This window comes from Monodelphis domestica, chromosome 1 (genome assembly GCF_027887165.1).
Source record: "Monodelphis domestica isolate mMonDom1 chromosome 1, mMonDom1.pri, whole genome shotgun sequence".
NCBI classification, from domain to species: domain Eukaryota; kingdom Metazoa; phylum Chordata; class Mammalia; order Didelphimorphia; family Didelphidae; genus Monodelphis; species Monodelphis domestica.
In genome coordinates this window covers 46,023,436-46,240,408 of record NC_077227.1, presented here as the reverse complement: position 1 = coordinate 46,240,408, position 216,973 = coordinate 46,023,436, and the positions used below count along the sequence as shown (strand labels likewise).

Sequence of the window (216,973 nt, the reverse complement as noted above, 5' to 3'; positions counted from 1 at the left end):
ATGAATGGAAAACTTACCCTAGAACTAGGAAGACATGGATTCAAATCCCACATCTGATGCCATTTTGGCTATGTGACCTTCGGCCAATCACTTACCCTCTCAATGCAATAAATCAGTCACCTGCTTTAGTAAGGGGAGTTTCCTCATTCTAGAGTCATTGAAATCACAGGCCTTATCCCTAATCCTATCAACATTTTTTTATAGTAACAAATAACTGGAAACAAAGTAGATGCCAGTCATTTAGAGTACGGCCAGATGAATCATGGTATATAAAGGTAGTATGTCACTATACAATAATACATGATGAATATGGAGAATTCAGAGAAGCATAGATTTATTATTAACTGATGCAAAGTGAAACGAACAGAACCACAAGAATACTCTGCAGTGACTTCCACCATGTAAATGGATAGAAAAACAACAAAAAAAAACCAAGGGAAATTGGATTCTGTATAATTATAGTGACCAAGTTTAGCTTTAGAGAAGATTTGTAAAAAACAGCACCTCCCTCCATTACTTGCAGAATTGGGGGCCTAGTGTTTTGGGGTGTTACATAAACAATCAAAAGTGGTCAATATATTTGGTCATTTTGCTGATCCTTTTTTTCCCTTTCTATTTTTATTCTTCATTACAAGGGAAGGCTCACTGTGAAGGGGAATTTACAATGCTATCCCATATGGAGGGTTATATTTGGAAAGGATGATTCAATAGACAAACAGATAGGAGAGAGAGAGAGAGAGAGAGAGAGAGAGAAGAGAGAGAGAGAGAGAGAGAGAGAGAGAGAGAGAGATGGATGGATGGATGGATGGATGGATGGACGGATGGATGCATGGATGGATGCATGGATGGATGCATGGATGGACGGATGGACGGACAGATGGATAAACAGACAGACAGACAGACAGATACATAGATAGATAGATAGATAGATAGATGGATGGATAGATAGATAGATAGATAGATAGATAGATAGATAGATAGATAGATAGATAGATAGATAGGAGGTATCAATAATTTTTTTAAGGCTAGACAGGCTTGGACAAATTTCTCTCTGCATCCTTGGAGAGAGTACCCACATGGATGAGATCACTGATTCAATGAAGTAGTGAATATACCCACTCTCTCCACCTCTCCTTTCCCGTCCATAGAAAATGGAGACAATTAGGTTTTGGAGAAAGACATGACTAACTGCCCAGCATGGAATGAACATTCAGAAACAAACCCCTACAGAAGCTATTGTGTCTCTTTTCTCCCTCCTCCTCCCCCACAACCCACCCCATCTTCTTCCTGGGTTCTGTGCTGTCCAGCCCTGGTCCTCTGAGCCAAGTCAGCGAGCACTGACAAATTATCTGGCAGTTTTTATAATACAGACAAACATTCACCGGGGACTCTGATGAAACCACCAGCCTCATTTTCACTTGTGACTTTAGCCAGATTTGATTATGTACTGAAAGACTTTAATTTAGCCTGACTGTGATTATATTTGGCTTAAATATTGACAGTGAAAGAAGGGTATAGAGGCAACCCTCTCTGGCTGGCCAAAACCCAAATACCCTCCTCCCCAAAGACCAGTTTTAAGGTCCGTGGGTTACAAAAACAAGATTGCCCTGGGACACCCACCAGAGACAACACCCTACTCTGTGTCCTGTTCCATCTCAAGCAACATGAAAAGGCATTTGGGTAGAAGCCCAAGCTAAGGGCGGAAAGAGCATGTGAAATGGTTTTGAATGGGAAGATTGTGCTCAATCTCCCCTTGAGCCCTGACTGGAGCCTTGTCCTACAAGGAAAGGAGCAATTATGCTGATTTCTCTGCCGAGAATAAAATGGCCAGAAAGATGAATATTATTTTTAGTCTTGGGTCCAGAACACAGTCCTCAATGTGATCGTTTCTCTAAATGATAAAGGCTCATGTCATCAGGGCTCACAGGCTGTTCTGCAAACATGTCCTAGGGCCTTATTAGCTCAGCTGCGCCCATGGCATTGGCTAGAAACCAAGCCACAGAGGGGAGTGAAATCTCATCCATGACCTTCCACTCTTTAGGACAGGGATGAAAGTCCCATTATTGCTCATTTGGCTTCTAGTCATTCTGCCTTTCCCAAAGCCTCTTCATCCTAATGCTTTCCCTCTGATGATTATTTCCTACTTATCCTTTAACAGTTTGCTTTGTAAATATTTGTTTGCCGTTGTCTCCCTCATTAGACTTGAAGCTCCTTGAGGGCAGGGACTGTCATTTCCTCTTTTTTGTATCCCCAGTGCTTGGTGTAGTGCCTGGAACTTAAAAATATTCATTAATTGATTGATTTTATCATTATTAATAACAATCAAAGGTGGGTCTAGATATATGTGTACAAATATGTTTCTTCCCATCTTGGGAGGGAAGGATGCCCCAGAGACATTGATTTTTTCTTAATGGAAAATTCCCAAGATAGAAACTGCTTTCTCCCAGTGCAGAGGGGTACCTGGGGTATAACTTGGAGTCTTAGAGAGATGCCAAAGGCATTGGGAGCTTGAATGGTGTGCCATGGCCACCCAGCTAAGTGTTGGTCAGAGGTCACTTGAACTGAGGCCTTATGAACTCCAAGGTCAACCATCTATTCACTATGCAAGATTGCCTTGTATGGCACCACCATCATCACCACCACCATCATCACCACCACCATCATCACCATCACCACCACCACCACCACCACCACCATCATCACCATCATCACCACCACCATCATCACCACCACCATCATCACTATCACCACCACCACCACCACCATCATCACCATCACCACCACCACCACCACCACCACCATCATCACCATCACCACCACCACCACCATCATCACCATCATCACCACCACCATCATCACCACCACCATCATCACCATCACCACCACCACCACCACCATCATCACCATCATCACCATCACCACCACCATCATCACCATCATCACCACCACCACCACCACCACCACCATCATCACCATCACCACCACCATCATCACCACCACCATCATCACCATCACCACCACCACCACCACCACCACCATCACGACTGCTACTACTACTACTACTACTACTACCAATAATAATAATAATAACGATGATGATGATGATAATAATAAACTGGCATTTATATAGCACTTTAAAGAGTTCAAAATACAACAGGGTCCTTATATCTATTAGGGATACATTCTAAGACCTACTAAGGATGGCCAAAACCCTATATAGACAGTTCTTGTTTTAACTAGTAACATTAATGCTAGCTTTACCATATAATACTATACTCTGTCTCCCTGCTCCTGCCTGTAGGTTGGGTGCTCCTTGGCCTCCTATCTCCCCACAAAGAAACAAAAAACTAACTAAAATAAAGAATTTTCCAAGTGAAAGCAGAAGAACTGATGGGAAAGGGGGAGGAGAGCAGACCACTGCTGGGCAGACAAACCTCCAGTACAGAGAGATCTTTGCCCACTCCACCCACCTTGCCCCATGCCCAGGTCTGTCTTCCATCTGTATGTGCCAGGGTTCCTGTGCATCCACATGTCTTTGAACTGTGTGTCCATCTGCTCCCTCATCTGGCAGCAACACCTTTCTTACCTCGCTCCTCCTGGAATTGAAGGTTATTCTTTGGTAACTAAAATTTAGGTAAGCAAAACCATATATAAGGAGGACTATGGTACTTTATATTCATTGAATAAATGATTGCCTGAAAAAGCATTCACTCAGCATTTGCTGAGCCCTAGGCATCCTTGCTAAGTGTTATACAAATATAAAAATCAAAAGGATCCCTGACCTCAAAGAGCTTACATTCTAATGAGGGAAAATAACATAAATTAAGGGTATAGTAGCCAGGGAGGGGGTGTTTTGGTCTGGGAAGTCTGGGAAGATGAGTGGGGTCAAATGGCAATTGATTGATGTGTCCTTCTCAAGAATAATAGAGTTGCCTTGATTATTCTTTAGAGCTTCAGGTGGGAATGAGGTCAGGGGAAGAGTATGCCACAGTGGCTGGGCATGAAATGATAGGGCTGGGGAGTAGAATAATAGATATAGACAGGGTGGGTCTAGAGAAGGTGACCTCTCCCCCATAGGGGCCCTAGTTAAAAGGTAGAAAGTAGAGGACAACAACATGGCGGCCATTAGAGAGTCCATGGAGTGCTTCATCTTATTTTATCCTCTCAAAAGCCCTATGAGTTCATCAGAGCAGATTATTATTATCCATATTTTACAGGAGAGGAAACAGACTTAAAACTCTCAGGATAGCAACCTGGGTCACTCAGTAAATTATTGGAAAGCTGAGACTAGATAGAACCCAGATTCCCCTTCCTGGGCTTTATCCTGCTTCAACACAACTGAGAACAACTGAATTTGGGGAAACTCATTTCCATATTTCTTTATTTAATTCAAGAAACATTGGTAAAGCACTACTATGTGCATGCTGGGTAAACCTTAACAGTAACAAGACAGTCCCTGCCCTCAAGGAGATTACATTCTTTTTTTTTAATGTGTATTTTATATATATATATATATATATATATATATATATATGTGTGTGTGTGTGTGTGTGTGTGTGTATAAAACAATATTTTATTTGATCATTTCCAAACATTATTCATTAAAGACAAAGATAATTTTCTTTTCCTCCCCACCCCACCTCTCCCATAGCCGACGCTCGATTCCACTGGGTATCACATGTGTTCTTGATTCGAACCCATTTCCATGTTGTTGGTATTTGCATTAGAGTGTTCATTTAGAGTCTAAGGAGATTACATTCTACAATACAAATGGATGACAAATACACAGACAAGTTAAGTAGAAAACAAATAGTTCCTTCAAACTTTCTGCTTCTCAATTATGAGGGAGGAAAATGCATGCTTTTCTCAGTTAGGGATTTCCCTATGGTAGGCTCCCATAGCCAACAATGGCAAACTTCAGGGAATTTTTAAAGCATTTTATTATAGCAAACTGACAATGTTTAGTCATTTGAATTACCTAGAGGATTTCTGTTTACTATTTCTGCTTTGGGGGGTGGGGGAAGATCTCTTCCTTGCAGGGCTTTGGCAACCTGTGATAAAGTATTTTTTGCAACAGTGGGCATAGAAAGACACTTTCTATTACCTTTGGATCTATTTTTAATTTACAGCAAGGGTGCATTTGAAGTGGTATTTTGCAGATCAGGTTGACATAAGAAAATCATTTGAATTAAGACAGAAAAGAACCTTAAAGTCTGCTGAATCTGACTTAATCATTTTATAGGGGAAGGAATTGAGCCTAAAAAATAAATTGATTTGCCAAAGGTCACAACAAGAAGTAACAGTGCCAATATTCAAAGCAGGGGTATGTTTGGTGAGTGTTTAACAATCAGCTCTCAGAAAAGTAGAATAATCTTTTCAATTTAATTTGTTTTATTAACATGTTCTCCATCACTCTCTTAATTCTAGACAATCAACAAAACAATAAACGCAGCACTGATTTGTATTTCTGAAGGGTAAATGTTCCCACTGGAAATTTAAGAAGCTGCTAACCTGAGTGGGTTTGAGCTGGCTCCAGCTGGCTCCAGCATGGATGGAGATTCAAATCCAGTTCTTTTCATTCCAAATCTAGTATTCCAGCCACTAGCCCACCTCAGATGATCTTTTGCCTGATTTCTCCCTCCTAAAGAGATTACAAATCTACCTCCTAAGAGCTGGAAGAGACTTTAGAGATCATCTTCTCCAATTCCTTCCTTAAACAGATGAGGCAATAGCACCCACAGGTTAAAGAAAGGAATGAGCCCAAATATATTCAGTGAATCAGTGGTAAAACCAAGACTAAAGCCCAGGTCTTCTAACTCGCCAATTGATGGTCTTTCCACTATCCTACTAGTGACTTCCCTCTGAGATTACCTTCCATCTGCTCTGTATATATTTATAGTATATAATTTTATGTAAATTATGTATAATTTATGTATAATAATAAATATATATAATATAAATATATAAAATACATAAATTTATATATAAAATCTCTAGAGATGGAATGTATATAATGATAAAATATAATTATATATAAATATAAAATATATAAAATAATATATTCATATAGAATAATATAATTGCAAAGTTTAGTAGGGTCCCAATATTTGTGGAGGATACATTCCAAGACTTACCCTGGATGGCTGAACTCTCAGCCAGTATCAAAGCTTATACAGAGAGTTCTTGCTTTAACGTTCGACATCTATGTTAACTTTACGATATAATACTGTGCTCTCTCCCAGTTTCTGCTCCTCACTCCCCTACCTCCCCACCCACCCCCCAAAAATTCCTAAAATAAAGAACCCTCCAAGTGAAAGGAGAAGAACTAATGGAAGTGACCCATCATGGATACATATGGGAGAGACTCATGTACCTATAGATATATCAACACATCACATAAAACCCACACATCGATATTTATTGAGTTTCCCCCATAGACTATGAGATCCTCGAGGGCAGTGACTGTTTTTGCCTTTGTATCTCTGGAGCCTAGCACAGTGTTTGACTCATGGCTAGACTGATAGTGCCCTGCTTTAAAGTGTAAAAAGCAGTTTTCTTACAATGATCTCATAAAGTAGGTAGTGGAAGCTTTGTTGTTCCCATTTTACAGATGAGGAAACTGAAACTTAGAATGTTTAAATAACTTGTCCAAGTCATATAGTTATTGTATTAAAGCTGGAATAAAGACCTAGGAATAAAGAGAAAGAAAGAAAGAAAGAAAGAAAGAAAGAAAGAAAGAAAGAAAGAAAGAAAGAAAGAAAGAAAGAAAGAAAGAAAGAAAGAAAGAAAGAAAGAAAGAAAGAAAGAAAGAAAGAAAGAAAGAAAGAAAGAAAGAAAGAAAGAAAGAAGGAAAGAAGGAAAGAAGGAAAGAAAGAAGGAAAGAAGGAAAGAAGGAAAGAAGGAAAGAAAGAAGGAAAGAAGGAAAGAAAGAAGGAAAGAAGGAAAGAAAGAAAGAAAGAAAGAAAGAAAGAAAGAAAGAAAGAAAGAAAGAAAGAAAGAAAGAAAGAAAGAAAGAAAGAAAGAAAGAAAGAAAGAAAGAAAGAAAGAAAGAAAGAAAGCCCAAATACCTTCCTGGCATCAGTTTAAAGAGAGCAGAAAATAAATCCTATTACATTTGCATGGTTACCATTGCCCTTTGAAATTCTGATTAGTCCTGCTAATTTCAAAAAAGCTAAGTCTAATTAGCTTCCCTGTGGAGGCCCTGCTGGAGTAGAATCCCAACCATAACCAAGAATCCTGGCACCTGAGCCAAATTCAATCAAGGGAGAGTAGAGAAGACGAATGGTAGATGGCTATTCTTGGACATGGCTGAGGTAGATTGGAGGCAAAGGTCCTGGGAATTAAGAAGGTTGAAGAGGGGGCAGCTGGGTGGCTCAGTGGATTGAGAGCCAGGCCCAGAGATGGGAGGTCCTGGGTTCAAATTTGGCCTCAGACACTTCCTAGCTATGTGACCCTGGTCAAGTCACTTAACTTCTATTGCCTAACCCTTACTGCTCTTCTGCCTTGGAGCCAATACACAATATTGATTCTAAGATGGAAGGTATGGATTTTTTTAAAAAAAGAAGAACTTGGATACTTGAGTACTCAAATGAGTCAGAGGCTGGGATTGAGAAGAAAAACCAATATCAAAACATCTATGAGTCAAGGACTGAATTTATTGGGGGCAGAGAAAGAGTGATCTGGAGAGCCATACATGACAGCAACAAGGATTTGAACAAGATAGAATGAACCTGAAAGGAGGAGAGGTCATTGCTGAGTGATGGTGACCAGGAAAAGGTCTGGAAGTGGCTTTAGGAACAAGGAGTAATTTGTCAGTGAACAAACTTTTTTTCAGAACCCTTATTAAGTATGGTTCCAAGACAGAAGAGCAGTAAGGGCTTGACAATGGGGGTTAAGTGACTTGTCCAGAGTCACACAGCTAGGAAGTGTCTGAGGCCAGATTTGAACCCAGGATTTCTTGTCTCCAGGCCTGGTTCTCTATCCACTGAACCACCCAGCTGCCCCTCAACAAATATTTATTAAGTCTTACTATGTGGCAGGCACTGTGCTAAGTGCTGGGCATAGAAAGGTAAAACTGAAGCATTCCTTATCATCAAGAAGTTTATCTTCTTACATGTTTCACTGGGGATATGATTAGGGATGGCGACTTTAAATGATCACTCTATTGCAAACATTAATAATATGGAAATAGGTCTTGATCAATCACACATGTAAAACCCAGTGGAATTGCTCGTTGGCTATTGGAGGGTGATGGGAGGAGGGGTGGGAAAGAGCATGAATCATGTATCCATGGAAAAATATCCCAAATCAATTAAATTTAAATTTTTTTAAAAAGAAGTTTATCTTCTAATGGAGGCAAAGTATAAACATAGAAAGATATCAAAGAGAAGCAGGATAGAATAATGGGTAGAGACTCAACCTCAAAGCCAGAAAGATTGGGCTCAAAGTCCACCTCTGGGACATATTGCTGTGTAACCTTGGGCAAGTCACTTTACCAATTAGTACTCTAGGCAACTCTGTAAGGTTTTGTTTCAGAAAAGGTGTTGATCTACATTGTTAAAGGGAATTTCCTCACCAGCAAATTCTCTATACATTGGAGTCTCAGGTTCATCCCTTATCCCTATCCTATCAGAGGGAGGGCACTCCCATCTTGGGGGCTCAGAAAAGGCTTCCTGGAGAAAGAGGCATTTGAGCAGAATCCTAATGACCGACTCCTCCTGGCGTATCTAGGAGCAGCCAGCACTGAAGAGCATCCCAAGAGATGTTCATGACTTAGGGAAGAAGTGAGGCTTCCAAGAACACCCAAAGATTGAGGGTCATCAGCCAATCAGTAAATAAATAGTTAGGAAGTCCATCTAATGTACCAGGCACTGTACCAAGCCCTGGAGATACAAAAAAGAGGTCCAAAGTCCAAGGAGCACACATTCAAATGAGGGAAACAATATGCAGGCAATGATCTGCACATAATCAATAAATACTTATTAAGCACCTACTATGTGCCAAGCCAAATTCTACATAAAACCTAAAAGAGAGAAAACAGGAGGTAATCTCAGAGGGAAGCCACTGAGGAGGAGGGCAGAAGGAAACTAGGAAAGGTCTCTTGAAGAAGGTAGGATTTGAGCTGAGTTTTGAAGGAAGAGCCAAAAGACCTCAGAGGTGAAAAAGGAGAGAATTCTGGCATGGGAGGAACAGCCAGAGTAAGGAGTGAGGCTGTCAGATTAGGAGAGTAACAAGGAAGGAAAGGAAAGAATGTGAGAAGAGATCTAGGGTGAAGAAGAGTCAGAGACCTTTTGGGGACTAAGGCTATGCTGAAGAGAGAAGAGTGTGGGGACAAATTAAAGGGAAAAGGGACTTTTGAAGGCAGTGGGTAACCCAGATTGAATTGCTTGTCGGCTCCAGGAGGGAAAAGGGAAGAAGGAAGGGAGGATATATGGATCGTGTGACTTTGGAAATTTGTTATTAAGATAAAAATATTTAATAATGAAGGAGAGGAAATTAAGAGCAGAGGAGAGATCTTACCAGAGGTGCTCTGGTAAGGAAGAGCAGGGGGAGGGTTCCAGGCTATTCATTCCCTGACCTCCACTGATCAGAGATGTGCTATTGAGTGAGGCTCTGCAAAATCAGTCAATCAGTGATCAATAAACACTTACTGAGTACAGAGTCTATGCAAAGCAATAACCTAATTGCTGTGTCAGACACAAAGTGATTTAAGACTTTCCTTAGTGATCATCAATCAGCAAGCATTTATGAAGCACTTATATGCCAGACTAAGCACTAAATTACTATGCTAAGCCCTGGGGCTAATAAGAAAAAGCAAAACCAGTCTCTGCCCTCAGGGAGCTTATTTTTTTTTTAACCCTTACCTTCCATCCCAGAATCAATACTGTGTATTGGTTCTAAGGCAGAAAAGTGGTAAGGGCTAGGTAGGTAATGGGGGTTGAGTGACTTGCCCAGGGTCACACAGCTAGGAAGTGTCTGAGGTCAGATTTGAACCCAGGACCTCCTGCCTCTAGTGTTGGGCTGTCAATCCACTGAGCCACTGGCTTAGATGAAGACTGACAAATGAGATTGAGAAAGCAGTCTGGTTGGAGAAAGCACCAACAGAGAACAGAGATCTCAAAACACAAAGAAGACTGAGAATCCTGGAGAAGGCAGTCAATAGTGTTAACTGTTTCAGAGAGTTGAAGAAGGAAAACAATCATGAAGCCATCAAACTAGGTGATTAGAAATTACTGATAACTTTGGAAAGAGCAGTTTCAGTAGAATGAAGAAACCAGATTACAAAGAAGTAGAAGCACAGTCTAAAGATAACTTTCTCTAGAAGATTAGTTAAAAGGGGGAGCAGAGATATAGGTTGATAACCTGAGGAGATAGTTGGGTTCAAATGAGAGTTTTTAAAGTATGGAGTAGACATAGATTTGTAAGTAACAGGAAAGAAGTCAGGTGATAGAGACTATGAGAATGAGGATGGTATCCTCAGCAAAAAGAAGAGCCACCTTTTAATGCAAGAGTAGAGTAAAAGAGATGGTGGGGAGATGTCTGAATGAGATGGCATGAGAAAAGAAGGAGGAACTCTCAATTAGGGAGGTGATCTATGAGGTGAAGGTGGTAGTGGGGTGGGGCAGAATACAGTGAAAGGTTTGAAGGGAAAACAAAGGTTTGGAGCAGCTGCTGTAGTGAGTGGGATAGGGGAGGAAGAGTAGAATTAGAATTGCCTTTCTGTAGTGGGAGCCCAGATAAATCTAAACTCCAGCCATCATGATTTGCTCCAATTCCTTTTGATAGCACGTGAATAGAAGGGACCAAGTGGTAGAAGTAATCCAGGATTAAAGGTTGCCAAGAACAAAAGGACAAGGGATCCAAGTGTAGAAGACAGTGTAGAGATGATTTGGTTCAACCAAGACTTGAGAATGGAAAGAAAGGAGAATAAGGTCAGTGCTGGGCTGGGTGGTCTTGGAAAGAACTGAAGGGTAGAGGAATTGGTGGTCTTAAAGACAAAGAACAGGGTTGGGGTTGAAAGGCAGAGGGAAAGATAGGATGATAAAAGATTATTATGAAATAAAGGAATATTGATTTGTGAATAAGGAAATGGAAAATGTGTGAAAGAGGGCAAGATCAATGTTACGACCAGTTTTGCATGCTGTTTGCTTGTTTCAGACTCTTTATGACCCCATTTGGAATTTTCTTGGCAAAGATACTAGAGTGGTTTGCCATTTCCTTCTCCACATCACTTTATAGATGCACTGCCGCTGCACTACCTAGCTGCCCCAGCTTTTCTATAGGGGAGGTCAAATGAAATAGCAGATGATGGGAAGTAAGGAAACTGAAGAACTGGGAAGGTAAGAGTTTTTAAGAGGTCTATGTGCATGTTGAATTCCATTAATATGAAAGTAGGAGTTGAGATGGAAAGCTAGTGGGTCATGCATTGAACTCATTAAGTAGGGGAAAAAATTACCTGATAGTCAATAGATACCTAACACTAGGATCTGGATCAAGTGATACATCTGGATGGCATGAACCTGAAAGGAGAGGAAATTGCTCACTGATGATGGGAGAAGAAAGATCTAGAAATGACAGTGAGGAGCAAAGACTGTTTTGTGCCCCTACCATGCCCAATGAGGGGGTAGGAGAGATGTGAGAGAAAATAGCCAGCCCTGGAAAGGGTGGCCAGAGAAGCAGTGTCATCAGAAGAGAACCAGATCTTAGTGTCAGAAGACAGAAAGTATGAGAAAGGAAGAGGCTCAAGATGAAAAAAAGCTAACATTCTGGAGGGCACGGTAGAAGTGAGCAGATCTAGAGCAGAACAATGGAGTACGATTGCATGGATTGAGGATAATGAAGCAGGTAACTGGGATAGAGAAAGGGGGTTTGCTTGCTTGCTATCTAAGATTTCAATACCAGCAGGATAGGGGGAGTCTGTGCTAACCATTTAGGACTGAGTCCTGGCAAAGAAAGCATGAGTGTGTCAGGACAGGTCTGTAGAAGGAGATAGATGGTTGGAGGATTCAAAAGTTGTCTCTCAAGACCTGATTTATGGAAGGTGGCAACCTATGAAGAGGAGAAATGTCCCAGTGAGGAGATGGAGGTATGTGATGGAATGGAGAGCTGGATCTGGAGTTGATCTAGGGCCAGAAGACATTCATCCATGAAGTGGAAAGAAAGCTAAGCTTGGAGACAGGAAGACCTAGGTTTGAACCCCACCTCTGATGCTTATTAGCCAAATGACCATATGTAATGCACCTAACCTTTCTGAACATCAGTTTCTTCATCTAGAATTGAGGATAACATCTATTAAGAAGAATTAGAAGATTTTAAGGTCCTGGAAGGTATGGATACTGTCTGAAATAAGTCTTCCAGCCCCTGCTCAGGGCACAGTGGCTGGCATAGGGTTGGGGATTTTGGTGGGGAAGGGGGACCGGACCTGAGATTTCATGAATGTTAGCAGAGTCCTGGCATGGAGATTTCCTCCACTGATACAAATCAGCACTTCCAAAGTTTATAGTCTTAAAGCATTGCTCAGTGAGTTAACTCACCTTTATGTGTCAGAGGCAAGTTTGAACCTTTCTTCCTGAGTCTAAGGTCAGCTCTCTATTCAATACCCAATATTTCTTCCTATATACAGTGGGCACTTTTAAGAAATGGGGTTTTTTTTAGTTATTAAAAGGAAAAAGGATGGTAGATGTTTTGTGTTTGATGATCAAATCTACAGCAGCCAGGTGTATGCAAATAGCATGCTAACTATGCATATGACATGCAAATATTCACTATAATTTTTTTAGACATAAATAGAGTGTGTTTATAATAGACCTGCAATCCTAGTAGAATGACATCAAGGAGTTGGGGGTGCAGGGTAGAGATGGTGATTGGGGGATGGGAAGGAGGAGGCCAGAGAAACAGGTATGTGACTGGGCATTAGCCTCCAGGGATTGCCAACTTGAACTGAAAACATCTGTGTGTGGAGGGGAAAGGGCTGCCCAGCCAGCCCCTTGTAATTAAAAGTCCCTCCTAGCTCCTTCCCCCACCCCAGCTCTACAGGACCCTCAGGACAGTATCTTCAGCTGGTTATCAGTGGAGCAGTTGATGATAAGCAGACCCAGGAGTATGGAACACAAGCAGAGATGGAGCATGGCAGGGAGTTAGTCTTTGTTTTGAGAGCACGAAGCAGAAAGATCCTGAGTAAACGTGTAAATGCCAGTGGAGTGTGAGCCTCCTCTTGCTCTGATGGAGTATCTGAGAAGGCATTTCAGGCTTTCAAAGGTAGATTCCCAGAAGGTTTGGGTTGTCACCCCTTCGGATGATTTAGGGATTGTGGAGGAGGTAGTGGATTGAGAAGTAAGGCAGTGCATGGAGCTCTGTGACCCCCATCTATGTCCATCTGGTTGGTGACCAAACCCTGATCCCCCAAAAGTCTCTGCTTTGGAAAAAAGAATGTTGAAGGGTAAGAGCTTACAGATCTGTCTGTGTAAGAGGGTCTGTGTCAGCAGGATCCACAGCAGGCAGTACTCCCTTTGGGAACACCTTTGGGCTACCTAGTGACCAGCATCTTACTCCCTCCTTTCTGAGTCACTGTAGGAAAGTTTCACTTTTCAGTTTGGTTTCAGATCCAGTGGAGAATATCTTTTGCATTGTCTGAAAAATTAATTTGGACAGAGCAGTACACTCATTGTTGTTTATTGAGGGAGGGGCAAAAAAACCCCCAGCAAAACTTGGAATCTTTAGCCTCAACCCAGAGTCCTTTCTGGTTTTCTTTGTTGCTTTCCAGACATCCCAGAAAGCATACCTGATAAAAGGTTAGAGCCTTAAATGGTAGGGAAATCATTATTAGATACTGTGTGAATTTAATATAAAGTATACTCCTTGTACTTTTTTGAAAGCGCATTTGGTTGGTATCAGTCCCACCCTTTGCCTGGGCATGTATTATGGGAGGACACCAGAGCCTTGTGGCTCCCTGGCATCCCAGAAGAGGCTGGTCCCTACTCCTGTGTGACTCCTGGTATCTGGAAGACTGGGCTCTGACCAACCAGAGAGACTTGGGAGGAGTGACATCACCAGGGCTTTCAAGAGAGAGGTGGGAGCAAGCCTAGTTCTCTCTTGGGCTGGAGATTCTTGCTGGCACAGATACTTCTGGCTAGCTAGCCAATGGAGCCAAGAGCAGCAAAACTAAGATTAGTTATCCTTGACCAGGTGATTATGTGACTCTCTCTCTCCAACTTTTGCTAATAACTAATTATCACAGTCTCCAGAGAATTTTAATCATAACAATATCACAATTGTAAGAGGTGGAAAGGACTTGAAGCATCATACGAATGTCCAAATTGGGGTATGAGAAACTTGTCAAGGAGTTCCAGGGCATATTTCAAAAATATCATTTATAGAGAAGGAAGAAGGAAGGAAGGAAGGAAGGAAAGGAGAGAGGGAAGGAGGGAAAGGAAGAAAGAAAGATGGATAGATGGGTGGTTGGACAGAAAGATAATTTATTTGGTTCTTAATTATATGTCAGGCATTATGCTGGATCCTAGGAATAAAAAAAAAAAAACCAGGATGGTCACTACCTTAAAGGGGCTTATATTCCAGTAGAGGAAGGCAGCATAAAATGGAATAGAGAAGGGATAAAATTCATGGGGGAGGGCAGAGAGATATAGTAGGTGAGGAGGTGAAACAGTCTGGAGAATGAGAGCTAGAAAAGAAGTAAACATGGCTAGTGCTCTTCCTGACAGTAGTCCAGGTTAGGGCCTCCCCCCATCAAAAAGGAGAGCAGAACAGAGCCATCCACCAGGAGGAGAGGCAGCTGAAGAGGTGAAATAGTCCAGAGAGTTAGTGAACTGAGATTGGATAGCATGGTAAATATTTAAGAACTTAAAAGGATATTCATGTTTTGTACCATTTCTTAATGAAAAAGTAATTAATCTCTTTTGCTTGTACTTCTTATGTGGATATGCAAAGTAAACTTAAAATTTTATTTCCTTTCACACTGAATAGGTGGTCCAGAAAGATTCTATAGGAAGGAAGAAGGGAGGAAGGAAGGAAGGAAGGAAAGAAAGAGAAAGAAAGAAAGAAAGAAAGAAAGAAAGAGAGAAAGAGAGAAAGAGAGAAAGAGAGAAAGAGAGAAAAAGGAGGAAAGAAAGAAAGAAAGAAAGAAAGAAAAAGGAGAAAAGAAAGAAAGAAAGAGAAAAAGGAGGAAAGAAAGAAAGAGAAAAAGGAGGAAAGAAAGAAAGAAAGAGAAAAAGGAGGAAAGAAAGAAAGAAAGAGAAAAAGGAGGAAAGAAAAAAAGAAAGAAAAAGGAGGAAAGAGAAAGAAAGAGAAAAAGGAGGAAAGAGAAAGAAAGAGAAAAAGGAGGAAAGAGAAAGAAAGAGAAAAAGGAGGAAAGAGAAAGAAAGAGAAAAAGGAGGAAAGAGAAAGAAAGAGAAAAAGGAGGAAAGAAAGAAAGAAAGAGAAAAAGGAGGAAAGAAAGAAAGAAAGAGAAAAAGGAGAGAAGGAAGGAAGGAAGGAAGGAAGGAAGGAAGGAAGGAAGGAAGGAAGGAAGAGAGGGTGGGCCCAGGGACCAAAAAGGATTAAGTATTTCTCATCAAGGTCAACTTTTTCATACTACAGATAAGGACAAGGATGACATTAATTAATAGCAGAGGGAGGACTAGAACCCACACCTCCTAAAGCCCAAGCCAATGGGCCTTTCTGGTGATGTGAGCACAAGCTATAGAAAATACCCGTTATTAAGGCTTTAAAATGAGAAACCAAAGTTTTGAGTTATGTTAACTGCTCCCAGGGTCTGGTGAAAGAGGCTGCCCCGGGTCCTCACAGCTAAGTGTTGCCTTTACTGACAGAGCCCTGCTGTGTGTGGGTCTGGCCACAGAGGGAGGCTCTATATCAGTAGCTGAGCCCTGGGGGTGAAACCTTTTTAGAAATCTGTGCAATGAGTTATTCTGAATCTCCATTTGCTTCATTAAAAGCCTTTTTAAAGACCTCCTGCCCTGAATGCTGGATCTTTGTGCCAAGACCTGGAGGCCATGGGTTAAAGAAAGGAAAGAAAGACTCTAAGCTCTGTGTCTGAAGTTGGTTCAGATATACCAATGGGGACATCAGGAATGGGATGGCTCTCTTCCCCAACCAGGGTAATACATTCAAATCAGCAATCCATCACTAAAGCACAAATCTAGCTCTGTCCCTCTCCTGCTCAAGAAGTTTTTGTGATTCTCTATTTCCAAAACCCTCTAAGGCATCAAAAGCCCTTCAGGGTACCCAACCTATTTTTCCAAACTCTTTGTCCTTGACCCCTCTGCACTCCAGCCAAATAGATGTCTTGCCTGTTCTCACTCTCATGTGCCTGTTTTTTATCTTCACCTGCTCTCTGAGCTCCTTGAAATCAGTGTCTTGTACCAGCAAAGACATTAAGAGACCAACAGAGGCTCTGCTAGCAAGGATAGCTCCTAACCTAAGAACAGCCCACAGGAAGTCCTGCCACCCAATCTCATACTACACGTTAGAACCTCGGTAGACTCCAGAAGACTCCAGAGTCAGTGATCTATGTACTGTTAATCTGTCTCCTCCATACCTGATCTAGAAACTCTGCTAGCCTCCTTGTCAGGGGACTTGAATGAAACCACTACAGCCTTTCTCTTCCCCGACACACAATAGTTCTTCCCAGTATGGTCCCATTCTTGCCATCTGGGACACCCTTAGCCCCAGCCTCCATCAACCTGACAATCTCAGGGAGGAGCATTTCCTACTTTCGTCTCTCCTTATAGTGCCTGGCAGAGAGCTGGATGATACATGTAATAAAAACTTGGAGGGAATAGATTTAGAGCTGAAAAAAAAAATGTAATCCAACACCCTTGTTCTACTAATAAATATTTAAGTTCCTACTATGCGCCAGGCACTGAGATACAAAACGAAGCAAAACGGTCCCTGACCTCAAGAAGCTTCCAATCGAATGCCCAAAGCCACATAAGTGAGGTCTGTCTTGACTGACTGCTAGCTGGCCATTCTATGTCTCTGATGGCACGTTTCCTAAGAGACATTACAGTGGACAAAACCTTGGATTGGAAGTCAGCTGTATGTTTGAGTCCTGGTTTCCTTCAGTGAGATACTCTATGGAAAATGCTTTGCCACCATCAAGTACTATGGAAACATAAGCCATTGATGCTTTTACTATTTTTATTTTCTGCTGAAGTTGAAAAATAATACAGGAGAGAACATAAACACTTAACACCAGGGAAATGCTAATGGGAAACTCCTAGCGGCATCTCAGGCAGGTCTAGCACAGAGAAGTCTGCATCCCTACAAGTCTTCTCTTTGCTCTCCCTCCATTTGTATTCACTGAAGCACCTAGACCCTGGCCCCCCACCCCCATTCAGGACCTCCTTGACCAGGCAAAAGCTCTTTAGCTGTTAGACTCTGCTCGTGTCTAGGAGGCAACTCCAGAAAGCAACGCACCCACCTCCTCAAATTCAGCTCCAAATCCCAGCTAGGCATGGGAGTAAGAATGAGTGGGGGCCCCAGATGCCATCAAATCTGACCCATTCCTGATGGGGAAACTGAGACCCAGACAGTCAAAGGGGCTTGCCTAGAATAACATAGCAAATGAGCGTCAGAGCAGGATACCAAGGAGGTGAGGCCAGTCATCTCCCCTAAAAGGCACTGAAGATTGTGAGGAATGGCCCCTGGGTCACCAGCCTCACCCTTTCTGGTGCGGCGGTTTTCTCAGGAGATTGCACATTTCATATAAATGAGACTCTCACACATGGTTTATAAACCCAGCAGCCCTGCGCCTGGGTAAGAACTACAAGACCAGAAAGCTTAATGACTTTGTTGCTGTAGCAACATTAGTGAATACTGAGCTGTGTGTGTGTCTGCATAGGGGGAGGGATGGAGCAATGGGGTGGTACAGCATGAATGTCCCAGTAGGAAGCAGGCCAGATAACCTGAATTTTATTTGTCAGCTGCATATAGCAGAGGGGGAAGGAAGAGATGGGGGAGGTGGAAATCAATATAGGTGCAGGGGGACATTCCATGCGATGGAGAAAAGCCTTGCTAAGTCAAAGCTTACTATGCATTCTCAAGGCTCTGAATTTTGGCATTAAGGTGAATTTGGGGATGTAGGATGCTTAAACCCTCTGGAGGAACCAAATGGGTCTCAGAAGGCTTTTCTGTCTCCCTCCCCACAACACACACACACACACACACACACACACACACACACACACACACACACACAGAGCAGTCATTAGTGCCCTCTCCCTCCTCAGATTGCCTGGTGTTTACTTATCTGTGTGTTTTGTACCTACCCTAGGAGAATGTGAGCTCCTCCAGGAAAGGGGTTATTTCTGGAAAAGGCTTAGATTTGGAGTCAGCAAATGCTTGGTTCCAATCCTGTCTCTAATGCTTCCTAGGTATGTGGCTCTGGGTAAGTCTCAACTTCCCTGGGCTTCAGTTTTGTCATCTGTACAATGAATGGATTTGATGCCCTCAAGAATCTCTTCCAGATCTAAATCTATGATCCTTTTTGTCTCTTAATCCCCAACTGGCACATGCTAGACGCTGTTAAAAATGTTCCCTCTCACAAAGAAGGAAAGGAAATCCTCGAGAGATGAAGTAGTGAGTAATAAGGTCACACAAGGTAGTCAATAGGAAGGTGAGGTTTTAACCAGATTTTCCACCTCTCAGTGTTAGGCTCTTTCCATTGCCTCACTTGCCTGACTCTAGGTGGAGCCTCTCTGCCAAAGAACATGAAAGAATTTTCTACCAGCTCACATTCTACCAAAGATTAATTCTTTTCCATAGTGCCATGTGTCTGTATCTCTAGGTGCTCTCATGCATGAGTTGCTGTTCATTTCAGGTGTGTGTGGAGGTTGTGTGTGTGTGTGCTCATGTTCTTCTTATAAAGGGTGGGGGGTAGCTAGATGACTGAGTGGATGAAGAGCCAGGTCCAGAGATAGGAGGTTCTGGGTTCAAATGTGATCTCAGACACGCCCTAGCTGTATGACCCTGGGCAAGTCACTTAACCCTCATCGTCTAGCCCTTACTACTGTTCTGCCTTGGAACCAATACATAATATTGATTCTAAGACAGAAGGTAAGAGTTTTTTAAAAAGCTAAGATCCAGGGACACAGGACTTTGATCAACTGATCTATAAGCATTTATTAAGGACCTACTCTGTCCCAAGCACTGTGATAGACCTTGAGGATACAAATACAAAGAATGAAATAATTCCTGTCTAATTGGAGAGATAGAAATATATATATATATATATGTATATGTATAAATGTCTACGTATATACAGAATAAATAAAAAGAGAATAAATCCATATAAATGCAAAGGAATTAATTAGGGAAATGGGAGAGGGAGGGAAGGTGCCAGGTGTTAAAGAGCCCAGGAAAGGTTTCATGTAGAATAATGAGTGAGCACCATCAGGAGGGTATATACTGAACTTGTGGTACTCACTGTCTTGGACCCCCTTTGCTACAGAGACCTCATTTGCAGAGGCAAAGGGGTATAGAGGGGGGAAATGAGGAATTAAAGGAATCACAGTGCAAATTTCATCTCTGTCCATAAAGGTGACCCATGTTGTGCCCATGTTGTCCTCTAACTCTTCTTACTATTTTAAGAGTTTGCACTGCTTTCTTGGTAATTATCATAGTTCTGCTGATATTTGTGAATCTTACCTTCTCACTCTGAGGGCAGCCATCCTACTTCAACTTCTCTTCTGTTCCTTACAATATCTGATTCAAGGCTGGGAATATGATAGATGCTCAATAAATCATAAGTGTATGAAAAAATGGGGGAAATGGAAGGAGGGAGGAAAGCAAGGAGGAAAAGAAGGAAGGAAGGAGGGAAGAAAGGAAGGAAGGAAGAAAGGAGGGAATGTGATGAAGGGCAATAATACTAGCATCCTCAGGGGTAGTGTGACATATAGATGAAAAAAAAAGAATAAGAGATAAGATATCTAGGTTCTGGGAAGACTTATATGAACTGATAAAAAGTGAAGTGATCAGAACCAGGAGAACAATGTACATAGTAGCAGCATTATTGTAACAATGGTCAACTGGGAAAGACTTACCTTCTCTAATCAAAGTAATGATCCAAGATAATTCTAAAGGACCCATGATGAAAAATGCTACCTACCTCCAGACAGAGAACTGATGTACTCAGTGCAGATTGAAGCATTTTTTTTTACTTTCCTCATGTTTCTTGCTTTTTCTTTTTCTTTTTTGCAACACAGCTAATATGGAAATGTGTTTTGCATGAGTTCACCTGTCTAACAATATAATGCTTGCTTTTTCTATGAGTAAGGGAGGCATGAGAGGGTAGGAGAGAATTTTGAACTCAATTTTTAAAATGAGATATGGGTTCTAATTGACTTCCATAGGCAAACCATATGATCTTGGACCAGTTGTCGTCTAATTTCTTTTATATTATTATAATCCAAATACCTAACATGAAAGTATTATTGAGATTTTGAGTTTTGCTTTCATTTTATTAAAAGGAAAGAAAGGAAGGAAGGAAGGAAGGAAGAAAGAAAGAAAGAAAGAAAGAAAGAAAGAAAGAAAGAAAGAAAGAAAGAAAGAAAGAAAGAAAGAAAGAAAGAAAGAAAGAAAGAAAGAGAGAGAGAGAGAGAGAAAGAAAGAAAGAAAGAGAGAGAGAGAGAGAGAGAAAGAAAGAAAGAAAGAAAGAAAGAAAGAAAGAAAGAAAGAAAGAAAGAAAGAAAGAAAGAAAGAAAGAAAGAAAGAGAAAGAAAGAGAGAGAGAGAGAAAGAAAGAAAGAGAGAAAGAAAGAGAGAGAGAAAGAAAGAAAGAAAGAAAGAAAGAAAGAAAGAAAGAAAGAAAGAAAGAAAGAAAGAAAGAAAGAAAGAAAGAAAGAAAGAAAGAAAGAAAGAAAGAAAGAAAGAAAGAAAGAAAAAGAAAGAAAGACACTGTAACATGGATATCTTGTTCAGTGCAGTTCTTCCTAGGAAAATACCCTCACTCATTCCTTTTTGTATCTCTCTCATGAACTCAGTACGATTGTTACACTTTAATATTTCCAAGCTAGATTCGTCTAGTGTCTAAGACTTCGGAAGCCGCAGATATTCTTTTAGACCAGGATCTTAGTGACCAAGATGCTCCAGGTATTTAGTATGCTGGAGACTGAGCTCTAACATCTGATTCTATGGTCCTGCCCCTCTAAGAGATACCTTCCATCACAGTGGCTGAGAAATATTTGTAAGTGGGACTCTGTCAGTCAACATATAATAATCACTTCCAGTAGCTTCCAAAAATATATATAATCTAAAAGTATGTATTAAGCATTTACTTTATGCAGGGCACTAGGGATAAAATCAAATGAAAAAACAGTCCCTGCCCTCAAGAAGTTTACATGCTAGCTGGGAGGAAGGTAGGATATAACATGTTTACAGATAAATATATTTATGATTATGTAGAGAAGGAGAACATGAACACCTGAGAGGATCAGGAAAAACTTCCTAAGATGGTACATGTACCGAGCCCTGAAGGGAACAAGGGATCCTAAGAGCCAGAGGTGAAAAAGGAGTGCATTCCAGGCATGCAAAGGCACAGAGATGGGAAATGGCTTGAGAAGTTCAGGGAACAAAAAGGCTAGCTTGGCTGGAGCATAGAGCACATGGTCTTGATTTGTTGGTTGTCTTTATATTACTGCTGTTCTGGTAAATTGTTCTGCTCATTTTTCTAATGCACTAGAGATGCAAAATGAGATGTATTCTCAGATATACCCAGAGTGTTGCCTTGCTTTACCGAACATTACGTATTTGTTAGAAAGGAAGGAACTATAAAGGTCATAACTTATGGTAGGGAGAGGGGATATGCAATAAATAAAAAAACAAAACAACACATTTGGATGCACAGGAGAGAAACCAAAAAGTTCAGAAAGAGATGTAGAACATTTCTCTTGCTACCTTGTTAAAGTATATGAATTATACATTTCTTTAAAAACAAATAGTGTAAAAGAATTGACGGGTTTTTTATGTAAGTATCTTGTTCTTTTTTACACATATACTGAAATCTTGGCATCTATTGATAGCTGTGATGTTCACAATAAAAAAGAATCTTTTTAAAAATTTAAATGCAGAGGTAAGAAATTAATGAATGATCCTAGAAACAGGTTGGAGCCTGAGAGTAAAGGGCTTTAAATGCCAAGCTACAGGGCAGATTGGTGGCTCAGTGAATAGAGAGCCAGCCCTGAGTTCAAAACTGACCCCAGACACTTCCTGGACAAGTCACTTAAACTATTGTCTAGCCCTTGCTATTCTTCTGCCTTAGAACCAATTCTTAGTATTGATCTGAAGATGGAAGTTAAGGATTTAAAAAAAAATCCAAGGCATGGAGTTTTCATTTTATCCTAGAGGAAATAAGGAGTTATTGAAGTTCTTCTAACAGGGGAGTGATATGGTCTAATTTGTGCCTGAGAGAGACTATCTTGGCATTTTTGTGGATGCTGACTCATAGAAGACAGACCAGAATTACTGGAGGGGGGGGGGCGGATTTAACCAGCCATGCAATCCCAAAAGTCCTTGCCTGCCTTCTGTTTGTGATTATCATTTCCTGTCTCTTTCCCTTACACTTGAACAAGATTTGAACGGTTCTGAAATGGGCAGGCTATCTATATTTTAACTGTAAATGTGGAATAAAGGTGCTTTAGATTATAACAAATCTATTCAGTTGGCAAGAACAGTGATGGCATTGTAATCTCACAAGGTAGTTGATGTTAAGGAGACCTTGACCTCTAGGCTCTGGCTACACTGGGATTCCCAAGAGGAGAAATAAGGGAGCAGCAGGTACCAGGGAAGGGGTCGGCTGTGGAAATCAGATGCTGGCAATTTGAGAACAGAGAGATCTCCTGGGACCAGCCAGGAAATTAAGACAAAGACTAATTTAAGAACCAAGAAAGGCTGGAACTGAACAAACAGCTGATTTTCTTAATGCATCAATTCCCCCTTTCTCTGAATGCTCTTTCACCCTTTTTGTAGTAAAAATAAGTTTGTTCTTCACTTCTCTACTTCTTGGGCTGGGCTTCTGGGAGGGGGGGGGGGAAGAGGGAGGAGGTTTCTTGGTGGCTCTCTGGGAGGTGGAAGAAAAGAAAAATTAACAAGATGGGGAGCTCTTGGAGTGAGCAGTGCCTCAAGATCCCCATTATGACACACAGTACCTTCTCATCAAGCCAGCTTTACCCAATATTCCTGTGATTTCACCTTTCCCTGGCTACTGTTTCTACATTTTTATACTCTATTAGAATTTAAGCTCTTAGAGCTTTTTTTTTTCTTTTTGGATTTGTATCCCTAATAACTGAACATATCACCTGATCTGTAGGAAGCACTTAATAAGTAATTTTGCATTCATTCCCAATTCTAAAAAGCCAAGGTAGAAGAAGACCAGGTTTGAACTCTTTAGTTCCTCTAATCTTTCCAGCTCCCCATTTAAAAATATGAATATAGTGATGCTATGATTAACAAATATTTGAAGGGGCAGTTGGGTGGCTCAGTGGATTGAGAGCCAGGTCTAGAGATGGGAGGTCCTTAGGTTCAAATCTGTCCTCAGACACTTCTTAGTCATGTGACCCTGGTCAGGTCACTTAACCCCCACTGTCTAGCCCTTTCTGCTCTTCTGCCTTAGAACCAATACTCAGTATTGATTCTAAGACGGGAGGTAAGGGTTTAAAAAAATACTTGAAAATAAACCTCCCCTAAGTAAAGTTGGCCTGGGCATAGAAGGTACAAGGGAAAAGTTCTTCTCTCTTCACCAAAGGGCCAGGTTGCAGTGACTGAGAAGGGGGAAAAGCAGCAGACCTTTCACAGGTACAAGTTTCTTACAGGCATGCCAAGATCCATGAAGTCTAGATGAAGAGGCAGGGAGTGAAAATTCCCTTATCTTTGAATTCCCAAGTTTGAGTCAATAGGGAATGGGGGAAAGTACTGCATTGGCACCATCTTGAAAGAGATCAAGAGGGCATTCCAGCCCACCTATCTTGGAGCTGAGGGAAAAAAAGCAGGACCCAAATAAAAGCTTTCCAGGCAAGGAATATATCTTTATGCCCTTGAGTGAGTACTCTAGTCCTTTGTCCAAATAAGTCAAAGATACTCTTGAGGTTTATAGAAGATAATTGGAGAAGATTGATCAGATTCTCTTCTATAGTCATGTTATTTCCTACATTTAATAGCAACTGCGCTCTAAATGAATAACTTTGTGATAAATTTACTCTCTGTTCTTAGAGAAGATGGAAGCAGGTCAAACATGTAAAGTTCATTAATGTTATAATGAAGTCTACTGTAGAGTATTTTGTGTAGCCAGGAGAGATCTCAGGACAGAGATGTTTAATAGATCTTTCTCTTGAGTTGGGTCTCCATCAGATATTAGAGGCTACAGAGGCTTGTGTTTTTATACAAGTCAGTAGAGTAAAGGGGTAAAGGAAGAGAAAGCCTTAAATCCTAGAGTCACTAACAGGAAGGGGATATGTTGTTAACCTCCAGGACCTCAGGATTTGCAGCAAGAAGGATAGCTGGAGGTGAAGTATCAAAGGTAGCAGGTGCCTCCACTTTGGACTCCCCTAGCATGGCTCATGAGATTTCTCTTTTTTATCCAAAAAAGGTCTCACCTCTAATATACACTATAATTGTTCCCATTTTTCTAGCTTCCAGGGATTCTTGGACAGTAAATTAGCTGAATGGGCTGGTAAGAGTGGGATCAGAGGGTTGATTCTTTTTATGGCATGGGATATAGAAATTAGTTATCATTATAAGAACAAGAGCATTACAAAATAATTACCTAACTTACACTGAGCTGAACATTATCACAGTTTTGGAAATGAGGAGATCTTCCCAACAGTTAAGGGATACAAGACAAAATAAAGAAATTGCATAGGTGAGCAAAAAGAAATTAAAATGGCCTAAATGTTGTTGTTGTTATCATTAAGTAGATTGATTAATGCCAAAGGGAATGGCTGGAGACACCCTTCAAGGCAGAACAAGAGCATCTTTGCTTGAAGGAGTTAAAGTTTTTTTCTTTGATTCTATGTATGAATGCCCAGCTACATGGAGGAACATGGAAGGTTGCAGGGGAAAGACAACTCAGTTTACTCATATAGTTACATGTGCATTACATACATTCTCTAGCAATTATATAGTTAGCAAGCAATAGCAATTAATTTACTTTCATGGAGGAAAGTTAGCATTTTCAGTTATGAAAATTCCATATAAAATACATATATATAAACATGTTACATGAAAATATACATACATTAAAATAGGGGAATAGAATTATGAATGCTAGATATAATAATCATAGTAGTTATGGGATTTGTTGGCCCTATCACAGCCTCCTGAGTTGTTTTTATAGAGATTCAGATATAACATAGGTCTCCTGAAATCTCTGAGAACTCTGGCTCTAAAGTTCCTGACCATCCTCCCCAGGATCATTTGGGTGTTTAAAGGAATCAATCATGCAAATCATGGCCTGAGCTCAGCCCAATACAACATTACACTGAAAAATTTATCAATAACCATATTATTATTATTATTATTATAGCTAGCATGTATATAGAACTTAAAGATTTGCCATGAGTATTTTTAAAATATTTCAAATTACTAATAATTGAGGAAATATTAATAAAGTCACTGTGAAGTTGTGCCTTATATCCATTAAATTGGCAAAGCCAACCAAAAAAAAAGGAAAGTGACAAATGCTGGTGGGGCTGCAGGAAAACAGGCACAGCAACACAGTATTGGTGGAGCTGTGAATTGGACCCGCCATCCTGGAAAATCATTTGGAACTATGTCTATGTCTACTAAATTGTTGGTACCCTTTGATTCAGTGATACCACTACTAGGTCTCTTCCTCAAAGGGATCAAAGAAAGAGAGAAAAGATTCATATATACAAAAATAAAGTGCTTTTTTTTAAAAGGTAAAGAATTAAAAACTAAGGGGAGTACCCATCAACTGGCTAAAATGATTGTGGCTATGAGGCAGTTAAACAATGCATTAGCTAGAGAGCTGTCTTTGGAATCAAGAGGACTTGAATTTAAATCCAACCTCAGACACTAGCTGTGTGACCCTGGACAAGTCACTTAACCCTGTTTGCCTCAGTTTTCTCATCTATAAAACAATTAGGAGAAGGAAATAACAAACCACTCCAATACCTTTGCCAATAAATCCCCAAATGGGATCATAAAAAGTTATACACAACTGAAAAATGACTGAACAACAACAAAACAATGTTAAGACGTATAAATGTAACTAGAAAGTGATTTTCCCCAACATCTTACAGCTAGTATAAGGTCAAGGTACAGCATAGATGTCTTGATTCCTCACTCAGTGTTCCTTCTGGTAGACTTTATGCCCTTTCTAATAGCAAAGTTTCTAATACTGATATCACTGTCTATACATAACCTCTTCATAAATGCTGGTCAACCTATCTTTCCAAGTTTATACACATCACTCCCCTCTACTCTCTTCCATCAACTCTTACTGGATTACTTTCTATTCCTTTCAAACAGAATTCCCTTTCCTTTCTCTCCCCCAAGCCTGGAATGTATGACTTAATATCTCTTAATATACCTAACTTTCTGCAAAGTTCAATTCAAATACCACCTCATAAGTGAGACTTTTCCTGATTCCCTGTACATATCAATAAATACTGATCAAGCACCTACTGTGTGCCAGTTATACATACCTCTTCCTCCCCCCCTAGAAAAATACTTTACATTTTATTTTGCAAATAATCAATAAAAATGTATTAAGCACTTAGTATAGGTCAGGTACTGCGCCAGATGTGGGGGGTACAAAAGGTGAAGTAAAAACATTTCCTGTCCGCAAGAAGCTTCCTTTCTAATGAAAGAAACAACATATATATAAAACAGAATATAAAAGATGGTGTTCATATAGTGTCTCTTGTGTGCAGTCACTATGCTAAGTGCTTTACAATTATTGTCTCACTCAATACAGAAGAGATGAAAGAGGATATGGCAGAAACAGCTGGAAGAAGCAGGAAACATTTTCTGGAAGAGGAATTAAGTCTTTAAAAAGTCCAGAGATTCTAAGAGTCAAAAGTAGGGAAGAAAAACATTCCTTACATGGGAAAAAGCCCATGAAAAGAAGACAAAGATGAAATATGGAACATGAAAGTTAAAAAGTCGAGAGTGGAGTCAGAAAAAGAATGAGGGCTGTCCTGGATGATCCCCAGGAGGAACTCACCAATGAGAGAAAGGGATCAGTCTGATGGAATTCTATTCCAGGGTGAGAATCTTGGAAGGACAGTTGGATGTTCCAGAGTGAGAAGTCTATGGGGACAGTTGGATATTCCAGGATGAGGTAGCTGCAGAAGCTAAACATGGGTTTTGAAGTCCATTAAGTCAAGACCAGAGCCAGAAGGGAAATGTGAGAAGAAGAGAGATAAGAAAAAGCAATCAGAGAAATAGGAAGAAATCCAAGAGAGAATAGAATCCCCCAATCCCAGAGAAGCAAGAGTATCCAGCAGGAGAAAGTGGTCAACAGCATTTAATGGTTCTGAGACATCAAGAAGGATGAAGATGAAGAAGAAAGCCATTAGAGTTGGCCTTTAAAAAATCTCTAGAGAGAGTAGTTTCAGTTGAATGATGAAATTAGAGGCCAGACTGTAGTGGGTTAAGAATTAAATGAGAAGAGAGGAAATAGGCATGATGGAGGGATGGGAAATGAGGTTTATTCTTTGGCATTCAGGAGTTTAGTGTCACAAAGATGAGGAGAATAGGAATGGTTTGATCTATGCTAACCATTGGAGAGTGAGTCCAGCCACAGTTAATAGTGAAATCTGATGATGAAGGTCGGTGATCAGAAAATTCAGATTTGATGATTTGTATTGGTACAACGTTCAGCTGCCCAACCTTCGGTGTTGAGGCAAAGGTGGCAGTACTGTGGCCCTAGTCTCAATGTCAAGGTTGGGAAGCCTAGAGAGGGGAGAGAGGAGGTGGCTGGTCCAATGTACATCACATATGATTATATGTGCAAGCATCCCCAAAAGAACATCCCTTGAGAGCAGAGGCTCTTTCATTTTTGTCTTTGTATCCTCAGAGCTTGGCACAGTGCCTGGCAGGGAGCAAGCATTTAATAAATGTTTGTTGATTGATTGATTGATTACTAATGGAACAAGTTACCCATGTTTCATTTCTGAGCTACCAAGGGGCTATTACAAGAGCTGCTATGGAGATAATAAGTGGAACAGAACGTGTCAGAAATTGAATGGCATTTTTCCAAATTTTTGTCCAATACCCTGGGGGTTTATGGCTATAAGGTTCTACCAAAGAAGGTGCTGACAGGGTAAATGAAACAAAACTGAAGGTTTTCAGAGACAATGAGGAGAAGGATGTCATTACCAGCAGCAGGAAATGTCTAAGTCTAACAAAAAGCCTGAAGTATTTTATTGTGATCCTTCTACAGCAAGGGAGCTCTGCTAGGGAATTAGCAAAGAATCAGTAAATCTATTGCCGGAATAAATTTCCTTTGAAAGAAATCATAAAATGAGAAACCAAATCCTCTTACACTGGTGACAGTTCCTAATGGAATAGATTTATTTTTTGTGGAACTACCCCTAAATTAACAAAACTGCATTTAGGATTATTAAATGAATGTACTAGAGTTCAAAATGGAAAATATTTACTGAGGCAAAACCTCCTCAGTTCGATAGCTGTTTCAATTAATTTCTTCTAAAGTTTGGGGTTTCAGTTGACTAATCTATGAGTATTTACAGGGATTTGTGAGCCGCCAGCCAAGAATACCTGCAACTGTGGATCCTGAGAACACATTCTTTTACATCCTTCTCCTTTATGGGTCCTCAATTTCTCTGAGCATTTATCTGGGAAACTAATTGTGAGAGCCCTTGAAAAGGCCCATTCCTGAGACCAAAGACTTATTTCCATAATTCTGTGGCTCCATGATCCCTATAAAGGCACTCCCTCCATCACAATAGATTGTGATCCTTTCCTCTCCTTGGATCCTGGGTTACTCATCTACTTCCCTCAATATGGGGTCTACCTCAAACATCAGAAGCCCTCCTCTAGACAAAGGGGTTGTAAACCCTTTGTGTCATGGTCCCCCTTGACAGCTTGATGAAGCCTATTGACCTCTTGTCAGAATCATGTTTTTTTAAAGGTATAGAATAAAATATATAGGATTACAAAAGAAACCAATTATTTTTAAATAGAATCTTTTTAAAAAAACAAGTGTCTAGATACCACTATCCCCTCTTCTAGATTAAGAAAGCCTGCTCTTTGCCCTTTTATATCTCACAAATAATCATGTAATATTTAGACTGCATCAATCTCAATCTTAAAATTTGACTAGCTTACCTCCTCCAGTCATCTATGCCTTTAATGCCAATTCCCATATATCTGCCATTGGGATACTATAGGCTATTTAAACCCGCTGAGCTTCTTCCCCTTTCCTTCAGGTGACCCACAATTTTAATTCTTCTGAGATCATGTATTACATGATTTGCAGCCTGGTAGCATCACCCAGAGAATACTGGTGTTGAAAAGTGGGCTTTGGTGTCAGGGAGCAGGAAAATCATCACTAATTAATGTTTATTGATCACATAGTCCCAAAGCCCCTTAGACTCAAAACACTGGAAAGCCATAGTCCTAATTTGCCTCAGAAGTCACATTTTCATAAAGAAGACAAAAGAAGATAACAACTGAGGTTGTTTTCTTCTTAAGATCTGGTCCTGAGTTCTTTGATTAGGCCTCTCCCTCTTAAGGAAAGGAAATGAACAGCTTACAATGGCAAAGCCAAAAGAAAATCCATATTCACATCTGTTCTGTCCCCAGTGGGGAGGGGGGGAGTGAAAAGTCCTCACCCAAGCCAGAAGATGGCAGCCAGCAAGATCTCAATAAAGACTTGAAGATCATGGGAAAGATGGTAAGATTGAGGGGTGAGGAGATCATCAAGAATGAGCTGGTAGAAAAGGAGAAGAAAGTTGTTTTGGAGCAAGAAGCAGCATAGAAGAATATTTAAAATTAGGAAAAGGAGGCAAAAGAAAAGAAGTCTAAGATAAGCCAACCCAAGAGAAGGAAGGTTTTGGAGAAGCAAGAGAGCAACATGAGGGAGGTTATATAGGAAAGAATTAACTGTTGGAAGACCTTGAAACCAAACTTAAATAATATATAGATGGGGGAAAGTAGGTAGTAAAGTGGATAGAGAACTAGTCACTTCCTATCCATATGACTCAGTAAAGTCCATTAACTCAGTTTGCCTTGCCCTTCTGTCTTTGAGTTGTTTCTAGAACAGAAAATAAGAGTATATATACTTCCATCAAGTCATCACAAGGGTTATTCACTATGACCAGGTAGGATTCATACCAGGAATGAAAGGATGGTTCAATATTAGGAAAACCATCCACATAATTGACCATATTAACAAGCAAACTGACAAAAACCACATGATTATCTCAATAGATGCAGAAAAAGCCTTTGATAAAATACAACACCCATTCCTATTGAAAACACTAGAAAGTATAGGAATAGAAGGGTCGTTCCTAAAAATTTAAGGTATTAAAATTGGCAATGAGGAGACCAAGCTATCTCTCTTTGGGGATGATATGATGGTCTACTTAAAGAATCCTAAAGAATCAACTAAAAAGCTAGTCAAAATAATCAACAACTTTAGCAAAGTTGCAGGATACAAAATAAACCTGCATAAGTCATCAGCATTTCTATATATTTCCAACACATCTCAGCAGCAAGAATTAGAAAGAGAAATTCCATTTAAAATCACCCTAGACAATATAAAGTACTTAGGAATCTATCTGCTGAGACAAACACAGGAACTATATGAACACAACTACAAAACACTCTCCACACAATTAAAACTAGATCTAAACAATTGGAAAAACATTGATTGCTCGTGGGTGGGACAAGCTAACTTAATAAAAAGGACAATCCTACCCAAACTTATTTACTTATTTAGTGCCATACCCATTGAACTACCAAAAAACTTTTTTACTGAATTGGAAAAAAAAACATAACAAAGTTCATTTGGAAGAATAAAAGATAAATGATATCTAAGGAAATCATGAAAAAAAAATTCAAAGGAAGGAGGACTAGCAGTCCCAGATCTCAAACTAAAAAAAAGCAGTGGTCATCAAAACAATTTGGTATTGGCTAAGAGACAGAAAGGAGGATCAGTGGAATAGACTTGGGGTAAATGACCTCAGCAAGACAGCCCAAAGATCCCAGTTTTGGGGATCAAAACCCACTATTTGATAAAAAAAAAAACTGCTGGAAAAATTGGAAGACAGTATGGGAGAGATTCGGTTTGGATCAATATCTCACACCCTACACCAAGATAAACTCATAGTGGGTGAATGACCCCAATATAAAGAAGGAAACTATAAGCAAATTAGGTGAACACAGAATAGTATACTTGTCAGATCTATGGGAAAGGAAAGACTTTAAAACCAAGCAAGACTTAGAAAGAGTCACAAAATGTAAAATAAATAATTTTGACTACATCAAATTAAAATGTTTTTGTGCAAACAAAACCAATGTAACCAAAATCAGAAGAGAAATAACAAACTGGGAAACAATCTTCATGAAAAAAACCTCTGACAACGGTCTAATTACTCAAATTTACAAAGAGCTAAATCAATTGTACAAAAAATCAAGTCATTCTCCAATTAATAAATGGGCAAGGGACATGAATAGGCAATTTTCAGTCAAAGAAATCAAAATCATTAATAAGCACATGAAAAAATGTTCTAAATCTCTGATAATCAGAGAGATGCAAATCAAAACAACTCTGAGGTATCACCTCACACCTAGCAGATTGGCTAACATGACAGCTATGGAAAGTAATGAATGCTGGAGCGGATGTGGCAAAGTCAGGACATTAATTCGTTGCTGGTGGAGTTGTGAATTGATCCAACCATTCTGGAGGGCAATTTGGAACTATGCCCAAAAGGCACTAAAAGACTGTTTACCTTTTGACCCAACTAAAGCACTGCTGAGCTTGTACTCCAAAGAGATAATAAGGAAAAAGACTTGTACAAAAATATTCATAGCTGAGCTCTTTGTGGTGGCAAAAAAATTGGAAAATGAGGGGATGCCCTTCAATTGGGGAATGGTTGAACAAATTGTGGTATATGTTGGTGATGGAATATTATTGTGCTAAAAGGAATAATAAAGTGGAGCAATTCCATGGGGACTGGAACAACCTCCAGGAATTGATGCAGAGTGAGAGGAACAGAACCAGAAAAACATTATACACAGAGACTGATACACTGTGGTACAATCAAATGTAATGGACTTCTCCATTAAAGACAATGCAGTGATCCTAAACAATTTGGAGTGGTCTATGAGGAAAAACACTGTCCACATTCAGAGGAAAAACTGTGGGAGTAAAAACACTGAAGAAAAACAACTGTTTGAATACATGGATCGAAGGGATATGGTTGGGGATGTAGAATAAATAAACAACCTAGTGCAAACATCAACAACATGGAAATAGGTTCTGATCAAGGACACAAGTAATACCCAATGAAATTGTGTGTGGAATGTGGGAAGGGTGGATGGAGGGGAGGGAGGGAAATAATGTGATTATTATAACCAAGGAATAATGTTCTAAATTGACTAAGTAAACTAATTCAAATGGAAAGAAATAGTATATATACTTTACTTAACCCAGGGTCCAAGAACCCTCAAGGGGACTATAGAAAGATTTGGGGGGGGGGTTTGTGAACCTAAATAGGAAAAAAAATTATATATTTATTTTTGATAACCCAACTAAAATCTCAGCTTTTCTGATTCCTCTTTATTCTAGTCCCTTCCTTTTATATATTATTTCCAATTTATCCTCTAAAAAACTTGCTATATATAGTTATATTACCCCCTCCCCCTTTAGACTGCGAGTCCTTTGAGAACAGGAACTCTTTTACCTTTCTTTGAACCTCTAACACTTAGCACATTGCCTGGTTCATAGAGGGGGTTAAATATTATAGGAACTGCCTGCTGTTTCTATATCATTTACTCGTGGGTGGTGACCTAAGAAGGAAAATGGATGAAGAGATAATGGTGATAGAGGAAGAGAAGCAGGACTCAGAGACAACAAGTTAAAACACATAGGGGATTGCGAGCTCCGTTAATACCTCTCTAGAAGAAGATAACAAGCAGAGAAATTAGAAGTAAGAGAAACAAGAGAACATGTGGGGAGCTGAGATCTCCGGGATACCTCCCATGGGTCAGAGTGCCGAAAGATTAATGGGAGATATGTGGAGCAACTGAGTTGCGCAAATCAAGCAGACATGAGGAGCAATATAGGCAAGACCAAGAGATGTAAGATCAAGAGGTGGTAGAGGCAAGAGCAAGGAAGGGCAAGAGAGGCAAGGCAAGAGATGTAAGAGAGAGGCTTGCACGTGTTCCCCAACTTTTATTGGAGATTTTAGGAATGTGAAATGGGAGGTGATTAGTGAATACATGACATGACATAGGTTTTAACATTGGTTGATTTGACAATCACAAAATCAAAGAGGAGGAGATTAATCCAATATGCGCTTTATATGACAAGTCAGGAGCTAGGACACTGTGGCTGGCAACACCCCATCCAGGAATTCGCTTGTCCTTTGGACTTTCCATACAATGATCATTAAGTGATCTGACCATGAGTCTGGTAAATGAATACATAGGATACAATATCAATACATCAATCATACTTCCAAGATGCTAATATGTCTGGTATGCTACAAATATTTACTGACTAAGGGCTAATTGAATTTAACCATTCTTTCAAATACGACTTAGGGGGGAAAAATGATTTGAAGGGGTCAATAACCTTATTTCACCAGACTTCCAAAAGTGTCCACATCACACGAGTTTGGACAGCAAGCAGAGGCTAGTAGTGGTATTTGAAATCCATAGAGCACATGGATCGTTCCATTCAATTTTTTAAGAGTCACACACACACACATGACCTCCCTAATCCCCAAGAAATCCTTCTTTAGCTAGGAAGAACAAAGAGTTCTTCTAAAGTTGCTTAGGTATAATGCAATGATGTCCTCTATTTTATATGTGCAGATGAAAGGATGATATCTAAGATACCTTCTTGGCTAACTAATTTCAATTCAAGAAACAGGCATGCCACTGTCAATAAAATGTTATTAGCTAGAAGCTGGGGATGCCAAAACAACAAGGAAATGGTGCCTGCCTTCGAGGAGATTCTGTTCTCCAACCCTCTGTGGTTCTATAGTTGAATGCTTCCTTCTGATCAATAGGACAAGCATTATGATTTCTTTGAATGTAAAGTCCTTGAAGATAATGATTATATCCAATCTTTTCTTTGACTAGCATAGCATCTTGTGCATAGTAATCATTTAATAAATGCTGTTGGATTGCATTGAATTTTCCATCAGTGGAATTACCAGTTGTGATAAGATCTCTTGCTGAGTCTTCCATATGGTTACTGCTCTGGCACATAGTAAAGGCTTCTTGACTTGATGACTTGGGAGAAAGCTGATTGAAGCTAGGATTTAGACTGTAAACTTTAGCCAGTGCAAATTCTCTCCATTTTAGAAAGGACAAATGGATGCTTGTCACTGGGTGTCTGAAAATTTGGAAGCTGCCTGTGATCTCTAGTATAAAGAATGAGATGCAAGGAATAGAATAGTGGATTTGGCTCATCATCCACACCAAAACCACCATTTTTCAACTCTACGAGATGGGAGGGATCTCCTCCAATTTCATACTAGATATAAGAGCTGGAGTCGACAACCTTCAGACCTTCAGAGAGAAAATAACATCCAAGGAACAGAAATTTTAAAAGTGAACACAATCCAGTGGCTACCATACTAGAGCCCCAGTATAAGCCACATAAAGCAAGGCTAGGGCCACCCATGGTGAATAACGGATTACATGGTGAAGTTGTTTAGGGGCTGTCATGAAAAAGAGGAATTAACCTTGTTCTGCCTAGCCCTTAGAAGCAATGGGTGAGAGTTGCAGAGAAGCAGACGAGGCCAATATAAGGGAAAACTTCTTTATAATTCAAACTGTCCAAAAGTAGAATGGGTGGCCTCAAGAGGAATCACTGGAAATCTCCTATCAGGGGCTAGATGAACACATTTAGGATACAGCAGAGGAAATTCTTATTCAGGTATGGGTTGGACTAGATGCTCTTTGTGGTTCCTTTCAATGCCAATATTTTGTCATTCTGTAAAGGCTAATATAATATAAAGAATTGGCTCTGGAATCAGAAGACCCAGGTTCAAATTCTATTTCTACTCCTTACTATCTGTATGACCTTAAACAAGTCACTTAATTGATTTGGTCCTCAGTTTTTTCATCTGTCAAATGAAACTGTTGAACTAGGTTATCTCTAAGTTCTTTCCTAGCTCTGTAATAGAATACTAGCAAGGTGGGCTTACATTTGTATAGGATGGTCCTATAATATTTTGTTGCTGTTCAGTCATGGCTGACTCTATACAAATATGACAAAGATACTGGAGTGGTTTGCCATTTCCTTCTCCAGCATGTCCTAGTTTTATAGTTGAGGAGCTGAGGCAATAGGGGTTAAATGACTTGCCTGAGGTCACATAGCTAGGAAGTGTCTAAGGCTAGATTTGAATTCAGATCTTTTTGTCTCCAGGTCTGGTGCTCTATCCACTATACCATCTAAGATCTTAAAGGTTTTTTAGGGAAGTTGAAAAAAAGAAAGACTTTATTTCCATTAGCAGTGGGAAAAGAGAACCTTGCTCATTCAAACAGTGAATAAACAGATGTTTAAGTACTCATTAAGGTATATGCTAGGAATTTTTTTTCATTGGAGATTAAAGTTTTGCTAGTACATCTCCCAGAAGGCTGTGTATGAACTACCCTTCAGGCAGTCACCCACCACAAGATCCTGATTGGTTAGGTACAACTTATGCTGATGTAATTAAAAGAGAAGACAGAGTCTGACAAGGCTGGTACAAATAACACCTGGGGAACCTGTGCTGGAGAAGAAGGAAGAATGACAGCCATGTCCTGAGCTCCAGCATCCATGGGCAGTCAGAAGAGCTACAACCAGAGACAAGATGAGGCACCAAGACCACAGGTGTGGCATCTGAATCTCAGTTTGGCATGATGCAAGCACAAAGATGGTGGAGAAATCAGGAGAGACCTCCAAATTGATGCATGGAAGCTCCAACCTCTGAGGAGAGGCTGCTCAGTAGCTTTGTAGTCGGGTGGAGAGGAAAGTGATCCAGCAAAATCTTCTTGGGGGAGATATGTTTTCATATCCTCCTATGAATTCAATTGCTTGGACATTTTTGCCATTGTTAGAAAAACAATGGGATTGAAGGAGAAGTGGACTTGTACTTCCCAAGGACATTTGGAAGGAGCAGCCATCTAGATCTGAGTCCCAAATATGCAGGCTACTGATTTCAATAAACTTTGTATTGTGCTTCAGTTAGATGTCTTTTGCATTGAATTCACATGCCATCTAATTTAATCTGTAGAGATTGGAAATGGGGGCTCAGTGATAAGAATTGATTGATGATGGACTATTCCATATCCATGAGTCTGGGAAGAATGTTCAAGGGACCACATCTGGGAGAGAAGGGGGGCTATCCCAACTAAATGCTTTGTGTTGGGGATAGCTTAAGTGGCTCAGTGGATTAAGAGCCAGGCCTAGAGATGGGAGTTCCTGGGATCAAGTCTGGCCTCAGACACTTCCTAGTTGTGTGATCCTGGGCAAGTCACTTAGCCCCTATTGCCCCAGCCCTTACCATTGTTCTACCTTGTAACCAACATACAGTATTGATTCTAAGATAGAAAGTAATGGTTTTTTTTTAATTCATTCTCTCATTTGAGCCTCATGACAATATTTAATCCCCATTTTAGAAGTGAAGGAATTGAGGATCACAGAGATTAAATAATTTGCCCTAAATCATGAGATTTCTAAGTATCAGAACCCTGAATCAAATTCAGGTTTCTTGATGCAGGTCTAATATTCTTTCTGTCACACCACCTGCCTCTAAGCACCCAAGAAGACTACCTCCTTTAAGAGAGAATCACATATCTGAATAATTATACAGTCACAGTATGGTCGATGTGGAAGAGATCTTAGCAATTTCCTAGTCCAGTGATGGCAAACCTTTTAGAGACTGAGTGCTCAAACTGCAACATTCATGCCATGTGTGAGCCAACCCCTTGCCCCAGACAGGGGAGAGAGGAAGCGCTCCCATTGGGCTGATGGGCAATGTGAAAAATGTCCTCCCTTGGACAAGAGGACCTGGTGGAAAGGGGGAGAAAATCAGCCCCCTTTGGCATGCATGCCATAGGTTCACCAACATGGACATAGTCAGACCTGATATCTGATAGCCTCATCTCAAAGGCAAAATCTCATTGGATCCTCACAAGTGTGGAAGGGAGTGGAGGCAGGAATTACCTTTTATTGCACCCCTATCCCCCATTTTACAGAGAAGAGCCTGAAATTTAGAGAAGTTCATAATTCTTAAATCTAGAATTGGAAGGGACCTATGAGGCCATTTAATCCAACCCCTTCATTTTACAGATGTGGAAACTGATTCCCAAGGATATTAAATGACTTGTCCAAAGACACTCTGGTAGGAGCTGAGGTCAGGATTTGAACCCAGGTACTCTGACTGGAACGAGTGTTCTTTTCACTGTACCTCTATGCCTGCCTTGCCTACAATCCCATTTAAGGTTTAAGGAAGTGCACAGACACCAGAGATCCAAGGAAAGAATGCCCATGGGCAGCACCTTTCTGCCTCTTGGACTAGTCACCTTCCTACTGAGTCAGATTCTGCAGCTCCAGCAGCTTGGAGCTCCTGCCTTTCACTCTTGCTGAGATAAACATTTTCACCTCCTCAGGTGTCAGAAAAAATGTAAATGAGATCATCTCAATTGTGTGTCTTTCTGGGCCTAAATCCCCCAGAGGGCAGACAGAGGAGGCAGACATCTTTTTAACTACAGCAGAAGGAATGCTTCCTTATTCTACAGAGCTAGGGCAGGGGATTTATAAGACAGCTCTCGTTAGGGGAGAGCTAGCTATTCAGACAGCTTTTCCTCTGGTGTCCTTAATGTTCCCTGACTGATGGTGGGTCACCAGGAGGACCCTGGAGCGGAAAGAGTTAACCTCTTTTCTTGTAGAGAGTTCCCTGACAGAAGGAAGATGAATGGTTTCCACCAATCAGTCTGCTCCAAGGTTATCTGAAAGCCTTAGCAAGGAGAAAGGAAAGCTTCTAGCCTCAGGGTCCCTGCCCCAGGGGGGTTTCCAGCAGACCAGTTCCATTTTGAAGACAGTGTACTTCATTACTGTGGGGCCTTTGCTTCTGGATTGCCCTTGGCACCTTGTTTTGGGGTATACACCAGCTCCTGGATTGATGTGATGGTCTTTGTAGTCACCCTATTTATTAATAGTTTGCTTTTTCAGACATGACTAAATGACTCATAAAAAGGGTTCTGAGAACTCCTGAAAGCTTGACTTCTATTTCCTGGCATGCCACTTAATTAGAGCAAAGGACCTGACTTCAGGGTAATGTAGCAGAAAAGATTTCACCCAGACGCTGTCCAGATTCCCAAGGAAACAAGAGTGGGAACTGCTGGTTTTCCCACTACTCTCTTGGAGCCTGACCTGTGAGCCTGCTACTGGCTTTCCCTCTGAGCCAGAAATGGCCAAATTCAGAGTAGACACCAGAGCAGAGATGGGATCATTCCTACAGAGGGAGGATTCCTAACCTTGGGTGAGAGGTACATTATGTGCTGAATTTTACTAACCAGCCCTACGTGTTATAATTTGGGCAATTTAAAAAAATACTAATCTGAGGAGTCCATAGATTAGTCAGTCTGCCCAAAGGGTCTATGACTCCAAAAAAGGAACTACCAGACTACCAATACATTGGACTAACTGTCTAACCAGCTTGAATGCTACAAAGGGAAATGGAGCCTCAAGGGTTAGAAATATGTGATCCAATTCCCTCATTTTATAGATGAGGAGAAAATTTGAGTGATTTTTGATTCAGTTTACATAGGTACAAAGTGGTCTGATCAGAATTTGAACCCAGATCCTCTGACTCAAACTATGGTATGCTTTCCACTATTCTCCAGAACCAAGCCCCAGCTTGGCCTTGGAATAACAAGAACACAACAACTAACATTTATATAACATTTTAAGTTTTAAGAATAATTTTATATGTGTTCATTATTTTCATCTTTGTGACAATACTATGAGTTTTGTGATATTATCATCCCCATTTTACAGATAACAAAACTAATGTCCCGATATTCCTCGGCACAGACACCATGGTCCAGCTTGGACAACCTCATCTTTTTCTCCTACTTCTCCTTTGTCTAGCCCTCCTCACTCTGTCCTTTTCATCATTCAATTTCCCCACTTAAAATGACATCATTCTTTCTCTTTCCTCACCTAAAGCCTGACAATTTGCAAGCTCCATTTCTACCATGCATACTCTCCTGACCACTCCAGCCCACAGGGTATAGATAGTCTATACCAACAGTTAGGTGGCACAGGAGTGCTGGCCCTAGAATCAGGAAGATGAGTTCAAATATGGTCTCAGCATTTATTAACTGTGTGATCCTGAGAAAATCCCTTAAACCTGTTTGCCTCAGTTTCCTCATCTGCCAAATGAGCTGAAGAAGGAAATGGCAAACCACTCCAGTATCCTTGCCAAGAAAACCCCAAATGGAGTCATCAAGAGTCAAACTAACAAGACTGAATTCATGTGGGACATAGAGTTTGCCTTGTGATCCTCATCATGTGGCTGTGTTCTTGTTTAATGCTTGTTTTATTCTTTTACTTGGCCCCAGACCAGAAAGCCAGACTCCTTCCCCTATGATCCATAGTTTCCATTTGTCCATCTTATTGTCCTATTTTTATTAGACTCTTGTGTTATCTTCCTGGAAACCCATATTAAAAGCAGACCATACGTTCTTCTAGGATAGCAGCCATATCATTCTTTCAGAGACTATGTGAATGTACACGGGTAGAATACAAGCTCCTTGAAGGCAGGTCCTTGGTGTATTCCCAGCACCGGGTATATAAGTAGACTCTTAAAAACTATTTATCATATTTAATTGAATATATGAATATAAGGCATGAATTAATTTACTAGATCAGATGGATTTGCTCAATGAAAATAAAGTCTATTTTAACCCTTACTTTCTATCTCAGAATTAATAATGTGTATTGATTCCAAGGTAGACTAGGGGTAAGAGATGGGCAATGGGGGTTAAGCTAGGAAATGCCCAAGGCCCCCCATGTCTAGGCTTGGTTCTCAATCTGCTGGACCACCCAGCTGCCCCCTATTAACAAAATCTTCTTCTGTTCTTAAAACACTATGTAGGTTGTTTGTGGTTTTTGTTGTTGTTGTTGTTGTTGTTTTTTAGGGAAGGGCAGCTAGGTCTCTCAGTGGACAGAGAGTCAGACCTGATGTCAGGAGGTCTTGGGTTCAAAAATGGCCCCAGACAGCTCCTAGCTGTGCGATCCTGGGAAATCGTTTGAATTCCATTGCCTAGCCCTTACGGCTCTCCTGCTCTGGAACTGATACTTAGGATCAGTTCTAAAGGGCTTTTTTAAAAAAAGAAGGAAAGAAACACCATGAAGGTGTGGAGCCAAGTACTTCCATAAGTCCCTGTCATGGGATGGGGGAAGATCCTTCAGTCCCTATTCCTGTGTCATAAGAATGGATGGACGGAGCCTTCCAGTAGAGTTAAAGACTCCTTCACGGTTCATGGCTTGTGGCTCTTGAGGCCACAAGCCAGCAAAGGAGGGAGTTTGGCTAAACATAAGAACTAATGAGATAGACCAATAAAGCCCATTACAGGGATGAAAGTCAAGCCCCAGGCTTACCTCCTTGGTCTGAAGCCAAGCTAGAGAAGAAATACCACAGATGCCTTGGGGTGGCGTGTGATTAATCGCCACGTGAACAACCAAATGTTAGACGGGAAAGAGATCTCTAGACATCAATCCAATGTCTTCCTCCTCCACCATTTTACAGAAGAGAGAACGTCAGCCCATCGCTTCCTGAGGTCTCAGAGCTAATCAATGACGAAACTGGATCAGAACCCAGGTCCTCTGATTCCCAGTCCAGCCCTCTTTTCACAATAGCATACTACTGCTCCTTCCTTCCTTCACATCTTCCTGGAAGCTAGGAAAGCCAAAGATGCCATTAGCTTTTGGGTCTGCCATATCATACAGTTAACTCATTGAACTGGCAGTGCAGGTTTGTGTTCATTCATCCAAGGGAGGATTTAACTGGACCTTGAGCAAATGAATTTATTCTTGAGATACTTCCATTCCTTTGCAATAGATCTAAAGGGCTTGGGTGAAGGTATTACATGGAGGGGCAGCTATGTGACTCAGTAGATGGAGAGCCAGGAGGACCTGGATTCAAATCTGGCCTTAGACACTTCCTAGCTGTGTGATCCTGGGTAAGTCACTTCACCCCAATTGCCTAGGCCATACTGCTCTTCTGCCTTGGAACTGATACTCAGTGTCAATTCTAAGACAGAAAGTAAGGATTTTTAAAAAGAAATAAAGAAAATATTACATGGAAAGAATACTGGGTCCAAATCCCAGCTCTGCCACTTTTGAGCTATGTGACCTCAGGCAAGTCTCTTCACCTCTATGGTCTCTCCTTTCTTCAGCTTAAAATGAGGGGGTTGGACTAGATGACCTCTGTGCTTCCTCTGATGACCCCAGAATCATGGCAAGTGAGGTTTAAAAAAATAATCGATCATTATTCATCTTCTAGCTTGTTTTATAATTTAATTAGCAGACATTGCTTTCAGATTTTTGGTTGAGGAAGCCCAGGAACATGCCTTTTAAACAGGCAAGCTGGATAGGAGAGTGGTACTTGGAAACCCCATTGCTTATGCTTGCCTCTGCCTGATTCCCTTAGCATGGATTCCTTTGCAGCTGTTAGGGGCTGCTGGCTTAATTAGGAGATTGTTAAGACATGGGTTATTTATCCTGTGGGGTTGCTGTTTCTTGGAATCAATGTGTCTAAGTAAGTACAAGGGGAAGATGACTCAAGCAACTTCCAGTGGACACATTGACAGGGGGTGCTTTCGGGTCGCCTGAGATGGCTAACAGAACCTGGCAAGGGATGAGTGGGAAGGGCACACATCACTGCAAACCCACTGTGCTAAGTGGCCAGAAAGGTCAGCAGTTTATCTGTAGACATTAGGAGTAAGTCGGCACCTTTGAAGGGTTTTTCTGGCCAGCGTATTAATCTCCATCCCATCTCCTAAACTCCCCTCAAAGATGGCCACGCAGAAAACTTTAGGCAAAACTTAATCCAATCCCACCATGTTCAAGGCATAGGGCTAAGTCTTGGAAGAAATGACAAGGTGAAAAACAAGCCAATAAGGCTGCCCCTCCAGAAGCTTACAGTCAAACACCGTAGTGGGGGAGAAGACTTGTGCACAAAATGGAATATGTTAAGTGCAGAGGATAAGTTCAGGCAGAAGACTGTGAGGAATGCGATGAGACAGAGGAAGATGACTTTCATCTGGAGAGGAGGAATATTAAAGGGGAAAGAGATGGCTTAGTGGATAGAAAGCTAGCCCGGGAGACAGGAGGTCTTGGATTCAAATTTGACATTAGACCTTTTCTAGCTGTGTGACCCTGGGCAAGTCACTTAATCTCAATTATGATTCTTCTGCCATGGAAATGATACTCAGTATCAATTCTAAAACAGAAATTAAGGGTTTAGAAGCATCAGAGAAGACTATGTCTCATCTAAGTTAGGTACTGAAGGAAGAAAAAGATTTAAACAGATGGACCTCTATATGCTACAGTGGAAAGTGTGCTAAATTTGGAGTCAAAGGAGATAGGTTTGAAGCCTGCTCTGCCATTTAGCCCTTGTATGATTTGGGGCAAGTGTGCCTCTCTGAGCCTCCGTTCTTAACCTAGAAAATGGGGAGGGGATGACTAGATGCTTTCAAGTCCTTGTGAGATCTAAATCTATGATTCTATGATGTAGAAGGAGTCTGCTCCAGGATTGGGGAAGAGTCTATTTAAGTAGATGGAGGTAAGAGTATACAAGACATGACTGGAGAAGCCATTGAGTCCAGAATGGCTGGAATAGCTCACGCATGAGAATGAATACAATGGACAGGACTGGAAAGACTGGCAGGAATCAAACTGTGAGAGGCTTTGATCATTGAGCCAAGAAACGCGTACTTCAGTCTACAGGCAATGGTAAACCAAGGAAGGTTTTTGAGCCAAAGACCATCATAGTTCAATTAGGTAGATTATTTTGTCAGCAATGAATGTATCAGTGAAGGAAGGAAGGAATGGATAGATGCATTTATTATATGCCAAGTAATATATAATCTTAAAAATGATTAGAGAAAGGAGAGACTAGAGGTCAAAAGAACCAGGTAGGAGATTTATTAAGAGTTCAGGTGAGCAGTGGTAAGAGCCTCAACTAGGTGGTGTCAGTGGAAATGGACAGGAAAGGACAAATACAGAGGACATTTTAGTCCTTTTTTTTAGAGCTAGAATTCATAAGATTTGTCAACTATTTGGATATGAAATTTGAAGAAAACAACAAAGATGACTCAGAAGTTTTAAGAAGACCTTCTTGAGGCAACTAGGTGACTCGGTGGATAGGGAACCAGACCTCTAAATGGGAGGTCCTGGGTTCAAATATGGCCTCAAAAAACACTGCCTACCTGTGTGACCCTGGACAAGGCACTTTCCTCCCATTGCCTATCAATTATTCCATTGCTGTATCAATTCTAAAAGAAAAGGTATGGGTTTAAAAAAAAAAGAAAATCCTTTTATCAGTCAATCAAAAAATATTTATCAAGTTACTACTAGTTCTAGGCACTGGGCTTAAAGCTGGGAATATAAATATGAAAAAGAAAGACAGTGTTTGCCCTCAATGTTAACAATCTATACTAAGAGGAAGATGACATATAAAAGACAAGTTCAACAGAGGGAGGGGAGTACCTAGCTGGAGCATAACAGAGAATCCAAAGAAGTATAGCAGAAGAAGAAATGAAGGGATGGCTGGTCAAGGCAGCCTCCTCAAATAGAGGCTTTAGGAGGAGTTCTTCATTATGTCCTCCAACCAGAGGGAACTAAAGAGGCAATCTTGCAGAATCATGAGGTTCCTGAGGGTATGATGAAGACATCCAAAGGAATACAGCCAGGTTGGAAATATTTTTGGGTTTTTAACCCACCCTGTCCAGGAAAAATACTCAGACATCTTGTCCTAAATTCACTTCATAAATGAGCTGGGTCTTTCTAGTTTATCTAGGAGGGTTTTTAGGGACTTTAAGGAATGCCTTTCATATAATAAGTTTTTATCAGGGAAAGGAAAAGAAAATAAGTATTCATATAGTGCCTACTATGTGCCTGGCACTGTGCTAAAAAGTACTTTGTTACAAATCTCCTTTGATACTCATAACAACCCTGGGAGGTAGTTTTGCTGTAATTATCTCCATTTAACAGTTGAGGAAACTGAGGCAGATAGAGGTTAAAGCGACTTGCCCAGGGTTGCGCAGCTAATATCTAAGGTCAGATTTTAACTGGGTTCTTCCTATGAACTCTAGGTCTAGCACTCTATCCACCATGCTACCACCAGCTGTCAGACCATCTGCCTGCCTCAGTTGGTTCATTGTGTTAGATAGAGCATGGCGCTTCTGAGGCCAGAAATTTAATTTTATGCAAGTCCAGACTTTGGCACAGAGAGAAAATTGTCTCATGGCCACAATCTGTACTCCTGATCCAAATCAAGCATCTCACAGATTTGTGCCCTTGGTCAGAGAGTATGAGAACATTATGACAATTCATGATTAGATGGTAGTTTGTCTGAAAATGACCAGAGGGTTTTAATGGGCTTCAAGCTCAACATGTCAGCAGGGCAATATGGCAGCTAAAAAGCTAATGCAATTGTAGGGTGCGTTCAGAGAGACATAGCTTCCAGGAATAAGGAGGAGAGAGTCCAGCTGTACTCTGATCTGTTTAGACAGTATTTGGAGTAAGAGGTTCATTTCTGGGCACTATTGTTTAGGAAGGGCATTGAGAAGCTGGAGAGTGTCCAGAGGAGAGAAAGCAGGACAGTGGGAGGCAAGGAGTCACGTGAGGACAGACTGAAGGAACTGGGGATGTACAGAGTGAAGAAGAAAACCAAAGGATTGGGGAAAGAAGGAGTGAGACATGACAGCTGGCTCTGAGTATTTGAAACGTAGAAGGTTTTGACTTGTTTCCTAGAGGGCAGAACCAGGAGTAACGAGTGGACATTGAAAGGGGGCCAATTTAGATTTGAAGTCAAAGAAATCTTCAACAGTTAGAGCTGTCCAAAAGCAGAAAGGGCTGCCTTAGGAGGTAGTAGTAGTAGCCAGAAAACCCATCCTGGGAGACCTTGAAGCAGCAGCTTCAAGCAGACTGCTTTTCAGGTATGTTGCAATAAAGATTCTTTTACAGGAACAGATTAGATCAGGTGGCCCCTGAGGTCCCTGCCAACTCTAAAATTGCATTCTTCTCTGTTCAAATATGAGACATGATATTGTCACTTAGATATTCCTGCTCTGAGGAGAGAGGAGGAACTAACTGACCTTTCCAGGCCCTCCTATCTTTAAGAATTTACAACTCTGGGGGGCAGCTGGGTAGCTCAGTGGATTGAGAGCCAGACCTAGAGACGGGAAGTCCTAGGTTCAAATCTGACCTCAGACACTTCCCAGCTGTGAGACCCTGGGCAAGTCACTTGACCCCCATTGCCTAGCCCTTACCACTCTTCTGCCTTGGAGCCAATACACAGTATTGACTCCAAGACGGAAGGTAAGGGTTTTAAAAAAAAAAAAGAATCTACAACTCTGGGGCAGTTAGGTAACTCAATGGGTACAGCACCAAGCCTGGAATCAGAAGGACCTGGATTCGAACTTGGCCTCAGATACGTCCTAGCAAAGTGGCCCTAGATAAGTCACTTAACCCTGATTGCCTAGCCTTTGCTGCTCTTCTATCTTAGAATTAATAGCCAGACAGAAAGTAAAGGTGATAAAATAAGAATGATTTTTGATCCAGTGACTGAATCCCCTCAGCCCCTTCCCTCCATATAGTAATATGCAATTTCTCATATTTCTCCAATATTTTAGCCCCCCCCCCACATGGCCACCAAAGAGGCGGTCACTTTCTTAAAGCTATTAGTTTATGGGCAATGGTGGCTTGCTCTGCTAAAGGAATATAAGGAATCTGGACCCAGAGGAGCTAAAAAGGGAGTCTCAGCTCCTTAACCAAGTTCCTGACATCCCCATGGAGCCTGCTGTGACCTTCCTTGGGATATAACAAAGCCCTCTCTTAGGATGAGGCTCTCTGACTTGTGCCTGGTTTTTCTGCCCTCCCCCAACTCCTCAGTCCCCAAATTTCCCATAAACCCCAGGGAGATAGTTTATTTCTAGAGATCTCCTGGTCCTATGAATGGCTGAGTGGGTGGCTTTATTGTTGATGTTTTCCTGTATATTGGGAGAGACTTAGGGAACTGAGCTTGGCGCAGGGTTCCTTTAGCTTTGCTAAATTATTCTGATGAATTGGCTTTATTAGAACTCTAGACACAAAGCGAGTTCTGGGATTGGCTGTCAGTGATGTCATCTCCATATTAATAAGCCACAGCTAAATGCAGAGAGCCTGATTTTTCACCTTTTTGTGTGCTTCTCTCTATTATTTCCGTTCAGGAAGAGTGACTTGCTGAGAGTTTCAACGGAAGAGGGGAGGGGGAGGTTGCCCTCCTTGAGAGGTATGTGGAAACACAGATGTCTCTGTCTTTATGCCTTAGAGGAGCCCCCAGGCCATGTTGTAAATCCTGAGATGCTCCCTGCTTGGGTTGAGGAGGTGCTTCACCTCCCCACAAAACTAAGTGGGTTTAGTTTGCTTGTTTGTTTGTTTCTTAAGGAGAAAGAAGAGAGAATAGAAGCAAGGAGAATTTAAAGGCACATTGGTGCTAAAGAATGAATAGCAGGTCCCATGGCCATGTGACCAACAGCGAGTGATTTAGTCCCCTCCCTGCTCCCTGGCACGACAATCTTTTTAGGGGGAAGTGGGTACTTCTGCCCATTAGTCTAGGACCATATCTTCATCCCAAGCAGAAGGCTGCAGTCTGAAAAGCACTGAAATTTGAGTCCAAAAATTTGAATTCAGAACCTGGCTCTGGCTTGACCTTGGAGAAATGACCTCTCCCCTTCAAACCTCAAGTATCGTGGTCTGCAAAAATGGAAGGAGTTGGACTCTATGGTGCCTTCCAGCTCTAAATCCCATGGTCCTAGCAAAGTTTTAGGTCCTGATATTGTACTAGAGCAGAGAAGGGTTCAGAGAGAACACTGCACTGGATGTCCAAGAACCCAGAATTTTACTCTTAAACAGAGAACAGACAGGAAGCTAGGCTGTTGTAGATTGAGGTGCCACCCCTTATGATTTGCAGTGCCCAAGACACGAGTTCTTAACCTTTTGGGGGTCCTGGACCCCTAGACTGTCTGGTGAAACATATGGACCACTTCTCAGAAAGTTTTTAAATACATAAGGTAAAATACATAGGATTACAAAGTAAAGCAATTATATTTAAATAAAGACCTAATTTTTCCTATCCCAGTTCACCTATCCCTCTGGAAATCTATCCACAGATTTTAGGGGAGATTAAGAATATCTGGTCTAATGAAAGTGTAATGAATTGGCCATTGGACCTAGAGGCAGGGACAGCCATGTGGCTGGATACTTTGCTGCCTTTTCCAGTTACACATTTTTCTGTTGATATCATTCTCCTCATTAATTCCTTATTTGTAATATGTAATAACCTATTCATAATCCAAGTTCAGCTTCAGGGAATACGGAAAAGCCCAGATTCTTTAGATTACAAGAATAGTCCAGATCACTTTGGTGAAGGTCTACAACACCTAGAGGCAATTCCAGTGGCAAGGCCTGTTGGTGGTCCTCCATCACATTGGGAAAAAAAAGGTGACTTACTTCCCATCCAAGCTGTTGAAGTAATCAAGTAGCCCAGATGGGTTCTAAGCTGCCCATCTGAGAGAGGATAAAAGGCAAAGAGAGGGGAAAATCCTTACTATTCCCCCACCCAAAGGGTTTTAGTCAGTGGTATACAATTTCATGGAGTATGTGAATTTAGATGGCAGTGAGGAAGTACATCTTTATTTTCACTAATCTTTAATATTTAGCATCTTTCTATTATGATTTTTAAAAATTAAAACCATTATTCTGTGGAGCCCAAATTATCACAAATTACCAAAGTGATTCATGTTTTCTGAGGTCTCTTCTAGCCCTAGATATATGATGCTAAGATAGGGGCTTTGTCAAAAATGAAAGTCCCTTCTTCCATTGTGGGGTTTTCCTTAATGGACTTCCCTCACCAGCAGGGTCCCACAAGGGAAGGGGCTCACCTTTGTGATGGGACCCTTTGAGGAGAGGTAGGAACTGAGAACCAGGGTGGAAATGAAAGACACGGACAAGTCAGTGGTTGGATAGGGCAGGCAGACCTATGATACTCCCTTTGATAGGAGAGTATGAGTACAAAGAACATGAGGTGGAGGAGGAGATTAAGATAGGGAATGCAGGCCGAGATGGTTACAGCCTCAGGGAAGGAGAAGGTCAAGAGGAGAGAGAGACATAGTCATTGAGGAGCCCAGTGGAGCTCCATGGAAGGGGAGAAAGGCCAAGAGGCAAGAGGCAAGAGGAGGTTCATGGGATTGCCTCTGGATTTTATTCCTGTCCTGCTTGGGCGGTACTCCCAAGGACGTAGTAACCACATCACAAAGTATAGACAATTAAGATTGGGTGGCAAGGTAGAGGGAACACCTTTGGGCGTGTAGATTGCAAACCGAGCTTTCCCGGGGAATTGAGTCCGAGCATGTTAATGAGTTTGTCTTAGCCAAGGGCCACATGGCCAGTTCAAAGTTACATTCACAAACCTCATTGGTATAACCTTATGCTTGGAGACACAGTTGCCATACAGTCATTTATACTTCAATATGCTTGGGATGCTACATCCATTTCCTACCACCCCTCAACAACCTCAGTTCATACTTTAAATCTTTTTCATCATTTAGTTCTTCATGTGTCTTAGATCTATTCCTGACATATTTTATAAATATATGGGGATATATTTTGATATGTATGTATGTATGTGTGTATATATATATGTATGTATGTATATATATATGGAAGAGATTTGTAAACAAGAACCTAAAAGGAGAAGATCTGACTACCAGGAAGGAAAATGTGTTAAATAACAAACTTCCCATTTCACAATTTTGCATAGAGAAAACCCTGACTTTAGCCCAGAACAATTCCTCATTAGAAATCATCTATGCTATCCCCATTGGGCTCTCATCCCAGTTCAAGCCAGCCACAGGATACCCCTGGTTCTGGGACAAGCTAGGGGCTTTTGCCAAAAGTAAAAGAACAAACAACCATATATCCTGATCGTTTTTATTCATTCATGCTTCCAAATGGTATTCATTGAGCTCCTACTCTAGTGCCTGACACTGTGTTAGCATCCAAGGGAGATACAGAAGAAATCTAAGCTACATCTTCTAACCCCTGGGAATTCACAATCTGAGGAAACATTATAATCCCTAAAAGTAACAATATGATGTCAAAATAAGTGACAGAATGCTAGAACTGAAAGGAACTTGGAAAACTAGTATCTAAGCACAGGATACAAAATCATAGGACCTAAAGCAAGAAGGGATCCTAGAAGCCATCTGATCCAATCCTTTCATTTTACATATGAGGACACTGAGGCTGAGAGAGATTAATGGTCTCTCACTTTGCAGATTCTCATGAGAAGCTTGTCGGAGATCCTACCTGTGAAAGAACAAACTCAAACTGGTAGTAAATACTTCAGGAAGTTAGAGTTTCAGAAGGCAGATGAGTATGTTGAGAAGCCCTGGCCTGCCCATGAGTCTACTGAAATATCACAGACTAAGAAGGCTGTGGGGAAGGAAAGAAGAAAGTCGCCTTCCCCACTGATCCTGCGGCACTAAGCCATTTGGAGCAATCTCAAGTAGTGGCCAAGGAAGAGCCATCACAAAGGATGGAATGAAGGCGTCTGTGGGATAGGAGAGGACTGAGGGTCACTGGTCCTGCCCAGGGCTCTTAGCAAGCAGGGCAGTTCTCACAGAGCTTACGCAGTTTTACATTGTTTTCATTTTCCTGTGGCAACTCTTAACTCGCTTCAGAGCAAGGCTTTATTGAACTGACTTGGGCAGCACTTGTTCTAAGTGACACGAATCAAAGTCTTGAGTAGTGGAATTCATCTTAATTAACCATAGTTTTTGAAGGAGGCTATTGATCTGGGTTGGTTTGGACAAATGTTTCATTGCATTCAGGGCTTGGGCAAGGTATTGTGCTTTCCCAGAAAACAAATCTTGAAAGGAAAAGAAAGAGAAACTCCGTTGCCAGAATAGATGGATCTCCAAACTGTGTGCTGGGAAGCAGCTTGGAGACTCATGACGCCTTAGAGACCAACAGCTGGGTTCCAAGCAGCGAGCTCCCACACTCCACAGTCCTAGAAGAGTGAGACATACTGTGACCCAAGAAGGAGCACTCTTGACCAGAAGGGCGGATGCGATTTCCTAACCCAACAACCAACAACTTTTCTATGGTGGAATTACTTCTCCACTTTGTCCCATTTCTTCACCTGCGGCTTAAGCTATTCCTACAATAAGAAGGATGTGTGGGAAGAAGAGTTCTTAACATCCATTTGTTCTTAGAAGGCACTCTGAGATCTTTATTGGGACCATAATTATTTCATTTAGTGACACGAAAAGTTTTGCCCAGTTTGCCAAAGGCATTCCGGTCATCTTTCCTTCTCCTGTCCAGTCCTGGGTCCAAGTCATTGACTACTTGTAGTGTCTAAGATACATGTGGCTGTACTTATAGATGCATGTATGTGTTTATCTTTTGGTATGTAAAATGTGTATATATATGTATATGTATATTACACACACACATACACAGAGTCCGAAAAGTCTTAGTGTGGTTTTAAGCATTAATAGCTTTAAACAGCACCTCAGCTTTGGGAACACCAGACATCTATGCATATATAAGTGGGTACACGCACATCTGTGTATACATGCTGATGGGCATACAAAAAGATTGACACATTCTCTGGATTTTCTAACCACCCAATTCAATTGCAAAGGTTGGGTGGCATTTTTTAAATGATCTCAGACTTCTCTTGGAAACAAAGACTCATCTTTTTAATACCAACATTACACCAATATATGGTTTATAGATATGGAATGCTAGTCTCTGAGGAACTGGAAATAAGTATCAACCATTACACAACAAAGAAGGGCATTAATGTGAGTGGGCAACAATGTATTATAATCAAAGAGAACAAAGAAGGCTGAAATATAGGAGGTTACCCCCCCCAAAAAAGATGGGCTGGTCATGTGATGAGAGATGACCAATAGGCATCCTAGGTGCCCTCCTGTTATCCTCTCCATGTCACAAGAGAGGGAAGGCATCCAGCACAATGGATAACATAGGATAACATTGTCCCTCTGGAAAACACAGGAGAATTCACAATAGAATCAAATCAGATAGGTAGGCATAGATAAATTGTGAATTGCCTGTTGGAAGGATCACATCAATTCTACCTCAGATACTACTTAGCTGTGTGACCCTGGGCAAGTCATTTAACCTCTCTCAACCTCAGCTTTTCATCTGTAGGATGGAGATAATAATAATACCTCTCAGGGTTGTTGTGAAGACAGAATGAGATAACATATGTAAAACATTTTGCAAAGCTTAAAATGCTATTATTATTATTAATGAGATCACCGATCCTTTGGAGTGTTCGAGCACTCACTTGAGTGTGTCACTGATGACAGGTAGCCTTCCCTGGATGAGCAGATAATGGAGTACTTAACAGGGTAAACGATGTATGAGCATTAAATAAAAGTCATGATTAGATCATCAGCCTACATTATATGTTACTGGAGGAGCTCTCTTTTTCCTCTCTTTTTCTCCCCCCTCTCCCCCACATTAAACAATAAATTCCCCAAGGAGAGCCATGTTCAACATACTGACAAGTTCCTCTCTGAGGACTCACAGTTCATACTCAGAGAAAATCTGTGAACAGGAGCCCTTCTGTTTGCCAGGTATTGACTGAAACAGACTTGGCTGAAGCAGAGAGAGGGCCAAATATTCATATTCAAGAGGGAGGAGAAGCAAAAGCAGAGACACGCACATATGCATATATATCCACAGACCCATATACACACAGAAAAACACACATAAACACGGACGTGCCCATAAACAGAGCAGCACGCCCACATCCATAAACATACAGGCACGTACTGCACTCAGCTTTACACATATGCATGCTTTCTCTCCCAGCCAGCCCCCGCTCCCTCCATTACCCTCCCCCTGCCCTGATCAGCCCTGCCTTTCCAGCCTTCTCCAGATAGGCAGGGGGGCAGTGAGATCTGCAGCTCAAGGACCCTGCCAGGTCACATGGCAAGCTGCTAAGGAGCCTGATCTGGGGATGGTTCAGGTGCTCCGTGTGCTCAGGATATCCTGGAAAGCCAGGACGGATGGAGGATACAGAGTGGAGAAGGAACAGAGGATGGAAGGGATCTTTGACAGGACGAATTTCTTTTAAACAGCAAGATTGGGTTTGGTATTTTTCTGAGGGGAGGATACTAATGCAGCATCCCTAGAGCCGCGCCGATGCGAAGCTCTCACAGCCATAACTCTCCTAATGCTTCCTGCTCCCCACCTTGTCATCATCCTGCCTGGCCTGTGGCCTTGAGCTGCCCAGGGCCCTGGAGAAAGAAGCCTGCCTACCACCACTCCCCCCTCCTTTCTGGGAGCAGTGGTCTGTTTCCATGGAAACAGGGGGCAGCCACACTTCTCTGCCTCTGGCTGAGCCTGCCCCAGCCTTTCCCACAGGCACACCGAGACCTGAGATGCTGCCCCCCTTCTCCTCCAAGGGAAAGGAAAGAGGAAACAGTCCTGTCCTGCTGTCTCCTTCGCCTGAGGCTGGGGGTTACAGGGAGCGTGGGAGCCCCTCCATCGGCCCCTTCCTCCCAGCAAGGCTGCCGCAGAACCCTCTGCTTAGACTAAATGTGGGCTGCGCTTACTCTTCTCCGCTCCCCCCTCCAGCCCCCTCAGATCTCCTAATGGCTGGACCATCTCAGCCTGACTCAGCCTTCCTTTCTCAGAGGCAAGACGTGACTCCCTTCCTCCCCCGTCCTCATTGTCTTCTTCCCTCCCTAGATTGTCCCTAATCCTCAGCAGGTTGAAGTCTTTCCTGGGGCTGGCAGAATAATGGGGGGTTTTCCCCGCAGTCCCTGCGGAGAGGCGAGAACTACAAGTGCACAGCGCCCCCTCGTGGCCGCAGGCAGCACTGCTGACTGCACCAAGCGGCTAGTGACTGAATCCACAAGGAAAACATCTAGAAAGTCTCCCAGAGAAAATACATTTGCCAAGGAATTACAGAGTGACCAGCTGACCGAGGACTTGGCCAGCAGCCCGTCCACCCAGTCTGGGGGAGCAGATGGGCCCGTGCATCCCCCACAGTGTCCCCGCTCAAGACAATCGTGTTCCTGCATTCAACAACTCACTCGTTAAGCAAATGCTTAACTGAGCACATACTGTGTGTGCAAAGACTTGGGGTTTGCAGAGGATCTGGTCTCCTCTACCATATCTCTGAGCTGGAAACCTGAGGCCCAAGGCATGCACTGGGAATCCATGTGCTAGGGAGCCCTGTGGTAGCAAGTGAGGAAGACCTCTTTAATTAGATTTTCTTTTTTCTTGGCTTGCAGTTTGAAAAAAAAAAAGTAATGGAAGGAACACTGGCTTTGAGTCAGAAGACGCAGTTCAAATCCAGCTTGCTGCTTGTATGACCATCAGCAAGTCACTTTAACTCTCTGGACCTCTGCTTCTGTATCTGGAAAATGAGAGAGTGGGCTTCCATCACAGGCTCTTAACCTGGGGCACATAAACTCCCCCTCCTCAGTTTTTGATAACTATTTCAATAGAATTGGTTTTCTTTATAATCCTATGTATTTTTTATGCACTTAAAAATGTTCATCTGTAAAGGTGTCCATAGACTTTACTAAACAGCCCTGAAGAGATAAATGAGCCCCAAAAGGGGAAAGAACCCCTGGATTAGGTAATCTCCCTAATTAAAAATCTTAGAGCACTCACTAAGATTCTCTCTACTTTCTTCAGCTCCTCTATCCATCGTTTATGAACACTAGTCTAGCATTTGAGATGCCCTTGCTGTAAATTAATTAATAAGTATTTATTAAGTCCTTATAGTGTGCTAGGCACTGGGCAGAAAAAGATAAAAGTGAAAGTTTCTGCCCCCAAAGATCTTACCTTCTGCCCAAGGCAGAAAACATGCATACATACAAAAACACATTGATACAGAATGAGTAGAAGGTTAATTTGGAGAGTGAGGCATTAATAGGTGGGAGTGAAGCAAAGGATCAGAAAGAGAGGCTCATGTAGAAAGTAGTGCTGAAACTGAGTTTTGCATGATGATCATCCTAAAGACAACAGTGAGGAAAGGGTGAATTCTAGGCCTAGGGGGCAGCTTGGACAAAGGCAAAGAGATGGGAAAGGGAATGTTATGTGTAAGGGACAGACCAGAAGGCCAGTTTGACTGGACTGTAGAGTCTGGAAAGAGGCAGGATATCAATTCTTCCATGGCATCAGTCCAGGGCCTTTGTCCCAATGCTTTCACCTTTTCACCTATTCCTGTCATTGGTGCCATCGCCGAGTTTGAATTCTTCCTCTCACACCTTTCTTGGCTTCTGATTCCATCTTTCTGTATTCTAGGTCATGAGAGTGTGTGACCTGTGACACTGACCTCCTTACAGTTCCTTACATTGGACACTCCATATCCCAACTTGGGACATTTTCACTTGCGGTGCCCCCATGCCTAGATCTTCCTTTTCATTTCTCCTTCCTAGTTTTCCTGGTTTCCTTCAGTTCTCAACTAAAGTCTTTCCAGATTTCCTCTAATGCTAGTGCCTTCCCTCCATTGATTACTTCCTATTTATCCTATTTATATCTTGTTTGTACATCATTGTTTGAATGTTATGTCCCCTATTAGATTGTGAGTACCTTGAGAGCAGGGTCATTCCTTTATCATTCTTTGTATCCTCCAATCCCTAGCACAGTATCTGGAACATAACAGGTACTTGAAAAATGTTTATTGACTGACTTTTCTAGGGTGTACTTATGAAGGAAAAAAGAATATCCTCATCAATCAGTCAATCAGCAACATTTACTACATGCCTATTATTAGCCAGGTACTGTGTTAAGCATGGGATAGAACTATGAAGAAAGAAACCATCCCTATTTTCAAGGAGCTTCCTGGGGGAGAGAGCATGCATATATAAATAGATACAGAGTAAATACAAAGCAGGAAAATACAAGGTAGTCAGAGCAGGAGGCACTAAAATGGAGAGATCAGGAAAGATTTCATGTAGAAAATGGTGCTTGAATTGCATCTTGATTTGAAAATAAGGAAGGAGCACATTTTTAGACATGGGGGACAGGCAGTGAGTGACAAGGCATGGGCAAAGGAGAGATTGTCACATGTGAAAAGAAAGGGCCAGTTTGCCTGGATGATAGAGCACAGAAAAGGGACTAATATGTAAAGAGATCAGAAAGATAAGTTATGGAGGTCCTTTGAAGAATCTGAAAGAAATCCAACTAGTCCCAGGTTGAGCAGTAAATTCCCAGAGCCAGTATCTCTGGTAACCGTTTTCAAGGTCTATCTAGAGAGTTTCTCTAGACTAATGTTTCTAGTTGCCTTCTGGTTCCAGTCAAGAAAGGCATCTTCCCCAACAGAACAGCCTTTGGTTGAGATAGGATTGGCCCACTGAAACTTCTGGATCAACCAGCCAATAAATATTTATTAAGTGTTCCAAGCATTGTGCTAAATGCTAGAGATACAAATACAAAAAAGATATACCCTATCCTCAAGGAACTTACAATCTAAAGAGGGAAGGCAACCAAAAAAAGAGGTTAAAATGATGATGATGATGATGTTCCTAATTATAAAATTCATTGGTCCATTCTACAATCCCAAATTGGCTCTTATTCAATCAGGAAGACTCCTTGTCCCATTGGGCAGGGAGTTTTATATCTACCTTGGTGCTTAGTTACTAGTTATTTAACTTTTTTCCTAACCCCATCAACAAAGGAAAAACAAAGAAATGTAAATGGATATAGCATCTTCTATTACCTCAGAAATAGATACAAATCCCTGATAAAAATAGATGGGGTGGGAAGCAGAGAGAAACTAACTTCTACAGGATTGCCTAGTAACAACATTATCCTTTTGAGCAAGCTTACTACAGTGTAGCAGAAGTTGAACAAACTAAAAAATAATAACTATGACATCTAAGTCCAAGGGATCATCTAAAAAGTATCTTTGGCAATCATGATTTCCCAGAAAAAAATAAACTACAGGATCAGATTTAGAGTCAGCAGATTTTTTAGATTACCTAAGTAGAAGCTCTTAGCCCAATACCTGGCATCCAGCAAATAAAGACTGAGTGACATAAAACAAGCCTTGTTTGTATAAGAGTTGCAGAGCTAAAAAAGACCATAGAATTTATTTATTCCAATCTCATTATTTTACACAAGACAGAGGTTGTGACTTGCCCAGTCACTAAGTAGCAGAGCTGGGATTCAAACTCATGTCCTCCATCTCTGACATATGGGAAAACTAAGGTCCAGGGAAAGTGGCAAGCCCATAGTCACCTAGATTGTGGGCAGCAAAGATTGGATTTGAACCCAGGTCCTCTGATTTTAAAGCCAGCAATCTTTCTGCTACAACACCTCTACTACATCATCACCTCTTCTAAGAGCCTTTCTGGGGATATCATTCAAGTTCCCTGAACTTTCTGATGCTTTCCTCATCTAGTTCTCCACCATCTCTATAGGATTCCCTTTGGGGGAATGAGGTAGCTTTGCCTCTTAGTTGAAACTTGTGATTCATTCCTAGGAATGGGAATGGGAATATTCTTAGATGGATCTATGAGTATTACATTGGTGTAGGCAGTCCTTCTCCTTGTACAAATCTCACCCTCTCCATATCTTCTCATTGTGGGTAATTCTTACTCATATCTTTCCATAAATCATTTTTGCCCGAGTCTCTCATACACATGGGCTCCCTAGAAAAAAACTACCCAAGGCCCAGGGAACACTTCAGCTCACCATCCTGAAGCCCCTACAGATATTTCTTTTCCCAACCCAACCAGAGGATATATTATTAGTCAAAACATGATGCATACACTTGAAATAGAACACAAGGTAAATAATAAAATGTTGTGTCAATCAGGAATGTTCCCAATATTCATTTTCATAATGGCTATTTCTTCTACACACTTAGCAGCTACCATAGCCTCATACCAACAGGAACAGCATACAAGTCTTGTAGAAGGCTGTTATGTACAAGGAGGAGAACAAATGGTAGAGTTTCCCAATACAAAACTCATGCAAGGAAACAGTAGGAATCTCTTCCCTTTATTACCCTAACTCTTAACTTCCCCCCCCTCCCCCCGTCCTCTAATTCCAACTCTCTTGAGTTTCTCCCTTTTCTTCCAGGAGGGTTTATCACTCAGGGACAATTGACATCTCTTGCTCTTGAAATCCAAATATAGAATGTACTTTTAACATTTTCATTGAGGACTCACCCAACATTCTGGGGGTCTTTCTCCGATGCTTTTAATATCTCAACCTAACAAATATGTCACTCAAGCTATCTATCTGTTGTCTTTCATTCTCACTAGATAATAAGAGCAACAATGAGATCTAGAAGGGACCTTGGAGATCTTGGAATCCAACCATCTCATTTTACACAGGAAGAAATTGAGGTCCAGAGACATTAAGTGACTTGCTCAGGGTCACACAACTAATAAGGGTTTGAGTCAGGATCGGTACCTAGGTCTTAATGATTTTAAGTCCATTGCTCTATCTACTAACCTATGCTGCCTCTACAAGAATACAGATCTTTCCAGGAATGGTGGGGAATCCCTGAAGACAATGAGATGGTAGACTGAGCTCAGACATTCTGAGTTACAGTAGGGGTAAAGCTAATGTGATCTGCACTGTTTGATACCAATATAGGGGGAGGGGTACTCAGACTGCCAAATTTGAAGTGACTAGATCAGGATTGAAAACACAGCTAGGTAGCTCAGTGGATAGAACACCAAGTCTCCAGTCAAGAAGTTCTGGGTTCAAATATGGATTCAGACACTTCCTAGCTGTGTGACCCTAAGCAAATCAAATCACTTAACCCTTTTTGTCCATTCCTTGTCTTGCATTAGAGTTGTTACTAAGACAAAAAGGAAACAGAGTAGATCAAATAGTGCAGAGGACAGTAGTATCACACCCATGATCACTTCCATCCTGGGAAATACCAAGACTTAAAAACAAAACAAACAAAAAAGATAACAGATCTTGCTCCTTTTCCTATTATATATGGCCTTGATAACACATTTTTTAAAGCATTTATCAAATGCAAGTTATCTTTGGAAAAATCATGTCACATATTCATTCATTCAATAAGCATTCATTAAGCAGCTGCTATGTACAAGCTATTGAAATGGGTGCAGAGGACATAAAGAAACAAATGAAACAGTCCTTGCCCTAAAGGTGCCTCAAGCCACTTCCAATTGGGGGGAAATTAAATGTACACAGAAAATTAAATATAGGCAAGGTACCAGAATATCAACTGAAGGAATCCAGATAGGTTTCTAGAAGGTATCACTTGAGCATAACTCTGAAGACTGCTAGAGTTCACAAAACAAAGGTAAAGAGTGAGGGCATTCCAGTCTTCTAGGACAGTCTGTGCAAAAGCACAGATTGGTGTTTGATGGCCATGTATAGCAAGGCTGATTTGGCTATAATGAAGAATGTATGCATCAGTTACATAACATGCAATAATTATGCAACAAACCTGGAGAGGTGGGCTAGACACAGATTGTGAAGGATTTTAAAAGCCGAGCAAGAGGTTCCCATCTTATCCTAGAGGAAGAGTAGGAGGTAGCCACTGGAGATGACTTGAGCATGAAAGTGACCTATGCTTTAGGAATGTCATCTTGACAGCTGTGAGGACATCTTTCTATTGCCCTCTGTTTCCTGGGACATCCTTGTCTAAAATAAGCATATGGTATATAGAAGCCTCATGCAACTTGTGCAGATTATCTATCAACTAGGATGATCTCTAAAGTCTCTGTTAAGTGTCTTTCTGCAAAAGGACCCCTTCAAGAGCTCTTGGCTATACCTCCCAGAAGACAAAGAAATCCATATGACCCCTACAATGGAGGAATTCTAGCAGGGACTCTCAAACTTTTTGTGTTATAGGCCTCTTTGTCAGTCTGATGAACTCTGGACCATGTCTCGGAATATTTTTTTAATGCATAATAGAAGATAAAGAGGATTACAACAGAAACTGATTGGCTAAAGATGTTATTTTCTCTTTACTGACCCCTCTCCCCGACAGCCCCATGGTTACAAATGCCTAGATTACAGGATCACAAGTTTAGAGGTCAGAGGGTTCTTAGGGGTCATCTGAGAGACAGAATCTCCAAGTTAGAAGGGATTTCAGAGGCTGTGAAGTCCAAACTGAGCCAAAGTCCCTCCTACAATGTCTCCAACTAAAAGATAAAGAACTCCAGTGAGATCTCCCTCCATTACCTTACATTACCTTGCAGGGAGGGGTATTCTGGAGCCATTACAAATGGACACTCCAGCTGATAGTTTCAACATAAGCATTTGCACCTCACAAATATACAAATTGGGGTCTGATTAGAGCAAATGTCAATAATACAGATAAAACTGTAATAGGTATCATGATTAAAGGTATCATGATTTTACCAGCAAGCCCCTGCTACACAGTAGGTTATTAATGCTATAGAATAGTTCTATTTGTTCCCCAGCTTCTCCAGCCAGCCAGACAAAATCTGCTGCTCTGCACCTCCCACTCACTGCTTCTAGTTTAGTCCTTGAGACCATCCTTGACTCGTCTTTCTTCATCTCCTATTGTATCCAGTTAGTCATCAACCTCAGATCCCTGTTGAGAATAAATTGCAAGAGTCCCCTCCGTGTTCTCTCTGCCTCCAGTCTCGACAAGTTCAGATTCAACAAGAGTGATTCTCTAGTTTTGTTGATGGCATCACCACCATCATCCCAGTCCCCCAGGCTCACAGCCTAGGTTTCCTCCTCAACTCTCTCTCACATCTGGAATCATATAGCTTGGAAGAATCTGAGACAGATTTAGAACTCAATCTTCCTCTTCCAGATAATCTACAAGGGCAGGATCTTATACTTCTTTGTAGCCCTAGTGCCTAGAATGCAGAAACCACTCATTTACTTCACAAACATTTATTGAGGGTCTACTATGCACTAGGTGCCTTATTAAACACAATGAGGAAGAGCACCTCCTCTCATTCTGTATTCAGACTCTAAAGCACAGATTTATGAACCACCAAAGGTCACTTCTCTGGGGAGGTCATTCAGAATGAGATTTTCCACCTCCTCCATGGGGAAGGCCCCAGTGTCAGATGCACAGGTTTTGAGATGTTCCATAGTCAGGAGATTTGGTTATTAATATTCTCAGCATCGGGGTGCCTTTAAGGATCTTAGTGGGAGGTTGTTTGCTGATCGACTTCCTCTGTTCAGAGTCTCAGAGTGTGGGAATGAGAATCATTAGGTGTCTTGTCAGTTGACAAGTGAAAATGAGCTTTGTGGTTTCACACTCTACAGAACCAACAAACAAACGAGAATGATGGACGGGTCAGAAGAGCCGGCATCCGCAGGCAGCAGTAACAGAGCCTGTTATGGAACAGAGGAAAGCGAGAGCCCAGAGGGGAACTTGGTCAGGGGTGGTCACCCTTTTCCGTACCAAAGAACACCAACAGTGTTGGGCGATTGCCCAGAAAGTTAGGAACAGTGTGAAAAATCTCAAGACTAAGATTTCAAATACCACATTTTTGGAGTCTAAGAAATCTGTAACAATTAACACAGTTTTCATCACATTGGTCCCCAGCTTAAGAACTTACAGTGGTTCCATATTTACTTTCAGGTCAAATCCAATGCCCTTCCACCTATTATTCAAGGCCTCCCATTAATTACCCTTTGCACTTCCACATATCATAAACACATAACTACAACTCATCTCAAACACAACCTCATCTCATTACTCCGCAGGCTGCCGGTCCCTAAAATGGACCCTGCTTAGGTTCTTCTCATTGTATATCATTCTTGCTCAGGATCCCACACTCCATTCTCCTTGTCCAAATCCTTCACATCCTTTAGAGTCTCAGTCAAACCAAGTGTCCTCCATAAATCCAATTCACCAAATATTGTGATCTGATATTATTAATAAGCCACCAAGAGTTCACTTAGCCCAGGTAATGTGCCCAGCCCCAACTCTACACCAGCTCTTCTCTTAGTTCCCTCAAAAACTGTAAAAACACATTATGTGCTTTATCACAGACTTCCTTTTGGTTTATCTTTCTTAGACACCGTGTCCCCTATTTCTCTAACTCCTGGTTTCTAAGACAGTGCGGGGCATTTATATGATGGAATGTATGACATTTCATTGGTGTGAAAAACACCCCTCAGTCAGAAACCCCTTCCCCAATCCGGATCACAATCAACAATCTAAGACTGCATATGCATATTGAGTAGTAGTTAAGTCTTGGGAAAATCCTGAGGCATAATAGAGTTAAATCAATAGCTATTAACACTTATATGGCTAATTGCCAAGCATTTCATATATGTTCTTTCATTTCACAGCAGTTGTGAGGTAGATACCATAATTATCCCCATTTTACAGATGAGGAAACTGAAGCAGAGAGAAGTTAAGTGACTTGCCCAGGGTCCTACAACTGGTAAGAATCTGCGTCAGGGCATGAACTCAGATCTTCTTGAGTCCAGTACTCTATCCATTAAGTTACCTAGCTACGACCAATTGATATGCCTGGAGTTCCATAGCTAGTTAAGTCTGAGAGATTGAATTTGAACATGACTTCTTGATTTTCAAGCCTGGCCCTTTCTCTGCTGTACTGTGGGGCTGCGTTTCTGTGTCTATATGTGTATACACGTGTGTGTGTGTGTGTGTGTGTGTGTTAACTGAGGCTTTTCTGATTTTAGGTACCACACTCTACTGCATCACCTATCTGTCTATCTACTTCTCTTCTATGTGTCTGTCCATCCATCCATCCATCCATCCATCCATCCATCCATCCATCCATCTATCCCTCTCTCTATCTCTCTATTGATCTGGCATATACTAGGATCTGAATAAATCCTTGTTGAAATCAAATCTCTACTGAGCACCTGCTAGGTATACATAAGCTATTTCCCCAGTACAGAAAGGAAAAAAAGATCCAGCCTGCTGTAGTGGAAAGAGGACCTGGAATCTGTAGAAACTTGTGTCAAATATCAGCTTTAATACTTCCTAGCTAGGTGAACCTGAGCAAGTTGCTCAATCTTTCTAAGCCTCGGTTTGCTCATCTATAAAATGGGGCCAAACACACCTTTGTTACCTCCTTCCTGGGATTTCTGCTCTGCAGAGCACCATATACACACAACTTGCCATTATGTGGTCTCCATCTTCATGGTGTTTATGAGCCAAAAAGACATATCTGAGAGATTCACAGCATCAGAAAAGACCTTTCTAAGGGAGCTGGTTTGCTCCATTTTTAGCAAAGTCACATCTAAATCATTCCAGAGAGTAGAAGATCCGGCATTGGTGGAGCATGTTCCATTTGGAAGAGGATTTATCCTCGCTTTAAAGACAACTCAGAGATAGAAGCAGCGAGGTGGTGCAGCAGAGTGTGATACCTAAAATCAGGAAAACTTCAGTTTAGATTCTGCCTTAGACACTCACTAGCTGTGTATCCCTGGAGAGATCATTCAACCTCTCTGACTTCAATCTCCTTATCTGTAAAATGGGGCTAATAACAGTACCTACCTCTCAGGGTCATTGTGAGGCTTACATGAGACTGCATATGCAAAGGGCACATAAAAACTGTGCACTTTAAAGTGCTATCTAAATCCTGGCTATGACTTAAGAAATACTGCTTTGTTCTCTAGGTTTTTATTCAGACATAAACCTTTGTTTGTACCCTGACATTTTTGTTTTCCTATTAAGTATGTAAAAGAATGCTTTAAATCAAATAAAGTAGTTTGTGCTAAAAACAAAGGGGAAAGGATGTCCTAAAAACAACAATTTGGTACCCTTCCTTAACAACCCATTCCAATTTTCCAAAGCATAGGCTGGGTGGCCTTCTTTAAACCTTAGTCTGAACCGTCTACGCTCTAGCTTAAATGAATATCGCCTCCTCCTAAATGAGGAAGCAGCCTGCATTGCTGCTCTCCTTTGAACAAGGGCCCAGGGATTGATGACCATTGTGAAATGATCTCATAGACCTCTCTCTCCAGGCTCCATAAATCAAGGGCCTTGAACCTTTCTTCGGAGGTCTGGTTGCATCAATAGGGCTTTATGCTTCAGTGCACATGCATAATCCGCCTATCCAAGAAGAGGAAAATGTCTGCTGAAGTAGATCATACTGGAGTTGCAGGACCACAAGCACTGGTGGATGGGCATTCCTCTCTCTGTTCCCCCTCCCTAAGCTCAAGGCCTTTGTCCAAGGTAGGTGCTAAATAAATGTTCATTTGAAATGAAATCGGGGAGTCCCTTTCCACAAGAAAAAAAATTTTAAGAGATGCAAAAGCAGAGCAGCGATGCACCTCCCTGTCACTCCTGGAAATACTCATTAACACCTTCTGCTTGCCCAGAAACCTGTGATCACAAGTCTCATCCTCAACTGATGAAAGAAAAGCGTCAGTCCCTATAATGGAGGATTCACCTCTGAGAATTGCTTTTCTGGGAGAACCAGGCACAAATTAAGCAGCCAAGATCTGCTTTTGGTATCTCTCACTGTGACAAAGAAACTTCTATCAGCCAAATTTAAAGAAATTTCAATAAAGTGCCTTTCGTCGTAGTCTCCTTTTCTGAACCGAATTAGACTAAATCATCCCGAAGTTCTCTTCTAAGTATATCCTCAGATCCTACAATCTAGGAGGCACCTGATTACTATTTGATGATTGATGCATTGCCTGAGAAGTCCCAGGTACCTAAACAGATCACCTTGTCCCTGAAAAATGATTCAATCTGTGAGTATTATTAAGTGTTCAGTGGATATATACTAGGTACTATGCTAGGCGCTGAAAATGCCAAGGTAAAAATTAAATGGTCCCAAGGGCAGCTAGGTAGCACAGTAGATAGAGCATCAGGCTTGGCGTCAGGAGGACCCGGGTTCAAATTTGGCCTCAGACACTTTTGACTCTGTGACCTTGGGCAAGTCACTTAACCCCAATTGCCCAGCCTTTGCTGCTCTTCTATCCTAGAATTCATACTAAGACAGAAGGTACCGGCTTTTTAAAAAAATGAAATGTTGCTATCATCAAGTAGCTTGCATCCTTCCCAGGGGAGACCCCATGTGTTCATACATGGAAAATCTATACAAAGAAGATTCAAGGTAATTTTGGGGGAGAGAGAGGAGGCATGCTGGGGGGAAGAGCATCCAGGAACACCACAGACCCCCAACTCCTGTATTTGAAAATCTGTGCTCTGAAGGTGCACCCCAAAATGCAGGCCTTTAGAGCCTTCATGTCTCCTCCCCTCATTCTGAACAAATTTAATCCCAACAGAAGGGGTCTCCTGTCTGTGCCAGGCACAAAATAAACCAGTGCAAGGCAAATGGACAGTTTGCCGCAGTCATTAGTGGGAGACGGAGCCGTTACCCTAGACAAGGGCCAGCGAGACAAAGCAGAGGCTGGTGCTAGTAATCCTGAGGAGGGCACTCGCCTCTCCCCTGCTCCCAGGCGGGCTGAAGCCACCTCAGCCCCACAGAACTAGCGGAAACCTGATTCTCCCTCTGCAGAGCCGCTGCTTGCTGTTGGCAAGAAGAGGAAGGGAGTCGGCTGAAACATCTGGGGGTGGCAGCATCTCGCCTCTGGGTTTGGCAGTGTCTTGTGTGGCCCTGGGGAGAATCTTAGAGAACGGAGTCCTTCAGACAAAGGGAACAGGGATGGGCCCATCAGCCCATCAGCGATGGCTGCAGCCCAATAAGCCCCTTCAGAGCCCTGCCCTTGCTGGAGCAGCGTTCGGGAGACCAGGGCGGTCCAGGTTTGAAGATGCTCACAATAGCCAGGGAACAGCTCCCTGTGCGGAAGGTCTCCAGGTGGGAGGGAATGAGTGGAGTGCTCCCAGGGACTGCAGAGACCTTTTCAGTCTTCTCATATTTGACCGACTTCCATGATCTGGATGACGCTGGCCTTTTCCTTGAATAAGACGCACAACTTTTGACCCTGTACCTTTTTATTGGTCAGCTCCTGTACCTAGAGGAGAGCTGAAAACAGTGTCTCTTACTTCATCCATAGGAGCCATAGCTCGGTGGTACAGCGGATAACCTGGAGTCAGGAAGAGCTGGGTTCAAATCTGACCTCGGATATTTCAGTTGTGTAACCCTCAGCAAGTCACTTAACCCTATTTGCCTCAGTTTCCTCATCTGTAAATGATGAAATGGCAAATCACTCCAGTTTCTTTGCCGAGAAAATCCCAAATGAAGTCACAAAGTGTTGGACGTGACTGAAAAATGACTGAATAACAACGAGCGATTCCTTGGGCCTCAGAAGCCTCATCCATAAAGTGAGAAGGTTGACTTCGAGGACCCCTGGGGTCCCTTCAAGTTCTAAATCTCGTGATCCCTGGAAAGAAGACGCAACAAAAGGAGGACGAGTTTGATCCGCTCCAGCATGCCCCTTTGCACCCCCCACACAGAACGTGCTGGAGCACGTGGACATCATCAGGAGATCGTGGGAAGTGCTATCACTGGGCAGGGGGCCAGGAGGCAGACGTGAGTGTGGTCTGCTGCATCTGATCCAACAGCTGCGGATCTGGGTAACCCACCCAAGCAGTCAGAGCCAGCAGAGATGCCTCGGGAGCACCGATGTCCATGGCGCGATAACTCCGAGAGGCCCGGGGACGTCCCCAACCCGTCACGTGTGCAGGAATGACCTCAGGCAGGACTGACAGAGCAGGATGTTCACTATTCCTACTCTGCTGGACCTCCAGGGCAAGGTCTGCTTGGCCAAAGATACCCAGCAGGGTTACCAGTTATTGATCAGAAACTGAATGCTGATTGGATCTGTGGCCAGCAGATCATAGCTAGCAGGTGGGGGGCAGAAGGAAGGGGGCAGAGAATAGTTCCATTGTGAGAACAATTCATTTCAGACTGAGGATTGCTCCTACTCAGAGATGCTGGCTCTTAACTCTATGGATGCTGGGACAGCTGAATGGCACAGTAGATAGGCCCAGCCTAGGTTCAAATCTGGCCTCAGATACTTCCTAGTTGTGTGACTTTGGGCAAGTCACTTACCTGTTTGCCTAAACCTTTCCCTGCTGTCTTAGAGGTGTTACTAAGGCAAGCTAGGTGCTTAGTACTCACAACTATTAACCTTCCTCACAACAACCTTGAGAAGTAAATGCAGTTATTATCCCCATTTTACAACTGAAGCAAACAGAGGTAAAGTGACTTGCCCTGGGTCACCCAGCTAGTAAGCCTCTGAAGCTGGGCAGGACCTCAGGTCTACCTGGCTCAGGGTTTCCCCACTCGGTGCTCCAGCCACTGTGCCACCTAGTGGCCGGATGTACGTATTGCTTTGATGCTAATATACTCTATTTCGCCACTTTGATAAACAGGTTTCTTTAAAAATGGTTTTTTTCAGAGTATCACGAATCTCTTCGCTGTCTGTTAGAGCCTATGAATCCCTTCTCGGAATAATATTTTTAAATGCATAAAAGAAAATACAGAGGATTGCAAAGAAAACCAATTTTACTGAAATAAAGCTACAGCAATAATTACTAAACAAGTTCACCAACCCCTGGTTGAAAACGCCTGCATGACCAAAGTAATGACTTTGTTAAAGGCGATTCACGGAGACACAGCTTGAAAAGGCTGAAGAATTTACTAGTTTTTGCTAAATAGGTGGGGCCTGGAGCTGAGAGAGATTTGATTGGTGGACAAGAACACAGCCCAGGAGACCCAGAAAATAAAAGCAATCCATAGGCTGGTCAATCAACAAGCATTTATTAATAACCTAATGAGCCAGGCACTGTACACAGTGGGTTACAAAGAAAGACTGAAACAGTTCTGAACTACATTCTAAACGAGGATAGTTATACAGCTATAGTGTATATATATATACACATATATATGTAATAACCTTGGCAGAATTACATATATACAAAATATAATGTATATCTGATAAATATAATTCTACCAGAATTATACATAATGTATACAATTATATATTATACAGACTATATAAAATATAGTATATAATTACACATATACTTTATGAAAATAAATATATGTGAAGTATATTACATAGTATTTATAAAATTCTGCCAAGGTAATTTTCCTGTACACAAATATTATCTAGCAATAATATAATCGAATATCAATACATTTTTATGCATTACCATCTAAGTTACACAAGAGAAAGCACTAGGACTGGAGTCATAAGACGAATTCAAATTTGATCTCAAACACTAACTCGTTGAATGACCCCGATCGAGTCTTTATTGACCCTGTTTTCCTCGGTTTCTCTATCTGTAAAATGGGAATAATAGCACCTACCTCACTTGTGAGGGTGAAATAGAAATTGTAAAGCACTTAGTCCAGTGCCTGGTACATAGTAGGCACTATATCAAAGTCACTTAATTATTAATATTATCATAATACACGTGTTGTGTATATCAAATCACGTCACATACTAGTCCCCGCCCCGAGCTGCGCAGAGGGCTGAGGGATGGAGCCAAACCGCCAATTTGCCCCGCCCTTCCCCGAGTGAGGCCCGCAGTGTCATTCCCACTGCAAAGGCCCTGGCTCCTTTGACCCGCCCAGCGCCTGGATGGGAGGGGTCACGTAACTCTGGTCCACACTGCACACAGGAGAGAAATCAAGGCGGGGAGGGCGTGGCCAGTAGGGTCAGAGGTCAGGACTCGGGCGTCCCCTCCCCTCCCCCCTTACACTGACTACCTCCCTGAGCCTCAGTTTCCTCATTTGCGACAGGAGAGGCCTGCCCTTGCTGACCAGCTGGGATCCTACGCCTCTTTCAGCTCTCTCAGGTGGGCGCCGCTATGACTCCATTTTAAAGCAGAGAAGACCCAAGTTCTGAGGGGGTTGGCCAGAGCGGCCTAGGGAGAAGGAGTTTCGAAGCCGCCGCGAGGGGGCGCTGCGGGAGGCTGCCCTGGACGCTGACGTGGCGTGCATGGTGACGTAAAGCGCGATGGCGCATAGAGGCGCGCGGGCAGGATGCGGAAGCGCTGCTCTGGGCAGCTCTCAGGATTGTGGAGCTCCACGCTTCGTAGACCTTGAGCTCCTCCTCCCTTGCAGCCGCCTTCATGGCTGTGTGGAATGGGCCAGCATTCGCTGGCTTCCTGGCGGTGGCCGTCGGCTCCTTCTTGCTGCTGCAGCCCGAGCTGCCCGGCTCGGCGCTGCGTGCGCTCTGGGGGTCTCTGCACGGGGGAGCCTCAGCCGAGGGCCGGCTAGCGGCGGCCTGGGAGGCGCTCATCGTGCGCCCCGAGCGATCGTGGAACCGCGTGGCCGTGGGGTGAGTGCGGAAGGGCCTGAGGACACCGGTGGCCGTCCCCTCCTCCCTCTCCCCACGGTTCCTGATTCCAGCGGGGACTATCGCCTGGTTTGGATTGTGTGTGATGGGTGTAGGAAGAGCGAGGGAAGAGGTTGGCGAATGGGGTGTACGGCTCAATAGTGAGGGTGCTCCCTACACAAAGTGAAGGTTTTGGCCTTTTGAGGAACCCCCAGTAGGGAGGCGCTTTACTACCTCAGAGATGTGGGAGTCTGATGACGCCGGGCCCGTCTCCTTACTCCCCAGAACCTTTTCCCGCTCCCTGGGTTTCAGCTGTAGATGGGCGCCGGTCTTGTGGGTTTATTCTGTTTGGTGGAGTACGGGTGATCTTGGGCTTTTGTCAGAAGGATAAACTTCATTGTAGAAAGATGCACAAATGTTCTCTTTCTTCCCACAAAAAGAGAAAAACTAAACTCTTTGAGGTGTAAAAGATCAACTTCTCAGGGGGGAAGCCAGATTAGGCAAGAGTTTGAAGAAAGATCTGAGGGTTCTGACAAAACTACGTGAGTCAGCAGAAGTTTGCAGTAACCAAGCTCTTGGGGCCTTTCAGGAATAAGAAAGTGATAGTTCCTCCTAAGGCTACCCTGGTGAAACCGTGTCTGGAGGATTGGATTCAGCTCTGTGCACCGTTATTAAAGGACATTGATAAACTCGAGAAGTCCAGAGGAGAGGATAGTAAAGAGCCCTCAATCCACGTCGTGGGAATCTGTTGAAAGAACGGGGGTGGGGGGTGGGGGGGTGTATTCTGGGAAACACTGACCAAATCGTTGCCTTAGAGTATAAGGGAACTAGGTAGAAAAGGAATGAGTAGTTTAGCAATGGTTGGAAGTTACAAGGAGGCAATTAGGCTTCATATTGGGGGAGGGGGGATTCCTACCAGTTAGAGGTGCCCAAAAGTGGAATGGCTTCCTTATCATTGGAGGTTTTCAAAAAGATGAAATGAGTTGTTGGATAATGTAGTAAGGAAGTATTGGAGATTACTTTTGGGTGTGGGTTAGAACAGAGGCCCACTAAGGGTCCCTTCCAACTTGAAAATTCTGTAATTTCTGTAAAATCCTGTTGATATCGCTACTTGTCTCCCACACTGATGTGGCAAGGAAAACCTTTGTAATTTGCATTTCATTTGCAGTCATAATTTCCCACTCTTCAATTATACTACTGTCTGTGTTGTACAGTACTTAGCATTTGGGGATCTTTTCTATATTCTTGTGAAAGTTAAACTGTCATTATTAAAATGAGTTAGGTTCACAGCCTTCATATTTACTTTGAATCTGCTTCAGAAGGATGCCTTGCTAAACTGCATCCTGGAAAGAAGTGCTTAGCTGGCTTCAAGTGTTATAAATTACTGTTTCTATTCTATTTATCATTCAAAAGTGTAATTGGAGGTACTTATAAGTTAGCCTCTGTGTCTTGTTTTACTGACTAAAACAAAGCTGTTGAGACCCTCTGTTTCACTCCTGCCATCTCTTTCTTAATGCTTCTTCCCACACTTTTTGAATCAGGAAATCCGGTTTTAAATCATGCCTGACGCTGAAGGTCTCTGCACCTCAGTTTTTTCATCTGTAAAATGGATGTGATAATAGCATCCCCTAACTCCAAATTTGTATTCTTCCTACTGTACAAATTACCTCTTGCCATTTAATGTATTCTCTTTTTAGTTGCCATGAAGGACAGCAGTCTATACTTAATGGTGATTTCCAAGCTGAACCAAGAACCACTGAGAATCAAATATGTCTGTGCTAAGGAAGTTTCCCATGAACTCCTAGAGGAACAGCCTGGGGTAGTGGAGAGAAGTCCAGTCTTAAAAGTTTGGAAGTCCTGGATTCATATTCTACATGGAATCCTAGAGCCTCCCATACAGTTTTGGAATTAAATTAGAGTTAATTGCAGATCATGGAGGGAAGCATGGCAGGTAACACAGATTCAGACACCTCCCCCCACTCCTAACTCCCAAAAGTTCACAAAGCACTTTCCATACAAATCCAAAATTTGACACTGCCTTTGTGATGTTGTGCAAGTTTACTCACCTCATGAATGTTTTCTCATCTGTAAAATACCAGATGACCCCTGAGGTCACTTGTAGTTCTGGGCTCTGGTGAAAGGGAGCTTTTCTGCTCAACTTCTTCTACAGTTTACCCTCTTCTGCTCTACTCTGTGTGGATAAATGTCATATCCAATATTCTTTACCCAATTAAAATGTAAGGTTTGTGAGGGCAGGGACTCTGGTTTTTCTTTTTCCATTCCCAGCATCTACCTTAATTTGTTGAATTCTATATATATGGGAAATGAGAAACAGGTTTCTTGTGGTTGACTTACATTATGAAATTAACCTGTTAGGTCTTGTCAGATTTTGTAGAACTATTGAAAAATGTTTCAAAAGAGCTGCTTTTTTTTTTTGTGAATGGAATGGACTTGTCCTGCTTTGAAGAAGCAGCAATGGTAGAGCTGGTCTTGCAGGCAGAAAGACTTGTGTTCATATCCTTTCTCTGGCACATACTGGTTATTTGTAGCTGAGCTAGAGAGGATTATTTCATCTGTAAAATGTTATGTTGAGTTTGGGATGCCTACTGGACATTCATGTCTGACCAGCAGCTAGTGAGATGGTGATTCTGGAGTTCAGGAGATCAGTGAGACTTAGATAAATCTGAGAATCTTTTACCAAAGGGAAGAGTGAAAGAATAGAGTCTGTATCAGAGTCTATTGGGAGTATGATGATCTATTAAGGGAGACTGAGAAAAAAAAGGGCCACATATGAGTAGTGTGTTCCTGAATCTATCCAGTCACTTAATAAGCATCTGTTTTTGAACCTCTTACTACATCCTACTTACTGTGCTAATCACTGGTGATTAATCCTGCTTTCAAGGAGCATACATTCCCTTTGGGTAACAGCATGTAAATAACTAGGTGTGTATATATATATATATATATATATATATATATATATGAGTCACTGTTTATTCTGACTAGTAGTTAAGGTGATGGAACACCCAGAGATCACAGAAATCTATGGATCAATTTAAGACATTCAGACTCTTTCTGAATTGGAAAGTGAGTATTTATGGGACTGACCATGGGAGGTACCAAGATCATAATATAATGAGTACAGAATGGATTGGAGTCAGAAAATTTGTGTTCATATATCAGCAGTATAGAGGCCATTGACTCTTCTGTCATAGCATTATGGGCAGTGAGTGAGATGTTGGTCAAGTATGGGCACTGCGCCATCTGTGCTTCTCTTTGTCTAACATGTCAGCATATCACCAGGGAGGGTAGTTCGTCAAATGAGACTTTTTTCCAGACCTTTCAGAAATTTTTTATTCCTTGAATTTGTTTCACTACCTTTCTTCATTTCTGCCTCTTAGACTCCCTAGCTTACTGAAGTCCCAGCTCTTGTGATACCTCCTACAGGATGCCTTTTCTGATACCCTGAATTTTTTTTTTTAAAACCCTTACCTTCCATCTTAGAATCAATACTATGTATTGGTTCCAAGGCAGAAGAGTCGTAAGAGCTAGGCGATGTGGTTTAAGTGACTTCCCCAGGCTCACACAGCTTGGAAGTGTCTGAGGTCAAATTTGAACCTAGTACCTCCCATCTCTTGGCCTGGTTCTCAATCCACTGAGCCACCCAGCTTCCCTGTAACAAATTGCATATTTGATGCGAGTGATGAGTCAAGGATAACAGTGAGGTTGTGAGCCTGGGTAACTGAGAGGATTGTGATACCCTTAATGGTAATGGAGATGAAGTTAGGGTGGGAGAAGATGAGTTGTTTGTACATGTTGAATTTGGAAGTGCCTATTGATGCATAACTCTGAATCTTAGAAGGACTCGAGATAGAAACACAGCTCTAGAATTATGTGGATGTAGGAAAGATCACTGGACCCATGGGAAAAGATGATAGCAAATGCTGTTTTATAGAGTGAAAGGAGGGGGACTCAAGATAAGGCCTTGGAGGACATCCACAGGTAATGGGCATACATGGAGACTGAGGAGGGGGTGGTATAGACAGGAGAACTAGGAGAGAGCAATGTCAAAAAAAAAAAACCCAAAAAACAAGCCCGGAGAGGAAAGAGCATCCAGAAGGAAGAGAAGAGTTTGTTTCAAAGACTACAAAAAGGTCAAGAGGGGATCAGGATTGAGAAAAGTCCATTCGGCTTAGCATTTAAGACATTATTAGTCATTTGGGGGAGAGAAATTTCAAGCCATGAGTTATATCTATGAGGGAAGAAGTGAACAAAAGTTCCATAAATCAAATAGATTGAACCAAGAAAAGATCATTGGATTTGGAGGTTAAGGGATATATTGGTAACTTTAGAGAGTGTTATATTTGGAAGATAAATTACAAAGAATAAAATAATGAGTGGAATATGATACATTTGTAAGAAGTGCAAACAAATCTTTTTTTTTTAACCCTTTCTTACCTGTCTTAGAATCAGTAAAGAGTGGTAAGGGCTAGGCATTTGGGGGGTAAGTGCCCAGGGTTACACAACTAGGCAATGTCTGAGGCCAGATTTGAACCTAGGACTTCTCATTGCCAGACCTGGCTATTCACTGAATCACCTAGCCATCTCATGACATATCTTTCTTTTATTTCATCCTTATGCTCAGTGAGATTGAGAGACCACAAATCAGTGAACCCCAAATTTTAATTATTCAACAAACATTTTTTGAGCACTTAGAGTGTATGATGCCCTATCTTGGACACAAATACAAAGATATGTAAGATAGTCTTTGCTCTGGAGTGTGATCTTTTTGAAATTAGTCTTTATTGCACTCAACTCTGTATTCGCTGCTCAGGAGAATTGAGTATCAATATAAGCCGTAGTCTTTGCCTTCAATGAGTTTAGTTAGGAGACTAGGTTAAAGTCAATGAAAATGCTTAAGTGATAACACTTGGGAATACTCAGGGATTCTGAAAAGGAAAGGTGGAAAGGAGGGAGGAAGATTTGGGGAAAAGGAAATTAGGACTAGGTAGTGGTGGTACCTTCTAGAGGAAATATTTCTTAATCCCCTATCGTGGGTTCTTAACTTTTTGTATCATGGATCTGCATGGCAGTCTGAGGAAGCCTGTGGACTTCTCCAGGTCATGTTTTTAAATGCATAATAGAAAACACATACTAAATGTTATTGAAATATTTTTAAAAACAAGTTCATAGGAGGTCCTGGGTTCAAATCTATCCTCAAACCCTCATTGCCTAGCCCTTACCATTCTCCTGCCTTTGAACCAATACACAGTACTGATTCTAATACGGAAGGTAAGGGTTTAAAAACAAACTCAGGTTAATAATACCGGCCCTAGATGTTAGTGTTTTCCACCTAAAATTCTGTCATATTTATTTATCTGGTTGCAGTTGTAGTTGACCCTTGAGGGCACATTTGGTCAGAGACAAGGGACTTGCACTTTGCCAATGAATGGTAAGTTAAGCATTAAAGGGGATAGTTACATTTCAATAGGCAAAGATGATGTTGAACGGCATGAGGAGGTAGAGATGGGAATTATCATGGCATACCTGAGAGACAGTTAAGAGAGCAACTAGTTGGAATGAGTGATTGTGTATTGGAAAGTTTCAGGGTAAGGAAGAACTATGTTTTGTCTCCAAGAAAGCAAAGTAGGGAGGGACATAGATACCAAAATAGCTACAATGTATTTTAAACAAATCCTTCAGCCCTTTTTTATTAATGAGTTTCTATTTTTTTAGTCTCTCAAGATATAAAACTTGATTAAAGCCTGTGAAGTGTGACTATGCATATTATTAGGCTGTTTCAGAGATGGGTTAGCATGCAAGATGCTTCTCAGCCATTCTCCAAGTCTTGTGGCAGAGTCCCACTGTACCTCTGTTAGAGAAGATGGAATACCAACCCTGGGGTGAAGGGAGGTGAGCATGGAGGGCACACTTTGGCAGATGTAATAATTAAGTCGGCCTCCTTGGAAGATTAGCTTGAAATGGAAACAGATAGTCTCTAGAAGCTGAAAGTGGACAAACTTCAGTTGGGAGTTTGTGTATTAGTTATAGTAAGTTTATAAGGATTTTGAATCTTTGGCCTTTGGTATTCAGAAAAATTCTGCAGCTCTGGGTCAGCTGGTGGCCTAGTGGAGGAGAGGGCAGGATCCGAAGGCAGAGAATCTAGGTTTGAAACCTGGACCTGCTCTTTGTGTGACCTTCTGGACTTCATCTTCCACATCTGGAAAATGAAGTGATTATACTAGAGGATTTCTTTGATGGCCTGTCCCAGCTTTAGACCTATGGCTTTGTTATCATATTACCTATAGCAGGCTAGCATATTACCCTGCATATAGTAGGCTTTTGTTAATATGAAATGAATTCCTCAGAAATGTTTGGAGCATTACTTCATTTGTGCTGACTGCCTGCTTTAGTGTTCGGTATGATTATTACAAAGAATAATCCCAAATTGAGGGGATTTAGAGAAATGAAAAAGTGCTTAATGTGTGCCAAGTGCTTGAGATTAAACTACATAAGGGGTCCCTTTCCTTAAGGAGTTTATATTCTAATGTGGGAGACAGGACAGGAAGGGGAGTACCAGAGCACTTTGGAAAAGTTTCTGTGATGGTGCATGGAACCTTTGGGTAGTTGACTGATACATTCCATCCACTGGCTTCAGAACTAGAGGGGGAGAGAGGGTATAGAGGGCAAGAAAGGGTACCCAAAGAAGAGGGGCCATCTCCACCCAGAAAGGAGAAGGCAGGAGAGTTGGGAGTGAAGTGCAGCATAGTCCCCAGGCTTTCCTGAAGTTAGGTGAGGCAGTTGCCTAACATGACTGTACATTTTTCAGGGCAGCAAGGAGATTTATGAGTTTTGGTACATGGAGCAGATGCCAAGATGCCACTTACAAAAAATAGATGGCTGTCTAGTTACTTTAAAGTTTAAGGGTCAGATCCTTTTCATATCTTCTAAACAAAATGGATTTTTTAAATGCTTCCCTTTTGTAATGCTTGCAAATATTAGATGTTACAGTTCTTTTTGCAACATCTTTTTTTTTCCTTCTCCTTTTTCTCAGAGTCAATGCTTGTGTGGATGTAGTCCTCTCGGGAGTGAAGCTCTTGCAGGCACTTGGCCTCAGTCCGGGTGATGGGGAAGATCATAGTGTCTTGCATTCAAGAAAAGATCTGGAAGAAGCCTTCATTCATTTCATGGGCAAGGGAGCAGCTGCTGAGCGTTTCTTTAGTGATGGGGAGTCTTTTCACAACATCTCCCAGATAGCATCAGAGCTCCCAGGAGCCCAGGTTTGTGCCTCATTTGGGTTGTTTGGGTGAATAGTCCCCACCAACATAGTACTAAAAGGTGCCTCCTGTCTCTTTTCCTCATCTAATTTGTAATGTTTGTTATATTTGTACGGTACTAGGTGTGTGCCTGTATCGCCTATAAATTCCAATGCTCTCTTTCCTATTTGAGCTTCTTAATATATTGCTGCCCAAGTAATTTCTATTTTAAAGATAGATATTAATAGAATTCTGGCTCATCTTTTAAACAAACACACAGTACCAAAACTTGGGTTCCAATTCCCTCTGACATTATTTTATTATAATTGACAACAGCTTATGGAAGATTTATTTGTATATAAGAGTAACTCCATGGAGCCTTCTTCAGGAATAAGACATAATTTTTATGATGTATATGCTCTGCAGTGCATGATTGTAGTCATGTTTCCCTCTAGGAAAATGGAAAGAAAAGAGCCATATGTGAGTAAAGACAGGAGCAGCTTTGTTATAGGCATGTGTACTGGGACTTTATGAATAGGAAACTGCAGTGCGGCACTAGGAGGCTTCATTGCCTTTGTTTGTGTTGTTATTTGAGCTGCTTACACATCCTGCTTCTGCTACTAATGATCTTGTGACCACGTGTAACTCACATCACCTACTTTGGCCTCAGTTTCCTTATGAAAAATGAAAGAGTTAGACCTGATAACCTCTCAAGACCTTTCTAGCTCTGGATCCCATGATCTTTTCTAGTTTTTCCAAACCTTTTGGGATCTTTGGACAAAAGCCTCTTGGTATGACTAAGTTTGAACACCCCAGAGAGTAGCCTGTCATTGTTTGGTGGCTTCCCAACTTCTGGGAAAAGAAGAGGACATTAGTGTCCTGACATCTTGGGAATTTGCTTTTTATGAAAGTCATCTAACCATTTGTTAAAGATAAATTGTTTATGTCAGATTTTCTCTGAAGCTAGGGCAAGTGACTTAATCCTGTAACTTGTCAGTTTATAAATAGAATTATAAAGTATTAGAGCTAGAAATTAACTTAGAGATCTTATCATTTGACCTAAGATTTTTTTAGTTAGTTATATGATTCTCCAAGCCCCCCTTCTTTTGTATCCTTCCCTAGGCACCATCTTTCTTCAAGCTAGTCATCTTAATTGGAGGGTTGTACACTTAATTATGGTAGCAATAATAGGAATGGGGGCATTGAGGTAGTTTAGTGGATTGAGAGTCAGGTTTAGGTAGGTCTTAGGTTCAAATCTGGCCTTAAGCACTTCCTAGCTGTGTGACCCTGGGCAAGTCACTTAACCTCCATTGCCTAGCTCTTATTACTCTTCTGCCTTGGAACCAATATATAGTATTGATTCTAAGGTGGAAGGTAAGGATTTAAAAAAAATAGGAAAGACAATAAACTGAGTCAGGGGGTGAGAATGCTATTTCCCCTTCCTCCACTCATTTACCATGTGACCTTAGACATGTCCCTTGATTTCTCTGGACCTTAGTGAAGGAATGGGATTATGTATTTTCTTAATTTTGATTTTCTAAATCAGAATTTTGGTATAGGTGTGTGGGTTGGGAAATCCTCACTCCCATTTTGAATCTTTATAATCCCTGATACATTTTGATTTTTAAGATCCTCTGAAACTTATAATCTATGGACTTTTTATTAAAAATATTTTAACAACCATATTTCAGTATATTTGTTTTCCTTTTAATTCTATGTGTTTTAAAACATTATTCTGGAACTGGGTCCATAAATTTCATGACTTGCCAAAAGGAGCCCAAGACAAAAAAAAGGTGGAGAATTCCTGCTCTAAACAATGGGGATTTCTTCTTGCTAACTACTCTAACTGACTGGACCCTGAGGAATCTGGTCTGAGTCAGAGGATGAGAGAGAAAAGAATAAGTGTTTATGTAAGATTTATTCCTTGCCACCTAAGCATAATTCATTATTAAAAGCAAATGAGATAATCTTTGTGTAGTGCTTTAGCACAGTACCTAGCATGTAGTAGGTGCTCTATACATGCTTGCTATCATCATTAAGTTTAGAATAATTTTTTAAGGTACCAATTCAGTTCAGTTTATTATGTAAGACATTGTTCTAGGTGCTAAGGATAAAGACAAAAACATAACAATCTCTACCTTTGAGGAGCTTAAAATGTTTCATTTCGCTATGAAGAAATAGTTCAGAATATATGGACAGTCAGCTTGTAAGGTAGCAGGCTAAATATAAATAATAGACTTCTGTTGATATTCCTCTACAAATAACTCCCCAAATTGATCTATTCTGTACTCTCCTCAGTTGGAGTCCTATAATTCCAGCTGTCTATACCATCTTGCATATGTCAAACTCATTGTGTCATCCAAAAGTGAAATCACATTTCCCCTCTTCCACTATTAAGCCTGTTTTCCCTCATTTCTATACTTGAAGGCATCTTTGATTATTCATTCATCCTCTGACATTAAATCAGTTATTAAATCATGTCAATTTTGCCTCCATAATATTTTATTTCTTTTCCCTCTCTAGTTTATACTGCCACTACCTTAGGTCAAGCATCATTTGTTGCCTATATTGTCATATCAGCTTCCTAACTGGTTTCAGTATCTTCTCCAATTCATCCTCACTACTGCTGCTCTTTTTATCTTCCTAAAGCATGGTTGTATGCTTAGAGAATATCAAGAATTAGGTTAGACCCTAGCTGTATGACCCTGAGCAAGTCATTTAACCCCAATTGCTTAAACCTTGCCACTTTTCTGTCTTGAATTGACATTAAGACTCAAGGTAAGGGTTTTTTTAAAAATTAGGTGAGAGACAAGTGGTTTTTTATTCTCACCTGTACCCAAATTGGAAAACTACCCTTTATAATAACAAATATTTACGTAGTTTACAATCAAAGAACTCCATTATCTCCTGAGGCAACAGCACCCTACTGTCTACCAAATAAAATATACTTAGTTACCATTAAGACCTCTCCATAATCTCAGTTTCTTTTTATAGTCTCCTCCATAAATGAGCCATATTTGGTTGCATTGAAATAACAGTAGACTCTTTACTTGCCTTCATTCTTCATTCCTCTTTCTTTTCCATGCCTTTGTTCACACTAGTCCCCTATGTTTAGTGTGAACTCAGCCTCCTTCCTTCTGTCTATCAAGCCCCTCCTTTGAAGGCCCAACTCAAATACTAATCCTTTCTTGAAGCCTTCCTGGTTTATCTCTGCTCAGATTTCTTATAGTGCTTCAACTGAACATCCATTTTGTAATTATTCTCTATCTCATGTCATTGTTTTTTGTATACATGTCTTGTCCCATTCTCTTGACCTGTCTTGAGAGCAAGATCTGTGCATTAATTCATCTTGGTATACCTAGGATCTAGCTTAGAGCTTTATACAGATTAGGGTTAATAAAAAGTTTGTTGAATTTAGTAGATAAGGATTAATTAGACTTTTTTTCTCAAGATCAAGATTGAGATTGATTGAGTATAAGATATAAATGATAATTTAGGTCGGTGATAAAGTGAATAGAAACTCTAGCCTGGGATCAAGAAGATCTAAGTTCAAATGTGACCCAGATAGCTACTGGCTGTATAACCCTGAGCAAGTCACTTAAAGTCTATTTAACTCAGTTTCCTCATCTGTAAAATAGGGATAATAATAGCACCTAACTACCAGATTTGTTGTGAGGATCAAATGAGTTAATAGTTAGCATGGTGCCTGGTATAAATATAAATGTTTGCTATTATTGTTGTTGTTACTTTAGAATAATCAGGATTCTCCAGGGAAACCTTTTCTTATTTTGTCAAATCATTTTTCATTTTAGACTGTATACAAAACTGTAGCCTTAGCAGCTTAATGTTCATTTGAAAAGCTTGGCAAGTATTATCTATATTTTTTGCCAACATTCAAATACAAAGAAATCAGAAAGGGAGAAGACCCCTTCTTTTAGAGCAAGGATTTTTTTAAATCTTTTTTGTTTTATGAACTCTTGGCAGTCTGGTGAAACCTATGTATACCTCAGAATCATGTTATGTAAAGTCATAAAATACATAGGATTATAAAGCAGAACAATATCTTGAAATACAGTTAACAAAATATTAAAAACAAGTTCTCTCTATTACTGCCATCATCCCCAAAGTGGGTAAAACAGCCCAGAAAAATGTCTGTGCAGCAGAGGAAGTAGCTACTGAATTAGGCCTAGCTCTCTTACTCTATATATGCCAAGTGCCCAAACTCTCCAGAGAATTTTAATCCTAAGAACCCCTCTCTTTCTTAGGTCATTTTAAAATGAAAAGAATTTGCTAGGGTTAGGTATGATTTTGAAATGCATTTTAAATTCTCCTCTCTGGTCTCACTTTTTTCTATGGAAGATATTTCTCTATAGTTTAGGCATAATCCGACTAGAAACGATTTTTATTAATATTAGATTAAACAAATTCCGCACATCTTCCTGCCTAGAGAAAGAAAAGCCTAAACTACCACAGTTCTGTAAGGATAATTTTAGGGTTGTGACCTAATCTAAATTAATTTTGGTTGCCAGGGAATATCCCAAATAAAATACCCAAGTCAGTTTGGAAATTTATGGTGGTTGAATTAATATTGAGGGAAGGAATTAAGGAGAAAGGAGAGGGAAAAGGTGTAGGATTTTTCCTGCCTGGCCTATGCCAGGGGGAGTTCAAAGTCCTCCGCCACCAGGTCTCTGAAGAAGATTAGTAGCTTTCTAAGAGGATGGTGTTTGGAAGGTAAAGGAGAAAGAATCAGCCTAAACTTGGAGAGAGCTCAGTAAAGATGCCTCACCTGAACTAGGCTCCTCAGCTTTCTCTAGTATGGTATCAAGGAAAACTCACCGCTAAACCTGGACAAAAGCAGCCACCACCCAAGATGTGAAAACGCTCAGCATGCTCCACCAGCCACCTCTCCACTTCCAAAGAAGTCAGAGAGGAAGTGACGTGAAATATATAGACAGTTTTTACATGACTTTCCTGTATCTCACATGTACCAATGGTAGCTTAAGCTTAACTTAACAACAGCCCAGGGGTCTGTCAGTTGTTTCTGATTTGTCATTTGCTAGCACATGTCTGTCATAGGCCATCCTCCTAAATACTTAATCCTTAAGTATGGGTGTAGATATTCCTGTTTTTGTTAGACTAATTAGGGTGGAGTAAATCTAAAGTTCACAGTTCCCTCATGTCTTTGGAAATGACTTATAAGTTTTTTGGAGCTACAACTTGTAGTTTTCTCAGACAATAGACAAAATTCTAACATTAGGATTAATTGTGAATTAAGATATTAGGTAGCAATCTAGGTAACAGTTTGCTTTATCAAATAGAACAATAATCATAGTATTGGAGAACTGTTTTCCTAAAACTATTCTATCCCTTTTCAGCCATTCCAAAGATTCTACTTTTTAGATAGATATAAAAGAATACTGATCTTGAGTAAATCAGTGTAGGGTCTCTTTCACCTTCACATTCCCCCTTCCTCCCCCCTAATTTCCACTCCTCTCAGCCAATTCTATCAAAAGAGAAAACCAAGTTCCTTTTTAACTTCCTGTTCTCAAAAAATTGGTTAGGCTTTTGGTAAAGGGGGGGAGGGGGTTGTAGCAGGATGTTTTTGGGGATTTATAATTAAAGAAAGACTGATAGGGGTTTTCTTTCTATTAGTTCAAGAGCTTCAGATAAGAATGCTGAGAAAAATATTTTTCTTATTATTTATAAAAGAATTATTGGGTGGGGGAGAGGGAAAGTACTTAGTGTACTTTCATACTTCACTTTGCAGTCTTAACCACTATGGGTTTTGGTCTTCCCTGTCATCAAAATAGCTTTCTATATTGAGTTTCTTTTTTCTTGTTTGCTCACTTTCCAGCCTTTTTCTTTTCTTTTAATTTAAAAAACTGCGTGCCATCTTTGGCACCCATGCCATAGTTTGCATTAACCCTATCTCGGCTCCCCCTGCCGTCTAAGAATCACCAAAGGAAGAAAATCTTGTGATTTTTTACATCTACTGTGCTGACATTTCTTGGCAGCAATTCTTCTATTCTTTGACTCTCTGTGGATGCTCCCCAGGCTTCTCTCAGCAGGAGAGGACTTTGCCCTCTACTGAGAAAATGAGCTCCCTCTTCTCTCCTGTTCTATACTTCAAACTTCCTTTTTGTCATCTTCCATTCTCTTTTCCCTTACTCTAGTCTGAAAAAAAGAATGACCTTTAACCAACCTCTTTTCTTGCTCTCATGATCCCATCCCCTTCTGTCTCCTTTAAGAGCATGATCTTATCTCCTTGATCTTCATTCTTTTCTTATATACTGGTTCCTTCCCCCTTGCCTGTAAACATCCTAAGGTTCTTTCAGTTCTTAAACCTTCAAAGTTTGATATTTTTTCTGTTTTTTATATGGAGCACTTACTTTTATTCAGTTCCTAGAATCATAGCTTTAGAGCTAAACAGAACTTTAATGGTAATATAGTCTAGCACCTTTGTTTTACAGATGAGGAAATAGAAGTTTAGAGTCCTCAAGTTCACATAGCTTGTAAGTATCAAGCTTCCTGCAGACCCCAGAGAAGTGAGAAATTAATAAAATGGTAAGGGTATCAGGCTATTCTACTGGAACCTCTTTACTATGGACAAGCTTGAGCAGCCCCTCAAATCACTTGCTATGGGACTGGAACCTATCCTTCCACACTAGGGAAGCTGCCAACCTCCTTTTCATTGTGGTCTGGACTAATACTTCTAAAATGGGACTGGGTGATTAAGGACACAAGTAATAGCCAGTGAAATTGCACTTGGGCTGCGGGAAGGGTGGGTGGAGGGGAGGGAGTGAAATAATGTGATTATTGTAACCAAGGAATAATGTTTTAAATTAACTAAATTAATACAAATGGAAAAAAATAAAATGGGACTGGGAAAGGTCAGCAAAGGGATACTACCAAAGGATGTTGCCAAGGAACCTGGATAACATTGGTCCTCAATCTAAGTCAGTGAAGAGTAGTCTATGATGATATAGGATTCTTCTTAGGTCTATAATTCAGGGCAGCTTGCTTAACTCTGTGATCAGTACACATCATGGATCAGCCTAAGTAGCTGGATAGATTTGGGATTAGAGCTACTCTTCTTGGGAAGGGAAGGGTTTAACTCCAAAGGATCTGGCTGATCTTCTCCCCAACCTGACCTCTCATTAGGTAACAGGCACCTTTTAAAGGGAAACCTGGAATGTTCTTTATTCTGTAAGAGAGGAAGTTGTAAGAGAGAAACCTTTGGCAGAAATCAGCTGCAAAGAGAAAGCATGGGGGAAGGGCAAAGGAAAAACCTCAAGATTCCAGTGAGAGAACAGAAGCTGAGAGAACTCAAAACTACCAGCTCACCTTTCTCCTCCAACTGAGAGCCTGAGAAGAGGACCTCTGAGACTGAGGGGTCCCTCTGGATATCAACTGCTTTCCAGTGAACCCTTGAAATCTCTTACACAGCTAGAGACATCATAGACTGGGACTTTGAAGAAAGCTGTCTACTGAAAAAAATCTTCCCTCCAAAGATTATTCTCCACCTCTCTCTCTCTAACTTGCCCTGAACTCCATTACTCTAACTAAATTAGCTCAGGAGTAGAGAGCAAATTAGCAGCTGACTAGAAAAGGGGTCAAGACCAAAAACCTGGACCCCTGAGATTGGGGGGGGGGGAAGGTCAGTCTGCCAGTCAGTAGGAATTTCTGCTACCCAATTTCCTTACCTAATCCCTTCATCTCTCCCTTCCCTGAGTGATCCCCAATAAAGTGTTACTATTTAGATCAGGTCTGCCTAATTCCTGACTCTAAGAAAGGAGAGCTAAAGATTTGTGGAGAACCATACCTCTCCCCAAAAGGGAGGGTTAACTCAGGATCCAAATAACTAGATTCAAAGGAGTAATTCTCTTCTCTGGGCAGAGGAGTAACTCTAGGTTTGGGGGGGGGGGGCGGAAAGTGGCAGTTGGGGTATTTGAAGGACCCAGAGACAGGAAGATCCATCTGGTCTCTCAACCATAGCTGAGACCAAGAAGGGAAGCTGTGTGCTGTTTCACTAAAGCTGTTGCCTCTAGTTTTAATCTTTACCTCCCAAACCTACTCTCTGAGGAGCCATACTCTGTCCCTCAAGGAGACAAAGCTGGGTTATCTTCCCCAAGGAGAAGAGAAGGGAAGATCAATCTCTTCCATCTCTTCATTTCTCTCAACTCTTTCTTTCCCTCTCTCCAGTTCCCCAGTGTATGTGTGGGTGACCCTCTAACTGGCCATATATTATAATTTCAGCCATGGAGGAGTTTCAGAGAAAGGGAGAATAAGAGTAAACAGGCACCAAGAAGGAAATATGACTAAGAACTGGCTACCTTACCCGGTTGGACAAAGGACAAATAGACTAGAAGGAGTAAAATAGTTCCCCCTTTCCCATCTTCAGAACCATAGCACTACCTAAACCTCCTCTCCTCAAGAATCATCAGTACTAAAGCCTACTTACTATTCCCCCTGCATGATAGGCTATCTTTTTTCTCTTTGCCTTTTCACAAACTACATTTTCCCTTAACTGGAAAACAGACACTCTTCACTTTTTTAATTTAGAATCTCTGATTTCCTCAAGTCCTGCTACCTTCTACATGAACTTTTTCCTGATTCTTCCCAGGTGTCAATGCTTCTTCCCCTCCCACTCCCCCACTCCCAGATTCCTTGGTATTGTTAGGGGTAAAACTTATAGTTGGACTGAATATATTTTTAGTTTGTCTCCAGGGTTTTAAATTCTAAATCCCAATGAAATACTCGTCAGAGTGAAATTTTATAGTGTTTTATTTATAATAGAGTGAAGATATTAAGGAAGGAAGGAAGGAAGGAAGGAAGGAAGGAAGGAAGGAAGGGAGGAAGGGAGGAAGGAAGGAAGGGAGGGAGGGAGGGAGAGAGAGAGAGAGGCAGAGAGAGGCTTAAACTTGGCTTTGGACAGTCCAGGGGGTCAGTCAGTTGTTTCTGATTTGTCATTTACTAGCATCCATGGGTCATAGATCTTCCTCCTCCACACTTAATCCTTGAATAGAGGTGTATATATTCCTGCTTGCTAAAATTCTAAAGACTAAGCAGGATGGAGTAAATCTAAAATTCACAGTATCCATTTTGTTTTTACTTCTCTATGTACCTGTATCCCCAAATAAAATGTGAGCATCTTGAGGGCAACTCAGCACTTAGCATAGGGTCTGGGGCATAGACAATTAGTTTCAATTAGTATTTGACAAAGTAAAACTAACCTAAAAAACATACATTACATAACTGAAAAGGAAGAGTCATTTTCCACACATGAAGCTCAGCTTCTACTGATCATACCTTGCTTCATGGTTTCTCTCTACATTTAGTAGTATTCTGCCCTTTTTAATTTTTATGATACCATAATGGGATGAGTTAGCAAGGAATGGGGAAACTCCCTTTATCCAAAATAAAGTAGAATCTGGTCTGCAACTTACAGCCTTAGGTAGTTGTCTAGGACATGTAGAAGTCAAGTGATTCGCTCAGCTAGTATAAAGAGACAAGAATTGAGCCTACATTCTTCCTAAGTCTAAAGCTAGTTATTAATCTGCTCTACCACCTGCCTTTCAGTACCATAATATTCTTTTTAAAAAATATTTCATTTTCTCAATTACATGTAATAGTTTTCAACATATGTTTTTTGAAATTATAAGATCTAAATTGTCTCTTTTCCTCCTAGATGGTAAGCTGGATTGCACATATATAATCATGCAAAACACATTTCCATATTGGTCTTTGTTATGAGAGAATACTCATAAAACCAAGGCACACACACACACACACACACCCCCCAAATAAAAGAAAATAAAGTGAAAAATAAATATGCTTTGAAATGTATCCTGACTCCCAACAGTTCTTTCTCTGGAGGCGAATAGCATTCTTTGTCATAAGCCCTTCAGAATTGTCCTGGATCATTGTGTTACTAAGAATAGCTCACTCTTTTGCAGCTGATCATCAAATAATATTGCTATTACTACATACAATATTCTCCTGGTTCTGCTTACTTTATTCTGCATTAGTAGATCTTTTCCAGTTTTTTTCTGAAATCATCCTATTCATCATTTCTTATAGTGCAATAATATTCCATCACTGATTCCACAATTTATTCAGCCATTCCCCAATTGATGGACATCCTCTCAATTTCCAATTCTTTGCCACCATAAAAAGAGCTGATACAAATAGATCTTTTCTCTTTAAAAAATCTCTTTGGGAGATTGTATTAGTAGTGGTATTACTACATCAAAGTTCATGTAAAGTTTTATAGCCCTTTAGGCATAGTTCCAAATTGCCCTCCAATATTAGTTCGCAACTCCACCAACAATATATTATTATCCCAATTTTGCCCCAACCCTTCCAACATTTATCACTTTCCTTTATCATATTCTCCAGTCTGATAGGTGTGAGGTGGTACCTCAGAGTAATTTTAATTCAGCACTATAATATCCTGTGACATTAATATAACACAATCTATTCAGCCTTCCTCCAATAAGTTGACTGCAAATCTTGCCATAGAGGATCTGTCAATACCTTTATCCAGATAGGTTCCCCCTTTATTTTGATGATATATTTACAATGGAATCACTGAGTCAAAAGGTAAGATGAATTCCTTGACTCCTATTGCATGTTCTTTGGCACCATTTCTGGGCTAACAAAATTCTATTTAAGAATTAGCAAAGATTTTAAAAATATATCCATATTTTAGACTTCATATCCTAAAGATGGATTATTTAATTATTTGCTTGATCCAAAGCTCCTCAGCTGTTTGAGTAAATGAATGAACCCATTCTTGTAATGATCAGGAAGGAAGTGACCTATAATTGCAGATATAAAAATCAATCTTATATATTTTTGTTCTTTGGTAAAATTATTAACATAAATCAGTTTAACAGATAAAGTTGAACTATTTTACAGCACTATGTTGGAGGAAATGCAGCTTTAATTGGGCAGAAGCTTGCAGCAAATTCAGACTTGAAGGTAAGTCAAATTCCTCTATGAATCTTTTATAAATGTTTCCATACTTTTATGATTAAGTATATTTCATATAGTTTATTTCCATAGCTTTCCTTCTTCTTAAGTTTCTGAATGGGAGGGCTGAACACCTTCAGTGACTTGTAATTGCCAGTCAGTATGAGTGACTGTAAGCAATTATGTTTGGCAGGAAAAGAGAAGTTAGTCAGAAGAGTGTAGGATGATCCGTTTGGTTGAATTTCTTGAAGTCCATGAGCCTGACAGAGGACTTATTCCTAGAATGCAGGTGTAAAATAATTAAGATTTGATTTAAAGCATTAGGAATGGAAATCAGGATCAGATTGACAAAATGTGGATTTGGACCATTGTGGAGAAGAGAGAAATTACAAGAAAATGCAGCAAGACAAGAAGCTGGAGTTGATCATCTGTCAGTCAAATGAAGATTCCATTTGGAATGTGGCTGGGAAATAGTTGGAGGCAAGAGCCAACTGCTTGACTAGATTTGAAGGCTTTGGGCTTTCTGGCTGACTGAAGGAAGAAAGTGGATTTTATTTCTAGGACTTGGGATAATCAAGTTAGAGGTGACTTGGCTGATTTGAAGGAAGAAGAAGGACAATAGTCCATATATCTCTCTCTGACTGGCTCTGTTTCATGCTAGTGAATTGCCATTTTCTCTTAATATCCTCCAACGTAACACTCATTTTAGATAATAGGGAAATCCTACCTCTCTTACCTAATCCTCCATCTTTCCTGTTTTACCCAATAAAGCCTTACTTGAGATAAAGAAAAGAGTATTTCCTCTGAAACATCATAACTCACACTGAGTGACTTAGAAGGAGGCTGAAGAAGGAAGGGGAAACTGAAAGGAAGAAGAGGGGAAGAAGGGAGGTATAAATGGAGGAGGGTAGGAAAAGGAAGATAACTACCTGAACTATTAGTTACCTAGTATCCATCAAATATACCCTCCAAATATCATCTATTACACCATTGAGAAGCAAAGAAAAATTGATAATCAAGGTGACTGTTAGGTGGCATGGAGGAGACATCACAAATTCAGTCTTAGATGTTTTAGTTTTAGGGAGCACAATTAAATGGAAAGATCCTATAAATACCAAGAAATGAATCTAGTGAAAGGTTAGAAAAATGTAGGTTTTGTAGTCAGCCTTACAGGTGGTAATTTTTTCCAAGTTGAGTGGAAATCTCAACTATTTGGGAGATTTTTCTGTCAGTGATTAGTGAAGAGCCAGGAAACTGATGAACTAGATATATTGAGCATTAGGAGTATCTCTGAGACTGCAGAAGCTGGATGATGTGACAGACCAATGTGAAGCCCGGAACAATGGGTAACTTAAGAGTAGCCCCTTGGCATGCACTCTCCTTTAAATTGTTTGACAATTTATCAGATGAAGGATTATGAGGATCATGAGAGACTGTTTGTCCTGGTGGCCTTCTCTGAACTTGAGAAACTGGAAAGGTTGTGGTTCCAATAAGAGTTGAAACACTAAAGAATCACCTTCTTAAGAGCCAACTTTGAATTTGAAAAGAATCCTTTACCCTCTTCTCTTCCTGCCCAGAGCTACTTTTGATAGGAACAGCCTTCAGAGAGGCACAGGACTAGTATCAATTTCATGGGAATTTAAGAGCCAAAAAATCATTGCATTCAACTTGCTGTGATGCCTTTGAAAGTGGTTGGACTATTTAACAAAACAAAATAAACAAAAAGAATTGAAGAGGGCAAAAAAATCTCAAGATGGGGAACATGAACCCATGTCAGAACTTTGGAGGTGTAAAAATTGGAATTTAATCTCAAATAGTAAAAATATTATATTTTATGAAGTTTATTAAATGATCACTAGAAATTAAGGAATAAAGAGGATACAAAATAAAAACCACGTACCCATGGCTGGTTAGCCATTTTCAGCCATCCCTACTCACCACCATCACTGCTGATGCTATATCATGCAAAAAAGAGAGAGTCTGGGAGGCATTACTGCTAGTTAAATACCAATAACATGATCTCGCCAATGTGGAGTCGCAGGAGAGATTATAGGGAATTATGGGAAATACTAAGGACTTCTGGGGATTGAAGTCAAAGGTTCAAAATCTCCATTTATATACTCCCCCCTGAGAACTGCAAAAGACTAGTCTCTCCAGTGGGTCTTGTAAACATACCAACTTTGAAATAATTTGAGGATAAGAGGAAAAGAGAACAAAACCAATGATTGCTAGACGCATTGACAAAAAGCCAGTTAGGGGGCAGTCCCCTTTGGCATAAGAGTATACATACAAAACATGCATTTAAACCCCACACAGTTCAAATCACCACATCCCAAAGTTCACTCTGGATCTTCTGGTGCAGGTTGTTGCCTGTTTAAGCATCTTAATGCCAAGCAATTCACTTTCCGGATTTGGAGAGATAGCATGTTTCTTATTCTAAAATTACTCTCAAAAAGAATTTAAACTTTGCAGTTTAGAATAATTATACAGAGGGTGAAATAATGGGACAGTTAAAGAATCATTGAAAAATCAGTTATATAGGAGGTACTTCTTGTAAGGGGTAAATAATCAACAGTCTTCTTTTGAGGAATAAGCATCCACTGCTCCAGAAAATAATGATATAGATTCAAAGATTCTTTCTATGAAACAGTTATCTAGTACCAGTTAGAGGAAGAAGAAATAAGCAGTAGGGGATTGGTAACCTGCTGTGGATGTAGAGAGAGTCATATTGGCAAAAAGTGGAAGTATTCTGATTTTATGGGTTCTATGTTGGGGGATGGAAATACCCTCCCAATATTAATCAAACCTAATGGCCAAAACCCAACAATGTTGATTTACCTGGGAATATAAGATACTACCAGAATAGATCTAGGAAACTGCTGAAGACTGTGAAGTCCTAAGCAAGAGACTGGATACATCAGAGGCAGGCAGACTATTTTTCATTGCTATCTATTGAAATAGAGGCTATAGAAGAGGAAGACACTTGAGTATAGAACAACTAACTGATTAAGAAGTTGGTGTCTAAGAAGTTAAATCTGGACTTATAGACCACTTCTTGCACTGCAGAAATGATGGGCTTTTGGCCAGGCATGCTTTAAAGATGCCTAATGAGAGCCAGAAAAATATAGATTTGCCTGGATTCTTTCAAAACTCATTATGAGGGCTTTACCCTAAAAATAGAGGGTGAGGGAAAAAATTGTGCATTTGCTAAGCTATATAACTCGGAGAGGAACTAGTACTGCATAGAAAGATCAGCAAAGCAGATGAGCACTTCGCAGGATATAGTATCCAAAAAGAGAAACAGCACGAAAGTCACTAGTCTCAGAGGATGGTTTTTTCAGTTCACAAAATATAGATGATAATTGAACTGTAGGTCTTAATGCAAAGAATTTCAGCTTTATAGATGTCATTGAGCACTATCCCTCTCAGCCTGTATCCCATCCTTGCCCTTTCATCCTGTATAATTCTTTCCTATGGCCATTCCTAAATCCTCTGTAGAATATTTGCCCAAGGGACTGGAAACCCACATATCAGTCTGAGAGTTGGCCTATATCCCCTTGTTCCTGCTATCTGAGTGGCCTACCTCCTTTTCTGGTCATGTATGTGTGCTTTCTATTTCTTGTACATAATATGCCTTCATGTAGAAGTACTTTATTCAAAGGGTACAGATTAGATTAAAGTGTGGTAGACTAACAGTATAGAAGAATAATTCAATAGTAAGACTTGTAAGATTAAAATTAATATCCAATAACTCCAAGTATTATATTTTATAAAATTTGTGAATAATCACTTGAAGTAGAAGAAATAAAAGAACAAAAGTAAAAGCCACATGAGTGAAATTCTTCTGCCTGGCCCTCACCCAACTTTCACAAGCCTTATTTCTGCGAAAAGAGAGTGAGAGCAGAGCTACACTCAAACTTCATAAAATATATAGATTCATGTAACAAATGAAGTATATGTGTGTATATACAAATATATGTTTTGATAAAATAGTATATGAATAGTATATGAATATTACTATTGAGTTATTGATTCCCCCAGAAATCATTATGGGGAGAGAATGACGGAGAGCAATTTGGATGTGAAAATCAATGAAAGAGGAGACAGATGTGATATGGTAATTATAATATACTGTAGGCCAACCACCCATCCAGAAAAAGAAAAAAGATAAGGAAAAGAGTTCAGGAAGCTCAGGAGGGATGTGTGACACTTCAGCTATCTAGATGTCTGGAAGCATGATAGCTGGTAAATTGTTCATTTTCCTTCATGATAATTTCATTCTTCAAGAGGTGGAAGAAGGAATTGCAATTTTAGATCTGATTCTTTGCAATAAGAAGTAACTGCTGAATTTAAAATAATGAGAACTTTAGGAAGAAGTGACTGTGCCTTCTTAAGAGATCATGATATAAAAAGAAGAAATTCAAACATAACTTGCCATCTACCTTAGTTTTGAGAATAAATCTCAGTTCAGAGAAATGATAGGTAGGGTTCTTCTTTGCTAAAATGTTATAGAAGTTGTAAGCTTACAAAAAAAGGAGGACATTGAAATCTGAAATTCTGAATATACAGATACAGAGTTCCAATAAAGAGAAAAAAGAGGAGCTGTCAGAGAATCTTCCCTACCTAGATTTTTTTAAAGGTATATTAGTGATAGAATCAAGGGAAGATAACTGAAGATGAATATTTTAAAAGTAGCACAGTCCTCTAAAAACAGGGGCAAGAGTCCTAAAGCTTGGAATGAACAGAGGCTAACAGTAAATGAATGGTCAGGTCAATGAAATGAGGGAGTTTTTTGCTGCTGTTGGGGCAAGAGGAAAATCAGAACGAATTAGGTTATTGTTTAGAGTAGATAAGAGAATCAACAGTGTTTCTTTTGGTCAAGAAGAATGGTCTTTGGATTGGAAATGACAATTTTTTGCTTCAGCTGGGAATTGAAACTGAACATTAGTCAGAAAATGGTAATTTCCCTCAAAGAACTCAAGTCCTGAAGCCAAGATCGCAGGGTACCAAAAACTGATGAATGTTGCTGCTGAATTGCTCCCATTAAGTCAAAAAGTTGAGCAGAGTGAGAGAGGTGCCCAGTACTGGAGTGTCCCAATTTTCAGAAATGGGACAAAGAAGGCAGTCTTTACAACTTTGGTCTACTGAGCTTCACTTTTAATTCCTGGAAAATTTTAGAATGTATAATTTATTAATGGAATAGTTTTTGAAGGGGTAACAGTGTTCACTGAGACCTAGGCTAGCTTCATCAACAATAGGTTAGCTAAGCTAACCTCAATTTCTTTTTTTGCCAGGATTATTATCCTACTAGATCAGGAAGATGTTCATAACCATTATGTATCTTAATTTCAGTAAAGGATTTGACTATGTTTTATAGTATATTTATCCATATTTAGTATGGAGTAGGCTATAATACAGCATGTTTGATTGTGAACTCATTGAATGATGAGGCTCAGAGAATCATCATTAATGGATCTACATCACCTTGGTTTGAGGTATCTAATGGGATTCTGCTGTGCTTTTCAGTAGACTCATCACTGATCTAGAAAAAGACATTCCTGTCATGTTTATTACATTTATAGGGGAAGAAATATTGGGAACCTACCCTAAAACCATGATCAAGATCCAAAAATTTCTCCATAGGCTTGAATGGTGCAGCTAGGTAGCACAGTAGATAGTGTGCAGGGCCTGGAGTCAGAATGACTCATTTTCCTGAGTTCAAATCTAATCTCAGCCATGAACTTTATGACCCTGGGCAAGTCATTTAACCCTGTTTGCCTCAGTTCCTCTTCTGTAAAATGAAGATGGAGAAGGAAATAGCAAACCACTCCAATATCTTTGCCAAGAAAACTCCAAATGGACTCAGCTGAAATGACTAAACAACAACGAAAGGCTTGACTGTTCAATATGACTAGATTTAATAAGGATAAATGGAAACTCCTACATATGGAGTTAGAAGTCAACTTCCTAAGTGTATGAAAAAAGCTGGACATATTAAAGTTTGAGCACAATGTAATTATTGTCACATGGTATTCAAAAAAGTTAATGGCATCTTAGGTTTCATTACTAGGAATATGGGATCCAGGCTTTGTTGGGTGAGAGTCTCACTGGATTTGCCTTCATGAGATGAAACCTTGACGGTTATGTTCAGTCCATGTGCTACATATTAGGAAGGACAGTGAAGAACTTAAGTATATCAGGAAGACCATGACACAAGCACTGGAGATAATGCCATGTGCAAATCTTTTGAAGGAACTGAAGATGTTTGGCCTAGAGAAGAAAAAATGAGGAAACTATGATCAGTAGTCTAAAGGATTATCATGGAAGAGGGATTGAGGGATTCGATTTATTCTAATTGATCTAAAAAAGCTGAATTTGGAACAATGTTTGCCAGTTACACAGAGGCAGATTTCAATTCCATATAAGTAAAAGCTTCCTAATAAGTCAGAAGTATCCAGAAACAGAATAGGCTGTTTCTGGAGATTGTGGGTTTTCTGTCTTTGGAGGACTTCAGTCAGATGCTCTATGATCATATGTTCCAAAGGCTGTAGAGGTTTGGGTTGGATTCAATTACCTTTAACTTCCCTTCCAACCTTGAAACTGTGGTTCTGCAAATTGGATAAAGCTAAGGACAAATAGCACTTATGATTCTATAAAGAGAAGTTACTTGTAACTTCTTGTGGCTAAAAACAAAACCAGATTGCCAGTGATAGTATAGAAAGTCAAAGCATTGATTATGGATAAGTCAATGAAAAGGGCCAAACTATACAGCGGTGCTAGATGGGGCCATTGATACTTTTCTGTGTTGAAGATACATGGGTATAACAAAGGGAGGGACCTTACTTTTTTCTTAGGATACTGTATTATGGAAAAACTATAATAAAGAATCAGCAAGTGCTTAACTTATTTTGAAGCAATTTGAAAAGGAATTACCATGATACTTACCTGTTTGTCACCTTTTGGACACGATAGTCCTTGTTCATTTATTGCTCGTTCTAATGGACATTTGTCTGTATTGCACAGCCACCAAAGAATTCCACAGTATTTGCTTGAGAGAGGCCCAGGACTGGAGTAGCGGAGGGAGCAGCTTATCAGAACTGAGGTACATTGGCAGAGTTGTGAGGTGGTTGACAATAAGAAGAGTAAGGGGAGGCATAGGGAAGAGCAGACTGTAGACAGATCCATAACAGTTCCTAGTCCTTTTCTGCATTGACATGGAGACAGCTCCCTTACTTTAAAGAGAGGTACACATGTCAGAAATTTTTAAAACCCACTTAAATTGTATAAACTAGTCATAAATTATATTATACTACCAAGGTACCTTTTCTCTCCTTGTCTAAAGTTTACACCAGTCTGTTTTTTCTAATGCCTTTAGGATCATATACCTGGTAGAATTTAGAACCATAGTATGATTTAGCATTCTCTGCACTACCTACCCCTGGCTTTGGTGACCTAGGAAAAGAATAAAAGTGGGGATTTGGGAGTAGAGTGGAGCTCTTGCTTTAATAACAAATCTATTACATATGGAGCCTGTGACTTCCCATCTGTGTTTCCAGTCCCTTGATTTACCATTGCTCTTGGTGTCTATACCTCATTGACACGCCTCTCCTTAGAGCAGTCTAGGAAAGTCGGCTCTCACAGTGATAGCACTTCCTTTCATTCATTTGCCTTCCAAACAAAAGCTTTCCTAATACATATTAAATTTTGTGTTATTTTAATAGGGAAGTTGAACTGTGTGTGATTTAGTAATAAAAGCTTAAGTGTATTGGGGAAAGAGCCTCTTGATAGACTTCATTTTGGTTCTCTCCAGGTTCTTCTTTGTGGTCCAGTTGGCCCTAAGCTGCATCAACTACTTGATGACAATATAGTTGTTCCCCCAGAATCAATGCAAGAAGTAGATGAGTTTCACCTCATTCTGGAATATCAAGCAGGTAATGAAAATATTTAACAAACTTCTCTTCTGATCCATATTGAGTGTGTCACTCACAGCTTTGAAATAAAATAGATTTTGAATTCTTTAGATATTTATAGTTTGTAGTATTTAATTACTGATTATTAACTACTAGGATCTAGTTTCTCCCTTCACCACAAAGTTCTGGCTTTAATACATTTTTGTTTTTATCTCAGAGAGAAATAGGCTAGCTGAACCATCTAGGAAATCACCCTTTTTCAGAGCATTAAAGAAATTAAAAGTTTATGACACCAGCACTGTGTATCATTTCAGATGTTTGATGCTTTCCCCTACTAGGAAGACACTAGGCAGTGAGAGTCAATTCTGCAAGTTGATATTTCCAAAAACAGTATAACTTTTTGCTATATCTTATTCCTGATGCATCTCACCATGTAAAGGTAATTCTGGAACATTCAAAGACTTGTTCATTTTCTAGGATGCCTTTTTGATTTTTGCTATTAATAATTCCTTTTAGTTAGTGGTTAAATGAGTGAATGAGAAGATAAAAAACAAAACAACTTCCAACATCATTTTAGTTATCTTTTCACTTTGTGTATGAAGGGACCAGAGGGAAGCTGCTTCTAAACTCAAATTTGAATTATCTGCAGTGTTGTATGATGAATGATAGTATTTTCTCAGGTACAAAAAGAAGCTCTGGGTTTCTGGCTAAACTGATCAGGAACTCAGAAAGAGCATGTGTTTAGAATTGGGAATTGAATTTAGGGTTGGTGTTTCACATTTAACAATGAATGAGTTTAAGTCTCTCCCTACCTTAATTTCCCCAACTGTGAAATATGTTGTTACTGATTGAATATTTTACAAAGGTGTGGTGAAGATAAGAAGTGTGCCTTAAGTATTTGTGAACTTCTTAGATGGAAGGTATCAGATTGATAGAAAGTATTGGCTGAAATCAGCTCAGTGTTCATGAAAAACATTCCTTTGAGGTACAGAAACCAATTCCAAAGTAGTCTTACTTAGATTTAATAATAGAAATATATTATAGACCCAGAATGGGAATAGATCATCAACTCTTCTATTCATGCATTTTAGAGTTGGGCTACTATCCCAAGCCACGTTTAAATGATCAGTTAGTTGTTTTACCTCCCTCTCCTCCCCTCAGCCCCTCACCCCTCTTTGGGTCAAGGAGACAATAATCTGGCTTTCCTAAAGTGTCTTCCTTGAAAGGAAAGAAAATCAATCTATCTCTCTTGGGTTCTTTAGCCCCACTTGAGTTATTAATTCAATAACTTGGGTTATTCTTGCCTTCATGTTAATTTTGTTTATTCAGGTGTAGCCTAACTATAAATTGCAACTTAGATGAAGTTTGAATAGATATACATTTTACAATTAGCCTCCTTGCAATAAGAAATCTGTCCTATCTTCCCCAAAAATAAGATTTTTGAAATTTCTGGGGAAATGTCTTTCTAACTTTTCTTTTCCTTCTTCCTAAAGAAGTGTGGGGTTTTTTAGACTTTCAGATTCTGTCTTTGAAGCTTTTTCTGAAATGAGTAGTCAGAGCTCTTTCTCATGTTTATCACGTTTTGCTGGATAGGGAACTAGATTTAGATGTCTGGGAGTGTCAGAATGCTCAAAAAAAATTTATGTATAAAAGCAAATAAAATGGTTTGGAGAAGTTCAGTTCCTATTGAGTCATCATGATACACATTTTGACATTTGAGAAGATTAGCTTAATACCTGCATTAGGTAAGTGCTTGGGCACTGTGCTCGAGAAATCTAGTCAGTATAGCTGCATGAGTGCCACTCCTTGGTCCACACTATATGCTGCTGTTTCTTTGTTATAGCTTTCTAAAGTCTATGACTATACGTTGCCTTTTTCTCTTTCTTGATGAGATGTATCTCATAGAATTTTAAAGTTCAAGGGACCTCCAAGGTTACCTAGTCAATTCTTGCCCAAATAGGAATCTCTTTTACAACACTTCCCCCATCCCCCAGAAGCTGTGCTCCATCTGTTTTGAAGATTTACCCAGTTGGGTACACTTGATGTCAAAAGGCCACTTTTAGACAGCTCTAAGGAAATTTTTCTTTACATTTTGCCAAAATCTGCCTCTCAGCAATTCCTAAGGAAAGGAAGGCAATAATAAGCTTTTATGTAGCACCTACTACCTACTAGATGCTACTTTATAGGTATTGTCTCTTTTGATCCTTATAATTACCCTGCAAGGAAGGGGTGCTATTATAACCTAGAAAACTCAGACAGACAAGTTAAATGACTTGTCCAGAATCACATAGGTAGTAATTGTCTGAGGCTGAATTTGAATTCAGGTCTTCCTGACTTTGGGTTCAGTGTGAACCACCTAACTGCCTCTGATTTCTACCTCTTACTCCCAAGTTTTGTCTTATGGAATCAAGTGGAATAAGACTAGTCCTTTCTCCCTATGATAGCCCTTCAGTCATTTAAAGATGTCTTGCATGTCATTTCTTTGCCATCTTCAAGATTCTTTCAGTCAGTCTTCATGTGTCTTGTGGACTTTTTCTGGTTGGAGGTCCTTCACTTGTCAGTGTCCTCCCTTCCTTACAGTGCCCAGAATGTAATACTCTGCTGGGACAAAGTAAATCAGGACTATCAGCTTTGAAGCCCATTGTGTCACATCATTGACTCATTGAGCCCCCCGGCCTTTTATCGCATGAATTCTTATTGGCTTGTCATTGTAGTGCAATTGAGTGTTACAGTTTACTTTCAATTGTCTAATTTGTGAGTCATTACTCTTATTTGCCCTAAACTTACACATCAAGTTTAAGTGAACAAACTAACTCTAAGATGACATTCCCCAGGGCTTTTGTAACTTCCATTTCACCACTGTTCACCACATTATAAGGTCTTAATTATGGCCAGCCTTTACATTTCTGTGAATTCAGATTTTAAAGGGTGATAGGTTATGGGGAAGGAAAGCACAGTATTTAGGGAAGAAGGAGAGATGGGGAAAAGATCCTTGGATGACATTGTTCTATACAGGACAGATTCACAAATGCTGATTTTTTTTTTTTAAAGAAAAAATTATAATAGCATTTGAAAGAGGGATACAAACTTAATCACAACTACAGATGTGAATGTGCAAACTTGTCCATAAAACCAGAAAAGTATGGCGGAGCTAAAACAGCATTGAGGCAAAATTGATCATGTCTTTGCTGAATACAAATGAGCTATAATAGTATTAGTGTTTTCAGGAAGGCAGCAGCCAAAATAGTTGGGAATCTGCTAGCACTGAGATGATGAACCTATGGCACACGTGCCCCCCCCCCCCCCCCCAAAAAAAAAAGGCCAGGCAGAGCCCTCTCTGTAGGCATGCCTGCCATTGCCACCAGCTTTCCTTACTAGAAAGCCAGAGGGACTCAGAGCCCAGCTGTTCCCTCCCCCTCTTCATGTGCCTGAGGACATTCCTCACTCCCCCTTCCCCACCCCCCCACCCAGCAGCCAATGGGAGTGCTTGAGTGCTTCCTACCTCCCTTGTCTGGAGTAAGGGGTAGGGTGGGGTGTGGCGCTCAGTCTGGGTTGTTGGGTGGAGGCAGGGCAATACTCCATCACTGCTCTAAAAAAGGCTGGAGCACCACAGACCATGGAACCCCACCTTCCCCCTCACCCTGGCCCTGCTGCCCTTTTTGGTTTCAGTGAGACCAGCTAGTTCAGAGCATTGGAGAAGCTCCAGGTCAGAGCAGCCTCAGCTCTCCTGGCAATGGGACCTTGGGCAGGTCACTTAACTCTTTTGTTCATTTTTATCATCTATAAAGTGTAGGTTACAATGAGAGCACCCACTTCCCTGGGCTGGTATGCGACTCCAGTGAGATAACCTAGGGTGAGCACTTTGTAGACCTTAAAGCCCGATATGTTGCTATTCAGATGACCATCCTAAGCACCTGTTTACAGCCTCAGCCTTATCTTTCCTCCTTCCACATATCCAGTCAGCTGTAGAATCTTGTCATTTCCATCTCCACGAGAGTTCTTACTACTTACTGCCTTCCACAGCAGCCTGCCTCCCTTCACTGGGATGCCAAGAAGCAGTCAGTCTCCTCCACCTCCAGCAGCCACCTGGTAACTTGGGAAAAGGAATTAGTTCACCTTCTCATCCTTTAAAATGTATATTTTAGTGAAAGTTTATGAATATAATTTATAAGTAAAAAGTTTGCTCAGTATTACCATGCACATTTATAAACAGACAAATAAAACAATAATTTTATTTAATAATTTTTATTTAAACAGACTTCTTCCCAGTATGTCTTTGTTGAGTACCAGGGTATTCTTTCTATAGCCTCTTTAATATATGAGTGTATGGTTTTATCCAGGCATTTTTCTCGCTCTATATTATTAGGAGTAAAATAAGATTTGGGATTTTTATAAGTAAGTGACAGGAATAGATTGCCTGCCTTCAGATGGAACCTTGAGCTGAGTCTGGCTTAGGAATTCTGTGTGAGACCTGGGAGCTGTTGGAGAGTTTGGTTGGCTCCAACTGCCCCCCCCTTTCGCTTCCCCCCTTACTTCCTTCTCTACCTCCCTCCCTCCCTCTCTCTGTCTCTCTCTCTCCCCTCCCTCCCTCTCTCCTAATATTCCCTACCCAGAGAGGTGGCAAAAACATTGGCTCCTGGAAATTCCTTTATCCGGAGTGCCTTGTGAAAAGTGGAAGAATGTTTTGGGAAGAGCTGTGAAAGGAAGATCTATAGTTAATAGAAGAAAATCTTGTTCTTAGCTCCTGTGAATACAGAGTGAGCAGTCTGGGCTCTGCCTTTTCAGGGCATAAAGCACTCGGCCAAAAACCGTGACTGGCCGCAGGTGGAAAATCGAATTGAACAGTACAAGGAGGCAGTACTGAATATTATAAGAATAATAATTAGAAATAGGCTTAACTAGATAGATTTTGGGTAAGAAATAAGGAGATAGCGAAGGTCTGTTTTTGACCAAACAGAAGATGCTTCCATGAGGAATCTTGAGTTTGGGTTGGTTGGAGGTTGAAACCCATTCGTTTTTAGGATTTTCCCTGCTTTACCTTTCGGTTAAAACTATAATCCTCAAAACCTTAGTAAGCAGAGGGTTTGGTTTTGTTTTTTACAACTGCTTCCACTGTATCAGTTTAACTCCCTAGAGGAGGCCCCACTGTTCTTCCCAGACTACATTAACTTTTGTTACAAAGTCAACCAACGGGCCCTTCTTAATACAAATAGATACAATCCCCAAATACCAATAACAGTATCCAGTTTTCAACTTAAAGCCCACTTAAGCAAATACATTCTATCTAGTTTTCTAGTTATACTTTGTCACTAGCCAAGACCCTTGTGTGAAGTACTTTATTTAGAGAGCTTGGATCTTGCGCACTGTGGTGGTAGGACATAGCAATAGTTACAGGGCATGTCAGAAGGCCTGTCGCCTGGGTTCCTTTCAGAGTGGGTGTCTGGAGTGAGTGTGGCCGAGCTAGTGCAAGGGCCCCAGAGGTGGAGCTGATGGGGTTTTGAAAGGGGGAAAAGGGGGTTAATTTTTAAAAGGTTTGGATTTTTTTTTTAAATATATTTTATTTGATCATTTCCAAGCATTATTCATTAAAGACATAGATCATTTTCTTTTCCTCCCCCCACCCCCCATAGCCGACACGTAAGTCCACTGGGCATTACATGTTTTCTTGATTTGAACCCATTGCTTTGTTGATAATATTTGCATTAGAGTGTTCGTTTAGAGTCTCTCCTCTGTCATGTCCCCTCAACCGCTGTAGTCAGGCAGTTGCTTTTCCTCGGTGTTTCCACTCCCACAGTTTATCCTTTGCTTATGAATAGTGTTTTTTTCTCCTAGATCCCTGCAGATTGTTCAGGGACATTACACCACCCCTAATGGAGAAGTCCATCACCTTCTGTTGTACCACAGTGTATCAGTCTCTGTGTATAATGTTTTCCTGGTTCTGCTCCTCTTGCTCTGCATCACTTCCTGGAGGTTGTTCCAGTCTCCATGGAACTCCTCCACTTTAGTATTCCTTTTAGCACAATAGTATTCCATCACCAACATATACCACAATTTGCTCAGCCATTCCCCAATTGATGGGCATCCCCTCGTTTTCCAGTTTTGGGCCACCACAAAGAGCGCAGCTATGAATATTTTTGTACAAGTCTTTGTGTCCATTATCTCTTTGGGGTACAGACCCAGCAGTGCTATGGCTGGGTCAAAGGGTAGATATTCTTTTGTCGCCCTTTGGGCATAGTTCCAAATTGCCCTCCAGAATGGTTGGATCAATTCACAACTCCACTAGCAATGAATTAATGTCCCAACTTTGCCACATCCCCTCCAACATTCATTACTTTACTTTGCTGTTATGTTAGCCAATCTGCTAGGTGTGAGGTGATACCTCAGAGTTGTTTTGATTTGCATCTCTCTGATTATAAGAGATGTAGAACACTTCTTCATGTGCTTATTAATAGTTTTGATTTCTTTATCTGAGAACTGCCTATCCATGTCCCTTGCCCATTTATCAATTGGAGAATGGCTTGATTTTTTGTACAGTTGATTTAGCTCTTTATAAATTTGAGTAATTAAACCTTTGTCAGAGGTTTCTATGAAGATTTTTTCCCAGTTTGTTGTTTCCCTTCTGATTTTAGTTACATTGGTTTTGTTTGTGCAAAAGCTTTTTAATTTGATGTAGTCAAAATTATTTATTTTACATTTTGTGATTCTTTCTATGTCTTGCTTGGTTTTAAAGTGGATTTTATATTTTATGAATGTGGTTGCCAGAAATGTAATTAATTCCAAAGAAATTTTATTTACAACTTATTTACAAAATGTAGAAAGAGTGAAGCAAGAAATCAGAGAGAGGATAAGGTAAGATATCTAGCCTGAGCACCAAGTAATTTATCTCCAACCCCTGGCTCAAAAACCAGGCAGGAGAGTTTTGTCGTCAACTGGATTGGATAGGTCGTAGCCCTTGTAACCCAGCACCTGGGGAAGTCTCTTCAGAAAAATCTCACAGTTTAGAGTCAGCTTTTCACTCACCACATGTCAGTCTAACAGCAGATCCTTCTGCTCCTCTTTGCTAGCCTCAGCTCGAAAGCATGAAGAATTGAATTCTCATGGAAGTAAGAGCTCCTTTTAAAGACATTTTCTCTTGCATCAATTCTTGTGTCTTCCCCTAATTTTTCATCTACCAATCACAGTTGATGCTTTGTTTTAGGACTGCCCAGAAGGCTGTCAGTCGATTCTGATTCATCACCCTCTATCGCACACGTGGGTCACAGACCTCCCACTTCGTGATTAAATGGGATATTTGCACTTTTGGTGATTATAGATCTAAAGTGGGCAGATCTTCATACTTAACTTTTAAGTACTGTGTTTACACTTATGGGGATTAAATCTAAAAATAGACAAGGGTTACAATTTAATCTTCATAGTCAGGGGAGAGTTAAGTATTTTCATTGTTATAATCAGGGGAGAATTAAATTTAATCTTCAGTTTTTTAACAAGTGCTGAAAGCCAAGAAACTATCTCTTGATTTCCTTATCTATTTGAAATGCTCCTTATATCTCATACCATCTCTGGTGAGCCCCAGCTCTTTCTCTACCTCTATCAATATCACTCTCTTTACTAATAAGTACTTACAAATCTGGTAATAAGCCTCCAGATCAATTTTTATTTATAACAGTCCATTTTAGTGTCTTAAATCATGATCCAGAAAACCAGGTCCCTTTCGTTGGAGATCATCCCCTTAGCCATCTTTTCCCTCCCTTTATTCTAAAGTCCTCACCTTTGATTGAGAAAAGTGGGGGGATTTCCTGACCAGAATTTACTTCTTAGACATTTTAGGGGTAGGGAGTTAGTGTCTGTCAGAGTCTGTCCTCCACTACTGAAGTGCATGATGGTTTGACCTCCGTCCCTTGGCTGAACTCAGGGGCCATTTCCACATGAGAACTTTCCTGACCTTCTCCCTTCCACTTTGCTCAGAATTTACTTTGTATCTATTTTATGTTTTCTCATTTCTGTAGATGTTATTTCTCCCTAGTAGAAGGTAGATTTTTTAAGGACAGGAATTGTCCTTGTTTTTATCTTTGTTTCTCCAGGACCTGGCATAGTGCTGGCACAAGCACATGCTTGTTGCTGCAGCCTCTTAGTGGGTCCTATGAGCTGCAACAGCCTCCTTTGTTGTGTCTGTGTCCTAGGAACAGAGTGGATGTCTGTTCCCCTAGAGTGCGAGAGCTTTCCTTGGCACCGCTTACTTGTTGGTTCTTCTCGTTCTCTGAAGCACAGGATATTGCTTCCTTAGGCAAGGGTTTTTCTCTTGAGGGTCATATACTTCTGTTTACTAGGCCTTCTGCCTCTCCAGAATCCTTTGTTTTCCAGTTTCTTTCTTGGGTCCTCTCTTCCATCTTGTGTAGGCACTCTTCATTGACAAGTATTGACAAGTCACCTTTCTCTTTTCCCTGTCCTGGCCTTTGGCTTTTACATAAGAGAATCCAACCTTAGGGCCATGCTGTCAGGATTGAAGATGGGATTAGGGAGTGAAAGCAGGAACCCAGTAAGAATAAAGTTGGAGGAGGATGGACAGGTTAGATTAGAGGCCAACTCCTCCAGTGTATCCTGTATCATGCTTTTCTAATCTGGTTCACCACCCATCCCATTTGGTGTTCAGAAATAACCTTGGCACAAATCTGCTCTGGTTCGGATTCAAGGAGAGCCTCTCATCTCTTTTGGCTCTGGCTGCCCTCCCTTGGATGATAGAGGACAATTCTTTGTGACGTTTCCCAGCCCTATACAACTCATTTTCTTCCACACCAAACAGGGCTTTTCTTAAGCACTTCTGGATTAAAACTGCCCCTGGGCAGCTAGATAGTACAATGGATAGAGTGCCAGGCCTGATGTCTTAAGGACCTGGATTCAAATCTAGGCTCAGACACTTCCCAGCTGTGTGAGCTTAACTTAACCCACATTGCCTAGCCCTTGCTGCTCTTCTGCCTTGGAACTGATACTTAGTTTAAAAGGGGGTGGGAGAATTAAACTGATATTTGGCAGGCCCTATGCCTCAGAGATCATAATTCAATATCCTTTTTGGACTATGAAAACTTGTTTAATCGGTGCTTCTTTTGAGACCTTTTTCTTCCATAGCTATGGTCTTTTGGACATTAGACTAGGCTGGTTAAATCTTTTTCTGGGCTTATGTTAGCCAAGTTTGAAAGAAGTATATTAGAATTTCTAAGAGTTAGCAACCCACTCCAGATTTATTACTAGGGGTAAGTCTGATATAGACAGATAAGAGCAATATTTCTTGGGAAATAGCTGGGTCTTCCTTACCTTCCAGAGAAATGCCTGTCAGAGGATGTAAGGATTGATGGCTCTACTTCCTCTGTAACCTTTAGCATTTCATGGAACCTCTCTGGGTGTCAGAGCTGTCATGCTTCACCCATGATAGTTGGCAGTATTGAGATTATCTTGTTGTGAAGGGGAGGCTGTAGTAAGATACTTTGTTGTATCTTTCAGTTCTCCTCTCAAAAGGAAAGCCAGGAGTGACTTCCCTTCACTGAGCCAGTATCACTTTTACTTAGAGACTATACCTTCATACAAAATCTATTTACTTATAATTAAAAGATATAAATATAAGGATCAATAACAAGGAAAGCCTTAAACTAACAGGGAACTAACTTTTCACCCACCTTCTATGTCCATCTCACAACAGAGCCATTGGTTCTTCCAGCTACACTAAAACTGCCTAGCACTTACTAGAAAAGTCCCAGAACACTATCTAACTATTATCTAACTAAAATTCTTACTCAGTTAACTTAATTTGATAAAGATATATCCAAGTACATATAGATTCAGTCAGCCAAGATGGCAACTGCTAACTGACAATCAAGTCACCCTGGTATGGCCAGAATCCAGGCAAATAGCCCAGCAAAACAGATCTGCCAGCTTCTTCTTAGAGATGATTTCTCTCGGTCAAGAAAGTAGAAAACCTCTTCAGATGGTTTTCAGAGTTCTCTCTCTCTTCCCTCTCATTAGCACAGCGCAAGGTCACCAACTGACAGAAACTTGTTCTGTGTTCCTCCTTCCAAGTTCTGGTCTCTTGCCCCACACTCTGCCTTGCCTACACCCTCCGAAATCTCTTTATCAAATATCTTATTTTAATCAATACTTAATCAATATCCTAATTTCCTTACTACATAGTCCAGAATGAGACTAGATGACTTCTAAGTGCCTTTCCAGTTCCTATTCCTCAGAAGCCTTTCTAAAAGGGTTTTGCTCTTCAGTGCTTTGGCCCTGTATATCTGTATCAAAGGACTTTGGGAAACTCAGTAAAATAAGGTTAACCAGCAGCAATGAGGAAAGAAGGGATCCTAATATAAGCATGCATTTCTGTCTTGGTTTGTTTGTCTTAGTACTGAAACTTTTTTCTGAAGAAATACACAGATTGTCTGAAAGAGTATGGAAAGAAATTTGAATAAATTTTTGACTATCCAAAAATATCTGACCTTTTAATTCTTCAGATGACTCTATTTTTACACATTTTCATGGTGGCTGTAATTAACTCCTTTTGACATCCTTAGTTTTAATTTTGAAATCCAGGATTAAATGTTCTTTCTTGGTCTAAGCAAATTCCAGATAAACCTCACTTGGCTTAGCAGAGAACAAATTGAAGTCACATATATATTAAGCTTAATTCATGAGATAAAGCCAAAAAACAAGACAGTGTCAAAGACCTCAAAATGGGTGTTGGCTTTCCTTCCAGCTCAATGTTTGGAGCTACTCTGGGGAAGGTTTTCTTCCCTTCCATGCACTTTCCTCATCTAAATTTAGCTATGAAAGGACCTTCCTCACCCCCAACCCCCCATTCTCTTCCTGGAAATATCACGTCTAACCTTCTGTCCATAAATTCTTAGCACATATTGTGTTAGCCCCTAGAGTAGGTAGGAAGTTAGTGGATGACATAGTCCTTGACCTAAAGTAATAGTCCAAGATCACAGCAGAAGAGAATGTTATCAAGGATGTATTTGATGATACAACATATTGTTTGAAGGAAAGTGAATTCTTTAGGGAGTGATCAAGAAAGGTAAGAATGAATTAAAATTAAAAAAATAAAAATATGTATTGTTGTCACCTCTCCTGGAACTTGGTCTCTTCATTACCAAAGCAAAGGGAGAAGTAAAGTATAAAAAACCAGCAGAGACCCGAAAGTGGGTGCACATCTCCCAATGTATCCTCTGTTGTGATATGTTATATTCTGTTATTCCTCATAAATTCCTCAAAAATAATAGAAAATTCAAGAGGTATTTTCATAATTTAAATGAACAGAGCTTATTTGGCTTTTGCCAGATTCTTGAATTACCTGAAAATTTAAAGGGAAAGCTGTTTCAAATGAAGCTCTATGCTCATCTTGAGAGTTTTAATTGAAATATAGAAATAGGTCTTGATCAATGGCTCACGTAAAACCCAGTGGAATTTCATGTCAGCTATGGGAACATGAATCATGTAACCATGGAAAAATATTCTAAATTAACTAATTAAGTAACATTTTCTCAAGATAAAAAATAATAAAGCACATTCAAGTAAAAAAAAAAGAATTTTAATTTAATTCCCCTTAATAGGACACCAGCTCTGAAAAAGAGGGGTTTTTTAATTCTTAGAACTGAGATTTTAACACAAAAGCTACAGTTTACATCCAAATAAGGAGGCTGACATTATTTTTCCTTTTCTTTCCATTCTGGTGACTGGGCTTGTCTAGGGGAGCAGTGGGGACCATTGACTGCACCCAATGCCAACCGATTCATCTTCTCACATGATCTATCCAATGGAGCCATGAATATGCTAGAAGTGTTTGTGTCCAGTCTAGAGGAGTTTCAGCCAGACCTCGTGGTCCTGTCTGGATTGCACATGATGGAAGGGCAAACCAAGGAGATTCAGAAGAAGAGACTTCAGGAGGTAAACTTTCTTAGATCCTTTGCAAAATTTGACCAAAATGAGCCTCATCCTTGTGCTTCCTAGAAACTTCTGCAGGCTTGTGGTCTCCATCTTGGTGGCTATCTATAAAAAAGTGTTCGTTATGTGGTTGAAGGTGTTCTGTCTACATCTTTGATTTTTCTGGCCTGAACAGCTGCCATTTTTGAGAGCTCTGAAGGACTTTAAGTTTCTTAGGAGGATGCTAGAGAGGTAATAAGTTATTTCCTTGCAGTGTTAATGACTCGGCAGGGCCTCATAGTCCCCTTTGCGTCAAGTACTTATCAGGGGCCACCGATTACCCAGAACCCTGGGAAACCTCAGGTATATAGACGTGGCAAAAGAATATCAGATTCCCCACCTTCCTTGGGGGTCAGGAGGCGAGGAGGCTGCCTTTTATTTTTCTTTTTTGCTTTTCCCCCCATTCTTAAGCAGTGATGGTATCTCTTTTTTCTTGTTGCAGGCCGTGATTTCTATCTCTGATATACCTACGGATGTTCCCATTCACTTAGAGTTGGCCAGTATGACTGATCGGGAACTTATGAGCAGTATTATGCATCAGGTAACCCCAAGGATAGTGTGCTGTTAATGCCTCTGTGTGGTGGTGTTAAGTTTTATGGATGATTTTTGTTTTGATATTACAAACATTTGCAGATTACTCCCATATCATAGGAGATCTCTTAACAAAGTAAAATCATTATGTAAAACTAATAAGGCAGGGACCTCATCTGAAGGTGCAGGCAGCATTTCATGCCACCACCATCTCTATTTTCTTTTAAAATGCACAAAATCCAAGGTGGGCTCAGTGGATAGAAAGCCAGGTCTGGAGACCCAAGAATCAATGGGTTCAAATTTGGCCTCAGATGGTTCCAGCCTATACAACCATGGACAAGTCACTTAACCCCAAATGCCTAGTCCTTCCCACTCTTCTGCCTTGGAACATGAACCTGTCCCTATCATGAGTATTCAAAATGAATTCCACATTGGCCATACCCCAAAATGTGTCATTCTAAGATGGGAGATAGGGTATGGGTCTTTAATCTCAATTAACAAAAATCTATTTTGTCTATTTCCCATTAAGACAAATCTCTCGTAACCAACAATGGGTAGGCATGCAGAACAAATTCCTTCATTGGCTGTATAGCAGAAATCTATATCTGTATCACAGAATTGTGCCTCAGACTCCTCACCTCTCAGTCATGGATGGCGTGTTTCTTCATAGGTCTTCTGGAATCAGGGATGGTCCTTGTGTTGGCCAGACTGCTTGTGGCTTTCAAAGTTGTTGTATGAATTGTTCTCCTGGTTCTACTCATTTCATTCTTTATCGGTGTATTAAAAAATCCTCAAAATTGTTCATTTTTATAATATTGATGTTATAGTGTGCCTCTGGTTCTGCTCCCTGCACTCTGCATCAGTTCATAAAAGTCTTTCCATGTCCTTTTGAAATCATCTCTTTCCTCATTTCTTTCACATCACATTTTTAGGCCACAACTTTTTTAGCCATTCCTAAATGTTGGAATTAACCTTTAGCCTCCAATTTTTTACCACTATAAGAAGAGCTGCTACAAAGAGGAAAGGATCCTTTATGTTTTAAAAAGAAAATGTTCTTTACTAACCCATAATACTATATAGATTGTTTTTAACCCATGTTTCGCTTAGAACCCTGTTAAAGAGCTAGTATTCTTCTGAAATAGAACATAAGACTTCTGGCTATAGAGTTGCTTTTCTAGAAAAGTGATTGTCTCTTTGCAGTAAACCAAAATTCAGCCTCAGATATATACTAGCTTTATGGCCCTGGACAAGTCATTTGACTTTTATTTGCCTCAGTTTCTTCATCTGTGAAATGGGAATCAACCCCTCAAATTAGAGCCTGAACACTTGTCAGTTCTATCAGATCTAAAAAAGGCTATCATGTCTGCCCCTGCTCTAAGCATCCCAGATTACAACAAGTCATTTACTTTGTGTGTACATGAGCGAAGAGGAGTAGCTTCGGGTGTTTTAACTCAGACTTTGGGACCTTCTCAGCGCCCAATTGCTTATTATTCTGCTCAACTGGACCCAGTAGCATCTGGAGCACTACCTTGCTTTAGAGGAGTAGCTGCTACAGCCTTACTAATGACAAAAACTGTTGATCTAGTATTGGGATGTCCATTAATAATTATGTGCCCACATGAGGTAGAAGCATTGTTGATAAAACATGAACACAGGCTTTCTCAGATCAGAAAATTACAAGGTATGAAATAACCTTATTAAATAGTGAAAACATTACCTTGAAACGTTGTACTACTCTTAACCCTGCTTCCAGACTTACCAACTTCAGGAGAACCATTACACAATTGTGAAACATTAGTGTCCATGGCAGAAAAGCCTCGAGATAATCTCTTGGACACTCCCTTAGACAATGCAGATCTGATTTTATTTACCGATGGTTCCTCTTTTATGAGGTTTGGCATATGCTACACTGGAGCTGCCGTAGTCTCAGAATTTGCCACTGAGTGGTCAGCTTCATTGCTCTCTATTATTAGCGCTCAAGGAGCAGAACTCATAGCTCTGAAGCATGCTTGTATAATTGCCAAGGATAAAAAGGCAACAATTTATACAGATTCTAGATATGCTTTTTGGCATTTGTCATTTAGTCGGAATGCTATGGCTCCAGAGAGGATTTTAAACCTCAGCTGGAAAATCCATAGCTAATGCAGAAATTATTAATGAAGTTCTTTCTGCTCTCCAGCTTCCTAAAGCCCTAGCTGTAGTTCATTGCTCTGCCCATACAGGTGGCTCTGACCCTGTCTCTAGAGAAAATGACCGAGCAGATGCAGCTGCAAAACTAGCAGCCATAGAAGGACCTGAATTAATTTTAATATTAACAACTACTGATGATTTAAATTTATCACTTTCCTATAATGAAAAGGAAGTGTAAAAATGGAAACAAAAATTCAAAGCAAAACAGATTAATAGAGTATGGGTGTCATCTAAAAAGAAGTTTCTATCACCAAATTTGCCAATCTATTCATAAAAATGGTCATTTTGGCATTCAGGGTATCGTGGACTCTGTTAAGAGAGTATGGATAGCCCCTGGTATAACTACAATAGCCTCTGAAGTGTGTTCAGCCTGCTCTACGTGTCAAGCATATAACCAACATGCATTTCGTGGCAAAGCTTTTGGTTGACGTCCTCTGGCTTACACACCTTTTGAACATTTATAGATAGATTTCATAACAATGCCAAAGGCTGGACATTATAAATTTTGTCTAGTCATAGTAGATCAACTAACCAGATGGCCGGAAGCATTTCCTGCAACCCGAGCTACAGCAGTTTTTGTTGCTAAGATACTTTTAAAAGAAATTATACCTCGCTTTGGACTGCCAGCACATATTGATTCTGATAGAGGAAGTCATTTTACTGATTCTTTCCTAAACCAAATATATTCTTGCTTGGGGATAACTCCAAAATTTTATGTTCCATATCATCCCCAGAGCTCAGGCCAAGTTGAGAGGATGAACAAAGAACTTAAAACTATGATTGGAAAACTATGCACTGAGACCCATTTAAAATGGCCTGAAATTCTCCCTCTGGCCCTATTTTATCTTAGAAGCAGGTCTAGAGGAGACTTACATATTTCACCATTTGAGATGCTTTTTGGACATCCGCCTATACAGGCTAAACCTTTTTCCCCTGCATATAGCTCACTATTAGGGGGAGATACTACTATTGCTTCCTATATACAGGAATCACAGCATAAATTACGTGAACTTCATGAATCCGGAGCTGCAGTACAAACTGGACCACTAGACTTTTCTCTTCATGACCTGAACCCAGGAGACAAAGTGTATATTAAAAATTTCAAGGGTACTGGAGCAACTCAGCCTTCCTGGGAAGGACCATTCCAAATATTGTTAACTACTCCAACATCTATAAAGGTTGGAGAAAAAGACTCTTGGATTCATTGCTCACATGTGAAGAAATCATCTTCTGCTGAGACTGATTAACTGTATCCTATCATATGCATTGGAAATAATCCATAGACAAATGGATGCTGTTTTTCAAAAAACACATTGAATTACTGATTTTTTCCTTATTTTTATTATTGCTTTTCTTTTATTTTTGATCAGAATATTTGATTTTTTCTCATTTTTTTGTACTAAAGGTACATACAATCAGTATTTTTTTTTGCAGTGATACAAGTTTAACATATATATAGATATATATACTTGCTATAATGTCAATGCAAACCCAGAAGCTTTAAATTATGGGAACCTGCCATTTATTGATAAAGTATTATAGGACTGTGGTTAATGTTTGTATCTGATTCAAAAAAATGGGATAAAAACAAGGAGCACAGACTTTGGCACCTTAATAGTGCCAAAAAAGAGCACCCATGAAATACTAATGTGAGACTCGAGGTTGCGACGCTTGACATATGTTAAGTCATAGGACTTCCTTGTATCTACACTCTTTGTGAAGTACTCATACAAGTACAAAGTTTGACTATTATGCTGGCTCCCTATATCCCTGAAAATGACAAAAATCAGACGCTTCCCTATCAAAATAGAATTCTACTTTTCTTTCTTATAGTATGGCAACATCCTGTAGTCTTGGCTGCAAATGGGTAAGTGAAATAGTACTGCATTCTGTCCTACAGACTTGTGGGATAGAAACTACTTTAAATTGGACCTATACAAGGGCCTAGTTTGACTTTTTTTTCCTTATGTTTTTTGTTGTTTTACTCTTCTTTTGATAATTGACTCATACACCCCCGAACATTGCATCCTGAGCTGAACTGGATATTTTTTAACACCTACTTCAGAGGGGATTGTATTTTAATTTAAAATCTAAGAATTTTGAATTTTTGTTTGAGATTGTATTTTGATAAAAATCCAAGATTTTGATTTTTGTTCGAGAAAAGATCTTCAAGGAAGAAGCTTGTTAACTCCTGAATCCAGAGAATAAATTGTTGCAGAAAGATGCCAGAAAACCTACACTTCATCAAGAAGATCAAGAATGAACTTTGGATATGGTTGATTGAACTGAACTTTGATTGAACATTTATTGTAAATGTACACATTTATGCCAAAAGGTACTGTCCCTAATTTGGCTTTCTGTCAATGCGCCTAGCAAAACATTGGTTTTGCTTTCTTTCTTTCTATTCCTCCCTCACTACTCTAATTTCCTCTTAGAAAATTGAATATTGTATATATCTGTAGTTAGAAGTGCATTTAGGACTACAAGATGATTATGTTAAATGATCAATGGGGAGACTAGTCTCCCAATGATCATCAGGGGGGATTGTGAATCTTAAAAATTCTCAGACCCTACTTCATAAGATTTGGTTAAGACCATTCCCCATTTTAAACAATGAAGGAACTTAGATCAGGAATGTGAGACCTCTACTCCACCCCTACTTAAGCCTGCTTTAGGGGAAGAAACTCCTTGCTGAACAATGAAAAATACTTAAACCCATACTTATAGTAAGGCAAAAGTTCTTAAGCTGTGCCTATTTTTAGATCTAATACAAAAGGGGGCTAAGTACCTATAAAGGTCAGGCAACTTGTGAACTTTCAAAAGGTAAGGAGGTGAGAACTTAACTCAGGCATGAATTACTCAAAAGTTTAGCCTTCTTAGGTGTGAATTAAGAATGGTCTGTCCTTTGGAAAATGTCTACTGTGATTGGTAGATGTGAGAACTTAGGGGAGGTGACATAGGAGAAAATTCCCTTTAAAAGGAGAGGAGAAGCTGCCTAGCACCAGGTGAGATAATAATATATATATGTCTGGCACATAGTAAGTGCTATCAAAATGTTGGCTATTATTATTGTTGTTATATTTTAAAATTCTTTACTTCATATTTATAATCTCTCTTCTACTCCCTTCACCCCCAAGTTAGGCAAAAGAAAAAGAAAACTACCCCTGTCATAAACATAAGCTAAAAAATGTTCCATATTGGCCATTTTAAGTTTGTCGCCGCTCTGGCAGCTGAGCATTTGGCTTCATCTTCAAGCTTCTGGATTCATGGTTTAGCATGACATTAATTAGAGTTCAGAGAATATTTCCTATGAAAGAGTTCTGTTTCTATTCTGACCAATGCCTGTTTTTAGTTTGAGGGAAGGAGTCAACTTTCAGCTATAGACTATTCTGTCACCACCATGAAAGAGCATATTTTAAATGCAGCCTCTCTCCTCCTTCCTCCTCCCACTTCCATTCTCTCATTCTCTCTCCATTCTTTTTTTTCCTCAGTAACATGGTCATTTCATTTAATTCAAAGTTCACCATATATAAAACCATATATTAAAAAATTGAAAGGAACTGTAGGAATAAGAAAATTTTAAAAGGCAAAAAAGCCAACATGCTAAAAAATGAACTCCCTTCACAAAACCAAAAGCAGAAATGATTCGAGATTGCTGAAGTCTAATTTCTTCTCAATTAGGTGAGGTCCAAATTCTAACTGCAAGGTTCATTCCAAAGAATGTTTTACTTAAATATGGATGTGGTATGCAAATCAGTGTGTAAATGTTTGAAAGCTGGCAATGTGGCTGGCCTAGACTAAATGAGGCTGATAATCCACTTGACGGCTGAGATAGTTCACCTAAGGCACACTCAAGCTGAGTTCATTGGAAAAAAGATATCCTCTACGTCATTAGAACCTGAGGCTTTTCTTCACACCAGTGAAGTGATGATTTCTTAAGTATAAGCCATGAGGAAGCAACCGGGGACAGCAGATGGGGAGAGGGCCTGAGTTACTGAGGCACTGGCTGGCATCCCACTTTGACCCTCTCCATTCTTGCACCACCCCCTCCCCCAAAGTTTCCCTGCCCTGGATGCCCTGAATGTCCGTTTAAGAAGCTCCAGACAATGAAGGGACTCGTTCCCTATCTACAGTGGCTTAGCTGCCCTGAGAGATGAATTTACTTGGTCACACAGCAGCCAGTGCGTGTCAAGAAGGATCCAGGAGCCAGATCTTCCCGACTGAAGCCAGCTCTCACACCTAACAATGGTAACCCGACAGAAAGGGGAAATGACAAATGCTAGGAACGCCGCGGCGTTGTTAGTGGAGTTGTGAACTGGGCCAACCATTTCAGGAGAACCATTTGGAACTTTATCCAAAGGACTGTAGAATGGCGCTGACCCAACAGTACCATTACAACCCCAACAAGAACAAAGGAAAAGGCCCCGTGTGTGTGGGAAGACATTGGTAGCTGCTCTAGCCGGTGGCAGAGAATCGGAAATTAAGGACATTCCCATATTGGAAAATGACCAAACAAGTACGGAATGCTGCTATGCTATGCTGCAAGAAATGAGCAGGGGGGATTTCAGAAGAACCTGGAAAGGCGATATGACCTGCTGCAGAGTGACGTGAGCAGAACCAGAACACGGTGCAGTCACGGCAATAATGGGATGATCATCTGGGATGGCCTCTGCTACTCCCAGCAATACAGGAGAGAAGGCCGTTCTGAAGGTCTTCCGGTGAAATATTTGTTTTCCACTTTGTGTTTTTGCATCGTGATTAATGCCTCGCATGACTTCACATGGTTAATGGGTATCCAATGGTTGCCTTCTCTGTGGGCGGGGGAGGGACCAGAGGAAGGAGAGAATTTGGAACTCAGAACTCTAAAAGTGAATGTTCAGAAGAAAAGAACTACAGATACCTAAAAGTTTGGCATAAATGGATATCCTAGTGGAGCTTGGAATTCCCATCCTCTTTTTCCTTAAAAAAATGCCCTTAAATTCATCCCTAGTTCTCTGTGTCTCTCCCGGTCTCTGTCTCTGCTTTTTCTTCTGGCTCATCCTGCAGGTCGGGGCTTACTTAATACTTATGCAAAACTCTCAGACTTTGTGTAATTCTTTCTTTGCTGATGCCCTCAGGGTTTCCCCTTTGGTTTGGTTTCACAGTTGTCACCGTTGCCCAACTGTATGAGACCGGTTGGGAGCTTATAATGCCATTGATTAATACGCGAGAAGCCCATTAATCATTGGTGGGGCATCTTTTATGTGTTCAGGCATTCCATGAGGTGGGGAACACCAAACAAATGTGGCTCTGGGAAACTGAGTTAACTCCGTCCACCCTAAGGTGGAATCTGATCCGTTTGGCCTTAGTCGAGGAGTTTCGTTGCCCAAGTGCCCAAAAGGCCTCGGTTTAAGGTGGACTCGTAGCACGGAGCCTCTAGACCAGCACTGGTGAAGGTTTTCAAGTTCACGTGCCCAGGCTGCAATTTCAAGCGCCTGTGAGCTCCCCACATTACCCTAAAGGGCAGAGGGAGGACGTGCCCGCTTTGGGCGGCCGGACAGAGGGGTGAGGCATGCAGAAAATGTCCTCGGTGCTGGGAAGAGAGGAATGGAGCAGCTTCCCCCGTGCCAGGCTTTGCCGGGGCTGCTCTAGACAATTGCCATAGCGGAGATGAGGTCAGAGCCTGGGGAGGTGGGTAGAGGCCCAGCAAACAAGGCCACATTCTCCCTCCCGTGCCCTTCCCAGAGCTGAAGGCCGCTGTGATCTTTGAGGGTCACCTGACAAGGGGATGGGCCCCTGCCCGGGGAGTCTGTTATTGGCAGGACCTCAAGGGGCCCTTTGGGCTGAGCTTTTCCTTAAGAAGAAAACTATCTTTCTGTTTTGTTAGCAGGTTTTCCCTCTGGTGAATTCCCTTGGACTGAATGAACAAGAGCTGCTCTTCCTTAGCCAGTCAGCCTCGGGGCCTCACTCCTCCCTCCCGGCGTGGAGCGGCGTCCCCGACGTGGGGGTCGTCAGCGACATTCTCTTCTGGATCCTGAAGGAGCGCGGCAGGAGTAAAGAGAGAGCGTCAGACCTCACACGGATCCACTTCCACACTCTGGCCTACCACATTCTGGCAACCGTGGACGGGCACTGGGGCAACCAGCTGGCGTCCGTAGCAGCGGGAGCCCGCGTGGCGGGGACCCAGGCCTGCGCCACAGAGACGATCGACAGCGGCCGAGTGTCCCTCAAGGCTCCTCTGGAGTTCGTGACTTCCCACTCGGAGGCCGGCTCCAGAATAGCGGTGAATCCAGACGAGCCGGTGGCGCAGTGGCGCCGGGAGGGCGTCTCTTTTCATTTCACCCCCGTCCTGGTGTGCAAAGATCCCATCCGGACGGTGGGCCTCGGGGATGCCATTTCAGCAGAGGGACTCTTCTATTCAGAAGCGTACCCTCACTGACGTGAGCGGCGCCGTGCCCGGAGGAGGTGCGGACGGCTCCGACTGTCGGGAGAGCCAGCGATGGCCAAGAAATAGATTTAGGACGTCCCAGCAAGCTTGAGGTCTAATTGGAGGATAGCCAAAGAAATCTGTATCAAACACATTCCAGCCTCTTGGCGTTGGCCCAGGAGCGTTTCAGATTTTAATCAAGAAATTTTAGCTCTTTACTGGTAAGACTAGATGTGTGTGTCTGTGCGTGTGCATGCATGTGTGAGTGTGTGTGTGCATGCATGTGTGAGTGTGTGTGTGCATGCACGTGTGAGTGTGTGTGTGCATGCACGTGTGAGTGTGTGTGTGCATGCACGTGTGAGTGTGTGTGTGCATGCACGTGTGAGTGTGTGTGCATGCACGTGTGAGTGTGTGTGTGCATGCACGTGTGAGTGTGTATGCATGCATGCGTGTGTTTTGCAGGGAAAAAATCTCCTTCTCTGCAGTGTCACCAATGGCTCATTTAACCCAGCTTCTTAGTATAATTTGAAAGGACAGAGAGCTGCAGGGAGGATTCCTGGTCAGCCTCTGGCCCTGCCGTGCCTCTCCAGGAGGGCATTGCTTGGTGGCCGGAGCCACCCTCCATGCGTTGTGATGTTCGCAGCCTGTCGCCCTCCTGCTCCACAGGAGCGGGAGGAGAGCGGGCGGCCTGCTGTGTGGGAGGGGAAGAGCCGCCTCTGCCCTGGGACGCTGGGTGAGAGCCTCCTTAGCAGAAGGCTAAGTAACTGCTCTGGAAGATGACTGTTCCTGCTCGGATCCTTCTCTGTGCAACTGGAATATGCCGTCTTCTCGGCCGTGTGACACAGACTTCTTTCCATTAAAAGGTGCAAGTTGACTCATCAGATGCTGCAAGTGTTAGATCACCAGGATCAAGAAAACACAGTTTACCATGAATTACATTGTTTTTATTTTTATAATGAGGACACTTTGCTGTGAGCTTTCAGTTTTTTAAAACATGATTTACATTTCAGTTTGCTCAAGATAAGAACTCTGCATCTGTTTGGGAAGCTCCCTTCAGCTTGGAAATGTGAATTGGGAGCCTCTGTCCCCTCCGGGCTGGTCTGTCAGACTTGTATGTAGCCCGGCCTCCTCCCATGTTGTGGGACATGTCTGGGGGGGGCTGGACAAGCGTGAGGAGGAAGCAAGAAGGCTGACGGGGGAGGGGGGGCCACTCAGGGCATCTCTCTTGGGCCTTCCTTCCAGGGGAAGGGAGAAGTTTGTGCTTGTTCATTGGCTGCAAAAGCAAAGCTGAAAATAAAAGTGAAGGAAGGCCCAGACGTTCTGTGGCATTCAGACAGGACAGCAGCCGTGCTTTGTTTGGTTTTGACCTTTGCCAGTGCACCACGGGAGCCTCGGGGCTGTGGGATGCCGTCTCCAAGCCCTGACGGGGATGGGGGTGGGATAAGGGGGGTGGCAGTGCGAGGCTGGGAAGACGTTCTGCGGAGGGACGAGTCGTACAACACAGTGAAAAGTACACGGTGCCCACGAGGCCCCGGAAGTACCTGTTGGTGTTCTTTTTGCCCTCCTCCACTAGCTTTGGACAATTAAATCCCAGCTTCCCAGCATGCCATTTGTCATCACTAAGTCGAGCGAGCTCATTTGTTCAGCCGCCGTTGAACTAACTCACTTAGTTTCAAACCTAGAGAGAAGGTCGCTCCATTCTTCAGGAGAGACGAGAGACGGGGATCTAAAATAAACCGTGCATTAATCTGTGTGTGCTGCATGAATGTTTTTGAGTTTTTCCTACAAAGCTGCACTTGCGGAGATTTCCGGCCCAGTTTCCTCAGGGATCACTTTTGTAGGTCAGCGTTGATAGATGGTGGGCCTGACCTGCATGTGGTGTAGCCTCGAACAACACCAGTATGAGCTCAATCTCACCTGGGCAGCTTGAAGGTTCGTAGCTCTGTGGGATGTGGGAAGCCCTGCTAGAATGACTTTATAGCTTAGGAGACGATCCCTGGGAGGAGAACCAGGCTTCTTTATGTGCCACCCCCAAGCATGATCGCAGGGAGAGGGTCTTGACCTCCGTTGTGCCATGGCCCTCTGGGAGTCTGATGAGGCTAGAGAACTAACCCTCTTAGAATTGAGTTCTAGAGTTGATCAAATTGACTGGATAGTGAAACCAGTTATATTGAAGCAGTTAGGGGTCAGCTGGGTGGCTCAGCGGATGGAGAACCAGCCCAGAGATGGGAGGTCCTGGGTTCAAATCTGGCCTCAGACAGCCTAGCTGGGTGACTGCGCAGGTCACTTAACCCCCACTGCCTAGCCCTTATCGCTCTTTTGCCTTGGAACAAATACACAGTATTGATTCCAGAAGTTAAGGGTTAAAAAAAGTTAGAACATTTAAATTCCATAGGCCCTGGGTTAAAAGCATCTGCTAGGAAGCCAAGAACATATGCCAAGACTCGGTGATCTTAGCTGCCCAGCCACACTGACCTCCTCTGATCCCCCAGCATCTTTCACTTTTCCTCGTTGGCTGGGAAGTGACTTACACATAAGAACTTCAGGTATTGGGACAAGTGGAAACTGTGACCCAGAACTCGAGGCCTGCAGTTGAGGCGAGCTCCGGAGAACTTTTGTAAACATTTGCTGAACCAGGCTGCCATTGGAACCGTCTGGCACTCGATTCTCAGGTTTCTTCCCTGGGCTTCTAGGTCAAAAAAAGCAGCATGCATTCATTACCCATATATTAAGCACCTACTGTGTGTCTTAAGTGCTGAAGGTAATATAAAAACAATGAAGACACGTCTTCTACACTCACCCTGGGAGCTGTTTTACCCTAAATCTTTTGGGGAAAAGGTGAGTGAAGGCAGCTGCTGAAGCCTTTCACGCTGGCCCATCTGCATTCTTGATTGTTGTGCCTGAAGATACAGTACTTTTCAACATTCCTTATTGAAAGGTGTACTCGAGCTGGTGCTGGGAGCTGGCTTTTCACATCTGAATCTACTATCCTTATTGAAATCTAAGCAGTTTTTCTCAGAACCTTTTTATTACTGCTTCTGGTTTTCTAGTGTGAAGTAGCTAGAGCTACCCCTGTGTTTCTCGTGCATTTTGCACATTGACTTTGAATAATTTTATCCAACAGCCAGTTCAAGATTTGCTTAGATTCATGCAATTCACTGCCCAGCACGAGTGTAACTACCTATGGAATGCCCCTCACTTGCTTCTCCAACCCCAGTTCTTCTCTTTGACTGGTTCTACCCAATGGCAATGAGAGGACGGATGAACTCTGAAACTTTTTTGGTAGCTCTCATCCTAACCTTGTAAAAGTCATTGTGTGGGAACGTACTTCCTTTGGCAAAGGATACCTGCTCTGCCTACGGTGTGGTAAACCAGAGTCAGCCCAATCCAGCACAGTGAAGGAACCTGGAGGGCAGCATTCCATCTTGCTCTGTTCCTAATCGTCAAATCTTTTCATTAGCAAGTTGGTACATGCGCTCCAAAGGCCCAAAAACCATCTCTTGGGTATGATGTCAAAGGGAAAGGTTTAAGTGAGCAGTGAGAGCATTTTAGACGGGAAGATAGAGGAAGTCTTTGCCCATTTGCTGAGAGAAGAAAGGTGACCAGTGGTGAGTTTTTTAGAAGAAGGTGTTGCTGTTGCTTTGTGATTATTCAAGTCATTTTGTTCCCAGGATACTTCCTTTCTTAGAATGTTACTCATTGCAATAAAGCATTACAGTTTTCATTTACATAGTATTTCTAAGCGGGGAAATCTTGTCATACTCATGCTTAAAAATACAGATCCATTTATAGATGGTTGTGTCCAATGAGTTTTTTAAATTCAATGAAAATGGGCCTGATATAACCAATTTAAAATCTGCTATTAGACCTAAGCATACATCAAAATCCTTTAGTTCTTTACCTCCTTTTTGCCCATTTCACCAGGGGCTAGTTTTCTGGAAAGCCAGTCATGCTCGGAGCCTCTTAGAAATGAACCCCTTGCCAAAGGGAAAAAAACACGTTTCTAATGAATACCTTCTTCATTAGCACTGGAGGGGCCCAGGGGAGTTCCTGGGTTATTTCAGTAGGTGGCTGTTGACACCAGCCATCCCAACTGCTGCTGAGCTTGGTGACCGTATTTAAGACAAATGCACAAAAGGCCTACATCCTAAAACTGCATTTTCCCAAACAGGAATGGAAGAACAGCTTTATGTGAACAGCCTTGCACTTCATTTTCCAATATTCTACATATATTTCTGTAAAAATTAAGATTATGAGGCTGCTAGTAGCTTTATTACATCCAAGTAGTGAAAGCAAAGAGAGGGAAATGTAGGAAAGAGGTAGAGTTGCCTAGTGTACCACCCTATGTGCCTACCCACAGGGGTTCCCTCAGGTTCCAATCTCCAACCAAAAAAGTGCTAGAGTGTGTGAGCAGTTGATGGGTCAGCTTAAATAAGCATTTTCCTCCCCCCATTAGCTTTCCCATGTTACATCTCAGGAACCAATCATAGTTCCTTAATTGGGGGGGGCAGTGCCTGTGGAATCAGTTTCCCATCTTCGGTTTCAACTTCCTTTCTCTGAGGGTCTGCCTATCCCCGAACATCTCAATGGTGATTGATTACATCAAAACAAAGCGACATCATGGGGGAGGGGTTCCCTTCCCACACTTCCATTTGGACAAACAGGGAGAAGGGTGCTGGCCATTTTTCAAGACCGTATAAAGAAAAATAACCTGCTAAGGAAGTGACAGTACATAATCTTTATTCTATAAAGAACATACAAATAGGCCTTAGTCCGTGATTGCCTTAAATAAAAACTTTCACTGAGCAGCTCCAAGAGCTGGTGCTGCTGATTCAGTAGCCGGAGACAACATGATCGAAGCTCTCGATTCTTTGACTGAGAATCTGAGTTGGGCTCAGAGGCAGGTTGCAGACTGCTCTGGGCAGGGGAGGCTGGGTCACTTGCTAGGCTGGCCCTGGAGGGCAGAGCTGCACCGAGGGGCTGCTTCACCACAGCCTCCGGGGCTGGGAATTTCCATGGAGATGCCGCTAAGTCAGGCCAGCCCAAGGATGGCTCTCATCACAGGACCCCGCTCTGCTGTGGCTGCTGGCCGGGCTTGTTCTGTACCCCAAAACAACCAAACAATAATTTTTTTTTAAAAATTGGAGCAGTGCTTGGGGGCTCCGTGGAAGTAGAGACAGGATGTGTGGATTCAGATTGGCCTCAGACACTTTGTAGCTGTGTGACTGTGAGCAAGTCATTTAACGCCCATCACCTGAACCCAGGGCACAAACAAGCCTAGCAACTTGGCCATCTTGTAGTCCATCAGCTGGGTTTTGAGGCAACAGGACAGACAGAAGCTGCCTGCCTGGGCTATCATGCTTATTGGGGTCTAAGGGCAGCGGGAAGCCAAGAGCCCCATGTCTGTAAAGGGCCGCCGCTGCCATACCATTACCTTTCTGAATCCTTTGCGCTCTTCCCAAGGAGACGGCTTTATTCTGGGGCCAGCCTGCCTTTCGGTGTCTCTGGGACCTCAGAGCTCGACTGGGGTGGATCTGCCTCAGGCTCCAGAGGGAGGGAAGGAGGCTTTGCAAACTGAGATGATGCTCCTGCACCTAGTTAATGGAGGAGACAGTTCCAGTCTCAGTCCCCTCCCGTGCCCACCCCTCAGAGTCAGTTAACTAAACAATCTGTAGAAGAAAATGAGGCTCGCAGGTGGATTAACAAATGAAGGGCCCAGGGCTTTCTCAGCAAGAGGACGGATTCTGTTTTCGTGCCAGGAGAAAGGGCTTTACTTAGGCGAGCATCAGCTGAAAAAGCTTCCCAGCCTGGATGGCTGGAGTTAGGCTGTCAGGGAGCCATTTCCACAGTACTTCCAAACCACACATATCCAAGATGCCAATAATCCAGTAATGACTAAAGGTCTAATCCTGGATTTCATTATTTGCCTAAAAAATCAAATACCAATTTGTCAACTCGGTGGGTTTCTTCAGGAGAGTTTTATTGATATTTGCTGTATAAGAAGTTGTCATAAACCTGGTACAAAAGTGAAATCCCCAACAGCATGCACAGGCTACTCACCTATAGGGAGCTGCATGGTTTTCCCAAACCCGGCTGCAGAAGACATGGCTTGTCCTAGAGCTTGGTTGGAACCCAAGGGCTGTTGGAAATTGGATGATCTGTTGGCTGAAGTTGTTCGATGCTTTGATTTGGGATCTTTAGCTGGTTTAGTCCAGACCAATGCTTCTCCAACTTGCAGAGCTGCACCCATTTTCTGAGCCATCTCCACCATCTTGTCCACCCAAGAAAAGAAACAATCTCAAGCAAGCCTGGCCCTGAAGGGACTCAGTGTACACTAGATTTTTGTAAGAGAAGGACTAGTACTAAGTAATACCACTTGAGAGCTGGAAATGCCTTGTACATGGATTTATTAGTCACGCCTCATGAAAGAAAATCTGCGTCCACTTTAGCAATAGACAAAACAAAATCAAGGACTTCAAAGGCTGGTGAAATTGGGGAGAAGGCAAGAAAAATCAAGAAACTCCAACTAGTACAAAATGGACGTCACTTATTGTTTAAGACAAGCATGGAAATACTGCTCATTAGAATTGGGGGAAAGATTAGGGAGGCTCTTTGCCTTGGTTTTTAAAGGATGGTACAATTTTAAGAGAATGGTATATATGAAACCCAGCAGTCTAGTGTGCTGGAACATAGAGCATGCAGAGTAGTATAAAATCAGGATGGCAACCAAGCTGAAGAATTTGAACTCCAGAGATCTAGGCAGTTATTGAAGGGTCTTGAATATAGAAGTGACCCAATAAGCACTATAAATCAGGAAGCCTCATATGGTAGTGATGGGAAAAGATGGAGAGATCAGGCAAGTGAGTAGAGGGGAAAGGCAGAAAGAGGAAGACTGGTAATACAGCTATAAAAATAATTACAATAGATGAAACAAGAACAGAGTACATCTGGAGTGATAGCATCGAGTAAGCACAGAAGGGGCAGGATCATGAAATTTTGAAGATAATATAACAACCTTTTCTAGTGGTTAAGGAGAAACAAAAAGCAGAGACCACCAAGATCTTTTTTTATCCTTTTATTTTTTTCCAATACACCTAGAAACAATTTTTTAAACAATGATTTTCTGACATTTTATGATTCAAATTTTCTCCCTCTCTTCCTCCTTTTGTGAGATGGTAAAAAATCTGGTACAGGTTATTTCAGTGTTGTCATGCAATGTATATTTCCATATTCCTCATGTTATAAAAGAAGACATGGAAGAAAAAAACTGATGAAGGAAATAAAGTGAAAAATAGTTATGGTCTGATCTGTATCCAGACTTTGATAGTTCCTTCTATGGCTGTGGATAGCATTTTTCATCATGAGTCCCTTGGGGTTATCTTGGGACCTTGCATTGCTGGTAATAGTTTAGTCCTTCATGGTTGGTCGTCATTATATTTCTTTTATTATCTACAATATGCTCCTGGTTCTGCTGATTTCACTTTGCATCACTTCATATAATTCTTTGCAAGTTTTTCTGAAATCATCCTGTTGGTTTCTTATTGCACAATTGTATTCCATTATAACGATATACTACAACTTGTTTAGCCGTTCCTCACTTGATTGACATCCCCTTAGTTTCCAGTTCTTTGCCACTACATAAAGCTCTTATGAATATTTTATTTTTTCTTCAATTTATTTCAGATATAGACCTTGTAATGTATTGGTAGGTAAAAGGTTATGCAAACATAGTGCTATGGCCCTTTGGAGAATGGTTCCAGATTGCTCTCCAGAATTAGCCCACAACTCCACCAATAGTGTATTAGTGTCCCAATTTCCCCACATCTCCATCATTAATCATTTTCCTTTTTTATCACATAAGCCAATCTGATAGGTATGAGGTAGTAGCTCAAGAGTTTCCTTAATTTGCATTTCTCTAAACAGTAGTGATTTGTAGCATTTTTTCATCACTATAGTTTTGATTTCTTCATCTGAGAACTGCCTGCTCATATCCTTTGACTATCAATTGGGAAAAGTCTTAAATTCTTACAAATGACCCACTTCTCTATATACTTTGAGAAATTAGGCCTTTGTAAACCACCCTTAATATAAACATTTTTTCCCAGTTTGCTCTTTCCTTTCTAATCTTGGTTGCATTGGTTTTCTTTGTGCAAACCCTTTAAAATGTAATGTAGTCAGTTACCTATTTTACATATCGTAATGTTCTATTTTGGTCACATAATCTTTCCTTATCCAAAGGTTTGACAGGTACACTTTTGTGCTTCCCTAATTTGTTTTTGGTTTTACCCTTTATTTCTAGATCATATAACCATTTTTATTTTATCCTGGTATATGGTGTGAGACGTTGGTTTCTGCCAATTTTTGTCAGGTTTTTCTGAGAGTTCTCCCAGAACTTTGGGTTTGGAGCATACTAGATTACTATGGTCATTTACTATTGTGTGTTAATTAACTAATCTATTCCATTGATCCACTACTCTATTCCTTAGCCAGTTCTAGATTATTTTGGTAATTGCTTTATAATACAGTTTGAAATCTAGTATGGCTAGGCTTCCTTTCTTCATATTTTTTTCCACTAATTCCCTTGATATTCTTGACTTTTTGTTCTTCCAAATGAGTTTCATCCTTTTCTCTAACTATAAGAAATAATTTTGGGGTCGTCTAATTGATATGGCACTGAAGGAGAAGGAGAATCATCATTGTTATTATATTGGCTTGGGCCTACTCATGAGCAATTAATGTTTTTTCAGTTGTTTAGGTCTGACCTTATTTTGTGAAAAGTGTTTTGTAATTGTGTTCATATAGTTTCTGGTTCATATTGTTTTGGTTAAGTAAGACTGACCTCCTTTCCCCCAGCTATTTTATATTGTCTCCAGTTATTTTGAATGAATTTCTCTAACTCTAGCTACTGGACTTTGCCAATGACTTATTGAAATGCTGATGATTTATGTGGACTTATTTTATGTCCTGCAACTTTGCTTATGTTGTTAACTGTTTTGATTAGTTTTTTTGGTTGATTCTCTGGGATTCTCCATATATACCATCATATCATCTTCAAGGAGTGCTTTGTTTCCTCAATGCTTATTCTAATTCCCTCAATTTCTTTTTCTTCTCTAATTGCTGTAGCTAGTATTTTCAGTACAATATTGAGGTGATGTGAATCTTTGCTTCACCCCTAATCTTACTGGGAAGGCTTCCAGTTTATCCCTATGAAAGATAATACTTGTTGATAGTTTTAGGCAGATGCCATTTAAGGAAAGCTCCATTTATGCCCATGTTTTAAGTTTTGATAAGGAATGGATGTATTTTGTCAAAAGCTTTTTATGCATCTAGTGAGATGACTATATGATTTTTGTTGGAATTTTGATTGATACGGTCAATTATGTTGATGGTTGTCCTAATATTAAATCATCCCTACATTCTTGGTATAAAATCCACCTGATCATGGTATTGATCCTTGTGATATTTTGCTGTAATCTCCATACTTGTACTTTAAATTTTTGCATCAATATTTTTAGATTGACTGATCAGTAGTTTTCCTTCTCTATTTTGGCTTTTTCTGGTTAAGGTATCAGCACCACATGTGTGTCATAAAATGAATTTGGCAGAATTCCTTCTTCAACTATTTTTATTTTTATTTTATTTTATTTTTAAACCTTTACCTTTACCTTCTGCCTTGGAATCAATACTATGTATCGGTTCCAAGGCAGAAGAGTGGTAAGGGCTAGGCAATGGGGGTTAAGTGACTTGCCCAGAATCACAAAGCTGGGAAGTGTCTGAGACCAGATTTAAACATAGGACCTCCCATCTCTAGGCATGGCTCTCAATCCACTAAGCTACCAAGCTGCCTCCTCTTCAACTATTTTTAAACAGTTTATGTAGTCCTGGAATTTACTGTTTGATTGTTTCATAGAATTCATTTGTGGATCCATCTGGCCCTGAGGATTTTTTCTTGATGGTCTGTTCAATTTCTTTCTCTGAGATAAAATTGATTTAGCATTCTATTACAAATCTGGGCAATTTATATTTCTTTAAATATTCATCTGTCTCACTTAGACTGTCAGATTTATTGGCATATAGTTGGGTAATTTCTAATAATTGCTTTAATTTCTTCCTAATTGGTTGAGAATACATTTTCCATTTTTTGATACTGATAATTTGATTTACTTTATCTAAATCAAATTAACCAATGGTTTCTCTATTTTATTTTTTCCTAAAACCAGCTCCTTACCGGTGGTTTTCACTCAATTTTATCAATATCTCCTTTGATTTTTAAGATTTACAATTTGGTGTTTAATTGGGGATTGTTAATTTGTTCTAGGTTTTTTTAATTGGGGATTTTAAATTTGTCCTTCTAGTGTTTTTTTTCCCATAGAATGTCCAATTCATCAATCTGTTCTTTTTTCATTTTATTGATGTAAGCATTCAGAGATAAGAGTTTCCCCTATGTACTGCTTTAGCTGCATCCCATACATTTTGGTATGTTGCTCCTCCATTGTCATTCTCTTTAATGAAATTATTGGTTGTTTTTATGATTTGTTCTTTGACCCACTCTTCAGGATAAAATTTAGCTTCCAAATAATTTTTTTTGTATTTCTGCTTCCTTTTGCTGAATTTAATTTTTATTACACATGGTCTTATAGGGATGCATTTAATATTTCTGCTTTTCTACATTTAACTGTGAGATTTTTATTCCCTATGTCTGTGATGATGAACCTAAGAGAAGGTGCCAAAGATAGCATGTAGCATACTCTCTGTGGGCGTGCAGCTTCCCCCAGAGTTTGTTATTAGAAAGGCAGAGAGACTCAGGAAGAGCTACTCTCCTCCCCACTCCACTGCACCTGATGACATTTTCTCACATTCCCCACCCCTCCTCCCACCAGCCAATGGGAGCACAAAGGGGTGGGAAGCTCACAAGAGGCAGAGCTGAAGGAAAGCAGAGCAGTTGGGCTACTCCCCTCTCTACACTTACTGAGGACATTCCTGACTTCACCCACCCCTCCACCCAACATCCCAATGGGAACATTTTGCATGTCCTCCCCTGGGTGGGGTGTGGCAAGCCCAGCATGGGAAGGGGGGGGGGAACAGAACGTGGTCTCTAAAAGATTCAGTTATCACTGCCCTATATTGTATGATCAGTTTTTGTTAAGATGCTATGTACTGCTGAGAAAAAAAACTATATCCCTATTCTATTCCCATTTTCTTCCTCATCAGTCTAGCCTATCAGACCTTAAAATTTTTTTATTTCCCTATTTAACTTCTCATTAATTTTTGGTTGGATTTCTCTGTTCCTGAGAAGGATAGGTTGAGGTCCTCTACTAATATAGTTTTACTATTTTTTCCTGCAACTCATGTAAGTTTTTTAGGAATTTGGATCCTTTATCATCTGGTACATACACATTTAGCACTGACATTGTTTTGTTGTCTGATACCCTTTATCTAGATGTAATTTCTTTCCTTATTTCTTTTAATTAGATCAATTTTTACTTTTGCTTTATCTGAAATCACAATTGCTACCTCTATTCCTTTTTAACTTTAGCTGAAGCATAATAAATTCTACTCCAACCCCTTACCTTTACTCTGTGTCTCTCCTTGCTTTAAATGTGTTTCTTGTAAACAGCATGTTGTGGGGTTCTATTTGTTAATACACTTTGCTATCCTCAATTTTGTGGATGCATTCATCCCATTTACATTCACAGTTATGATTACTATGCTTCTCTCCATCTTATTTCCCTTTTCTTTATCCTTATATCTCCTTTCAACCCTTTATTGTTCAAAATGATTTGCTTCTAACCACCAATTCACTCTCCCTTTTTTCTGTTCCCTTTCTTTTATTTCCTCATCCCTTCTAGTTCCCTGTAGGGTAAGATGGGTTTCTATAGCCAAGTGTGAATATTATTCCTGCTTTGAACTAATTCTGTTGAGAGTAAAGTTCATGTATTGCCCCATCTTCTCCACTGTATCAACTCTTATGTGTCTCTTTCTTTGAGATAATTTATCCTCTTCTGTCTCTCCTTTTTCTTCTCCCAGTCCTTCTCCTTATTTATTTATTCAGGATATCATCCCATCCTATTCAACTTACTCCCTTCCTTTTGTCCTCTTTCTCACTGTCCTAATAATAAAAGCTCTTAAGTATTTTGATTTCTTTAAATATCCTAAGTGTCTCTAGTATCATAGATATCTTCAGTATCTTAATTTCACAGGGTAGGTGATTCTTGGGTTGTAATCCTAGATCAGTGATGGCAAGCCTTTGTGAATCTTAAAACTGCTCAGACTCTACTTTAGAAAATTTGATTAAGCTATTCCCCATTTTTAACAATGGAGGTACATGTTCAGGAATGTTTGGGAACTTTAAAATTACTCTACCCTACTCAGACAGTGCCTGAGGGGAAGATAAAGTTGCAAACTCCTGATTGAACAATGAAGAGTCCCCAACTCATACTTATAGTGAAGCCAAAACCTTAAGCTAGGTGGCCTATTTTTAGATCTAATACAAAAGGGTGCTAAGAACCTATAAAGGTTAAATTAGTCACTAAAAGGTCAAGCAACTTACAAAAGGCAAGCTTAACAAAAGAGGTGTGAAGTTTTTAATCTTACCAGAGAAGGTAAGAACCAAAGAAGATGAGAACTAAGAATAGGCAGTCCTGGGAAAAAGCATCTACTGTGATTGGTAGATGTGAAAATTTAGGGGAGGTGACACAAGAGAAAATTTCTTTAAAAGGAGAAGGATTGAACTCAGTTGAGGGGTTCAGGAGTTCAGTGGAGGACTGGAGCTTGCTTGAGACGATCTTGTGGTGAGTGATAAATACTGACTCACTCTCCCTTAGGCCCTTTCTACTATGTTCTCTTCTGACTCTCTCTCTCCTTCCCTTAATTCCTTAATTTGTATTAATTAAAATCTCCATAAAACCCAGGTGACTTGGGTATTTTCATATTTGGGAATTTTCCCAGGACAACCACTTAATTTTAGATTTTAAATTAAGACACTAAAAATTATCTTTACAGTTTGGCTGAAACCTTTAGTGTGTGGCCTTCACAATTTTTAACCTTTACAGTATTGGCAATTCACAGTCTTGGCAAACCACATTTTCTTGGTTACACCTTTTAGAGACAAAGTGCCCAAACTGCAATCCTCAAGCTGTATGTGAACCCCACCCCTTACTCCAGATAGGGGAAGAGAAGAAGCCCTCCTATTGGATTGCTGGGCAGAGGGATGGGTCATGTAAAAATGTCCTTAGGCATGTGTGGAGAGGCGAAAGAGAGCACATGTGCCATAGGTTCACCAACACAATCTTAGATCATTTGCCCTTTAGAATATAATATTACACACATTCCAGTCCTTTAATGTAGAAGTTATTAGAGTCTATGTAATCCTGACTTGGGTTCCACAATACTTAAATTGGTCCCTTCTGGCTGCTCGTAGCACTTTTTCCTTGACCTAAGCATCTTTTAAGATGTTTATTTTGGGGCCTCTTTTGGTGATGATTGGCAGATTCTCTCCATTTCTATTTTCCCCTCTTGTTCAAGGATATTAGGTCAGCTGATGTATGGTGTCTAGGTTCTGTTTTTGCTCATGACATTCAGAAATTCCACTGATTCTTAGATTATTTCTTCTGGGTCTATTTTCCAGGTCAGTTGTTTTTCAAGTAAGATATTTCCAATTTCTTTTTTTCTTCTTCATTCTTTCAATTTTGTTTGCTTCCCACTTTTTAATGGAGTGATTAGCTTCTATTTTCCCAATTCTAATTTTTAGAAGTTATTTTCTCCCTTGAGCTTTTGTGTTTCCTTTTCCATTTGGCCAATTCTCTTTTAAAAATTTTGTTTCTTCTGTTTGTTTTTGAACTTCCTTTTTCATCTGGCCCATTCTAGTCTTTAGAAAGCTGTTTTCTTTAGTGGTTTTTTTCTTGCCTCTTTCCATTTGGCACATTCTAGTTTTTTTCTTCATTGAATTTTCCCCCAACTGTTGACTATAAATTCTCTTATTTGATTTTTAAACTTCTTTTCAAGTTCTTTCAGGGGTTCTTTGGGGGTCTGACACTTTTTTTTGCATGTCTGGATCCATAATTTTATTAATGCAGGGAACTCACAGCATGGAGTGTCCCTTCACCAACACCTGCTTTTTTAAAAATTATTTTTAATATTTTATTTGATCATTTCCAAGCATTATTCATTAAAGACATAGATCATTTTCTTTTCCTCTCCCCCACCCCCCATAGCCGACGCGTAAATCCACTGGGCATTACATGTTTTCTTGATATGAACCCATTGCTATGTTGATGATATTTGCATTAGAGTGTTCATTTAGAGTCTCTCCTCTGTCATGTCCCCTCAACTGCTGTATTCAGGCTGTTGCTTTTCCTCAGTGTTTCTACTCCCACAGTTTATCCTCTGCTTATGAATGGTGTTTTTTTCTCCTAGATCCCTGCAGATTGTTCAGGGACATTACACCGCCACTAATGGAGAAGTCCATTACATTCGATTATACCACAGTGTATTAGTCTCTGTGTACAATGTTCTCCTGGTTCTGCTCCTCTCGCTCTGCATCACTTCCTGGAGGTTGTTCCAGTCTCCATGGAATTTCTCCACTTTATTATTCCTTTGAGCACAATAGTATTCCATCACCAACATATACCACAGTTTGTTCAGCCATTCCCCAATTGATGGGCATCCCCTCGTTTTCCAGTTTTTGGCCACCACAAAGAGCGCAGCTATGAATATTTTTGTACAAGTCTTTTTGTCCATTATCTCTTTGGGGTACAGACCCAGCAGTGCTATGGCTGGATCAAAGGGTAGACATTCTTTTGTCGCCCTTTGGGCATAATTCAAAATTGCCCTCCAGAATGGTTGGATCAATTCACAACTCCACCAGCAATGAATTAATGAGGGTCTGACACTCTTCACACTTGACTTTGAGGTTTCATGTTTCTATTTTGGCTTTGTTGTACTCTTCTGAATTTGCATTTTGATTATCCCTGTCACTAAAGCAACTCTCCAAGGTCAAGTTGTTTTTTTGCCTTTTATTCACATTTCCTTTTTTTTTGTCACCTTATCTATGTTTTAAGTTCTGCTTTGCTCCTGGAGTAGAGTTCTAAGCTTGTAGTGTAGTCTGCTTTGGTGCCAATGCCTCTGGGTCTCACAGTGTGCACCTGGGGTGGGAGGGTGGCTGGGTTCACTTCCTGTGGGAAGGCTTGCAGATATTTTGTATAGGTGGGTTCCGCTTTCCTTGCTACTGGTTCCTTTGGAGTCTCACAAGGTGAGCTGGTCTCTGCTCTGCCAATATTGTTTCCTAGGGTGGTTCAGTAGACTAGTCCTGCCTATACCTGTTCAGTGGGCTGGTCCTGCCTGTACCTTTTCTTGGGCTGTGTTTGGGGGATTGGTCCTACTGGTACCTTTCCTCAAATGTGCTTGATGTGATGGTCCAATCATTATCGTTTCCCAGCCACACTCAGTGAGGCAGTCCTACTGTTACCTTTTCTTAAGACAGTGTTTCATAGGCTGGTCATGCCTTTCCCTTTCCCTAGGCCAGGTACAATGGGCTGGTCCCCACTCTGCTGGTTCCCCAGTGTTATAGGAACTGGCTGAGCTACTCCCTCTTCACATCCTGATGAGACAGGCCCCTCCTGCTTTTCTTAAGTGTTTTTTTTTCTTTTTTGTACGTGTGGATGTTTAGAGATAGGTATGGGCAAATTAGAACATTCCTTACTCTGCCATCTTGACTCCCAGAAGTAGAAGGCCAACCAAAATTTTAAAAATGGAGGTGGATAAATTATAAGGCCACTAGTTGTAGGGGAGAGGTTTTGGGACATGTTCAATTTAAAGTTCAGCCAGGATGTGCAGGCAAGTAAATTGTAGGCAGTAAGAAAGGTATGTCTAGAGATCTAAGAGGAGAAAGTGTGACACATACTTTAGGTGGTAATCTGCTTTGAGGAAGTAGCTAACAACATGGAAGATAATGAAACTGCCAAAGAAGAAAATGTAGAGAAAGAAAAGAGACCTATAAAGAGGACTTTAGAGAACACCAATATTAAAGAATCAGGAAGGACGGGGGGCAGGGAGTTAAAAAGGAAAGTAAAGAACAAAGAAAAAACAAAGGAAAAAGAATATGTCCAGATGAAGGGTAGGATGGTAGCAAACTCCCTAGAAGCCAAGAAGGATAAGGACTAAGGAAAAGCCACTGGTTTCATCTATAAAGGGATTACTGGTGATCTTTGACAAAGCAATTCTAGGAGTAGTAGTAGGGACAGAAAGCAGATGGTAAGGAATTGAGGAATAAGTGAGAGGTGATAGGAAAGGAAAGCTTCAGACTACTTAAAAGAAGTTTGTCAAAGAAAAGTAGTAAAAGTGATTATAGCGGGGGCAGCTGGGTGGCTCAGTGGATTGAGAGTCAGGACTAGAGATGGGAGATCCTGGGTTCAAATCTGGCCTCAGCCACTTCCTAGCTGTGTGACCCTGGGCAAGTCACTTAACCCCCATTGGCTAGCCCTTGCCACTCTTCTGCCTTGGGGCCAATAAACAGCATTGACGCTAAGACGGAAGGTAAGGGTTTTTAAAAAAAAGTGATTATAGCTCTATGAGCCAACAGATAACATGTGAATTTCCTGAGACAGGAAAGACATGAGAAAGTTTATAAGTAAATGGAATAGAAGAGGTCAAAGATGCATAAAAGAAATATATTGCTTAAGCAAGGTTCTGGAAAGAGGGAGCAGATAATCATAAGGAAACTGGTAAAGGTACCAGCCTTGGCAATAGGTGGCCTAGTGGATAGTATTTGGCCTAGAGTTGGGAAGACCTAGGCACTTTCTACCTTTATGACCCTGGGGAAGCCTGTTTGCCTCAGTTTCTTTATCTGTAAAGTGGGGATAATAGCAACCTACCTCCTAGGTTATTGTGCAGATCAAAAGAGATATTTGTAAAGCACAGTGCCTGGTACATAATTGGTACTTAATAAGTGCTTATTCCTTTCCCTTGGCAGAAACAAAGGACACCTATTCTGAGCAAGACAGAAGTGAGGAAGATGAGTTATGGAGAAGATCAGAGTGCATTCAGGGAGACAGATTCTGTTAAAAGTTTAGAAAAGAAGATGTGTGTCATAGAGGTAGAAGGCCAGGTTGGTTTTCTTCTATTAAAACAGAAGGATAAGGAGGAATTGAGGCTTAAAAGAGAAAAAGGTTTGAAAATGTTATAGGAAATGAATAGGAGAACTAAGCAGCAATAAGGACTCAACTTAGGTGATGCACCCTAAGTTTACAGTAGATGAAATCACCATGATTTTGTGATTTGGCCCAGTGGCAGACTCAGCTGGCAGGAGAATGGGACTGATGACTTTCAGATGCTATTTAATGTCACTGAAGAGCAGACCAAAGGTTCAAAAATGAGCAGAGGTAAGTAAGATGAAGAAGACACTGGCATTTTGCTTCCTTAATAAAAGGGCATGCTAGTGGTCACAGCATATTTTAATTTAAACAGTCATTACCCTTTTCTGCTAGAAAAGGACCTTCAAGGCAGTTAACTGAAGCATTAACCAGCAAGCATTTAATTACCACCTACTATGTGCCAAGCACTAGGAAGACAAAGAAAGCTGAACAGCTCCTAGGTCGATGAAAGACCCATACAAATAACCATGGAGTTACCATGGAAAGGACTCCTACAGCTTTTGGCACTTGAGAAGGAAGAATGAGTTACATGTGAGGAGCAGCTAGAGGGAAAGTTTGACTCAACATAATATGTAGAGAGAGATGATATGTAATAAAGCTGGAAGTAGGAATGGGGCCTGGTTGTGAAGAAGCTATGAATACTGAACAGAAGAATTTCAATTTGGTCCCCAACTACTGATTTCCTGAGTGTGGGTGGGGTAATATGGTCAGACCTACACTTCCTAGGAAATCCCTAAGGCAAGTGTGAATTATGTAGTCAAGTGGGGAAGCCCATGAGGAGGCTACTGCATTAGTCTAAGACACAATGTGGGCATCAACTATAGGCAAGAGGCCTTGAGAACAAAGGACAAGGCTTGGGGAAATGTTTCAGAGATAGACGTGAGAGAAATAGAAAATGGTGGATATATAGGATGAGAGAAAAAATAAGGATGACCCTGAGGATGAGATCCAATTACTAGGAGAAGGGTGGTACCATTGACAAATAAGGGCTGTTCTGAAGAGGGATGGATTTACTTAGTTCTGTTTAAACATGTAAAGTTCCATTCATAACATGAATGAAAATGATGGCCTTCTTTTTAAATAGGAGGTAGATTACTAAGAAGCGGAATTGGGATACATTGGAAAATGTGGATAAAGCTATAAAAAATAGTAAAATTTTATTTTGTTTTTTAAAAATTATGTCCTTGACAATGCCAGCAACATTAGAGTACACACACACTACACTTTGCAAACAGGACTACTGAACAAGGCCTAGTTGGATAAAGCCTTCTACTGAACTCACTTTATTTGGGGCAGGCTTGTTCAATGCAGGGGTAATCAGACATACCTCAGGGTCAAAATCCAAAGAGCTGCTCCCCTTGAGCAGGGTGACTTTCTTCTCCATCTCTTGGTATTGGGCCAGGGCCCTCCTCTTCTCTCCCTGATTGTACAGCAGCACAGCATAATTCAAATTTACTAGAGGATTAGACCTGAGGTTGGCAAACACAAAACAAGTGCATTGTGACCTTGTAATGAAAGGCTATTTCAGATCACTTTGTGTTTCCCAAGAAAAATGTTGAATTCCATATTTTCCCAACAGAAAGATTAAAGAACCAGTCGGGGTCCTGAAGCCTCTTCATGCCCTTCCTGTGGGGCAGTGTTGGACACTAGTGCCCAACATCCCCAGTTCAGCCCTCCAAAGCAAGCTTCCCCTCCTCCACCACTAAGAATGCTGCCAGGACAAAAGGAAGAACGGCTTTCTCAGAATTCCGCTCCCAGCGCCTTTTAGCACTCAGCAGTCAGGGCTGAATTGACTTACACCTACACTGCCCCTGTGCTGCCAGGACCACCACTAGACAACTAAGGATGTCACTGAAAACATCCCTAGAATGCCTTTGCTGTGTTCAGGGCAGGGGATACAGTTCCTACTTCTGCCCCTTCCTGGCGTCAGGAAGTGCTTCACTTGTCCAAGGAGAACAGGGGTCAGAGGCAAGCTGAGCCCAGCAGAAGTTGGGCAGCACCACAGACCAGGCCCAGGGATTGGACTGTCTTCACCACAGACTAAATGGGGGCAGGATGTGGGACAAAGACCCCGCCCCCCACACTCACTGGTCAAGGGCAACTGCTTCTGCGTAGGCTCGGATGGCGTTCTCAGTATCTTCCAGGTTGGTCAAAGCAACTGTGGCACAGAAAAGAAAGCAGTGCCTGGGGTGAAACAAAGTCTGCTGACTCAGTGCAATGGCCTGGGCTCCCAGAGCCTCTTACTGTGCCTCCCCACAGCCCACTGCAGAGATCAGAGGCCTAGAACTCGGAGGCAGGGTAACGGAGAAAGGATTTGAATACAAACTTGCTCCACCACCAAGTCTTCTTATCCTCACTTTACAGACGTGTTAGCTAACATCCCGAGACTTAACAGCTAGTGAGTGCCAATACTGGGCTTACCATCCTAAACTTCAATCTTAGGACTTATATTCACAGAATCTCAGCCTTGGAAGAGACTCAAGGCCGCCAATCAATACTTTGTCAGAAATCCTGTCTATACCAATAAATATTCCCAATGATGGAGACCTCACCATGTATTAAGAGAGCCCTTCAACTGTTGAATGTCTTTAATGTTTATTGTTTGTCCTCATAATGCACTAAGTTCGGTTACCATGACACTTTTAGCCATTAGTTCTAGTCTGAACTCAGGTGGTGAGCAAAACAAACGTGGCTCAATCCCTCTTTCCCACAATGGTCCTTAGAACACTCTAAAGGGCAATCATGCCTTCTCTTAGAGAGCTGAGGTCCTTGAACCTGGGGCTTTGTGATTCCGAGGCCAAGACTCTTTGCCCTCCCTTTGCCTCTGGAACTTGATGTTGCTGCTGTCAATGGTGGTACAGAAGCGGATCTGAGCTAGGAATGATTAACCTCCTGACTTGAAGGGCCATTCACTGAGTGTGAAACGCCTTCTTCCAGACAAAGGACCTACCAGAGCACCTAGCACCTAAATGACCGCTCTTCCTCCTTCAGTTTTCTGACAAATGGCAGTGTGAATGGGGCAGCTCCAATGGGACAGAACAAGAACTGTTCCTTCCTACCAGTCAGGGCTCCCTTGACTCCACTGTAGTTTTGAGGGGGGCATCACATACTTGCCAAGAGCATGTAGAGCTCCCCCATCTTGGGCTGGAAGTTGATAGCGGCGCTGAGAAAGTGAAAGGCGGATGCATACTGCTGCATGGTCAGGTGGACAAGCCCCAAGTTGTACAGGATCTTCCAGTCAAATGGTGCCAAATAGTTGGCTCTTTTCAGACAGCTGATAGCCTGCAGGGAAGAAAAATGTAATGGGGCCCAGGCAAGGAGCTACTGAAGACCTGAAGCACCAGAGAAGAGAAAGAAAAGGGAGGCACTTACTGCAACATACTTCTTCTTGCCAAAGAAGCACATTCCAATGTTGTTCCATAATGGAGGACTTTCAGGCACAGAACAAGCCACGACTCTGTATTTGGTGAGTGCAACATCAAAGTCCCCATGGGTCTGCATCATGCTGCCTGCTGCTAAGATAGCCTAAAAGTCCACAGAAAACCTCTTTTACCACTTAGGTAGAAGATCATTCCTCCACCTTGGAGCCCAGAGGGAGGATGCTGCTCCTTTTAGGCTCCATCAGCATGAATGGCTACTACATAACTAATTTCCAAAAAACCCGAGGGACAAAACTATTACACTAATGACACTAAAATAAATGTTAAAGCTTACTCTTCCCTCTTCTGGGAGAGAAGCAGGGGTTTTCCTATCTCCCTTTCCTAAGAAAAATACAAACTTTTCTCAACTATAATCAATCAATTCATCTTCTTTCATGAGCAGGGCCCACCAAGTGCCTCCATGTTAGGTTAAGTCTTTAAGGGGAAGGACCCTGCATGTCCTTTTTATATATCTACAGAGCTCAGTGTCTGCCTGGAACCTTGTAGGCACTTAAGAAATGTTTGTTGGTTGATTGAAGAAACAAGCCATAATTAGCAAGCTATAGCTCAGTTTTCCCTCATATAATAAGCAGGCCAGTTCTACATTCTGTCAGACTACAAAGCCTGGGAGTCTATGCCTGTCCTCAGATTTGATCTCGCAGCCTTGTAGTGTCATCTGACTCTGGACATCCACTCAGTGTCACCCACCCATCCATTCTCTTACCTCATAACTTATTCATAGATCTCCATATCTTATTAAAAAGCTCCAGGACCCTGCCTGTGCAAAGTTTGCTCTGTTTGGCACGAGAGACTATTATATATGAAAGCAATGACATTCCTGTGGGACTACATCCTTTGATACCTTGTAGTTGGTAGGGTCAAAAGTCAGCGCATTTCCAAGATGTTCAAATGCCTTCTGGTAAATGCCAAGCTTGGGGAGGGTAAGGAAAATAAGAGAACAATATCAGAGTCGCAGAAAAAACTGACATTCACTAGACACATATATCTTGGGCCTGACAAGAGAATTTCCATGGTTGAAGCTCTGTCTGTCCCCAAGATGAAAACCAGTAGCTCCTGGCATTTTGTAGCTTTTCCCAATGATTTTATGTACAAAAGTGGGTATGGATTTGTGATTTCATTGGTACAGATTCCCAGGAGAAGAAGAGCTAAATAATTGTGATATGTCAATAGAATAGAATATTGTTATACTGTAAAACATAAAGAAAATTAGGAATTCAAAAGAATCTAAGAAGACTTGAGAAAAGAGACTCCCAAATTCACACAATGTCTTTGATGTAAATAAAATACTGATATTTTTGGTTCCAAAGATCAAAGTTCAAATAGAGATCCTTTCCACTAAGTGATCAGAGATGACAGCAGGGTAAAGGGGCCTCAACTTAACAGATGGGAGTGCGTCATTGTGTTCAGGGAATATACTTTGTGTTAGATTTGTTGAGAATTCTAAGCTGTGTCAAAATGAAGTGTATCAAGTTTAAAAAGAAAGAAAGAGACCATTATCACAAGGTGATGATCTTCCATGTGACTGCCTGGCCAGAAGCAGCCACTGTAGGAGACCATAGTGACAAGTCACTCCTTCTGCCCTCAGCTGCCTGCCACAGGCAAAGACCTTCAGGGTCCACAAGCCCACTCCCTACTCCCTTTGGAGGACAATTTTTAGGAGACCCCTTTCTTCTCACTTGAAGAAAAAAATAAGATGCAAAGGCCACTCACTATAGGGTCTGCAGCTATACTGCCCTGAGCCATCTGAACAGGACGCTGAGTGGCTGACCTAGAGCCCCTTCCTCCTCTGAAAGCCACCCTGAACCCTACCTGATGGAATAAGGGGGTAAGGGGGAAGTAAAAGGGAAGATTCTCCTGCTGTTCTAATTTTGGGCACAATACCTCCACGTTTCAGCACCTGTGCACTCCTCTTGGACTGAGGTCTTCAGGTGAAAGGGCCCCAACCCAGCCCCAGGAGTCATGACTTCCAGTATCATCATTGCTGTCTTCCACAAGAAACAAATGAACTTTTTCACCGGGGGAATTATTTGTCCTTCCAGTGTTATCCCAGACTGGCTAAGGAATACAACTGGGCCCCAAACAGAATCCCTATTCTCATGCTGATGCAGAAAATTAGGAGACATAGGAGAGAATCCTCATGAAAGGCCTTGAGTGAAAAATATCAAGTCCGTATCAAAAGGCTTCAAAGAAAAGAAAAACTTTGGACTGAACTAATAGGCCATTTTCAAAATCAGCTTATGAATGAGGAGAGCTGGAATTACCTGTAAATAGAGTAGTCCTAAGGTTGTGAGAAGTTCTGTATTTTCTGGTGAGAACCTGGAACACAGACCAGTGAGCTTGTTATACCAATTCTAATTAATTACCCCAAAATGTCATCATCCAAGCCCCCTATATACAGGTAAACCAACCCCAGAACTCTATCCTGGGCCCACTTTTCTCCCTACACTTTATCTCTGTGATGCTATTCACTTTTGGGGTTCAATTAGTCTATCAATGCAAAAAAATCCCATACATCTACAGCCAATGGTCATCTCCCCTCCTGAGTTCCAATTCCAGGCCCACATGACTTGCTAACCACTTCCACCTGCTATCAAACTCAATCTAAAAACAGGATTCCTTCTCTTTCCTCCTTAAACTACTCCTTTTCCTGACTTCCCTATTTCTGTCTAGGGCACACTCCCAAACTTTCCCTTTCACTTGCCCCTCACCACCAATCAGAGGACCCCTTTCCCATCCTCACTCTAGGTCTCTTGAAGGTACACACTTCTCCATGATCCTCATGCAGCCCTCATCATCCCCTTCCAATTCCTCCCCCTTATGATCTACCCTCCACACCACTGCCAGGCTCTGGCCTACTATCACTCCCATGTTTGCTTCCCTAGTATCTCTGGGACAAAACAAACTCCCCAATGGCTCCCACCTATCTTTCTGAACTGATTTCCCATGTTTCCCCTTACATGTCTTCGAAGGTGACAGGCCATCTCCAGCCTCAGGCTTGGCAGCAGTTTTCCCCTCACATGCCTGCATGGCTCTCCCTCCTTACCTCTACCCTTGAGAACCCCTAACTCCCTTCCCAGCTCACTCAGATGGATCCTTCTTCAGAGGCCCCTTCCTGACTGATGCCCCAGGGATTAGTGCCCAGTAACTGACTTCCTATTTATCTATCTGTGTACTTGCTGAACATACCCAGGAGAACACAAGCTCCTTGAAGAAAGACATGGCCTTTTTAACCTCAGTGACCAACACAGTTCCTGGATCATAGCAGGCTCTCAATAAATACTTACTGAATTAAAATACTGAATTTAAATGACTTGATGAGGTTGGTAACAATTCAAAAGAAGCTATAGTGTCCCTAGCTACTTATCCATAAGAACTCCACCAAGATCATGTAGAAAGAAATAATTTATGCTTCAAACAGAGCAAGTTGTTTGGTAAAACTGAAGGGTTTTTGGTGGCCATTCTGGATATGCTAGTCATCATTAAACATTATCATGCCTTTCTAAAAATGGAAAATGTGGCTGCTGATGGGCCAGAATTATAAATAACCAAGTAACCAAACATGTATTTGGAGCTTCACTGCCTTGGTAAGAATAAAGTGAGGTAAGAGATGAGCCTGGATAGAACAGGAAGGATAAATCTCAGAATGATTCAGAAGATAATTCCTACAAAATGTAACAGAGCAGAAAGACATTCTGCTTTCTGATAAAACCCATCCTACACTCAAATTTACTGGGATGGCTGTTCCCCTGAAAAGAAATACCCCAAAAAGTGATCTGTGCCAAAACCTGACAGAACCTGATACCCAAGAAGGAGATCAGAAATCACCAAAGTGAAGCCAGTTATCTCCACAATTAAGGTTTACCCAATTATCAACAATCAGGGCTTTGTCATCTTCTGTATAGGGTTAGATAACATTGGGTTATATAAAGGTTTATATCCTCAAAAGAGTCTATGGCTAATATAGGATCCATTCTGTGTTAAGACTGGAGGAAGGGTGGGGTGGGGAGGCAGCTGGGTAGCTCAGGGGTTTGAGAACCAGACCTAGAAATGGAAGGTCCTAGGTTCAAATCTGGTCTCAGACACTTCCTAGCTGTGTGACCCTGGGCAAGTCACTTGACCCCCATTGCCTAGCCCTTACCACTCTTCTGCCTTGGAGCCAATACACAGTATTGACTCCAAGACTAAAGGTAAGGGTTTAATTTAAAAAAATAAAAAATAAATAAAAGAATGGAGGAAGATCTCAAGACAGAAGGAATATCACAGCAAGTACTAGTCCCCATGTTTAAGGATTACCACTTAGGACTTGGGTATACCCCCTCCTGTTTTTTTTTTTTTTTAACTCTTACCTTTCATCTTAGAACCATGTATTAGTTTCAAGAAAAAAGAACAGTAAGGGCTAGGCAATGGGAATTAAGTGACTTGTCCAGCGTCACACAGCTAGAAAGTATCTCAGGCCAGTTTTGAACCCAGGACCTCCTGTTTCTAGGCCTGGCTCTCAGTCCACTGCACCATTGTGTAAAAGAAACCAGAATCCCCCAGGGTCTTCTCTGGAGGTCTTTGGCTGGGCGTCTTTCTGCGATTTGGCATTGGTGGCTCGAGTGGATGAAACTCTAGTGGGCTGTTAAGATTAGGGTGGTAGGCTAGTAAATATTTTTCTATTTCCTTCCCTCCTTATTTCTTTCTTGGACTATATTTATATTAAAATTAAATTGTTAAAAGGTACTATCATCCTCGTGACTTAAGAGTTAATTATTTTATAAATGGCAACCACAATGCTTTTTAAAACTAACATTATATTTCCAAACCAATTTCTAAATATTATATTTAGCACATAACATTTGGCATAATATTAATTTTCAACATTATGCCATTTAGCTGTCCCCTTTATCATTCCCTCTTACAACTCTGGCCATTTAAATATGGACAGCACTGAACTCCAAAGTTCCCACCTTTGCATCATGCACCTAACATTTAATTTCACATAAGCTCATTTCAGACAAGGAAGGCTCACACTGGTTGCTCAGTTGCTGAGATGCTTGACTGGCTGAACCTCAAGGCAATCCCCCAGGGGAGAAAGGGTCTTGGGCATTTGCCATTTTTCAAGAAAGATGTTCTTTCTCCAGCCCACTATCATCCAAGAGAGCTTGAATATCTCCTTTTTCAGTGTTAGTGATGAAGCAGAAATGAAGAAATTCAGGGGCTTAATGGGACAGATGGTTAAGGACAATTACTACAGGGACTGTCCCAATCACGCCAAACCAATATGAACAATGAAAATGAAAGCAATTCACTATGCTTCCATTCAGATTTGCAGTGTTGAAATCTGTTCTATCACATTTTCTTCTACCACTCTAGAGAAAATGGACATACTTACTCCACAGCCTTCTTATAGATTTCAATAGCCTTGTCCAGGTCCCCTTCCAGCAAATGAATTTTTCCCAACATTATGTAGGTCAGATCATGTTTGTTGAGCTGCAGAGCATTGTGCAATTGGTCTTTTGCCTATATGGTAAAAAAGAACCAAGTCGGTGCCACATAGGAAAAGGCAAATGGACAACTCTGTGTCACTCAGCTGAGGGCTATATTTCTATTATTAATGGTGATGATGCTTAAGCTGGCATTTCCCCAGCACCACATCTGGGGAGCCAGAACACATGCTCTTTTCTCCTTTGGGCAGTTAAGGGAGTGTCCTTCCCCTTGCCCCCTCTCACTCTAAGATGACCAGTCTGGCAGGAACATGGTGGCTCGGCTCTATGCAGCACTGCCTGAACCATTGCCCAAGTCCACATGGAGCTCCAGCAGACTTCCTTCACCCTACATGTACCCTGGCCTCGGGGCTCCAGAGCTTGTAACAGATTTGCTTCTCTGGGGAGGGTGCCTGACTTACTCAGCATGTTTCAGAAAGAGGACGCTCAACTGAACAAGTCTCCCAGATACAAAATGGGAGATGTGGCACACCTCAACAAGCACACAAAATTTAAGAGAGGCATCCTTGCTACAGTCTTCACATAAACAGATCAGAGTCTGGCATGCTTTCCTTGGACCAGCCAGACCTCGCTCAGTTTGACATCCTAGTGGGCTCAAAGTAACACTCTCCTGAGGACTCTGAGAACTGCATGATTTCCTCACCAAGAGAGTCCAGTGGGAAAAGAATGAGAGTTGATTGCTCTTTAAAGAAAGAATCATGATCTCCACACATGCCCTGAACCTCTCACATGTTCATCTGCCTTTGGAAATTAAGTTGGAAGGCTGAAAAGCCTAGAGAATCTCTCACATATCAGATCCCTTAGAGCTGAAAATCAATCTCTACCACCTAATGTTTAAACTACACAAGGGGAGCTGTGAAATGGTTACAGCACTTGGAAATGTCCACTTAAAGGTTAACAGGATCCACTTTCAACATATGAGTTTTGTCAGAATGTTTGCGAACCTCACAATTAGAGGAGAAGGGAGAGAAAAGCAGAGAAAAGCAAAATAGGAAGAGCCACATTTCAGATTACTACCTGCCTTCCATAATCTTTCAAACTTGCCTTTTCTTTTTAAAAAATACCTAAAACCACAAGATAATTACAAAACCAAGAGGCAATAAAAGATCTTAAACTTTTTATAAGTCCTAGAAATCAGATGATCTATTTCTCCAAGCCACATAAACCAAATCATCAGTAAATTTGGCTGCAGTATGGTGAATTGGTGAAATCCTTTATCCAAAGACAAACCTAATTGTGCAAATTACCTTGTTGAAATGCTTCAGATACATGTAACAAACTCCTAAGTTATGGCAGATTTCCTGTGCAAAAGAAAGAACAACAGTGTCAGGTGGCAAACAGACGGAACAAAATAGTATCCTGTGGAAAGAGTCTTTGCTCAGACAAGCCTCAATTTGAAAACACAAACTGTAGCTACATTTCAGTCAAAGACTTTAAATGTGTTCTTTTATATTTAGCAGACAGATTGATGTGGTAAATCAAGGTACTTGGTGAGAAATAAATAGTACAGATTCTCTAAGTTAGAAAAGCAAATTGAATAAGTGGTTTTCTTTCTAAGAAAGCAGAGGCAGAGAGAGCTTCTAGCGAGACCTGAGCAAAAAGATAGTCCTGACAGGAGGAAGAACTTGCAGTATTATCTCAAGAAGAAAAGCAGGACCCAAGAGAATCTGAGAACAACTGAACCCCTGGCTTGGAGACGATGACAAGTGACTGTGTTTGGATTCATAAACTTGACCCACTGATCATCAAAAAAATCATAGAAGAGGCAGACATCTTTGAAGGAAGCTTTAAAAGTACATCCAGCATTCATAAGAAAATACATATATACAAAAAAACCTCAAAATAAAATAAAATGAGGAAGTAAATATCTATATTGTAAAAGGTTTCATTAAAGAATTTCTTTAAACAGTAACTTTCTTAATTAATTGAAAATGATTGCTTGAATGAATGCTCCAAATTGCTACTAATAATCAAATACAAATAAAAACTTTAAGGTTTTATTTTACAGCTAGCAAACTGCCAGAAATTATTTTTAAAAATTGAGTCAATGATGTATAAAAATGGACACATTAACACACTGTTGGTGGAACTTCAAATTGGTACAATCATTTGGGAAATTATTTTGGGATTACACAGAAGGAGTCTAAAATACACATACTTTTTCACAGGGAGAGAAAAATAGGAAAAATACATAGTAGCATATTTTTACCAATTAAAATATATATTTTATAACTATATTGTTTTATTGCATTAACAGTTTCTCCCACTATCACTCCATCTCACCCTCACAAAGAGTCATCACATATAAAAATATTTTTTAAAAACAGAAAAAGGAAAAGAAGAAGAAAAATCAGCATAATTGATCAATATATAGAAAAAGTCAGAAAATGAGAGAAAACTCTGGTGGGCCTCCCACCTCTATAAAGTCATGAAGTGAAAACATCTTCTCATCTCTTCTCTTTTAAGACATATTTTCCATAATTTTACAAGATTCACTTTTCATTTTTTTGTGTATGTGGTTCTAACCTTTATGGTTGTGGTCATTGTATATTTTGTTTTCTTGGCTCTGCTTACTTCATATGGTGCACCCTTTCGTAGATATCATGCCAAACTTTTCTGTTTTCATCACATTTGCCTTTTATTACAGCCCATGGATATTCCATTACATTCGTGTATCCAGTTTGTTTAGCTATTCCCCAAACTATAGGCATCTTCTCGTTTCCAATTCTTTGCTATCACAAAAAATGCTGCTATAAATAGTTTTGTATATATGGGCACTTTCTTTTTATCAATAGCCTCCTTGGGGTGTAAGTCTACTAATGGAATCTATGGGTAAAAGGATATGGGCATTTTAGTTTCTTTGTATAATTCCAAATTGCTCTCCTAAATGGTTGTACTTGTTTAGAGCTCCACCAATAATGCACAAGTGTGCCAATCTTTCTCAATTCCACTGAAATTATCCATCCTGTCTCTATTCATCTTTGCCAATTTGCAGGGTGTAAGTAATAATCTCAGGACTTTGTTGATTTGCATCTCTTATTCTTAGTGATTTGAAGCATTCTTTCAAGTGGTTTTTAAATATTTTGCAGTTCTTTTACAATCTTTTGTTCATATCTTTGACCACCTATCAAGAAATAGCTTTTGGATTTATATTCAAGTATATGATAACTGTTCATATATCTTGGATACCAAAAGCTTATCACAGAAATTTGATACAAGCACAAACCTAAAGGGCCACTCATGGCTTTGGATGGGAAAAGAGAAGCTCCCCAAGTGCGGGAAATTTTTCAGTTTGTTTTTGTATCTTGAATAACATGGTGCCTGGCACATAGAAGATAATTAATAAGCATTTATTAAATGCCTACTGTATTCCAGATACTGTGCTAGTCATTGAGGATACAAAGACAAAAAGAAATAACAGATGTACCCTCAAAAAGCTTACATCCCACCAGGAGAGACCTGCCTATGTATGGGTATGTATAGGGGTATGTGCATGTGTACATATATTTGTGTGTGAGTGCATGGATATGTTATTGTATGTTTGTATGTGCATACATGTGCAGTGATTACATTGCGTATCTACATCAGCACTGTTGTGTATGTGTTTGTCAGCATGTGTGTGTTGTGTGAATGCATCTGTGCATATATATACACAAATATGTTCTTATGTATACAAAATATATTTGAAACAAACATGGTAATTAATATATCATTCAAGATTTGGTATATCTGTCAATGGTAGCTTATTGTGTACCAAATAAGACCAAGATGAGTATGAACAGACTACTCCAATAACGCAGATTACAGTGGGATACAGTGACTTGATCAAGTGTGTGATTCCTCACTGAGGAGAACTGAAAGTTCCCTACTTACCCAGTCTTTCTGGTTAAGTTTAGCTGCTTCATTATACACTTCAATAGCAGCTTTATGTTTCCCCAAAAGAAATCTGTGGAAGAAATGGAATTGGCAAAATTATGAAAATCCTTCCTCCGACCTGACCAGCCTCACCTCTCGGGCCCATTCCTCACATCTATGGTCTTAGGAAGCGTCTGCAAAGTGAGCTGTTCTGCCCGCATGCCCGGCGAGGTGAAGAGTGAAAGGCCCACATCACAGTCTGAGCTACCATTTCTATGGGGCCTCAGTTCTTTCCTCCTTGCCTAGTTGTTAAGGAATAGAATGCTGGCAAGCCAGGAAGACTTGTCAGAGGGTGAATCTCTGATTTCCAAAGCATAAGAATAGATGGCATATAGGTAGGAATTCCCAGTTAATGAGCCTACATGGTCTGGAGCACCATTTGTAGCCCAGGAGAACAATACTTTTTTTTTTAAAGGAACAAACAGAGATGTATGTTGGAACATGAGAGTTCTGTGAAGCCAGTTAAAAAGTCAGTGATCTGCACCCCTATGTTCCATCCCCACCATTGCTAACAGTCCTGGGAAAGGAACCTCATGTGTGTAAAGGACTTTCTAAGTATAAAAATGCTATAGAGCCGTGATGGAGTGCTAGGCCCCACCCCCCACTCTACCCCCAGACTGAGTGCCATGCCCCCCACCACACACACTTTCTCCCCGCCCTGGTCCCCCTTACCCCAGAAAAGAGAGAGAAGAAGCACTCCCACTGGCTACTGGGCAGAGGGTGAGGAGAGTGAGGAATGTCCTCAGGTGCATGGAGAGGGGGAGGGGAACATTCTCCCACACCCCACCCCACTCCATCCCACCCAGTCCCTCTGGCTTTCTCATAAGGAACTCTGGTGAGGGATGGCAGGTGAAGGCTCTGCGTGCCATTTTGGACACATGTGCTATAGGTTTGTTATCACTACTTTATGACATTGTGTAATGTAAATCTACTTTTATACTTACATTCTTTTCCTTTGGAGATAAAATGTTTCTACTTCCAACAGGCTTATATCACTGACACTCAATTTACATAATTTAATATAAATATCTACCAATAAATTAACTAAACCACTTTCCTACCATGATGCTAAGATACATTGACATTATCCATTAATCAAACTGCCCACCCTTCCCAGACTCAAACCTATCTGATTTCTTAGAGATTAAAAAGATAGGAAGAAAGGAAACAAGGGTAAACTACGATAAAGGACTTACACAAAATTCCAGGTGCAGAAAATAAGAGATTCCTTCCCATTCCCCAGATAATAGCCAGGAACCTATCCAAGGCTCCCCAGCTGCCAATATGATGGAGAGTCTCATGGCATTGAGCATGATGATCAAATCAGTCCCTACCAATCTAACATAAAAAGTAAACATTTCTTTACAAATGAAACATTCAGTTCATTACCTGCCATATTTTATCCACTGTTAAAAGGAAATTTGACAATTTATGGATCCTACATTCTCTTAAGTACCTATTGTTAAGGCTGCCATCAATAAATACCATGCCCTATGTAGTGGAGAAAGAAAACTTCATCTTAATTCCACAATTCCAATGTCAGTTGACAGTACTTACAAGGACCTGGCCACCTGCTTCAGGTTGTCAGCATTCTGAGGATTGAGAACAGCACAAGACTGAAAGAGTTCTAAAGATTCTTGGATATTCCCTTCAAGACGATATATTAAGGCTAAGAGGAAACAAAACAAAAAGCAAGTAAAACCATGCCCTGGACAGAGCCTGTTAGGTAAAGACTTGAACATAAACCTATTAATATATTTTTCCCTAGGGTATGAAAGCAATCAAGATCCAACTTTAGAAGGGATTGGATGTCAAAATGCCCCTGAAATAAATTATGTTAAATCTGCCTGCAACCCTAAATCCCCAGCTATTTCCCCTTAGCACTCCCCTACAGAACAATTAGCACCATCCACATAAGCACAGTGTAGTGTTTACCAGATGTTCCAACAACAGCACTTTTCCTCCTGGGGGACCTGATGGTTTCAAGAGGGATCTCCAGAATAGGAATTCTTCACTATTTTTTTTATGACCTTGACCCCTTTGGGAATATGGTAAAGCTTAGGGACTTCTCATAATGCTTTCAAATTCACAAAATAAAATACATAGGGCTACAAAGCAAGACAATTTTGCTGAAGTGCAGTTATCAAAATAGTAAAAAAAAAATTTTTAAAGGTAAGTTTTCAAGTCCCAGTTAAAGACTCCTGCTTCAGATCCATGCTGCTCTCTCATTCTAATGTAAAGAGGGTGGGTGATTGTGCTGACACTATTTTTATCCATCTAAAACCAAGAACTTATTTTAGGATAAAATTTTTAGGAGACCTAGAATTGTGAAGATATTATATGTATAGACACACACAGAGATATGTGTGCATACACACGTGCATGCACACACACATACACACTGTGCTCTCAATTGTAAAGATATTTTAGAGAGAGAAATACACACACACACACACACACACACACACACACACACACACACACAAACTGTGCTCTCAACAATCTCTAGTTGCCACACCTTGACCTGCCTTCACAGTTATCTCTGCTCTGGTCTCACTGTTTCTTCCTTTCAAAATCTTGATCCCAACCAGTTCAAGGGGCTAAGGTGGTTTTCTCTCCTATGATCCTGTGCCACTGCGACCTTCTATGCCTCCTAAAACACAGGTCTGACCATGTCACAACTCTGCTTAAGAAGCTTCAGAGGGTCCCTAGTGCTTCTGGAATAAGATATACATTCCTTTGTTTGGAATTTTAAGCCCTGGCTCTAGTCTATTTTTCTAAATTGATTTTATATTTCTCCCTTTCACATTCATCTATATTTGAGCTAAAATGACCTCCTTGCTAATTCTGCACACTATTCTAGCCCTTTCCCCTGCTCCCTTACACAGGTGCTCCCCCCTATTTCTAGCATAATATTCCTCTTCTCTGCTTCTTCCCAGGACATCTGAGATTGAGTCCAAGTGCCATCTCCTATGCATGACCTTTAGCAATGCCCCCAATTGCTAGGACCTTTTCTGATCACCTCCAGTACAACTTGGTATATATCTTCTATTTATTTATTTGGATACATGTTGCTTCCCTCAAGGAGAAGGTCTGTTGCTTCCAACAGGGGTTATTTGATTTTTGCCTTTGTATCTCCAGAACCTAGCTCAGTGGCCAACACACAGAATTTGCTTAATAAATGCTCAGTGAATTGAAACGAATTGAATTACTGACTTAGAAAATCCAGAGTTTTTAAAATTGGGAATATTAGTAGTGCTTTTGCCAAATCTGCCCTAATATACTTTAATGTAACATGCTGGTAATAGCAGAAGAGATCAGTCTTATCAAAATTACCTACTTGGCAGACACTAAATGAAAAAAATATTAATTTATGCACAGAAGTGAGAGTCTTAAGTCCCTGAAAGACCAGTGTGATTCTCTTGCATTAAAGGGTATAGGTCAGCTCAGTGGTTCAAATAGAGCTTCTGATAAATTCTCCTTCAGGAAAACGTTATTCCAGCATCCCAAAGCTCTGCCCCTGGCCTCCATCCTGTGTGGCTTCCCAAGGCACTACTCCTTCCCTCTCTTTTCCCTGGTGGCTGAATCAATACATGACACAACACAGACTTAGACAATAGCTGAAGACTGAAATGGGGCAAACACTGATGGAAGAGAACGTTTCTTTTTGTTCACCTTGCCATTAGTTTCCAAACAACCCAATACATTGAAGCCTTTCCATATTTCTGAAGAGAGAGATAGGAAGAAGGGATTAGGGTCAAGGAAGATTTTTTTTTGGAAGTTCATTTTCAGAATATGGAATTTGAATTTGCTTCTTTCTCTCCCAGAAAAAGAGTGAAAAGAACAATTTGGTTTTTTACCTTGGACATAGATAGCATATTCACATAATCCTTGAGTCTCCTGAAGCTGTTCTTTGATAAGAGCCTAAAAGAAAACCACAATATGAACAGAAGTTCAAAACTGCAGGCAGATGCTAATCATTTATCTGAGAATCATACAACACTAAATTATAATTATAAAGCAATTTATTCAAAGAGGCAGACCAACTCAATCTCATAACTTTTGCACAGTCTGGAAGAAAACAAGATTTTCCTTCAGTTGTTTAAGTAGCTTTTTAAGGCTTATAAAGCCCTTTCCCAACAACCCTGAGAAGTTGGGAGTACAAATATACCCATTTAACAGATCATAAAACTGAGGTTGATGGAGTCAAAATGACATTTCTATGCGTACATTAGATCTAAAGCCAGAATTAAAAGCTAGGCCTTTCTTAATTCCAGGTCCAATTTTCTTTCAACAAACAATGAGTTCTGTTTACTGCAACAGCTCTTTTTAATGCTTTTTATTTATTTATTTATTTATTTTAAACCCTTATCTTCCACCTTAGAATCAATACTACATATTGGTTCCAAGGCAGAAGAATAGTAAGGGCTAGGCAATGGGGATTAAGTGACTTGCCCAGGGTCACACAGCTGGGAAGTGTCTGAGGCCATATTTGAACTTGGAACCTCCTGTCTCTAGACCTGGTTCTCAATCCACTGAGTTACCCAGATGCCCCTTTTTAATGCTTCTTATTTTGTTTTTTAATTTTTCTTAATTTTTTAGAAATTTCAATGGTTACATGATTCCTGTTCTCTACCTCTCTTCCTCCCTCCCCATCCCCAAAACTGACAAGCAATTCCACAGGTTTATACATATCTTATTACTCAAAACCTATTTTTGTATTATTCATATGTGTAATAATCTTTTTAAAACCAAAACTCCAAATCATATACCCATATAACTGAATAAAAAATCATGTTTTCCTTTTGCATTTCTACTTCCATAGTTCTTTCACTAGATGTGGATAGCATTCTTTTTTATAAACTCCATGGGATTGTTCTTGATCATTGCATTGCAGAGTTTCATTCTACAACATTTCACTTTCTATGTGCAGTGTTCTGGTTCTGCTCATTTCACTCTGCATCAGTTCATGGAGGTCTTTTCAGTTCATTTATAAATCAAGCAGTTCATCATTCTTTACAGCACAATAGTATTCCATCACCATCATATGTCACATTTTTTTCAGCCATTCCCCAACTGTTTAATGCTTTTAAAGAAATTAAATATTTCCATAAATATTCAGACACATTAGAATATCTACTGAAATTTTCTAAAATTAAATATTTTTAGAGATTTTAATTATAAATCACAATATGAGAAGTCACTATTACCTGACTATAGCTATCATCAAAATCTATTGTGGTAAAAAAAAAAAGTTAGCATCTTTCACTTATATACTTATATTAAACGGCTTGTGAAACCCTATCCAAGTTAAACTCAGAATGGCTGAATGACTTGAACATAAAGAAGGAAACAATAAGTAAATTAGGTGAACACAGAATAGTATACTTGTCAGATCTTTGGGAAAGGAAAGATTTTAAGACCAAGCAAGAATTAGAAAAAATTACAAAATGCAAAAATAGATAATTTTGATTACATTAAATTAAAAAGGTTTTGAACAAACAAAACCAATGCAGTCAAAATTAGAAGGGAAGCAACGAATTGGGAAACAATCTTTATAACAAAAACCTCTGACAAAGGTCTAATCACTCAAATTTATAAGGAACTAAATCAATTGTACAAAAAAAATCAAGCCATTCCCCAGTTGATAAATGGGCAAGGGACATGAATAGGCAATTTTCAGATAAAGAAATCAAAACTATTAATAAGCACATGAAAAAATGTTCTGAATCTCTTATAATCTGAGAAATGCAAATCAAAACAACTCTGAGGTATCACCTCACACCTAGCAGATTGGCCAACATGACAGCAAAGGAAAGTAATGAATGTTGGAGGGGATGTGGCAAAGTTGGGACATTAATTCATTGCTGGTGTAGTTGTGAATTGATCTAACCATTCTGGAGGGCAATTTGGAACTATGCCCAAAGGGCGACAAAAGAATATCTACCCTTTGAATGAAGCCATAGCACTGCTGGGTCTGTACCCCAAAGAGATAATAAGGAAAAAGACTTGTACAAAAATATTCATAGCTGCGCTCTTTGTGGTGGCAAAAAACTGGAAAATGAGGGGATGCCCTTCAGTTGGGGAATGGCTGAACAAATTGTGGTATATGTTGGTGATGGAATACTATTGTGCTCAAAGGATTAATAAAGTGGAGGAATTCCATGGAGACTGGAACAACCTCCAGGAATTGATGCAGAGTGAGAGGAGCAGAACCAAGAGAACAGTGGATTGAGAGCCAGGCCTAGAGACGGGAGGTCCTAGGTTCAAATCTGGCCTCAGACACTTCTCAGCTATGTGACCCTGGGCAAGTCACTTGACCCCCATTGCCTAGCCCTTACCACTCTTCTGCCTTGGAGCCAATACACAGTATTGACTCTAAGATGGAAGGTAAGGGTTTAAAAAAAAAAAAGAACCAGGAGAACATTGTACACAGAGATGGATACACTGTGGCACATTGAATGTAATGGACTTCTCCATTAGCGGCAATGCAGTGATCCTGAACAACCCAGAGGGATCTATGAGAAAGAGCACTATCCACATCCAGAGGAAGAACTGTGGAAAAGAAACACAGAAGAAAAACAACCACTTGATCACATGGGTCGGTGGGGCTATGCCTGGGAAAGCGGACTCTAAAAGATCACCCTAGTGCAAATACTAATAATAAGGAAATGGGTCTTGATTGATGGCACATGTTAAACCCAGTGGAATTGTGCATCATATATGGGAGGTATAGTGAGGGGAGGGAATGAGCATGAATCTTGTAACCATGGAAAATTATTCAAAATCATTTAATTAAATAAAATTAAAAATTAAAAAATAAAATTCAATAGATAATCCTCAAAAAAAAAATAGGCTTGTGAAGTACTTTACACATATTATCTTGGTGGAGCCTCACAATAGTCCTGCACATAGGTTGTGTTATAATCCCTATTTTACAGGTAAGGAATCTCAAGTTTGGGAAGGAAAGTGACTTGCCCAGGATCACACAGCTAGTGGAATAACTAAAAGCAAAATCTGAAATCAAGTCTTCTCAAACTCCATCAAGAGCTTTCCTTTACATTGTCCTGCCTCTCTCATCACTGTTGGTACAACAATCACCATCTGTCACTCAGGGTCTAAAATTGTACTTGCCATTCATTGCATTAGCCTGCCACAGCTTCCAATACACCAAAGTACGTACTTTATCATGAAGCTGTGGCTTCACTGGGTCCTTAACCTGCAAAATGATCACCAGTTTCCTGATAGGGTTCTAGATTCCTTGCTGCCTATTAGATCCCTTTTATTCTTTGTGTGTTGTCTTCCCTGACAGAGTGTCTGCTCTTTGTGGAATGATCAAATGTAGACTCTGCTACTAATATTCTATTTATGTAAAATATAGTGTAAATATGTGAGTGAATTTATTAAAATCCAATAAAACTTATAATAAAATTTAAAAAAATGCCAAGTGACTTGACTTGTTTTCCCCATTAGAATGTAAAGTCTTTGAGACAGAGACTATCTTTTTGTTTGTATCTGTATCCCTAGCACTTGGTACATAGTAATAAGTGTTTGTAATAACTATTCCTAGCCTGTCTGCCTGCCCTCAAAGAGCAGACACTCTCTCAGGAAAGACAATGCTTATGAAGAATAAAAGAGATCTAAGAGACAGCAGGGAATCTAGAACCATATCAAGAACTTGGAAAAATGAAAGAATGTCACACAGAGGAGAAAAGGAAGAAGCAAAACCAATGAATCCTTGGAAGGAACAAAATACAAGGCTCCCTGTAGGAAAGAAAGCAGGATATTCTGAGGAAGAAACAGCTGCCTGTGTTCCAAGGAATTATTATGTGTATCTATTAGTGCTATTAAATGAGAAATTATCTGGTAAGGACCTCTTCTATTCTGTTGTAGATACTCTTATTGGTTTAAAGGTGTGCTAAAAAAAAAAATTTGGCAGGCTAATCAGTGAGGCCAATGCAAGATATTATGCTCAAGAGGTGAAGTAATTGCAGCTATCTCCACAACTGAAGTCATCAAGAATTCTAACTAATAACCTAAGGAACCAACAGCAGAGAGGGTTAATCTATATAATCCCTAAAGTGTCCACTTAGCATCCCTACTACCGTAGTCCCCATGCTCTGACAAGGCCAGACAAATAGGACTCATGAACTTGCACTCTGGGATCCACTCAGCAATTCACTTGTTGCTGCTATCCAAACCCTGCTCTTACCTCACCATTCTGTGGCAACAATCAAGAGAACTCACTCAGCTCCTCTTCCCAGGATGGGAAGGTAGAGGTACAAGAAGAAAGAAGTTTGTTCTTCCTAAGGTCCTGCTGGAGAACTTGGGAATTGAAGGACCTAAGAAAAAAGTGTTTGTGCCAAGGGGAGGAAGATCCATCAGGACTGAAGGCTAGTCCTGTCCTCCCACCAGAAGTCACAGCATGTGAGAAAGCTAAGGTGCAACTCTCAGGGAATCTGACATCAAAAGGGAAAGTATGAGAAAGTGAGCAATAGGGGATTATGAGAAAAAAAGAATGAAACTAGCAAAAATCTGGGGATTAAGAAAACTTAGTCAAAAACCTTGAACACAAGCAGATAAACCAACAAGAAAGATGGAAATAACAAGGCAGATACCTTACAAGAAATATAAAAAAAGTTCTGAGAAGAGAGGAGGGGAACCATGAAATGTCTATGGAGTAAAAAAATAACGGGCATCAATTAGGAAAAAAAAAAGACAACATCTTCTGTGTCAACTGTTTTCTCTGTAAAATAAAATTCACCACAATGGAATTATGTGCTTCAAACTCAGAGCCATGGCCTTAAATTAAAATACTCAGGTAGATTTGTTATCTCACTGATTCAAGAGTTCCCTCTAGTGATGTGGATGGCCACCCATCCATACTAGCCATCCTGCACATGTATTTTTTAAATATAATTTTTATTTTATTTTTAAAAATATTTTCCCATAGTTACATGCTTCATGTTCTCTCCTTCCCTCTTTCTTCCCCACTCCCAGAGCTGACAAGCAATCACAATGGATTATACATATATTATCGCTCAAAATCTATTTCTACATTATTCATTTTTGTAATGGAGTAAATTTAAAATCAAAACCCCAAATCATATACCCATTTAAACAAGAGATAAATTATATGTTTTCTTCTGCATTTCTTCTCCAACCTTTCTTTCTCATAAGTCCCTCTGTATTGTCCTGGATCATTGCATTGCTATTAGTAGCGAAATCTATTACATTTGATCATCCCACAATGTTTCAGTTACTATGTACAATGTTTTCCTGGTTCTGCTCATTTCACTCCACATCAGTTCATGGAGTCTTTTTAGTTCTTATAGAAATCAAGCAGTTTATTATTCCTCATAGCAAAATAGTATTCCATCACTATCATATTACCACAATTTGTTTGGCCATTCCCCAATCAAGGGACAACTCCTCATTTTCCAATTTTTTGCCACCACAAAAAACACAGCTATAAATGTTTTTGTACAAACAAGTTCATCCCCATTTTTTTTTATCTCTTTGGGATAGAAACCCAGGAATGGTATTGCTGGATCAAAGAGCATGTGTTCTTTTGAAATCCTTTGGGCATAATTCCAAACTGCCTTCCAGAATGGTTGGATCAATTCACAACTCCACCAGCAATGCATTAGTGTCCCAATTTTGCCACATCCCTTCCAACATTCATTATTTTCCTTTACTGTCATATTCTGCCCATGTCTTCTTGAAAGTTTACCACAGCAATTTCACCCAACAGGCCTCTCTCCATATGTTGTACAAGTCACCTCTCACTCTCCCCATATGACCAGAATACGTTCTCTAATCACATGATCTTCATGACATGTTTTGTTCTTGTTCTTCCTTGGAGGTTTTCATAAGTCACATGACACAGCCTGCATACTGTCCACCTTGCACCTTTCCATTGTCCTGACTGAATGACTGATTGGGTTATGCTCATCTTTAACCCTTCAAAGGTTATGCTGTTCTAGATAAAATGGAAGTATTTGCAGTTGAATATTTGCTCACCAAAGGCTCTTCTGACCTACCCAACAAATTAATTAATTTACATTAGTTTAACTTCTGGATGAACTTATTAAATTGGTATTTGGATTATCTCATTTTTAAGACAATATAGAAAATGTTGAATGCCAATATATGATTTGTTTATGCTAAAAATGTCTATTTTTTAAGACCAAGAATTTCGTTAAGTCCATATTTTATCTTTGACCCTGCATAAGATATCTACTTAATGGTTTAGTGGAAAAATGAGTAGGATTCGTTATCTGTCACTTTAGGTCTCTTAAGGTCTCTATTCTGGGCTACTTTCCTCTTGAAGGAGTCCTCTCTAAATAAGTGAAGATCTGGAGCTCATGTGACCCTTAAATTAAAATAAATCCCTCAAAAGAAATTTTTGGCTTTGCCTTTGGGTACTCCTGGGAAGCTATTTCTCCTATCCTTTCCTGGACCAAGACCTGCTGGAATAAGAACTCAGGATGTGATGAAGACATTAAAAAGAATCTCTTCATATAATGCCCTAGTACTACCAAATCTCAAACTATACTATAAAGCAATAATTGTCAAAAAAATCTGGTACTGGCTAAGAACTAGAATAGTGGATCAATGGAATAGATTAGGGGAAAATGACCTTAGCAATTCAGTGTTTGATAAACCCAAAGATCCTAGATTTTGAGATAAGAACTCACTATTAAACAAAAATTGCTAGAAAAACTGGAAAACAGTATAGCAGAAATCAGGTACAGATCAAAATCTCCCACTCTATACCAAGATAAGATCAAAAAGGATATACGATTTAGACATAAGGTTTAAATAGAAATATAAATTAGGGGAACATAGAATAGTTTACCTGTCCCACCTATGGAAAAGGGAAGAATTTATAAACAAGCAAGACAGAACATTACAAGATATAATATTTTATATAAAATATATAATATAATATAATACAAGAATAATTTTTACTATATTACATTTAAAAGGTTTTGTACAAACAAAACCAATGTAACCAAGATTAGAAGGGGAAACAACAAAATGGGAAAAAAATTTTATAACAAATTTTTCTAACAAAGGTCTCATTTCTCAAATATATAGAGAATCACATCAAATTTATAAGAATGCAAGCCATTCCCCAATTAACAAATGGTCAAAGGTTACGAACAAGTAGTTTTGATATGAAGAAATCAAAGCTATCATATGATTTTCAATCATATGAAAAAATGTTCTAAATCATTCTTGATCAGAGAAATATAAATTAAAACAACTGGCCAATCTGACAGTAAAGGAAAGTGATGAATATTGGAGGGGATGTGGGAAAAATTGGGACATTCATGCATTGCTGGTGGAGTTGTAAACTGATCCAACCATTCTAGAGAGTAATTGGGAACTATATCCAAAGGGCTATAAAACTGTGCATAACCTTTGATCCATTAATTCTGCTACTAGGTCTGTATCTCAAAGAGATCAAAAAAGGAGGAAAGGAACTATTTGTACAAAAATATTTATAGCAGCTATTTTTGGGGTGGTAAAGAAATAGAAATTGAAGGGATGTTCATCAATTGGGGAATGGCTAAACAAATTATGGTATATTTGGTGATGGAATACTATTTGCTATAAGAAAGGATAAGTAGGATGATTTCAGAAAAAGCTGGAAAGGCCTACATGAACTGATGCAGAGTGAAATAAGCAGAACCAGGAGAACATTGTACACAGTAACAGCAATATTGTGGAAAAATCAACTGTGAAAGATTTAGCTACTCTCAGCAATACAATGATCCAGAACAATTCTGAGAGATTTATGACAAAGAATGCTATCTATCTCCAGAGAAAGAAGTGTTGGGAGTCAGATGCAGATCAAAGCATAGTATCTTTCACATTTATTTTGGAGTTTTGTTTTATATGAATATTCTCTTATGACAATGATGAATATGGAAGTATGTTTTATATGATAATACATGTATAACCCAGATCAAATTGCTTACCAATTCTGGGAAGGGGGAGGAAAAGAAGGAAGGGAGACAATTTGAATCATATGATTTAATAAGACTTGTGTAGAAAATTGTTATTACATATAGTTGGTAAATTAAAATATTTTTACCAAAATTTTTTTTCAATAAATATTTTACTTGGGGGAAAAAAGAATCTTTTCAAAAAGTAGGTGGGAGGAGGGAGGTATGGCACCCTGCAAGACATTGGGTTTCTCTAGACATCTAAAATATTCAGCACTAAAGAAGACTGAGTTTTAAAAACTATCATTTGAGTACTAAAGAAATGTCAAGAAGACAACCTTGCTCTTCAGAACAGCCCAGGAGAGCCAACTCAACAAAGTTTCTAGAGAACAAAGAAGGGGTCCCAAGTTGTTCTCCTAAGAGGCTGGTATTTTAAGGGACATTTTTGACTTAGGGTCATTACATAATCACAACTTGTTACATTACAAGAAATCATTTGGTGTTTTTGGTATAGCCTTATGAGAAATGGAGAAGTGTTTTTTCAACTTTCTCTCCTCTGATTCATATCACAAGAAAAAGTCCTAAATATATCCTAGTCTGAGATTTGGGGACTTTCAGGAGTGGTCAGTTGTCATTCCATCTTTGTTCACTAATGAATGGAGAAAGGGTCTTTTAAAATAATTTATAACACCAAAATCTCTCTGCCTTTAATTTTTTGACAATATCTCAAGGTAATATTTTACCTTGCATGCTGCATAGTCTTTGCGGATGTAATGAAGATGTATCAACCAATTCTGCTTCTCCAAGACAGGAAACTCTGGGGCTGATGGAACATTTTGCCAAAACAAAAAGAAAAAAGAATTTACTGTCAGACATTATCTTCTGATATCATCTTTAGAGTAAATACTAACTTACAAAGAATATTTTATCAAATTAATATTTTTATTATTGGTATTAAAAAAAGAATGTTACCTCAAGTACTAAAATCTTTAAAAGAGATATAGAAAAAAACTTGAAGTGAAAAATTTATTCAAAGTTCGGAATCTCCACTTTAATGCATACACAAAATCTCTGTTTTTTCTTCACTCCTGATAACTTAGAGCATCTGAATTTCCCAAATGATGACTTGGCCTGAAGAAATCAGGGTGTCCCCTCCACCCTTTTCCTTCCCAATGAATGTAAGATTAGAGGAAAGCATCATACACAGGAATAAATTTTAGGAAACCTACCATCATCATTTATATGATGTAGTTAATGTCACATTTGGACAGTGTGGGGAAGTTGTGAATAATTTAAAGTGATTTGGAAACTGGGCTGAATTATGAAATAATATCCAAATGTAAGATAATGAGAAGTCAGCCATAGGCAAATCTGTCTGATGCTTTGCAAAAAGGAAAAAGATATGTTACTTCAAGGTATGCAGTAATCACAAAATGATTGTCCTTGGATGTGTTTGGTCAATATATGTGTTTGGTTTCAAATATTGGTGCGAATTCACTAAGACTTGAGACAATGTCTTGCCATCCAAGACTCTTGGCTCCAAAACCCTTGATGGTACCATAGCAATTAATCTCAACTTCCATGTCAGCCTAGTGACAGAGAGGAACCAGAAGGAAGCCAGAACCAAAGATTACTAGGAGGCAGAGCACAAATCCAAAAGCAATACTGCTTACTTTTTTTTTCTACAAGGAAAAGGGATATTATAACAAAAGAGGCTATTTAAGATTCACAACTATAAGAAGGAATTACATCAGCATCCTGGGACCAAGAACCATTCGACATGTTCTGGTTCTCTCAGTGGGAAGAAAATGCTATCATGGCAAATGGCACATTACAACCTCTTCCTCCACGAGAGTGAGCTAGGTAGATAACCGTGCTTTCCCCAAGGCTATGCCAGTAGAAGTCAAGTTCTGCCAAGCCTTCTAAAAACGAAAATTTTTAAGGCACCTGAAGATTCCCGGATTAGATATTAGAAAGATGGGCACAAGATGATGAATTTTTCAGCCATTGCTACCCATAAGACAAATTAGTATTGCAATCTCTGTGAGGGACAGAAATATCTACACATGGTAAAATATTGGCTCCTTGTAAATATTCATTTTTTTCCCTCCTCCTACCAACTCCCTCATTTTCATTAATGGCACCACCATTCTCCCAGCTAAGATTAGAGTTATCACTGATTTTTCCCACCCATTCCTTCATTACACCCATCTCATATACAAGTCTTCTCCCTTCCTTTGTAGTAAATATTTGCTGAATTGAATTCCTCCCATTGGAGTTAAAGTCAAAGCTGTGTAAAACTCCAAAATAATAAATCGTAAAAGAGCATGCCACAGTGATCAGATCATGTGGCTACTTTAAGCCAAATCACAATTCCTCTTGCCTCCACTTTCCCATTTGTCAAACAAGGCAAATTCTGCCACTGACTAACCATGGGAAAAAAAATGGGAAAGATGTGAAAAAAACGTTTTCTGGGTTTTACACAACATCAAGAGGAGGGAAAGGACTTACTATTTCCATATTTATACAAACTAATAAATTAAACTTTCAGGTAAAATGTGGCCTTCCTGAGGAGTCTAACACAAATTTTTCACCTTAGAAGGTATTTAGCTTTAAGGTCCCAGTTAAAAGAGATAAGACACTTTCCAGATGTTAACACTAGGAGTCACTAGACCCATTGTAGAATGGCAACGTGTCAAAGTAAATGACAAAATAATTTTTCAATTTTATCATAGATTTTGGTATTTTAATGTAAATAAACCTCTCAAATGTATAACTCTTCTGGGAAATTTTCAAAGATAAGGGGATTCTATAAGTCTTGGGCATTCCATTAAATGATGGGGCAAATTAAAAACTAATGAATGATGCCCCCAAAACAGATTTTACTCATTGAATAAAAAACTGTTTTTCCACTATTTACGACAACAGTCATGGCAATTTACCTCATCCATCTCTGCAATTAGAGTCACTAGTACTTCTTTCACAGGCAATTATCTCTAAAAGCCTTAAACATTTTAAGAATTAATTATTTATAAGATCCTTGGAAAATGGTAGGCATCTAACTTCATATATCTTAAACATTTGAAGAGAAATCACCAATGCCAAAGTCTTCATTTTTGCGAATGAGAAAATGTAAAATTGGGTGGGGAAAAAGTGACTTGTCCAAAGCTTGTATGTGGCAGATGCCTAAGATTTGAACTCGGGTCTTCTGACTCTACCCCTCCTGGATAATCCCTTTGTCATGGTTGAGGGGCTTGTGTAGCTCAATGAAATTATGAACTATGCTGTGCAGGGTTACCTAAGATGGATTTATTATAGTGAAGAGTTCATGACAAAAGGTGTTCCACTAGATAAGAAAACGACAAAGCACTTCAATATCTTTGGCAAGAAATCCCAATAGAGTACTGAAATGATTTTTTTTAAGTCATTGGAAGATGAGTCTCTCAGGTAAGGAGGTATCCAACCTGCACTGGGGAAGAAAAGAGGACAACTACAAGTAATTCCAGTAATAATGAAGTGGGTGGGACAAAGGTGAAAGGAAGTTTAGTTGATGCATCTGGTAACAAAAAGAAAGTCCAACACTGCAAAGATCAATATTGCATAGGGACAAGGAATGTAAAATCTATGAACCAAGGTAAGCTGGATATGGTCAAACAGGATATGGAAAGATTAAATAACATCTTGGGTAAAGGTGAACTTAAGTGGATATAAATGGGTAAATTTAATACAGGTGATCACTACATACACTACTTTAGACAAGAATCCCTCAGAAGATATGAAGTGGCCCTTATAGTCAATTAAAGGTTGGGAAAAGCAGTACTGGGGTATAATCTCAAAAATGACAAAATATTATCTGTTCAAATCCAAGGCAAACCATTCAACATCATAGTAAACAAGTGTATGCTCCAACCACTGATGCTAAAGAGGCCAAAGTTGCTTAGTTCTATATAGACCTATAATATCTTTTTTTTTAAAAAAAAAAACGTTAACGTCTGTCTTAGAATGAATACTAAGGCAAAAGAAAAAGGAGTAAGGACTAAGCATCTGAGGTTAAGTGATTTACCCAGGGCCAGATAGCTAGGAAGTGGCTGAAGCTACATTTGAACCCAGAACTTCCCATCTTCAGGCCTGACTATCCACTGAGCTGCTTAGCTGCCCCAGACCAACAACATTTTCTAGAAATAACATAAAAAAGATGTCATGGAATCATAGGAGATTGGAATACTAAAGTAGGAAATAATTGAAATAGCAGGCAAGTTTGATGTTGGAGTTACAAAAGTATGCAGGGAAAAAAATCTGTCAAGATAACTTCCTGGTCATAGCAACATATAAAAAAAATTCAACAACCCAAAAGCTGTATCTACACATGGACATCACCAGATGATCAATATCAAAATGAGATAGATTTTATACATTGCAGTCAAAAGTGAAGCTCTATATGGTTAGTTGAAACAAGACCCAGGGTAGCAGCAGGGTGTACTTGGTGGCTCAATGGATAGAGAGCTAGGCCTAGAGATGAGAGGTCTTGGGTTCAAATTTGGCCTCAGCCACTACCTAGCTGTGTGACCCCAGGTAAGTCACTTAAGCCAACTGCCTAGCTCTTATCACTATTCTGCGGGGGAACCAGTACTTAATATTGATTCTAAGATGAAAAGTAAGAGCTTAAAAAGAAAAAACACAGGGCAGCTGGGCAGGTCAGTGGTTTGAGAGCCAGGCCTAGAGATGGAAGTCTTGGGTTCAAATCTTTTTTTTTTTAAACCCTTACCTTCAGTCTTGGAGTCAATACTGTGTCTTGGCTCCAAGGCAGAAGAGTGGTAAGGGCTAGGCAATGGGGGTCAAGTGACTTGCCCAGGGTCACACAGCTAGGAAGTGGCTGAGGGCGTATTTGAACCTAGGACCTCCCATCTCTAGGACTGGTTCTCAATCCACTGAGCTACCCAGCTGCCCCCTTCATTGACAATATTAAAGCCTTTGACTGTGGATCACAACAAAATGTGGCAAGTCCTCAAAGATACAAGTGTACTAGATTATCTTATTTATCACCTGAAGAACTTGTATGCAGGCCAAGAAGCAATACTTGAAACTAAACACGTTTGGAACAACTGATTGGTTTAAGATTATCAAAGGAATACTATAAGGCTTTATGTTGTCCTCTCGTTTAACTTATATGTAGAATATATCATGATAAATGTCAAGCTCAATGAATCAAAAGTTAGAATTAAGGTTGGTGGGAGAAATATCAACAATCTTAGATATGCAGACAATATCACTCTGATGGCAGAAAGTGAAGAACTGAGAAATTTCTTGATGAGGGTAAAGGAGTTGAATGTGAAAGGGGGCTTGAAGCTTAACATTAAAAAAACAAGAAAATCTTGGTAACTGGTAACTGGTCCCATTACTTTCTGGCAAACAGAGGGAGAAGAAAATGGAAACAATGTTTTATTTTAAATATTTTTAAAATATTTTATATTCTTTGGCTCAAAGATCACTGTAGATGGGGCCTGCCGCCATGAAATTAACTCTTGCTTATTGGAAGGAAAATTATGGCAAATCTTGACAGTATACTAAAAAGCAGAGACATACCTTGTCAACAAAGGTCCATATATTCAAAACTATGGCTTTCTAAGTAGCAATGTCTGGCTGTGAGAGTTGGACTATAAAGAAATCTGAGCACCAGAGAATCAACATTTTTGAAATGTTATTGAAGAAGATTTTTGAGAGTACCATGAAAAGCAAAGAAATCAAATAAGTCAATAAATACTTTAAAGACATTACCTCAGACTACTCACTGGAAGATCAGATATTGAAGCTGAAGCTTAAATTCTTTGGCCACATAATGAGAGTACAGGACCCATTGGAAAAAATTGAAGGCAAAAGGAAAAGGGGACAGCAGAGGATGCAATGGATAAATGTTGTCATGGGAGAAATGAACATGAGCTTGGACTAACTTCAGGAGACAGCAGAAGACAGGAGGGCCTGGTATGCTATGGTCCAGGGACTCAGTAAGAGTTGGGCACAACTGAGTAACTATTCAACTTCTGACTCCAAATCCATTATACCATAACTGTAAATAAAGACATCATTAGGGTATAGCCAAACAGAACAACCGCCCCAATGCTTACAATCCATGAAGCTCTAAGAGAAAAGATAGTAAACAGCCTCTAGTGCTAAAAAAGGATCCAAGACATTAATGTACAATTAGCAACAAACTGCCAAATTCACTCTGCTTTCACCGTCAGTGAGGTAGATGAGAAGAAACTGAAGGTGGTTACTAACAGTGACATCCCATTCCTTCCACCAAACATAGTTCTCAAACAAAATTGTCCTTGGCAATAATTTTAAGCAAATTTTACCTGTATATAAATGCTGTAATAGACTTGAGATGGGAGTTCCCAATAGAATTCACCTACACCAGCTTCTCTACATCTTCAGAGTTCTAGAGTAAAACCTTGATTCACTAGATGCTCAGGGACAGATCACAGACTCTACAGGTTTGAAAAATAAACCTCCCAGGATACATCTAGCCCATACATTCCCTCTACAAGGAATGATCCTACCTCTCCAGTGAAGGAAGAGCCTATGAACTCCCAAGCCAGCCTCTTTGCAACACCTCCAATTCTTAGCAAGGTTTTCCTTAAATTAAGATAAAGTTTGCCCCTTTAGCCTGTCTTTCACGCGACAATTTCAAATAGCCTTCAAGGCAGCCTTCTCTACTGTTTCAGATCACAGCCATGCTATTTTACTTCAACTCCCGCTTGCAAATGAGCAAGGCAGCTAAGTGGTGCAGAGGACAGAAGTCAGAATTAAAGTCAGGAAGGCCTGAGTTCAAATTCGACCTCAGATACTTAGTAACTGTGTGACCCCATGGCACATTACTTAACACTGTTTGTCTCAGTTCCTTATCTATAAAATCAACTGGAGAAGGAAATGGCAAACAACCCCTGGATCTTTGCTAAGAAAATTCCAAATGGGGTAAGAGCAGACCATAGCTAAAATGAATGAACAATAACATTCCTACAAATAGGGCCTGCTATTTATATTTCTTAATGGGTACTAAAAAATTATTTGTAATATCCCCCCCCCTATTAAAAAAAAAAGGTAGCTTGGGGATTTTTTTCCTACATAGGTAGTCCCCTAGACTTTCTCTTCTTTAGATTAAAATTTCAACATTCCTTCAACCAACTGTCTCTGATGGTCTTTGCTCCTCTTGCCATCTGGTCACCCTCATCTAGAAGTGTTCCATTCTTCCTAAATTGTGGTACCTAGTACTAATGCTCTCAATATCAGGATAGAGTACAGTTAGGACCATTATCTCTCAGTTCTGGATGATATACCAGGGAACAATCTCTCTCAATCCAGTCTAAAACAGTATTGAGATGCAGCCATGTAGTCAGGAAAACCCAAGTTCAAGTCCTGTCATAGCCATTGCTGGAAGACCACAAGTAAGCCACTAAACTTCTCACTTAATTTAGAGTGTCCTAGGCAGCCGTATAAGACAAAGTTCAAAAGCAGATGAGCCAGTGCAAGAAAATTTCTCAGGATCACATTTCTGAACCTGGTTGGACTACCATGCAACTGACTCACATTCAGATAAAACCTTTAGATCATTTCACATAGATTGCTACATAAGCCAGCCTTCCCCCCTCCCCACTCTATACTGATAGTTCATTTTTAAACTTAATTGTAGGGAATGTACTCTATTAAATGTCATCTTTCTCAATTCAACCCAACAGCCCAGTTCATTTCAGACTACTGAAATCTTTTGGATCTTGGCTCTGTCATGCAACGTATTTCAGCTCTGTACCATCTGAAAATTTGATCATGCTTTCATAGCAATTATTTCATTCTCTGTATTTGTATCTCTGGTGCTTAGAACAGTGCCTGACAAAGAGTAGGGACTTAATAGATACTTGTTGCTTAAGTCACTGATAAAAATACTGACCATCACAGAGCCATAGGCAGATCCCTGAATCAGCCAGCTAAAGATCTCTCTTCACTTGGACAATAACTATACTGTAATCTTTGAGTCTGATCATTCAACCAGGTCCTCTCTCCACTTAAATGTACTCTCTCTTATCCCATATTTCCCAATATTGTCCACAAGGATATCATCATGCACTTTGTCAAATGCCTTGTTGAAATCAGGGTTTATGTTCATGGCATTGCCCTGATCTACCAACCCTGTCAAAAAAAAGGAAATGAGGTCATTCTGGCATGACCTGTTCTCATATCAGCAATTAGCAACCACTGCTTCTCTATCTAAATCCTCATAAACCACTCCTTTATAATTAGAGAAGAAAATTCTGTATTATATTCTGTTTTGCAGAGCAGGAGTTTGCTTCATTAAAAAGAACACCCCTGAAGAAACATTTTTTTAAAAACATTCAATAACTCTTCAACCAGTCCCTTCAAGAGTGCTTCTTTATAGCTAATCAAAGGTAAACTCAAGGGATGTCCTAGTCTGACCCATTCTAATTCTCTTCAGGATATAGAAAAAGAGACTATTTCTATTCTTAATTGGATCAATCAGAGGTACCCTTCCATTATATACCCCCACCAATCTATTTACTTCCAGGGAAAAGTCTTTTCTAGGCTAATCAAGAAAAGAAGAACAGGACATTGCTTCTGAATTGAATTATAGAAAGATTAATAGGCTTTCATATTAATCAAAAGGCTTTGGATTAGGATTAAATTATTCTAACTACTTTCCTAATATTTATTTCTAAAAGGGAAAGGGAAAAAGGGAATAGATTTGGCTGTGTATTCTGGAATTCTGCTTATAATCAAAGTCAAACTCATGATCCTATAATATAGACTCTACCTCCTTCCCCCTTTTTTTTTTTTAAACCCTTACCTTCAGGCTTGGAGTCAATACTATGTCTTGACTCCAAGGCAGAAGAGTGGTAAGGGCTAGGCAATGGGAGTCAAGTGACTTGCCTAGGGTCACACAGCTGGGAAGTGTCTGAGGCCAGATTTGAACCTAGGACCTCCTGTCTCTAGGGCTAGCTCTCAATCCACTGAGCTATCCAGCTGCCCCCTTGCCTTTTTTTTTTAAAGTAAGCTAACCAAAACAATGCCATTACAAGGATTAAGGAAACTATTCTTTATTTTGAAAATCTTTTTGAAATTATTAGTTCAATTAATTAATACAGACCAATCTAGATTCCCAAGAATTGATGATGAAAAATCCACTGCATCCTCTCAATAGAGAGGTGGTGGTCTAAAGATGTGATGTGAGATATAAACCAATAGACAAGAGTCATGATGCTTCAGAATTTTTTCCCTTTGTTACAGAAGGATTCAGAAGCAATAAAGTTTAAAACGAAATGTCTGTGGTATAAGAACAAAATGGAAAGGAAGGGAAAAAGGAAAAAGGTAGGAGTTACATTTATTCTCTTCCTAAGGATGAGCTGAGGTTCTCCCACTGCGGCAGACTTGGACAAGAGATGGAGCAGAAACAGCTAAAATAAGGAGTCATGAGATGGGATTCTGGGCCTAGATCTCCCAGGGACAGGTGTGATTTAGGAAAACTATTTAACCCCTCCACACTTCAATTTCCTTATTTGTTAACAAGTGTCTTCTCTAACTTATAGAGATATCATGAATTCAGAGGAAATAACGAATGTACTCTGGAAAGGACAATAAACTATACAAAAAGTAAAGTTTTGCTATTATCCTCATTTAGAACATTAATTCTCACTGTCCAGAACTATATAGATGGAGAACCAGAAGGAATTTGCGCTAAATCTGTACTGACCCAAGGTTATACGCTGGAAGTTGCTTTGTTTGGCTAAATCCCTGTTATCAGCTTGTTTGCTTGTCATGTGCCTCTTTCCCCTAAAAGTGGAGTGCAGAAAAAAAAATTACCATTATTTAAAGGTTCTGGTTAATCAAGTTTTTATTGTATATTCAAAATTATTACAAATCACCTTGATGCCTTAAATGAAACCTCAATAATAAACAATATGTTTACTATTATTATCTTAAGCCATATTAAGTACTTTAAAAGCGTATCTGGCAGAACAATCTCCCTACCAATATGATTTTGTAACAATTACTAATTATGATCATGGCTCATTTTTACCATCAGGAGACTTTACTGTAATGCCATTCAACCAACTGTTCATTTGTAACATTGTTTCTATGAAATTAATTCTATTTAACTCAAGTCAATAAGTATTTATTAAGCATCTACTATGTGCCAAGCAGGCTCTAGGAATTCAAATGGAAAAAAAAAATCCCTATATTCTACTGAGAGAAACAGTTAACAGAATTCTCGTGATTGCCTATATATTTAAGTATTCTCATAAGCATTATTTTACCTAATCTTTCCAATAACCCATCATGTACATAAGGTAGTAGTTTTCATCTCCATTCAACAAATTTGGATGTGGAGAAACTATTATACCTAAAGGACCCAAAATTCTGTGCTAAAGACTAGAACCCAAGACCCTGGAGCTCTTAGATCACTCCTGTCCTCCCAGTAGGCTGTTGTTCCCAACCCAGAATTTATGCAAGATCCTCATATCTAGAGTTTAAACTGTCAACTATCTATAGCCAATTTATGTCAAAATAACATTTTTAATTAATCCTGATTTATTACTGATAATTCATACAAAAAGAGACAGCCAAAATCAAGACTAGAAACCAGATTTTCTGATGCTTGGCAGTTCTTTCTACTAAACCATTATTGTTTCCTATCAAGTCAGGAAACTGAATAGCCTTTTCTAATATTTTATTCTTATATAAAAATTATTTAAACCAACAATGTAGTCTTTTACATTCATGTTTTAATGATACTTAATTGTAAATATCTACTTAATTACAAAATAGTCCAGTGGCTACCTTATTATTTAAAATTAAGCAAGTCAGGTTATTGTTAATTCATGCCCTCAGAGATTTTATAATCTAACATAAAAAAAAAATCATAGTCAAAGAATTTCAGAACTGAAGGGATTCTATGGATCATCTAGCCTAGACCTGTACTTGAAAAAGGATTCCATCTACAAATGCCTAAGAAGTGATATCCAATCCTTTTTTTTTTTTTAAACACTTACCTTCTGTCTTCAGAATCAATACCAAGTATTGATTCCAAGGCAGAAAAGCAATATGGGCTACTCAGTTGGGCTAGTCAATAGGGTTAAGTGACTTGCTCACAGTCACATAGCTGGGAAGTATCAGAGGCCACATTTGACCCGAGGACCTCCTGTCTCCAGGCCTGGTTCTCCATCCATTGAGTCACCTAGCTGCCTCCCAATCTTTAAGATCTCAGATTGGGGGAAAGCCACTACTTTTCAAGGCAGCTCTTGAATTTTTGAATAACTCAAATTGTTAGGAAAAATTTCCCATTTTCAAGTTTAAATAGGTCTCTTTGAAACAAGTGATACCCTCAGGGGCCAAACAAAATAAGACTAGATTCTTTTTTACATGAAACCCCTTAAAAAAGAAAGCTATTTTGTCCAACCCAACATTTCTCCATTTCATACTAAATATTACCAATTCCTTAATTAATTCTCATGTAACTAATCCTCATGTGGTATTAGCTTAAGGACTTTTACTATGCTGGTTGTCTTCCTCTGGACACTATCGACATTCTTCCTAAATATATCATCCGAAAAAACTCAATACTAGAGACATGGTTTGAAGGGCCACGTACAGTGGGACTTATCATAAGATCAGAAAGTCAGGAGAGCCATTAGAGACCATGGAATCCTCAGTCAGAAAGGATCTTAGTGATCACCCAGGCCAATCACTTCATTTTACAGATAAGGAGCCTAGGGCTCCTAAGGAGGGTAAAGGCCACATGACTCCCCTTACAATGAATGCCCTTTCCCACTGTGGTCTGAGTGAGGAGAGCAGAAGGGGTGGGGCATTCGAGACTATGAATTGCTAGGAGCTCCCAACAACTCAGGCCTTAAAAAAGGGTTATATAAAAGCATTGCTTCCTCATTTCTGCCTTTCCAGATCTTTACCTTCTTTCATGGCTCAGCTTAGGCAACTTCACAAAGATTTCTCTGATCCTTCCACAAAAATTAGACTGCATTTACTTGTCTTTGTCCATGTTTTGTTCTTCCAGTAAAAAGCAAGCATTCTCTGTCTCCCTCCAAATTACTATGTGCTTGCTTCATCTACACTGTATATTTATTCCCTGTGTTCATGTTGCCCCCTACCCACCAATGGGCAAAGGCTATTTCACTTTTGTCCTTACATTCCCCAATTACTACAAAGGTGTCCAGCATGTACCAAGTGTTGCTAAGTTGAATTTGTTGCAGAAAGTATTATATTACCTTGTTTCCTGGCTCCATCAGGGTATTCTAATAAAAGACAAAATTTTGTCTCAAGTCCTTACTGTGTGACCCCAGAGAAGCTACTTAAGCCTCTGAACCCTTCACTATTATTGTTATTCTTGTTAATTATTATCCTGCCAACCCAGAACTATCACATTTGGTAAGAAACAGCACTATTTCAGGGCTAGCCTAAACTAAGAGTGAGCTAAGTGTGTGCAGGAAAGTGAGGGTGAGATAAGGGAGACAGTGGAGCTGAAGGCATGTGAGCAGTATATATAGCTAGATCAGAGAACCTATAAATTTTTTAGGAAACATCTTAATCCAATTTACTACAAAAACTCCATTTGTCAATAGGAGAAACAGTGTGGTACAGTGGAAAGAGCACTGACTTTCTAGTCAAAAGACCTAGGGAAGAGAGAGAAGAGGGAAGGGGAGGAAAGAGAAGGTTAAGGGAGGACAAATCCTGCCTCTGCACAAGACAATCAACCTCCCTGGTCCTCAGTTTCCTCATCTGTAAAACATTGAGGTTGGAGTAGCTGGCCCCCAAGACCCATTGGCTCTAGTTCAGTGAGCCTATCATTGTGGAATAATTATATAAATAATCGTACCCATTCTGTACCTACAAATCAGCAGTCATCAATCTATAAATTAATGATAACTTGATTTCATGTAGTGCTTCAAAATTTACAAAGTGCATTAGCTCATTTGGGGCCTCATTGGTACTAGCCCCATTTTATTATTTCCATTTTTCCAGATGAGGAATTAAAAGGTTCAGAGGGTTAAGTGGTTTCTATGGAGTCACACAGTTAAGGCTAGAGGCAGGATTTGAATCAAAGTCTGCTCTGACTCCATATCTAACTAACATTCTATCCACATCACTGCACTGCCTCCAAGAAGAAGGCAGTCACTTATATAAAAAGGTTTTGGAACACTAAGCAGGTCTTAAATATTCACAATGACATTTTGATCAATCTGATCTCTGTCCAGATCACAACCCCTCCATGCTTCTCATCCTGTACAATCCCTGTCCATGTCTTTCTAGCCATCCTCAACATGGGATATTCAAGTGCTTGAAGGCCTTCTTAAAGTTTTTAAAAAATATTTCTACAACAGTGGAACATCTGAATTGTATCTCTAGTTTCTCTACTTTATTATACACCTCTTTTCCCAACTACAGTCTTTTATTATACAGGTTATACAGCCTTCAAACTAAGGTCTTTTCTTAGGAGCCACAGCCAACTTATACGCATTATGTCTTTCCAGTTCACTAAAAAATTGTCAAATTTTGCCTGCCATATAAAACATATATTTTCCAAGTAAATCACTTTTTCTTCCTAGAATTATATTTGATAGGCTTTGACACTGGCAGACAGTAGACAAACTACTAAGTTCCTCAGAATGGCATCTTTGCATCTGGAATATTATGGAATAAAATGTAAATATATTGGGAAATGCTAAATGCTCACATGGCCTTCCAGTTCTTTGGGAATATGCTTCCAACCAAAAGCAAACATAATTTCAGAAATCATGCTCTTCTGAGATGTTTATTGGAGAGGAGCACATTTGGACAAATACTTCTCCTACATGCATAACAAAATCATAAGCAAGCCAGAAAGACTGTAAAGATCTTCTATTTAACTTTCTCATTTTATAGATGAGAAAACTGAGGCCTAAAGAAGGGAAGCAATCTGTTGATGAAGTCAAGACTAAAATCCTGGTCTCCAGATGCTTCTTCCAGACCATACTTCCCCTTCTATTTGTAAATATAATAGTTTGTGTAAGTGGAGATGACAAAAAAAAAAAGATTTCTATATGTAAACATAAAATGCATCTTAAATCACACATCCAGATTTACATGATTAAGATCAAAATTTTTAAATGGTCTGACTTTACTAAAAATGTCTTATCTGGGAGTCTCCTTAGGGATCTTATATTGTATTCCACAGAGCTACTTCTTGGAGACAATCTTTGTAACTATATTCTATGGTAGTAAAAGTTGCACTATTAAGTACATTGCACTGGCATTTTTCTGATACTTGTTACACTCACCTAAATGCTAATCTACTCAAAGAATTCATTTGTTTAGATTACTGTTTTTATGAAGATTTTTTTGGCAAGTGGAGTTTCACTTTCACAAGTTCAAAGCTGGCTTTAAAGTTGCCTTGAAGAATTAACAGATGTTGATTTGAAAAGTGCATTCAATGCATTCAGAAATAAGAAATGTATTTTTCAAATTGGCAGATACACAGCTGTAAAGGATGAAGGGCAGAATCAAGATTCAAAGTGATCTAGATTGACAGGTAATAAGGAGCAATAGACAGAGAAACTGGGCTTGGGAGTCCAAACAACTGAGTTCAAGTTCCAGATCTGAAATGTCCCAGATATGAGAGAAGGAAACATTGGTCACCCAGGTCTTCTCCAGCTCTAGATTTATGGCTCTGTGATAAGCCAATTGGAATTTACACTTCGTTATCTGTAAAAATGGTGATAATCATACTTACACTACCTACCCCACAGGGTTGTTTTTTTGAGAGAAGTACTCTTAAGAATAAACCTTTTTAAAGCACTACATAAATGTGAATAGTTATTATTAACAGGATGGAACAAAATACAATAAACATACAGTTCTATATTTACATTAAAAAAAATTAGATGCCTGAGTATAGGATGAAGGAGAATCTGCTTTATTTTTTTAATTCCAAATTTTACAAAACCAAACAAAACAAGAATTTCCATATATAAAAAGAAGATTGTGAAGTCACAAATCTCTAATATATTTAACTTACTTTTCTACATAGCCACCTAATAAATCCAGTCCACAAGTGTCCCAGCCCCTCCCTATCATAGAAGTTATCATCTGGGTCACCAATATGTTCATATAAATTAAGTCTTCCACATTTTAACTTTCAGTTCACTTTCTCGAGGTAACATTTATAATTTATTCTTCCAACATTAATTCTGTAGCTGTGTATAATGTTCTTCTTGTTGTACTCATTTCACTATTTATTATTTCATGTAGTTCCTTCAAAAAATTTTTAAATCACCCTACTCATTACTTCCTATGGTGCAGTAGCATACCATCACAATCATATACCACAATTTGTATAGCAATTCTCCAACTGATAGGCATCCCATCAATTTCCAATTCTTTGTCACTACAAAGAAACCTAAGACCTGCTTTAATAATAGTTACCTTTTAAAAGATCTACAACTTTTAGTGAGAACTCAGCTCAACAGGAGTCAACAGTGCTAAAACTGCTTAAGAAAAAAAGTCACAGGCTTAGGCTAAACACTACTATAGAGATCCAAAAAAAAGAGAGAAAGCAGTTGCATTCTACCCTGCTCTGGACAAAAGGATGTGGAGTATTATTTTCAATTCTGGACAGCACATTTAAAGGGGAATATTGACAAACTGTAAATTCAGAATGGTTATTGTCCTTTGAACTCAAAGAGCCCAAATTGAAATCACTGGTGATATCTTTTGACTAGAGAATAAATTGAATTTAAATGAGGCAGAGTTGCACAAAATCCTGTCTCTCTCTTCCAAAGTCATCAAAGTTCAGTGGCAAGACAAAAGTTAAAAACTAGTGGTGGGGGTCAGAAAGGTAAAGGAGGTCAAAAGTCTAGAGTGCAAATCACATGAAAAAATATTCTAAAAACTCTTTTAAGAAATGATTGATGCTACCCAAAAACTGCTATCACTTTCTTCAAGTCTTGATTCCCCTCTTCTGCACAATGGCTTTCCCAATCCTCCTTAATCTCATAATGCCTTCCTTCTGAAATTATCTCCAATTGATCCTATGTTTATCTTAGATTGTAAAATCTTTGGGAGGAGGATCTCTCTCTTTTTAAAATATGGTTTGGTTTTTTGTCTTTCTTTGTATCACCAGGAACTGGCACAGAGTAGGCAATAAATACATGCATGTTGACTTGACTTCTCAAGAACCCCACCCCTATATATCTTCCTTTGTAACAAAGTATGGTTATCCAAAAAACTGATACACTGACCACCACATTTTGGGCATTCCTCATCTCTCATGGTTTTACAATATTCCAATTTATTGATAGACCAGTTTTAGTCACTTCCCAATTGATGGGCATCTATTTTGTTTGTTTATCTGTTTTGCTTCCACAAAATAAGTTATGAATATATTGATATATATGAGATCTTTTCTTTTGACCACTATAAGGTAAAAATGACCACTAGTGGAGTCAAAGGGAATAAACAACTAAATAAATTTACTAGTATAGTTACAAACTATTTTCAAGAGTACCTAGACTAATTTCATTGGTTCCCAAAGTTTCTGATTTGATACCAGGCAAGGAATTCTGAAAAAGTAAACATCTAAGCACTTTATCTAAGAGATGAAATATATTTTATAGAATCCTTTGTAATATAAATAAGACAAATGTCTGGAAATCATGGGGAAACAGATACAAGAATGAACTTCCTAATAAACAGTTAGACAAGCGAAAAACAACCTTGTGAAGCTCCCCAACACTGGTTATGTTCACATACAAACTGAATGACCACCTGTTGAAAAAAATCATAAAAACAGTAGTACTAGGTTATTCCTAAGGTCTCTTTCAACTGTACAGCAAAACAAAAACTAAAATATAGGAAAAGTATATCTTATAAAATGTAAGAATATCCTGGAAGTCAAATGTATCTACTGTTTTTGCTTACAGAGGGAGATGTCATATATAGGACAGGGAATGTTCCTAATGCTCTCTACAAGTTATAACTTATTTAGTTTTTGCATCCTGTAAAACAAATAGATGCTGAATGATTCAAAGTGTTTAGGAGTCATTCTTATACAAATATTATATGGTTTAACTTAACATTTTTTGTTTGTTTCTTAATTTTTTAAAGCACTTATTTGTCAGCATTATAGGCACTTAATTGGTTGTTGTCCTTCACACTCAAAGAAGACCAAAATGGAGCATAAATTAAATTTAAATGAGGCAGAGTTGCACAAAGTCTACATATGTCCTATAAATCATCAAAGTCCAGTCCAGGAGCAAGACAAACACCAAGGCAACTGGTGATGGCTCCAGATGTGGTAGATGATCTTGGCTTCTTTGATGTCTAACAAAGGTCCAGGTGGAACAAACTGTTCTCATCTGCCCCTTCCACTGGGGAAATCTTCACATGCCTGGAGTAGGCAATCCCCTTACTTGCTGACAGGAGAGGGGCCTGTTGGGTACCCTCAACCTGGTTTAACCCACCAGCCAGGGTGCAGCTGTTGCTCATGCTATAGCTTCCTGCAACCACAGGTGAGAGTTGGGTGTCAGGTGGACACCAAAGACAGAAAGCAGCCCTGAAAGGAGCAAGGCCTCACACCAGAGGTACTAGTCTTACCTGAACACCTTGCACACTTAATAAATGCTTACTGACTAACTATTTACTCATATTGGGAAATGCAACATATAGCTGTAATTTTTTCATTTAAGATTATAAATTAATTGCTCATAACCTCTGGAAATTATGGATAAAAATAGAAGAGATATTAGAGATCTAACATAAAAAAGTAAAGCGACTTGCTCAAGCTCACACAGCAAATAGAGGAGCCCCAATTCTTATTTTTTATTTTATAATATTTTATTTGATCATTTCCAAGCATTATTCATTAAAGACAAAGATCATTTTCTTTTCCTCACCCACCCCCCATAGCCGACGCATGATTCCACTGGGTATCACATGTGTTCTTGATTCGAACCCATTGCCATGTTGTTAATATTTACATTAGAGTGTTCATTTAGACTCTCTCCTCTGTCATGTCCCCTCAACCCCTGTAGTCAGGCAGTTGCTTTTCCTCGGTGTTTCTACTCCCACAGTTTATCCTTTGCTTATGAATAGTGTTTTTTTCTCCTAGATCCCTGCAGATTGTTCAGGGACATTACACCGCCACTAATGGAGAAGTCCATTACATTCGATTATACCACAGTGTATTAGTCTCTGTGTACAATGTTCTCCTGGTTCTGCTCCTCTCGCTCTGCATCACTTCCTGGAGGTCGTTCCAGTCTCCATGGAATTCCTCCACTTTATTATTCCTTTTAACACAATAGTGTTCCATCACCAACATATACCACAATTTGTTCAGCCATTCCCCAATTGATGGGCATCCTCTCGTTTTCCAATTTTTGGCCACCACAAAGAGTGCAGCTATGAATATTCTTGTACAAGTCTTTTTCTCCATTATCTCTTTGGGGTACAGACCCAGCAGTGCTATGGCTGGATCAAAGGGTAGACATTCTTTTGTCGCCCTTTGGGCATAATTCCAAATTGCCCTCCAGAATGGTTGGATCAGTTCACAACTCCACCAGCAATGAATTAATGTCCCAACTTTGCCACATCCCCTCCAGCATTCATTACTTTCCTTTGCTATCATGTTAGCCAATCTGCTAGGTGTAAGGTGATACCTCAGAGTTGTTTTGATTTGCATCTCTCTAATTATAAGAGATTTAGAACACTTCTTCGTGTGCTTATTAATAGTTTTGATTTCTTTATCTGAGAACTGCCTATCCATGTCCCTTGCCCATTTATCAATTGGAGAATGGCTTGGATTTTTGTACAATTGATGTAGCTCTTTGTAAATTTGAGTAATTAAACCTTTGTCAGAGTTTTCTATGAAGATTTTTTTCCCAATTTGTTGTTTCCCTTCTGATTTTAGTTACATTGGTTTTGTTTGTACAAAAGCTTTTTAATTTGATGTAGTCAAAATTATTTATTTTACATTTTGTGATTCTTTCTATGTCTTACTTGGTTTTAAAGTCTTTCCCCTCCCAAAGGTCTGACATGTATACTATTCTGTGTTTACCCAATTTACTTATGGTTTCCTTCTTTATGTTTAAGTCATTCACCCATTTTGAATTTATCTTGGTGTAGGGTGTAAGGTGTTGATCTATTCCTAATCTCTCCCACACTGTCTTCCAATTTTCCCAGCAGTTTTTATCAAATAGTAGATTTTGGTCCCAAAAGCTGGGATCTTTGGGTTTATCGTATACTGTCTTGCTGAGGTCGCTTGCCCCCAGTCTATTCCACTGATCCTCCTTTCTGTCTCTTAGCCAGTACCAAATTGTTTTGATGACTGCTGCTTTGTAATATAGTTTAAGGTCTGGGACTGCAAGGCCCCCATCATTTGTGTTTTTTTTTTCATTATTTCCCTGGATATCCTTGATCTTTTGTTATTCCAAATGAACTTTGTTATGGTTTTTTCTAAATCAGTAAAGAAATTTTTTGGGAGTTCCATGGGTATGGCACTAAATAGATAAATAAGTTTGGGTAGGATGGTCATTTTTATTATATTGGATCATCCTATCCATGAGCAGTTAATGTTTTTCCAATTGCTCAAGTCTAGTTTTAGTTGTGTGGCGAGTGTTTTGTTGTTGTGTTCATATAGTTCCTGTGTTTGTCTCGGGAGATAGATTCCTAGGTATTTTATTTTGTCTAAGGTGATTTTGAATGGGATTTCTCTTTCTAGTTTTTTGCTGCTGAGCTGTGTTGGAGATATATAGAAATGCTGATGACTTATGTGGGTTTATTTTGTATCCTGCAACTTTGCTAAAGTTGTTGATTATTTCAATTAGCTTTTTGGTTGAATCTCTAGGATTCTTTAAGTAGACCATCATGTCATCTGCAAAGAGTGATAACTTGGTCTCCTCCTTGCCATTTTGATGCCTTCAATTTCCTTTTCTTCTCTAATTGCTACTGCTAGTGTTTCTAGTACAATGTCAAATAGTAGAGGTGATAATGGGCATCCTTGTTTCACTCCTGATCTTATTGGGAATGCATCTAGTTTATCCCCATTGTAGATGATATTAGCTGATGGTTTTAGATATATACTGTTTATTATTTTTAGGAACGACCCTTCTATTCCTATGCTTTCTAGTGTTTTTAATAGGAATGGGTGTTGTATTTTATCAAAGGCTTTTTCTGCATCTATTGAGGTAATCATGTGGTTCTTGTTGGTTTGCTTGTTGATGTGGTCAATTATGTGGATGGTTTTCCTAATATTGAACCAGCCCCGCATCCCTGGGATAAATCCTACTTGATCATGGTGGATGATCCTTCTGATCACTTGCTGGAGTCTTTTTGCTAGTATCCTATTTAAGATTTTTGCATCTATATTCATTAGGGAGATTGGTCTATAGTTTTCTTTCTCTGTTTTTGACCTGCCTGGTTTTGGAATCAGTACCATGTTTGTGTCATAAAAGGAGTTTGGTAGAACTCCTCTTTGCTTATTATGTCAAATAGTTTGTATAGTATTGGGATTAACTGTTCTCTGAATGTTTGATAGAATTCACTGGTGAATCCATCAGGCCCTGGGGATTTTTTCTTAGGAAGTTCTTTGATGGCTTGTTGGATTTCATTTTATGATATGGGATTATTTAAGAATTCAATTTCTTCTTCTGTTAGTCTAGGCAGTTTGTATTTTTGTATATATTCATCCATATCACCTAAATTGGTGTATTTATTGCCATATAATTGGGCAAAGTAATTTTTAATGATTGCCTTAATTTCCTCTTCATTGGAGGTGCTGTCCCCCTTTTCATCTTTGATGGTGTTAATTTGCTTTTCTTCCTTTCTTTTTTTAATTAGATTCACCAGTACTTTGTCTATTTTGTTTGTTTTTTTCAAAGTACCAGCTTCTTGTCTTATTTATTAAATCAATAGTTCTATCACTTTTGATTTTATTAATTTCTCCCTTAATTTTTAGGATTTCTAGTTTGGTTTTCTGCTAGGGTTTTTTTAATTTGATCGCTTTCAAGTGTTTTTATTTGCATTTCCAATTGACTGATATCTGTTCTCCCTAGTTTGTTACTATATGCACTCAGGGATATGAATTTACCTCTGATTACCACTTTGGCTGCATCCTAAAAGGTTTGAAAGGATGTCTCGCCATTGTCATTTTCCTCGATGAAATTATTGTTTCTATGATTTCTTCTCTAACTAAACGATTTTTGAGTATCATATTGTTTAATTTCCAATTAATTTTTGATTTGGTTTTCCATGTACCATTACTAATCATTATTTTTATTGCCTTGTGATCTGAAAAGGCTGTATTTATTATTTCTGCTTTTCTGCATTTGTGTGCCATGTTTCTGTGACCTAATGTATGGTCAATCTTTGTGAATGTGCCATGTGGTGCTGAGAAGAAGGTGTATTCCTTTTTATCCCTATTTATTTTTCTCCATATGTCTATTAATTCTAATTTTTCTAAGATTTCATTCACTTCTTTTACCTCTTTCTTATTTATTTTTTGACTTGATTTATCTAAATTTGATAATGGTTGGTTTAAGTCTCCCACTAATATGGTTTTGCTGTCTATTTCTTCCTTCAATTCTCCTAGTTTCTCCATTAGAAATTTGGGTGCTATATTATTTGGTGCATACATGTTGATTAATGATATTTCCTCATTGTCTAAAGTCCCTTTTAACAAAATATAATTACCTTCCTGTCCCTTTTGATCATGTCTATTTTTGCTTTGGCCTTATCAGATATCACGATTGCCACTCCTGCCTTCTTTCTGACAGTTGAGACCCAGAAGGTCTTACTCTATCCTTTAGTTCTGACCTTGTGGGTGTCTACCCACCTCATGTGTATTTCTTGAAGACAACATATGGTAGGGTTTTGGATTCTAATCCATTCTGCTATTTGTCTATGTTTTATGGGTGAGTTCATCCCATTCACGTTCAAAGTTATGACTGTCACTTGTGGACTCCTTGGCATTTTGATATCCTTCCCTAATTCTAACCTTTCTTCTTCAGCTCTACCTTTTAGTCCAGTGATTTACTTTAAATCAGTCCCCCTTGTCCCCTCCCTTGATATGTTTCTCTTTCTAGTCCCTCCCTTTTTGTTCCCCCCCCCTCCTCTTCTTCCCTCCCTTTTTTGTGTTCCCTCCCACCTACCCCCCCTTGGTTTTCCCTTCTCCCTTCCCTTGTTGGGTAAGATAGAATTCACGATCCCAATGGATCTGGATGTTCTTCCCTCTCAGAGTTGATTTCCCTGAGAGTAAGGTTTAAGTAAAAACTCTCTTCCTCTCCTTCTTATAGGAGTTTTCTTCCCCTCCCCTTCCCGTGTGAATCTTTGTGTGAGAAAGATTATTCTATTTGGTCTTTCTTTTCCCCCTATTTACACATTACATTTTCCCCACGTTAGTATACATAGATTGATATAAATGTAGTCCTTATAGAAGAGAGTTTGAGTAAAAGAAAAAGATAACATTTTTCTCCTTTTCCCTTTCCTTCATATTTACCTTTTCAGGTATTCCATGCTCTTTGTTTTTCAATATCAAACTTTCCACAGAGCTCTGGTCTTTTCTTTGCAAAAACTTGGAAATCTTCTATTTTGTTGAATGCCCATACTTTCCCTTGGAAGTATATAGTCAGTTTTGCTGGATAGCTGATTCTTGGTTGAAGACCCAGCTCTCTTGCCTTTCTGAAAATCATGTTCCATGCCTTACGATCATTCAGAGTGGAACTTGCAAGGTCTTGTGTGACCCTGATTGGCATTCCTTTATATCTATATTGTCTTTTTCTGGCTTCTTGTAGGATTTTTTCTTTTGTTTGAAAGCTTTGGAATTTGGCAATTATATTCCTGGGAGTTGTCTTTTGGGGATTTAGTGTAGAGGGTGTTCTGTGAGCTCTGTCAGTGGCTGTATTGCCCCCTTGTTCTAGAATCTCTGGGCAATTTTCTTTGATTATATCTTGTATTACGATGTTGAGTTTGCTGTTTATTTCTGGCTTTTCTGGAAGACCAATTATTCTTAAATTATCTCTTCTTCCTCTATTTTCCAAGTCTGTCACCTTGTCAGTGAGATATTTTATGTTCTCTTCTAATTTCTTGGTCTTTTGGCTTTGCTTTATTAATTCTTGCTCGTTGTCTTTGAGTTGCCTGATTCTGACTTTTAAAGCTTGGTTTTCCTTTTCACTTTGGTCAAACTGGTTTTGTAGATGTGTGAATTTCTTTTGCATTATTTCCCACTTTTCCTCCCAGAGGGCTTCCATCTTTTTGATCCTTTCCAATTCAAATTCTTCATGGGTTTGTGGAGAGTTTCCATTTCCTTTGGAAGGTTTTGGAGCATTTGCTTGTGTTTCCTCTTCTATGTCCTCTGTATTTTGTATTTTTGCTCCATAAAATGTGTCCAAAGTTGCCCCCTTCTTCTTGTTTTTCTTGGAATTTTGGGGCTTTTGTGCCTCTGTGGAGTTTGCCATCTCTATCTGAGTGGGGAGGACTAGCTTTTCTTATCTATGTCTGGTGTTCAGAGGTTTTAGCCCTAGGCAGATTGTCCATTCTATGCAGTTGTTGTTCTGTCTTCCCAGGGAATTGCTGGTGTTTCCATGTTACTGCCCTCCTCGGTTCCCTCCTGATGCTTCTCCGTTGTCTTACTTCCATGCTCTGAGCCTGGCTTGACCCTTTCCGCAGGGTGTTTGTTTCTGTGCCTTAGCCGGCCAGAAGAGCCAGCACTCTGAGGGGATCTCGGCTTCCCAGAGCTCCGAGGGCTCCTGATAGGATTAACTTTCGCTGGGTTGAACTGAGTATGCCTTGAGGCAGGGACCTTCCATGAGACTCGGATGGAGGGATCCAGCCAGGGGGTTACAGGCTCCCCCTATCTCTCTCTGTTTCCCTGCTATCTGTGTTGGGTGCCCCCTCGTCTGAGTCAGGTTGTTTTCAGGAAGCGGCCTTCAGAATAGCCGGCCGTGAGGCTCTGAGGTTCCCTCTGCTGCCTTGGACTCGGTGCTCTGGGTTGGGGGGTATGGGTCCTGGGACCTTCCTTCTTACTACCCCTTAGGTCCAAGTAATCTCGGGTTCTGGCTTTTGGAGGGGGGCCATACCTTTTGACCCAGGTCCAGGAGGAGGATTCCTGGGGTCTATGCTGTTGTTTGTTTTGAATTTCAGTGCCCTAGGAGCATATAGTTTGAGTTTGTTAGCAAAGGGTTTCCGGAGATCTGAACTTTAGCTTTCTCTAAGCCACCATCTTAAGGAGCCCCAACTCTAACAAGAGTTTTTCAATTCTAAATCCAATTAGGATACATGAATTGGGGGAAGGGGTGGCATTAGGAGGAAGGACACAGCAAGGACACAGCAAGGAAGGACACTGGCCAGAGGAGGCTCAGCTATATAATTTTTTCTCTATGTACTTCTGATTAATTACTGTCTTGGACATCTTTCTGAATTCCAAAATCCCACAGGAGTATGAGGGATGAAGGGAAGGACAGGTTACATGGGAACCTAAGAGGCAACAACAAAGGCAAGGAAGAGTGTAGTAGCTTGGTGACAAAGAAAGTCAAAGTCTGGAAGCTTGGAAAGCTTTATTTACCTGGAAAAAACCTACACTCAAAGGTATAGCATTCAACAGGGGAGCTGGTGTCCCTTGGTAAAAAGCAGAGGGCCTTGCTTAGATGGGCCCAGCCTACAATCTTAGTTATTATTTGAAATGAATGACATACATTGTGGTGGCAAATATAGACCAATTGCTTTTTTTGTTCCCATAATTTTGGCCTCTCCTGGAAAAGATTAAGTAAACAAGAAATTTTGATTATAAAATTCTCTATTATTTTCCTTGTGCTTTTAGTTCACATTATATCGGACTGTTATACAATTTTTAGGGTCATATTGTTTTGCACTTAAAATGCATCCTCTTATTTGTTCTGTATCTGATATACTAGTTCTGCTTGGAAGTCTTTCTTTTTGTTTTCTCTAAATTGGTCATATTCTCTGTTATGATACTTCTACTTAAGTCTTCTTAACTACTGGGCCACAATATGAACACATTACCAATCCTTTCTGAGAAAACACTACTTTTTGTTCTTGATTTAATTAGAAAAACATGTGAAAATGGTCCAGACAGCCCAGTCTTTACCAAAGTATCTCTTTCCTTCATAGGAAAAGGTGAAGCACTGGCAGAGTCCAGTACAGGCTCTAGAAGGCCCCTGGGGTTTGGCCCTTGGTGGCCCTGTCACTTAGGCAATGCTCTATTCCCATACCTGGGGCTATTTTGGAAACTGGTCTCTGGAGGCAAAAAGTAGAGAGGTACTTCCTTGGGGGTTACCTGTCTGGCATTCATTCACCATCCCAATGGGAAGTCTATGCAGAGACACTTGCTCCCTACTAGTCACAGCAATCAAGAACATGGTGAACTAAAGTAAAATATGTATATATATATATATATTCTGTTCTATTACAGTCATCATCACCAAATTCTCCTAGTTAAAAACTGACCATCTGAAGTATTTTTAAGAACCCTAAGCCATGATAATTTTCATCCTGATCCAAACAGCTGAGGTATATTTAAGCAACTACAAAGCAAGTAGAGAAAGTCTACTCAGTGTGTGACACTCAAAACTGACAGAGATGGAAAGAAATATTCAAAGTACATCAAAATCTTTTCAGTAGCACTATTTCATGTGCCAACAAAGAATAAGAAACTAAAGAGTTGCCTGAAAATTTGGAGAATGATTAAACAAATTCTTGTACATTAATATAACAGATTACTACACAGCAAGAAACAAGAGATATGAAGAATTCAGGGACATATGATAAGACATGTCAACTAATGAGTGCAGATCAGGAAAAACAAAACATAGGAAAACAATTTAAGTGAAAGGTTCCCCACACCCAAAAAAAAAAACCAGCCTCAAAACTTGGGAGCCAGGAATATAAACTGGAAATGAAGCAGGTGTAAAAGCAAAATCTATCAATGAAAATACAGATTTATTAAGAAGCTAATTCAAACCAAAATACACAACAGGCTAAAATTCATGATGTTCTTTATTTTGTTGTAAACTAACATTAAATAAATGTCAATGTGGAATAGAACAATGGATCGGACAGATCTATTCTTGAAGACTGGAGTTTTCAATCAGGATTCCTCAGGCCTTTGAGCTTAGGGATTTTCTCAGGATTAAGGTAGTTCTTTTAGCTTCCTCAATCAAAACTAGTCCTTTTCTATAGTACAAAAACATTTACACAATCTATAGTGGAAACTAAACTGGTATCTTTCAGTCTTACAGAATGGTTTAGAAAAATGTCAGAAATACTTGAAATTTTTTTGTGATTTATCCCTTAACATTTTATAAAAATAAGAATGCAGTGCCTTAAAAAGATTTTATAGCTGCAAAGAACCTAAGAGATGATCTAGTTCTGTGCTGGTAAACCTATGGCACATGTGCCAGAACATGCCAGATGGTACTGCTATCTTCCCCCTCTCCACTACACCTGAGGACATTTTTTCATATCAACCACCCCTCTGCCCAGCAGCCCAATAGGAGTGCTTCCTCCCTCCCCTGTCTGTGGTAAGGCAGGGAGCTCACATGCAGTAAGGGGCTCACATGTAGTATGAGGGCTGAGGTTTGAACACTCAGTCGCTAAAAGGTTCACCATCACTGGTCTCATTCCACCCTCTCAATTTATATAGGAGGAAATGAGGCCTAGAGTGGTTCAGTGATATGTTTGAAGTAATAAATAGCAAATTTGTCATTCAAACCCAAGTCTTCTCATTCCAAACAAAAGAAAACTCAGTTTTTTAACCAAAAGCCCTAAATGTCTTTCATCAATTACATTTTGGGGATAAAAGGAAGGAGCATGAAATTAAGTACCTTACAATAATTTAAAAAGCCAATTTAAAGCCCTATTATTTTCCAGGACATTATCATTTACTGTAATGTGTCTATTAGAAAATTTAGAAAAAATAAACCAGAAAAAAAATGAGTGCCAAAATTTCAATTTAAAACAAGAAAAGTATTTCTGAAAGAATTAAATTTCAAATGCAATTAGGAAATTTAAATCCTATCATGATAAGAGTATTCTATCTTGAGAATAACTCTGCTTCAATTGAGAATAACAGTGCTTCAATTAACAGCAATCTTTATTCTATTACTTTTGAAGCTTGAGAAAAGAAATGATATAGGGAAAGGTAGAGATCCTGATCTAACAATAAATGAAAATGATTTTCAGGGGAGAATGGTTTTCATTTCTCATGCATGAGTTCCATGATCAGGAGGGGTTTGTAGTGAGGGCAGTGTCACTTCTCTTCACTTCCCAACTCTGATTTCTACTACCTTTCTAGACTGTTTTATACAGAACACCCATGGACCATTTCTAATATCTCCTTTGAATTGATCTGTCTCATTCTCCAGGATGAGATAGCCATGGGAAAGCTCTGCCAGGAAACCAAAGCAGGGGAGAATTCATAAAGAAATTCCAACATTAAGTCCAAAGCAACCTTTGTTTTACTCTTAGAAAAAAAATCCATTGTGTCTAATAAGCACCATTATCCCATTTCTTACCTCCTTTGGTGAATTATGATGTCTATTAATGCCCCCCAAACCCACAGTAAAACAGGCATCCCTGTTAACATCCAAGCACTCAGCTCACATTTCTAGGCTTTTTAATTTCCTCAGAGTTCAACTTTATGTTAAATTTGTGCTATAAAATAAACAAGTATTTGAGTACCTAATCTAGCATGGCAGGTGCTATGGGGCATATTCAGAAGTATAAAATATGGTCCTTGTCCATAGGTGCTTAAATCTCACCATTTCTTTTTGGTTTATTTTGTTTTGGCAAGGGGAGTGGGGAATCTACACATGAAATGATAACAAAGTCAGCTTTTTAGGGTAAGTGCCAAATGGGTGGTAATGGTCTATGAGTGCTATTAAAATTTGGGAGAGAGTAAGGTGCTTGCTCTAAAAGTCCCACTAGTTGGGGTGGCCAAGAAAGGTTTTATGAGAAAAGTGGCCAGAGTTGGGCCTTGAATCATAAAGGCAGGAAAAAGGTAAGAGGATACTCTAGGTAACAAAAAAGAAGAAGAACAAGAGCACCGAAGAACACATTTAAAGAACAGAAAACAAATAGATCAATCTCAATGGGAACAAAAGCCTCTGTATATAATCTTTATGTCAGAGATGTTCAGGTTTTTTGTTATTTCTCTGAACTCTTAAGTCTCTAATGCCCCTACCTAGAAAACCTAGGAAATTTCTAGATAACAACAACTCACATTAGAACTGGGCTCCTTAATTTCAAGCACACAAGAATCAATTAATGAACAGGCACTTATTAAGCACCAGGCCTTATAAGAGTGGATAAAGCTGCAAAGACAAAAATAAAGGCCCTGCTTTCAAGGACCTTCTATTCTAATTGGAGAAAGCACGTACATAAATAAGTCTATCTATAAGATAAACAGTCAGCAGTTGAAAGGGGATCAGGCCCTGCTTCATAAAAAAGGTGGGCCCTTGGCCATGTCTGTAATAAAATGAAGGACTCTGAAGAGGTGTCAATGAGAAAGCAGCAGAGCATTGTGGGGGGGGGTACCAGCCTGAAGGCATGGTTCAAAGAAGGTCATGTGAGAAGAATCACGAAAAGATCATCCATTTCTGCTGGATCCTAAAGTACAAGAAAGCCCCCCAGCCATTAATGCGCCTAGTGGAGAAGCAGATCTGGTTTAGCTTGGAAGGACTTTAAAGGGCAAACAAAGGAGCTCATTTTTTATCATGGAGTAAGCAGGACACAAGTGACATGGTCAGAATTGCACTTTAAGGAAATCACTTGGGCAGCTGTGTGGAGAGTGGACTGGAAAGGGGAAAGGCTCCAGGAAGGAAAGTTAATCAGGTTACTGGAATAGTCCAGGCAAGAGGCGATAACGACCTGAAAGAAGTATGACTGAGTTAACTGAGGTGGAGGCAGATACGGGACAGGCTGTAAAAGGTACAAACAACAAGAACTAGCAACTGATTACATATGTGGGGTGAGGAAGAGTTAAGAAAGAGATAGGGATGACACTAATTTTGTGAATCTGGGTAAGTGAAAGAATAGCATGCCCCTCACAAGAAGAGGGATAGGCTTAGAGGTTGAAGTGGTATGTAAGAGATTGTTATTTAGTTTGGAATACTTCTAGAATATCTTGTTTCAAACATACAAATGGCTGACAAAAATATTTGACTACAATTCAGAAGAGAAACCAAGGTTAGACATATAGATCTGGGAGTCCTCTGAACAGGGGTAATTAAACCCAGAGGAGCTGATGAAATCCCTGAGCATAGTGAGAGAGCAGAAATGGGCCTTAGAGTATCCTTGGAGAAAACTCACTGATAAGGTATAAATATGAATGATGAGCCAGTAGACTGAGACATAATTTGAATTATTATAATAGAAAAGGGTTTGGATGTGGTTTTCAAAGAGAAAAACAAATCAGGAACCTATGAGAGCACACTTGCAACTAACAAACTTTGTACCTGAGACATATAGCATAAAATCTTCAAATCAGCTTTTAAGACAAATTCAGTTGAAGTGCAGATACCAGGTTGTAGTAAACCTGGGAGATTAGCTCCTTATTTAAATTACTTTTTTATTTACTAAATGCTAATAAGCTCAGCTGTTGATAACCGATGAAGGACCACTAAGTACTGCCAGGGCACTATAAATTTCAATGGTTGGGGACAAAAGCACTAGTTGCTCTGTTCTGTGAATATATAACTTTTAATCCCAAAGATCTATTTCAAACACCAGTCACTTACAGTTCTGAATATGAGAAGGGCTCCTCTCTGTATGTAGTTATCACCAAATATTTATGGGTATTGCTTTCTGCAGCTTTGCTACGTAGGGAGGCTTCTTCTACGGTGGCCCCTACTGTTTCCACGAATTGTTCTGACCTGGCTCCTTCTGCATTTCCTTTTAGATCCTGAAGGGACCCCAGGAGTGGCTCTCTTTCAGCTAAATCATCTTCTTTTGGACAGGAAAATACAAAAGAAAAAACCTTTCTCTTATTGGCAGAGTATTCATCCCAAGGGAAAAGACTTTGGGAATTTCCCTTGCTCACTGACAAAAGATACAGCCTTCCCTGAAGCTTAACAGCTATGTATTGATCCAGGGACTTTGGAAACTGCATCTGAACCAAGTCATTCCCTTTTACCACTGTGTCTGTAAGTCTTTCACCACACATACAACACACATGCAAAAGCATGCACACACACATAATATACACATATTCTTAGATACAAACACAGAGAATGACAGCAGAGGCAGCAGCAGCAACGGTTCCCATTTTTCACCTGCCTCTGGAGTTTCACAAACTCTGGGCTCAGCTAACATGACCATAAATCTTGACATCCTTCTCCCTCTGAGGATGTCAAGAGGAGGATTTTTTTCTCATGGAGAAATTTCCTATTTGGTTAAGAGGCAAAAAAGTACACAGTTTAGTAGCTTTTTCCAGCCCTTGGTCAGTTTATTTAAATCATCCAAGTTCATCAATAATCTCAGGCAAAAACCATTTTCCCACATCAGATCAATTGTGGGAATGGAAGTGGAGGTAGGGAGAAGAAGATATTAAAGTAGACTGTATCTAAGGTATAAAATGCAGTGTCTATGGTGAAAAGCATAACATTGGATTTAAGAGCCATGAGGTCTATCCTGGCTCTGATACTCTGGACAATATTTGAGTTTCAACAAAACTGACTTTTTTCAATAACAAAAAAGGATACTACTACTTAGACTATCAGGTTCTTAGGTTATTGTAAGATTGTTATGACCATTAAAATCCTTATAGACATGTGAGCTATCAGTATAATGTAGCCTTTATGAGCTCTGGAGGCCCTAATTCCAAACTCAAGTCCCCCAATTACAAAGAAGAGCACTGGGAGTTAAAAGTTGAAAAAGCTCCCTTCAGAATAGGCCCTTTATTCCTGTAGGCATTTAGAGGCTGACGTCTGGCATGGATATAAGGGCCCTTAGAAATCAGCTACCTACTCACTTCCATTAAAATAATAGCATCTAAACCAGCCCTTGAGTATGAGAAGACTTTGAAACAAGCAGATTGCTAAGAGGGTAGTTGTACAGAAATGAGTTGTAAGAAAGCAGAGAGATGGGAGATGGTAAAATGATATCAAGGAAGCTAATAATCCAGTTCAATTAGAATACTGAATGTTAAGCAGTAAAATAAAATTGAAGGATAGCTTGAAGCCAACTTTGTTAAAAATTTAATTAAACTGCTTTAATTAGCAAAAAATCTTTTTTCTCTTCTTTCCACCTAATTCCTCGCTCATTATAATAACAAAAAGCTTATAATAAATATGAATAGCCAAGCAAAACAACAAATCCCCTCACTGGCCCCTCCAGTTGTAGCAATCTCCAAAAAATATGTCTCAGTCTTCAACCTGAGTCCATCACTTCTGTCAAGTGGTAGGTAGCACCTTTCATCATGAATCCTCTGGAATCATAGTTGGTTACTGAATAGATCAATTTCTTAAATCTTTCAAAATTGTTTTTCTTTATAATGCTATGATGATTTTATAAATCCTGGATTCTGCTCACTTTATCCTGCATCAACTGATACAAAATTTCCCAGGTATCTCTGAAATAGTACTATTCATTTCTTACAGTATAGCAGTATTCCATTACATTTATCTATTAATATGTATTCAACCACTACCCAACAGATGGGCACCCCCTTAATATCTAGTCTTGGCAAATGTGCAAAAAAAGCTGCTAGAAATATTTCTGTACATATGCATGCTTTTTCCTCTTTCCTGGATTTCTTTGGGGTATAATCCTAACAATGGAATAGTTGAATCAATTCGCTGGGCCAATTCACAGCTCCACTAACAATACATTAATGTACCTACTCAAAAGTCTTTTTTTTTTTGTTGTTAACTTAGCTAATCTGATGAGTGTGAAATAGACCTCAGAGTTGATTTAATTTACATTTCTCTGATTATTAGTGATTTAGATATTTTTTTTCATATGCCTGATAGTTTAAAACTGATGACTTGAACTTTGAAGCCAGACTGTAGAATGTCCTAGATGGGGAGTTTGCATTTTATCTTCTAGGACAGGATATCTTAAACAAGCATCTGGGAACTTTTTTTTTCACTTTTAATTTTGATAACTTTATTTCAATACAATTGGTCTTCCCTTTGTAATCTTATGTATTTTATTTTATGAACTGAAAATGTTATTCTGAAAATGGGCCCCAGGTTTTGTTTGCCCAACTGCCAGTGAAGTCTAGGACATGTAAATTTAAGAACCTCTTCTCTAGACAGAAGAGAAACACAAAAGGCTTTTAGGGATGAGAAAAATTGTTAGAGAGAGTCATGCTTAAAGCCCATCTTGGTACCTATGGTAAGAATGGCTTGGGGAGAGGAGAAACAGATGCCAGGGAGATTAATCAGGAGATTATTATAATACAAGTGGTCAGAAGAATACAAAGGGTGTATGTGAATAAAACAATACAAAGAGTTATAGTAAAATTTAAAATATTTTGATTAGTGAGAAGAGATCAGAGTAGCAAGAGAGTTTTGAGGACAGATCACTTTTAGCTAAAGAGATCATTGAAAAGTTTAAGGAGGAGGCAGCTCTTCTACTAAGCCTTAAATAGGAAATTTTCTTAGGCAGAGGTATGGGGAAAGTCTCTTCCAGAGGTGGAGACTGACTGGCATGTACAAATGCTTGAGGTGGGAAATGACAAGTAATTTAGTTTGGACAGAACCTGAGCAGAAAAGAAAGTAGTATTATTTGTGGCTAAAAAGTAAACTGTAGTAAGACTGGCCTTGTAAACCAGACTGAAGAATTTTTATTTTTATGATGTAGCCACCTGGGGAACCACTAAAATTGCAGAGCAGGGGAATGAAATATTCAGATCTGTGTGTTAGGAAGATGATTTTGGCAGGTCTATCAAGAACTGAAGAGGAGAAAGAATAGACACCATTTAGGACTTCTTTAATGGCCTGACAGTGAAGATCTAAACTAGAGTGGTGCCAATGTGAAAGGTAGAGAGAAAAGGATCAATGTGTAGGTATCACTGACAAAATCTGACATAGAGATAAAGGGGTAAAGAATAGAAACATCAAAGATGGCTTGAGAATTTAAGTTGGGGTAAATGAGAGGACAAGAATTTAGAAAGAGGGGAGAATTTGTGAGGGCAAAATCCTGTCAAATCTATCTACACAAAGTATCTTGCTATCAGCCACTTGACTCTCCATATAGACTCGACTCTACTCACTTCTTACCTGGACTACTGCAATGGCATTCTAATAAGTCTCCCTCCTTCAAATCTCTTTCCTCTCCAACCTATCCTCCATACTTGCTAAAGGAATTTTCCTAAAGAATATTTCAGACAGCTAAGTAGGCAGCTAAGTGACACAGTGGATAGAGTGCCAGGCCTTAAGTCAAGAAGACCAGAATTCAAATCTGACCTCAGACTTTCTAACTGTGTGACTCTGGACAAGTCACTTAACCCAGTCTGCCTCAGTTTCCTTATCCATAAAATGAGTTGGATAAGGAAATGGCAAACTACTTCAGTATCTTTACCAAAGAAAAACCCTAATTGCAGTCGGAGTCAAACACGACTGGAATGATTGAACCACACAAGTTAGACCAAGTCATTCTTCTCAATGTGGTCCAGGGGCTATTACCTCTAGGACAGGGATCCACAGACCCCCCCTACCAAGGAATCCATAAAGATTTCAGGGAGTCCATGAACTTGGATGGGAAAAAATTACATCTTTCTTTTCTACCTAATCTTTAGTAATTCCTTAAATTATAAATGTAAGTGACAAACATTACCCAAAGAAGTTCATGGGCTTACCTGACTGCCTGACTAAGGGGTCCAGGTCACAAAGAAAGTGAAGAACTTTTTACTCTAAGATCAAATGAAAAATCCTGTTTGCTGCTTCAAATCCTTCACAACCTATCTCTAGTGAACTTCTTCAGTCTAAGTCTATTTTGGCCAGAAGCTCTTGCTCAAAAAGAACAACCCTTAGCTCTAACATTGGAGGCCAGAAAGGAAATATGTTCCTAATCAACTCTATTTTATAATTGTGCCTGAGGCTACACTTTATTAGTTAATGTTTCAAATATTTTTTGCCCTTGATTTAAGCTCCGGGTACAACAGCTGCTAGATCACTTATTCTTTATTCTAATATAAAACAAAATCTGCTTATCTGTACTGGGATGAGTATTAACCTCAAGTATTTACTGACCCAATCACCTACCCTGCTTAATTAAGCTCTTTGCTGATATATATAGGATCTCTCAAAGGGACCTAACAGTCCTTTTAAACCAAAATATTTAATTACCATCAAACTTATAGAGAAATTAAGGCTGCTTTAAGGTCTTGCTACTCAGTAGTCTAAAAGGTGATAATATTCCTAGCACTATTGTGAAGGAGTGATAGGAGAGTTCTGAGCAGGGTGAGGATAAATTAACCAGGCTGTTTTCTGGTTCCTTAGATATTTACCAAATGTCTTAACATAAGAAATACCAAACTGGGTAAGACTGATGCCCATTCAATTGCTATTTCTGCATCTAACAGTTGTATCAAAGGGCATTTGAAGGGAGAACATGATTGTTCTTCATGACTTCTCATCACTAATGCCTACACCTACAACACTACCTCAATTATCCATGTACCCCCAGCTATGAAGAACAAAGTCCTCAACCAAAAGGTTGGCCAGGGCCACATGGTCCAAACATCAAAGGTGACACACACTGTACATGGAGAAAAGCTCCTCCAGCCTCTATTCACAGTCTATTTATTTTCCGTTAATATGAGTCTAACAAGCTTGGGCAGTTGGCTTCCTTCTTCACAACAGATTAGAAAGTACACAGGCTGAGAATAGAAGGAACTATAAAGGAAAAGCTTTAAAAAGTAAAGGAAAGCTAGAAAAAGTGGATATAAGAAGTAAAAAAGGATAGCAGTCTAGGGCTCTTTAATGTGGGGGCAAAGAGTCCTAGAGATCTCAATATTCCCTGAGTCTGAGGACACTGAAAGGAGATATTACAATCCTTGGCCAAAACCCAACACCTATCATCTGTTCACAAATAAGCATAAAACAAGGTAAAGGGATTCAGACCCTGAATTTTTAATCTAAGCTCCATAAGGTTCAAATAAGTTAAGAGATCTAGTCAAAGATACTTCATTTAATTAGGAGCAGCATAAGGACATTAAATTGTGATCTCCCAGGGGGCAGAGACTATCTATGGCCTTTCTCTGAATCCCCAGGTTTGGCACATAGTAGGTATTTAAGTTCTCACTGATTGACTGATTGAAACTCTACCAGGTAACTTCTCAGTCACCAATTACTTATGCTTTTAAACATGTAGTTTAAAGTCTAGTTAAATAGGCAAGGAAGCATAAAGTTAATCCATGTTGGAAAAATTCTGTTCCCCAAAAGATCAAATAAAACATTTTGGCTGTTAAACAAGAAAACTACAATTCTGAAAATTCACATATAAAAAATGCTTAAAGATGCTGGCTGTATCCTGGCCATATACCTGGCACAAGAATTTCACAGGTTCTTAAAGCTGTGAACTTGGTTTGAAAAATGAAAGAAATGTAACCTATAAGCCAAACCAGGAAAAGAATCAACACTGAATGGCAGCTGGACTCCAATTAAGTTTAATGATCAATGATACCCTGAAAGATGAGCGGATGAAACATACTGCCCTCCACACTGCAGTCAGTCAATAAACATTTATTAAGCACCTACTGTGTGCCGGGTTGATTAGACAAGTAAGGGACTAAGAATGTTGTGTGTGCAGTCAACCATGACCACTGAACTCGAGGACTTTATTTTTGTCTATGTTATGAAGAAAAATTTAAGCAGGTGGTTGGAAATATCAGGAAAGGAACATCATGTAAATTTTTTAAAATGCATAAATGTACCCAGTTATATTTGTAATTTTAGCATTCATTGTTTCTTCACTTAGAGATGCTTACCCATACTTGATTTATATAAAATTCTATAGTAGTTTATTGGTGCGGGGGTAGCTAGGTGGCTCAGTGGATAGAGAGCCAAGTCTGGAGACAGGAGGTCTAAATTCCTAGACTCCTAGCTATGTGACCCTGGGCAAGTCACTTAACCCCAACTGCCTAGCCCTTAGTGCTCTTCTTTCCTAGAACAGATACTAAGTATCAATTCTAAGACAGAAGGGGAGGGTTTTAAAAAATTGTTTACCGGTGCACCCCCAACATTTAGGGCAGATTGTAACTATGTGTGCTCTACAACCTTAACAAAGCCTTTTGTCGCAAGTGGCGGCCTATGGCTTGGCTTGGAAGGCCTCAGTGTGGTGGGCACAGACTCCTGTCCCTTGGCCACAAGTGTCCCCGGGCTCATCTCTCCCTCAGGACCTCACTCAAGAACATCAGAAGGCACTAGGAGGTCTGGGCACTGTGACAACGTTCACAGCGAAGGCTCAGGGCTCCCTCTTGGGGCTGGAGGGACAGAACATGGAGCTGCCAATTCCTGTGGGCTCTCATGTGACTCACTGCAAACCACATCTCTAGTCTGAGAAGTGCCAGCACTGGTCAGCTGTGTGGTCTCACTAACACAATTCCTACCCTGAGCAAATTCTAGGACAGCATTAGAGAATATGCATGTTCAAACATGTCCCTGAAATCTCAAGTCTAACAGGACACCCCCTCCCCCCCCCCCCGCCCTCTGTGAGAGTTCCTAAAATCTACCAAATCAAGGAAAGAATCTTGAAGTGGCATTCAGTGGAACAAAGAACTACAAACAGACCTTTTCTCGAACGAGGTTTTTGAGGTTCTGCTGTGCCAGGAAACTGAGTTGTCTGAAACAAGAGAAAAGACTCTGTTCAGGTATCAAACACTGACACAATGTTCACATAAAAGGGTAAAACTACAAAGACAAGTGAGGCTGGTTTCTAAGGATAACTTGACAGTAGAAGGACTCTTACTAACTGCTTACTTACCACACTAATTAGATAGAAAATATATTTGAGTATAACATATAAAATATATATAATAGATTTCTATATAAGTATATAAAATATGAGAATATTTTTTGAGTACTATAGAGCCAATAAAACAGTAGTTTCAAGTTCAATGTGAATTGTAGAACAACTGTTACATAATAGTTTTGGAAATCCATTAAGTTTTTCAAACAAATAATTTACAGAATATATTAAAAATATGAGAGAAAATTCCACCAAAAAGATTTACGGGAGTTAACTCTCACCTGCTAGCTCTGCAAATTCAATTATAACACGCTTGGCATCAAACTATTCAAAGGAAATGTATTTCATAGCCAGTTTAATAAAGAAAGCACACTATATTCTAAAGGTTGTTATGAATATAATTTGATTGCTTTCTGATACTCTTAAAGTATTATTGTACATAGCTGGGGGCATGAGGAAACTGAGGATACAATATTTTGGAAGATAAAACTTTCATACTGTAATTCTATAATGATGACTTTTAAAATATGGGGGAAATGGATAACATATCAAGATCATTTAGTATTTGATCATTTTTTATTACAAAGCTAATCAAGATACTGTAAAGTTATCTATCTAAATGAAAAAGAATTAACTGCCTCACTGGCAATAGACTGTTATCTAATTCACCAAAATCTAGACCAGTGGTTCTCAACCTTTCTAATGCTGTGACCCTGCAATACAGTTTCCTCATGTTGCGGTGACCCCAAACCAAAAAATGATTTTGGTGGCTACTTCAAAACTGTAATTTTGCTACAGTTATGATTTGGAATGTAAATACCTGATATGCATTATGTATTGTCATTGCTACAAATTGAGACGTTGGGAACCGCTGATCTAGACTCTTAAGAGTTGGGAGTGATCTGAGTCCTAACCCTAATGCTACCTTCTCTATTATGCCAAAAGCCTTCTATAACCACAGATGGAATCTTCTTTGAAATTTCCAATGATCCAGACAGTGAGGTAACTCAGGGATAGAGAGTAAGGCCTAGAAATGGGAAGTCCTGAATTCAAATCTGGATCTAGACACTTCCTACATATGGGCAAATCACTTGATTCCAATTCCCTGGCCCAGTGATGGTGAACCTATGGAATGTGTGCCAAAGATGGCATTCAGAAACCTCTCTGTGGGTACACATGCCATCCCCCCCCCCCTGCAAAGTGCTCCCTTCCTCCCCTCTACTGTGCTCTGGACATATTCCCCTCCTTTTCTCCCTCCCATCTGGGATGAGGGGCTCCAAGGGAGTGGCAGGGTTGTCTCCTCTCCCACCACAGGGTCTGGCCCCACCCCCTAAAATTTCTCCACTTCCTCCCTTCCCCCACGGGCCACCAGTCTCAGGGGGTGACTCTGCCCCCAAAGGCTAATAGCACTCCCTCTGCCCCCAAAGGCTAATAGCGCTCCCTCTGCCCCCTGCTCCCACCCCCATATCAATTATAGCCCAATAGGCAGCCCCACTCCCAGTACAGGGTATCATGGGTGTACCACTGTTATGCAAATATAAAGAGCCTAAATGGCACTGAGGTTTCATCTCTGCCACACAGTCGAGCAGAGGCCCCAGGACATCCTGCATCGTAATAAGAAGCCACCTTCTCCACAATGTTCCCTCATCTTCCCAACCCTACTAGTCTTCTCTGGCCATGCAGACCTTTGATGCAGCCGCCTCACTTGGACCCAAGCGCATCAGGTCTTTGTGGTGGCAGGAGACAGCTTCCCCTGGGTACAAGCTGGCTGGGAGCCCAGCCCCCACCCCACAACATGTGGGTAGGGTGGGGGGTAAGTCTTAGGGTCTTGGGCACTGCATGAAGTCTCAAGGGGTGGGGCATTACATGTGGTCTCTAAAAGGCTCACCATCTATGACCTAGACTTTACCACTCTTCTGCCTTGGAACTAATCCTTAGTATCAATTCTAAGACAGAAGGTAAGGAATTAAAAAAAAAAAGAGAAGAAATTTTCAATGATGATGGGAAATGTGGTTTAGTAGAAAGAATATATGATCTAGATTGACAAGACTTGGGTTCTAATTCTATATCATATACAAACTGTATAACTATGGGCAAATCACTTAATCTCTAAAAATATGGTTCCCATGTAATGGTTCCTAAGCCCTTTAGGGTTCACAATGATGGTCTAAGAGATTCACCCTAAAAATTCTTAAGCAGTAAATAATTGCAGAATATTTATGAAGTTGTATATTAAATCACTCTGAGGGTTCACCACACTTTTTTGTTGTGAAGGTTAAAAACAATTTGTGGAACAAAAACTGTTGGAAATTACTCTTCTAAGTCTCAGTTTCTCCACTGTAAAATGAGGATAAAATTTGAACTACTTACCCACAGAGTTGATTTGGGCAAAATGCTTTGAAAACTATAATGCACTATATAAAGGTGATTTGCTATTGTGCATGACTAATCACATCCCAAGACATTCAATCCACCAATGGAAAATTGGAAATTCTTTCTCCCTTAACTTCTACCTACTGGTCCAAGTTCTGGCCTTTACAGTGCCACCTAATAGCCCTTCATATATCAGAGGTAGCTATCACATTCTCTCATCCCTTTTATCCTCCTATCCCTACCCAATCTTCCTCCTGCAAACTAAATTGCTCCTCTTACAACATAGTTTCCAGATCTTTAACCATCCCAGTCACCCTCTTCTGGACACACTGATTTCCCAATGTCCCTTTTAAAAAGTGATGCCTGAGGCTGAACAAAACATTGCTATCACAGAGCAAGAATGATTAACAGACCACATGCTCTACTAGTAATGTCAAAAAAATTCAAAAAGGCACCCAACATATTGGGTGAACTCTACATGGTATATTTCTGTAAGGGCATGAACAAGACCTAGAATAAAAGATTCCAAACCTGGCTCTGACATTTATTATTGGTGTGAAGAAAGTCTCTAAACTAAGGTTTCTTATGAAAAAGGAAAAGGCTGGCCTAGATTCCTTCTGAGTGAGCCTTCATCTCAAAATCTAGGAGCCTACAATAAGAATTCCAGAGGATGGGCAGTCATGGGTGAGTTGCAGTCTGTATCACTGAAGAGAATACATACATCAAGACCTATATCTCCCATGTCTACACTTTCACGGACTTAACACAAGATAAGGATTTAGGGGTAAAGCCTCCAGCTGTGATTTCCTGGTTATTAGGACCTCCCAGGTGACGATACACCCTCTATCAATGCAGGCCAGCACTGCTTCTGCAGTTTTTAGTATTACAGTGTTGCCTAGACCCCTGAAAAGTGAAATGACTTGCCCAGGGTCATACAGCATGAGAGAGGTAAGACTTAAACCAGGTTTTAGTGGCTCTGAGCTCTGCTCTACCCACTCTGCCATGCTGCTTCTCAGTCTAAAAGGGGCACTAGCAATAAAATACTCTAAAATACAAGCACATGGTTTCCAGATCAAGTTTCTAGAGTCAAACAAATGGGATAAAATGAGGTGGGTAAAGAGCAAAGAATCCTGTGATTGGGTAAGAAAGAGATTGATACCATTCCTAGAAATTCACAGAAGGCAATTTAATCACCAAAAGATAAATTAAAAATATTATGTAAAGGAATACATAAAATAGTAATCTTTTTAATAGTAGTCAAAAGATGTTAACAGTAAAATTCAATGATATAAATTATAAATCAAATCAAATGAGATATGTATAAAGAGCTTAACACAGGGCCTGGCACAAAGGAGGTGCTAAATAAATCTTTATTCCCTCCCTTGCTTCTTCCATAGTAACAGTCTTCTCATTCCTCCCCAACCTTTGGTAGAAAAAAAAACCCTGAAAAGATCATATTGGCATGTATGGTGAATAACAGTATAAAAGTGTCAATTCTTCACTTGAAAAATATAGAAACTGGGAAAGATCAGATGAGACCTTGTTTTTTTGAGTGAAGACCCTAGATCCTTGTTGGTAAAGACATGGTACGAATGCTGGAGGAGGCTGCTCTGTTCCCTCTCTCCACAGCACCTGTGGACAATTTTCAAATGCCCCACCCCTCTGTCCAACAGACCAATGTGGGTACTGCCTTCCTCCCCTCTCTGGGGTAATGGGAGGGAGACTCACAGGCAGTTTGAAGGTGCAGTTTGGGCACGTGATCTCTAAAAGGTTTGCCAATGCCACCCTCAATGCTACAGAATACAATAAAAGCTAGCATATATATGGTACTTTAGGTTTTCTCATTAGACCATGACAACCATGTAGGGCAAGTGCTATTACTTATCTTATTTTACAGATAAGGAAATAGGGGCTGTGAAACATTAAATGTCTTACAGTCTCACAGCTGATCAGTGTCTGAAGCAAGATTTGAACTCATTCAGGTCTTCCCGACTCCAAATCTAGCACTCTATTCTCTATGCCACCTGCTTGACTAAACCTACCTACTAAATATATTGCATTTTGATAAGTAGATAAAATATCCTACCAATCCTTACAGGAAATTTAAAAAAGCCTTGAAAAACATTCTGGAATCACATTGGATATGATGCTTTAAAGGATGACAATTTCAGCCCATCCATCCTTTTCAGGATGCCTATCTTACAAGACTCATGCACAATTTCCCTTGGGTTCTGGGAGAGTATCTACTACTTGAAGGGGTTTCACCAAACCTGTTTCATGGAGAAGACCACGTCTACAGTTACACACCCCCATCACCATTCTTGGCAAGTGCCCAGCCCATCTGGAGTAGTCAGCATATCTTTCTTTTACATCTCAACTTTAAACCACTTTAGCCTAATTCCTTTTTTACAAAGTGTTGCCATCTACTCATGCCTGCTACCTTCTTCTCTTTGTCCTTTGGGTGGTATTGGACTTGAGTCATGCTCACAGCCATACCACATTCCCTAAAAGAATAATGGTGAGTGTTTCATTCAACCAGTAAACAAGTATTCTGGGCCTATTCTGTGCTTGGCCCTATCCTTCAGGTTGAGAACATAAATCCAAAAAATTACAAAAAGAATGTAACAATACAAAGAATGAAACAATCCCTACTTTCAAGGAACTTACATTCTAACATGGGCGATAAGTATACCTATAAATGTGCACAGAATAAATTTAAAGAGAACACATATAGTATGATTAATACAGCATTGCTCTCTTCCAACCTATAATTGGGAAAGAAGCAAAAAAGGCTTCATAAATAATAATCATAATATAATATTATATCATATGTATAAATATAATAAAAATAATCATAATAAAGGATTATTCTTGAGCTAATGTTGAAGAGAGGAACTTTATAAGGCAGAGGTGAAGAAATAATACATTCCAGGCATAGGAGGCAACCAATTAGGAGCCACTGGCATCTGCTGAGAAGGGAAAGTTCATGGTTAGATATGAGCTTAAGGAAAATCCCTCTGTGAAGGACTGACAGACAGCTAGGGATACATGTGAAGTAGAGAAACCAACTAGGAGACTAGAAGTGATATGGGTCTGAAAGAAAATGGATAGAATAGAAAGAAAAGGTAGTATAGTGTAATGGATAGGTCACTGGTAATAGTCAGGAAGACCTGGGTTCAAATCCCACTTTAGACACCTACTGTATAACTCTAGGCAAGCCTACCTAACTGGGCTTCAGTTTCCCCATCTTTAAAATAAGGTTAGACTTGATGACCTTTATAATCTCTTCTAGCTCTAAATCTATAATCCTATCTTATAAAAAGCTTCAAGGAGAAGCTTGAGCTCATGAAAGTGACTTTCCCAAAGGCTATCTAGGCTGCTTGCCACTTCTGGGTCCAGCTTCCTAACCATTTGCACTGTGTGCCTAGGACAGATGGTATCAGATGTTCATCCAACTGAATATCATAGCCTAGATAATAAGTTTATCTGCTTAGTTTTTCTTGTGGAAACTCTTTTGAGCAAAAGGGCTAATGCTATTCATTTAAATTTGGGTATGACATTTGAAGGCTTAATTAAAGTCTTTGAAGCACTTAATCACAAAAATCTACTTGATTTATAATTCTTCTTTACTCAATTGTTGATGTTTGAATTGAATTCAACTACTAATAGGGAAGCCACTCCATTTTTCTACAAAAAAGTAAATTCTTCTTTTGAATACGAGATTCTTCAAAACTCTGTGAGAGAATATATAGCTGGCAAACAATAAATAGACTGGGGAAAAACCCAAGAATTTGTGATTTGGGAAAAATAATAAATACGCCTGATGTAGTTTTCATTTTGAAAAAAATGCAAACATATTTAAAGGCAGTATTCTGATAATTTCTCTACTATGCCAAATGTTTATTTTATTCATCAAAGCCAACTGAGGTAAAAAAGATGAATTCACCAAGTCACTGAGATGTGAATTATGTTTAATTAAAAAAGTAAAATACAGATAATACTGTAGCTGAAGAATGTTTCTAGAGGCTATACTGAATCTGCCATTACCTAAAATTTTAAGCTGTTATATTTAATCAAGCTAACAAGCTTATATATTTGGGTCTGCATAAAAATGGCTCACTGCTAGCCTTGAAATTTATCCCAGTTGGATAAAAGTGAGATCAACTGATCTCAGGTTATAATTCAATTTCTTTTCCCATTCTAAGTTTTGGTCCTGGTATAGACCAGGTATAGAAAGTATAGAAAATAAGAGCCAGAAAACAGACTGTAGCTCCACATATGGCCTTTTGTGATCTCCATTCTAAGTTTTCCTAAAAGGATCCAGGAACACATTTTCACGTGCTATATAATGAAAATATATCAAGTGCTGGACAATGAAAGAAAAATTGCCAAAGAGTTGATTTTGAGGGAACCATTCCTCACCTCCAGCCTGTTGGCCCCAAAGCAACAAAAACCGAAAGGGAAACATCCCAGGTATCTTTGGATGGCTGTGATGGACTTGGGTTTGAATCCGATCTATGACATTCACAAGCACCAGGACAACTACGGGTTACTGGCCTAACTGTTGCGTGCCTCGGTCTCCTCATCAGTAAATGGGGATAATAACTGTGCTTGGTCACAAGGGGAAACTGAGGCACGCACTGATTGGGTGACTTCACAGACTCACAGAACTCTAGCCAGAGAGGAGTTCTCGGTACCTCCCCTTTGTCAAAGAACTCCCAGCACGGATGCCCAACTGGAAGTGTGGCAGAAGGCGCCTTCCTCCTGAGGCGCCTGTCCCGCACCGAGAGGAGGCTTGGGCACCTCCTGGTTGTAGGACCTGGGCCAGGCGCAGGATGAAGGACTAACAAAAAGCCCCCAGGGCCCCGACTTCCCACACTCAGCTCTAAAAGTGTTCCTGACCCCAGAAGGCGGCCCCAGGCCCTGCGAGGAAAAAAGGAAAGGGACCCCGGTCCCGCGCGGGGAGGCCGCCGCAGCTCCGTACTGCCCTTTCCTCCCGCAGAGAAATGCTCAGAGATGCTTTGGAGCCTATGGGGGCTCTCGGAGACCGCTTAGGGATCCCGCTTAGGCGGAGAGAAGAGGCCGCAGCTCCCTCCAGGTTCACATCCCCCTCCCCCGCGCTAGGATTGGAACTGGGGTAGGTGGGGAATGGGAGGAGGGGGAGGGAGACGGACTCCGGACCCCTCTAAACCCAAACTCTCTCACCGTTTGCTGCTTTTCCTCGGCCATCTTGGCCCCACCCCCGGAGCCGCCGGAAGAGCCTCGTTTCCAAGGCAACGGGCGAACCCGGAAACACTTCCTGGTCCTTGGACCTCAGGAAAGGAGCAAAGGAAGTGAACCACAAAGAAGGAGAACACAGGACTAGAGGAAGGAACCTGTTCCTCGGCGTGTGTAGGCTGTATTGCCGTCTAGTGGCTCGGGTTGGACCTACCCAACGTTTGGCTCAAAGGCAAAGCTAGCCAAGTAGCGTCAGTAGATGGTCAGTCGCCAGGAGGCTAACAACTGCGTGGTGCAGGGGCACATCCAGACCGAGCAATGGGGACATCCAGACATGTGTGTATATGTTTTTGTATACCGATTTGTGTGTACTTCTCTGCACACGCATGCATGTGGGTCCGTGTGGATGGACTGTTAATAGTTATAGCATGTGTCTGTAAGTTTATCAGTGTGCCTTGTAAATACGCATATACATATGTGCTGGGCTGTGTATACGTGCACATGTTTTGATGTGTTGTGCCTCGCGTGTACATTTGTGTCGTGTGCCTGTAATGTCATGTATGTAGATGTTTGTGTGGATGAGACGAATAACCAAACAAATGTATGTATAGACATGTTGTTTAGGTACTCATATGTATGTCAAGGGGTTGTAAATATGTTTAGGCATATATTTTGGGTATCGGCATGTTATAAATGTGTATAATACATGTGCCCATATATGTGTTTGTAACGTGTTTATAGTTGGGTGGGTGTATGCCCATTTTTGTAAATGTGTGGATATGTGTGCACATGATATGATACAGATTGTGTAAATATGAATATAGACACTGAAGGTGGGTACACGTGTGTGTATGTCTATAGGTACATGTATGTATAAGTTATATAACTATGTTAATGTGTTTGATATGTCATAGATGTGTGCACATCTGTGTACACACAGCATTTGTGTACATGCATGTGTTTATTTGTACTTGTTTGCATTTGTGTGTATATATGTGTAGGTGTATATTGCATGTATGTATACCTGTTTAGACGTAGAGATATACATTATATTGTGTAGATATGGGGTATACACATATGTATGCAGAGATGTGTATATGCATATGTTTCTGCATGTATCCAATGTATTTTGTTTGCATATACACGAATGTGTATATACACATGTGTTTATCTACACATGTATATATTATACATGTATACAAATGTGCGTGTATGTATACATTTTACACTGCTTGTATGTTTTATGCCAGGCTGCAAAAGGAGTCTATCAGATGAGGGTACTTAGCTACTTTTCATTCTCCAAGAACAACTTACCTTTGGAGTATCCTTGGGATCACTCAAGACCAATTCTCTTTGAAGTCTGGATGTTTCCTTATCTCATCAGATCGATCTATTTATCAGTCAATAAATATTTGTTCAGCACCTACTATGTGCCCGGAGAATAAGCCCTAGGGATGCAAAAAGAGGCAAAAGACAATTCTTGCTCTCAATAAGTTTACCATTGATTGGGGGGGGGGGGACAACATGCAAACAAATATATACAAAGCAAGCAATATACAATATAAATTGGAAATAATTAAATGGGGAGAAAGCAGTGGGATTAAGAGGAGTTGAGGAAGGAGTCCTGTAGAATATGGATTTTAATTGATATTTAAAGGAAGCCAGAGAGGTCAGAAGAGGGAAGAGCATTCCAGGCACGAGGGCCAGAGAAAATGCCCACAACTGAGTGATGGAGTGTTTGGGGAACAGCCAAGAGGCCAGTTTGACTGGACTAAAGAGAATGTTTTGGGGAGTAAGGTGTAAGAAGACTAGAAAGGTGGGAGGAGGCTGTTAGAGGACTTTGAAAGCTAAACTAAGTATTTTGTATTCTGGAGGCAATAGGGAGCCATTGGGGTTTTTTGAATAGGAGGGTGGAATGATTGGTTTGTGCATTAGGAAAATCACTTTAGTGGATGAATCAGGGATGGATGAGAGAGAGACAGAGACAGAGACAGACAGACAGACAGACAGACAGACAGACAGACAGAGACAGAGAGAGAGAGGCAGAGAGAGGCAGAGAGAGAGAGTTGAAGGTTCTGCCCTGTGTGAGGGGGAGAGGGCAGAGTTGGTGACAGGGAGAGCTTCAGTTTTCAGCCAGTCTCCCTCACATCACTCAGGTGCTCTGGACTTCCAGCTTTGAAAGAGAAGATGGAAGAGGCCAACCCCACTCCAGATTGCTGAAGAAAAAGACTAGGAAGATAGGAGAGGAGCTGGCAGTCTCAATCATGTTCCTATTCCCAACTTGCTACTCTAAAGACTTTAGGGAATTTCCTGTTGGATGAAATCTAGGACTCTGCTTCTCTGTGTCTCTGTCCCTGCCTCTGCCTCTGTCTGTCTGTCTGTCTGTCTGTCTGTCTCTCTCAGTTGAGCTGAGTTGCCTTACACCCAAAAGATGAGCTGTATTATATGGCACATATTCTCTCATATATGTTCTCTTATTTCTGTTTTGCCATGATTTAGATGAATGGACTTCTTTGCTATTCACTATGTGTGTTCATTGTTATTTAGGTATTAGGTAGGAAAGAAATCAAGTGTTGGATATAGAACTTGGGGTCCCTCTTCCCCTAGAAATAACAAAAGTGATCAAAAGTTAAATGAAATCCAACCATATCCTCTGGACTCACAATATTTAAGGAACAGATAGATATAGTTCTAGTGAAGGAGCCCTTTCTCTCAGGAGACCAGACTAGTAGTCTCTGGTGCCATCCTCCCCAAAGTTTCCTTTGGAGAAGGGTTGGGGGACAAGAGGCTAAAGATGCTTATTCTGTCTCAGAGCCACACAAAGACAGTGTTCCTCACCATATGTGACCCTCTCTATATGAGGGATCACCATTCTTCCAAAAGGTAACAATCCATGTCCTCAGGAAATTTACATTCAACTGGGAGAAAGCAATGTAGACTCAACAGAGTGAATTTAGTAGAGATATACAGTAACTTTTTTAGATGGTGGCACTAAGAAATGGGGTTTCTTGTGTAGGAGGAGACTTTGAAGAGCTTTTCATGACAGAGAGCAGGATTTGTATTTGATCCCCTGAGGCAGGAGAGAGTCTCCAAAGTGTCTTGAATAGAAAAATGATAACATCATAAATAAGGGGCAGCTAGGTGGATAGAGAGCAAGGCCTAGACAGGAAGATCTGGCTTCAAATTTGGCCTCAGACACTTCCTAGCTATGTGACCCTTGGCAAGTCCCTAAACCCTAACTGCTTAGCCCTTGACAACCTGATTTTAGGAAACTCAGAATTGATTTTCCTCTCCAACAGCCAGTCTTCTAAGAAATCCTTTACTGACCCTTTGTCTCAGAGTGAACCATAAACCCTCAAGTACCTCTGGATTATTTTAGATTAGGTTATAAAATTTAATTCAGTCTTTGTAACTCTTTTTTTTTTTTAACATTGTATTTACTTTAAACCAAGAGTTTCAACCCCTGTCTAGAATCCTCCTTCCTTAGTCTCTATGTAGCCAATCAGTTTTTCTTTCTTTCTTATACTCCCTAAAGCAGTGAAGGTGAACCTATGGCACAGGTGCCAAAGCTCTCTATATGGCACATAGAGCTCTCTCTGAGGGAACACAGACTCTCTCTCTGGCCCCACCCCCAGGGTTTGTTACTAAAAAGGCAGAGGGACTCAGGTGGAGGTGCTCCCCTCCCCTTCTCTATTGGGCCTGATGACATTTTTTCACATCCCCTGCCCCTCTGCCCAGCAGCCCAATGGGAGCACAAGGGGGTAAGGTGGATAGGCATAGGCAGCACAGCTGATGGGGAGCAGATTGCTCAGGCCCCTCCCCTCCTCCTCTCTACACTGAGGACATTTCTGACTTCATCCACTCCTATGCCCTGCAACCTAATGGGAGTACTTCCTCCCTCCTCTGTGTGGGTAAGGGGGTAGGCAAAGTTTGCCCAGCACTGGAGGGTGGGGTATGGCACTGGGCCTGGGGTGGGGGTGGGGGCAGGGCCCAACATTCCATCTCTAAAAGGTTCACCATCACTGCCCTAAAGTGTATCTAAGACCCCAAGCTCTTAACTTTTTTTTTAAACCCTTACCTTCGGTCTTGGAGTCAATACTGTGTATTGGCTCCAAGGCAGAAGAGTGGTGAGGGCTAGGCAATGGGGGTCAAGTGACTTGCCCAGGGTCACACAGCTGGGAAGTATCTGAGGCTAGATTTGAACCTAGGACCTCCCATCTTTAGGCCTGACTCTCAATCCACTAAGCTACCCAGCTGCCCCCTCCAAGCTCTTAACTTTGATGAAAAATTCCCATTTGTGGTACATTTTCCTGGAGATATTTTCCTCAGAGTCTCAGAGTCCAGATTGGTGTGGTGGTGTTATGTATGTGCATGACTCTATATGTTGGCCATAAGACCACTGTCTTCCTTTTCCTGATTAAAGACGTGTTCTTTTTAACTGCTTTGGTGATTCAATGTTTTTCCAGGTTGACACCCTTAACCACTCTTCTGCCTATTGTTTCTAAGACAGGATTCTGATAAGGATTTAAAAAAAAAATCATACAGTCTTTCCACGAAAAGGTTCTAGGTCCTCCTTAGAGAACCTTTTCCAAGTTCAAGTGCCCAGAGGGCAAATTCAAGCTATCTATAAGTCCCCTAATTATGGAGAGAGTTAAGGGAAGAAAATGCTTTGCTTTGGGTGACTGGGCAGAGGGTTGGGGCACCCAAAAATGGCCTCAGGTGCTGTGAAGAGGGGGAACAGAACAGCTCCCTGAGTGCCAGCTCTACACTCATGACACATCTTCACCAACACTGGTCTAGGTACATGCCTAGTAGTGGACTTAAATGTTTTGTCGGAGGATCAGCCCTGCTAAGTAAGGAGAGACTCATCATTAGTAGCTTGACCGATTGGCAATAAAATCTTGGACAATGGCAGTCTCTGAGACAAAAATATAAAATGGTTTTCAGTCCTATAAGTCCCCTTTCAGTAATCATGGTAGAATGTGAACAATCTTCTTTCTAACTGCTGGAGGTATGCTTGAATGTATTACTTGAATTATTAGGAAAATGCTTCCTTAGCACTGAATCTATCAATATCTGCTGAAGCCAGTAGCTGGAGCTCCTTTTCTGAATGGTGGGCTTTTTGGGTCAGAGGTGACATCTCTCTCCATCTCAGATTTCCATTTCCTACAAACCTCTCTACTCAATCTCACCTATGCCTCTCAACTGAAAATATTCCCCTCCTATTTTACTGAGAATTTGGAGGCTAATTTGGCCATTTCTTCCATGTATCAAAAAAATTTGTGACTCCATCTTTCTGTCTCAAAGAAGTGGTCTTCTGTCCTGCTGAAACTAATCTCCAATCATTCTCTTGACCTATCTCCTCCCCTTGACAGTAGAAACGGATACCATAGAGTTGGAATGGAGTTTAGATTATGCCCTCATTTTACTTCCAAGGAAACTGAGGCCCAGAGTAAGGAAGTTACTTTACCCAAGGTTATGCAGTTTAGTGGCAGTTTGGAATCACAGGGTATGTTAAAATGGACCTTTTTATCCCCCAAAAACCCTTTTGCTGAATCTCAAGTAAATAGTTTCTTCTATTTCTTCATTTATTAAAACAAGAATAACAACCTGAGACAGGACATTAAGGTAACCAAAAAAGTCACAAAACTTTTTATCTAACTTTATAACAAATTAATAAGGAACTAAGAGAACTTTCTTCTTTGGGTCTATAAACATCCTGAGGCTGCTGCCATATTGATACTAACACTACATTGTAAGCTATTTGAGGGCAGGGACTGTCTTCTGTGTCTTACACCATTACAACAGGGCAGTTAAGTGGCCCAGTAGGTAGAGAGTAACAGACCTGGAGTCAGGAAGACTCATTTCCCTGAGTTAAAAAATGGCTTCAGATACTTCCCAGCTATGTGATCCTGGGCAAGTCACTTAACCCTGTTTGACTAGCCCTTTTCTCTCTTCTGCCTTGGAACCAATACCCAGTATTGATTCTAAGACAGAAGGTAAGAGTTTTAAAAAAGAACTGAATAAAGTAAAGTTAAGGAAACCCTTGATTTCTTGAGCCCTGCTTCCCTTTATCTTTCAGCTGTGGTTTTACTTCTTTCTTCCACCTTCCTTTTCCAAGCCTCTCTCCTCCCTTTGTTACCTAATTATGTTCATTTCTCCAAATAACTCCACTTAGACTCAGACAACCAGTAACCCCTGGAATGCTGCCATGTTCCTTAGCAAGCAAGAATGGGAGAGGGAATGAGAGAGCAGTTCACCTTCCCCCCCGCCTCCCCCATTCGTTTCTCTTAATCCACCAGGCAGATCAGATTTTATATCGTTGGACATGAGTTGATTCTTGTCTGGACTACATTAGTCACCTGAGCCCTTTAGTTAAATTAACTCTGTGACTACTAGCCACCAGTGTGAAAGAGAAGATCAAAGGAAACAGGAAGAAAACGACTTAGATTTATATAGTACTTTACAGTCTCATTTGATCCTCCTAACATAGCTTTGAAATAATCAAGACAGGGATTAATTTTTCTATTTTAAACAAGGGAATCTGCATCACATTATACATGGCCGGGATCTGACTTGAAGCCTTTTCTATTATACTCCATCTCCAACTCTGGTTCCCTGTCCAGAAGCAATCTCTCCTCCCTTGATCACTTCTCATTTACTCTCCTTCTAGCTTGTAGTGGTAGCAAGGTTCCCCAGTAGTTAAGAGTACTGAGTTTGGAGTCAGGGAGACTTGAATTCAGATCCTGTCTCAGACACTTACTAGGCTGTCTGACTCTGGGCAAGTCATTTGACCTCTGTTTGCCTTAACCTACTAAAGAAGAAAATGGAAAAACATTCTAGTGTCTCTGCTAAGAAAACCCCATAGAGGGCAACTGGGTAGCTCAGTGGATGGAGAGCCAGGCCTAGAGACAAGAGGTCCTAGGTTCAACTCTGGCCTCAGACACTACCTAGCTGTGCGACCCTGGACAAGTCACTTGACCCCCATTGCCTAGCCCTTACCACTCTTCTGCCTCTTCTGCCTTGGAGCCAATACATAGTATTGATTTCTGGATGGGAGGTGAGGGTTTAAAAAAAGAAAATCCCATAAACAGTTTGGCATAATATGAGTCATGAGGTCAGGAATGACTGAACAACAATAGATTTGTACATTCTTGTTTGCACAATCTCTTCCCCATTAGACTGTGAACTTTTCTTTCATCAAGCCCTTGCCTTCTGTCTTAGAATCAATACTGTGTATTGGTTCCAAGGAAGAAGATGGTAAAGGCTAGGCAATGGGGGTCAAGTGATTTGCCCCAGGTCACACAGCTTAGAAGTATATAAGACCAAATTTGAACCCAGGACCTCCCATCTCTACGACCTGGCTCTCTACAGAGCCACCTAGCCGCCCATAGACTTTACTGTCTTTTATCTTTCTTTATATCCATAGAGCTTAACACGGTGAGGAAGTATAAGAGCTTAATGAAGTTTATTGACTCACTGATTCTCTCAAAATTCCTTTTATACTTCCTTCATGACCTTGCCTTTTGTTCTAGATTTTCATATTGTATGAGTTTAATAACTTTGGCTATACTATAAACTTTTATTCATCCCTGAATCCCTTGTAGAACCTATAGTGCATTGCTATAGTATACATTTAATAAGTCTTTATTGGATTGTTTTCTAAAAAAAAAAATAGAATTGCCAAATCTTTTCTTGCACTATTCCAGATTCTGTGGTGAGGAATGGTCAGGGAAAGGAAAGGAGGGGGGGAGGGGGAAGGAAACAATTTTGAAATGTCAAAGCTAACAGTAAACTTGAGGGGAATTTTGTTAGTAATATGGTCCATTCTTTCATTGCCTCAAGAACTTGGCAAGTGTGAGGATATTTGATGAATAGTCAATAAATTTTAATCTCAACTTGAGCTAAGTCTCTGCCCCAAACACTAAGTTCACTAGCCCCCTTCGAGCCTACACTGCACCCCCAAGTCTTCTCCCACCTAAGTCATTATCTAGTGATCTTGGACAAGTTACTTAATTTCTCTCTGCCTTGGTTTCCTCACCAGTAAAATAATAATACTGAGTTAAAAATAAGGGTTGTTCTGAGGCTCAAATGAATGCTCAGTGTGCTGGAAACTTTAAAAAGAAAGACGAACTGTCATTATTACCAGCTCAGCAACATCTGAGGCTGAAAGGGTCTGGGAAGCTAGTGTCAAAGGCTATCCTGTGCTCTACTGCTTTGGGAGTTTTTAATAGAGCGTGTCTTCCCTACCACTCCCATTCCCACACTCCCTCGGACCAAAGACGATTGCATGGATGTCTTTTTCATCTTGTGAATAATATCTGTGATAATAATTGACATTGAAATCAAGCCTCAAGGTTTGCACAAAGCGTTTCACATTTGATCCTCACAAGCATCTTGAGAGGTGGACAATATTATTCCTATTTTATAGATGAGGAGGACATCCTCTGAAGAATGCTAATGGACAGCTCTCGGGTTCTCAGCATAGGAGCTACAGAAAAAGCTGAGAAGGGAGGTTCCCAGCAGGGCCAGACAATATTACCTTTGTCTAGGAATGCCATCCTACCCACTCAAGGCACCAGGAGACAGAAGCCGAGTTGGGGAGTATTTAAATAACACCTTCAGTGTTAAATCAAGGCTTTTGATCAGATCAAAACCACCCCAAAAAACAAAACCTAATGGCACATATCCCACTAGTTTGCCAGGAACATCAGCGCCATACCCTATGAACAGAGAGCTGTTGGAGTTTCAGGTGGGAAAGCTTTGGCACCATCAACTTTTATCTCCATCTTGTCCCTGCTGGGCCTATGAACGGTTGTTGCTAATCTATATTCCCTGACATTCTGAGATGAGTTGGCTGTAGGCCTAAGGCTCTGTATGGGGAGCAGATTTTGTTCTCAAGTAATAAATGCATATTTTTCAAGAAGACTGGAAAATGTCAGGAACCTGTCCCCTCCCTCTTTCTCCATTCTCTCTGCTTTTCCATTCTCTCTCCCCAAGGCAACAACTGTTACCTGCCCCATATGCAGTTCTTTTGTTCAATAACACAAGAAATAACTTCAAAACAGACCGAGTAGGAGGCATGAGGGATTGTGGGTACTCTGTCTAGTAGCAGGACTGCTTGACAACAAGCCAGCCAAAGTAATAAGCGATCTGTACCCTACCCCTGCTGTACTTCTGTTTAATTGGATTTTTTAAAAAAAAATTATACTAAAAAGTATATTGATTTAATATTTCTCATGAATGTTTAGTGTGGACCCTGTTCTTATGTGTCCTGATATCTGTTTGCATTGGGAACCATTCAGGAGAGAAGAACCTTTCCTAGAGTAGGGCTGGAAGCTCTTATTTCATGAAACTCAAAGATGTTCATTCTCTTTCTATGGGCATAAGCAAGAGCCATTTCAGAACTTCATTTCCAAGGGTAGAATTTTATGAACATGGGTCATGTTTTACAAATCTGCCCTATGGGCATGAGCTGATGTTGACTTGGGAAATATAATTTGGCAGGTCTAGGGGACAAATTTCTAAAACCAACACACACACTGGCAAGACATAGTCAGATATCTGTGTTTAGTTTATACCTGTGAGTGTGTTGTAGTTTAAGTGAAAGGTTTCTGGGTTGTGGGTTTTGGGGTTGAATCAATTATTAAGAGAAAGGAAGAAAAGAAAAGGAAGGAGAGTTGAGGGGAGGAAACAAGGTCTAGCACAGAGCTTTAGAGTACACTCAGATGAGGGAACAAAATAGGAGTTATGAGTAAGCAAAGAACACAAAGAAGTAGAAGACACTTGTCTAAATTGTGGGGAAAATCCAGAGGAAAGAGGAATCTGGGAAGAAAAGGTGATCAACAGTGTTCAGTGTTGCAGAGAGGTCAATGAGGATGATGACCAAGAAAAAACAGTCAGATTTGGCCATTTAGAGGCTGTTTTTGGAGAATGTAGCTTCAGTTGAGGAGTGTGGTTGGCAGCCAGGAGTGATAGAAGTGAAGTCAACGAAAATAGACTATTTTTTTTTTCTAGGAGTTTGACTGAGAAAGAAGAGGAATATAGAATGATAGCTTGAGGGAGTTGGAAGATCTAGTGGAATTTAAATGTTTATTATATTATACACATACATAATTTTTAGTTTATTTAGTATGTTGGCTTATTTGAAGGTAGTAATGAGGAAACCAGTAAATAGGGAAGAGACTGAAGGTTGGGAGGGGAAGAGTTTAAATTGATAAGGAGAAGGGCCCCCTCATAATTAGAGATTGGAGAAAGGAAGAGAGAATCAGGGATAATATCAGAATTTTTGAGATTAAGAGAAAAGGGAGTTCATAGTAAATGACACCATTTGAGGCAAAGTCTTCATTTTGAGATGGGACAAAAAAATCTCAACCTTAGAAACCCGTGAAAATGTTACTTAAAAAAATTTCCATTGACTTAGGGAAAAATAACTAGCTAAAGTAGTTCTTTTGTGACATTTTAATTAAAGCATTTTCTTCTCCCTTCCCCCATGGAAAGTCAGTTCAGACTTTGCAATTAAGAACTCTTCTCTAAACTGTCAAAACAGATTGGTTGAGAAGGGGCTATCTTGTTTTGGCTTTTCTTATTCAAAGTGTTGCAGCAATTTTCAGATGTTTTCCTTTGAGGAATTCAAGTTTGTTTCCTGTGTTCCACAACAGGTCTTTTTACTTCTGACACTCATTTTTCTTCTCATTCATTTCATGCCAAAGTTAAGATGATCATCTCTTGCCCAAGTTATACTGGGTAGCGATTCTGTTTCAGGGCTGGGCTGGGCTCTTCCACTTAAGATTTTGTGATTCTGAGAACCTCCTCACCACCCACCACAGCAGTAGTCCCTCACTTCTAGTCCTCTTCAGCAGCATCTCTCAGTACTTAGCGTTCAGGCAACTCTTTGGGAAATAATGCATTAAGGTTATAGGTTGGGGCATGCTTAAACCCATTGTAATTTGCAGTTAAAATTATCCCATTAATAACCCCAAGAAAGTGAAAGAGGAGGAAGGTCCAAGCATGTAGACCACACCATCTATAAAGGATTTGGGGAAAAACCTGGGCAAAAGCTGCATAGAATGAGAAAAGGCAGACATCACTTTGGGCCTTTACTTTGGTTGGCCTTTGATTTCAGACTTTCCATGTGGGAGGGGAGAAGAAAATGCTTTATTTAACACTCTCAAGAGTGGTCCAAAACAGATGAAAAATGTGATTTAAAATATATTTAACAAAATATATTAAAATATGGCACAACAGATATACTTCAAAATTAAGTCATTATGTGCCCCCCCCATTCTTATGTATGGATTAATGACCCCTGTATCTATTTCAGTTGGATATCATTGTAAAGAATGATGAACATGATAAAAATAGGATTACTGAAAGACGTAAATTGATTCAAGGTGAGGTAAGCACAATCAGGAAAACAATATATATATATATATATATATATATATGACAAGAGGACAATGATAAAAACCTGCTGCAAAATTATAACAAGTTTGATTCCAAAGGAAAAAATGAGATGATGCTTTCTCTTGTTTCTTTGGAGAGAGAGAACTATGGGTAGGGAATATTGCAAGATATATTGGATAGATTTGAGTTCAAATTAGGCTCACTAGCTGTGTGACATTGGGCAAGCAAGCCACTTAATCTCTAAAATTACGTTAATACTAGTTTCCTAAGTTCTTTTGAGGATCAAATGAAATATTCATAAAGCACACTGCTCAGTCTTAGTGGAGGCATAATAGATGCTTATTGTTTTCCTTATGTGTGGGCTCCATCTCCAATTTATGCAACTCTTATATGTAGTTTACCCTAAATCTTTCATGGATATTCTAGCCAATGTGCTTTGACCTTTCTCTTCTTTCACTATCTCAGGGCTACTCATGGATTCTTGGGTCTGTCCATCATTCATTTCCCAAAGACTAGATCATCTGCTTTTTGAGTCATGCCTATAATTTCAGTAACAATCAGGTTGTGACACTGGTATGCCATTGGACATCTTTTACGTGGCAATATGCTTGGTTCAGAACCAGGTCTAGAATTCAGCAGGCAAAAGGTTGATGAAAGCTGGACTTCATTTAGGAAACTCCAATGTCTTTGGTGATTTCTAATCACTCACTCAAGCTTCTGCATGCTTATCTTTTTATATGGCAAAATTCTGATAATGCCAATGAACTATAAATCGTGGTGCCTCGGGTCTTCTGAATTAAAATCACAAATAACAAATAGAAACCTACACTTGAGCATGTGAAACATTGGAAGTTATTTGTGAAGATGTTGTGAATGGGTTTTTCATGAAGTACTTAAAAAATTTCCTACCTCATTGATGACTTTTCAACTTGTAAAAGACGGGGGAAGGATCAGTTTCTGATACTTGCTGACTGGACCAGTTTTGTCTTAATATTGTCTTTAGATTGTCAGCTCTTAAAAGATTCAATGTGATATTCAGCTCATACTGTCACTTTGAAAATAAATCAAAACAATTTTCTGGACGCAAAATTCAAATTCTTAATTGAACAAAGCCTGCCTATCCATCTCTATCCTGATGGCAATCCACTCCATCCCGTTCTGTACAAGAATTCTTAAGGAACTAGAATAACAGGAGAAAGTTATGCAAGGAATAGGATAAAGATAAAACATTTCTTTAATGTGTGGAGAGAATACTAAAGTCCCTGTTTTTACGCCAGTCCTTTGGTAAGCATTAGGGCCACCTCCTTTGCATATACAAAATCTCTCAAAAAACCCATCCCTGGAGACCTGATGGGAAAGGAAATCAGTTTTTGACCTGGTACCAGCAGCTCCCAGAGTAAAGCAGTTCCTCTTATTTAAAAGATTCTGACCACCATCAAGATATCTTCCTCAGTCCTAAGGACAGATTCAGATATTGTCAAGGGTCCCTTTAGATTTATTGACCTCTGTGGTTATTGTTGTGGAAAATGGTATGTTGCTTTGGAGATATTAAAAACTGTTCACTAGGAACTTGGCCTTGGAATTCTTTTCAATGAATGTCTTTCATTGCCTTGCATTTCCTGAAGTGTAATGGCACATCTTTCCCTTATATCCTAAGCTGTCAAAACCTTTGATGCTAGTCAGTACACAAAAATTTTAATGAAGCTGGATTATTCCAAGTCATGTAGAGGTCCGCAGATACTTCTGTGAAGCACTCCTTGGAATTTTCATTGGCTGTCTTGTTGACACATTTTTCTCATTCTTGAGCATTAGTTTCCAACTTATGGTCCATGCAAAATGTTGCAGAAACCCACAAAATGACTAAGCAGAAAAAATAAGCACCCTTCTCCTAATAAACAAAATAGCTCACATTTAGTAAAATACAATTTTATTTTAAAAGGTTACTGAATTTGCAAGAGACAATATAGCATAGTGGATAGAGAGCAGGGCTTAGAGCTGGACTCAAGCCCCACCACTGACACGTTGTGACTTCTGTGATGTTGGGCAAATCACTTAAATTTTCAGGGCTTTAAGGTAACTAAGACTATGTTTCAAAGGTGCTGAACCATGCTGTTGGTAAATGGTTTCCTCTTCTAAGAGGTTCCAAAGTAATGAAATCACAAGTCTACTCCTTATCGTCTCATTGAAGTCATAATAGCTAGTCATCTTTAATATTCTCAAACACTGATAGCAGTGAGGCCACCCACAGAGCCCCCCCCCCCCCAAGATTTTGACATTTTCTTTGTACTCAAAAAGATTGAGCTACTACTGTCTTAGAATCACGAATGAACACAGGAACCACCTAAAATGAGAGCTGTAACACCTGTCCAGTAGCCCTGGCAGAAAAGGAGAAGCTAAATGTCAGCCAGCTAACATAAGAACAAAGTTGGTGCTTAAGTTCGTGGTTTCTCTTTTACCTCTGGAATACTGTTTTGTTGTTCACTGCAATCCTAATCAAATGACTAGCCTGGTGTCATGAAGATTATTTTGCAAAGGGAAGGGTCCTCTGGAGAAAGGAGAGTTCTAATACAATCATGAAAGGCAATAGTCATCGAACCCCCAAGAGGAAAGGGAAAACCATTGCTAACTGTCCTTAGCACACCAGACTCAGAAGTGTTATTGCCATTTACAACTCAATTGGTGTTACCTGAGGGTAAGAGCAGATGCCCCATCCTTGCAAAGCGGTGAGGAACTCATTTACTCTCTATCAGGCTACCTACATAATCCAATTTAAACAGGCACCTTACGGTTATATTCCCCATTGCCCACTTCTAAAATTAATTTGGTCAAGTCTTGCCTCAGACACTTCCTAGCTGGGCAAGTCACTTAACCCCCATTGCCCAGCCTTTATTGTTTTTGTTTTAGAACAGATACTTAATATTGATTCTAAGACAAGATAGGGCTTTAAAAGAATTTATCTAGGAAAAGCCAGTCTGAACTGAGCCTGTGTATTTCTAGCAAGTGCCCCAGGGAGCATGCCACAGTTCCATTTGAAGAAATCATTCTGAGATGCTATAATGGAAATGAGAATCTATAGGAAGAACACTTTTTGCCCAGTGTTACTTGGGTGGTCCTGCTGTTCCCCCCAGAGGCACACCAATTCTTTATTCCTTTACT

General features: G+C 40.2%; 2 protein-coding genes and 1 long non-coding RNA gene across 12 annotated transcripts; 2 read left to right on the top strand and 1 right to left on the bottom strand.

Annotated features, from left to right (window-relative positions):
- Positions 1 to 67,939: 67,939 nt before the first annotated feature.
- On the top strand, positions 67,940 to 117,648 carry ADPGK (ADP dependent glucokinase). Of its 4 annotated transcripts, none has more exons than XM_056798358.1 (7): positions 67,940 to 68,179; positions 75,716 to 75,941; positions 86,838 to 86,900; positions 94,702 to 94,822; positions 106,536 to 106,732; positions 107,211 to 107,309; positions 115,356 to 117,648. In XM_056798358.1, exons 2-7 carry the CDS (start codon positions 75,849 to 75,851, stop codon positions 115,905 to 115,907), a joined length of 1,125 nt encoding a protein of 374 aa, XP_056654336.1. In that variant the 5' UTR covers positions 67,940 to 68,179; positions 75,716 to 75,848; the 3' UTR covers positions 115,908 to 117,648. The 4 variants fall into 4 exon arrangements, with proteins under 4 accessions (XP_056654336.1, XP_001365190.2, XP_007478182.2 ...); XM_001365153.5 differs by lacking the exon at positions 67,940 to 68,179 and adding an exon at positions 68,338 to 68,664 and having other exon boundaries at positions 115,359 to 117,648; XM_007478120.3 differs by lacking the exon at positions 67,940 to 68,179 and adding an exon at positions 68,338 to 68,664.
- A 2,970-nt stretch (positions 117,649 to 120,618) lies between these two features.
- On the bottom strand, positions 120,619 to 202,621 carry BBS4 (Bardet-Biedl syndrome 4). 7 transcript variants are annotated; one of them, XM_056798287.1, is made up of 19 exons: positions 202,400 to 202,551; positions 194,644 to 194,695; positions 187,645 to 187,852; positions 167,601 to 167,680; positions 158,587 to 158,666; positions 149,747 to 149,810; positions 147,444 to 147,555; positions 145,845 to 145,917; positions 143,219 to 143,272; positions 141,860 to 141,987; positions 138,747 to 138,801; positions 137,327 to 137,395; positions 136,418 to 136,570; positions 136,156 to 136,327; positions 135,134 to 135,203; positions 134,373 to 134,514; positions 121,956 to 122,166; positions 121,330 to 121,489; positions 120,619 to 120,995 (listed from the first exon to the last, which is right to left on the bottom strand). In XM_056798287.1, the coding sequence occupies exons 1-18, from the start codon at positions 202,421 to 202,423 to the stop codon at positions 121,368 to 121,370; spliced, it is 1,869 nt and encodes a 622-aa protein (XP_056654265.1). In that variant the 5' UTR covers positions 202,424 to 202,551; the 3' UTR covers positions 120,619 to 120,995; positions 121,330 to 121,367. The 7 variants fall into 7 exon arrangements, with proteins under 7 accessions (XP_056654265.1, XP_056654272.1, XP_056654295.1 ...); XM_056798294.1 differs by having other exon boundaries at positions 187,645 to 187,849; XM_056798317.1 differs by lacking the exon at positions 202,400 to 202,551 and adding an exon at positions 201,617 to 201,706.
- On the top strand, positions 202,620 to 206,849 carry LOC107650696 (uncharacterized). Its single transcript, XR_008912078.1, has 2 exons — positions 202,620 to 202,747; positions 204,568 to 206,849. It is a non-coding gene; the product is annotated as an uncharacterized LOC107650696 (long non-coding RNA).
- The last annotated feature ends 10,124 nt before the right edge of the window (positions 206,850 to 216,973 follow it).

What these genes read in the sequence shown, in the direction of transcription:
- BBS4 (XM_056798287.1), bottom strand. Translation starts at nt 202,423, where the DNA reads ATGGCCGAGGAAAAGCAGCAAACG. An exon ending in CCCTTCTCATATTCAGAACT is followed by an intron (nt 167,681 to 187,644) that starts GTAAGTGACTGG and finishes CTCCACTTTTAG; the next exon opens with GGGAAAGAGGCACATGACAA. An exon ending in ATCTGAAGCATTTCAACAAG is followed by an intron (nt 141,988 to 143,218) that starts GTAATTTGCACA and finishes TTTACCATATAG; the next exon opens with GCAAAAGACCAATTGCACAA.
- ADPGK (XM_007478120.3), top strand. Translation starts at nt 68,456, where the DNA reads ATGGCTGTGTGGAATGGGCCAGCATTCGCTGGCTTCCTGGCGGTGGCC. An exon ending in TGGAACCGCGTGGCCGTGGG is followed by an intron (nt 68,665 to 75,715) that starts GTGAGTGCGGAA and finishes CCTTTTTCTCAG; the next exon opens with AGTCAATGCTTGTGTGGATG. An exon ending in CAGCAAATTCAGACTTGAAG is followed by an intron (nt 86,901 to 94,701) that starts GTAAGTCAAATT and finishes GGTTCTCTCCAG; the next exon opens with GTTCTTCTTTGTGGTCCAGT.